The sequence below is a fragment of the Mesocricetus auratus genome, unplaced genomic scaffold, assembly GCF_017639785.1.
Source record: "Mesocricetus auratus isolate SY011 unplaced genomic scaffold, BCM_Maur_2.0 Super-Scaffold_100022, whole genome shotgun sequence".
NCBI lineage: Eukaryota > Metazoa > Chordata > Mammalia > Rodentia > Cricetidae > Mesocricetus > Mesocricetus auratus.
Window position 1 is genome coordinate 32,748,264 of NW_024429203.1, and position 240,771 is coordinate 32,989,034.

The window sequence follows — 240,771 nt, forward strand, 5'->3', positions numbered from 1 at the left end:
ATGATCTTAATTAAAGGGCTACAGATGAAATAACTGTTTCTCTTCGCTAACTCTTTTTCTAGAGAGAATTTTAAACATCAACTTTTGGATGCCTGAAAAGAGCAAACAAGACACATACGACTGTAATTTCTACTATCTTTAGTTTGGGAATGCACCTTTTGTTTTAAAACAGTAATGAAAAAAATTCTTGCTTTTGCGTTATGAAAAGGAGGGGGGAAACACTTTACTATCTGCAACAAATGGAATTGACCCTGGATTAAACAAACAGCTGAAGTTTAGAAGTAAAATAATTTTGCTGCTCTTTAAATATTTTGAGACTCTACAAGCACACTTACTTCCCTACAGTGCGCACAGCTTGGGCGAGATATTCTGCACATCTATCTTCCCACAATATAGATTATTTGTCCCTTCAAATGAAAATCTGCAAAAGATAAAATGCCCCTCTTCTGTTCTCACGTCAACGAAATGTTTTGAGAGCTGTTCTCTGATAACAAAATCCACGGCCAACTTATTTTTTTAAATCAAGAAGCAGATAGTTAAAAGAATACATTCTCTTATCAGAAGTTAGACAAGACAAACCAACTAAGACCTAATAAAATGAGTATATTGCCAAGAATTTTGTTCTCTTCAATAGTTGCACGAGGTTTTTGGTTTCTTTTCTTTTTTTTCCAGGAAAATGTGCAAATAGCATGGTTACCTGGATCTGCTGGTCACTTCTAGTTTTTGGACTCTTGGAGATGGTGAGTTTTGCTAATGATGCGCAGCCGTTTAAAAACCGGATAGCTTTTCTGGCAGTCACTCTTTGTGTGCCATCTTTTATAAAGGTGCTTCTTGTTGCTAAGAGATCAGTTGCTTAGAGACCAAATCATTAAAAAAAATATATATGTCAGGGGCCAACATAAATTATAACCAAATTGTGTCATTTCATCTCGGCCCCTGCATGTTTGGCTTTGTAATAGATCTCGGCGTACCTAGAGAAGCCAATTACTGATCACAAAGAAAAAAACTGACCACAAGGAGGGGGAAAGATCTGTGCGTACTCTGGGAACAGTGAGTGGTGCCACAGGCTCCTTGTGATGGGGGTTACACTATCCAAGGACTAGAAAACTTTTGCTTTTCGTGGGATCCTAGATAGGTTCTCTAAATGCATGGTTTAAAGCACACAGGTGCAAACATATACACACGCGCACACACACACACACGTGCATGTGCAAACGCATGCACACGCGCACACACACACACACACCTGTCAGAGCAAACTTGAGTGCAGTTTGGAGTATGAACATGTGTGGGAATTGTCAACTGCTTTAGTGCTTTCCAAAAGAAAATTTAACCTGAAATTTTACACTTGGGAAAATGTAAGTAGGATCTTAGCCTTTAGCCAGGTGTTTTAATGTTGTAGTTATTCAAGTCCAGGAATATACATACATACATACATACATACATACATACATACATACATACATACGGGAAACGAAGGCTAGCCTTAATGTAAAATCTCTACCTTTTGTTTTCTCCCTTGTTTTCAAATACAGATCAGCTGAAGGGCAGGTTAAATTGATAAGGTTTGGTTATGGGAGTTTCAGTCAGCATTTCTTCATAGCAACTTTGCCCAAAAGAGACACCCCCCCATTAACTCTTAGCTAATTGTAATACACACACAGCCCTGGGCAATATTTACATCTCAGGGATAATGCTAACAAATGAAAAATGTAGTCTTTTTAACATTCAAATGAATGTCATTACTTCAAGCTCCTAAACAGGTAGGATTGTAGATGTTTGAGGCAAAATAAGCCTTCACTGTTTAGCTTAGTGATGCAACTCTTGCACACATCTTTCCTACTTTCCTTCTTGAAGGTCGCTGACTCCTACACCTTAGGTGGGAGTAACATAAGTACATAAGACTCCGAAGTTTTGTAATTGAAATCAAGGAAACAGATAAATCTGTGTGTTCAAGGCCAGCACAGTCTACAGCGCAGTTTCATGCCAGTCACAGCTGCACAGTGAGACCCTGTCTCAAAAAAAGACAAAAAGGAAGACGAGGAAGAGGAGGAGGAGGTAAGAGATGAAAAGAATACCTTAGCTCTTGAGTTTGTTTTCTGTTTTTGTTTCCCTCTTAGCCTCCAACAGACTTCCCATTACAGACCATCATGGCCTGAATTTAATCAGTGTACTGTACTATAAGAAAGACGATGAGCTGAGGCTAAAGGATGGGGTGGGGGCCTGCACTGGGATGGAGAGGTCCTGTTCTTAGTGCAGCCCTAGCCATTGTAATGGTCCACTGTTAATCTACAAAGTAAATGAAAAGCACCCAGTGGGTTTCCATTTGTTTACACAGAGACATCCTGGTAAGAATATGACACCTAACACCCAGCAAAATAAATTAAAGAGGGGAAAATGCTAACTTCTACCAACCCACACTATAAATGGACACAGCATTTGAGTATCACAGAATGAACTCAGGTGTGCCTACCAAACAGATGTCCCTTGAGTGTCTGCTTCCCTCTCTAGATTTCCTGTCTCTGCTATTGCCACTTTTAAAGAGTCATGGAAGCAAACCGAGAGATCAGAGATGGGAGAGAAAGTGTCTAGAAAATGCTAATGAAGAAAATGAGAGAGCAAGATGGAGGAGAAAAATACTCCTGAGCTCGGTATGTTCCTTGAGGACAGAAGTCTTCTTTCCCTCTTTCTTTCCAATTGCAAACACTTTGCAGGGGATCTTGCATTAGAATGCAGGTACACATTGCTGTACAAGTCAACCGATAAAAAGAGAGAGAGGAGGCTCTGAGAAACTGCCAACACTTTTTTAGCACCAGGCCTTATGTGAATTAGTCCCCTATTGGAAGAATACTCTACAGAGATATTTGTGTTTTGGACCTAAGAGTATGCCCATCCTCTTGTCCATCCACTCTTTTTTGACTCTGGTTTGTCTTTCCCTATCTCGTGGTCATTCACTTCGAAATCTCAGCTTTATCTCTAGAGCATCGACCTGCCTTTGGCCATTTCCTGCCCATCTAGAGGTAACTGGGGCACCATCCTGGATTCAAAATCTTGGCAGATCATAGGCTGTCCTCTGACTGGGTTGGGAAGATATGATGAAGAACCTATCCAGTTGCTAGTACTTGAGATTACTAAAGGAAATAAGCCTGGCAAATGTTCCAAAGTTGAAGCTTCACAACCAATACTTCACACTAAGAAGTATGACCCATTGTCATTTCTTTTATTGTTGTATGGCAGGCTACTTGTCCCTGTGTACCTGGACCACAGAGTCCCCACACCCCAAGCACACAACTGCTAGACATCTGCTTATCCCAGCCTCAGGAATGGGACAGAGGCTCTATATCTCATAGGACCTTGGAACAGTGAGCACCTGTCTCCAGATCAAACAGATGGTACATGCAACAAGCACCATGGCATCCTCCGTATAGATTCCAGGCACTGAAAGAGCCAGCAAGCATTCCCTGATGCCACTCTCAACTGAGCACAAAGACCCTGGTGCTATAATTACCTACTCCACAATTGCCAGGAGTCCCCCACACCCAAACACCAAAGTCTTAGCATTTCTTGGCTGCAACCCAACAGACACCATTTCTAGGAAGGTTCAGACACCCCATCATTAGCTAGAAGGAAGGATCCTTTGTGTCCTGGGAATGTTCCAGTGTAGTGACTCTTCCTGTTTATCCAGGAAGTAGACCCCAGAAGAGCCAGAACAGTTTTAAGAGAAACATGATCATCTGGTTTAGGATGAACAATGTTTCAAAGATCTGGAACGCCCCCTTAAAGGCTATAGAGGAACTAATAGAAGCAGAGTCCCTGCCATTATAAGGTTGCTTGTTTCAAGTAATTTCACCCTCCCAGATGCCTTTGCTGACCAGAAATTATTCTTAGAAGCCAAAGACCGAGGGAAGAAAGGAAAAGAGGGCCTACCCTGGAGCAGTCCCATCCAGCCCCAGAGCAACCAGTAGAGTAGGGTTGAGGAACTGCAGGAAAGCGAAGCACAAAGGACTGCTCTTGAACTCTAGGCCAAGAATAGGAGGTCGGGAAAGGAAGGGTCTGCTCTTCCAGAAGATGGCAGCTCCTGCCAACCATTAGCAAGCTTCTGCCTGAGCTAATTGCCTTTGGGGGCTCTGAAAAATCTTTGTCAAAGTCCCCAAGAACCTCTAGTATGGTAATTCTTGAAAGAAAGAGCCTGGGGTCCATAAGTAGTGGACCTCAGGAAATGTGGTCAGAGCTACCTTCTCTGATCTCAGCCATCTGTCAAAGACACGCACATCCTCCCCTTTCTGGCACTGGTCACCCCTGTCTACTTAGCAAAGGCTTCTTATCCCCTTGATCACCGCACAGATTCTTCACAAGTGTGCCCAGTACTTCTGCAGCATCTAGCTCAAGGGCAAGCCAGGGGACATCCTATGGATTGTGGAGCCTCATAAACTCCTCAGGAAAGCTGACCTGAAACCAGTACTCGTCTCCCCTTTTCTTTTCCCTCTCCACTTCCACCATAGAAAATGTCTTCTGCTTCAATCAAATGCCCCAAACATTAGCCCACTAACCGTCTGGGAGGCATTTGATGGATCAACAGCCACCCTCGGTCAGGAAACCATTGGAGACAACTGCCAGAATGTAGAAGAATGCATGAAGAGTGTACCAACCTCCTTGAGCCCCAGAAGCATCATGCATGCCCAGCGTTTCTAGTTAGATATTAGACACTCAAGGTAGGAAAATCTCGTGCTGCAGTTTATGTAATAATTAAAATAACAACAGATCAAAGTTTAATAAGCACCCAGATTCAATTTCACCACTTTTCTTGGAGAAAGAACCATGGTGTTCTTCTCAGGGATCATTTGGCTCAGGATGACCCTCTTTACAACTGATAACTTACATCCAGTTACCAGCTGACAATTCTCAGGTGTTAATTGTCCTCATATGCAAGCCTTGCTTAGAGGGGAAAAACACAAAACATGAGGTGGGAAATCAGAAGGACTGTGATGTGGTAGTGAGGGGGCTTCGAAAAAAGAGAAGTCAGACATCCTCTTTAACTTAGGAGGGTTCTGTCCCCTCAAGACACTCGCATGCAATATCAATCCTGAGACTATTTGGCAGGAACCAGTTGACTCTGTTATCTTGTAATCCTCAAGAGGGAATTACTAATCATGACACAATTATAAACCAACAACGCTGTTTTAGCAAAGTCCAGCAACTAAAACAGGCAAAACTCCCACTTACCAACCCAAGCTGTTCTCATTCTTTTTCCTGACCTCTACAACCACCCCATTCTGTCTTCCTCCACTGTCCACCTGTGTGTCCCTCTCAGTCATGGCTCATCTGCAGATAAGCAGCACTCCCCAATCCTGCCAAAACACACACACACACACACACACACACACACACGCACGCACGCACGCACGCACGCACGCACGCACGCACGCACGCACGCACGCACACACACTCCTCTCTTCCATACACCAAGGTACAAGCCTAGGACAGACACACACACACGTCTTTAATGAAATGAGTAGAAACGAAAGCCAAGTAGCCACAAATCAAATTGCTCTATCTCTTTGGACACTTGGTTTTCTTGTGTTTTATTTGGGTTTTTGTTTTCTCTTGGAAAGACTGATTCTTTTGTGAATCAGTCTCTGGACAGCAGGGTACAAAAATACCTTCACATGGCACCTGGAGTGCTTCTCAAAACCACACATATCGGAACTAGGCATGTCCAAACACCCCAGTGTAAGAACACTGTCCTTAGAAGGAAGAACCCTTCTCAAGAAAAGTGAAGGATGTGGCCTGTGACAGAACCACGTCCAAGCCTGGGACTCCCCACTTTTCACTCTTCACAGCCCATTTGCAAACACACAGGTCAATGAAAGTCACGCAGAAGGAAGTAAAAGGCATGACACACACAGCAGAGACATGGTTTAACAATAGGCAAGACATTGACCGTTCACCCATGACACTATCCCAGCAGGTTCTGGATACATGGCCTTGGAGGCCCCTTGGAAGCCTCTTGGAGGGCACAGAAGGCTATGCTACCCCTGGCGTACAAAGCTAAATTCAGCAGAAAGAGCTATTTATTTATTTATTTATTTATTTATGTATTACATTTCAATCCCAGTTCCCCATCACTCTTCTCCTCCCGCTCTCAGAGAAGGTAAGAGAAAGTCAAATAAGACTGTCCCATCACCTCGTTGAGGCAGGACCTTCGAGGTCCTCTCCCTCTCACTCCCCCAGCAGTGCAAGGCTGAGCAAGTTATCTCTCTATAAAATAGGTGCATCAATGTCAGTTCCTAAGAGTTAGGTCTTGGTCCCACTGCCAGTGGCCTCATATATTGCACAAACCACACCATTATCACCTGTATTCAGGGAATCTTTACTTATCTCATCTGACACTCTAATCCCTAGGTGGCACCAGTGAGAGCAAAACCAGCTGGAGGGGTTTGCCACCAAATGTTCTACCCATATATTACCCACCCAGTGATAGCAGCTACACATAGAACTAAATAGAGTCCTTTGGGGTGAATAGGATCAAAATACATTATATGCATGTATGAAAATGTCATAATGAAACCTATTCTATAGAGTCTGTTGTTCCCTGACTCAACGATCCCACACGGAGTTTTATTGGTAGACAGGAAGGGAAAGGGGGGATGAGAGGTAACCAACCCATGCAGAGCTGAGAGAGAGAGATAAGACATATGAGAGAGGGGGGAGGGAGGGAGAGGGAGGGAGGGAGGAGATGGAGAGGAAGATGGGAGTAAAAGAGGGCAGGGGTCAGTCCCTTAAAGGGGTCCTTTGCACCTGCGTGGTTCTCACAGAACTCTGGGCTGGTCAGAGTGCTGCCTGAGTGTATTCTGCCAGGTAACAGGGCAGGCCAATGTAATGCCTGAACCTTTCAGAGTCAATATGCACTAATAAAAATAAATAAATAAAAGGCAAAGCCAAGTAAGTCCTTTGGGAATTAATTAGGAAACTGATCATACTTTCCCACTTTACTTTTTAATACCTTGCTCTTCCCAGACCCCTGAACCAATGCCCAACCAGAATAATAAAAGTTGTATATCCTTCAAGGAAAGAGAAAACAATCACTTTCTAACCAGGAGACAAGGTGGCTGAAGAAGGCCACCAGGTTGATGCCATCATTTCCAAGAGGCAGCACTGGTGCCAGGGAGCCCCGCTCAGAAGTGGCTAGGAAGCAGGAGGCTGAGCCCAGTTGAATTCAAGTTGTTTCCCAGCCAGGCCCTGTCAGATTCTGCAGGTGCCACTGTCGAGGGTGTTAGAGCCTGCCTCCCTGAATATCTCTGAGTCACTGCAGTTGAACTTGGTGCCTCTGCTCTGGGAAATGCAGCTGTTCCTGAGCATGCCTGCTCTCTGCACCCCACCTGTGCCATGTCCTAGGGTCTAACCTCTCCATTCAGCTCTACTCTGACCAGTCTCCACCGCTCTCAAATACCCCCTTCCCTCCCATCGTCCAATAAAACCCATAAACCAAAGACTCTTGGTTTTCTTTTGGCTTAGACTATAAAATGTCGCAGAAGACATCCATCTCTTCCATCAGTGATAGACCAGCACAGCTCCACACATACACTCCCCCCTTCTTTCAGGGTTAAGAGGACTGGAAGGTGACTTGTGTGTGTGTGTGTGTGTGTGTGTGTAATATAGAGCATGTGTAATGTGTAATGAAGCTGGGTTGCTTTAGCTTTGGCTTGATTCTTCCTTTTCTTTCTTTTGTTTTTTGAAGTCCAGTTTAACATCTCAAATACCTCACTATGTTTTTTACAAAATTCCCAAAGTTGTTTTCAAGCAACATTTTCCAACCATGTCAGCTCAGTGGGAGACAACCAAAGCCTGTGTACAGTTGAGTTGAGGGGTGGAATGTTGAAAAGCTCACTATCTCCATGGAACAATAAAATAATGGTACTGCTGGAGAGAAAAAAAAAACATAAGGAATCCAAAGCTGTCTATGTTCAACTGTAAGTTGCACTAAGTATCTTAAGGCCTGATGTCTCTCCCTTCACCCCTAAACCTCCCCCCTAAATTATGGCCCTCTCAAGAGTAAGGACCACGTCTTACTCATCCTCCTATCCGTGGCATGTGGATGGTAACAGTCAGTAGTTCTGCCTTGCCTGACGCTCCTCAATGCTGACAGCTGAGCTAGCTACATGCTCAATCCTGTTCCTTTCTCAATACACCTCATGCCTGAAACGGTAATTCTTATTCAAGCCCCAAAACCCCAACCAAAGCCCACTATCCAAAGTGGGATCCTACCCCCTGTCCATCTCTGTGGCATGAGTTGAAGCTTTGATCCCCAAAGTCAATCACTAGTGTTCTCGAGCTGCTTCTAAGTCACAGGTTTTCCACAGTCCCACCCGGGATCCCCTGCTGAGACCTGGAGTCTTGAACCTGGGGTTCATCTTATAGGTTGGTCATCTGGGTTCTGTCCATATTCCAGATGAGCTATTTAGTTAGCACTCAGGCTTCACCTTCCCCTTTCTACAAAGAACGCACTCTCTGGATTGACCTTTGCCATTCCCCTCATGTTCTAGTCCCTCTTTTCTAAAAGAAATGCCTTGATTTGAACCCCTGGCCAACATCTGACTCCCAGCTAGCTAGTTCCCTCCATCTCTGCCCTGGAGCTAGGATCTACTTTGCTTCCGGGATGACACAACCTCTCAGAGTGATGACAGCTTGTCTAATTAAGATGGAATGGCTGTGCCCTTTGCCCTCCCAGCTGGCCCTACACTTAGCATCAGGTCCATTTCAACAAGAGGCCCTACATAACACCTTTCAGGGTTCCTGCCCAACACATACACATACACTTAACTTCCTTTTTGCACTGCCAAGAGAAACAGTGTGTGTGTGTGTGTGTGTGTGTGTGTGTGTGTGTGTGTGTGTGTGTGTTGGGACAGGGGTTGTTCTGAAATGCAGTTATTGCTAAAAACTAAAGGTTTTGTTTAAGTACTTGCTCTATAAGAGTGGGAGATACAAGTCTTTGACAATGAGAAACGCTTAATTGTCTGGGATACATCCTACTTTCTATGGAATTTCATTCTTTTTTGATGAGGGAAATTTGCATTTCAAATACCCTGCTAGACACTACACAAGGTTCCAAAAACATTTTAAAAGAATTCATTTTAAAAAAAATCATAAGTTTAGGGACGAGTCCCTGAATTCAAGATTGGCCAACTGGGTGGCCATTGCCTGTGCCATATCTGGGGCAAATCTAGGCACCGAACAGACTTCCCAAGGCTGCACCTGCATGCCCCTCTATGACTCGTGTTCCAAGGATATGCTCTCCTGGGACACCATCTCAGAACCACTTGTCATCACTCTTTGTTCCTTCCCAAGGAAAGGTGCAAACAGTCATGCTGTCCAATGTTGAGAGAGTCCTTCTACATTGCTTTCAAAGGAAGGTCTTTGTCCCTAGGGCTCTGGGCTCCACCTTCCCTCCCTATCCTTCAGTCAGTCAGGCACCCTGGGTATCCTTTCTTCACCCCTTACAGGAGAAGTCCCTGGGTCTTTTGTCTCTTCTTGTAAACAGGAGACAGAACTGTTAAATTCTCTGTTAACATTTACAAAAGAAACATATAAAATTTCACCCTGGGGTGGGGAGATAGAAGATTGTGTTGACAGGACTGGGAGTAGGGGTGGGATCCTCTTCCATTTCCATGCCCTGCACAATTGCACAATGTTTCTGCCACCAACTCAGCGGAAGCTGTCAAGAATGGAGCTTGACCAGCCCTGCTTTTCCGCCTCCCCCATGCTCCTGCTCATCACTGAATTGTAGCCCACTCCTGACCTAGAGCAGAGCAGACATGACGCTGAAGCTGAGCTATACATACTGTGAAAGTTCCCAGACACCAGGAGCTCACATACCTCTAATCCCTCAGTTTCTATTTACATTAGGCTCCCGCTTAGTTTCCCAAGAACCACATAGAAACGAGGTGGTGTTTCTCTTCCTAAAGTGCCTGGCACATAGTAAGCACTCAGTAAATGGTAGCTATTAAATAAGGACAAATCCATTGTGTAGCCATGATAAGTCCAGAGTGGAGCCATGGGCAGTGACAGAGTAGACAGAAGACCTAAACAGTAATGAGCAGCTGAATTCTTAGTACTTACACTTAAAATAGATCCCTGCACTTAGTATTTCTGAACTTCAAGGAGTTTTCTGCTTTTTAAAATGGGAAAGGAATGCCTTTTAGCCAGAAGATAACGGTTACTGGAACCCCTTACTGTTTCTAAACTCCAGGAGAATTTAAAGGTCTCCCAGAAACTGGCTAATTCATTGGTGGTGACAAATGGCTAACTGTGTATCAAAGTGGACCTGGCCTCCGGGTTCTCCCAGCATCCCTTAGTCTCTACCAATTCCAGGGTCCTCCTGGCTGGCATACCCTACCCTCTACCCTGAATTCTCCAACTGGGCCTCTCTCTCTCTCTCTCTCTCTCTCTCTCTCTCTCTCTCTCTCTCTCTCTCTCTCTCTCTCTCTGTCTGTCTCTCTCTCTCCCTCCCTCTCTCCCTCTCTCTCCCTCTCCCTCTCTCTCCTCTTTTGCCCCACTTCCGGTTCTTCTGGACCCTATGTAACTCAGCCATTTTGGCTATGCCAGTCTGTTGGCTGGTCTCTCGTCCTAGGCTGCCCCCTCTTGGTTGGTGGCTCCTCTCTTGCTCTCTCCTCACATGGCCCAGCTCAGGGTCATGTTTACTCTGGACTCTTCCAGATGTCCCTGCCCCTGGCTATGGTTTCTCTTTTATCCTCCATCTTCTCCTCCATCATACCTAGGAGCAGTCTCTCAGTCTTCTATTCTTGAATATCAAGTTTCCAACTTAACTTGGCATCTTCTAGGTCATTCTGGTGACCTCAAACCAAACGAGCAAGCATGATTTCCAAGACAGTGGCTTGATACCAAGAAACAGAAACAGCAGAGGGCTCCTGCATCCTCCAAATCCAGAACAGACCTGTCTCTTGTGCAAAGAGGACTACCTTCCTTTTGCATCTTCACCCCGTCATGTTTCTTGCTGCACAGAGACTGGAATCATCACCTCTTGTTTCCTAAGGCTCCATGGGTTGTCACTGGCCTTTCATTACTTTCTTCAATACTAAGCCCCCTGGTGAAGTCAGCACTCTGACCTCCTCCTCTGCCTGGGACTGCCCATGCTCCACATGTCCAGAGGATGGGATCCTAGCACCTACATGCAGATGAAGGCTCATTTGACTTGAGGTGTCGTTGGGAACCAAGAGAACTCCCTCTAATCATCAGCATGGTTACCTTTGGTACAGGAGACTGCCTCTCCCACTCCCAAAGGTCCCAGCATGTTGACTGACTGAGTAATCCTAAATTTGGCAACAACAACAACAACAAAAACAAAAAAGGTAAATTTGAAGCAAATTATAAAAATAAAATAACACCCTTCCCCACCCACCACCCACTCCCCCCAAAGAAACCCTGGAAAATGCAGAATCAAAGGTAAAGGCACTGAGGGTTTTTTGAGTAGCAAATGGCTCCATTTAGAACTGTGCTTTTTTAGTAAGTGGTAGTAGGCAAAGGGGCTAGCTGGACAGGTAGAGTCTGGGGCCAGGGACTGGGTACAGGGGCCTAAACAGCTTCTCTTCAAGATGGGAAAGCAGCACGTGGATGAGAGATGGCTCCAGAGAACTCACATGGACTTGGAGAAGTGTAAGGGAAGGGAAAATAGACGTTAAACATCTAGGTTGTTCCAAGCCCACATCAGAGGTGAAATGTTCATGTAAATGGGAAAGAGGAAATAAGACCAGCACTTAACCCACGCTTTACTGCACAGTGATGAGCACGGCATCATTTGCAGAGCGTGAGAAAACAGAAATTTGCTTCTAGAGACTTCGTAGAAAAGTGTCAGGCCAGGATTCCTGCCTAGGTGTGTTACCCCACCCCCCTGAAGTCCTTCCAGTACCTCTAGAGAGGCCAAGAGGAGAAACAAACTGCAGGGGGAGGGGGAGGAACACACTAAACACACTGAGACCTGGGCAGGGGCCAGGGACAAGAAGACACAAATCTGGGTGGCAACTGCAGAGCTGTCATACGAGCTGTCCCCAGCCTCACACAAGTCAAATCTCCAACACAGAAGACAGAGATCGGGCAGTCTGATCAAAAGCAGGAGGGATATTCTCATCTAAGACCCCCATAATGAGGCAAAAAGGAAGCCACAAGAGTACAAGAAAAATCAGGAGGTGGTCATCTAACAGGAGTCCAAGGGGGAAGCATGAAAAAAAAACAGAAGAGAAGTCATCAACTCAGGTATCTTTACACTGACATGCTGGGGTGGGGGTGGGGGTGGGGGGCGCCGACGAGCCAGCAGCACCAGCAATCAGAAACGCATTGTTTTCTCATCAATCTGATTCACCCAAATGATGAGAAGACAAGCTATTGAAACAGCAAGTGTGGATTCTTTTTTCAAGATAGTTGGCAATCAAAGAACGAGGGGAGAGAGGCGACCCTGGGAAAGGAAGGTCAGGCATAGAAGAAACCTGCTTTGAGCCAGTCTATAAAAACAATTGCACAACTCTTCATCACCTAAATGTTTAAGACAAAGACCATACCCAACCATATTACTGACCCCGGACAGACCACACTTTCGGTCTAACAGGCTTAGGGTAACTCAACTTTAACCCCAACTCCTTGCCGGTCAAGCTTTTGCAAACATCACCGGCCCACAATTTATCTCCATTGTCATTCTAGAATCTGAGAAACTATGGTGTCTGGCCTGCCATGGGAGGCATATAGTGGCCGGACCCTCATGTGGCCAAAGGTCCGTAAACAGCTCTCAGTAGGAAAATTGGGTCTTCCTTTTATGAACTCAGTCTGTCACTTAAGCCTCAGCTCCCTTTTCTGAGTTTTAATTGCCTGGGAAGAACAGTGCTAAACCCAAGGGGTAGGATAGTCGTCTTTACTCAGGATCAACCCTATGAGAGAAATCTCTCTTGGCCAAATTTTCTATCTATGCAGGTGGGATGTCTTCTTTTTTAAGCTGCTAAAGGAACATGGGCTAATGGGTACTCACGTATGTTGATACCCTGCCTATTCATTTATATTGGGAGAAAGGGCGAGTTAATACCCTTCTACATGGTTTGAAGCAGCTTTTCCTCAAGAGACACCATTTTCTCTCACTGAGGCCTGATCCCCAAGACTCTAGCTATTGTGGTTTTCTGCCCTGAATGGGGAAACACCCAGAAGAGCTCAGGCTAGCCCTCTATGCATAGAAAAGATCAGCTTTGGAGGGAAGCACTGCATCAGACATCAAAAGGGGCTGAGGCAATTTAGCTGGTTGTGGGAACAAGCCTTGGGAGCTCCATGCCCAGGGCAAAATATCACCACTTGTACAATATCTACAAAAATGATTTTAAATTCTATATTAGCCTAAGCTAAAAACCCTACTTGAATGAACCAGGCCTACAAGAGGTTAAATCCCATGAAAACGCTTGTTTTTAAATGGAACTACACTCAGTTAAGAACCACTTGTGTAGGATATGTCTCAAATAGAGTTGCCATTTACGGGTGGGGGGAGCTTTAATCCCTTGATGCCAAAGAATGCCTGAGACATTGTATAATGCCACTAGAATAATCAAGTCACTTGTTCATTGCAAGGATCTCTAGCTGAATACTCAAAATTCTTCAGCAGCTGAGTGGGTTTGGAGTGAATTAACAAGGCTCTTTAAAAAAAAAAAAGTAATAATTTGGAGGTAGAACGCAAATATCACAGTAGGATTTTGTGAAGCTCTGATGTATTCTTTACTCTAAGAAGCACTGTGCATTATTCTTTGTTGATACTGCAGGGATGGTTCAGGAAGACAAGTAAAAGTTAGCCAAAAGTCTTCTACAGGAGTGCAGACTCACCATACCCCATCACACACCCTAAGTCTCCTCGGGTCGCCTTTACCTCCAGCCTTTGATAGCTATCCTGTGGGTTTCCCCTGGACCGCCTCACTTTGCTGTGAAGTGGAACACCTCTGTGCTCATGAACTGGTGAACCCTGGGAACATGGAGGCCTATCCTTTGTCATTGTCCCAGCTCCTCCAAGCATGCAATGGTCGGAATCCAGAGCCCAGGAGATCTCAGGAAGCGCTCCTGTTGAGATGTAGAAAGCTCGAGTCTGCTAAGAGACCTAAAGGAAAAGCCAAGTCTAAACTCAAGAAGACGAATGGTTCCTCCAGGAAGCCAGCCATTACTAAGGCATGGCCCCACCCATCTCTTCCGGGAGGATGAAGTGCAAGCCAAGAGAGTGCCCTTCTTATCCCTGCCTGTCTGGTTTGGAAGAGCTGGCTGAATCCCATTACTATGCTTAGATAGCAAAGGTTTTGGGGGTGGAGAGAAGAGTGAGAAAAGAGGTGTGGCCCAGTCGAGGCAGGTGAGAGAATGCTGCAAGGAGCAGAGTGTGACTGTTTTCCCAAGAACACAGTCGGGTCCAGGCTCCTGAGTTTCAAGAAACTGAGGTTTGCATTGCCTCTGATGGCACAGGACAGGGAGGCAAGGGCTTGGGGTGGGGCTTAAGCTGGTCCCAGGAGAGGCCTCTTGTTCAGACTGGGCTGGGCTAGAATGCAAGGGTTGAGGTTCTATTCTTAAAAAACAAACTTCTGGGCTGGTTTTATAGAAGAAGAAGCCTGGACAGAAAGAATTTGAGAAGTGTGGGGGAAAGGGCATTCTTCTGAGGCTGGAGGCAAATCGCAAAGAATATAGATCTCACACACACCAGTCTTCTCTTCCCTGTGGGTTCCCGTGACTAACCCACTCCAAGTCATTCTGGGACATGGCTGTGGCAAGAACTGAAGCCTTTATGCAAATTTCTCCACAAGGATGGCAACTTTAAAGAAAGCAACAACCAGCAGCACCCACCCTCATCAGATGGCAGCCACACTCCAGGCTTAGTCCAGGCCTCAGGGCCAGCCCATGGTAAACCAGTCACCATCATGGACAATGAGAACTTTTTTTCATAGGACTCAATTAAGAACAAAGGCTGTCCTTTAGGCTAAGGTTGTGCCTTCTTTACTTTTTTTCTAAGTATTTAAAATGTTCTTTGCTAAGTGTGAGATGGTCATAATACATAGACCAAAGTTCATAGCTTTCCTCCTCATCTCTGTTTAGAAAAACTTGAAAAAAGGTATTCCTAGCAGTCTCTCTGCCATTATCACAATTCATTTTTATATTCCTGCTTATAAAATTATTTGAGAGCCATAACTAAGAAGCTAGTGTTAAAATAATTTCCAAAACACATATTTTTGGAGAAACAACTTTCTTAAAATATCAAATTATTTTTGCATACAAAGGAAAATGTTTCTGGTCAGGTGGCTATCTTCATCCCAGTATACCAGTTGGATTGTGACCTATCTTCTATGATGTGTAATCCAATGATGATCTTACCAAGTAGAAGACATTCTGGAGACAGTGGTGAACAGATCTGTGTAGGAACTTGGGCTCATCTAGCCTGCAGTCCTGGACCTTCCCAGCAAAAATAACCATTAGAATTTATCTTATCCACATTATCTAAGGCCTTTTCAAAGGGGACCAATTCCCCCAAGTCCTCACAAGCAACTGACATCAGGGCCAAGAGAGAGAGAGAGAGAGAGAGGTCATGTCTCCAATACCCTTTCAGTGTCTCCATGACCCGTTGAGGATTACACATGTCAGCCCCTTCCAAAGCAGACAAGCCTTGTGCCAAAGTGGTGGCCTTCAAACAGGAGGTGGTGGGAGGACTGCCAGGGGCTACAGATCCCCTAGGGTAGAGTGAATTTTCTCTTTGGATGGCTGCCTCTGCTATCCAACGCCCTTCTGACTGTATACTCTAATAGCTGCTACCACCACCTCAGCCCTTCCCAAGAGAAGCTTCTTTCTAAGGGTCAGTTCCAAGGCCCAAGCTCTTAGAGTCTACCTCATTCTTCACAATTTCAACAAGGATTTCTTGCAAAACACTTTCATACCTGGGCTCTGCCCCTCTGATGTTACATCTCCCTTCCTGCATGATACTTCCCCCAAAAGTGGCATCTTGTCACTAGTCAACTCTATCTGATGTGTGACCCAATTCTCCAGTATTGACACTCATGTTCTTTGTAGTCTTTGAGGCTGAAAGAGCAAGGATTACAAGTACACCTGCAGGACCCTGTCCTCCTGACCTTGCATTGCGTCCAAAGGAACGTGATGGGCAGGGGGCCATGATGGCATAAGATGAAGGCAGGATTGGGGTCACTCTAAAGAATTGGAGAAGACTGGGGAAAGGTTCAGAGAAGACATTTGAGCTGTGTCTTGGGAGATGAGTTAGAGGTAGCAGAGAGGAACTTCCAGACTCAGTTCCCCACCCCTTGCTCCAGAACCAACCCAGGGAGCAAAGCAGGAAGGACCCGGCAGCTGAAGCACAGGCCTGTGTAATAGGAACTGGATAGAAACCAATGCTTCCCTCCTTGTTGATTCAAGATAAAGCCTCCCCACCGCCCAGTTGTCTGTCCACTGATACAAACTGACATTTCATGTCAGTGTCTCATTTAAGTGACCCTGTCATCATTTTCTTAGTTTGTAGAAGGATTGAGCTTTGCGAAGGTCATGCCATGAGAGAAAAATACAAAACACAGCTTATGAAATCTACACTTTAACTGTTAACGAACAAAGTTCAATGTTTTATCACACCAGCATTTGAAGCAGAATGCTACGGCCACTCTGGCAGTTAGAACGTATTTAGCCATAGATCATGAACCTAAGTTGCCGAGAGTTTTCTAAAATCAAATGACAGATTTTAGCTGTTGTGATCTAAAGAGTGTTCGTGTGGGAATCAGGAGGACCTGGCTCAGCTCCAAACTCTAAACCACCCCTGTGTCACCATCTGCTTTACTTTCTAGTCTGTAGAATGGAAGCAGTTGCCTAGGGTGGGGGTATGGAAGAGATGGTTTCTAAGGGACTCTTCCAGCTCGGCCATTTCCAGGACTAAATCTAAGAAATTCTTTGGTTGAGCAGAGGCCCAGAACATTCCCTTCATGCCTATCCATCATGGTTATCATTGTGTCTGAAACACTGGCTCTCCTTTCTCTCAGGAACTCTTAGTGTTGGTAACGCATTGATTCAAAAATTGCTCTACTGCTAATAATCATGGTCATGGTCCTGCTTCAGCTGGGGGCTTGAGGAGCTAGCTGGCAGGGCCAAAGAAAGCGAGAGAGGAGCAGCTGGGTCCCCAGACAAAGAATCACCTCAGGGTAAGGGGCTGGCTGCTTTGCACATTAGAAAACTAGGCCTGAACTGACAACTGTTGATGTAATAGCTTGCTGCTTAGCTGTGGAAAGGAAGTCAGCTGGGGAAGCCGAGAGCCCATCTGCCAGCTCTGCAGACGTTTGCTAAAGTCAGCAAAGGTACTTTTTTTTTTTTGTCTTCCTCAGAGACCCTCAGAGCAAGGTGAAGAGCTTGGGGCTCAGGCAGGACCCTTCCTTCTTTCCGAAACTCTGTCTACATCTGTCTGTTGTTGCTGGCTCTTCTGTCTGAAGGATACTGGGCTTCTTGCCACCACCAGACTTCCATCTGGTCCCTGGTTTACATGGCTTTCTACTGGGCAAGTAAACTCATTCCCACCTCTAGAAAGACAAAGGCAGTTCATTCACTGGAGCGGCTGCCCAGATGACGGCTGTCTTGGCCTTCCTGCTGTGTGGCCAGCCATGTGCTGACCCCAAAGGCAAAAGGCTCTGTCACCCCTTCTCATCACCCAGTTGGCCAGTTGCTACCAAGGATCATCCAAGAATGTTGACATTTGTCTTTCCTCCCCTACTCCTTCCTCCACAGCTCCTAGTGACTCTTAGGACAGAGCTGGTCCCAGCGTGGCCTTTCATCAGGTCAGCTGGAGGGAGGAAAAGATGACTGTGTGGTCTGGCCACAACTACTCAAGCAGTCTATCTGCAGCCCTGAGCCCTTTGCAAAGGCAAGCCCATTGGAAGCCCCTTTGTGTACTTCCTTCCTTCAACAGGGAACAACCTCTGTTGTTGTGAGAAGTCCTTTGCAGGAATTTAGCTGATATGGGGAAAAGGTACCACCTTTTTTAGCTTAGGAACAGGGTGTTTGGCAACAGATTTTTGGAAGTTTAGGACAGCATTCAATCAAATGGTTATTGAGCCCAGGGGTGAGAACTCCAAACTCCCATGGGACATTCATGAGAGGCTCTATGGAAGAGGTGAGATTTGAACTAGGCCTAGAGAGAAGATTAAGCAGAAGTGGGAAACTTTCATAGGACTGTATCTATGGGAAGGCAGAAACTGTTAAGACCAATTAGGCAACAAGACAGTAAGATACCAGCCCACAAGACAGAGCCAGTTACTCTCAAATGTGCTCACCAGTCTGTCTGGAAGACCCATGCCACTAGGTGGTACCAAGCACTGTTTTGAGTTAAAAGTCACATTTAGGCCATTTTCTTCATAGAAATCCATACAAAGATTTTTTGAGGTAAAGTGACTCCTAAGGAGTCCTAATAAGAGGCATCTTTGGAGTCTTTGAACATTTTCCCATACAAGTTACCAAGTGTGGCATGTTTCTGTCACAGACCACACTACTTGAGAAGGCTACTCCAAGCCTATCAACTTGCCATAAATTGGTTCTAAAACTCACTTCAGTTATTCACAACTGTTTGCCTAAGAGATTGCCTCCATGGAAGATGGTTGTGACAGAAAGAGGTTTGATTTGCTCATGAAGCACTGAGCAGAACTTGGTGTCCTGTCAGCTGACAGGACAGAGTTGCAGGAAGAAGACCCCACAGGGCCTACTCTTATCACGTCCTTCCTGCCTTTGAGCTCTGGCATTTCCTGGGCCCAAGCATGTAGAGACTGAAAAATGCTATCAACTTGTTCCTCTAGCCTTCCACTAGGAACCACTCACTCTGTTGTCCTTTGAGAGCAACAACCCTTTCCCAAAAGTGTGTATGTGGACCTCCCATCTACTTCTTCTTATATCAAATGTTTGGGGAATCTGTTTGTGCCATATTTTTTGTTGTTGTTTTAAAAAATGCAATAATAAGGTATTTTCCCCTTAGGAAAAGTGCCATTCTTAGAGACAGAAAACAATAGTAGGATGTGAGCTGAGTCGGACAGCAATGAGAAGCACCAAGAAGGAGAAAGAGGCAGCCAGCTTGTGGCTAGGGGACAAGAGAAGTCAGGTCTAAAGGGTCCTACCATGTTGAGAGTTGGGCTTGAGAGAGGCGTAAGAAAACTGGCCTTTTGAGGCAACTTCCTGGAGTCAAACGGAAGCTGGGAAGTAGGGGAAAGAGCAGATATGGAGGGAAGTCCCCCAAAGGCAATTCCTCACAATGTTATGGGTCATTTTGCTTTCCAGATTTCCTCCTCTCTCTGGTACCCTGAGATTATCTGCCCTCTTCTACAATAATTCTTATTGCTCAAGTGCAAGCACCGAGTAAAACTGAGATTCCTCAACTTTTCCTTCCCAAATTAAAACAAGTTCTTCTCTGGACTTGACCAGGGAAAGGCTTCACTTCATTTTGAATGCAAGAACCTCCAAAGGCCAAACTCCTTCCATCAAACTGGGTATGAAGAAAGGCATTCAAAAAATGCTCCTTTGCTGACTTGACTCTGACTGACCCTCCATGTCTGCCGTCCCTCCGTTGCTTTGCTGTCTCTGGTCTGAGTCTTCTGTTCTTCATTCTTTGAACGACTACACCTAATTTATCTGTCCCCTTCTTTTAATGTACAGTGGGCTGCTGTGTCTTCTTGAGACTAAAGTTACTACTAGCTAAATTTGGTCCACTGGGATGGCTAGAATCCTGGAAAAATATTATCTTGGGATTTAGAAATAAAACCCAGGGGCTAAAGATGGCTCAGTGGTTAAGAACACTTGCTGTTCTTGCAGAGAACCTAAATTTAGTGCCCAGTACCCTCATCAGACAGCTCACAACTTTAGCCCCAGGAATATCTTACACTCTTGGGACTCACATAGGCACCCACACAAATATGCATACGCAGATTCATGTACACATACACATAAATAAAAATAAATCTTTAAAAAATTTTCAGAGTGTAGGAAGCCACCAGTGATTAAATAAAAATTGTTCTGGAAAGTTACTCTTTTTAAACAGTTAAGGTTTCTGTAATGGTTTCCCTGCCAGAGAAAAAAAAATCTTTGTAAGATCTTTTATATATTCACAAAATAAGTAAAGCTGCAATTTCAAGATGAAGACAAAAAGAAAAAAGAAATGGTCTAAGCTTTTTATGCCCCCCCCCGCCTTTTAATCGCCTAGTTGCCCCTTTAAAACTGCGTTTTTGAGTTCTTGCCAAGGAGCTCATTGTCATCTCTTGCTCACCCAATGACACCGCTGAGCCTCCTTCTCCCACATATTTCTCAATGTATGCCCACACTGGTTCTCCCGGAAGACAAGGTCTAAACACTGACACCATTGCAAATTCAAGGGAACGGCTCTGATTGTGTTCACCCTTTACTCTTCTAGTTCTCATCCCCCAGGCTGATGTGAAGAGGGCATTAGTCACCGAGACCCTTACTAGGCTGAAAGTGTGCTACTGACTCCCCCATCCTCCAAATCACAGATTCATGGAATGGAGGGCAAGGGGTTGGCCCCAATGCCTTCAGAAGGGCACTTTTAAAAGTCGAGGTCTCAGCTGTCAAATTGTAGTCATTACCTGTTTTTCTGTGGGAAAGCACTGAGGAAAAGTGTTAAAGCAACTATTTCCACCCCCACTGTACTCTGTGTATAGTCTCCTTGGCCCTTTTTCCAGCCAGTCCCTAGCCCCAACACACACAGCCCACCCCCTTGGCATCATAGCTAGCAACAGCCCTGATCTGCACATATAGACAGTCTCCTAGAAAGTACAGAGAGGTGAAGTTGAAATTCAGCCTCCTTTAAGGCCTAGGTTTTCTGGTTTTTTCTTTTTTTTTCTCTTCTGAAGTCACATGACCCTTATGGTTGTCTTTGCCTATTTGGTGGCCCCATTTTTACCACCACAAAGTAAGTTCCTCGAGGGCAGGATCCATGTCTGATTCATCTCTGGGTCCCCCTGCAGGGCTAAGCCCAGGGGACCCCCTCTGAGGCCTGCAGGAGGAGACAGGGATGAGTGAGGCCCTAACTGTGGCACAAAATGCCAAGAAGCTGGGAGGAGTGTGCCATGAGAGTCCACTTTCTTCTAAGGCTGGCCATGCCCCTTCCCTATACACTCCTGAAAGACCTCTCTGGCACATGAGCTTCTGCCAACTGTCACCATGGGACAGAATCCCCTGGGGAGCCTTCAGCTGTTAACAGCTTAGAATGCCACTGCTCCCAGAAGTCTTTGCACTGAAAGACAGAGCTGGGATAGGGATGGAGCATTGCAAATAGTAAGAGTGGAAACTTCCGCTCCTGAAGGACATGCCTCCTGTTAGATGATTTAAACGAAACAAGACGAGCGGAGCATTGTTTTTGCTGTTGTCTTGTTATTTCTTAGTGGAAGGAATGAGATTTATTTAAGGCTGGTCCCAAGGAACATAGAGGTGAATTTTCCATTTCAAATCCCCATGTTCAGAGGTGCCCAGATGTGCAAAGAGCTGTGAAGCATGCAACAGAAGCACAGGAAGGAAATGGGCAACAATACCCTTGAGGCATGGACTCCTCTTCAAAATCAAATGTGGACTTCAGACCTTGGTCCCACAGGCCAGCATTTCTATTTTCAAATAAATATGATACGTCTGCAAATCAGTCCATAAGCCAAAAGGGAAGGTGCATTAAAGAATGTCAAGTAGAAAAGATAGAACAGCTAAAGAACATACACATAGCTGGGTGTTGGCGGTGCACACCTTTAATCCCAGCACTCGGGAGGCAGAGGCAGGTGGATCTCCATGAGTTCGAGGTCAACCTGGTCTACAAAGTTACACAGAGAAATATCAAATATCAAAACACTGCCTCAAACAAACAAACAAAATCAAAACACACAGAACACATACACATAAATTAAGAAAAATATTTTTAAAACAAAATAGAAGCAATACTTACATTGCCATACGCCCTACACACAAAAAAATATTTTTTTAAAATTAAAGTACAAGTAAGGGCCCAGAGAGATGGCTCAGTGGCTAAGGGTACTTACTACACTTGCAGATGGCCCAAATTTAGTTCCCAGCATGCATGTTGGTCATCACAGAGCTCCCTGTAACTCTCCCTCCAGGGCATCCAACACCCTTTTCTGGCCTCCGTGGGTAACTACACACATGTACATATTCCCTCATGAATGCATATACACAAGTTAAAAAATAATGCCTTTAAAAGATGCTTAAGATAAAAACTTCTACAGGGCTAGGGTTGTGTTTAAAACAGGTAATTTACCATATCTTTAGTGGCAGTTTCTGTCAGAATAGGAAAAAGAATAAAAAGAACTAATATTTTAATGTAATTAGCTAGTCTTGGGTATTTTATTATAGCAGACAAACTGAAACCACTCCTACTTCTTGAGGGAGGAAACTGAATAGTTAAAGGGCCACAGGGTAAGACATGTTTGCATTGACTTTCTAGGAATACCTGGGAAGCAGGGATAAAAAGAAAGAGAGACCACATCAGGAACAGAGTGACCTAGGACCCATTTTTCCAAAACATAATTAAGCTCTACAGGGTTAGGACCATAAGCATGTAGGTGTCTCAGGAAGAATCCTAAGATACTCAGGATTCGTCTCCCTGGGGCACACACCTATATAATCAACCCCAGACCCTTGATGATGAGCAAGAAGTTTGAATACGATGCAACTCCATGCCCTATCTTGACACATAGGTAAAAGAGATTTTGTAGATGTAGTCAAGACCCCTAATCAGCCAATCTGAGGTTAATTAAAGTAAGGATTTTCCTGGTGGCCTTGACCTAATCATGAAAGCACTTTAACAGGAAGTGGGTCCAAATGCCATGCCCCAGAAATGGCTGGTAGCCTGTCATAGCTGGAATTAAATTCTGCTATAGCTCAGAGGAAACTACAGTTGTGACCAAAACCCTGATTTCTTTCAGTGAGACCCTCAACAGAAGACATAACCTACCCGTGTCTACATTCCTGATCTGCTTCAGACAAAAGCCCTGAAGCACTGAGCCTTGAGGTCATTAATTGCATAGCAATCAAGTGGCAATATGTTTGAAGGAGTTATTGTGCAGGGCAGAAGTGGATGTAATCTCTAGAGCCCTAGAGACACTAGGTGGCAAGGAAACCTCCAAGCTTCAAGACTCTTGATCCAAATCACAAAGCAAATTGAGTGCCTAATGTGTGTCAGGTGACTGGGACCTGCACGGAATGCCAAGTCCTGTAAAGGATCCCCACCCTTCTCAAGTGAGCCACCCTCCCAAAGGATTAAACCCAAAGTCCTCCCCAGAGAATGGGAGTGGTCGTGATCAAGAAGTCCCACTGGTAGTAGCCCCAACTCCTGCCCAATATGCACTGGGGAAAGAGCCAGAGATGAAATTTATACCCCAGAGAGGCTGAACAAAGAATGGCAAATGCCCCCACTGCTATTCCGGGAAACCCAATTACAGAATTGTTTTCTAGAACTTTCCTTGCTCCCCGTTCACAGTTCTTCCAAAATATTGAAAAATTTACTCACAACTAGCCTTTTCTCTTCCTTCTTTCCTCCCTCCCTTCCTTCTCCTCTCTCCCTCCCTCCCCCTTCGCTTTTAGAAGACTCATGGGAGGTTTTATAGCTAGTGAATCATTTCAATGCTTGAATCTTTTTGAAGAACTATGTTGGTTTTTTTTTTAAAAGAAACATTAGAAATAATCAAAAGTTGCATAAGATGCACAAGGGAAATACCTTTAAAAATAAAATCTTCCACCTTTTCCTTTGCCATGAAAAAAATTTTTAATGTCAAACTTTATGAAATTTTGAAGTAGACTGACAATAGAATGCCAAACACATATTCTGTGGGAGAAGAATGGCATGATATTATTGTCACGTCCGTACATGGAAGCAAACTACAGGCCTACAGAGGCAAGAGTATAGCAGAACCATATATCAAAAAAAAAAAACCACAAAAGTGTTACTGCCTAGCTGAATTAAAATCAACCAAACCCAAGGTGGCCAGACTGCAGCCTGAACCCTTAAAGCAAGGGTGATCTTCCCAAGAGGTAAAGAATGAGAAACAATGACTGGAAGAGGGCAGGTATAAATTTAAGAAGGTTGGAAGAGTCTAGACATGTCGGTGACAATAAGCCAGTTGAGGAAGAAAGGGAAATGTTTAGAAAGAGCCACTAGTGGGGAGGCTCTAATTGCCAAGTCTCTCATGTAGCAAAGAAAGCTGCTAAGGGCCTTTGGGGTGAACAAAAGCAAAAGTTTCATGATTGTCAGTATTTAGGCTGTTTCCATGGTGGAGTAAGTGACAAGGATGCATGGGGCAATGGTGTCGGAAACAGAGGGGATACAGTGATGTCACTTAAAGGAATGTGACCACAGGATGCTTTAAAGGTTTTGGTAGGAACCCTATTGTTTGGAACAGGAACCACTAGCCTTAGGCAACCTTCTTTTCTCTTTGCATAATTATGGTGGGTTTATACAATGATATTCTTGCAAAATTCATGACTGAGAATTTCTGAAATTAAAATGAGTCACTTCTAGAACATAGAACATTTCAACAGAGACGAGCTTACTCCAGGTAATGTATGATACAATCTTAAAGATGCTCCTTGGGTACAAACTGGCAACAGAATGTGCAGCTGTAACCCAGAAATCCACAGGATATCACATATCTACTGATCCCAAGGTAAGCTGCCAGGCCCTGGGTGGTCTCTATTTCCTCCTCATGGGAATAACGTCTCAAAAGAAGAGCATCCTGAGATGTGGTTAGCTTCAAAGCTAGTCATATTTCCACTCATTTTTTAAAACATTATTTTGATCTCTTTTCTACAGACCCTGTGAACTTGAGCAATAACCTGATGCCTTGTACATAGAGACTACTGAAAAGCCAGTGAAGGCAGAAAGGGTAAGGGTGGACACCCACCGAGTCCCTTTGGGTAGCAGGACCTCCTGCTATAAACCAAAGGAATGTATGTGATTGTAAGGGTCAAGACTTGAGCAAGGTTCACTCTATTCTCCTTGTTAGAGGGCTGGCAGGAGATAGGAGGACAGGAACTGAAAACAGGAAGAAAGAAACTGACAGGAAGTAGCCTGGATGCTTTGGACTAAAACGAGCAGATTCAATCACAGCACTTGGGAGACAGAGACAAGCAGATCTCTATCCATTCAAGGCCAGCCTGATCTATGCAGCTAGTTCCAGGCCAGCTAGGGCTGCACAGTGAGAACCTGTCTCAGAATAAAATGCAATTCCCACCCCACCCCCTCTAAGGAGGAGGAAGAGATGCTGCCCCTCACTGTCTACTCAAGAAGGAGAGAGACCCTCGGAATGCGCATGCAAATGCTGCCAGTCTCTGTGAGCCACAGCCACGAGTGACAGTGAGCAAGGGAAGAGGACCCTCTACCCTGAAGCTGTCTCTAATCCTCACAAGTCAGCCTTACATTCCTGACTTACCCTCCTGGTCAGAGGAACATGCTCTGGACATGCCCCTGCCTTCAGGTGACAAGCTTGAGCCAACTTTGGAACAAGGATAAGTGAAGAGATGGGGTTAGAGGGTAAAAGAGGACAGGTGAAAAGTTGGGGAGACAGGAAGGGTCCAGACATGTTTTGCAGAAACCCTAAAACAGCTGGCTCAAAGGCAGGACAAACTACAGGAGGCAAGGCAAATGCTTGGGGAAAGCACACGGAGATGCTAGGCTTCGATTCCTTAAGATAGTGTCCTGGCTAGTTTTATATCAACCTGACACAAGCCAGAGTCATAGGAGAGGAAGGAGCCTCAATGAAGAGAACGCCTCTATGCGATCTAACTGCAAGGCCTTTTTCCTAATGAGCGATGACAGGAGAGGACCCAGCTCATTGTAGGTGGTGCTTTCCCTGGCCCAGTGGTCCTGAGTTCTATAAGAAAGCAATCTGAGCAAGCTAGGGGGAGCAAAACAGTAAGCAGCACCCCTGCATGGCCTCTGCATCAGCTCCAGCCTCCAGGTTCCTGTGCTGTGTGAGTTCCTGTGCTGGCATCCTTCCAGGATGAAAAGTGATGTGGAAATGTAAGCCGAGTAAGCACTTTCCTCCCCCAAGTTACTTTGGTCACGGTGTTTCATTACAACAGTAGTAACCCTATTAGGATAGAATTAGGACAGATATATTTCTGAATGTCTTAGTTTGGGGAGATGGAATAAGCACTTGCTTGATTTATGCTCCAAACACACACACACACACACACACACACACACACACACACACACACACACACACACACACAAAGAACTTGAGCCTAGCTTCACAGCAGTCATCTTCCTGTCTTGTGAATCTCCAGGCCTCAATGTTGGTTGCAGATTTTCCCTTCCCTTGACACCAATACAAGCAGTGTATAACTTAGGAAAATACAGTGTCTTTATTGGTATAAGTAGGGAACATAGTCAGATTCCAAAGTCTTAAAGGCTGCCGCCACAGAGGAGAAAGAGCAGAACCGGTACACGCAGGAGACCTAGACCCTGGTCTGCAATCTACTGGCCAATACCTTGAGAAAAATCAGGTGGCCACCACCGAGTCTCAGTCTCCTTGTATATCAGGGTGTCAACACTTACTGCACAGGCCTATTGAGTTGTGCCAAGGATGGAAGGATAATCAATGCACAGGGCTCCCTTGCTGGCACATGGAAACTCACCAACAGTCACAACATGAGGGAATGTGAACAGCCACAGCGTTAGGAGGGTTGAGACCCACTGCTCTAGAGGATCTAACACCCTCTGCTAACTGCAGACTCCTCAAACACACACATTCAATAAACAACCTTTTAAAGAACAGTCTCCTTAGCAAGTAGGCTCAAATTCCTCTACTCTTTTCAACTTTAAATTTTATTCTTATTTATATGTATGTGTGCGGATACGTGCAGATGACTGCAGGTACCCTTGGAAGCCAGGGACGCCAGATCCCCATGGTGCTGGAGTTACAAACAGTTGTGAGTCCCCAACACGGACGTTGGGACCCAAACTCAGGTTCTCTACTAGAGCAGTACATGCTCTTAACTGATGACCCGTATCTCTAACCCTCTTATGGTGCTGTGGTTCCCAGCCTACTGTGTGTGTTCAGTGCCTAGTGGGTAAGGAAACCGTATTTATGGGCACTGAAGTGTGTTGTAGAGTTCACAAAACTAAATGAACACTTTCTGCACTTGTTTTTACTTCTGTTTGTTCTTAGAAGGGAGAGGTAGTCAAAGACATTTTCAGGAAGTCGAAGCTCCAGAAGCAGGCCAGGAAGTACTCTCAGGATTCCGAGGCCCATAAGGTATCTTGGGAAATAGACCTGCAGAGGTGGATCCTAAGGTTTTGGTCCAAATTTCTGCTATTCCACACTTCATGTTTCAGCCACTTCGGCACATGACAGACAGATGCATACACATGGTATTTAGAGTGACTATCTTGTTTCAAATATGTGCCTAGAAAAGATAGAAAATTTGGAGCAACAGAGCCTAACAGCAGGCACCACTAGGTCTGGTATATAGGGTTCCCAAATACTAGCTTTCATGAGTGGACCTCCTCCATTAAGAGCCTCAGGGAAGCCTGACCAGAAAAGGTGACTCTGAGTGTGTTTTGGACCTCCGGTTCCCACCGAATAGAGGTGTATACTGTACCCTTTCTCTTACTACAACTCTCTGAACCAAGTGCAGAAAAAGCAACTTGCTGAGGGCTCTAAAAAGAGAATAAAAGCATTGGATTTGGGAGAAAAGTCACACTGACTTCGGACTACAGTCATGGATTTCTTACCATTTTTCTCCTGGCTTTGAACAAGGGTAAACAGCTCATCTTTCTGTCCAAGTGGCCTGCAGAGGAGACCCAGGTGGAGCTGAGGGCGTACTCCAGTAGTACAGCACTTACCCAACATGCTCAATTTCTGACACCACCCAAAAACCAGTGAGCAGAGGAAAAATCCTTGTCATTTTTAATTTTTTTCTCTCTGCACTAAACCCCGAGGTTGCATGCAGCCCCCAAACGGCCTTGTCATTACTAAGGCATCAGCTTAGGTGCTAAAACCCCCAAGAGAAAAATTGCCCCTCTGGACAAAGTCATAAAAAGGACCCGCAGTGTTTCTCATTTTTCTTTCAGAATGCTTTAAATTGCAAGTTCATGTGTTGTGTCTAGGTGTGTGCACGAGAGTGCAGATAGACACAAAGACCAGAGGCATTAGATCCCCTTAAAGCTAGTTACCGGCAACTGCCCAGTACTGAGAATCCAACTCAGGTCCTCTGCAGGAGCTGTACGAACTCTCAACCTCTGAGCCATGGCCTAATACCAAGTCCTCATTTTCTCCTCTTACCACTTTGTTCTGAGGGCAGGCCAAGTGGTGTGAAAACTCTGGGCTCCGCCTGTTAAGAAAAACCCATCTTTCTGGACAGAAAAGCAGGGAGGGGGCTCGGGTGTTAGAGGGGCTAAAGGATGTGAAGGAGGGGACTGAATGGATAGTTGAGTGGTTAAGAGCCCTTGAGTCTTCACCATAAGGACTGGAGTTAGGATCCCAGCAGCCAGGGTAGGCAGATCATAAATGCCTATCACTATAGCACCAGGGGTGATGCCTTCTTCTGGCCTCTGTAAGCATACACTCACACACGCATGCACGCGCGCACACATGGGGTGGGGGGAGGAAATCTGCATAGAAGAAGGAGAAGATTGCATGTAAAACTCAAGTCATCTACTTACCTCCAACTTGCACACGTAACACATTCAAATAACACACCGAAGGCCTTAAAAATGAGAGTGATATTAGAACCACTGATACTGAATGTGATAACACACACTTATAATCCCTGTACTCAGGAGTTTGAGGCAGAAGGATCACAAGCTACAGGCCATTCTGAACTAACAAAACCTTGTCTCAAAAACTGGACAGCAAAGAAAAAAGAACTTCCAATGTGAACATAATGAATCAGAATGTCTGCTAAATCAACATGAAGCAAATATCAGAATTTTAACAAGATCCAAGTCTAAGAGCACCTTATCCAAAATACCCAGGACACAATCTAAAAGTCTCTGGGATGACAATGACCAGGGAAACTTAACCAGTTCTAAAGAAGAAAGATAAAACAATATGAGAACTATTAAGCCTATTATAACCATTCCTTTTGAAGTAAAAGTAAATCTAAATGAACTAAAAGATAGTTCTTAGTAAAAACATACGACTTTAAGAGAACCAAATGAACATTTTGTAACTATGAAACACAATATCTCGAGATTTTTAAAACCCAAACGACTCAGTGGATAGAGTGGCACAGAACAGATTCCTGTGATCTCAGTATTGAGACTGAGACAGGTAGGTCAAGAGTTCAAGGCCAGGCTGAGTGAGCTACATAGAGCTCAGACTGGATACAGTGGGAGAGAAAATACTGGAAGGAAGTCAGAAGTATCTACCTTATAGGCAGAATGAGAATAGAGCCTCCGGCTACATGGGACGATGTCAAATGATGTTCAGGTCATCAGAGTCCATGAAGGAGATAAGCCCACAGAATGGGAAAAAATATTCACTAACCCCACATCTGACAGAGGGTTGATCTCCAAAATTTACAAAGAACTCAAGAAGCAAGTCTCCAAAACACCAAAGGATCCAATTAAAAAGTGGGCTGCAGAACTAAATAGAGAATTTTCAATAGAGGAGTCTAAAATGGCTGAGAGGCACTTGAGAAAGTGCTCAACATCCTTAGCCATCCGGAAAATGCAAATCAAAACATCTCTGAGATACCATCTCACTCCTGTCAGAATGGCTAAAATCAAAAACACCAACGACAATTTATGCTGGAGAGGATGTGGTGAAAGGGGAACACTCCTCCATTGCTGGTGGGAGTGCCAACTGGTTCAGCCACTTTGGAAATCAGTATGGAGATTCCTCAGAAAAATGGGAATAAACCTACCACAAGACCCAGCAACTCCACTCTTAGGCATATATCCAAAAGATGCCCATTCATACAACAAGGATGTCTCTTCCACTATGTTCATAGCAGCATTATTTGTAATAGCCAGAACTTGGAAGCAACCTAGATGCCCCTCAACCGAAGAGTGAATAGAGAAAATGTGGTACATTTACACAATGGAGTACTATTCAGCAGAAAAGAACAATGGAATCCTGAGATTTGCAGGCAAATGGATGACACCAGAAGAAATCATCCTGAGTGAGGTAATGCAGTCACAAAAAGAGAAACATGGCATGTACTCTCTCATATATGGATTTTAGACATAGATCTGGGGAGTGCCAGCCTACAATCCCATGGCCAGAGAGTCTAGGAAACAGAAACTTCATTCAGTGGCTGATGGAAGAAGAGGCAGGCTCCCACATTTAAGTACTGAGCTGAACTCAAGAAAGCCAGTGACAGAGAGGGAGGACTGATGACCAAAGGCATTAAGACTGGGCTGGTTTAACCCCAGAAACAGCTGACCTGACAAGGGTTAACTCTTGAATCCCACGCTGATGCCTGGGAATCCAACATGGGACTGATCAAGACTCCCTGAATGGGGATGCCAGTGAGGAGGCCTAGGTAATCTATTGAGCCTTGGGCAGTAGATCAGTATACATCCCGAGTATACACATGGACTTTGGACTCCCATCCAACAATGTGAGATGAACTCTCACCCTGAACTCTTGTGGGGAGGGTCTAGGCCCTGCCCTGGATGAAATGATAGACTATGGACACCCCCTGGGGAAATGAGGGGATAATGGGGTAGTTGGGGGGAGGGCACGGGAGGAAGGGAGGGAAAGGGAGAGGGACCTGGAACTGACTTGTGAACCAACCATGTTTCCAATCTAAATTTAAACTTAAAAATAAAAAAATTTAATAAAAATTAATTAATTTAAAATAGACTAATAATGGCTGAAACTTTCCACATTGAAAGGCATAGTTCAAGTAATTCAGCAAATAAAGAAAAGCAAAAGAAATAGAAACCTTAAACATCCTACCACTTCCTAGCACCACTGCCTACTTCTTCACCCAACTGGGCTCTGAAAATGTGTTTGCAACCCTGAGATAGGGAAAGAAACAAAGAGCCAGATCCCTAACAGAGAACGCTGCTTCTGACTCAACTGTCAGAGTCATCGAAAAAAAAACTCCCTGGCAAGAGAGCTAGCTGTTAAAAGACATACTGCTCTTCCCGAAGACCAGAGTCTGGTCCCCAGCACCGGTGTCCAGCAGCTCAGAACTGCCAGTAACTCCAGCTCTAGGAGATCCTAGGCCCCCTCCAAAGACAAAAGAAACCAAAATCTAATTTTCTGGAAAGTATTCTAAAGTATGGTAATCACATCTCAGAAAGTCTACATATACTGTATGTTCTCTCACATAGGCAGTATCCTATCTTTTAATTTGTGTGTGTACATGTATGTCTGTGTATATCTCTGTCTCTCTGTGTGTGTGTGTGTGTGTGTGTGTGTGTGTGAGAGAGAGAGAGAGAGAGAGAGAGAGAGAGAGAGAGAGAGAGAGAGTGACTAGATCCAAGGAAGTAGAAAGGGACCCGTGAGAGAAAAAGGAAGAGGATGCTGAGAGTAGACATACTTGAGGTGATATTGGGAGGAGGAATAGCGGAGGTGGAAGGAACAAGCAGGGTCAGGGGTGGGGAGATGCAGAGGGGCAGGTAGAGGACAAGGGTTAACCAAAACTAAGTGTATTAAAATGCCAGAAGGTGACCTGTTGCTACATATGCTGTCAAGAACGCTCTTGAAAAAAGCAAGGTTCCTCTGTCAGGGTCTCAGTTCCAATAGGAATGAATAGCTCAGGATTAAACCAAATAACCTTTAGTTCAAATGTTTTGGTCCCCATCAGCGCTCATGTGGAGTTCTGATGAGACAAATTCAGAGCCCAATGCTATGAACAAAGTTGGGACTTTTCTGCCAAGAATCTTTAAAACCTCCACAATGGTGCAAACGCCCGAAATGAAGACAGTTGCGGAACACAACCCAAGAAAAGGAGGCTCCGAGAAGCTAACAACACGGGTGTGCACTTTTAGAAGCTTATTGTAGAGCCCTGCATGCACTGTGGGAAGCCTAGAACCCAGGGCAGGGAGCTCTGTTGAGAACATTCCCCTCTCAGTAGCTGAATTTCCAATCTCCATGTTTTGAAGATGCTAAAAAATGAGATGCCTTGTGGAGTCACATTCTGAGTCTGATGCCAAGTCTGTGAGAGAAATTTAATTTGCCTCTATCTATAATAAGTGCCATTTATATCAGTCTTCTTGCAGTCTACAGAATGGTCCTTGTGCCTTGTCCTACTTCATCCTCCCAATGTGGTAGCAGTCATGTGTCTCCTTAGAGGAAGGGGACTGAGTCAGGATAGAGGGTTTTACTCTGGAAGGCCATCCAGGACAAAGCTAGAGAAACAGCCAGCTTTCCTGGCTTCCAATTTTGTCTTTTTTTAAGCCCCAAGATCAGGAGTCCTGAGCCCTTCAGCTAAGCTGTGAGTTGCAGCTGTGGGCCAGGGACCAATCGTCTCACATCTAAGGAGCCAGCTGAGATAGACTCCGGTCATCTCTGTCCCTTCCTCCAGAGTGCAAAGTGATCTGAAGCCAGCTACAAGAATTTTCCATCCTTTTCCCTTCTTATTTGTCCCATCCAGGGTACTTACAGAGGCTCCTAAACACAAAAACGTTGGATTCCCACACCCTACAGATGAGAATATCTTTCCTCTTCCCTCTTGACACTAGAGAATGTGCTGGGGATTTAGTCAGGTGGGTGGAGGTCTCAGGACCGCCTCTACAGGTTTGGCAGCCCAGGCAGGGTTTACTGTATGCCCCAGCATCTGTTTTCATTGAGCTTCCAATTTTGTGACTTAGTCACTTGGTCCCACTGAGCTCTGCAAGAGGCCACCCCCCACTCCATGAGCCATTCTCAACTCGTCTACTTACAATGACTTCTTTTCAAGAAAAATACAAAGGCTGTGCTAACTCTGAGTCATTGTGTCATCTGTCATCTATTTAGAACAAAAAGGAGCAAAGAAAACCAAACAGTGACAGGTTCATTTTATCTACACATCTTCCTGTTTTACCCATTGTGAGTCATTCAACCCAAGTCAGCTCTTAGAGCTGGGAGTGGTGATGGAGGCGAGAGGATCTGGAGCTCAGGGTCAGCCTCAGTCAGCCTCATAGTGACTTTCAGGCCAGCCTGGGCTACATGTGCTCCAGCCTGGGATGCATGAGATCTCAAAAACAATACTGTCCCAGAGTGACTGTGCTTTGCTGTTCAGGATTTGGAACCTTCTACCTTAGGTAGCTGGAGAGGGGGAAAAAAAGCAAAGTTTGATGCTAGACTGACAAGTTTTGATATCACCTTGGCCATTTGACTTTAGAATAATTAATTTCTCTCAGACTTATTTTCTCATTATTGTGTTTGCCTGTTTGCTTGTTTGTTTGTTTATTGGGACAGGGTTTCACCATGTAGTCCTGGATGTCTTGGCTGTTCTGTAGACCAGGCTGACCTTGAACTCCAGGAGATCTGCCTGCCTCTACCTCCCAAGTGCTGTGATTAAATCGTGCATCGTCACCGCCTTGCTTGCTTTTTCATTCTATAAGAGAGAATAGTAGTACTTCTCATGATGAAGACATTGTGTTAGATACTTCATAGATACTTCATATCTAACACCATGATTGCCACAATATCACTCTCCTCCAATTCATATAGGATGAGCAGGATAGTGGACAGGTAAGATGGGTAGTTTGGGACATAACTCTTAGATTATAGTTATGTCATTGGTAAATGGAGACAGAAACATGATTTTTGTAGGAGGACTGAGCATTGAGATAACACGCTAAAGAGTTCATCACAGCATCAGGTCGTGGTAGACCCTGAAATTATAATCACACATATCTTAGAGGTCTCCAGCAGGGGCCAGTATCTCAAGTAAATGGTCCTAGGAAGGTTGTAAAGTCCTTAGATCAGAACCAGTGCTGAAATCTGAAGGCTGGGAGACAAAGTAAGAGACACCACTGGATTCTAAACCTTCAATGGTCAAACAAAGACCAGTACCAGATGTGGAGCAAGATACCCAGGAACTTGCCCCTTGGAACTGCTTCAGACACCCAGTCACATGATGTGTCTTCCACAGCCTTGTGATCATGTAGTCACCCTGATGGGTTTGATGGCCTCCCTCATCAATGCAGGCTGCTAGTCAAGGTTCTGCAGAGGCAAGAAGTCATGAAGCTGGACCCTGGAGGAGGCCCATGCGCTTATCTCACAATGGAAGCCAGTATCTCTGGCTACCATCACAAGTTGAGTAATGCCCAAAGTTTCCTTAAACTTCCTACACAGGTAGCCTGGGGAAGAACTCTGGACCCAGGCATCCTGGGAGAACAACGAGGTTCATCTTTCCAATCCTACTTTGCAACAAGACTCTTAGGAGCCTCCCTGGAGTAGCAACCTACTCTCCTAGACCACATCCCATCTCACACTGTGCTCCTTCAGCTCTGGGCATTAAAGTCTTATGTGTCTCCTTCCTGGATGTTGGTTTTCTCTCTGTGTCCCTTCTCTGTTGGGCAATCAGTCACCAAAGCCTGTTGATCATACTCATACTTCTCTCTTGCAGTTCTCGCAGACCCATGAATGACTCAGGAACCTTTCAGAGCCATTTCCAGGTGCAAAGCCCCATCACCACAGCAACCCCCATCTTTCCCTGCCCCCTCTGATCCACTCCCCACACTGAGGCCCATGACTATGATTATACAGCACATTATTGTAGAGGGTCATGCCAAAATCTGCTCCCCATCACTTTTATTTTTATGATTACTTAAAAAAAACAGAGTTGGAGATTGGACTGAGCCAGGCTTTTGTTAGGATAGGCCCACCCTCCCTAAATTTTCCCATCAGTTTTACTAGAAATAATAATGTGCATAGTTTGAAATATCCTTCACCCTCTCCTTGAGGCTAGATGTGAGCCTGTGACTAAATTCCTGCCAGTGAGATATAAGGGGAAATGTCACATGTGACTTTTAAGAAGCCTGCTTTGAGAAACAGAACACATCTTTGCTCCCCCTTGTCTTTTCTGCTGTTTTAATGAGTGTTGAGATGTCCGAAGCCTCCCTTACATGATGGATGAGGAGCTGAGGTGTTAAGAAGATTGGAACATCAGGGCAGGAGACTGGGAACGTAGAAGCCATGGCTAGGGACTTGCTTCTTGTGGCTTCAATGACATGAAAAACAACTCTTGTTTAAACTCTTCATTTTCCTGCCACACATAACCAAGCCTAATTCAGAATAAAAGAAAAATTCAAGAAGGATTCAGACACGCAAAGACGTGGGGGTGCACACACACCTTTTTCTGAGGATGAGGGAAGCATCATCAAGATGAGAACACAACACGGTGGGCATGCGGGAGATGGGACATGTGGACATGTGAAAGGTGGTTGAACACCAGGCCAGGCTCCATCCAGTGGCAGACAATCAATGCAGAACTTCCTCTCAGACAGGACTGACCAAGGTCACCCAGCAATCCCAAATCATCCCCCAGTTCTAGGCGGCCTCTGGCAGGACTTGGAACAGAAGTGGGATTGGATGCTTTGCTCTTTGACTCAGGCAGAACACTGGAGTGTGCTGCCAGGGGCACATTCCCACCCTCACACCTCCAAGAGAAGACTTCAGGATCTGCCAGCAAGCTAAGGATCCAGGCTTGCCATCAACTCAGAGGACTGCTTCTAGGCCCCGCTTAGCCACACTTGGGAGGCTTAGTAGCCGGGGCCTATTTAACTCGGCCGTGAGTTCAGTATGTCAAGCACCGTTTAGTTGCTTTATGTTGCTTAATTCTCTACTCTGTACAGCCTGAGATAGTAATACCACCCTGTTGGACAGGTGAATAAGTCAAATCTCCAAGAAATGAAACTGTCTATGCAAATCTACCCAGCTGATGTTAAAGTTGAGGTACAAAGCCATGTTCTTCATACCACATCCCAGCAACTTCTCAGTCCCTGCCAAAGCACCAGACAGTCTTGTCACTATTCAAACTACCAATTAAGAAAGCATTTGAGCTCAAGAATTAAAATAGTTAATCGCAACTTTTTCCGTAAACTCCAGGCTCTGGGTGCTTACCTGAGTTGCTGTGCTGAGCAGAACAAAGGCCCCCTGCCAGGTTCCAGCTCTGTGTGCCCCCTACAGCCAAGACCAACATCCCATCCTGCAATTATAGCATCCCCACGCTGGCCTAGCATTAGCTAGTCATGGGCTGGGCTGTCAGAGTCCTCCCAGTCTAGGTTCTAGAGGTCACAAATTCCAACGGGCTGTTCCATGGAATTAGGGACACTCCGTTCTTCATGTCCTGTTGTGGGAGGCAGGGAGGCCCTTGTGCTCACAGATAAGCATTAGGGGAACCAGGAATGTTAAACACACAAGCTTATTCCTTCAAAGAAAGGGATGCATTACCTGTTATCCACCTGGATACTGGGAGAAGATATGGTTAATAGCCTGGTGACCTCTGTGCTATCTGTGTGGGGAGACCACACCTGATCCTCTCCCAGACCTTTATTTGAGCTTGTCAATCTATAGAGCCCACCTTTATGGAAGGTGTCACATGTATTTCACAAAGAGTTTCAAAGCAGTCACATCTTAAGCTTTATTTTTGACATGGGATTGAATTAATTATCACCAGAACATTTTTCACCAAATCATGCTTTGCTTAAATATACCTAAAATACATAACTCAGGGGCAGATGCCTGAAGTTTGAACTAACACTGACTACTTAGTCATCTTGAACCAAACTGTCTTCTTGCCTCCCACAGAGCACTACTCTGTGCCCATGTTGGTCACAGAGACCCCAGCATAGTGTGTGGCTATCACAGCTAGAATGCATTTGTTATTTAATATTTGAGCCGAAAGTCTCAGAAAACAGGTCATTGGAAATGAAATTTTTCTTGTTACCAACATTTGAAAAGTTGAGTTGTATTTTGTTAGGCTTCCAGGGGGCATCTTTCCAATAATGTGGTGTGTCCAGTGTTCTAACATGAACCACATATTCCCCCAAGGTCATTTTCCTGCTTCTTCTGGCATGTCCACAGGAAAGACCCTGAAGAGCCAAAGGGAGTGGATGGAACCCTCTAGCATGGATGGCCTCTGCATTCACTGTCCAACTATGAGGGACAGCCCTTTGCCAGGCTCTGCCTGAGTTGTCAGCTGTCCACATCATTCATGTCTGTCTCAGTCACCTTTCCTGTCCATTAAATTCCTCATGTTCCTTTCCAGCCTTACCTTAAGTGTCTCAGCCCAATATCCTCTCCCTGAATGAGGGCAAAGTCAAAATGTGTTCACTTTTTGTATTATAAATATATTAGACTTCATCTAAGTTCTCACAGATTTTAATTTGTTAATAGAATATTCAACCATTCTCTTGCAATCAATATTCCCATTCTCAGAAGCAACTCTAAAAGTACCCGAAGGTCAGATGGGAAACACTATTTTAATTTATAATGAAGAGATAAGCAGATTCTAGTGCATGCTCTGTCAGATGTGACAGCAAAATTCTTACAAATACTTTCAGTCCTTAGTGTGGCCAAAAGAGCTGACCACAGCTTTCCATTAACCATGGAGACATGCTGAATGGTTCTCATTCAGTTGTCATAGCTTAGTGGCTATCATCGTAAGTGACATCCAGTTAAACAGGTGGGTCTCCATGATTACCAAAGGTTTCTCCATCAGCTGCTGCAGTCTCTTGAAGGTTTACTTACATGCTTCACACACGGCAGGGCTGTGTGCTGACATCCAGCAAGGGTAAGCAGTTGGTGTTCATGAAGGGTCTTGGGGACCCCGAGTATCACTTTCCATGTTCACACTCTGCTTTGAGGCAGGCTGAGGATAGTGGAAGCCAGCTTGGCCTGTAGACTCAGTTCTATCCTGAACGGCCATGGGATCTCTAAAAAGCAGTTCTTGTAGGTCGTTTGTGCAGTCTGCACCTCAGATTTTCCATGTATAAAGTGGAAATCATAATAACGCCTGGCCTACTGTGGGGGAAATATGAGATAATGGGCATAAAAACCCTCTGAGTCCCTGAAGCTATCTGCAATAGCACCCATTATAATCTGTCCATACACACAACTTTGTCATAGTGTCTCACCTTTCACAGCCACGGAGAAGCAACCAAGCAAGCACTTGAGCAGAAAAAGCTAACTCAGTCTACTTCTCCCATTATTGGCCCCTGGTGCAAATCACTTCTGTGATTCTACAGGATGTGAGTGTTTCTCCCCAACATCTGGCAGGCCACTCCGCTGCATAAGGCACCAGCAGCGTGAATAATTCAACTCATTCCGATGTTACCACTTGGAGGTAGTAGTAGATCCCACAGGTCCTGTGGTGAGCTCACATGATGGTCTCCACTTCAAATCCTGTCCAGAATTTCTAGTGAGCTGCTAAAAAATGGAGTTCCTACACTCATCTCCTCAGGTCCAACTTGCCAGAGAGGCTCACAGAAGTTAGGGAAATGCCACACTCCTGACTTACCAGTGTGTCATAAAAGATGTTTTAAATGGTACACTGGGAGCCAAGTTAACGCCTTGCTGCTGTGATGAGTGCTTGTAATTCAAGCACTTGGAAGCTGGAGTAGAAGGATTGCCATGAGCTTCAAGCCAACCTCGGTTACAACATAGGTTACCTAGAGCAAGTTCTAGAAGGGTCTGATCCCATAGATGGTCTCCTGGATAGTTTTATGACAACTTAAGCTATAATCATCTGGAAGGAACCTCATTGAGAAAAATGCCCTCATTAGTGATTAATGGAGGAGGTCCTAGCCCACTGTGGGAGGGGCCATCTCTGGGCTTGTGATCCTGAGTTCTATAATAAAGCAGGCTGAGAAAGCCAGAGGAGCAAGCCAGTAAGCAGCACCCCTCCACAGTCTCTGCATCAGCTCCTGCCCCCAGGTTCCTGCCCTGTTTGCCCAACTTCCTTCAGTGATGCACTATAGTGTGGAAGTCTAAGCCAAATAAACCCTATCCTCCCCAGCTTGCTTTAGGCCATGCTGTTGCATCCTGAGCTGCTTTGTCATGTTTTTTTTTTTTTATGGAGACTCCATTGCATAAGCACAACTGAATGTATGGACACATGGTGGAAATGTGATTGGACAAAAGGGTGTGATCCCATGTGAATATTCTGAGCTGGGACATGGCAAAGTCATGTGGGGTATTGTGGTCTCCCATGAGACAAAGACAGAAGACTGCTTTAAGGCCAGCTCTAGGACACAAAAGCAGACAAGGACAGGTATTTTGAGTTTCTATGACACCCTGAAAGAGAGAAATTCTACTTTCTATAACTTGTTTTGGGGAGAAAATGGACCAAGACAAAGGGAAGAATGGGTGAAAGAGTCTGCCCCCCCTGGTGCAATAAGCATTTGTAAAACAGCAAGGGCTGTGAGTTATGAACCAGGAATTTGGGTATATGTGGGGCATCGTAACACAGCAGTTACTAACCCAAACTTCGCAGTCTCTACCCTCCCATCCCCCACAGCTAAGCTAGACTCATAGCCCCTACTCTGGGGGCAGAGGCAGGGTCTGTGCACTGCAAATTTCAGTTATCAAGCCCTTGATCTTAAGACTGGAATCAAATCAGTTATTCAAAGTGTTGAGGTAGTGGCAGTGGCTGTGGGGTAGGGAGGAGGCAGAGGAATTCACCCAAGCCTCTGTAGGCCATAACCCCAAACATACTAACTCTCTTTACTCAGTCTGGGCACATTCACCATCCGCTTGGGGAAAACCAGAACCCAGAGCTGCCTACCACATCTGACGTTTTCCAGTCCTTTCCTTTTCCTACCTGCTGAGAAGCACCTGGGTACTACCTAGTAGGGAGTAGTCATGTTTCCTATAGTGCTTCCAGAAGAACTCAAATGTAGATGCCCCACAGGAGGATATACCAACTCAGTCCCCCCAAACTAACTTTTAATAGCAGGACTTTAAGCATCTAAAAGAAGTTAGACATGGAAAGTTAGACATGCGACATGGGAAGTTTCCAACAGAGCTGTGAATTGGGGTGTGAATTTACTTCCCACTCCCCAACTTTGTGGTCTTGGGAAATTGATTTGGCTTCTTCCAAAATCCACTTCTATGGCTCTAAGATGAGAATGAACCTCTGGTGTTCCCCTAAAAGATAATGTGGAAAGTGCATGCACACTGTAAAGTTCCAAACAGATCTCTTCACCCATGACCACAGGCCTGTACCCTTCCTTCTCCCTCCTATCTGAGGGTGTCTGTCATCCAATACTATATCATTTCTAACTAAGCTCCAACAGGACACCTAGAAATCCCACTGAAGAGAGGCAAAAAGCAGCAATTTCCCCCACAATTTTCTTCCCACTTTACCCAGCTCCAAACTCACCACAAGGAAACCAAATGCTGTTGTACTAGATGAACTCTTCAAGAAAATTCTCCAGCTTTGAATGTTGGAGCATGTCTGCAATCCCAATACTGGAAAGGATCATAACTTCAAAGTCACCCTCAGCTACATAGAAAGCATAATCCTGGAACATGTAAGACTCTGTCAAACAACAATAAAGACAAATTTCTAAACTCCACACGCTACGTTTTACCATAAGGTAATGCCCAGAGCAATAGGAAGCAGTGAATGTGTACAGTTTTTCTACACTGTGGATAAAGTCAGGAAACAGGAAGATATTCCCAGCCTCCATCTTTTAACCTGTATAAAAATATGTCCCTCCTACCAAGAAAGAAAGAAAGAAAGAAAGAAAGAAAGAAAGAAAGAAAGAAAGAAAGAAAGAAAGAAAGAAAGAAAGGAGGAAGGAAGGAAGGAAGGAAGAAAGGAAGAAAGGAAGAAAAGAAAAAGTCACCTTGCTCCTTTAGCCAGGTGGTGGTGGCTCATGTCATTAATCCCAGAACTCAGGAGGCAGAGGAAGGCAGATCTCTGTGAGTTCGAGGTCTACAAAGCTACACAGAAAAACCATGTCTCGAAAAACAAACAAAAAGGTCCCTCCTGACAATATTCACCTCTTCCAGTCCTCAATGGCTGAGCAACATGATCGGCTGGGCCTTATTTTAAAATTAGACACACATAGATGGGTTATTCCCAACACCAGTCCTCCAGCCCCAAAGGAAAGGATATACCTACTTAGTTAAATGTAGGCATTTTGGTCATTTCCAAAGATTCATAAAGTCATAACTTCCTAAAAAGTGCCCTAGCTATTCTTAGTTACCATTAAGCTTATATGATAATAATTTATTCTTAAATAAGTTTTAATGCTAACAGAGACACAGGAACAAATAAAACAGTCAATTTAGAGGCCACTGGAACACTACAAGAAGAGGGTCTGACTAGTAAGCCTTATTTTGATGAATTAAGTCACATAGACTGTGTGACAAGGTCTTGTGCCAAACCAAGCTGGGTTAGACCCAGTTATTGGAATCCTTTTTTCTTGCTAACCAAACACAGTAGTAAAACTCAGTCCATGTGTACTTTGAAAGTTATGGTTTTTTAGTGTTTTGTTTGTCTAAATCCATGGTAGAGAATAACACAACAAGAAAATAATATAAGCTCAAACACATTTATGAGCCAAGAAAGCTGGTTACATATTAAATACCCATTTAAATCCAACTAATGAACACAAGAACTAAATGATTTTTTAAAAACCCCACAAGTTACTGACCAATAGAATGAGAGTTAAGTGAAAAATCCCTTTTGGCTGGCCACTCTACAAGTCTAAGGATTCTGGAGGACTCTAATTCTGAAATGGAAATGATGTTATGTTTTGAAAATGCACATTGGAAATGAAAGAATAACAATCTCTATGCCACAAAGGACACAGAACAAAGGGAAGGCAGCTCTACATGTGATTCCTTTTGCAGATGGGTTCAAGCAGACCCTAGGTGACCACAATCAGACTGGACAGGAAGCCCAACTAGTTGGGTCACTAAGTAGGTGGTGACTTTGTCTCCTCCCCATTGGCTGGAGCCAGACCTCACCATCTTTTGAAACTGGCTACTTTAAAAAAATGATTGAATACTGACCTTCAACAAAATAAAAACAAAAACATTTCTCTCACAAGTCAGACACAAACAGTAACACAATTCTGAGGTTTGTGTTTGATATGAGTTGAAGTAAAAAAATAGTTATAGCCAAGAGTAAATACACCAAAAAAAACTAATAAAATCTCTCTCTCTCTCTCTCTCTCTCTCTCTCTCTCTCTCTCTCTCTCTCTCTCTCTCTCTCTCACACACACACACACACACACACACACACACACACACACACACACACACACACACACACGGGGTTGGGGGGTAATCTGGATGCTGTAATCCCAACCTATAATCCCAACACTCAGGAAGCAGAGGTAGGTCGGTGAATTTAAAGCCAGTCTGAGCTACAAAGGGAACAAGGTGGGCACAGAGCAGAGAAGAGAGAGAGAGGAGACAGAGAGAGGATGGACAAGGGCATTTCTACCCATATAGGATTTCCCACTTAGTAAGTAAGAAAGGCTGCAAAGCCAGGCTTAGTTTTTGAGTTACTACTTGGGAAGGGCTTCATTGAAGCTTTCTACCATGGATGCATAGGTAACTCCTAGACCTCCCAAAGCCAGACTTTCAAGTGACCAGAAGCAAAATTCTTTAGAAAAACAAAGGAGCAGCATTCTGGTAAAACTAACAAACAACAACAAAATGCTTCAGGACAAGTCTGAAAGCAGCCAAGGTTGTCCTTGAATTTGGCTGGATCCTGTCTCCCAAGCTCTAGAGTTACAGGAGTGCACTACCACACTCAGCATTTTCTCCAACTCATGCTAAGTACCTATGGAACAATGTACATAGGACACAGTGGTATCCTTGAAACTCAAAAACTGCCATTTATGAAATAGAATACAGATGTATAATAGAAAATGCCTTTCTTTTAGCCTCTTGGCTAGAACTTTGAGTATGAATGGGTATGGTGGTAATGTCATTTGACAAAATGAGGCACTGGAGGAGCCTACGCAAGAAGTCTGAAAGTTTGTGTGTTGGTTTCTTAGTGTGTCATGACCACTTCAGCACGTCATTTCTTTAAACATACTATACTCACTGACTTAGAGACTTTAAGGCCTAGAAATATGAACCAGCGATGGCTACCCAAACAGAAAAGTCAAGGGTAACACCTAGTCTTTGGATCTAATTGTGGCACTGTTTCCCCCAGATTCCCAGTGTACCCAACTATTATACCACTAACCATCCAAAAGTGTTTATATTTTTTACTTGAGTAGTTAAAAAAAGTCTCAATTATCTAACATCTTGCTTTTAAAAGCTACTTCTTGCATTTACAACTCATCTGCCACTTGGTCTGGCCTGACTCAGAGGCCATGGAGTAATACAAAGAACCATGTGACAATCTAGAAGTCCCCTGACTACGCTCACAATGCATCAATCAAGTGCCAGGACTAAATAAGCTTCTGATAAGGTCCAAGGTACTGTTAGGGGCTCAGCTGGCAAGCTGCTAGGTAGAAAATAGGAAGCAGCTAGGTACGGTGGTACAGGTCTGTGATTCCAACGTTTGGGATGGAGAGGTAGGAGGATTGGGAGTTCAAGGGCATCCTACTGAGATAGATTTGTTTATACAGTTTTTGCTGATTCTGGGCCCTGGAGAGCCCCGGATGACACGCCCACTCATGTCTGAGGCAGGTTCTCACACTGGCATGCCTTCTCATCTCCAACTCTAGAGAACTCTACCACCTCATCTTTTAGTCCATCATAAAACAACCTGAGCACTGAGAGTACCAGTGGGATACAACTTGGGTCCATCCTAGGCTCAGCAAGAACCAGGCAAGAACAAATAGGATGTGGGAGGGAACACCAGCAGATGTCCTCTGGGAGCCAGGAGCTCCTGCCTCTTGCCAGCCTTTCTTTGGACCTTCAGGAACAGAAAGTAATTTTCCCTAGCAATGGTAATAGGAAGATAGACAAGGCCAAGTCCAATGGCATAGGAGAAATCTTACAAGGCAAGTAGATATAGAGACTCTCCTTCAAATCCCCCAAGACGGGGAAGATCTCTCCAGGAATCCCCATCTCATCCTGAGCAGAGTGCTAGGTGTGAAACTGACCACTCCATATTCAGTGTGAAAATCCACTGTCAAGAAAAGCCTCAAAAGAAAGAGTGGCAAGACTCCTTGACCTCATCCCACATTCACTCATTCAAAAGAGTTGAATCTCTACTGTATGACAAGTGTGCACCAGGCTCTGGGAGTATGATGGGTGAGATGCATCTTAGCAGGGTGGAAGACAGGTAAAATAGCTACTTTAAAAGGATGGGATGTCAGTGGGAATACATAGTTGGTTTAGCAGACCTCCCCAAACCCCCCACTCCCATACCCCACCTCCACCCCACCTCCCTGCCTCAAGGAGGTGAAAGCAGAACACAAGAGTCCCTAGAGAAGACAACAGGGGTGAGTTTTAAAGAAAGCTTACCAGTCAAGAAAAATGAGAATGGAAGACAGGCAGAAAGATGGGGCTGCAAGGGCATGGAGCAAGGATGGAGCAGCACCCCCAGAGGCTTAGAAACTGTGAGGCACAAGTAAGGAAAGCCAGGAAATTGGGACAGAGGCATGAGGCAGGGGTTGTGTTACAGAGAGCCCTGTGTGGGCCACACAGAAAGGCTTGGTTTTCACTTTAAAGAAAAGGAGGAAATGGGGAGTGGCTGAAATACTGTAAGCTACAGAGCAACACAATCAGATCTGTGCAGTAAACATACTGCATGGACCAAAGATCCAGATCTGGCTGGCTGCACAGACTAGCAGACCAGGAGGAAGGAGAACACCAGAAAAATGTGACGGTGATTTGCTTGAGGGATGATAATGATGACCCAGGTTAAGTAAGGAACATCAAACAGGGAGCACACATGCACATACATGATTGATCAAGTCATTATAGGCCTGAGGAGAGAGCTGACACTAGTGAGATCTCCAGAGATCTACAAGGATAACACCCAATGGCAAATGTCAGGGTCCTCCGGCCATCAAGCAGATACGACTGCCTCACATACTCATAAGAGAAGATGTGACTCAACCCTCATAGAGAGTATATAACTCTGGACCACCCTGCTACCTCTGCCAAATTCCAGAAACAGGCCTGCAGCTTAATTAGCAGCTAAAAATTAGCTCAACAGAAAGCCCCCAATTCCACCAGGAGTTAGGCGAGGTCATAGGAAAGATTGAGCTAGATAAAGTAAGAACCTACGGTCAGGTTACCTAGCAACACAGGAGGTTCTACCCCCAACCTTTTGCCCTGTGAATTAGGTTTCCAGGCAGCACACAGGGTTACCTCTCCCACTGACCTTTGCTCCACCATGTTCATTGCAGCACACCCCCATTCCTTCTCCTCCTCCCTTCCCCTATATAAATCCCTTTGGGATGAAATAAAGTTGTCGCCTTAATCAGACTCCTGTCTTGACATCCATTCTTTGTATCTCCTGTTCTCATCTTTCTCCTAGGTGTCCCCTCAGCCCCACGATGAATGTCCTGCGGTTCGGACTACATTAATAGCCCCTCCTTGATGATAGGTTTGATGACTACCCTATATGCCATCCTAGAATCTTCACCCAGTGACTGATGGAAGCAGAGGCAGATACCCACAGCTAAACACTGAACTGAAATCCTGGAACCCAGTGACAGAGATGGAGGAGTGATGAGAAAGGGGTCAAGACCATGATGGTGAAACCCACAAAGACAGCTGACTGGACAAGGAGGAGCTCTTGAATCCCAGACTGACGACCGAGAGGCCAACAGGGGACTGATCCAGACTCCATGAACGTAGTGTCAGTGAGGAGGCCACAGAAATCACGGGGGCCTTGGGTAGTAGATCAGTGTTTACCATGGTTTATGAATGAGCTTTGGGAGCCCATTCCAAATAGAGGGATGCCCTCTCAGCCTGGACACATGGGGAAGGGCCTAGGCCCTGCCCCGGATGAAATGACAGACTTTGGAGATCCTCCCAAGGAGGGCCTCACCCTCCCTGGGGAATGATGTGGGGATTGGTAGGGGGTCTGGGGGGGGCTGGGGGAGGGACAAGGGAGGAGGGGTGGGAAAGGGAGCTGGGATCAACATGTGAAGCATTCATGTTTCTAATTTAAATAAAAACATATATTGAGGAAAAAAAATAAATAGTACTTTCTACTGTCAACTAAGTGTGGTTCTCGCTCTCCCCCCACCCTTCGCTTTCTCTGAGACAAGAGGAAAGGCTTGAACATGCCACGTTTGAGGCCCCTGAAGCCTTCACAAGGCACCATACATTGATAGCTGGCCTTGGTGTAGAGCTCAGAGAAGGGACCTGGAGCCTAGACAGTGACATTCTGAAGCTTGAGACACTGAAGAAGTCAGTAGGGGACATCTATAAAGAATGAATGTCCACTTCCACCCTGGAAAGCACTAGCAGTAGGTGAATGAAAGCTGATAAACAAACGAAGCTGGGGAGGGAAAGAAGCCCAGGGAAATGGGAGGGGGGAAACAAGAGAAAGTATTGTCACAAAGGCCAACATGGAAAGAACTATAAAAGAGAAAGTTCCAGCACTCAGAGCTGAGGCAAGATTATAAGTTCAAGGCCAGCCCGGACTACATTGGAGAGATCCTGTCTCAAAAGGTGGGAGTAAGATCAGAAAATGAATAAGAATAAATTATAATGAGATCTATGCATGAAAATGCAATAACGAAACCATTGCTTTGCATGCCAACCTTAAAGCTACATTTAAAAGACATTGGTGAGGAAAAAGGAAGAAGTGTTAGGAGCATCTAAGGTTGCAGAGTCCAAGGAGCACCGTGCTTCTGACTAGAAAGTGTCTATTTAGTACAGAGTCCCTCTGTGACCCTGGTCAGGTGGTCTCAATGCCTCACTGGGAGAGGCACAAATGAAGGTGAAGACATTGGCAAAGCAACCGTCGGGATGAATGCGGACTGCTCATCCATCAGCATTTAGAAGGATAGATGGAGTTACACTGTTAAGGAGGCCCTTAAGATTCATCCTCAATTTTTCCACCAATAAAGTGTGAGGGCAAAAAGAAAGATGGAAATCCCAGGACCATCTTTACTAACAACCAGCATCAATTTCCTAAAATGAGCAAAAGACCCATTGATCCCTGGCAACCCTGGAGCTCCCAGCCTCCCCACACAGAGATGCGCTTGAAAAGCGTGTGAGAACAGATGTAGGGAGCTGGCTTAGGCAGGCTGACTGGAGGGAGGGAGAGAGGGGTATATGACACTCTTTCCTTGTGATTTGGATCTGGAAAGTTCCCTAAGGCTCATGTTTCACCCTCAGCCATTTGCACTAGGTGGGAGGTGCCTAGGGAAAAGATATCAGGTTATCAGGGCTATAGCCTTAAGTGGCACACTGGGTGGGGCTCGAGCTTCTTCCCCACCCTGCCACCACCAGATGAACAGTTTTGCTCTATCATGCCCCCCCCCCACGAAAACATACTGCCTGATACAAACCGAAAGGCCACAAGGACAAGAGATCTGAAGTTATAAGCCAAAATAAGTCTTTGTTCTGTTTTTTATCTCAGGCATTTCATCCGTGAAGGGACTCTGACTGGCACACTCCTTTGACAGCAGAAGCAGGGCAGACAGTGAGCAAGAACACAACAGTATCTTAGGGAGATCCTTCCTCTCTCTTTACTCTTGTGAGAGTAAAGAATGCAGAATGCTGTGAGTCAGCCTGGTCTACAGAGCTAGTTCTAGGACAGCCAGGGCTACACCGAGAAATCCTGCTTTGAAAAAGAATGTAGAATGTCTCCACAGACAAACTGATATCCATTGAGCCAGAAGGATTAAGAGTATAGAAGGAATCTTTGCAAGAGTCTTCATATGTGTATGACCATGTACTACTTATGGGGTTGGATTAGAAGGAGCATGACGAAGGATTGTGGAGGGAACACACATTTCATATGAAAAGGGGGAAAAGTACTGGGACTAGTGATGGCTTTGCTGTCATCTCCCGTTTGGATGCTAGCACAAATGGTCACAGCTTCCTTGTAAATTTTCGTTACATAGCCTCTCTCTATTCAGCACTTCCAACTTAAATTTTTGCCCTGTAGGCAGTTAGCACTGTGATTCTTTCTCTGTTTATCTGGTATCTTTTTATCCCCTCTGTCAACTATTATTTTGGTTTTGTTTTTAGAAAAAGGGTCATGCTATGCAATCCTGGCTAGCCAGAAAATACTCAGTATGTAGATCAGACTGACCTCCAACTTACAGCGATCCTCCTGCCTCTGCCTCCCAAGTGCTAGTATTGCAGAACTGTAGCTCCACATGGACAGCTATTTCTCCTTCTGTCTTAGAATTCATCACCTCACCCATCCCATCCATGTGGCGTTTGTGTTTATTAGCTAGATGGCTTCGCTATAATGTTCATTTGGGGACTCAGCTCTATTTTTCAGTTCTACCAACCTGCTTGTCTTTGTCACTCATAATAAAACTCACAGGATGTATTCATTATGTGAAGATTAAAAAACAACAACACGGCCCACATTCCCTATTCCCTCCTGGTCCCCCACCATGGGCGCTTCCCACTCTTACACAACAGGAGAGAACTGTGGGAAACTCCCAGTGCAGCGCCCCTTTAGCATTTCATCCACTTTAGCATTTCTAGTTGTACCCCCTGAAATATCCCTCTTACATTTTCAGCGCTTGTACAGTACTATCCATCAAAATCTAACTGGCAGGTCCTTCCTTAACACTCCCCTTAACCACCTCTTCACTCTCCATCCTGAAGCCTAGAAGATGATTTACTGTTTGGCCGGCACTTACCTTAACATTTTCCCCCTCTGGTGGGAATTATGGTAACTTGTCCTTCCTTTTGTTTTATTTAGTTTTTAGAGATTGGATCTCACGTAGCCCAAGCTAACTTCAAATTCACTAGGCAGCTAAGGATGACCTTGAATTCTTCATCCTTCCGCTTCCACCTCCCAAGTGCTTGGAACAGAGGTATGTGTCCCCGTGCCTGCCTTGTGGCTTGTCCTTTACAAGTTTTCATGTCCTCAAATGTGTTCCTTCCACCCTGCAAGAGATGAGCTTACTTCAGGATTCCAGGGATGCAGTAGTCTTCACACAGTTACCCAGTCTTTTCTGTTTTGAGTGTTCTTAAAATTCAACAACAAAAATTGATGAACTGTGACCCTTCTTCTGGGAGCAGTTTGCATTTTCTTTCTGGAAGGCTGAAGGATTTTCTTTTTATCTTTACGACTTCAAGAATTGCCAACCTGTGAATCATTTTTCCTGCCCAAAACATACCAAAGCCTTCCAATCAGTAGTGAACCTTCTCTTTAGACTGAGGAATTATTCATTGTTTCTTTTAATTCCTTCTACAGAGCTTGTTTGTAGATCTTACCTTTTAGGGTTCAGAAACAAAACAAAAATTCCGTGTTCTATAAGAAAATAAGCACTGATGTCATTATTCCCAAGCTTTTGAAGTTACTATTTTTAAATTCACTGCTGTTCTTTGCTGCCTAGCTTTCACACAAAGGGTATTTCTGGGCCTGAAGGAAGGAAGGGTGGTGATGCTTTAGATTCTCTTCATGCAGCCAGTGACCCAGGTAGAGACTCACAAGCATGTACTTGTGCTTTTCTTTTTTGTCTCTTGGCCTCAACAGGCTTCTACAATACCACCCTTATCTAGATGAGTCCCTTTGCCAAGTCACCTACCAGTGCCCACGGCTTTGGGGGCCAACCCTGGGTTCTAGAAGCCCTGACAAGGTAGGCTCAACCACCTGCCCTAGTATGCCAATTACAGAATGAAAGTAAAAAGCAGCAACAAAAGGAGATTTACTCAATGTGGTCACACTAGAAAGAGGATGGCTCCAGTGATCCCAAGTCCATTGGAGGGTACTAACATGAACTTAATTATAAACACAGGAAGCATGGGGGCAGCTGACTAAGGAGTATACAAAAGTTAAGAAGCCTCTTTCCTCACTCTATAGGCTACTAAAAGAGAAAAGTAAACACCAAACCAACTACAAAACCTTTGATCTGCAACCCATCCTACCTGCAAAATGTACTAGGGCAATGGTGGCACAAGCCTTATGGGAGTAACCAATCAACATCTAATTTGAGTTAAGGCCTGCTCCATGGGATGAAACCCATACCTGACACTGGGCTCCAAGAATCAGAGTCTAGATATCCCAGAAACCTAGGGTAAAAGCAAAAACTACTGGTATAAAAAAAATGTAACAATCAGATGGCCTACATAGCTACAGACAGATGGACTTTCTTTTCCACCAGCCCCAAATAATGACACTGAGAAATTAATAATTATGAAAGCTCAGCCTTAGCTCAGGCTGTTATATTCTCTTATAACTTAAATTAACCCATATTTTTATAAATCTACATTCTACCACATGGCTTCAACATCTCCATGGCCTCTAGACTCATCTCCACCTTCCCCTCTCTCTGCCTGGAAGCCCTGTCTGTACCTTCTGTCTAGCTATTGACCATTAAACTTTTTATCACACAAAATACATCAATATTCACACAGTGTATAAATATCCCACAACATCTTCCCCCTTTGTCTAAATAAAAAGGAAAGGTCTTAACTATAACATAGTAAAACTACAGTAAAAGCAGTTGTCAGGTAAGAATTATATTCATAATGTCCAGGCCATTTGTATTTGGCATATTTGTAGAAAATATTTTATTATCTATCTTGTCTTGATGAATTTAAAGTTTTATACCTAAACCATTTTTATCATAATTTGTATTACTATCCTAAAACTATCTTTTTAGACTCAAAACATTTTCTTAGATAAACAATTTAAGCTGTTATATCTCTCAACCGTATATACTTTGTACCTCTTTTCTAAGTTTCTTTTCTGAATTTGGTAACAAGAAAAATGTAAAACTACAACTATCTCTTCTTCAACTCCATTAGAAACCCAAGAAGGATATATTACCTGAGTAAACAGGAAATGCAGAGCAAACAACTTCCAAACAGAAACAGCTTAGACAGTCACCCAAGTTTTCTCTGCAACATTGAGGCATCCATCTTCAGCCTACAGGCCTAGAATATGTGACAGACTTTTTTGTAAAGCAGGAAATTTTTGAAGGGCTGTCCTACCTTGTCTTGGCAAAGTTTTACAGTTGCCTTCTTTTGTGTCCTGCTTGTTCAATTTGAACAGCATACTGTCATAAGTCGAGGTAAGGGTAGTTTCTTGCCCAATGGATAACTTTGTCACAATAAAAGTAAGCTCCATCTGGAGGTTCTTTGATACCCATCATACTTTTTTGAAGTACATTGATAATGTCAGGAGCAGACATATCTTACTGTCATAAAAAGCCTTGGTATTAAAACTTCTTAAGAGCTGGGCGTTGGTGGCGCACGCCTTTAATGCCAGCACTCAGGAGGCAGAGGCAGGCGGATCTCTGTGAGTTCGAGGCCAGACTGGACCGACAGCCTCCAAAACAATACAGAGAAACCCTGACTCGTAAAACCAAAAAAAAAAAAAAACTTCTTAAATGCCATATTCTTTAGGTCTTTGAAATGTTTGAAGACCATGTATCTATTTAAAATATGTCTCTGTTTGACCTTGAAAACATATCTAACATGATCACAAATTTGATTGTTAGATGATTAACTACTAACTTGTATTTATTAATTATCCTAAATAGTTTGTAATAATAACTTCAAGGACTAGAGATTTAAATTACATGTTAGATACACTGCATAGATACAATGCCTTAAACATAAGTAGAAACATACATATATATATAATATAACAAAATAACTTTAAATTTGTATTAATACAAAAGTTCATGCCAATGTAAAATATTTGAGATAGTGGTTGTTCAAAAGTAGACTCAACAGCCCACCCTATTATCCCATAATTTTTACAACACACTGGTTTATACCAGAACCTCTGAATACACATTATAGCTTTCAGTTAAGTACTTTTATGGGACTCCTGAATATATAAATGAGTGGGTTATTGATTCTTTTGTCTTCTGTTGGTCCAACTTTGATATGATGGTTTTCGTTTTATCTTATTATATTTTATTTAGTTAAAAAATAAAATAAAATATTTTAAAAGAAGTCCCTTTCCTGTTTATTGTGAATAGAACAGCAATGAACACATATGTGCAAGCCTTTCTGTAGTAAGATACAAAGTCTGCAGGTTATATGCCCAGAAGTGGCATAGCTAGACACCAACTGACACACCTCGCCACAGTGTATAAAGGTTTCCTTTTCCCACATCCATGTCACTTGGGGTCATTTGTTTGTCTGCTAAAGGCCATTCGGACTGGAGCAGATAGAATCATACAGTGGTTTTGATCTGCATTTCCCAGATGACGAGGGGGTTGAGTACTTTGAATATTTACTAAGCATTTGCTTTTCTTCTTTTGAGAACTTTCTGTTAAGTTCCATCGCCCATTTTTAAACTGGATTGTTTGGATTTCTGGTGTTTTTCAGTTGTTTGGTTAGTCTGGATACCAATTTCCTGTCAGATGTATAGCAGGCAAAGTTTTTGCTTTTGTTTTTTTTTTGTTTGTTTGTTTGTTTGTTTGTTTTCTTTCATCCTGTGGACTGTCTTTTCATTTGGCAATTTCCTTTTGCTGTACAGAGACTTTTTTTTTTTTGGTTTTATGAGACAGGGTTTCTCTGTATTGTTTTGGAGGCTGTTGGTCCAGTCTGGCCTGAAACTCACAGAGATCCGCCTGCCTCTGCCTCCTGAGTGCTGGGATTAAAGGCATGTGCCACCACCACCCGGCTTGTACAGAGACTTTTATTGGTTTCAAGAGTTCTCATTTGTCAGCCGTTGATCTTATTTCCTGTGGTACCAGAATCCTATTCAGAAAGCACTTACTTACTGTACCTATAACTTAACCTACACGCTATGTTTTCCTCTAGAAGCTGAGGTCCTTGATTCATTAGATGCCCATTGACTGATAGATGGATAAGAAAAATGGATCCTAGCTTCAAACCTTTTATTTCATGTGTTTAATCTGGAGTATATGTGGAATCCAGGAAACTATAAATGGAGGCAATGTGGTGGGGGGTTGTATCAAGGAATGGGGGATAATAGATTATAGGTAAAATGGAAGTGGAAAGAGAGAGTATGGGGGTCAAAGAGATTCAATCAGGAAGTGAGGTAGCAGGGTGAAGAGATGAGATGATTAACCAAAATGAAGTAAAAATAAAACTGTGAGGAAACCTATGTTTTTGCTACCTAAGTAAAAAAAAATATAACAAGAGCAGTGAACACATGTGCTCTGAAAGAACAGGGCAAGAAAACTGGAGGTTGAAGGTTTAAGCAGGAATGGGGGAAGGAAGATAGGGCAAAGTAGAGGGTAGGGATGAGCTAATCAAAGCTAAAAATGTATGAAACAAAAACAAAAATTTTCTGAAACCCCACTAGCTGTGAGCTAATTAAAAATGTAATTTAAGGAAATGAAGTTGAACAGGGGTATCCTGCAGGGGTACAGATTGCTCTCCCAGAAGATGTGATTATGAAATGAAAATCTCAGTGCCAGTCAGAGGAGACTTCTCGACTAGCTATTGGCCAGGGATGCTCCAGAAGTTCCAAAAACAACGCAGGCTTTTATCACTGCCCTGGGTTGCCCACCGCAACTAGATGGTAGGACCTTACTGATGAGGATGTCACAAACTTTGGTTGCAAGACATAGAGCAGTCAACCTCAAACTGACCTGGAAACTCTCTCCCTGCTGACTAGCTTTCATGATGTTGGTAGATATGCAGGCCATTGCGGGAGAAAAGACTTCAATGGTCTAACCCAGTACTGGACCCTGTATGCTACAATATCTACCCACTAGGCAAGATGTGCCCACAGGTGCCATAGTGACATGATTATAATGGGGGGTGGTGGTGGCAGCAGGTTACCAATTGCATTCTGTTTGAACTTGAAACCTATTCCACAGGAGGGAATTCAGGCCTGATATTGTAAACCTGGTCAAAAATCCATGGCTAGTGAGACCTTAGTCCTGGAGAGAAACCCACTACTGTTATTTTGCTAACTGGGGATGTTGTTAAACCTCCTTCTAAATGGTTGTTTATATTAGTAGGTTCATGCCATCCTCAACCTTGATCAGAGACATCTCTTTTCACAGTAGGTAGTGGTTAGCTCAGAGACTCTAAACTGTCCGAAGTCTTGAGAATAAGTGATTTTTGAGTGCTCAGCCATAGATTGGACTCGGGATAGATTGGTCTATCAGCCTTTCCACACCCGGAGGTTCAGGAAACACAGCAGGAGAGGTGGGAAGAATGTAAGAGAATAAGGAGGAGTGATATGAAACTCTGTCTTCATAGCTGTTGCATACATGAACTCAGAACAGTTGTGGGTGCCACCTCTACAAGACTTGCACAAGTTCAGTCTAGTTGAAAGTTCCAGCATGGGTAGGAGAGGGGCTACCATCAACCACTAGCTAAGGAGCTATTGGTAGCTGATAGCTACTGGGGGAAAAGAGTCACTTTTCTTTGTGATGTGGCCATTGGTAGGTTGCCCATGACCCAATGATTGGTCCCACACCTGTTCCGTTATAGAGAGCATTAACTGGACCCAGTAAATTATAAAAGCAAAAAATAAAACGGACATAAAATAGGGAGAGAGATGTATTGGGGGAACCCAGGGGAAATGAGAGAAAGAAAAAAGAAAGAGGGTAGGTATGATCAAGATACATTGAATACACATACATTTTCAAAGGATAAAGTTTAGAAACACTTTTTAAAATTGAGAAGTCCCAGTCTGGAAAGATGGCTCAGAGGATAAAGATACTTGCCAATGAACCTGATGACCTGAATTTTATCCCTGATACCTACACAGTAGAAAATAATTTGTTTTCTGACCTCTGCACTTGGTGCGCACACACACATACACACACATGCACCAATAAACAAACAAATGAAATATATATTTTAAACAAGTCAGTAGCAAGGTGTGGTCTACTTGTCATTGCCTAGATTCTGATTCAGCAAGGTGGTTGGGCAAAGTCCTTATGAGTTGATGGGACAAGGTGATTTTCAAGAGATAATTGCCTCTGCTCGTAGGTTCAGTCTCATCCTCCAGGATAACTGCCTTCAGCTAGTGGAGGGGGCTATTTGTCTCTTGCTGGAATTCAAATTGACTAGAAGTCTGGGACAATGATTATCTCTGTGCCTCCAGCCAAAGTAAAGGGGACAGTGCTAGCAAGAGGACTCAAAGAGTAAAGGTACTTGCTACCAACTCTTGACAAGCTGAGTTTGATTCCAGGAACCTACATACTGAGAGAACCAACTCCTACAATTGCTGTGCCTTGCACCTTCCAACAAATATAAATTAAAAAACTAAAAGAGGCAGACACAAAGTGACGGCAGAGCAGCTTTCGACCTTAAGGCACAAGTCAGGGGTGCATGCTTTTCAGCAGCTGCAGCTTTTAATTGTCGCTTTGTAATTTCAGAATCAGGGGCATCTGGGGACAAGTGTTCACTCTCACAGCTTCCAGACACTGTGAGGGCATCTAATTCATCTCAGGTCAGGGTACATGACTGGAGCTGAGCTTTCCCTGGGGGGAGGTTTCTGGGCTCTTCAGACACCATCCCCTCAAGACTTAGACTTGCTGGGAACCTCTAGGTACTTCTGCCAAGACTCTGGAGGGCTGCAGTCTTTCTGTCTTGCTTCTCCTGCTTCTGAAGTCACTGAGGACAGGCCTTACACTCTTTCAGGTCTCCAATGTGCCTTTCCTTCAGGAACCATATCATCATCGAGCTATAGTGACGGCAGTTTCTTCACTTGGTCTCAAAGTAAATCATATCCTTATATCATCAATCTCTCCATATCCCTCGTAAGATGCCAAACCGGGACCTGACTCCTTTTGTCTGACTCATACATGCAGCATTCAGGGCCTGACTGGCTTTGGTCTTGAAGTTTTGGGGCCAAGCACCACTCCGAGCCCTTTTCTACCTCACCAATCTGGAACCTTCCAGGACCCTGGTCCCTGACTACCTTGTTGCCTTGAACCCCAGCTTCGAACTTACATGGTTCTACCTTCAATGAGGAAGTGTGTGTGGATGTGTTAACATCTTAACTGCAGATGCTCAGGCTCCTTGGATTCTTCATCTGTGCAAATGTGTAAGGTGTGCCCTCGAGGCTGGTCACACTGCTCAGTGGTAACATATGCTTAGTGCGCGCAGGGCCCTGGGTCCCACCCCAGCACCATGTTTGAAAACATTTAAAGGCCTGCCTACTTCACAAGCCTATCAAGGGACTCAAATGACATTAAGAAAGACCTTTGAAAACAGAAGTGCCCTTATCCACGTGAGGCTTTGTTTGTTTGGGTTTTGTTGGTGTTTTAAATTTTATTTCATTTTATATGTGTGTGCCTGAGTGTATGTCTGTACCCTACTTGTGTGCATGAGCCCACAGAGGTCAGAAGAGGGTATCAGATCTCCTGGAACAAGAGTTCTAGGTGTTGGTGAGCCTGGGACTCTGGACTCTGAGTGCCTTTCCAGCCTGGCCAGGCTTTATTTTGTCCTTTTCAAAAACAATAGCTCAGGTTTTGGAAGTGGAGCTTTGCAGTATTAACTCATGCCCAGGGATTTAGCAGTTTCAAATTCATGAGTAATCCTCACAGAACCTAAGCCTAAAGCTTCTTATTCTAATAGCTTCTTATTCTAATTGCTTCTGAACACAACTTTTGTTATTCGCCTAAAAGCCGCATCTGCACATGAGAAAGGGAAGTCTCCTCTAACTCTGATCTGGTCAGAATTCAAAGTCCCAGATAGTGGCAGCTCTGTGTTCAACACAAATTGGGTGGTTGATACAATAGGCATGGGGATGCCCTGATTCCTCTGTAGGAACAATCACACTTCCTTGTTTTGGCCTTGAGGTTAAAACCTGCCTTGGTGGTAGGAAGCCACCTAACCCAAGGTCTCCCCCATCCAGGGACAGCCTGCATCTGCCTGTGACCAAGTGGGATAGGGTTAAGAACCCAGTCAGCCTGACACAAGGAGCTTTCTTTTTATACACCATAGCCCAGGCTGGCCTGAAACGCATTATGTAGCCCTGAGAAGTCTGATGATAGTTGCCCTGCCTCAGCCTCCTGAGTCCTGATTATGGGTGTGAGCTACCATGTCTAGCATAGCACAAGATATCTTGATGGGCAGTCCCACAGTTCCCAGTTCCCTGGTGGACTGGCCAGAGTTTGCAGGGATGGATTGAGCTAGATTTAAGAGCTAAATGCCAATTCCCCGCTCTTTCCTTCACAGGTGCTGATCTCTAAGAAACACCTTGCACCTCAAATTCCAATTCAGCATTGCTTTTAGAGAACACAACCTATGACAACTGACGATAATCGCTGTATCAGGATTTGGGGGAGAGGCTTGAAAAGTTTCTGCACCCAACAAGCAATTCAAATCAGACCAAGTCAAACTGAATTAGAAAAAGCCCACATTTAATGGCTACAACATTCCCAGATGATTTTCTGCCCCCTTTCCCCCAAAGAGGAGACAGGAAAGAGAGACAGAAAAGCCACAAGTCTGTTTTCGAGGCAGGGCAGTTTAAATACCCTGTGGGAGTGGTCTTGAACACCCCTGGAGGAGGGGTCATCATTTGTCTGGCTTTCTGAGATTGGGCAGGGTTTAGAGAGAAATGAGGGAGGGGGCTTGAGGTGGACCTTCTCCTGGAACATTCTAGACTTGTTGGGTATATGGATGCCAGGGGCTGGGGTGGAGCTTCCACCAGAACACCGACTCTATACCTTAGGTCTAACACAGGGTCCTCCGCCGTGTGATTTTACAGAATTTCAGTCCTTTCATCATATTGTTTACTTCACAGCTTTGTTTAGAATTACACTCCCCTGGAACCAGTTTCTGGCACAAGCCTCTAATCCCAGCAGTCAAGATGCTGAGGCAGGAAGACAAGAGTTCAAGAACAACTTTGGCTGCATAATGAGACACACATCCTAATTTGGAATAATATTTTTTAAAGCCAAGGGTAGAGATGCATGCCTGTAATCCTAGCATCCGGGAGAGGCAAGAGAATCAGGAGTTCAAGGTCATCCTCAGAAACACAGTGAGTTTGAGGCCAGCCTGGGCTTCATGAGACCCTGTCTCTAAAATCCATTAAAGAAGTAATGAGTGTTAAACTGAGGTTGAGTGAAAGCTATGCATAATGACAGCTTTCAAAGAGACTCCCCCAATCACATATGGAGATGGAGAGACAGGAAAGCATAGAAGTCATAACATAGTGCCAGTCCTTATCAAAGACCAAGACACCCAAGCACCAAGGCATATACTAAATAAAAGTATTGACTTCATAATCAGGAAAACCTGCTATGGGGTGAACTAGAGAACATTCTTGTTTGATTTTTCAGAGCCCTAATGTTAGCTAGGCAGAACTCATTTTAGGGGATGCAATTTAACCGCTGGAAAAAATGAATCTGCTTTTTTAATGGAAAAATTGTTCCTCATTGTGAAGGCGGCACATCATATTCTTGGCTTCTTTGGTCTCCAGTAGAAGGAATTCATGTATCTCCCTGTACCTCCACAGTATCTTGAATCTCCTATGTCAACAAAGAAAGCCAGACTGATAGATAACTTTTAAAAAAATTAATAAGTAGAAAGTACCTGCCCATCAAGATGAGCACCAGGCAGGTCACATTGTGTAAATACATCTGTTCTCAAGAAACCTCAAGAGGCTTAGGAATCAACAGATGAACGGCCCCACAGAACTGACCACAAAGTCAAAATAACTCAGGCAAAAACTTTCAAGTGTTTGAAGCACTTACAAGTTCAGTTTTAGGCCATCAGAGCAGCTCAGGGCAAAGGCACTTGCCACCAGGCCTGATGACCTGAGTTCCATTCCTGGGATCAAGTCTGACAAGTTGTCCTCTAACTTCTATACTCATGCTATAACACACACACACACACACACACACACACACACACACACACACACACACACACACGGAATAAATACAATAAAAATGATAAGAATTGTAAATGTGCAGTTCTCAGAAAGCATCAATATATTCCTACTTAGCACAAAAGTGATCTGAAAAGCAGTGATGGGGGCTCCCTACCCTTAGCACACTGTAACTCAACTAAAAGACTACAACACTGTTCCGCAACATAGAGCCCAATGTCCGCAAGTTCACACAGTCCACAGCAACAACACTAAGCAGAAACTGCCATAAGCCAATGGCTTTGCAAGCGTTTCTCAAGAAAACAGTTTTGAGTTCTTGTTTTTGTTTTTGTTTTTTTTTTTTGTTTTTTTTTGTTTTTTTTTTTTTGGTTTTTACGAGATAGGGTTTCTCTGTATTGTTTCGGGGGCTATCGGTCCAGCCCGGCCTCGAACTCACAGAGATCCGCCTGCCTCTGCCTCCCGAGTGCTGGGATTAAAGGCGTGTGCCACCACTGCTCGGCCAGTTTTGAGTTCTTTAAAGAAGTTTGATTAAGATCCCTACAGGCACTGTCCAAAGGTAGTTTCAGGGCCATTTCTGTCAGATTCCAAAGCCCGTTTTCATGGTTTCTGAAGCAGCAAGGCTTGCAGAGGCCAGGGAGAGGGGACTCTTGGGGCTAACACAGAGGATGAGGCTAGGTCGGTTAAGGAGTAAGGTGCTTGTATGGTCCTCTGGTGTCTAGACAGACAGGAGACAGGGAGAATGGGAAAGAGAACGGGGAAAGTCAGCTGGTTAGAGACAGCATGGCATGAGAGCTAATTGGGCACAGTCCCTGACAGGATATTAACATTTCCACCCTTCTTTTTGTCAAGTGCCTGCATGGAAAGAATTAAAATGGAGCTGAGAGAGTGTCTTACTTAGGTTTCTATTGCTGTGAAGAGACAGCATGGCCACTCTTATAAAGGAAAACATGTAATGGAGGCCTCATTTACCACCATGATTACCATGGTGGGGAACATGGCAGCCTGCAGGGAGACATGGTACCAAAGAAATAGCTGAGATCTTGCATCTTGCAGGCAATGGGAAATGGTCTGAGAACTTGGCAGTATCCCAAGCATAGGAAACCTCAAAGCCAACCCCAACAGTGACACACTTCTTTTAACAAGGCCATATCCACTCCAAAACAGCCACATTTCCTAATAGCCACTCCCTATGAGATTATGAGGCCCAATTCCATTCCAAAACCACAGAAGATTCCTCATAGGAACCGGTCAGTCTTTTATCCTTCTTCTGCCTCTCTTTTGGCTCCAATGCAATAGCCCAGGTGCCCCGTCCACTAGTCCTACTGGTGACCATGCCTCAGCCTTTTGAGTCCCATGTGCCAGGAGGGGCAGCTTCTTAGCTTGAGGATTCTAGAGGATCCTCATCTCCATTCTATCTAGAGCTGTAGTCCTGACTTAAAATAAAGCAATGCACTTCAGACTACCACCACATTTCCCAGCACTGGAACCCAGCCTTGCAAGGGAGGTGAGTGGCCAGAGCAAAGGCCATATGAACATCTTCCAAGTGACACTAGCACTATATATACCTGTTATCCTTAGAAATGTCATTCGCAAACCTTTCACTCACTCATTCATTCAGTTGCTCATCACACAGATAATAATTAAAAACCCATTCTATCTTACCTGATGGGAACGACAAGGTCCAACCAGTATGTCTTCCTGAACTCAGGAGCCTTACATTGCGTTGCTGATGGTATTGGTGGCAGGTGGTCTACAATAGCTCTAATAAGTGTTGGGTTAAAGAAATGCCCAGAAGTCACCATGATGTTCCCACTGTGTGCCTTGCTTGCTCCTGTATCTTTAATGCCCGTCCCAGAGACCGACACATAGAAAGGGCTCAGTAAATGGTTACTGAATTAGAGTCTAAAAGTGCTAAGCCCCAAAGCACTTTCTCTCTGTAGCCCCATCCTAGCATGGATTAGAAAAGAAAGGATGCACAATTCTTCCAACAGGTTACAGTATGTTCGAGTTGGGAGGAACTGGACAGAGTCATTGACATTGTTGTCATCCTCTCCCAGGTATCATATCCCTGCTTCCTGCTTCCTCAGTTCCATCTTGTGTAGCTGCACTTCTAAGAATACTCAAGTTGGTCAGAGTTCCTGTTGAAGCTCAGGGATCTAACCCTGGACTTGGGGTTGTGGTGAAGGTGGAGCTTCAGATGTCTTGTGCTTTTCCAGAGACCGTGCCACGGCTCACCCTGAAAGTTAAGCCTGATCCCACCTGCATATTCTCTTCTGTGGCAGGGAGGCTACCAGCAAGAACTGGGCTGCAAAGGCTGTGGAGGTCGTTACAAAGCTCCAGTGTTCCCTTGTCCTCCTGTCGTCGTACTGTCCCTCAGGAGTTCAAAGCCACCCTGACCTATGTAGTGAAATCCTATGTGGCTCAGAAGCAGGGTTCTTGTTTTGCAGTTGCAAAACCCTGGCTTTGATCTCCAGCTTTGGGGGTGGGGGTGGGGGTGGGAGGGCGGGGGGGGGGTGAGAAAACCACATCGCTCCCAGATGTCTGGCATTGGCTGCTGGTTTAGAACCAGGTCTCCAAAAATCATTTTTGCCTCATCACTGCTGCCTCCCAGGTTTGCGTCTCATGGGAGAGTTCTTAGCTTAGTCCTAAAAGCCATATGATTCCTGCTTCCTAAGAGGACTTGGACATTTCTGCTTCTGATGGGTGGCCTTTTACCCTTCTAATACCAACAATTTCCCATCTCTCACTGTCCCTGTTCTGGGAAAAAATCTCTAAGGGTCTTTCGTGGCCACGAGGATGGATGGGTAATGGGCAGCCTGGGCCAGAGCCCAAGCAGCAGACCTCCCAAGAACAGTGACACATGCATTTGGGCATGCTTATGGTTTTCTCCAAAGAGGACTGAAGGGAGAAGGGGGTGGAATCTAGAAACTTCTCAGGCTTTAAGAATTCCTGCCCTCCTCCTCAGTCTGACCCGGACTATGCCTGTCTGGTTCCTGGCAATGCCCACGGGCAGGACAGCAAGAAAAAGAGGGGAGGCCTGTTTGCTATTTGCTTGGCCGCCCCTCCTCCGCACTTGTCTCCACTGGCTACTCACCCCCTTGCTGCCCGCCTGTCCCTCTGGGCTACTGGGGCGCCACTACTGTCCCCAACCCGCTTTGCCAGACGAGTCTAAAGGCAGCTTGACTCAGGGCTCTGCCAACAGCCCACAGCTTGAGCGAGGCTATAAAATCTGCCACTGAGAGAAGAGGCCCAGTGTTGCCCTGCACTGCCTAGCCCCAGCGCACAGACATGACCCAAGCAGCAGAGCGGGGCCGAGGGGCTACAGGCTGGGGGGTGCGCGGCGCCCTAGTGGCAGTAGCACTCCTGTTGGCGCTGAATGCCGCTGGCACAGTGTTCCTGCTGTGCCAGTGGCGCGGGCTGAGCGCGGCCCTGCGGACGCTAGAGGCTCAACGCGGCCGGGAGCAGCGCGAAGACAGCGCCCTACGCGCCTTTCTGGCAGAACTGAGTCGTGCACCGGGCCAGGTCCCCGAACCACCCCAGGACCCCGCGAGCGCAGCGCGCAACAAGCGCAGCCACAGCGGAGAACCTGCGCCACACATCCGCGCCGAGAGCCAGGACATGATGATGATGATGACCTACTCCATGGTGCCGGTAGGCAGGGGCTCGTCTCGGTGGCGCCCCCGTTAGTCTGGGCCGCAGGAGGTGTTGGGAACTAGGATTCCGTTGGCCAGGGACATCATGGAGAGAAGCCTGGGTGTAGATGTGGCCAGGGAGGTCATCCTGGCAAGCTGCTTGACTCTTTTGAGATCAGTCCCTTCATCTTCTAGGACAGGGCAGGGCTCAAGTCTTCACTTCTGACATCTTTTGAGTCTGCAGGTAAATGTAGGGCGTAGGCAGCCTCTCACAACTTTTGATAGACATTTTCTGGGTGTGAACTGACCCACAGCAGCAGCTCCCTGTAGGAGAGTTATCAACGAAGTGACTTTTCTTCAACAAGGATTCCTTCCCCTGGCACAATCTAGTGGTTAGACTTTTAATCTGGCCTGGGTTCATCCCCATGAGATCGCGACCAAACTGTCCACCTAGAAGCTGACAGTCATTCCTGGCTCTCGAGCTGTTCCAAATGGGAGAGATTGGTGTAGTGTAACTTTTATTAGCATGCTAATATGCACTGATGAAACTGAGGTTCTTAATGCGGGGCCTGTGGATGGCTTCCCACATTAGCTCAGAAGAGCCGAAAGCCAGAACTGCTGGTGCGAACGCGTGCATCCAGGGAAGCTTCCAGCATTAATCCTTTTCTTCTTTTTAATCACTCTCCTTCCCTCAGTACCCCTTAACCTCCCTTCTCCTTCATTTTTCCTTCCTAAAACAGTTTCATGTAACCCAGGATGGCCTTCAACTGGCTGTGTAGCCGAGGATGACCTTGGACTCCACCACCTAGGTGCCAGGATTGCAGACATGAGTCACAAAGCTCCTAGGCCTCGTTGCATTTTCTAAGCTATCCTGTGGCATATTCACTTCCTGAGATTTAGGAGACACCACTCTAAAGGAAAGATAGAGGAAAAGAGATCTTTAATCCAGTTTTCAGGGGTTTTGCTTTTGTTGACTTGACCTCAGTGGATCTCTAGCAGGTGCATCAAGACCAAATTCTCACTCCTCTTTCCATCTCCCGGTCCCTTTTCGTTCACAACAGCAGCTTTCGTCTTACTTGACTTTATAATTAGAAACTTCAATTGTCACTCCAAGTCCAGTGAGCAATACTTTGGAGTCCTACACATTTGATGAGAAGTCTGCTTTGGACATTTGTTGTTGTCAGAGAGGCTTTCAAACATTACGTGTAAGTTTAAATGCTTTTAAAACTACAAATACTACACACTTAAAACACATAGTTTGAGAAAGGTCGAGTTTCCCATTTCTGACTTCACTGTTTTACTCATGTAAACATTTAAAAAATCTGTGCCTAAGCAGAAATTTCAAAAGCTAAAACCTCTATAAGATGGAGAGGACTCATTAGGAAATTCTAGAGCATTCTCTTGGCTCTTTACTCTGCATTTTAAGAGTTCTTTTTAAACGTTCCAAGAGAAATTCATCTGAACATCGACACTTTATATCTTTAATCCTGCTCTTAAGGTAGACGGCTTAGATCCAAATTGCAGCCTATTCAGTCACTGACATAAGAGAATGAGCTCATTTCCATGTCACTCAGAAAGCTAGATCTAAGTGCAGGTGACCTGGCAGTGCAGTCACCTGCTGATGGTACAGATTAGCACCACCGAGACTGCAGCTAGAGTTCAGTACCCACTGTCTCACACTGATATGTGAGACTTGAGTTGTGAGCCTTTGGAGTCACTGAAGGAGGTGCAGCAAGACCAGAAAGCAATGACCTCGCTGATGTGTGTCCTTCTTATGCAAGTGTCCAGGTGCAGTCCTCTAAGAACACTGCAACTCCACCGTGTGTCAGGTCAAACCCTGGGCAAATGGCTGACTGAGGTGCATGCTAATATATCAAAGCCTACATGGGTCACCAGGTTTTCCCTGTATCCCTCAGTCTCTACCTGTTGGAGGGCCCTCCTGGTTGGCATGCCATATCCCCTACCCTGAACTCTCCGGCCTGGGGTGGGCTGCCCTTTCCCCAGCTCTCCCTTCCCTATATAATCCAGCCATTTTGGTTACCTGGCCCTTTCGGTCTAGCCTTTACTGTCTTGGTCAGTCTCTTGGCCCAGGCCACCAGCCTTGGTCAGCGGCTCCTCTCCCCTCTTCCTGTGGGCCAGTTCCTCACATGGCACAGCTCAGTGTGGTCATGTCACTCTGGACTCCCCCAGATGTCCCTGCCTCTGGCTATGCTCTCCCTTCTATCTAAAATAAACCTTCTTCTCCATCATGCCTAGGAGCAGTCATGGCCTTCCTCTTTTATTTCTTTTTTTCCCTCATCACACACGTAAGTATCCAGGTGTCATACTCTTAGAGCACTGCAACTCTCCCATGCCCATAAGTATCTTGGGAAGGCTGTACAATGCAGGTTTCAATTCAGATGGTCTAAGGTCTGAGATTCTGCATGGCTAACAAGTGCCCACCGATGCCAGTGCTGCAAGTCTGAGGGCCACATTTTGAGTAAGACATTCCTAGAACACCAGAGTCATCAGAGAAACCTGAAAACTTAGCAAATCCGGAATCCACCCTAGATATTATTCCAAGTGGGTCAGTCTGAGGTGTGGCCTGGGATAGTGACCTCAGATAGGAGCAGAGAAGATATTGACATGAGTTCCTAACCATGGTAAGCTAGCTGGGTCAAGCACTTCTAGTCCTTGTCCGGCCTTGCTTTAAGCAAAGGAGCAATTTCACTGCCTCTTTTTTTTCATTATTATAACAATACACTTCTCATCTTCACAAATTATTTTCTTTACCATTCACTTTTCTTATAACAGAAAATTAACCACAAAGGAAACCAATTTATTAAAGAGAAGCCATCACTGGGCACCTCAAGTAGAAGCATTAAGAGAATGATCTAGAGAAAATCTTGGAAGTAGGCACATCTACACACTCACCCTTGGGCCTCTTCTATAGCATCGGATCTCGAATGAGTGTGAGATCCATGGACCAACCCAGGATTTCACTCTGAGACTCTGTTTTGGAGAACTAAGAACAAAGAGGCTAGTTCTATATAGATTAATGTCAGCATTTCAAAAAACCTTCCAGAATGGTCTCTTTACCCAAGATGAGCTTTCCTTGTGGCTTGTCTCTGCACTTTTGGCTAAAACAAAAAGTAATTCAGTCAGCATGGGAGTTCTGACTGGCACATTTGGGTTGCTAGTTCTAAATGACTTCGTTGGAAAAAAAACTGCAATTATTACAAGTATAGTTCATTTGGCACAGGCAAGCATATTAAAAAGTTTAAAAGCAAGGGAGTGTTTTGGAGAAGTGTTGAGTGGGACAGTGGGCAAAGCCTGGGAGCATCAAACCTGGCTGGAAAGCGGAAGAAGGATCTGGAAGCCATGGGACAAAGGGAAGCTCTGACCTACCTCCTCCCTTCCTATAGGGCACATAGCTTGTATTGTTTCTCCTCCCCACAACCTTTCCCAGCAGAATCCATCTGACCCCTCCCCCACTCTCTCTCTCTCTCCATGTCCCTCTCCCCCTGCCCTTCCCTGCCTCCTCTTTCTTCATATCTTACCTTTACTGACACTCTGGTAACTTTGCTCTGTTATCTTTTCTGACCCCAAATCTAGAGCATCCAGGGGGAAGTCAGGTAGGAAACTTTTGATGCACTAAGGCTGGTGAATATGTCTCCATAGCAATGGTTAGCCTTGGGTACCAAGCACACTCCTACACCTCAGAAAGCATTCAAAAAGTCTGGGCACCTCTCTCACAAGAAAGTCACTTTTCCTATTTTGAAGTAAACCCAAATAATTTTTCAAGGAAGACAAATAGGATTAAACAACATCCATATGCTACAAAGAGCATTTGATAGAATTTAAGGCCTACACCAGATTGTTATTTTAGACAGGATTTTACCATGTTGTAGGCTAGCACTGAGATCTCCCTCTATCTGCCTCAGCCTCCTAAGCACGGGGATTACCATACCTAGGTCTATGCTTAACTGTCTATAATTTTTAAGTTTTATTTTATTTTATTCATTTTACCTTCATGTGTACTGTGTGTATGCCAGGGAGGTCAGAAGAGGGCTTCAGAGCCTCTGGAAAGATAGTCACAGAAGCTTGTGAAATCCAACCAAGGTCCCAACACAGGCTCTTAAACACCGAGTCATCTCTCCAATACTTTTGAAATCTGCAATTATAATATAAATCAATAGATTACTTTTTTCTTTTTCTTTTTTTGTTATTTTTTTTTGTTTGTTTTTCAAGACAGAGTTTCTCTGTATAACAGCCCTGGTTGTCCTAGAAAGCAATTTGTAGGCCAGGCTGTCCTAAAGCTTGCAGGTAGAGATCCACCTATCTCTGCCTTCCAAGTACTGGGATTAGAGGTATGCACCACCACCAGACCAATAGATTCTTTCTTAACAAGGTAAAATATAATGATAATCTCTTACTTCAAAACCAGCTCTCCACTCACTAGCAATTATCCTAAGAGAGCTGTCTACTATCAGTAGAGGTAGCTCGGTTTGTCCTAGGGACTAACCAGAGAAACTAGACAAACAAAAGTAGTCAAATACGTGTTGGCAAGTGGGAGTTTGACTCCCATCAAATTATATTAGTATACCAGGAAAACCCAAGAAGATTTTCTGACAACCTACTATAAACAACAATAGAATTCAAGGGAAATTCCTTATACCTAAACATCCATTCCACCTTCTCCTCTGGGCACAGCCGGCACCTCTCAACCTCACCTTCAGGTCCTCTCCTGTTTTTCTTTTGGAATCCCCTGAATCCTGTGAGCGCTGCCTGCTAGAATGTTGACTGATCCTGCCTGGCTTGATTTTCTGCAGGTAACCACGGCTGCAGAGAGCTCATGTACAAAGGACGTGTCCTTTCCTGGAAGGCAGCAGCCTTGACTACCCATTTAACATATCAAAGATGGTTCTGGCTGCCAGATTCTCCCAGCATCCCTTAGTCCCTACCTGTTACAGGGTCCTCCTTGATGATATACCCCACCCCTACCATGAACTCCAGGGGCTGGAGTTACCCCAGTTGCTCTTCCCTATATAATCCATTTTGGCTACACCAGTCATTATTTAGCCTTTTCCCTTTTGGTCTCTTTGTCTCCTGGTCTCCTGGCTCTCCCATCTCCCCTCCCCTTTTCTCATCACATGACCAGCTCAGTCCGGCCATGCTCACTCTGAACTCCTCTAGATTCCTCTGGCTGTGGTCTCCCTCATATCTACAATATCTTCTCCTCCACCACACCTGCCTAGAAGCGGCCTTGCCCTCCTTTTATTTCTTTTTTTTTTTTCATTCATCTTGCACGAGACCTAACACTCCCCATCCTCTAGCTCTTACATTCTTTCTGTCCCCTCTTCTTCCGTGTTCTGAGTCTTGACGAGGTTGGCATATGTTCCATTTAGGACTGAACATTCAAACGTCACTTATTCTCAAGACTTTGGACAATTAGGAGTTTCTTCATTCCTGCCATCCACTGCAGAAAGAAAGGTCTTTAGAGGTGGCTCAGCAGATAAAGGCACTGACTGTACTTCCCAGAGGACCAAGATTCTATTTATAGCACCCACAGGGTAGCTCACAACCATCTGTAACTCCAGTTCCAGGGGATCCAATGGCCTTTTCTGGATTCTGTAGACAGGCACTATGTGTACATGGTGCACAGATATATATACAGAAAAAAGTACCCATGCACGTAAAAATACTTTTTTATTTTAAAAACAAACTTCTCTGACCAGGATTGAAAACAGAACTAAACTAGGGAGATAAACACAAGGCATTTTGACAACATGTCCACTTAACAAAACAACAGTAGTGGGTTAATGACCTCCCTTGTCATGGGCTTTTGGCCAAGTTTACAGTATTAGGCATGAATTCCTGTTTTTGGAGCAGGCCCCAAATTCAATCAGGAAGCAGTTGTTTATCCCTATGTCAGTCATGCCACTATAGCACCAGTGAGCACATCTTGTCTGGCAGGTTGATGTTGTAGCATGCAGGGTCTAGTGCTGGGTAAGACAATTAATTGGTGCCTTTTTCTCTTCAGTGTCCAGTACCTTCCACCACTGTGAAATCTAGCCAGCAGATTGGAAAGTTGCCAGATTAATCCAAAATTGATTTCTCTAATGTCCTGCAACCAAAGCATATGATATCTTCATCAATAAGGACTTACCAACTAGTTATAGAGGAAAACTAAGAGTAATAGCAATAATCTGTGTTGTTTTGGGTGTCTCTGGGGCCTCCTTGACTAACAAATAGAAAGATCCCATAACCAGAGCTGAGATTTTCATTTAATAACCCATGTCTTGGGGAAAGCATAGTCTACTGATGAATGACACTCCTATGTAGACTCTTTTTGATTAGTTATGAAGTGCTGTGGTCACATAAGGCTTTTTTATACATCCTTAAATTTGGTAATCCACCCACTCAGCCGTTCCTCTCCTCTTTCCCTTTTTCTCCTATCTGCAAAAACTGTTTGCCTCCAGTTTTCCCTGACAAATGTCTCTTAAACATGTGAGGAGAAGGCGTTCATTTTTCTTAAAGATTTATTTGTTCTGCTTATGTATATGAGTGTTTTACCCACATGAGTGTCTATGCACCATGTGTATGCCTGGTACCCAAAAGGTCAAGAGGGCATTGGACCCCCTAGAACTGGAGTTGCGGATGAGTGTAAGTTGATGTGTGGGTGCTGGGAATCAAACCTGGGTCCTCTGCAAGAATAACAAGTGGTCTTAACCACTGAGCCACCTTTCCAACCCTAGATATTTTAATTTAAAAATGCAAATTGTGATTATCTAAAATATAGTTTTGTTATTTGCCATAACTAGATGATAAGAGTTTGACACTACACCGAACCAGGGAAGCTGAAAGGAAATAGCCAGGCTCTTGCTTTACTGATAGAGTGCAAAATGCCCATGTGGAAATCAATTTGGCAAATGCAGAAAAATGGATAACACATTTCCCCCTTTATCCTCCAGTCTCATTCATGGGAGTAATGCAATCTCAGGAGAACTCCCTTCATTACCCATTTAATCTCATCACCCCTCTAAATACCCACCCAGAAATACAAGTAACATGAATTTGAAGATTAATTTTCCAATATGTGATTCTGGGAAGCTCATTCACACTGTATCACATGCCCTGTATGAAGCATGCAACATATGTTCGCACTGATGATGCCTGCACAGAAACCAGAGCCTAGTCTTAATTTTTTTCTAGAAGTAAAAACATCTGACTTTTCATATGAAATATCTCAACTTTTTAATGTTGACATTAGAGAGAGAAAAAAAGAAGAAAAAAAACTTGGTTGGCACAATCTTGACTAAACAGCATCCACATTGCTTGAGGCCATCTTAGGACATCCAGCTGGGGGTGTGTAACAGTTGTTCCTTGGGAGGTTTTAAACACACTTGTTTTATTTAGCTTGGTCACAATCTTGTTATTTGTAAGCCTGAATTTTGAACACTTGGGAGTAACCACTAATATGGTTGTTATTGTTACAGTTGAGGTAGAAGCAATTTTTGGCATTTTGTTTGGTTTCAGTTGTGTTTTTACTTGATCTATTTTTATTTTTAAGTGTGTGTGGTGTGTGGTGTGTGTATATGTGGGTGTGTGTGTGTTTTATGTGCACATGAGTGTAGGTTCCCACAGAAGTCATCAGAAGGTGTCAGATCCCCTGGAGCCTAACACTCCCTGTGTGTAGCTTTATTGGTCCCTAGCATACTGTCATCCCTGGAGAAGTGTCGGGGTGAGCCCAAGCTGCTAAGTTAGCCTTGTTCCCAGAATGCAAGACAGAACCAACCGCTGTGAGGGTGGCTACACTCTGGAGGGGAGCCTATAGGCTAAGCCAAGCTACTGACTTCCCAAATCAAGAGCCGTCAAGGTTGAGACAGAGCCTAACTCCCACAAACCCCACATTTATGCCCTCTTCCAATTCTGTTCTGTCCAGTTGGAGGGGGTAGCAGATAGATACCTCAGTAGTTCCTGTCACATGGAATGGACCCTGATAGGAGATAAGCCTGTTACAGGAGGGTACAAAAAGAGAGAGTGGCCAACTAGAAAGCCATATGCAGACCTGGGAAGTGGATTTCTGTATCCTTCCTTGTGGCATCATGAGCTCATTTGTGCTTGGTATGCCAGGGAGGTATTCCCAGAACACACCTGGCACTATGTGGGAAGTCTGGATGTCAGAAGCCATCCTAGGTGTAATGGTAGAGTAAGAACTTGAATTTACATCTCTGCTAGGATCTTGTCTGGTGGTCTTTGTACTTTGAACACCCCCAGAAATCTGTCTGTGTCTCAGGTAATGCTGGTATATTGAGGAAGACAGGAGAGAGCGGACCCCTTTATTCTAGTTTAGATCCTTCTTCATGAACACCTAACTTTGCATACACTCTAAGAAAACACTTCTTGATGGTATACTTGTTTCTTCTATATCCTTTAACTCATTAGGAAAATGGTATTGACTAAATGAATGGCAGGAAGCCACGTGGACCAGTTCCCACGAACCTATTAAAATGAAGTTAATAAAACCTACCTCTGGGTTGGCCTAGTCTCTTTCCAGCCAAAGTGGCAGAGGCAGTAGGAGTAAGCTTGCTGGGCCCTGCAACCAGAGCAGGATGGTGCCTTCCAGATCATCTGCTCTTGCTTTTACCCTGCCTTTCCTTAACCATCTCTGTGACCATGCTGAGAATGAATGGAACTCAAAGCCACATAAACCCTTAAAAATGCTCATAGATGAGCCCCCCTGGAACCACACAGTGCACTAGGTCACAGACTGGGGATACTTGACAAAGAACTCTTCCCAGGGCAGATTATCAGTCCACAGATCCTCCCAGTGGCATTGTTCCAGGATCTCTCTGTGATAGGTTTAGGCTCCCTGCTATGATGTCAGCCCTCACAGACCTGCCCTTAATTTGAGCTACAAAGCATTCATCTTTCACTGTGAGGTCTCCATCCAAATTACATCCCTAAATGGTCCCTATATAGGGGTGAGCACAATGGACATGGAAGTCAAATGGATTCTTGGCTGGGTAGCTGGGTGACCTTGGACATCTTTGACTTCTCCAAGACCCATTTTCCTCATCTTTAATGCCTGTCTTATGGGGTTTCTAGGAATGTTAGAGATAATATAACAACAGTACTCACAATCACAGTCAGGTCTTCAGTTAGTACTCATTGTTGCTATTTTTAAATCCTGGGCCGGGAATGAAATTCAGGGTTAGTCGTGCCCAGCATGTGAAAAACCCTGTGTTCAATTCGACTCCCAGGACCGCAAACAGGTGAAAAGGAGGCACTGTCTCAGTCTGCTGAGCCTCCTGTAACAAGATACCAGAGACGGGGTTGCTTGTAAGCAACAGAAGTTTACCTCTCAGAGCCCCAAGTAGCGGAGAGGCCTGGGTTACACACAAAAGCACACACAACATCTGGTAGACCATATTCCAGTTCATAAGTGACACCCTCTAGAGACAGAAGAAGAGAGAAAGCTTTCCGAGGCCTCATTGTCTAGCACTGCTGGATGTGCTAGTGCACACCTTCAATTCCATCACTCAGGAGGCAGACCTCTGTGAGTTCGAGTTCAGCCGGGTCTACACAGAGAACTCAAAGACAGCCAGGGCCACATAGAGAGCTTCTTTCACAAACAAAACAACATTTTATTTTTATAGGACAGTGACCTCACTCTTGAATGCTTTGCTTTTGTGTCCACATGGCCTCCATGTCCATCGTGTCCACGGCACTACTCCTGTTACTTCCCAGTGCCATGGCCTTGCTTCAAGATAACAACTGGGGGGCAGAAGACTGAAAACCAGACATTGTGTTATGTAATTGTGAGCCCGCTTGCTCTAAGCTCTGGCTCTGGGTTTATTGTTTGCTCCCAGATTTCTTCAGCATTCCAAGCGTCTGTAGTCTGCTGCATTTGCATCAGTTGCTACTTAGGGAAACCATGTGACCCCCAGAAGCTGAGATTGCCATCAAAAAAATAACCTAACTCTTCAAGTCAGTGGTAACAAATAGGAGGCAGGGGACGTAACTAAATGGTAGATAGTTTGCCAGCAGGCACAGAGCCCTGGGGCCATACTCAGCACCACCCAAAAAGAGCACATAAACAAATAGCAAAGCATAATTAACTTTCATGTGGCAGCAAGACAGACTTCATCAGGGTGCAGGACTTCCTGGCTCCCCAGTCTTCCATATGGCACAGCGACAGGCAGGGCACCTCTGAAAGTCCTGTTTCCTTCTGGAGATTCCTATTAGTGGCATTCAAAAACAAAACAAAACAAAAAGTTCATGCTTTCCTGAAGAGAGGACAGAGCAAACATACTTCTAAAAAAGAGAACACCTTCTTTCTTGGGTGTCTTATGTACCCCAGGATTTGGTTGGTTACTAAGGTGAGAGTTGCCAGAACAAATCATTGAAAAAACACACTTATGTGGTTAAAATTTTCTTTAAAGTCTAAGACATATTTTCCTTCTACATTTCTCATTCCCCATCCCCCACCACCACCATCAAAAGAATCCTTGACTAAATCTAGTTGGCATTCAGGTTTAATTTACGTGCATTTTATCGGCAGACTAAAGGTCATACCGTGTGACACAAGCTGAAGCTTTTAGGTTGCAATTCTTCCACTAAAAGAGCATTTTTTTTCAAGCTCATTAGTTGCTTTTATGTAGATCTTCGAGTTTTAAGAGCTCTATGTCTTAAATAGACATAATTTGCTTCTAGTTTAACTAAAGTTCAGGACACAATTTTCTTTATTGAAAGGTAGAGTTAAAACAAAAAGAACATTCAAAATGCAATTTGTGAAGTTTGTCCCGAATGCAATGCAGAAATCTCTTCATTTTCCACTCAGACAATTTTGTGTCTTTGCCGAACTGCTGAGAGCTTTGGGAACGCTTCCTCACCTCTAGCTAAGAACTGCAGAGGAGTAGGAATGAGTCATGGATAACTGTGCCCAAGGAACAATGCTGAGCAGGGACTGCAAAACACTTGGATAGTTTGTTTTCAGGTGATGGGTGCAGGCTAGAACCTCACTCATTAGAAGGAAAAAGAAAATACCCTCTCCATTTTGGGGACATCAGAGGTCTTTAAAAGGAGAGTTGCTGGCAGAATAATCACCAGTGTGTGTGGAACCATGGATTTAATCCCCATTACTGAAGGAAATCATTGCTGCTACGGAAGGACAGTTTGATGAGCCTGGGCAAGCAAGGGGGGCAAAGTGTTCCATGTGCAAACTGTGACTTGAGTGTCTGTCTAGGGATTGGAATGACAATGGTGCATAAGAGGAAGAACCCAGCCAGACCTCCCTAAACTGGAGACCTTGGGCTGAGAAATGGAATCAAGGTTGGCTGGATAGGTGAGAGAAAGCTTTGAATGTCCACTTTTTAGAAGTCGAGAATGAAGCCATTAAGCAATTGGGAACCAATGTAGCCCCTTTGGGGGAGGAAGTCAGAAGGAAGATGGCTTCCCAGGAAGAGAGATGCTGCAGCCTGAGATGTAGGGATGAGCTCAAAGCAAGAAGACTAGTGAGTTACTACATTAACTTAGGCAAGAAAAGACTCGTGTGTGGTCAGAACAATGGAATCAGAGTGGAGAGGAAAGCCTGCGTTCGAGGAGTAGTAAGAGAAAAGAGTGTATCGAACTTTGTGACTATTTATGCAGAAGGAAAAGGGGTCAGTCTCCAGATCTGGTCAGGGGTGGCAGGGATCAAAGACAAATGAAAAGGTGCGGAATTGTGGTTAGTTCAGAGGTGGGGTACTGGCTCTGCTTGCAGATTGAATGTGGCAAAAAGAGAAACACACAAGAAAACCCTCAGGGACAGGAGAACTCTGTCCTCTCCACAAGAAAGATCTTTACAAGTCTAAAAATTATCTCCGTGGAAGTGGACTTGGCTGGCATGCACATGTCCCAGGTTCAATCGCTAGGGCACACCACACAAAAGCCTAAACATTAAAAGGCAGGCTTCCGTGTGACCCAGACCTTCATCTCCACCAAGAACTCCAGCAGTGGGATTGCTTTAGCCCTGACCACCCCAATCGTGTCCACCCTATGAGTTAATGAAAGGATTCGATTATATGTATAATCCATGCAAGGACCATAGGTGTTCTCTGGAACTCACTGTATGTCCACTCAATTTTTTTCTCTTTAAAAGGAAAATTAGTTTTAGTTCCATTTATCTCTTCAATGCTCTCCCTTTAAGTAGCTATGTTTCTGTTTTATATTCTTTTTCTCAATAGCTCCTTTTTCTCCATTTTACAAAACTGCTTTGAATAAGAATTCTAGATGAAATTTGTGTGGGGTATGTGTGTGTGCACACGGGCACAGACACAAGGGGCACATAGCTTGGTGGCAGAGTGCTTGTGAAGCACGTGGCTTCAATCCCCGATACAGCAGCAACGACAAAACCAAAACCAAACAGAACACAGGAGAAGGGTTTCTGTCTGAGTCCTCCAGTCATGTGACCCCCCCACCCTCACTTGCACATTCCGATGAGAAGTATAATGTTACCTTCAGCTTGCTCCTCCGTATGCGATGTGTCCTGTCTCTCTACCTCGCATTAAGAGTCCATCTCATGTTTGAAGGAATTTTACTATGACTCACCTTGGTGTTCTCTTTTTTCATGGTTTTTGCCTTTCATATTTATTAATCATGCTGGATGTTCTATTTATAGTTTACAGTTATTTTTGGATTTTTTTGTCATTTCTACATGAATTCTGTTTTTCTTCCTTCCATGCTGGTGAAAGCCCCTAATTATTGATCTTCTTGATCTCTCCCACTCAGTGACCCTCTGGGGTTTTTTAGGTGTGGGGAGAGATTGTGCTGTCGTAAAACGTGGGCTTGAACCAGTTCCTGCATGCACCAGGCAAACGTTCTACTACTGAGGTATTGAACATATGGAATGCAATTAAAATAACTACTTTATATTCTTTCTATATTAGTCCCCTTTTTGTGGCACTTCTGCTTAGAGAAACAGAGGCGGCTTCTAACAGCTTCCAAAGTCTCTGCTTCCGAGTACTCAAGCAGGCATCGTAGCACAGGAAGGTTATGAATTCAAAGCCAGCCTGTGTACTAGACCCAGACCCTGCCATTCATAAGGGAAATAAAGTACTCAGTTTTGGTAAAAGACCATCCTCTAGGATGTGGCTTCCTGGGGAGCCTAGCTGAGGAACTTAGTAAAGATGATGAGGGACTAACAGCTATCTAGAGAGATGCCCCTAGTTCAGGAGGAGGAGGATTTGTGGGGGCTCTCAAGGATCCCAAGCAGAACGAATGACAAGAGCCACTGACCCAGGCTTGCAGAAGATGAGTAGGATAGGCTCTCTTGAGCTGACAAATGCCTAATGCCTAGGCCCCATTGGTTTTCTTACAGGACAGGACGGAGCGCCAGCTGGGACCTAAACCCCAGAGTTGCACTGTTGAACCTCAGGCCACCTCCATCAAATCAAACTAGAGTTTCAAGAGCTTATTATGAATACAAAACACAGTTCACAGGCTAACAGACTTTATACCAAGAAATTTGCACAAAGTTTCAATTTTACAGCAGCTCTACCACAGTTTTAAAAAAATATCCTGACTTTTTTCGTGTCCACCAGTCAGTCTGTCTGTCTGTCTGTCTGTCTGTCTGTCTGTCTGTCTGTCTGTCTCTGTCTCTGTCTTGTGCGTGTGCGTGCGTTCGTGTGTGTGTGTGTGTGTGTGTGTGTGTGTGTGCCTGTGTCTGTGTGTCTAAGTATTTCCCTCCCTAAGCTGTCCATGAACTCACCTTTCGATTCGCACACCTCCACGTCCTGCTTGCTGGGATTACAGGTGTGTACCACCACACACAGACACATATGCTCTCTGAAAGCAAGAAGCTCTTTAAGCTGGCTTATCTACACCTGCTTTCAGCTGCTTTGTTTAATTTTATCGACTCTTGCTGCCAAGGTCAGAGTACTTTGTATTTATGTTTAAGGTTAGGTTTGGGGAGGAAGACTTTAAGTTTCAGCTAGGTGGCTGCAGGTGGTTGGCCTTGAGTATCTTTGCTTTTCTTGCTTGACAGTCTGCCAAAGCCACTTTTCCAGAAAGTATATTTGCATCCAACACATCATTTTTTAATATAACAGGTCTCATATTGATGACCTGTTATAGTACAGTTGTTTGCCTCATTTTACTACAAAACCATGTTACAACGAGCATTCCAATCCAGAAATCTTTGTACACGTTCCTTCGAGGAGCATGTGATGACTAACTTAATCTATAATCAGCACAGCACTGGATAATAGTAAGTGCTGCAAGATAAAATAAAAGCCAGGTGGATCCCTTCACCTAGGAGTTAGAAAAAGGCTGACAGAGCCTTTAACAGGGCCAACTAAAAGTTGTGATAAGTCAGCATGATTGGCACAGAGCAATGAGGAGTGAGACAGTGATGGGTAAGGGGACAGGGATGTGCTGTAGACAGAGCCTGCCTAACATCCCCAGGGTAGTGGCTTCAAAGACCTCTTCCGTTTCGACACCCTCAAGTCCCAGATCAAAAGCCAAGGAGCCCTCCATTGCAGTGCGACTCTTTAATATGAGAGCCTTGATTTTATGACTTTTGATTCTTAATTTTTAAATCTTCATTCAAATTCTTAATCATTGGGATGGGGTGGGACTTTATGACCACACATTTTCAAGAAGAATGTTTCACTTCAATACAGTCTTATGGTGCCTAAGTTTATTAAGAGACTATTTCTGAGAAGGTTGGAATAATTTCCTATAAACCATGTAAATTAACACTCAGCACATAAATGAAGCTAACAGGTCAGGAAATGAAAACTCCCTCCCGTAGTCTCTAGCTGTGCCTGTCCCAGGCCAGTAATGAGTATCAGGAAGAAAAGCTCATTTTCCCTATTGATGTTCTGCTGTTTCAAACCACTACTGCTGCTTTGATCCCCCAGGCAACAAATGAATCATTGTGAAGTCTTTTCTGGTCCTCTCAATGGGCAATTATATATTTTTTTAAAGACAATAAATTTTGTCATGGTGTAGCTGATTACATTCACTTAGGAAAATAACTAAAATGCAGTGAATCTGTTTCTTTCTTTCTTTCTTTTTTTGGGGGGGGTCTGGTCATGTTAAGGTAATTATCAAAGCCATAATAGAGTACAGTGGGCCTGGAGTTGAGCTGCATCCCCACCCGCCAGCAGGCTATGTACGTGCCCTTGAGTAGACAGTGGCACAATTAGAAACAAGCATGGCCCAATATGCTTCTGTTCAGAGAGTTGTTGAGTGGAGGAAGTACCTCATACATTTACAAGGTATTGGTTAGTTTCCAGGTCTTAACCTAGGGTGGAACATCACACGCGCGCGCACACATACACACACACACACACACACACACACACACACACGAATCCACAGGGGATTCATCCTAGGATCCTTCTTAGATATCAAATTCCTAGGGTGCTCAAATCCCTTCTATAAAATTGTGTAGTGTTTTAAAGTAACTATGCACATCTTGTCTACTTTAAATCACCTCTAGATTGCTCTTAGCATCCAGCACAGTATAAGTTCTGTGCAGAATGTAGTGAGATATTCAGAGAATGACAAAGGAAGTTGGCACATACACAGTACAAATGTGGTTCTTTTCAGCCTGTAGTTGGTTGAATCTATGGGTGCAGAATTTCAGTTGAGAAGACCCACTACTTGTATTTCTTGCATAGTTCAGTTTTTCTACATTTGTGTAGACGTGAGACATGCATTCGGTAGCTCGAAAATCTCTTTCTACTGCAGTCAATAACTATTGCTGGCACAAAACACTCAGGATGAGTTTCCTGCTGGCTCCTAAAATGAACAGATCCGTCCAACACAGGAAACCTAGTCACCTTTTCTTCAAGTCAGAAAGCTATCCTTTTTGTTTTATTTTGTTTTCTTTTTGGAGGCAGGGTTTCTTTGTGTAGCCTTGACTGTCCTAGAACTCACTCTGTAAACCAGGCTGGCCTCAGACTCATAGAGATCTGCCTACCTCTGACTCCTGAGTGGTGGTATTAAGACATGTGCCACCACCTGGCTAACATGATCGTTTTCTTTCTTTTTTTAGTTATTTTTTAATTTTTAATTATTCATCTCTACATTTGTCTGTATGCATATGTACACCTGAGTGCAGAGTCAAAAGAAGATTTTGGATGCGCTGGAGCTGAACTGCAGGTGGTTGTAAGCTCTGGACATGGGTGTGGGGAACAGAACCCCAGTCCTTGCAAGAGCAGCAAATACTCCTAACTACCGAGCCTTCTCTCCAAACCCAAACATTATCTTTCACTAAAAAAGGAATTTACATTAAAGGGCAATCATCAAAAATAAATAAAGAAAATGACATTCTCTAGATGAGTACTCATATCAAATAGACACCGGTCTTTTAAAGGTTTCTTTGCAGCTTGATGATTTACTAAGGACTGACTGTAGAGTTTCAAGTGTGCTAGGAAAGTACTCTACCGCTCAGCTATATCCCCAGCTCTGTAACTTTAGATATGAGGTCTCCATACATTGACCAAACTGGCCTTGAACTCACTCTGTAGCCCAAACAAAGTCATGAATTTGTCATCCTCTTGCCTCAGACTCTGGAATAGCTAGGATTGATGACCTGTACCACCATGCCTGCTCTCCAGGTATTTTGGTTTGGTTGTTTGTTTTTGACATCATAATATAATTACATAATTTCTCCCTTCCATTTCCTCATTCCAAGTCTCCCATATACCCCTCCTTGCTCTCTTTCAAATCCATGCCTCTCTTTCCATCAATTGTCATTACTCACCTATATGTATATACATATATATATATATTCTTTTTTAATAATTTATTTATTTGTACTTTTTGTACTTTGGTGTTTGGCCTGTATGTCTGTGTGTGGGTGTCAGATCCCCTGAAACGGGAGTTATAGACAGTTGTGAACTGCCACATTAAGTGTTGAGAATTGAACCCAGGCCCTCTGGAAGAGCAGACAGTGCTTCTAACCCCCTGAGCCATCTCTCCAGCCCCTGCATATATATTCTCAAACACATAAACACACACTGCTCAGTCTGTATAATGTTACTTGGATATATGTTTTCAGGGCTGACCATTTGGCCTTGGACAACCAGCGGTTGGTGGGCTCTTGCCTGGGGAAGACCATTTCTCAGGCTCTCAGCATTCTTCAGTTAATTGTTCTCCTCAGACATGTGCATATTGGCCTGAAGTTACTTGGGGGGATTTTTCTAGTTGCTTTCTGCTTGTCTGAACAGAAGACATCTTCCAAGCGCACTGCCTGCTGTTTGCTATTAATCACCTTCTCTCTCCTCAGATCCGAGTGATGGTGGACCTGTGCAATAGTACCAAGGGTATCTGCCTTACAGGTAGGTCTGCGGCACTCGCCAGAGAACTGTGTGCATGTAGCAATACTGGGGCTAGCCAAAGAGCCAGGGGCAGACAGCACACCTGGGGGTACTTTGTTTTTTTTTTTTTTAAAAAAGCATCTTCTTTATTCTAACAGATGTTTTTAATGGCAATAAAACCAATTGTAATATGATTATGACAGTATTACTTTCTGGTATTGTCACAGAAATGTGGCCATGGAAAATAACTAGAGCTTGAGTAATTAGAAATGTGTGTGACCCTAAACCAGGGCCAAGGATGTTTTCTTCATGCCCACTAGTTTTAAAGGGGAAAACAAAGAGGGGGGAAGAATGTCCGACAAGAGAGAGTTCTCGTCCGTGAGAAGCACCATGCGGCACCAGATGCGACCGCTCCCCTCTACCAGGTGTGCAGCAGGGACAGCTCTGGGCGAATTTGCTGGGCGGTCATGGAGTACTGCCGCTCTGCTTTTACTCATTATCTTTGTGTCTGTGCATGATGTGGAGGAAGGGCACGTGTGTGCCGTGCTGTGTGTGGTGGTGGTCAGGGGACAACTGGACACAGAGTTGGTTCTGTCATTCCACCTCGTCCACCTTTATGTGGGTTCTTAGGATCGAACTCAGGGTGTTAGGCTTACACAGCAGTCACACTGTCTGCTGAGCCACTTTTATGAAGCATTTCTTGTGCCACATTCCATGTGCTAGGTGGGTTTGGAGGCTGGCTGTACACCTTATTCCCACTTCTCAATGGCTCAGGATACATGGAAAAGGACTGGCCAGGGGGTGTACCAAATCTTGAGCTAAGGAATGACTGATAGGAGGATGTATGTGTGTTTTGTTTTGGGGTTTTTTTTGGGGGGGGAGGGTTGAGTTTGGTTTTCTTTTTTCATTTTTTTATTTAAATTAAAAACAAGCTTGCTTCGCATGTCAATCCCAGCTCCCTCTCCCTCTCCCTCTCCCTCTCCCTCCCCCTCACCAGGCCTCCATTCCCCCATCCAATCCTCATTCCAATCCCCAGGGAGGGTGAAGCCCTCCATGGAGGATCTCCAGAGTCTGTCATTTCATCCAGGGCAGAGGCTAGGCCCTCCCTCAAGAGTCCAGGCTGAGAGAGCATCCCTCATTGTGGGATAGGCACCCAAAGTCCATTTGTACGCCAGGAACAAATACTACCCAAGACCCCATAGATTGTCTAGGCCTCCTCACTGACACCCACATTCAGGGGGTCTGGATCAGTCCCATCAGTCTGGGGTCCAAGCGCTCCCCCTTGTTCAGGTCAACTATTTCTGTGGGTTAAACCAGCCCATTCTTTACCCCTTTGCTCATCAGTCCTCCCTCTCTGTCACTGAGTTCAGTTCAGTGTTTAGCTGTGGGTGTCTGCCTCTGCTTCCATCAGTCACTGGATGAAGGTTCTGTTTCCCAGACTCTCTGGCAGTGGGATGAGTTTGCTTGTTTTTAAGATAGGATCTTGCTATGTAGACCAGTCTAGTCTCAAACGTGTGACAATCTTCAGTGTCCTGGGTACTGGCGTTACTGACAGGAACATGCAAGGTAGTGATGTGGTTTTCTATGTGAGCACGACAGAAGCCTGTCTCTGACCTTAATGGCGGGTCATGTGACAGTGAGGGCAAAGGAGAACTGGGTTCAGAGCAGTCACCCTCACTGCCCCTAATCCAAGTGACAATCTGACCTGTCCTATAGAGCCTGACTCCAGATGTTCTATTCCCTGCCTCTCCAGAGAAGGGTGGCGTCCTGAGGAGAAAGGAAATTATGATTCCATTAAAATAGTACAAATGGAGGGAACAAACACGTCTGTGGACCCTAAATGATTCTGTGGGCATAAGCTGACGTTTATTGCTAGGACTCTGAGGTTGCTGTCCCTACTTTAGCACCTCACGGGGTACAGAGGTCCTGCACAGTCAATACCTGGATGTCAGGAACCCGGCCAATTTCTACAGTGTCTGCCTCAGTTTCTCTCCTCACTTGGGAGTTAGTTTGTCAAAAAGATGAACTTGTGGCTTCTATGAGTGAGGAAATAAAGGTGGGGCCTCGATTCCAAGGCTTACTCTTGCTCCCTTGTTTTGGCCTCAGAGAGACAAGCTATCATCCCGTGGCTTCTTGGGAAATGCTAATTGAATTGTGTAAGTGGCATCCAGCCCTCACAGAAAATGGAATGTCTTCAGAAAGCCCAGTCCTTTGTCCAGAAACTCTAGTGGTGTAAGTGCCTTTCTTCCATCTGTGGAAGCCCCTCTTCAGAGCGCCCACACGTGAGGGTAATGAGTGCTACAGAAATGCTCAGACGGATGGAGTGACAGGCACAAAAGCCTGGCTGAGAGGCACAGAAAAAGCCTCTTTCCAATTCTTACAGAGACCCGAGAGCCGGGCTCACAGCGAATGTGCAGGATTGAGCTATCGAGACCACTTAGAGGAGAGTGACAGGGAGCCGGCACAGTGGGAATGGCTTGAGTAGGTAATTCTTCCTCACCTCTGAATACGCTTTCAAAAGCCAACACTTTCCTCTTTCGTGTCGGTTTGAAATTGGATCTCCTTTTACACAGAAACTCTTCAATTAAAAACTTAAGTATGAAAAAGTGTGAGTTGCTAAAGCAAGTGGGTGCTTTGGGACAGACCATGCCGTCTCTATTGGGGGTGGGGACAGAAGGGTGGACAGAGGGACCCAGGACTGAACTGGGCAACTTTGGTAGTGCTTAGAGAGCCTCGGCTCACAGACTAGCGTGGATTGTGGGCAGGAGAGAGATCTAGACAGAGCCGGCCTTGGGCCCCAGAGAAGGGCCTGATTGTACAGTGGAAGTTGGCGAGCAGCTACACTGGTGAAGGTGTACCCTCCACAGAGCCCTTGCTGGGGAAGAGAGGTCAGGGCTGCATAGCCCTGGGTTTCCTCAGGTCTGTGGAGCCATGCCTCCCCTTAGCTCCCCCTAAAACAGCAGACCTGGACCTTCCCATCTGAGGTGTTTCTGGTGTGATGGAAGCCTTATTTCTTTAAAAATCAGGCTTCAGGGAAAGGGTGGGGACTTCGCCTGCAGTCATGCTATGCTTTCAGGTACCTCCAGTCAGGTGAGCAGGGGGATCTCTGGAAGGGAGTCACAGACACTCAAAGACAGTTGTCTTCCCCTTGATTTGAAACAGCCCTTGTGGATGGAGCCAGGTCATCCAGAAGCCTGCGGTATTAGCCTGGCCAATGTCCTCTCTTGAAGCTATACTTCCTAGTTATTACTTCCCCATAACTGTAAAGGCTGCATTTCTTGCCTCTATTAAGATTCTTCCGTGTCTGCTAGTAGAAACCCACAACGAGAAATAACACCAACATGGCATTTGCCAAATCATTTTATAGCCAGAGGTATCTATTTGCCAGTACAGGTTAGACCATGCTTTGACTAACAGACAGTAAAACCTTAATGACCTAACAACACACCAGAAGTTTTCACAAAGTGATGCTTGGATGCCCCTCCTGGTACTGCCTCCTCTGATAACCGGAAGCACCATGCTGTTGCTACCTTGACTCTCTGCTATCTCAGCACAGGCACCTGAGACTCAAGAAGAGAGTGCCGACATGGGATGGCTCTGAGTTCTTAGAGACCAAGCTAGATGCACTGTACTTCCCAACAGAAGCGCCACTCTCCAGGGACCCCACATTCACAGGGACCCCACATTCACAGGGACCCCACATTCACAGGGACCCTTTTAAGGAGTGCTGACAGTGACTAACTCTTTTTCTAGAAAACTATCACCTCATATTAGGGGATTTGTGACCATCTGCATGCCTTTCACCAGGGGTGCTTGGTGAAAACACAGGTTCTGGGGCTCACTCTTAACCCAGAATGAATTAGACTCTCCAAGGGGCACCCAGATATTTGATTTTAAGAAGCATGGTGGGCGAGTCTCTGGATTCAGACAGGTCTGTAGTCAGGGTGTCAGTGGGGCTTGGGGAAAGGTATTAGAAAAGCCCCCATTAGAAAACTATGAAGAGCTAACAATCCTAAACACACAACACCAGGGCTCCGCACTAAAGTTCACCCCTGACACGGTTACCGGGTTCTCCTGGAAGCCGCTGGTGCCCATTTGACTCCCATCATCCCTTGTCTCTGCTTGGCTGCATCCCATAGAGAAGATGATTGCTTCTGTCCCATGCTCAGTGCCCTTTCCAGCCTCTGTGTGTGTGTGTGTGTGTGTGTGTGTGTGTGTGTGTGTGTGTGTGTGTGTGTGTGCGCCATCTGCTGGTAACGTGACAATACTGAGAGGCGCAACCCCTTTTTAACCAATCACTGTTTTGTTTGTTTGTTTGTTTGTTTGTCTTAAGCAGAGTCTCTGTATCCCTAGCCGTCTTGGAACTCACTTTGTAGACCAGGATGGCCTCGATCTCACAGAGATACACCTGCCTCTGCCTCCCGAGTGCTGAGATTAAAGGTGTGAACTATAAAAATAAATCATTTTTCTACAATATATTCTAATCATGGTTTCCCCCTCTCTCATCTTGTCCCAGATCCTCCCTACTTCCCTATCCATCGGACTCCAACTCCATGTCTTCTTCCTCTTTCTCTGTTTAAAAAACAAACAGGAAAAGAAAACAGAATTTTTAAAAAAGGGAATAAAAAGCACAAGAAACACACACACACACCAAAACACACTTTAAAAAAAGCCCTCAAAACTAGAAACCATAATACAAAAGTAAGAAGCCAATGCTCAAACAAAGCTATGTGAGACATAAGCAACAACAACTACAAATCTCCAAAACAAATGCCCCTGGTTTCATTTTGACAGCCTTCTACTCTTGGTTATGGGGCCTGCCGTTCATTGTGTGTGGTTTGTGTACCCAATGAGACTCCGCTGGAGAAAACTATTTTTTTTCCAATCTGTTGTCAGTTGGAGATAGCTTCTTGTTTAGGGATAGGAGCCTGTGTCCACTTCACACCCTCCGCTCTGGTACCCGTGCGAGCCCTGTGCGAGCTGTCGCAGTCTCCGTGAGTCCCTATGTGCTCTAGTCCTGCTGTGTCTGGGACCCACAGCCCCCCCCCCCGGCTCTTCTTTATGCCTCCTCTTCCGCATATTTCCCTGAGACATGAGTGTTCCAAGGTCTCTCATTCTCTGTGTACTGTCTGACTGTGGGTCTCTGTATCTGTTCCCATCTGCTGCAGGAGGAGGTTTCTCTGCTGGTGGCCAAGCAAGACACTGCTCTATGGGTATAGCCAAAAGTTGTTAGGAGTCGTTTTGTTGCTCTGCTCCATTAGCAGAACATTATTTGGTTTTCTCCTAGTTGAGCAAGTGTCTCTATAGTAGGATGTAGGGTCCTTTGGGTATATATGAAACAGTGGTATAGCTGGATCTTGAGATAGATATATTCCAGTCTGCCTGAGGAGTCTCCACACTGATTTCCACAGTGGCTGTACAAGTTTGCACTCCCACCAGCAATGAATATGTGTTTTCCTTTCCCTGAATCCTCCACAGCATGAACTGTCATTTGTTTTATTGATCTTGGCCATTCTGACAGGTGTAAGATGAAATCTCAAAGAAGTTCTGATTGGTATTTGCCTGGTGACTAAGGATACTGAACATTTCTTTAAGTGTTTCTCAGCCTTTTGTGTTCCATCTTCTAGGTTCTCACTGTAGCCTGCTCCTTTGGCCAAACTTTGCCAATATAGAAGCTTTTTCGGTTTCATACGGTCTCATTTACTAATTGTTGATCTTAGTGCCTGTGCTATTGGCGGGTGTCCTGTTCAGAAAGTCTTTTCCTGTGCCGGTGAGTTTAAAACTGTTCCCCACGTTCTCTTTTATCAGATTCAGCATATTTAGCTTTATGTTGAGGGTCCTTGACCCGTTTGGAGATGTGTTTTGTCAAGGTGATAAATATGAGTCTACTTGCTTTCTTCTACATGCAGTCATCCAGTCTTACCAGAACCATTTGTTGTCTTTTTTTCCTGCGTGAATTTCTGGCTTCCGTGTCACACATCAGGTGTCCATATGTGTGTGGATTTATGTCTGACCTCCAGCTCAATTCCTCCGATTGATGTGTCTGTTTTTATGCTAATACCATGCTGTTTTTATTACTATACAACTTGAAATCTGGGATGCTGATCTCTCCAGCAGTTCTTTTACAATTCAGGATTGCTTTAGCTATCCAGTTTGAGGGTGTGTTTGGTGTGTGTGTGTGTGTGTGTGTGTGTGTGTGTGTGTTTCCATATGAAGCTGAAAATTGTCCTGTCAATTTCTGTGAAGAATTGTGTTAGAATTTTGAAGGGGATTGAGTAGAGTCTGTAGATTGCCTTTGGTAGGATGTCCATTTTCACTATATTAATCCTATATTAACAGGTCCATGAACATGGGAGATATTTCCATCTTCTGTTATCTGCAAGTCTTTCACTTGCTTGGCTAGAGTTATTCCCTCAAAAAAATTGAAACTATCGTGAAAAGTATTGTTTCCCTGAAAATCACTGCCTTTGCTACTCCCAGACACGTATTCTTCCAAGAATTCCATGTCCCTAGACTCTATTCATCAATGTTCTGGGATCCATTTATCTAAAATCCTCCCACCTCCTTCTAATTGGACATGGAGTCCTCCTTATTCCACGAAATAGTTTTTGAATTTCTAGCTTTTTCTACGACTCAACAGTCACATTTATCCACAACTTTGCCCAACTTTCACCTTAAAGGTCTCTCCGTATTTTGTTACCCACTCCGTGCCCCTCTCTGATTCTCTGTGCTCTCTGTCTCTAACTCAGGTAACTTAGCTGTATTCATCCTCCAGCTGCACACTGATATCCTAGCAACACCCTCTGCTTAAGAACCCACCTCCCATAGTCTCTCATCTTCTTTTGACTTTCAAGCGCTTCGTGCCCAACCCACCCACTGCCTTGTTCAACCACATCTCTACCCATGCAAGCGTGGCCAGTTCTTTTATTCTTTCTTCCATCCTGAACCTTAATAACTACCACTTCTGGACCTTGGCTTCTGTCTGTCCCCTGCATGAAGTCTCTGGCCCATGTATGCTGACTTCTCGGTCCCATTGTTCCTTCAGGACCATAGCCCAAAGAAGACCTTCTTGGGAGCTCTCCCCAGACTTCCGTGTGCCCAGAAACTTTCCCAGTAACCTGGGGGCTATTTCTTTACTGAGCCCTCATATTGCCCTGTGGTTTCAGAGGATCTACTGTTCTCATATAGACTATGGACACAGCAGATACCGGAATTGGTATTTCTTGGTGGAGTTTGGTGTGCATGATATATGTTTAGAAATGCTTGCCTCATGGATGGCCAAAAGCTCAGACTGGGAATCATTATGCATGATCGAGAGAAATGCAAGGAACTGAGTCCTCTCATGTTCCATCCTCCCTGGCTCACCCAAGTGCTCAGTCAAGCTGACAATAAGACATGCCTATTTCTGGAAGCAAGATCATTTGCTCAGTGTGTAAATGATTCATCCAAACCACTTAGATCCTTGGATCATTTCACACTAAAGAAGGCATTTGTCACCTGACCCAAGCTCTCAGATTTTCTCAGGCAATTACATGCAACAAAATACAGGTCCATAAAGCTAGCATGTGCTTGGGTTACTCCTCAGTGGCCTGGAGGAGACAAGTTGACTGGGGGAGCTCTTGGAAGTGTCTTAGTGACAGCCAGTGTTCTGCTCTGAAGTGACAGAGCCTCCACGTGCTGATGCCTGCCCTGTGCCAGGGCTGCACAGGGTCATCGTGTTTCCATTGGTGCCAAAATAATTAGTCAAACCTCCTCTAAGATAATTGATGTATGAATCTATAATGAAACCAGCTCAGAAATTATACTGGGTCTATTGAAATGGAAACAAAATGACTTAGCAAATGAGTCTTTGCTGAGTTGTTTGTAAGGCCCTTTGGGAGAAAGGTAATAAGCTGTAAATAAATGATGTGGGATAGTTTTCTTAGCAGGCACTTAAGACATTTTAAGGAGGGCAGGAGTTTGTAGTTCTGGTTTCTTTCTATCTCATGTGACTTATCATCTAAATTCCCTCTTCTGTTGTAGGACCACCTGGCCCACCAGGTAAGTACCTATTTTGTATTTTCGTTGTTCAAGGGGCAGCTATGGTTGGCTGGAACCCCAGGACCCAAGGACCAGAGGTGGTAGAGGGGAGAAGTGCCCGTGGCCACATCCTTTTCTGTGGCCCTAACTTGAGACCTCCCTCACCAAACCCTCCACCTGTCCTTGTTCTAGAAGGAGGGCAGGCCAGTGGGGGAGGGCAGGAAAATGTGGGAGACACCCCTGATGCTGGCTGACTCACTGGCTAAAGGAAATCACATGACCTGCAGTGACGACGTCTTTAAATGTTCCTGTTCTATGCTTTGGCACAGGACCCCCAGGAGTTGACGGGTTACCAGGACACAATGGATCAGATGGACAGCCTGGCCTCCAGGGACCAAAGGGTGAAAAAGGAGCGAATGGGAAGAGAGGGAAAATGGGTAATTGGGCATTTCTGCCAATTAATTCCTTTGTGTCTTATCTCCCTGACTGTGTTCAGATGAGCAGCCCTGGGAAGCACTGTTTGCAGAGCAGGCAGGGCATTTGTGCTCTGTGTGGGGCACTGATGTAACTCCCACCTAGAAGATGCTGTGTGGAGATGCCAAGAATCTTCTTTTTGGACCAAATGTTTACGTCAGAGCAGAGAGGACAGCTCTCTAGGAACTGACTTCTCTTCCTGCAGCTGGAGATGTCTGGGAGCAGCCAGCCCTGTGCTCACCCCCCCCCACTTACACCACCCCCACCCTACCCCCTGCTCACACCCACATTAATTCAAGCCTCAGCCTCCGCTTTGCTTCCTGTTGCCACTGCCTTTCCAGCTGCTTGCTGTGTTTGGTTGACTTCAAGGGACTGATGTTGGCCTGTGCAGAGAGGGTTTCCCTGACTAGAAGAGCAGTTCCCACTGCTTGAGTAGAGAGAGAGCGCTCAGGTTTCCCAAGGTTGGCACATGACTCAGGGTCCTCTCTTAAGGAAGCTTGCTAAGGGGTTTCATTGTCTGAGGCAGTTCCTCTGGGCTGTTGTAGAGGCCCAGAGACGCCAAGGTGTCTGTTGTGCTCAGGGAGAAGCAGGGGCTGGTGTGGGGCCTCACAGGAGCCCTGGACAGCGTGAGATAGCCTCTGAAGACCTGTCAGCCCCATTGTGGGAACTGTGGAGATGGACAAGAATGAATCCTCTGAAGAAAATGGGCGTGTGGCATGGTGGGGACTCACAGACACCAGACGGCCACTAGTAAAATGGCAGAGAGGGGTGGATCTCAGCCAGAGACTGTACCAGGTTCTCTATGTGCAGCCTCTTAGCTCCAAACCATGGACAGATCCCGGACTAGGAGAAGTAGCAGCAGCGTCTTTCAAATCAGTTTGCCCTCCCAGGGCCTCTGACAGTCCCCCGTCTCCTAGCATTTCTGCTATCCCTATCAGCTATCTCAGAGAAAACCAGAGGAGAGGGAGAGAACTGTTGAGCACCTCTGCTTGTGTGTTCAGGGGCAGCCATGCAGATGACAATGGGCTCACATCATCCAAGTCAACTTGGACCTCACCAGGCCAGCAATTACAGCTGGAATTATAGCTAGCAGGATAATAATTATAACAGCCAGTGCTTATTGGCATAGAATAACGATGACTACAAGAATATGCAACCATTTAGTGTATCCTGGGAAGACATCAAACTTATGATCAAGGCTAGAACATTAATATTCCAGGGGCAGGCTTGGGGTGGGGAGCACCATGTTGGAACTGGATATGGGGCAGATAGAAAGGAAGCCCTTTCTGAAAGATTTGGGCCAGAGCCCTGGACTTGAGGACATGTAATTAAGTATGTCCTCAAGAAACCACAAGGACAGAACATTTCATTCACTTGTGAAAACATGCTTGTGTGGCAGGTGCTGGTCTAGGCACTGGCTCAGAAGTGATGAACCTGATTAGCCTTTGGAGAGACAAAGGAAGCTCCTCCTCCCTCTGAACATTCACTGGAACAATACTGACCAGAACACCCAACAGAAGAAAAGGCATTAATATCACTCACATGCAGGGAGTCACAGCTCAGCCCCATTCAGAAACCTGTACACCCCCCTTTTTCCTACAGGGAAGGATTGTTAGTGACGACTATGGAGAATGAGTGGATCTGAGACAGTAATTTGCTCACATTAATAATGATCCTATCTGGAGTTTGAATGAGCTCCAGGGACAGTCATGATCTTGTAAGGACATCAGATATGGGCCTTAATCTTTTCTGAGACAGATAACCCACAAGGCCCCCAGTCAGGTGGGTAGGGCACCTATGTTGTTTCTGATGCTGTCTAGTCTTCAAGCAGATAATAGGAACTCCAGAAACCCTCACTTTAAGTGTGAGTGACTGGAGGACCTTGATTCTAAGCCTAGCTTGAAATCTTTTAATTCCCTTATATCAAATTGTTTATCATACAAAACTATGTCACACTGGAGGAGATTGTCCTGTGAGCCACAGCACCTTCATGAAGCTGGCATTGTACCTGGGAGAGATGGGGAGAAATATAGCCAAGCTTAGATTGTTCTGGATAGAGGCAGACTGAGGTGACCTGAAGAAGCAGGCCCTGTGGAAAGAGATGGCTGCTCAGTTCTCAGCCAACTCAGGTTTGAGGGCAAGGGAGGCATTGTCCAAGTCACCCAGAAGGAGATCCTAAGGCCTTCCTTCTTCAACCATTCCTGAGCTAGAGGAGGGCTTAGGAGAGGAGAACTGCAGGGTCCATCTGTATCTGGGGAGCAGTGAGAAGCCCCTGAGTGGGAAGGAACTGAGTCGGGGAAAGAGGAGGGTGAAGAGAAACTGATGGAATAGAATGACGTCTGAGGGTGGCTTTAACGGTACTGATAGGCTGTGGAGAGAGAGCGTGAGAGTTAAGGGAGGTACAAAGACTATCCTGTCTAGCCCCACCTTGATGGACTGCTGGTTCTGAGGCAGGCAACCTGCTCTAACTCAGCCTTAGGGAAGGCATCATGGGCACACCATTGGATGCATGGGATGTGCTAAGCTGAGGTGTCTTGAGGTATTCAGGGGACCTGGAGATGCAGATGTCCAGGCAGAGGGAACCCCAGGACCCGAAGAATACCTAGAGAGTTGTCCCAAGAGCTTGTGGGCAAGTGTAAGGATGATCTCTTAGGGAGGGAGCAGCACAGGGTGGGAGTCAGGAGTGGAACCCCGAGAGGCAGCAACATCTAGTGACCCCCTAGAAAGGGGTCAGCAACGGATCAAGAAAGAACACTGGGAGGATGTTAGGCAGGGGAGGAGCTTTGCAGAGACAGGATGCTGTGTAGAAGATGGCTTCTGTGGGAGAACGAATCAAGAGAGACGTCAATAGCATCTTGGAATTAAGAAAAGGGCAAGTTTCAGTGAGGGAATTGTGGAGAAAGAATAGAAGCCCTGAGTTTGCAGGTTTTGAGCCCACCCAAACTAGATGGGAATGAACCTAGGAACTATCAGCCTTCAAAGCAGGACTGGGGTGAGCAGGAGCCAGTACATGCTCTTGTGGTCATCTGGTCCTGGCCACTATGACAGAACACCTAACACAAACAGTGTGAAGGAGAAAATGGTCCTTCCTCTTGCAGTGTAGTCTTCCACGCATGGCAGCTGGCTGTATGCTTCTGGACCTGTGTAATGCCGAGTCCCATGGCAGAAGGGCCAGGTAATCGAAATCCCCTTACTTTGTGGCAGCCAGGAAGTAGAGGGCAACACAGGAAGCAGTGAGGGACGAAACGCCCTTCAAAGATATGACCTTAGTGGCCATTTTCTCCAGCCAAGCCCTACCCACCAGCACCCCAGTAATGCCATTCCATGTTGAATACATCAGTGTGTTAAACCACTGGTGACAGCAGAGCCCTCATGGTCCAATCATCTCTGTGTGTGGGGCGGGTGGAGCAAGCCTCCCACACACAAGCCTCTCAGGGACACTTCGTATTTGAACCATATCAGCTGCAGAGAAGACTGACACAATGAGGCTGAACTTAAGACTTTAACCTGTGTTTCCAGGAGAATCAACATCCCCTCCCCGCAAGCTTCCAACTTCAGAAACATGGAGAACAGAACTGGACTTGGAGCCCAGAGGCTCCATGGGGGCCCTGGCTCGTCACTGACCAGGTGTGAGCCCTTGAGCAGGTTACAGGGTCACTTTGTCCCAGCTTCCCTACTTATAAAATGGGGATACTGATTGTCTTAACCTCACAGTGGTTTAGGGAAAATGAGTCAGTATATATGAAGTATTAGGGCTGGGCACATAGCAAATTCTGTATTAGCATTAGCCAGTGTCGTTTCTTTTTCTCATTTTCTTTAAGACAAGGTCTCTAGCTCAGGCCGGTCTCAACCTCCCTATGTAGTTGAGGATGACCTAGGAAATGGAATTATAGAGATGTACCACCAAGCATGTTTGAAATATTGCTGGAGGTTGAACCCAAGGCTTTGTACAACCCAGGCAAACACTACCAACTGAGCTACATTCCCAACAGGCTACTATCAGGTTTTTCTTCCAAAAGTGGAAGAGAAACTTAATTTTAGCTTAAAAAAGAAATCCTTCCTTCACTCTGCCATATCCATCGTCAAAACTATGTAGTTTATAATTTATTTTATTTATAGTATATATGTTATAACATTTAACAGAATATTTATATGGAAACCATATATGCTATTAATATACTTTTAATTAACATATATAATTGCAATTACAGTATGGGGGTATACTGTGATATCTCCATACATCAAAACAAGATGTAATAGTCAGATCAGGACAATTGTTATATTAATTATCACATACACACACCACACACCTTCCTGAAAGCAGAATTGGGACACACACACACATACACACACACACACACACACACACACACACACACACACACACACACACACACACACCACCTTCCTGAAAGCAGAGTTGAGGTTTCACAGTCAGTCTTGGCCATACAATGAGTTCAAGGAGAGCCTGAATTACATGTGACTATGTCTCAAAAAGACTACATAATTTCTTTGTATTAGGAATATGCCAAGTCATCTGTGTGGGCTATTTTTAAGAACTCCTCCAATTCATCAACTATTGTTACTCCATTTTGCTCCTATAGTGTAGTTGCTCCTCTGCCCATTTACCTCTCTACAAATCAAACTCCCTTTCCAGTGCCTCCAAACCTGTCCAGGTTTTGGCAAACACTACTCTAATTCCTACTCCTTTGGGATCAACCTCACCTCCATACACAAGTGAGAGCATGTTGTATTGTCTTTCTGCACTTAATTTATTTTCTTTTATGTGAAGTCCTGACCCAAAGGAAGCTGAGTGGGAATTTCTCTCATGAGGTTGGAAACCGTGTCTTGGCTTTAGAATTAGGAATAAGCCACTTGATACTGTCGGTTATGTACCAGCATCTTCTAGGTAGTCTGACATCCCAGGGGCTCAAAACCAAGTGTTTGCTTTCTTTCCATCTGTCTCGTAGCTTTCTCACCTAAGAGTGAATGTTATAAAGTCTTCTCTAAATATCAAATCTTCGAAAATAGCCGGTGATGGTGGCACATGCCTTCAATATCCCAGCACTAGGTAGGCAGAGGCAGGCGGATCTCTGAGTTCGAGACCAGCCTGGTCTACAAGAGCTAGTTGCAGGACAGCCTCCAAAGTCACAGAGAAACCCTGTCTCAACGCCCCCCTGCAAAAAAAGAAAACCAAAACTAATGCTCTCCTTCTGATGCATGGCTTGAGATTGGGTTTTGCATGACACCCTCTGACCCCTCTCCCCTGCCTTAGTGACAGGTGACAGGTGGCACTACCCAAAATAAATTGTCCTCCCTCACTCCCTGATGTGAAGACAGTGACACTGACCCCAGCCTGGAGCTTTCACAGGCTTTGTGGAACTATCTGTTTTGAATGGCCAACCCCCCCACAAGCAAACAGGAGAGCCGTTTCTCCCTCAAGAGCTAGGTGGGAGAACATGATCTTTCTTCTCTAGCAGATTGTAACTCAAAGCCAGTGAGAAGTCATGGGACAAGCGATGCCATGTTACAGTGTCACTGTGCAGGGCTGGCAGCTCTGACCTAACCTGCATCGGGGTAGAAGATGCACACAGTGAATGGTGGTTGGGTGGAACCAATGGGTGACTAAGGTGAATTGCCAGCAGAGGATGTGTTGTCACGTGTTAAAAACAAAAGTAGGTGTGATGGTGTATTCCTGTAATCTTAGCTGGAGGGTGGCAGGGGAAATCAGATGATTCCTCTGGAGCTGGCCAGCTAACCCAGATAAAGCATCAAGCTCCAGGTTCAGTAAAGAGACCCTACCTCTATGTATGACGGGGCCAATGATGTGGCTAAGTTCCTGTACAAGTCTGACGACCAGAGTTCAATCTTTTGTTTTCTTTTTGATTTTTGAGACAGGGTTTCTCTGCATAGTCCCAGTTGGCCTGGAACTCACTATGTAGACCAGGCTGACTTCAAACTCACAGAGAGTGACCAGCTTCTGTCTTCTAAGTGCTAGGATTAAAGAAAGACATGTGCCATCATACCCAGGGTTATTATTGTTATTATTATAACCAATATGATAAAGAGTGATAGAAGAAGATATCTGATATCAACATCTGGCCTTCAAATGTACACACAGACACACACACACAGCAAAGACAGACTGCATGTAGACAAACATTCCCCATTGTCTTTTACCAAAAGCTGAAAAAAATGCACACCCCAGCTATGAGGCAGAATACACCCTCAACAAAGGCTCTGATAGCTCTAAACACTGCCTGTGTCAGGGCTGTATCACAAAATGAACCTTTTCCTATTACCCATAAGGCCTTCTTGAGAAGGGTAATAAAAGGTGTATGAGGAAGAGATAACACACTCTTGAGTTAGAATAAAGGGCTGCAAGGCCGCGCTGTAAGCCGCACACACCATTTCCCTGAGTGCTGCTGTATGTGGGCTGTCCAGCATCTTTAGAAGGTGTCAGGAGCACTTGGCACATTGTGCAGGCGGGACTCTATAGCAACCACCCTCCTCTGACTCCTTCAGATAACATTCCAAACTGCTTATTTAAAATCCTGACAAAGGGACGCCTTCTCACACAGTGGGCCCAGATAAGAGCTTTTGCCACTTTTCAGCAAGAAGTCCTAGTGTCCCAGAGCAATAATGGCCCAGAGCTATGACCTCTCAGTACAGCTGTGAAGACTGACTCCTGAACATGCCTCCTTTCTCAACAACAGTGTCACTGCATTGCTTCTGATTGTAGGTGCAGACTCCACGGCAGAGCACCTGCATGCTGGCGAGGGACACCTGTCCCTCTTTACTTCCTCCTCCACTGTGTCCTCTCAGTGGTACTGGAGTTCACACTTGTCATTTAAATAGTTGTTGCTGTTTTCTGAGACAGGGTCACAGGTATCCCGGGCTTGCCTTAGATTCTCTATAGCCAATGATGATCTTAAAACTCCAATCTCTCTGTGCCACCAGGCCCAGCTCTAGATTTTTGTTATGACTAGCTGGAATCTAGCCAGTGGTATTTTCTTCATTACATTTTGATTTCATGTTTCTGTAACTCTGGAGACTGAATCCAGGGCCCCGTGCTAGGCAAGTACTCTCCCACTGACCTAAATCCCAGCCCCCATGGTGTAATCTGAGGTGAAAACCTCCTTCATTGAAAGGCCGGACATGAGCCAACTATGGCCAGGCATGGTGGTGCACATGTTTAATTCTGGCACTTGGAAGGTGGAGGCAGGAAGATCTCCATGAGCTCAAGGCCAACCTGGTCTACAGAGCAAGCTTCAGGACAGCCAAGGCTACATAGACCCTGTTTCAGACAAACAGAGTCAACTGAGTAGCAGGTAGCACAGATAAGATTGATGGCTGGATAGGAACTGGTATAAATGAATTCCACAGTGCCTTCCAGCCTGGGAGTTTTTGTATTAGAACAGTGCTTCTCAACTCTCCTAACACTGAGATCCTTTAATTACAGGTCTTCATACTGTGGTGAAACCCCCAACAATACAGTTATTTTCATTGCTACCTCATAACTTTAATTTTTCTGCTGTTATGAATCATAATGGAAACATCAGTGTTTTCTGACAGTCTTAGGCAATCCCTGTGAAAGGTCATTCAACCCCCCCTAAGGGGTCATGACCCACAGGTTAAGGAATGGTGCTTTAGGACAACTATGATGGTTAGCATAAGGTAGGCTGTTCCAGACATGGTTTTCAAACTAGAGGGAGGGCTGGAGGTATGACTCAGTTAGTAGAGCACTCATCTAGCAGGTACAGAGCCCTGGGGTTAGTCTGAAGCTTCATATAAAGCCAGGTGTGATAGTGCATGCCAGGAATACCAAGAGGAGGCAAGAGGATTGCTGTGAGTTCTAGGCCAGCCTGGGCTATTTAGTGAAATCTTAAAACAAACTGTAGGAAACACTTTGCCACCCCGGAGATCGACTAATCAGGAATCAACCAAATGAATGGGACATAGGGAGAGGGGTGGGTTACTTTGATGGGGCCTACAGATGAGACAAGAAGCGGGCAGGTGCTGGGCGGTGGGGCTCTCAGCACTCGGGAGGCAGAGGCAGGCGGATCTCTGTGAGTTCGAGGCCGGGCTGGACCGACAGCCTCCAAAAAATACAGAGAAACCCTGTCTCCTAAAAAAAAAAAAAAAAAAAAAAAAAAAAAAAAGAAGTGGGCAGGTAACTATAGAAGACAGGAGATTCCACATCATCTCTGGTTTGGGCCTTGAGAGGATTGATGTGCTTGTATTAACAGATGAGCCTGGCTCTTCCCTGATGACTGCAATCTCACTTTGAGTAACATCACAATTAAGCAGCATCTTCAGGGGATGCTCATCAAAATGAACAATCATTTCTGGAGATAAGGAGTCAGGGTCTTTGTGCACCCTCTTTCCTCCCGCAGAACCCGAGGACATTTGTGTACTTGAGACTTAAAGTCACTATTTTTAATGGATTTCTTAAAATTTTCTACATAAACAATCAGGCCAGCTTCAAATCAAGATAATTTTAATGTCCACTCCCCAGTTGATGAGCCTTCTATTTCTTTTTCTCTGGAATATCATGTTTTCTGCATCCAGTACAATATTAAACAAAAATGATGAGTGTGACTAGCTTTGTCTTGTTCCTGATATTAAGGGACATATATGTGAGTGTGACTAACTTTGTCTTGTTCCTGATTTAAGGGACATATATGTAGCCTTTCTCTGGAAAAGAGTATGTCAACTGTCAAATTCTCAGACTCTTGCAGAATGAGGAAATTCCTTTATTCCTAGTTTGGTGAGGATTTCATTGAGACTGTATGCTAAATGCTATCAAATGCCCTTTGGCACCCATTGAGATATGCTCTTCCTTATTTGTCAATGTACTGAATTACATTTACTGAATAACTCAAATTCTGAAGTCTATAGTGTCAGGCAGAACACGTTTAGGGGAACTTGGAATATGGTCATTTATTTTTGTCTACAAATTATCATTTAGAAAATTTCTCTGCAAGCTGAATTCTAGTTTTTTGACTGGGAGATGGGGCTGGGCCTTGACAAAGTCTTACCCTAGCAGTGGGACTAGGCTAGTCCCAGTAAAGGTGGCTGTGGAGTCACAGAGAAAACAGTAACAAAACAAACAAACAAAATTAAAAAACAAGCCTGGAGAAGCCAGGCTGATTGGCAGTAGATATTAACCGTTATGCATTGACCTTACTCTCCATGTTTTCTGATAGTTTCTTGTCCTTGCAACAAAATAGCCGACAGAAGCGTTAAGGAACTAAAGGTCTATTCTGGCTGACAGTGGCAGGTTACAGTCCATCATGGCAGGGAAGTACAGCAAGAAGTGGCGGCAGCTGGTCATCCGCCCTCTGGTGTTGGCTTAGCATCACTTACAGTCACCATTTCAACTTTGCTGAGACCGAAGTGACTGCCCAGCCCACCACTCATTCTGTTGTAAGAAATAAAGAGCGTCGATGACAGCGGCTATGCCGATGGTCCTCTTAATGACACGTTCACCTTAATGGGGATGGTGTCTTACTCGAACTGTCATTGCCTCCTCTCTCGCTTCATTCTTCAACACAGCAGCTTAGCCAGATTTCCTAAAAGTTGTCCCCCAGAGCCACCAGGAAACCATCCCATAATGAGTATAGAGCTGCATCGCTGGAAGGGTGGTGAAGGGTTTCTTGCTGTTTTACAAAACTGCTCTACAAAAGCACAATCACTACAAAGAGTGAAGCAGAATTGTGTGCACAAGTTAATATGTCATCCTGCCCCTCCCCGCGTGCAGGGTTATCCGGAGCCACAGGAAATCCAGGGGAAAGGGGAGAGAAGGGAGATGCTGGTGAAATGGGCTCTCCTGGAAATGACGGCCCGCCAGGGCAGAAAGGTGAAAAGGGAGACAAGGGAGATGTATCCAACGACGTGCTTCTCACAGGTAAGCTGCCTGCTGTGGGGTCTTCTGACACCAGGGCATGGCGACCTGCCTCGTCCAACCCAGGGGCTGCTCTGCTGGCTTTGATCTTCTCTGCGGCATGTTCTGGAATGCTTTCTTTCCCGGTTTGTTTGAGACAAGGTCTTCTGTATCCCAGGCTAGCCTGGAACCCCGCTGTGCAGCAGAGACTGACCTTGCCCTGTCCTCCTGTTGGGACTATAGCCAGGTATCACCATGCTTAGCACGGCATTCTGTAATTTCAGAGCTGTGCATGCTTGCCCATGTGGGCAAGTGTAAGTCTGGTATCTAGCATGAGAAATGTAACTCATTACCCTAGCTGGCAGGGTGTGGTGGCTCCAGCCTGAAATCCCAAGTGTGGAAGGCTGAGGCAGCAGGATTGCTTCAAGTCTGACTACATGGTAAGACAAGGTCACAACGTGAATGGAGGCAGAGTCTAACTAGGCCCATGACTGTGCCACTACACTCAGAAGTGTGTCTCCTAGCTGGTGTCCTGTAGGAGGATTTCAAATGATAGGGGACGGATCTCACAGCCTTTCTGTTTGGCTCTGGGATTGGATAGTAACCAAGTTCCTTAGAAAACGAAGGTGTAGCTCAGTAACAAAGTGCTTGCCTAGTTTGCAAGAGGCCCTGAGTTAAATTCCTTAGGTGAGGAAGCAGAGGAAGAAGAGGGAGAGGCGGAGAAGGGAGAGGAGAGGAAGAAAAAAGGAGTTCCTTCAGGGCTTTAAGAGATCAGAATTGGGTCTCCTGGCACCGCAGTAACTGAGGCCGGGCTCTGCTAAGAGACCCTGGAGCTGGGATCCTGCTCATGTCACTTGTGACCTTAACCACTACTCCCTAGCAGAACTCTCCTGAGAGGATCCCATTCCCACCCCACTGAGGGCCTTGGAAGAACGAAGGAAGATTGATAAGACTCTAGGTACAGATCCTGCATAGAATGGATCATCAGGACCTACTATGGTAGTTCCATCTCTAGGAAGGGATGTGCACAGTGGGACTCCAGAGCTGATCACTTCTCTTTCCCTAGTGGGAATCTGTCTCTGTGACAAACTTTTTACCAGTTTCTCCCCTTCCTTCTCTCTAGGTGCCAAAGGTGACCAAGGCCCACCCGGTCCCCCTGGGCCCCCTGGGCCCCCAGGGCCTCCAGGCCCTCCCGGAACCAGAAGATCCAAAGGCCCACGGCAGCCAAACATGTTCAGCAACCAGTGTCCAGGTCACCAAGCCCTGCCCCCAAGGAACCCACTCCTTGTGTTAATGATACCTCTTCCAGACTTTGTGACAGAATTTTGAAAGAGGGAGAATTTGTCCGAAATGGGATTCCTCCCTGCAACATGCTCACTGGAGGTCTGAATTTGTACCCCAGGCATATGGACTATGCCAGGCCAGCACTGAACCTGTCACCCCTCCCTCACTCCTCTCTCTGCACTTATCTCTACACCAGTTTTTCTTCTTGGCCATACAAACCTCTCCCTGTCTCTGGAGCAGTGTTTTATTTGGTTTCTTTTTTAGTTACTGTTATAACTGAAGAACACAGTGTCACTAGGTTGCCCGAGGGCAGCATCTTGAGGGTGAGGCTGTTAACTGGATCAACAAGTTCCTGAGAGAGTGAAAAACTGGAAGACAGTGGAGCAGTCCAATTGGTTAATTCCCTGCAGAGAGTAATCATAGCATTTCCATCACTGTCAGTAGGGTGTGAGGGGGGGGGGCTGAACCCAGGGTCCCACATCTGCCACCTCTAAGCTATGTCTGAGGTCCTCCACCATTTAGTGAGTGGCAGGCAATTCTTCTGATTCCCCTGACTCTCCTGGGGGGCTGGCATCCTTGTGTCTGGCTTACAGATGGAAAACAGACACCCAAGGAACTACCTGGCCCAGTTCAGTTCAAAAGTTCCTTAGAAAAGAAGGATCACAATAATCATTTCTACAGTGGATTTAGAACTTGAGTGGTTAGCCAGAGTGCCTTGCCTGTCTTAAGCCAAGAGGGACAATGTTAGGAAGTGGAGACTATGGACGTAAATCTTTACTATAACCCCATTGTGACAACAGCTTCTGCTTTGACTGTTGCCATTTTAGGAGAGACGTGTGCCGTACCGAATGATGATACCTTGGTGGGGAAAGGGGATGAGAAGGCAAATGAACGCCATTCTCTGCGAACAGGTACAAACCCTGGGCACCCTAGGCTGGGTGTGCCTACTTGCTAGTGTACTTCACCAGCCTCCACAGGCTCTAGATTCAATCCTCAGCACCACACACAAGAATCCTTTGGCAATTCAAAACTGGATGCATTGATTGTCATAACTGTCAGGTAGGTAACTTTCTTTTCTTCTAACAGAATCCATGGTCACTTCCATTGGAAACCCAGCCCGAGTACTAAAAGTTAAGGAGACTTTCGGGACCTGGATAAGAGAGTCTGCTAACAAGAGTGATGAGCGCATCTGGGTGACAGAACATTTTTCAGGTACTTCCCCCCAGGGATGGTCTGTCTGGTGTTGTAACGCCTACCTCCGGGTTTATCCATACCCATGCGTCTGAGGTCCCCACTAGTGTTGGTATAAGACTCTTTATTTTAGAAAGCACAGCTCAGTCCTAGGGACACGACCACTGCAGTGTAAACTATCCAGTTTTAACACAATAGACAGAAGGAAATCAACATCTATAGGTTTTATCAACCAAACAGTAACATGGAAGTGATAGGAGAGACAAATTATGCCACACGAGTACTAACCACCTGACTCTGAGATCTGGTGTGTTCGGGGTGATATGGCCTTCGATATAAAAGACAAATTCTGTGTGCACTGTCTATTGTTCTTGGAGTTTGATGCCATCCTATGAGAATACTTTTGGCCACATTTCTCACATGTTTGTTGGACAGAGCCCAAGAGGGAAGGCAGAGAGTCATCTCACAGCCTCCCTGCGTCTGAACTTAGGTCCAGTCATACAGTTCCCAAAGGATGTGATTGAAGTGGCCAGTGGTAGTAACATGGCCTCATTCCAGAAGGGTCTGACAGGACACACACTGGTTGACAAAAAGCTAAGAGCTGCTTCTTGGCTTTATCACCACAAACTGATCAGTGCAATAATAGCCTTCATCTCCCAAGCTGAGGGTTTGGGCCTCAAAGGAAAAGAGAAATGCTCTACAGGAGTGGCAGTGGTCTTGGCGGGTAACAAGGGGTGGGAAGCCGCAAGCAGTAGCTGTACCAAATGTGTGTGTTCCCGACATAGGATTGTGCTGCTTGACTTCACACACACATAGGGTGGGACAGGAGGGACCCGACGCAAGCTCTCTCAGTGGCCTGGCTTTTCATGGGCTGGGCTGTGGTTGCTGCTGGGTAACGGTAACAGCTTCCCCCTCTTCCTTCCCTCGTGCAGGAATCATGGTGAAGGAGTTCAAAGACCTGCCAGCACTTCTCAACAGCAGCTTCACCCTCATCCACCTCCCTCATTACTTCCATGGCTGTGGGCATGCAGTTTACAACAACTCTCTCTACTACCACAAGGGGGGCTCCAACACCATCGTGAGGTGAGCCACCGGGACCGCCGCGCCTTGCAGTGTCTCCTTAAGGGTCTCATACTGCACCCACTGTGTGTGTGTTCTGCAGCTCTTCAGTTGTGTCAGGTCTTTATGTACCTAGGTAGGTCAATCGGGGGTTTGTCCCCTAAAGGAATGGCAGAATACAGTGAAGGAGCCCCATGTCCTGGCCCCAGCCTGGGGTGTGCATTTGCTGCTGATGTCCACCCATGAGGAGATGAGAAGTGGGGAGAAGGAGACAAGGAGTGTGGCATCTCACATCCTTTGAGATAGGAAGTACGCAGAGTCGGAGTCCTTCTAGCACGAGGGTCCATCCCCTGACATCAGGGGCTCGCTTATTTCTCCTTTCTCTTGAGACAAGTTGTCAAAATTCTTTCCCTGGGAGAGGCATAACAACATCTATCCCTCCTCTGGAGTTCCGATGGCAGATTAGAAGTGTGATTCCACCCTAGTTCAGTCTGGAGAGCCAATGAGTTATTAGGTTATTTATAGAGCAATGGGTGAGTTGGTTAAACAGGCACCAGGCACCAGCCAAATGGGTGACTAAGATGACTGGAGAAGAGATGATGGTCACCCATTTGAGACAAACTCTCTGCTACTGGCAAAAGAGGAAAGAATTTACCTCCCGATCAGATTTCTTACCGGACCCATGGGTGCCTGGTGTCTGTTTAACCCTAGCTCTCTGCTGCCGTCTACCAGGACTACTGGGCCACAGTTGTTGGAGTGGGGGAGTTCCAGGGTGAAGAGGCCCCAGAATGAGAAATGAGCTCTTTAAAAACGGGGCCTGGGGTTTTTATTTTTGAGGCATGGGTCAAAACTAGGGCCTCACAGTACTAGAAACAGTCTTTACCAGTGAGCTAGAGCCCCTCTCTACTTTCTACTTTTTATTTTTATTGTGAGAATTCTTTTTCCTTGGGGAAATGTAAACGATAACCTACCTCCTTACGGAACAGCAGCACACAGAAGTGGGGTGTCACTAAAGTCCAACTTGGGGAACCAGTGAATTTATTGGGCATACCTTAAAAGCTCAAGTGACTCCCCAAAAGTCAGACCACCAGGAAGTCTCTCCCCAGCTTCCCCTCCCCAAGACAGTGAGTGAATTTCCTCAGATCATAAGGCTACATGCAACCAGGGCAGAATTACAGACAAATGGCCACAGACTCGGGTGAGGATTCAGCAACGCTTCTGATCCCCATGACCTAGAAAGTGTAGCATGAATTCTAATTGTTCTTAATAATAAAAACTCAGAGACAGATATTGGGGTTAAAGCTGAAGACCAGAGAAGGAAAGCAGCCACTAGAGAGTTCTCACCTCTATGCTCAGACTACAGGGGCGATCGTGTCCTTAGACTGCATCTCCAGACTGCACTGTCTCCATCAAACCTCAGACTGCACTGAGCTCCTGTCTCCTCCTGCCTTACATTCCTCTCTAATGCTGGGATTAAAGGTGTGGGATCCCAAGAGCTGAGATCACCTTTGCGTGAGCTGTTTCTCGTTTAGACAGATAGACAGATTCAATCTTGTGTAGCCCAGGGTGGCCTTGAACACAGAGATCCATCTGCCTCTGTCTCCCGGGAACTGGGATTAAAGGTATGCCCACCACTGCCTGGCTTCTATGGCTAGCTAGTGTGGCAAACTTTGCACTCTGATCTTCAGACAGCTTTTCTTGTTAGATCATTATTAAAATATCACCACAAGGAAGGAATGTGTCCAAAGTCGACAGGCCCAGTCGCAGGGTTCGAGGTCATGCAGACAACAGCTGTTAAACTCAGAGCACAGCACTCTGTAGTAGTCTTGCCAAGTTGCCTAGGCTGCTCTTAAATTCTCTGTGTGGGCCAGGAAGGCCTTGAATTTACTGTTATAGACCCTAGAGAAGCTTACATTATCGCTGCAAGTATAAGGCCAAATAAGAGTTCTTTATGTAGGCTTGTGACCAAGAACTGACTCCTGCCACAAAGAACTCTCCTCCCTAAGCAAGGCAGGATAGGATTTATGAAGAAAACCCACACTTTTGTCATACCAGAGGTGGGCAGAAGGCCAAAATTTTCAAAGGTTTCAGTTCAGTTGATAAAACGATTTATGTTGTAAAACAAAGGGCCTCCAAGGTATCCAAGAATGTTCTGCATAGCCTGATGTACCCAGCTGGGGCTAGGGAGCAAAGAGGTGAAATCCAAGATAGAGTTAGCTGAAGCTAGGAAAAAAAAAATGGTCACTGGAGTTTTTCATTTAACGATCATCCCTAGTACTTGAGATTATAGTCCTGTACCACTACCAGACTTGGGCGAGCTGACTGGGTAGGGAACCTGTCCTAAGCCTAGATCTGTATCAAGCCACAAGCTTGATCAAGGAGATATAAGACTGAATCAAAGCCGGCTGTTTCTGTAGGGCAGTCACCTCGCCCATGCCTATGGGGCTAGAGAGCAGCACCGGATTCCAGCATTCGGGAGCCGGTTCTGCAGAGCCCTTCCCATGTGTTGGCTCTTTTCAGGACGCTTTCCAGCCTCATTCAGGTTTTCTAGTCTGTTTCTGTTTGCCGTGCTTCCTAAATGCCCATCACAGTCACATACGCCTTGCCTTCTGCGGTCTGTTGCTCAATGGCGCCCTCTGGTGTTTTCTTTTAGCCTAATATCCTATATAGACTTGCTCTCGGATTTAGGTGTACTCCAATCATAATTCACTTTTTTGATACTATTTCGGTTTGGAGTTTGAGAAATCAGGCCCCAGAAGCTGGGGGATATGGAATTCCATGCCGTTGTGGTATTTATCAGCCCCTAGCAGACAAGAAAAATGTCTTCACAGCCTTCGCTACATCTTTTCTCAGTGACTTTTCTCTTTTCAAACTAAAAAAAAAAAAAAGGCATGGAATATCCAGAAAACTTGGGAGTATTAAAGCCCCAATTTAGGGCCTAGAGATGTGTCTCAATTGAGAGAGTATCTGAAGCTCTGACTTTGATATTCAGCACTACAGAAGCTAGGCTTGTTGGTGCTGCCTCTAATCCTAGCACTTGGGTGGAAGCAGGAGGATTAGGTGTTCAAGGCCATCCTCAGCTACATTGCTAATCTGAGGATGGTCCTCCCTTTGCTTCTGATAGCCCAGGCTAGTCACTTCACATCCTTACTGCCCAGAACACCATTGAAGGGCAAGTAGAAGAGAAATTGCCTGGAGCTTCTTGGCAACAGAAAACATTGGCCCTGCTACCTCAGTTTTATAGGAGCCTAACAAAAGACTTGTATTCACAGATATGGTTACCCAACTCTAACGCATTTTTTAAAAACACATTTCAGATTTGAATTTGGCAAAGAGACACCCCAAACCCTGAAGCTTGAAAATGCTTTGTATTTTGATCGAAAATACCTCTTTGCAAATTCCAAGACTTACTTCAACATAGCTGTGGATGAGAAGGGCGTCTGGATTATCTACGCTTCAAGTGTGGATGGCTCAAGCATCCTGGTAGCACAGCTGGACGAGAGGACATTCTCTGTGTTGCAACACATCAATACCACATACCCCAAATCCAAGGCTGGCAACGCCTTCATTGCTCAAGGGATCCTCTACGTCACCGACACCAAAGATACGAGGGTCACGTTTGCCTTTGATCTGTTGGGAGGAAAACAGATTGATGCAAACTTTGACCTCAGGACATCCCCGTCTGTTCTTGCCATGTTATCATACAACATGAGGGATCAGCACTTATATTCGTGGGAAGATGGCCACCTGATGCTTTATCCTGTGTGGTTTGCAGCAGCAGCAGCAGCAGCAGCGAGTCAGCGATAGGCTGTCTCCTGCTTCTTCGTTACACTCCATGTGTTTCCTCGGGCGGTTCCAGCCCAACAGAAAGCTTGTCTGTAAAGGATGTCCGGGTTCTTGGGGCATGAGCCCGCGCCTCAGGCACTTGCGCTGTCAGTAAGTCCCTTCAAACAGGGTTACTTAGATAGCTACAGATTGGAAACAGAAATGGCTGAGATCTCATGATTCCTCCCCAAACTCAGCAAGTTGGCGCTCTTCATTGGGCCTTAGTTTTCCCATTGGTAATATGAAACATCTGAGTATGTTGATAGCAATGTCCTCTATCTGCATGAAATTGTGTGATTCTTGGCTGGTTATATATTAGATTGCTTTCCTTTTTTTTTTCTTTACATATAAGCAAGTTCTCTGCAGCTTGAGGGATGAACACATCTGTAATGACTTACATTTGGTATCTAGAGTAGGCACACTGACTCTTAAGGCTTCTAAGGTACCATGTTTTCCATCATTTGTTATTTTTCTCTGAATATGCACCTGCCGCCACAGAATGGTGACTGTTTTCAGCCCTACAGTACAAATCCAAGAAAAAAAAAAACATGGGTAGCTGCAGGTCTCTAAGTGAAACCACATCAAGCCCTTCTAGGTGTCTGTCAATTTCTGATCATGTCTGTTACTGGGGAGCATAAACACGGATTCCCCAGCTCACAGCCACTTCTGCTGAGGCTATGGGGTTGCTATCAGAGCATTAAACACTCAGTGGGCAATCATCTGGTTAGAGCCATGGAAGCATGATGGTTTTCTCCAAAGCAAAGCACCATGTGCAGTTAGAAGGAGGGAAGGCAACTGGCTCAAAGGCCGAAGCCAGCAAGTCCCCTGTTGCTGTAAGCGGCATAAAGCAGCCTGTCTCCCGTTGCTGTAAGGGGCATCACGTTCCTGTGCCTAAGACTCATCCTGCAGACCACAACAGCAGTGAATCACAGCAGTTCTGAAAGTCCCGAAACATTACTACCCTTTACAGAAAGAAAGAGAAAAGATGCTGACCTTATTATTCTAGGGCACAGAGTGAGCCAGATTCCTGAAAGGGCTGATGCCCCAGGTCCTGTTCAAACTGAGAAGTGGTATTTTATGTGGCTTGAGTTTTGACAGAGGGAAAGCTAAGAACAGCACCAAGTGAAGTACATGAACCTCCATCCAGCCAGGGCCCAAATGGTTCTCAAGGTTTGATCTGTTCCTCTTGAATATTAGAAAATGACCTAGTTTAATTGACTCCTACGCACCCTTAAACGGACATGTTTTCTGCCAAACCCTTGGGCAGAAGGCATGGGGCATGGAGGTCAAGAGGGGGTCGGGAATTTCATAGCACTCTGAAGACAGGAAGAGAAACTACCCAGGGAAAACTGGACAGCAATTTGTTCCAGTGTGTGTGTTCTGAAATAGTTTCTCTGGGTCCAAACCCATTCTCAGTGGCCCCATGACCTGGTTTCATTTTTTAACAGAAGCACTTTAAGACTCGGAGTGTGCACATTTAACTATTTAAATTTTCCCGACCTCTGGAAACACCCAGGCAACCGTGATTGGGTCCCTTGTTGAGTTCTCAAGGTGATGGTCCCAAAGCTTCTTCATGTCTCCATTTGGTTGGTTCTGCCAGTCGTCACAGCTTTTAAAGATATTCTCTCAGATTCCGTTGTTGCAAGTGTGTCTAATGAATGCTATTGTTCCTTTAAAGTATTCAAATATGTGGTATTGTTTCTGAGTACAGTAGATGTGGATATAAACATGATTCCCTTTCTCCCCCCCCCTTTGGTTTTACTAGACAGGGTTTCTCTGTATTGTTTTGAAGGCTGTCCAGTTCAGCCCAGCCTCGAACTCACAGAGATCTGCCTGCCTCTGCCTCCCGAGTGCTGGGGTTAAAGTCGAGCGTCACCACCGCCCGGCTTCCCTTTCTATTAGTAGTATTGCTGAGGATAGATACAATACTAACTGTACATATATCACAAGTGAAATAGTTATTGAATTAGTTCACATAGTTTTGGTATCTGAACTATCAACTATCTTAGTCTGTTTTTGTTTGTTTGTTTGTTTGTTTTTAACAGGGTCTGTGTTTGCCCAGGCTGATCTCAAACTCTTGGGGTCAAGTGATCTTCCTATGTCAGCTTACTGAGTGCTGGGCCCCAGACAAGTGGCTCTTTGTCTCTCTTAATTGTGGTGAGGAATCATACACTCACCAATAGAGAAGTTCACACTACAATTATTGTTTGATTCTTTTTGTCACTGTTTCTTCTTTTGTTATGGTATGGTAGGACTAGAACAAGTAAGATGCTTAATGGCAGTTTGTCTTTACAGAAGAAGAAGAATTAAGATTCTACTTTTTTCTTGTAAACAGTACTTTTTCTATATCACACAGCACATACATGCACACATGTGCACACATACGCACAGGTATTTCAGGCTCACTGTGATAATAGGAGGCACAGCCTTGTGCTTTTAAATCAAGATATTATTTTAATCAACCCCACCATCACTTATAGTCAGAACTTAGCATTTAGAACTACTAAAGCATCTCTATATGAAATCAAATAATTCTTGAATTCTTCTGAAATCTAAAGTAGAGACCATCCTACTAGAAATCATACTTTCGAAGTGAGACTAGACGCTATATACCAAAGCACTTTAACTGATACAGAGTCCAACTAATGTTGCAGAGGTGACTCTGGTCTGGATGTACCATGAGGCAGAGGTGATGGGACAGGGGAAGCATTTCAGGCTGAATGTTTCAGATCAGTTCCGGTCTCGGGTTCCTTCACGGGTCTTCTTACTCTCAAAATCAACAGGTGAAATGTCAAATGAGAAGGCACAATTCTTGGAAAGTCAGCTCAGCCATTGTGTCCCAGCCATACAAAGTACACATGAACTTTGCCTATGTGGTGCAGAGCGACCTGAAGGGGAAGGGAGGGACAGAGTTTTTCAGTTTTCATCAGTGCCGTGTGGCCTTGTTTCTCACATAGTTCCCAACTGCAACCACAGATTTCAAATGACAAATAACAATTGTAATTAGTAAAATAAATTATCATGATCATAATCACATGTGGAAACAAGCATATTGCTATTTTTACATATATGTGTGTGTATATATGTATATACACAACTAGAGAGATATATGAAAAACAACTCAGATCAACACTGAGGTAGAATTATGTTGGTAGTTTCTCTGTAGAAACTTTGTTTGCTAGTTCTTCCTGAACACTGGGCAATCATTAACATGGACTGTTGCTGCTATAGGAAAACATAGGAAATGGATAACTAGGAACCAAACCTCTTTTAGTATGTTCTCTGTTGCTGTGATACTCATCTTGACCAAGAGTGACTTGGAGGAGTAAGGGTTTATTTCAGCTTACACTACAGCCCATTATATTGGGAAGCTAAGAGGGACATGGAGGGATGCTGTTCAATCCTTGCCGACTTGCCAACTCAGCCAACTTTCTCCCATGACACAGGACCACATGCCCAAGTGTGCACAGACCACAGTGGGCTGACCTAAGTCATCGCTCCAAACAATTCCTCACAGATGTGACTGTAGGCTAATATGATGGAGGCAATTCTTCATTTGGGGTTCCCTCTTCCTAGATGTGACAAGCTGACAACTAAGAATAGACATCATAGAATTGGGTACACACAGATGTAAACACAGTAGAGATTTGCAGGGCAAGGGAACTGAAAAGCTATCTGGGGTCAAGAATAAAAATAACTATTTAAAAAAACTAGATTTGTATGAATTTGGACAAGTCTCAGTTCCTTAGAAAAAGAATAATAGTCTAAAAAAGAATAATAGTCTACTGTGCTGGCTAGTTTTATGTCAACTTAACACAAGCTTGAGTTATTTAAGAGGAGAGAACTTCAATTAAGAAAATGCTTTCATAGATTTTCTGGCTGTAGGTAAGCATGTAAGGCATTTTTTCTAGTGAATGGTAAGAAAGCAATCTGAGAAAGGCCATGGGAAAAAGCCAGTAAGCAGCATCCTCCATGGCCTCTGCATTAGCTCCTGCCTCCAGGATCCTGCCCTGTTTGGGTTCCTCCAATGATGAGCAATGATGTGGAAGTGTAAACTAAATAAACCCTCTCCTCCCCAACTTGCTTTTTGGTCATGGTGTTTCATTGCAACAATAGAAACCCTGACTAGGAGGCCGGGTGTTGGTGGCGCACGCCTTTAATCCCAGCACTTGGGAGGCAGAGGCAGGCAGATCTCTGTGAGTTCAAGGCCAGACTGGTCTACAGAGCTAGGGCCAGGACAGCCTCCAAAGCCACAGAGAAACCCTGTCTGGAAAAACAAAAAACAAAAAACAAAAAAAAGAAAGAAAAAAAAAAGAAACCCTGACTAGGACTCTTACGTACCCTTCTGTGTGGAATGCACTGAGAACTACAATTCCTGAGAAATTAGAATTGTTCTGTTCCTAAAACAGGGGCACAATGTCACTAACTTCCATGTACTGTCTGGTTTGATAAGGCAGATACCAATGTCAATCCACCAAAAAATAGTCCCTTAGTTATGCAGTGAGTTCACACGGAGACTGCCTCAGCTAGATGAAAAGCAGTTCGAGAACCCGATGCCTGTGGAGCTTCCTGGTAGCTCTCTGCCCCTGATCCGCTCAGTGTGCACTGCTTTTGACCTTCATAACGGAACTGGCACAAAACGGAAGTCCAAAATAATAATATTCTTGTACCTGTAAGTGGGCCATCCAGACTTTGCATGCAATTCAAATACCTTGTAACTGCTGGAGGTGGTTTTTAAATAAGGATGAGGGGCTGGAGAGATGGCTCAGTGGTTAAGAGCGCTGGCTGCTCTCCCAGAGGACCTGGGGTTCAATTCCCAGCACCCACATGGCAGCTCAGAACTGTCTGAAACTCCAGTTCCAGGTTATCGGACTCCCTCACTCAGATGTACATGCAGGCAAAATACCAATGCACACTAAACAATAATAAATTAATTAAAAATAATAAAATATAGATGGAATCAATCTCTGGGCTTCACTTCTTTTCCCTCCTAATAAACGGTTAACGGTCAACCTTGACAAGTGAAGTTGTTTCAATTCAGTTTCTTTTTTAACTTTCTAAATTGTGTGTGTGTGTGTGTGTGTGTGTGTGTGTGTGTGTGTGTGTGTGTGTGTGCGTGCTCGCGCACGCAGGAGCCTGCCGAGCCCAGGTCTCAGGTCCCCAGGAGCTGGAGTTCCAGACAGCCTTGAACCTTAGGTCCTCTGCAAGAGCAGAGCAGGCTCTTCACTAATGAATGGTCTCTTCTGTCCTCACTCAAATTTCAGCTTGTGAATGGTTCAGCTGCCTACAAGTCTGAACCCTGGGTGACAAACTTAGGATGCTAAGCTTATCTACCAAGGAACCGTGTCCCAGTCACAGGATAGGGCCATTGCATCATGCCCAGCTAGGGGACACTCCTTTTTAAATTGTATGTAGAGAGTTCCCTTCCTCCCCAGGCAGAGAGAACTCCTCACCAAAAACATTTCCCGATGACTTGGCTGTAGCCCAGCAGTACCTATTACTCTAAACACATCACCCCCATGGGATACCCTTCTTCATCCTTTCAAAGTAACCCCCACTAGGTAGTCATCACCTATAAGCCAAGGTTCCAGGATAGCCTGCTCTACATGGTGAGCTCCAGGACAGCCAGGACTACATACAGAAACCCTGCTTCAAAACAATAAAAAATTTAGTTATTTAAATAATAGCATTGATTTAAAAGTAAAATTTAACTGTGAAGCCTGTGTTTATATCTGTTAAAGCCTGAAAACCTTGTTTTTTTTTATTTATACCTTTTGAACTTTACTTTTTTCCGCCTTTAATTTAAATTAGAATCAAGCTTGTTTTACATGTCAATCCCAGTTCCTCCTCCCTCTCCTCCTCCCCTGGCCTGCACTGACCCCCCCCTATCCCATCCCCTTTCTGCTCCCCAGGGAGGGTGAGACCTTCCATGGGAGATCTTCAAAGTCTGTCATATCATTTGGAGCAGGGCCTAGACCCTCCCTCATGTGTCTAGGCTGAGAGAATATCCTTCTGTGTGGAATGGACTCCCAAAGTCCATTTGTGTACTAAGGATAAATACTGATCCACTACCAGAGGCCCCATCGATTAACCAGACCTCCAAACTGACACCCAGCTATCAGTCTGGGGTCCATGAGCAACCCCTTGTTCAGGTCAGCTGTTTCTGTGGGTTTCTCCAGCCTGGTCTTCACCCCTTTGTTCATCACTCCTCTCTCTCTGCAAATGGATTCCAGAGTTCAGTTCAGTGTTTAGCTGTGGGTGTCTGCTTCTGCTTCCATCAGCTACTGGATGAAGGCTCTAGGATGGCATTTAAGGTAGCAATCTCATTATCAGAGAATGGGATTTAAGGTAGTCTCTCCACCATTGCTTAGATTGTTAAGTGGGGTCAACCTTGTAGATGGCTGGACATTTCCCTAGTGTCAGATTTCTCTTCAAACCTATAATGGTTTCCTCTATTATGGTATCTCTTTTCTTGCTCTCCTCTATTCTTCCCCTGACTCGTTCTTCCTGCTCTCTCCTATCTTCCTCTCCCCTCCTCTTTTCCCCTTCTCTTTCTTCTAACTCCCTCTTCCTTTCCCCCTACCCATGCTCCCAATTAGTTCAGGAGATCTTGTCCCTTTCCCCTTCTCCAGGGGACCACATATGTCTCTCTTAGGGTCCTCCTTGTTTCCTAGCTTCTCTGGAGGTGTGGATTGTAGGCTGGTAATCCTTTTCTCTTTGTGTAAAATCCATATATGAGTGAATACATACATGTTTGTCTTTTTGTGACTGGGTTACCTTACTCAGGATGGTTTCTTCTAGTGACATCCATTTGCCTGTGGATTTCAAGATTCCATTGTTTTTTTTTTTCTGCTGAGTAGTACTCCATTGTGTAAATGTACCACATTTTCTTTATCCATTCTTCAGTTGAGGGGCATCTAGGTTGCTTCCAGGTTCTGGCTATTACAAATAATGCTGCTATGAACATGGTTGAACAGATGTCCTTGTTGTATGAATTTGTATCTTTTGGATATATGCCTAAGAGTGGAATTGCTACATCTTGTGGTAGACTGATTCCCATTTTCCTGAGGAATCTCCATACTGATTTCCAAAGTGGGTGTACGAGTTTGCACTCTCACCAGCAGTATAGGAGTGTTCTCCTTTCTCCACATCCTCTCCAGCATAAATTGTCGTTGGTGTTTTTGATTTTAGCCATTCTGACAGGAACAAGATGTTATATTAGAGTTGTTTTGATTTGCATTTCCCTGATGGCTAAGGATGCTGAGCACTTTTTAAAATTTCTTTCAGTCATTTTAGATTCAGCTATTGAAAATTCTCTACTTAGTTCAGTACCCCACTTTTTAATTGGAGTATTTGGTGTTTTGGTGAGTAGCTTCTTGAGTTCTTTGTATATTTTGGAAATCAGCCCTTTGTCAGATGTGGGGTTGAATATCTTTTCCCATCATCTCGTTGAGGCAGGACCAAGACACTTTCCCACCCTTCCACACCCCTGTGTCTAGGCTGAGCAAGGTATCTCTCCATATAGAACGGGCTCCACTAAATCAGTTTGTGCATTAGAGTTAGATCTTGGACCCACTGCCAGTGGCATCATATATTGTCCCAGCTGCACCATTGTCACCTATATTAAAGGAGTCTAGTTCTGTCTTATGTCAGACCAGAGTCTGTGATCTCTCACTATCTCCGGTCAGCTGATTCTGTGGGTTTCCCTATCATGGTCTTGATTTTTGTCCTCCCTCACTTTGATTGTACTCCAGGAAGTTGGCCCAATGGTTAATTGTGAATTTCTGCATCTGCTTCCACCTGTTTTGGAAGAGGGTTCTAGCTTCTCTGGGGTTGTGGATTGTAGGCTGGGATCTTTTGCTTTATGTCTGGTATCCACTTATGAGTGAGTACATACTATATTTGTCTTTCTGGGTCTGGGTTACCTCACTTAGGAAGGTTTTTTTTCCCTAGTTCTATCCATTTGCCTGCAAATTTTAGGATGTCATTGTTTCTTACCACTCCATTGTTTAAATATACCACATTTTCTTTATCCATTCTTCAGTTGAGGAGCATCTAGGTTGTTTACAAAATCTGGCTATTATGAATAATGTTGTTATGAACATAGTTGAACTAATGTCCTTGCGATGTGAATGTTCCTCCTTTGGGGAACCCAAGTCTTTAATATATACTCTGTGTGTGTGTGTGTGTGTGTGTGTGTGTGTGTGTGTGTGTGTGTGTGTGTGTGTGTGTCCCTCCCTTCCCCATCCCTCCCTCCCTCCTTCCCTCTCTCTTGTTTCTACATTTAAAAAATACATTTTAATTAAAATACAATAACATCACTCTCCATGCATCTGGACATCTGGTTTTTCCAGCATCGTTTATCGAAGATGCTGATTTTCTCTCATGCATGGTTTTTGCCTCTCTGTCAAATATCAGATGGTTGTACTCAAGCTTAGGTCTTCTTTTCACTCCATTGGTCTACATGTCTGCTTTGTGCCAGTACTATAGCTCTATCAATGGATTTTGTGGTCTGGAATGGCAACTCCTCCAGTATTTTCATTTTGTTCAAGATTGCTTTGCTGTGTAGGGTCTTTTATGGTTCCATACAAATTAGGGTTTTTTTTCTATTTCTATGAAGAATGTTGTAGACATTTTGATTGATATTGCATTGAATCTGTAAATTGCTTTAGGTAGGATGGTCATTTTTACAATATGATTTCTACTTTAAATGTCTATTTTCTCAATTTTTTTCTTTAAAAAAGTTTTCATTGTAGAGGTCTTTTGCCTCCTTAGTTAGGCTTACTTCAAGATATTTTACTGTCTTTGATACTCTTGCAAATGGGAATGTGTCTGTGATCTCTTTCTCGATATGCTTCTTGTTGGTGTATAGAAAGGCTATAAGTTTTATAAGTTGATCTTGTACCCTGCCATTTTGCTGAAACTGTTTTATTTCTAGTTTTTTTGGTGGAACCTTTTGGGATCATTTATATATAATACTATATATCATCTTCAAAAAGTGTGTTTATTGATTTATCTATGTTGAAGCAACCCTGCACTTTAGGGAAAGCCAACTTGACTATGGTGATCATATGTGCCTGTATTCTGTTTGCTGTTTTCCCCCTCCTATGTCTTTACCTGGTTTGGGTATTAGAATAAAACTGACAACCAATTTGGGAGTGATCCTTCCACTTACATTTTTTGAATAATTTAAGAAGTACTAGTTGTAGTTCTTTGAAAGTCTGGTAGAATTCTGCTGTGAATTCATTTGGGACTGAGTTTCTTTAGACAGCAGGCCTTTCATTACTATATCGGTCTCCTCTTGTCTTTGGGGTCTGTTTAGGTTATTAATCTTAGTTTAACTTTGGTAGTTTGGATGAACCAAGAAACTCATCTTTTTGTTTCAGGTTTTCCAATTTAATGAAGTATAGTAGGTTTTTTTTAGGTTTTTCCTTATAACAGTCTGTGTTTCTTTAGAATTTGCTGTAATGTTTCCCTGCTCATTTCTGACTTTGTTAACTTGTATTCTTTTTTGTTGTTGTTACTTGGACCAAAGGTCTCTTGATCTTGTTTTTCTTCTCAAAGAAACAACTTTTTATTTAAATGTTATTAATTTGATCTTTGTTATAACTTGTTGCCATCTATTGGGTTTGGGGTTGGTTCTTGTTTTTTTTCCAAATTCTTGAGTTGTAACATTAAATCATTTATTAGTATTTTCTAATTTTTTAATGTACTTAGAGCAAGCCATAAACTTCCTCTTAGAAATGTGTCCCAGTTTTGTTGTATTGTGTTTTTATTTTCATTTGGCTCCAGGACATTTTTCTTTCTTGATTTCTTGGACCTTATTAGTTTTGTTTGCCGTTGATTTTCAATTATATTACATAATGGTTGGCTAGGATACATGAAATTTAAATTTTACTGTATTTATTAAGGTTTGTGTCCCGGCATGGGGTCTCTTTTAGAGAGGTTTCTATGTTGTGCTAAATATGTATTTGTTAAGTGTCTGGGTGGAACATTATGTAGATGTGTTATGTCTATTTGATGTAAGATGTCACTTAATTCTGAGGTTTCTCCTTTTTTTCTTTTTCTTTTTTTTGGTCCAGATGACCTAGCTATTGGAAAATGTGGTGTGTTGAAAGGATATACTATTACCAGGTTTATGTTAGTTAATTTGTGCCTTTAACTCCATTAGTATGCTATGAAATTAGGTATACCTGAGTCTGGTGCACACATGCTTAGTGTTGTAATAGCTTTCGATTAACTGATCCCTTGGTTAGAATGAAATGCCCTTGAAGTCTATTTTGTCAGATACTAGGATGGCAATTCTGGCTTGAAATAAAAATAACTTTTCCTTTTTTTCCCTTTAAGGTGGCACATGCCTATCTTTAAAGCTAAAGTGAATTTCTTATGGACAACAGACAGATGGAGTTTGTTTTTCTGGTTTTTCTTAATCTATCCAGCTTTTTTGGAGGGGGAGTATTGCATCTTACTATGTAGCTCCAACTGGCCTGAAACTTGCTATGCAGACCAGGCTTGTCTTGAACACATAAATACACATTTGCCTCTGTGCTGAGTGCTGGGATTAAGGAAGTATGCCACCATGCCCAGCTAGCCTATGTCTTTTGATTAAAGAGTTGAGGCATTTAATATTTGGAGTTATTATTGAAAGTTATTTTGGTACCATTTTGCTGGTTTGTGTTCTTGTGATTTGTATTTCATATTTGTAAAATTGCTTTGGTTGAGTTTATTCCTCTTTTCAATTCAAAATATTGTTTCTATTACTCTGTTTAACATTTTTATTGTTGGGTAAGAACCTTTTAGACTGTATCATTGAAAGTCTTTCTCGTTCAACTATGGCTTATAGTTGTGCTGGATATAGTAGTCTAGGTAGGCAGTTGTGGTCTTTTAGAACTTGTGAGTTCAGTGTTTCAAACTCTTCCAGATTTCACAGTTTCCACTGAGAAATTATGTGTTTTTCTCTGGTGGATTTTCCTTTATAGGTAATTTTTATTTTCTCTTACAACTTTCAATATATTTTCTTTATTCTGTATATTTGTTTTAATTATGATGTACTATACAATGTTTCGTTTTCTGGTCTTACCTAGTTGGGATTCTGTGTTTCTTATATCTGTATGGGTATGTCTTTCTTTAGTTTGGGGATGTTTTCTTCTGTGACTTTGTTAAAGACCTAGTCAATGTAATTGACCTGGGCTTCTCATGGTCTTTTGGGGGTGTCCCATATTTCTTGCATATTCCTTTCCTGTGTTTAATTTTTTTCATGTTTTTTGCTTATTTGACATAGGTCCTGTGGTGGTTTGAATGAGAATGGCCCCCAGAGGTTCATATTTGAATACCTGGACCCCAGCTGATAGAACTGCTTGGAAAGGGTTAGGCAGTGTGGCCTTGTTGGGGGTGCGCCAAAAGCCTCCCGCCATCCTCCATGTGCTCTTTGCTTCTATCCTTGGACTGGAATGTGTGCTGTCTCTGTTCCAGTGGCATGTCTGCGTGCCTCCTACTACGATGGTAATGGGTTTCTAACCCTCTGGGACTGAAGTCCCAATTAAATACTTCTTTTTTAAAAGTTTCCCTTGGTCACTGTGTTTTTTTCCAGCAATAGGGAAGTGACAGAAACATTTATCTTTGAATCTTAATAGTCTATCTTCTACCAGATTCATTCTATTATAAGGCCTTCACCTGAGTTTTCTCATTGGGATATTGAATTTTTCAACTTCATCTTTACTTCAGCTTGTGTTCACATCGGTATTTCTACCTACTAAGTCCAGCTTTCAAATACTGAATTATATTTGTCATCTCATTCAGTCACATATTTGTAGTTTCTTGAACATCACTCAGGTGCTTGTTGTTCTTTTGGAAGTTCAGTAAAGTGTTTATTTCTGTCTTCTTTCAAGTTCTTGAATTCTTTGATAGAGTTTATGATTGTTCCTGACATTCATCTAGGCAGTACAGAACACTTCTTCAGGACTAGTGGGTTTGATGGAAAACACAATGTCTTGGCCATTCGTATTGCTTTTATTTTTGTGATTTGACCTGAGCATGTCTGATGTGATATTCTGGGCTTCCTTAGATTGGGCCAATAAAAGAGGTATGTGATCTGAGCTGGGCCAGGTAAAGCTGGTGGATGAGCTGTTTAATTGGACCTGGCTAACTAACACGGCTCTCAAAGAATGGTGTGGAACTAGGCCTGAGAGTATAGAGATAACAATGTGCTGAGGAAATGACATAAGAGGAAAGGAGAGCTCACAAGTCAAGGATGTCTCTTTAACAAAGCAGGTTTGCAGGGCACAAGTCCAGAACTAGTCCTAGGGGTTTGGAGATGGTCACAGGCAGGGAGGGGCATGGTAAAGGGAAGAAGTGACTTACCCAACAAAAGCAGCTCCCAGGCCATGAGTCTGGAGCTAGACTTGTGGGTTTGTGGATGGTGACGGGTGAGGGGAAAACAACGCAAAGAGAAGAAGCGACTTAGCAGCAAAGGTGGCTCGCAGACCTTCCATGTATTCTGAAGACTTATAATGATCTTGGCTGTCACTGTAACATACCTGGGGAAAAGAACTTCAATTGAAGAATTACCTCCATCAGACTGCTATGTGGGCATGTCTGCAGGACATTTCTTGACTGCTAATATCAAGTCCTTGGGCAGGGCTATCCCCAGGCAGATAGCTGGACACAACCTGAAGCAGCATTCTTCTGTGACTTCTGATTCAAGCTCCTGCCTGGAATTCCTGCCCTGACTTCACTCAATGACAGACTGTAACCTGTAAGCTAAAGTAAACCCCTTTCCTTTTGTTCACGGTGTTTACCATAATGACAGGAAAAAAGAGAAAAAAAAAAAACTAGAACAAAGCTCCAATGAGTTATCCTGGTATTTGTTGTAAGGTTCCCTTTCGTCAACCAACCTAACTTAAAGAAAGAGAAAACAGAATGCATAAACATTAAACTGTTTTTAAGTCTATTTTGATAATTTTTTTTTTTTTTTTTTGGTTTTACGAGACAGGGTTTCTCTCTATTGTTTTGGAAGCTGTTGGTCCAGCCCGGCCTCGAACTCAGAGATCCGCCTGCCTCTCTAGTGCTGGGATTAAAGGTGTGCGCCACCACCGCCCGGCTTATTTTGATAAATTTTAAGTGTGACAAATGGCAGGTTATCATAAAGTACAAGTTCAGATCAAACCTTTGGCACTCAATTTTTGAAAGGCAAATCTATTACCTTTCAGATTCTTACTGAACACTTTTATTATCTTGTTACACTATGCACAAAGACAATGCAGTACTCACGGGCTGCAGTATTCTAAAGAGTGGCACATGGTCTAGGTGAATGTTTACCCCATATTTTTGTCAGGTCTGTTTCTGTATGGTCAACATTCTCTTCCTTCCAACTACAGAAGCACAATTCCCTGCACAGCTCCTTCACTGGCATTACCACCAGTTACACTTCCTTCTATGAACCGAATCTCTCCAGAAAGGTCCAATGAAGTAAACACATACTCAACTCTCAATCTCCATCTCACTAGAATCGCTTGATGCATACATGATGTTCCACAGATAATGTGTGAATGAATAAACAGCATAAGGGCTTAAAATTTCTCTAATAGTTAATCATTTTATTAAAATTAACTCTTAAAAACAGTGTCAAAGAATGCCAGACCACTCTACTTAAATAGGCCAAACTAAAAGAAAACTCTAACAGATAACATTTCTTTTACACATGTATTTCACAGCATGAGTACCACATTGCCATCAGAGAAAGGTGCTTTATACCATTATGTATTACTATTCACCACATGGGCATTACACATTCTCATTACATGATGAGACAATTTGCTGGTAAACACTTAAAACATACACAGACACTGGTTTCAATATTACAACATACTTTTGGTCATAATGAAGGAAATACATCAAAATATGACATTGGCTAATATTTTACAAGCAAATAATATTTAACGCTGCATAGTTTATACAATAGGCTGTGGCAATAAATAAAATCACCAATCTCATCAACTGGCCACAAAAAGCCTAACATTCATTTAGTTGATATGAAATGGTCTACTGGTGTAGTTTCAACATAGCCTTAAATGTGCCTTATTAACCTTAGATACATGAAAAGAAAAGGTACTAAACTGGACTAAGAAGGTATGTTTTGCTTTACTACAAATACGCATGTCTAACATATTACATTCCTGACATAAAGGCAAATATTTTAATAGAAAAACTAGCAGTCCAAAAAATGTCAATGTGCAAATCGTGAGGAAAACATTGCATTTAAATTTGCACTCATTTGCAAGTTACAGTACTAGTTTGGTATAAAGACTAACAGGAAAAATATTCAGCAGGGAAGAATGAGAATGACTGGGCAATGCTCCACAATTAAGAAGTGTTTCTGGTGTCTAGAGCATCTAACACCTCATGACTATCCTTCATTCGACAAAGGAGACAGCGGCATGCTTCATCCATGATGAGAACAGGAAGAAAAACCTGAATCAGCAATGTTTTCTTCCTCAATTTGGTATAAAGGCCCTGTTCATTATTTTAACTTACTGTTAGCTAACCTCAAATGTTTCTGAATCAGGTTTGATACATGATGTAAAGAATAGCTTCCCTTCATACAATACAAGGTTGATTGATTTTTTTTAATATGTCAGTGTTATGACAAGGTACATGCACTCTACCAACCTGCAGAGGCAACACTCAGGTACAGTAAAGCCCAGCTTGTATCAAATTCCACAGAGATTCTCTGTGTTGCTTTTCAAGGTGTTAACAGTGTCTTGGAAAGCGGAATTGCCTAATTCTTGAATTACATCTTTTAGCTGATAGGTATATAAAGTAAACCCCCAATCTTTCAAACTACAGAATGTCAAGAATCCTATTAGGGATGTTAAAAGCACTGGGAAGAACTCTGGTTTTCAGTGTGCCATCTGCACCACAGGAGAACAGTCGATTGTCCTGGCTGATGTCAATCTGCATTACTCCAGCTCCAATGTTACGGAATATGGACTGCTTAGCATGTTCATTCTTAAATGAATGAATCAGGCCATGACCTGTCAATCTCCATACCTAGTTTAAAAAGAAAATAAATATGGTCAGTTATTAAAATGAGAGACCCAAAGTAAAAGTATGGCCCTCTCTTCTATTCCTTGACCTAACTACATACACCAACGTCCAACATTCTGCTGACTGTTTTCTTAAACAGTCTACCTAACAGGTAGTGATATTATCACTCACATAAGTCATAGCCTATCCTTAGACTCACTGCTTCTTCCTCCAAATTTCTTTCTTCGCTTTCTATTATAGTTTTATATTTCACACACACACATGCATATATACATATATACCACTAATTCAGCCAATATTTAATCCAACAAAATATGTTTCCATGTGAAGCTAGGCCTAATGTAACATAAAAGGAATCTGGACCAGGTGGTGGTGGCACTCGCCTTTAATCCCAGCACTCGGGAGGCAGAGGCAGGCGGATCTCTTTGAGTTAGAGACCAGCCTGGTCTACAAGAGCTAGTTCCAGGGCGGCCTCCAAAGCCACAGAGAAACCCTGTCTCGGAAAAACAAACAAATAAACAAACAAACAACCCCAAAAAACAAAAAAGAAATCTGGTACTACGTCACCCACCTGGAAACATTCCTCCAGCTATGAGGACAGAGGTAGGGAAAAGTCAGAAAATTCTGAGGTAACAAACTAATTTTGTCAAATGTATCCACGTGTTAATTAGACCCACATACTTGGGGCTGGTGGCGTACCTTGTTAGTGAGTACTTGTCTGGCATCATGAGGTTCTGGACTCAAATCTTCATCATTACAAAACAAAACCTCAAACCATTTTACTCAAAATAAAGACCCCTTTTGTTAATATTTTGTGATGCTGGGAATGGAACCCAGGATCTTGCACATGTAAACAAGTACTGTACCACTCAGTTGCCCCCCAGCCCTCTCCAGATTCATAGTAATGATAACTTGAGAGTCCAGTGAATTTGATTATTAACTGGATTTCCAAAGCAGGATGGTTTAGAAAGACCCATACAGAAGTGAGGGCTGGCTATGGTTGCATGTCAAGGACATCCAGTACCCCACAAGGCCTCCATTTCAGAGTACAAGAGCTGTGTTTTCTCTTTCCTAACAGTCTTGAAAACAGAAATGTGCTTACTTACTTTTATATTGCCTTCAGCAGAGCCTGTAGTAAAGTATTCCTCACAGGGGTCCAAAGCCAAAGCCTTAATAGCTGAGTCGTGTGCCTGGAAGGTGTGCATGAGCTGTCTCTGTCTTATGTCAAAAATGCAGATGTATCCTTTTCTGCCTCCAGAGATTAGGAGCTGTTGTTTGGGGGCATACTGAAGTACTGTGGAACCATGGTCATGACATGTGAAACCTGAAAAGAGAAAAACACCAAGAGACTTTCCCAAAACAACTTCTAGTGTTTGGTTCTGATATTTAAAATACAGCACTTTTTCATTCCAAGTGTTATGATTTGTTTAGAAAGTGTCTCCCAACAGGTTCATATGTTGAAGATTTGTCCCCAGCTACCTGGTACAGGAATCCAATCACTAAGAGATGACAGCCATGAGGGCACTGGCTTCAGCTCTTGATTATACATGGAAAGATTCATAATTTGATGGCATTACTGGGAAACTGTGGAGGGTGGGCCTGGCTATGGGAATAGATCACTGGAGGCATGCTCCTTTGGACCATGTTTTCCTACAGCCTTTCCTTCTGCTCTGCTTCCTGTCTACCTTGAGGTGTGGTGAGGTCTACCTCATCACATGTTCTCTGATGTGACGTTTTACCTCCTCACAGCCTGGGAAACATGGAGCCAGCAGACTATGAAGAGAAACCTCTGGAACCCTTAACCACAACACACTCTTCTTCCTTTAGTTGTTTCTGTCAGATATTCTGCACAGTCACAAAAGAACAAACAGAAAAACTAAAGAGCATCCATCTTTTAAGCCATGGAATTTCTGAACTCCTGTAATTAAAGTGCTGAGTGATGCTAGAAAACAATTTCTACCCATTATATCAACATGAAACATGAACAGAAAAATCACGCTTAAATCTAAGTCCTAAATTCTACGCCTCATGCACTATGGAGAAGCACCCTATATGGGAATGGCACACTAACCCTCCTTAATATGTATTGCACACAGGTTAAATCCAAGTGTTTCTAATAGCATGTAGAAGCAGAAGTGGAGTCCAAGTTTCTCAGAGCTCTCACTCTCTTCATCACTACCCAGCAGCATTTACCCCACCCGATGCTGTCCTCATCCAAGATCCCTACGGCTAAGAATACTCAACCTCATGCACCTGAATACTTCCAGTCACAAGCTAAGGAGCTGTCTGTCCTGCTACCGCTTGGATGAGTGTCTCCAAATAATCTGGCTCATGGCACCACTGAGGAGGTGGTAGCAGGGCTTTTAGGAGATTAGGGCCTCGTGGAAGGAAGACAGGCCTCAGGGAGCTTCAAGGGGCTCCTGGTTCCTCTTCCCTCTGCTCCTTGGCAGTCATGGGGAGAGCAGCTTCCTCCACCTCACGTTCCCTCCATGAAGTGCTTCTCTGCCATAGACTCAAAGAACAAACAACCAGGGATTGAACCTGTTAGCCAAAATAAACCTCTTCTCTCTGTATACAATCCTTCACATCAACCTGTAAGCAAACTCTGGGTTCATGAAGTAAAATCAAACCTGGAGAGCATTCCTTTATAATACGTCAAAAATCACACCTTAACTCACCGTGAATGAGGCTGTTTCCAGGTGATATTAATGTGTCCCAGAGGCATACATTTCTTTTAAAGAAATAACAAAGTACATCAGAAACATTCTAAAATCATCGATAAGGACAAATTCTGTCAAGAAAAATATTTGTACTTATTTGAGATTTTCAACTAGTATGGGGGTGATTTATTTCTTCTAAGAGTTAATCCTTTCCAAAACTACTATCGGACTGTTTCTTAAGGTTCCTGTCATTGCATCCCCAGCCCCCTCTCTCTATTACCCTCTGCAGAAACTGGAAAATGACTTCCTCAGAAGAAGGTTACTTCTTTATCCTGGGGAAGTAATCACTTCCAGCAAACAGGCACTAACTAGTCATAGTATGCAGCTAATGAAAACAGTGTGAGGGGGAAATGCAAAGAATGACGACTATAGCATGCCAAACACTTAGTATTACTAAAACACTTCATAATGATAGCTTTTTTAAAACACTAAACTACTTCAGCATAAAATGTAACTGTTACTACAGACTACATTAGGAGAAATTTTTGTTTTGTTTCTTTCTGGTAAGGAAAGTCATCGCAAGGATTACAAAACATTAAAAATAAAAATCCTTGGATTAAAAAAAACCTACTAAAAGAAATCCTTACTTTCTAGGAAAGATAGCTTTGTGCCTACAATTTTCTTAGTTTCTGTCAACCTACCTATTGTCATTGGACTGTCCAGATGTTGCAACTAGACTTGAAGAGGTGATAAACGCAAAGTCACTTGTGGCCTTACTGTGACACTGCCAACTCTACAGAGAACAAAATATAACCAAAGTTATCTATAAGTTCAGTAGCAACTGAAATAATACAAATACTGTCCTACCAATAACATACAAGACTTACGAGTGAGAATATCTGTTTTTAAATTTTATTTTTCATTTTTGTTTATTTTGATAAAAGATCTTGATACATAACTCAAGTTGCTTCAAACTCATGATTCTCAATTCCCCAAGTGCTGTACTACCACACCCAACAACAATGTTTTAAATTAGGTCGTGATGGGGAAGAATGGTACAGGTCCACACTGTGGGGTGTCTGCAGCATCAGCAACTGGAAGGGCTGAAGCAGGAAGACCTTTTGAGCCTAAGATTTGAAGGTCAACCTGGGCTGCAGTAAGACTCTACCTCAAACTAAATATATGAGCTTACTAAAGACATGTGATTAGATTAAGAGCTCCAACAATTTTAGTGCTGACAACCTTGAATAACTTGATAAATATAAATAGTACAAGTCATAATCAACAATAACCTGAGGTGAACTCTAAGTTGTCCATCTACCTTAGGCTGTGGTGTAAAATTCAGTCGAGTTAACTTTGTAGTCTAAATACAAATATCTACCTTTGCCACCTTTGTACTCTCTGTGTCCACCCAAGCTTTGCCAATCACACACACTTTTAAAGTAGTCCTACACAAAGCCTACAAACTTAAAACTGCCCTCAAAGGCTCTTAAGAAGGTCCAGGGATGTGGGAAACCATTTATGAAACCAAGGACTCCTTTCTTGCTAGATCAGGTGATGAGAACAGAAATTTCAAAGTGAGGGCCCAAATAAGAGGATGCCAGGGTATTTAAAAATAAAAAATTCTGCATGAGCTGGTCAGACTGAAGGCAAAACACACACTCAAAATTACTTGCATTTCTTAGAAAAAATTATGGCAGTCTACAGTACACTAATACAAAAGGGATATTCTTGTCTCTTACATATAATGAAGGAGTCAGGAAGGGGGAAATGCAGTCAAAATACACTGTATGAAAATATTTTTTAATAAAGAGCTTTAAAAAATCTATATACTCTAGAAAGGTCAATTTAAAAGCATTTGGTCTGGACCCAGAAGGCTCCAAACTTTGAGTCTCCATTTACTTATCTAATGCCGAAAGTCCCACCCAGGGCTGGAGAGAGCTCAGAGGTGAAGAGCAGTGCTGCTCTTCTCAGCATCCATGTGTGGCTCACAATCCTCTCCAATTTCAGTTCCAAGGAATCTAACGCCCTCTTATGACCTCTGGAGGTGCACACACACACTTGCAGGCAAAACACATATAAGAAGAAAATGAATATATCTAATAAAGACGCTTAAGTCCCACACAGGACAGTATCGTCTTCCCCTCCTAGGCCACACCAAACTGTTGTCAAGTATTTAACACACTGTGTGTTAGTAAGCTTTTAGTGCTAGAGTACGGTCTTGTAAGAAGGAAAAATTCTGAAGGAAATTAGTGCGCAGAACCTGTTTGAATTTTAATTATGTACTTAATAAAATTCTACAACTAAAAAGAATTGTTTCCCATAAGAACAAAAGTACCATTAAAAAGGTATTCTACTTGAACCATACACAGGGAAAATCATAGTTGCCCTTTAAGTTAAAAAGCAAAGATTATTTGTTGTTGTTTGGCAATTTTTGTCTAAATTGAAGCAAGATGCTGCACAGAACTTTCATTTTCCAAGAGAACCACTGCTGAGATCCACTGTTAAAAGCAGATACTTCATCAACACTATATTCTCTGCATGCACTCTGGGAATGTGAGGGGCACTTACCATGTAAGGTTTAGGATTTGATGCAGTTTGGTTAACTTGCCAGATACTCAGAAAACCCTCTCCATCTGCAACACCACACTGTAAGAATGACATGAACATCAAACACAGATTCTCAGAACCCCTGCCAAAGTAAGATCACCTACAGACACGAGACTTGCTCAGACTCCACAAACCTATGGCTGTATCCACTGAGTTTCCCATAAAGTCCAAGTACCCCACCTTCCCTGTCACCTTCTATGTGTACTCCACATCCTCCCCACTGTCTTCCTCTAAGCCTCTGCAACACAGGGAAAAACTGGGTATCACTAAGACTCCAGAAAACTGGGTGATGCCAAGGGCACTTGGGGCAGAAGTAGTTTTCTTTCACTCAATGCTGAAATGACTGACTGGACATCTGGCAGATTTGTGTTTCTATTATAAGAAAAAAGTCTATATAAACAGAATCCAATAAACTGACTGAATATTTTACCCTCAGTATTCACAGATATTTTTGGATGCATTCAGCACTAACCACCAGGAACAAACCTTGTTGCCTTGTGAGTTAAAATACAACCTAGTAACTCTTGCATTGCCAGCTTGCCGGAAACAGACAAGTTGCTGAGGTCGTGTCCATTCAAACATACGTACGCTGCCATCCTGGGCACCAGTGAGATCTAAACACAGAAGGTAGGGAGCAAGAAACTGAAGAGTTTCAATAGTTCCTGAAACCTTTAGATGACAGACAAATAAGATACTTACAATATTGATGGACAGGGTGTGAAGTCATTCTCTTCACATTATGGAGGTTCCTTTTCATGAGCTTTAAAAGGAGGAAAAGAGGATTTACTCTGTACAGCCAGAAGGGACAAGGAAGGACAGACATCAGAGCAATTCCCATGCCATCCATCCTTGTAAGAAACTAACTGAGAGAAACCCTGTTGGACCATTTAACACACATTTGTGGAAACAGAGACAACCTACTAGTACATCCCTGCTCTGTGAAGACATTACAAACTGCTTCATCTAGTGATAAAGGAACAAGGGATTCTCTTCCAACTGCTCCCTTCCTCAGAACAATCAGGTTGCTTTTTTTTTTTTTTTAAGGTAAGCTCTGGCTTTGTGGCCCAGACTAGCCTCAAATTTGCAATCTTCCTGCCCCAGCCTCTTGCATATAAGGATTACAAGCATGAACCTCTGCACCCAGCTGGTACCCAGTCTCTTCAGTAGGACATGAAAGAACAGGGAGGGCTTCTTCAACCAGTGACCAAGAATTAATCTTTGGTAATCTGAGGCAATTTTTGAACATAAATATGTATGATTTTGCTTTACCATTGTGTGTGTCAGTTTGTTCATCTATAAAATGATAACGGGGAATAATAGCATCCATTCTGACCTGTGGTTGATGTGTGAAAAAAAATCATGCACTGGGAAAACTCAAAGTAAATCAAAGTTATTCTCATCTTTAGGATGATTTCTATGTCAAGTAATGTCAAAATACTTCTTGAGGAATCCATACCCAGAAACCACATGTGCCTAGAAATAAGCCATACCACAGTAGCTCCAGTGCTGGTCTGCCCGCTGCCTAGCCACGGCAGAGATGGAGGCGGATGCACTTGGCTTGTAGAATGGGAGGCTGCACCAGGCTGATACAGGGTTGTGGTGGAACCACGATAATCAATATCATCCGAACTGTGAAAAACAGTGGCATGTTACTCTAAAAGTATCATTCTCTCAACACAAATCCAACTACAGAGATTTTATACAACCATAAAAGATTCTTTTTTAATGATTCCCCCCTCCAGGATAGAGATTTAGTAAGGGTTTACTTTTTTTTTTTTTTTCATTTCCAAGACAGGGTTTCTGTATGACAGTTCTGGCTGCCCTAGAACTTGGTTTTTAGACTAGGTAGGCCTCGGACTCACAGAGTGTACCACCACTACCTGGCACTTCTTTTTTTTTTAAACAATTTTTTCTTCAGCAGTTAAAACTATTATTTTAAAAAATAGAATAAGTATCTATTGATTAAAAACTGAAGCACAGAGCTGGGCACACCTTTAGTTCCAGCACTCAGGAGGCAGAGGCAGATAGATCTCTGTGAGTTTGAGGCCAGCCTGGTCTACAGACTGAGCTCCAGGACAGCCAGGACTATCCAGAGAAACCCTGTCTCAAAATAAACAAATAAATCAAAACAAATAAATAAACTTAGGCACACATCTTAATCTAGTCAATTTTAACACTAGGTTTTCCTCCTTCAACAAAATTGAAATTCAGTTTTATCTGTATGAGCAGCTTCACTGCTACAAAATTAAAACAAGTTTGTTTTGAGTATTTTAACCCTCTGTGAGGATTTATACGCAACTGATGGTTGGTGGGCTAGGGAAAGACATGGTCTTCAGCGGCACAGCATGGTAAAGTGCCAGCGCTCCTGCAAGCAACCCTAATGAAACACATGGAGTCACAAACACATACATAAGGCACAAAAAGAGACGGGAGCTAGCTAAGACAATAAAAGGTATGAGTTGGGAGTAGGGAGGGACAAAGAGGCTAACGGTAATATGATCACAATATATTATGTATATGTATGAGAACACCATAGTGAAACCCATATGTATAATTAATATGTGGCAATAAAAACTTCTAAAACATATTTAGTCCAGATTTTATTTTGATTAAACATATTAATCATTAAGTGATCTCTTCCATACAGGTAGCCCACATATCAAATTATTTCATTTTACATTTACTTATTTGCTTGGTTTTTATTTTTGTGTATGTTTGGTGTATTTGTTTTTAGTTGCATGGACCTATGCAAGTCAAAGGTTGAAGTCAGATGCCTTCCTCAATGGCTCGCTACCATATTCTTTTGAGGCAGGGTCTCCCACTCAACTGGAGCTTCCTGCTTCTACTAGGCTGGAATGCCAGCAAGCCCTGGAACCTACCTCTCACTATTTTGTCAGTGTTGGTGTTAAGGATACTTGCTACTCAGGTTTTAGATGTGTCCTGGGCATCCAGATTCAGGTCCTCATGATTATGCAGCAAACACTTTACCGACAGAGCTCTCTCCAGTTCCTGTATTTGTTTGTTTTTAGACAAGGTCTTGCTACATAACTAGTCTGGCCTTGAACTTCAGACCTTGTATTCTGTTCTCCTGAGTAATTTATAAATTTTAATATAAGCAAAGACCTTTTACCGTCAACTGAGCCCATTATGTTTGTTTCTTATACAACTGAAGAGAGGTACATCTATCTCATAACAATAATTTAGCAAACACTGGCTGAAGACAATGGTATTTATAATCAGCCACAAGACATACCTTTTAGATTCTCTATCATATTCTTCTCCAATCCATATATATGACTGACAGGCCAGCAGAGAAGTAACATCGAGTTCTTGGACATCATGTGTTGAAGCCAAAACAATTTCATTAGAATTTGCCTATAAAGCAAAGGCAGACAATGATTCAGACAATTTTGCCAAAAATCAGTACACTGTTTATAATGACTACAGTGTTTACCTTATTAATAGAAAATCAGTATATTGTTCATAATGACTACAGTGTTTACCTTATTAATAGAAAACGCCATGATCATGTCAGATTCCTTATGAATGACCTTTGCCTTCCCTCCTGGATAGCCCAGATCAGCTTCAACCTACAAAACATTGCTAAGGGTTAGTTATGCTGCGTGACTGCACAGAAACAAACATCCCACAGGATTACACTTAGGAAAGAAGAAAATGGGCGGCAGTAGGGAGAGTAAGTAGGGGAGGAGTAATGTGTTAGGAATTAGTTTGGAAGTCTGCTCTCATGCCCTGAAACTCTGTAATCAAACACCTCAATTATAAAGAATCCCAATGTGAATGTACAAGTAATGATTATAAAAGATGACCAGAATTTTTCATAATTTATATTTTATTCTAACTCTTCCAAAAATGTACAAATATTCTGTGATAGGGGCAGGGAGGCATAGGTGAAGGACAAAGTCACAGAAAGTCAAAGGAGACTTATGAAGAGTTGGAAAATGGAACAGAGAGAACCTAGGAAGATGAGGGGAAAAGAATGTAGACTTGTCAGGAGAAGGGGAGACATCTGGAGAATCTGAGACAAATGGGAAGCACGAGAAGGAGAGTCAAGAAGAAAGACCAGTCGTATTCGAAAACATTCTCAAAAATGTGACAGAAATGGAGATGAGAACAAGAAGAATCTCTAGCTGAGCAGAGCAGAGCTAGACACAGGGTGTCACCTATCCTCCACTCAAGGAAGTCTGAGCAAGTTCTCTTCCTCAGCTGGGCGGTCACGGTTAGCATGAGAGATGAGGGTTAGCTCTGAGAACTTTGAAAAGTGAGCTACAAAGAAGCGCATGGGAGACTACCTTGATATGGCAATCTTCTGCCACCGAGTTGTGTTTGACATGCTCCACATGTTCTTCTACAGACTACATAACACCACACCGTCACAAACACAAAACACATGCATAAAATAAATCATAGAGAATGAAAAATTTCAAGCTAGAATGGATATCATACAAATGGATGACAAAACTGACTTCAAAAATTAAACTGCATAAAACAAAACATCAGATAAACAAAGCAAAACAGCACAACTAAAGTTACTCTATCATATACACATGAAAACATAAAAGCTATTTCAAAACAAAAATTTATTATTTGTATACCATTTATGTAAATTAACGTTTTTCACACTATAATCTCAAAAATTAAAACCTATTTCTTTTAATTTTGTATTATGTACATGCATACATTGATATATGTGCATGAGGTCACATGGAAGCCAGAATTCAATACTGAAAGCCTTCCTCAGCCCCTCTCCACCTTGTTTTTTGACACAGGGCCTCTCACTAAATCTGGAGCTCATCAATTACCGGCCAGCAAACTTCCCAGATCCACCTGTTTCTGCCTCCGCAGTCTGAGAGCACAGATGTGCTGTTGCACTTGGACTTTTATTTGGGTGTAGGGAATCTGACCCATGTCCTTATACTTGCACAGCAAGCAATTTACTGCCTGAGCCATCTTCCCAGTTATGCCATTAGTTCCTGCCCTCACCCTGTTTATTTTTACATTTTTAAGGTTCTGAGGACTGTGTTTCATTCTTATTAACAAATCTGAGTAATCATATAATCTGAAGATTATTCTCCCTGTACATACATGTTTGAGAGGATGAGGCATGGAAAACAAAGACCACTTGCTGGCACCCTGGTTGACAAGTCCTAGGCGAGATACAACTGGAACTATCCCTCTACTGCAGGAACTCCAGAAGATATCATCAGAGCCTAAAACTGCTCCCCAGTGTTCCAGATATGACAATTTCAGCCTAACAGCCCATTCAAATCCTCTGACCCTCCAGTGAGGACCATAGGGTGGGGGTGGGGCTACAGCAATAAAGCCCAGGTGACAATGAAGCACCCAGGAAAACACAGGGCTCTATTCTGAGAATGGCTACCTCAGGGTAAGTCACAGAACTGGCTTGCTAAGCCAACTAACTGGTTTGATACACTTAGTAATCTGACAAAAGTTTGATTTGTGGAATATGTTTTTCTTATTTGATGAGTAAAGCTATCTTCTTTATGTGTCAAAAATTTCAAATGTTTTCATTTTTAAAATTTTCATTTATGTGTATATATGTGTGTGTTTTTCACTCACATCACATGCGTGTGGATGACCATAGAGGCCAGAAACGGTGCCAAATCCCCGGAGCTGGAGGCAGAGGCAGTTGTGAGCTGCCAGATATAGGCGCTAGGAACAAAACTCAGGTCCCCTGAAAGAGTAGCAAGTGCTCTTAACTGCTGAGAGTCTCCTCTCTCTCTCTCTCTCTCTCTCTCTCTCTCTCTCTCTCTCTCTCTCTCTCTCCCCCTCTCCCTCCCTCCCTCCCTCCCCATCTCATCTCAAAGGTTTTTTGCTTTTGGTTTTTTAAAGGATTTTACTAATCAATTTATCAAATTTTTTGATCACCAAAAATCCTACCACAAACTTACAAAGATAAAGCATACCTGTTGGAGATTTTATTTCTGGGTCTAGTGATCAGCTTTTAAAGGACTTAAATATTTTCCAAATTTTTTTCTTAAAGAAAATGCATTTTCGCCAGGCGGTGGTGGCACACGCCTTTAATCCCAGCCCTCGGGAGGCAGAGGCAGGCGGATCTCTGTGAGTTCGAGGCCAGGCTGGACCAACAGCCTCCAAAACAATACAGAGAAACCCTATCTCGTAAAAAATCAAAAAAAAAAAAAAAGAAAATGCATTTTCAACAGATCTGTACTTTTTGATATTGTAGCCACTAACCACATGGCTACTCAAAATTAAACACAATTGGATAGTCACTCATATGGGCCATATTTCAATGCTCAGTCATAGGTGACTGGTGGCCATTCTGCAGGGTTCACAGATTCAGAGACTACACAACACTCGACAAGAGAGTCACTTCATCCAATGCACATAAGTCATAAAGGAGACTGATGACAATCCTCCTTGCAGCTCCATGGTATGTACTCTCTTCCCTAAAACTTAAAATGTATTCATCCAGCAAGTTAGGCAACAAGCGCTTGCTATGTCTCTGCCCCACTGTAGTGTTCATAGGGACCCTCTACTGGACCTCACAGCTTGGCCTGCTGACCCCAGGACCACAGGGCCTGCAGGACATGATGGAAGAGAGACTAAGGGCAGAGACACGGAGAGGTATACATTGTAAGGATGCAAGAAACCTGGGCATAAGTGCTTCCCACAGTACTCAAGGTTCTATAAATCCAATGGGATGTGTGTACTACAAACCTTACCAAGAAAACACAGTTTTTATAAACTGTTACATTTAATGATTTAAAGAACTAAACATTGAGAAAATACAGTCCTTCAAAGATTTGGCTTTTGTGAATAACAAACTTGTAACTGAGCAAGCATCTTTCATATTAAAGTCATTTCTTAGGTTCCCACAGTGGAATATGGCGTGAGCATCAATCACCATTAAGAATGCTACAGTCAGAGGCAAACAGTGTACCTCTGTGAGTTCCCTAACAAATACTGCATCAGCAATTTCAAAACCATTAGAATCTTTGTTATCAAAAAAGCTCATTAGGACCTGAGGACTCCCTACAGTTCCTTCTTTCTGTCCTTAAACCTAGAGGTAAAACACTGGGCTATTCTTGAGGACTGGCTACAGCTACTATTCATGTACACAGACAATGACTGAACAAGAACGAGTGTGATAGATGCAGTTGTCCTAGGCATGGAAAAAGCCTCAGCAGTTCTACACTTGATCTTGGGAAGCTGACCCATTTAGACTGTCCCTCTCCATTTTCACCTTTTTAAATGAAATGCAATTCATTTCTCTCTTCTCACAGACTGTGCTTGCCAACCCTTTAATTGTGTTCTGAAAGCTCTGCAGTCTGCCCATACCCTCACTGACACACCGAATAAAATGTCTTCTAAGAAAGAGATCCTTTGCTAGGACCTAAATTTGTCATTCTTCTTGGCTCATGCATGCATTACTAACATTGATTTAGGAATCACCATTCAAGACTAACTGTGCCTTATTTTTTTAAAAGTATTCATCCTTCATCTTGCTTTTGGTATTTCTGTAGTTTATTCTCTCACAATTTTCTTAAAAACTGTTTCTTCAAAACTTGCTCACTGGTATTGGAGATGGCTCGGCAGTTAAGAGTGCATACTGCTGTTGCAGGGACCCACATTCACTTCCCAGGACCCACGTCAGGAGGCTGTAAACCACCCTAACTCCAGTTCCAGGGGATCAGAAGCCCTCGTCAAATTAAAAATAAAATGGAAGAAAGAAAAAACCCTTTTCAGTTATAAATTAAAAATAAATAACATCCTAAAGTGTGCCATGTTATGTTTTAAATTACATATTTAAAGGATCACATCACAGAGTACAGGCATTTATATGGTAGGATCCAGAAACCATTTACTGCAATGTTATTTTATGTGAAGTCTAACAGCATTTGTTTAAAAGAATTACCAACTGCCACTTGAATCCATGATTTCTCATGGAATTTGCCCTGTTTTGTGGCTATAAAACAGAACTATCAAGTTTTATAGAAGCTCACTGTAGCTTGAAAAGCTTTGGCTACTCCTCAAAGTATTTAAACAATAACAGAGAACAATCCATCCAAAAATAGATTTTCAAAATAAGTCAAGTAATAAAAATCAGATACATTAAAGAGACTAAAGAAAACAGTACAACAGAAAAAAATTAATCTCTGAATACCTCACTTTGCTTTCTCTTCTTAGTGAAAATGTATCTAATAAATGTCTCCTGAAGAACTTCCTGTTTGACAAGGAAATGCCAGAGTCGCTTGACTGGAAGTGCAGATGCATCCCGTGATCTATCAAATGAACAAATGGTTGACAACTAATCCGTTCACAGAAAACACAGCTTTTGCAGATATTTGCTTTAAATCCTCCAAATGTGTTCTAAGAACACAGCCATAAGCTCAAAAGATCTTATGATTTATTTCCCTCTTAATTTTAGTTTTCCTGAAAATAATTGCTTGACTTAGTAATCAATTTTCCAATGACACTGAGTGAGCTGGGGGAGATAAATATCAAATGACTCATTGTTTTCTTTTTAAATTACACTCTAGACTTTGCAGATAGCAAAAGCACATTGATGAATATAAAGTAACAGCATTTCCAATTGCTTGAAGATATCAGCTTGTGAGCACTACTCCTAAACAAGGCTGGTTCCTTCAAAACAAAGCATGCAGCCAGGTATGTTTAATATGATTTAAAATTAAATAGTATGTATATGCATCAAGATAACACATACCAACCTAGAAAATACCATTTCTATGCTTTTATGCATCAGTCAAATGCACATTTTTGAAAGTATGCTGCCATCAAAACAGCTAGGTGGGCAGGTGGGCATCAAAACAACAATATAGCCTTCATTTCCCTGAGTTATACACAAAGTCAGTGATGCTGACTGCAATGTAGACGACTATCAAATCTCCCCCACGAGTAAGAAACACAGAAGACGGATAATAAATAACTTTTTTCCTAACTACAAAAGTAATGTATCACCAGGAGAGATGGCACATGCCTTAAATCCCAGCACTTGGAAGACAGAGGCAAGCAGAACTCTATGAGTTTGAGGCCATCCAGGTCTACAAAGTGAATTCTAGGACAGCCAGGGCTGTTACACAGAGAAATCTTGTCCCCAAAACCAAAACAAACAAATAAGACAAAAACAAAAGTAATGTTTCTATATAACACTGATGAAGACTGGCTGCAGGTTCCCAGTAAAATCTTTTTTGAAGGCTGTTGGCATACTCTGTCAAACTATTTCCTAGAAAAGTTAAACCAAACTATATTATCATCAGAGTTCTAAGAAGTTTCTTACTTGAATGGAGTATTTTCAGGCTCCAACATTGCCTTATTTCGAAGAATAGCTGGGCCAACTCCCACTGAGAGGTCAGTTGGGTAAGTGTTGACATAGTTAGGGGGTGGTCCTTCAAAGTGATCCATTTTCTCCTGCAGAATCTGTTCCCAGTTCTCTAAGTTTTTAATAACAGCAATTCCTAATGGTGATGTCACAGGGAGCTCTAGAAGGTTAAGAAAATCAGGTCACTACACAGCTGCAAAAGCTATACTCTTAGAGACAAGACTTCTGAAAACAGACCTGAACAGTCTTAGTTTTAATCTTAATACTGTCAACAAAATGAAAGGCAGTAAAATGAGCAGAGAAAAATGTCCAGCTTTCTAGTTTGGATTCTGATTTTTCCAGTCTTCTAGACGGACTGCAGTTCTTATATCAAATTCAAACCACAGACTGGAGTCTTCAATAAAAGACTTTACAAAATAGCTAATGCAATATTTTAAAAATATTAAACATCCTTCTATATAGATTTTGAACATTAACTTAATAACAATTTATTATATTTGACAGCACTGACTTTTGTTGCAGTCTGAATAGTAATGGCCCCATTTATTTGAATACTTGGTCCATAGGAAGTGGCACTATTGGGAAGTGTGACCTTATTGGAATGGCTTGGTGTGGCTTGGTTGGAGGAAGTGTGTCAGTAAGGGGTGGGCTTTGAGGTCTCAGAAGCTCAAGCTGCCTGTGGATCTAGACGTAGAACTCTCAGCTCCTTCTCCAGCACCATGTCTGCCTGCATGCTGCCATGCTTCCAGCCATGATAACAATGGACTAAACCTCTGAAACTATAATGCAGGAATTAAATGTTTTCCTTTATAAGAGTTTCTGTGGTCATGATGGCTCTTCACAGAAATAGAAACACTAACTAGGACAACTTTCAAATTCCAAACTCACCAGAGAATTCCAGTCCAGCAATAGGAAAGAAAGTCTTGATGTTGTGAAGTGCCAGCTTAACCATTGTCAAATGCAGAAGAGCCCAGCTGTTTGGGAAGACAACAAAGCAAAACAAAACAAAACAAAATAAACAAGCAAGAAAACTACTTACATCTAGGAACAGAATCACAGGAAAAGAGTAGTGATGCCCCTAGCAACTGTTTGGCCCAATTTAAACCCAAAGAAGCAGCCTCAGACGTTTATTACACAAAAATGGCTTAGTTGTAGTCACTGAAAAATAAAACTTGAGGCAGGATGTAATGGCATGCACCTTTGATCCCAACACTTGGAAGGCAGAGACAGGTAGATCTCTGTGAGTTCAAGTCCACCCTGATCTACTTAGTGAGAGGGAGGGAGAGAGGAAAGGAAGGTAGGAAAGGAAGGGAAGGGAGGGGAGGAAGGGAGCAGAGGGAAGAAGGAAACTTTAACAATGCATCACATATAGAATATAAGACAATTACCTTGTAGAAAAATATTTCTCATAACAGTCACACAGAATTTAGCAGCATATCATTTTACTGATGTATTAAGTATTTTTTAAATTTTATTTAATAACATTTTCATTTATTTTACATACTGACCAGTTTCCCCTCCCTCCTCTTGTCACAACTCCCATCAACCTCCCCCCCCCTTTCCATTCACTTCTCCTCTGTCTCCATTCAGAAAGGGGCAGGCCTCCCAATGTGTTAAGTTCTAAAAGCATGTTACTTTTTTCTCAATAAAATGCTTTATAATTTTCATGAAAGCTATTATAGAAACTTACCTAAAAGATAAAGAATTCCTAAAATATACCACCTTTAATATAAATGCATGGTAATATTATTTATTCAACAACAAATTTAAAAGCCAGCATGGTAGTAAATGTTTTTAATATCCGTACTTGGGAAGTAAAGGCAGATGGCGTTTGAGATCAGCCTGGTCTATATATATATATACCACAGCCAGGAATACATAGATAAACTCTGTCTCAATTTTTTATTTTTTATTTTTGGGTTTTATTTGGTTAATTGTTTTGTAGAATAGGCTGGCTTAGAATTCACAGAGATCTCTGCCTACCTCTGCTGGGATTAAAGATGTAAGTTACCTCATCCAGCTACATAGCTATAAATAATGTCAAGTTTTTCTACAACAGAAGGCCAAAGGAGGATGAGGGCTTACTTACCTATAGGAATTAGGATCTTGGTGCTCCTGTATTTGTGTGTCTGAAAAAAAGGCATCATCTTCTTCATCGTCACTGTGAACACTTTCATCAGAATCATATATGACACCACTATCAGATAAAGGAAGAAATGGCTGCAATATAAGGCAAAGCCATTGGTGAATATGCAATTTCATAACATTAAATCTAGGCTTTATTTAAAACTTTTAAACATTTCTAAAGTATTTCAACACACAGTTTTACTCTGATCTAAAACTGAATACATTAAGTTTTGTCAATCTAAGCAAAACTTTCTTTTGCAGGTTCTAGATTTACAAAAGCCAAGACTACCAGGGGGAAAGTATCTGAGATTCAATAGAAGAACTGTGTAGAAGATGAGTCTGAGCCTCATTCAGCTCTACGCAGACAAGAGAATTAAAACCCAAGTAGGCGTGGAGAGTTACAATTCTGCCTGTTTTGTTCTTCTCTTGTGTCTCTTGGTCAGAGATCAAGTGTGTTTTTTCTGGTGCTCTGGGCTTCCTTATTCTCTCTGATGGTCCCTGACTCCCTGTGGCAGACAAGCAGTCACATGGCTGCCCTCCATGCCAGCTTTTCTCAAACAGCATGGCTTTCTCTCTTGCTTTTGAATCTATTTTTAAATTCTTCTATTAGTGAGACGAAGAAGCCCAAGAGGGCACCCTAATTTCCTTAGTAACATGTGGTAGCTCAGATAGGATACTCTAAAATTTCTAATAGAATGTGGTACCCATGAAGGGATTACAGAGCAGATTCTCTGAGGAGACAACAGGTGACCAAACTCCAGGGCTTTAGAAGTCATCAAATTAAGACCTTATATTGTGATCCCAGGCACTGCAGTGGCTACCGCAGGCCTGCAAGTGCATCTTGGATTCATCACTCTCTAGTTCAGCCATGGAGAACAACAACAACAACAAAACCACTGAGAAAGAGCCCAAAAACTAGATTCTCCTGTGAGCTAATTTTTAAAAATGAAACATAAAACTATATGTAATAATCCAATTATATATATTTTAAATAATAATACTATTCTTCTTAACACAAGTCAGTCTCAAATTTGCACTTTTCTTGTCTCCCACTTTTTGAGTGCTGGGAATACAGATATACCATTTTTCCGGCATATTTTTTTCCTTAATATGTTTCTGCACTTTCTAAATGTTTGTAACTTTGTATTAGTCATGAGAAAATATCCCAAAATGAAAATAAGTTGGCATATTACCATTTACAAATCTTAATGTTGTCAATGTTTATAAATGGCAAGGAGAAATGTTTAATTAGAAAGGTAGAGCCTCAGACTCTGCATTTCTCACAAGTTCCTAAGTGATCTTGACACCGCCATTCTGGGACATACTTTGAAGACTACTAAATAATCAAAAATTCTAAGATAGCAGTGCTTCAAAAACTATTTCTAAGAACAGCATAGCATACAAAGAAAACAGAGTAAGTTCAATGGCTCAGGAACTCTAAACACCTGGGCATAGTAGTGCACACCTTTAATCCCAGCACTCAGAAGGCAGAGGCAGGTGGACCTAAGTTCAAAGCCAGCCTGGTCTACATAGTGAGTTCCAGGATAGTCAGAGCTACATAGTGAAACCCTGTCTTAAAAAAACAAAGAAGCAAACAAGAACACTAAGATGTCTTACTGGCATGTACAGCAAGGTGACCAGAGTGTTAGCTCACACAAGAGAGGAAGTACAACAAGAACAAGCAATAAACTCTCCTGCACAGTGCAGGAAAGCAAATGTCACATTTTCATGTACCAATACTGTATGAGACAGGGCCAACAGCATAGGAATCACCATGAGTATGCTGATCTTTAGACACATTTTCTCTGCATTGGAGAAACAAAGATGTCATGGTACCTCACCACAGCCTGATTAATCCTCCTCTAAATCCATGCTCATCAAGATAACCGCTGATAATCAACAGAAGACTACAGAATAAACAAAAATCCCTATCAATTTAAAAAGATGAGTTTGTAATATGTCAATAAACTGACTTCTAGTTTATATCTAAGTCCCATATGATTTTAATTTTCCTCATCTATTATCATTTGATAATCACTAAGTTTTCTAGGACTATTTGGTTTCTGGACTTGAGAAATTAAATTTCAGAACTGAGGTGACTGAGCCAAAGGCCATTCCATCATTTGGATGTGACACATACACAAGAGTCAATAAACCAGATAAGTTTAAAGTCTGCAGCTTCATACCCCTTACCTTTGCAACAAAGTAATCCCACATACTAAGTTCAGGAGGAATAAACCAGATAAGTTTAAAGTCTGCAGCTTCACACCCCTTACCTTTGCAACAAAGTAATCCCACATACTAAGTTCAGGAGGAATAAATTTTTCTTTGTAAGATGGTCTTTCTGCTGGCACTGGTGGTGGGGTAGCATCTTTCACAGGCCTTCCAGGGACCAGCATTCTCATGTTAAATCTCCTTCGGTGTTTATCTATGTCTTCAGAAGGAACAGGAGGTGCTGAATGAGATTTAAAGATCAGCATTAGTTTATAGACTTAACCTTTCTTTTGCTCCTCCTCTTGCCACACTATATTCTAGACTAATTCTTTATGTCAGAGCCTCTAAACTTCCCTCGCTACTATATCAATATCCCATGGCAGAGTCATGGCAAAGAAGCAGGTGGACATCATCCCATGAAGCTACTTGCTATATATAGACTATGGGTTAAGTAATTCCTACAAGAGGAGCGGGGGAGATGACTTAGCAGTTAAGAGCACTTACTACTCTCACAGAGGCCCCAAATTTGGTTCCCAGAACCAATTTCAGGTAGCTTACAACTACATGTAAGTCCAGCTCCTGGGCTCTAAGGGCACCTGCACACACACACACACACACACACACACACACACACACACACACACACACACACACTTACTTTTAAAGAAATGGCATGCTCTGTAAGTATTTACAAGACTGACTGAGTGATAGACTCAAAATCTGGGTGGAGTCACTTTTAGTCCTAGCACTTGGGAGGCAAAGGCAGGCAAATCTCTAAGTTAGAGGCCAGCCTGCCAGCCTGGTCTACAGAGTGAATTCCAGGACAGCCAGAGCTATATAGTGAAAACTTGTCTCAAAACAAACAAACAAACAAACAAACAAAAAAACAATGAAAAATCAAAATGGATTAAAAAACATGAAGAGTATAAGGGTATACAGAATATCTTTTAAAAACAGCAGAAGCACAATGGTAAAGGAGAAAAAACAACCAGAATAAGTGGCTAAAGGAGTCTATATAAATGAGGGCAAAGCACTTGTGTAGACAAGAGCTATAATAGGAGTAATAACAAGGCCGACTTGCAGTTTCAGACCAGGGACCGTCTATGGACCTGAGGTTAGGCACTTACCTCATGTGCACTTCTCACTAAAGCTTCTCACGCTAGCCCCATGTGAGGAAGAAGATAGTGTGAGAAAGGTATGGACTAGTATAGAGAATGGTAAAAACCAGAGGAAGGATTATTTATAAAGAAATAGCAAAGTAAATTAGAACCTAGTTGGATATGGAAGAGCCACAAGCAGAACAACTCCAACACATCTCAAAGCACATCTAAAATTTTACCAACTTTCATAGGCCTGTATTATTTTTTTAAATCTTTTAACTTTAAGGTAGAATTTATGATATAAAACCGAGCTGGGCAGTGGTGTCATACACTTTTAATCCCAGCACTCAGGAGACAGAGGCAGGGGAATCTGTGAGTTCAAAGCCAGCCTGGTTTACAAAGTGAATTCCAGGACAACCAGAGCTATTACACAGAGAAACCCTGTCTTGAAAAACTAAAAGTGTATATCTCAGTGGTGTTTAGTCATTTAAAATGTTGTACAATCGGCCGAACGGTGGTGGCGCACGCCTTTAATCCCAGCACTCGGGAGGCAGAGGCAAGCGGATCTCTGTGAGTTCGAGGCCGGGCTGGACCGATAGCCTCTGAAACAATACAGAGAAACCCTGTCTTGTAAAAACCAAAAAAAAAAAAAAAATGTTGTACAATCACCACTTCAACCTAGTTCAGAAGTACTGTCATCACAAGTGAAAACCACCAACCCTTCCTTCTCTGAACTTGCCTATTCTAGATATGTTATACAGGTAGAGTTAGTAACATGTATTTTGTATGCCTGGTTTCTTTTTACCTAAGTTTCAAGGTTCATGCACATTACAGTATATATTAGTACTTGATTCCATTTTAGGTTGAGAAACACTCTATTACACTATTCATCTACTTATTTTTTTTTTACTTATAAACATGGGTTTCTTTTTAAAGATTTTTTGTTCTTTAAATTTTTATTTATTTCACATGCATCGATTTTACCTGCATGTATGTCTGTATGAGGGTATCAGATCCCCTAGTACTGCAGTTACAGACAGCTGTGAGCTGCCATGTGGGTGCTGGAATTTGAACTGGAAAAGCAGCTGTGCTCTTAACTGCTGAGCCACCTCTCCAGACCCACCAATTGGTTTCATTACGACACTTTCAGACACGTATACAACGCATTGTGATTAAGTCACCCTCTATTACCGGTCCTGAGCCCTCCCACTCCACTGACCCTCTTCCTCTTCTGCTTTCATGCGTTTGTTTTTATTTTTTTTTTTTTTTTTTTTTGAGCAGGGTCTCACTATGTAGCCCTGGTTGGTGTGGAGCTTGATATATAGACCAAATTGACCTCAGAACCTTAGATCTACCTGCCTCTGACTCCCAATTGCTAGGATTAAAGGCATGTACCACCACACCAGGCTTCATTTCTTTTTGTTTATATGTGCGTACAATTCAATGAGTTTAATTAGGGCTGCTCCATAAGCACGGGTTATTTATCCACTTATACTTGATGATAACCCACAATTATCTTACAAAAGCATCCTTCCCAGGACCTCTACTTTTATTCTACTGCAGCTGATTCTCCACAAAGTAGCTCTTTAGGAAACCTAAGACTGTCATTACTTAAAATCCTCCACCATTCTCTTTCTTTCCATAGAGCAACAACTGACATCTATACTATGATTTACAAAACCCTAAATGGCCTGGTCCCCAGTTAGTCCTCCAACTTCACCTTGAATACCACTCTCCCTATTGAGGATAACTCTGATGGCCTCCTAGAAAAGAAATTCAGTCTTCCCTTTGCTCATCATTCCTTCCATCTGCCTAGAGTGCTCTGATCCTGGATATTTATATGGTGGAATCACAGACCTCCCAAGGGATTTGCTGCAAATGCAACCTGATCAGAAACATGACCCCTCACCATCCTAACTAACTCAGCCCTATCCTCATTCCTCACCATGTTCTTCCTATTGCCCTGCTTCTCTTGCTCCTCTCACACCCCAAAGACTAGAACACTTCCTAACAGATAACACATTGAGGGAATGAGTGGATACAAGATGACTGCACTCTCAGAAGATTTACACACAGACGACTTAATGAACAGCATTAACACAAACAGGGAGGGAAGCTCAGCGGGAGAGCACTTGCTTAATAGGCACAAAGTGCAGGGCTTGATCCTCAGCACTGATGGAAAATATCTCACAATTACCACAAACAAAAAAAATGTGATTTGGGAGGAAACCTTTTAAATTTAAAATGTGCTACCATTAGGTGGGACTAAAGGAAGGCAGAAGCAACAGGAGCTGGTGAGATCACATCCCTTACCATGTCTGAACTCAAACACAGGCATTGAGGACAGAGGTACAGATGTGTCATTTAAACTCTTCATGTCTGTAATATGACCATTTTCTGCAGATGAATTAAGGTGCTTTCTATGTTTTAAGAAAAAGAAAAACAACCTTCCCCTCCCTTATCCCACAAGCTTAAAAAGTGAGATAAAAGATATATCCTATATTCTTGCCCATAATGAAGAAAACACACACACACACACACACACACACACACACACACACACACACACACACACACACACACACACATCCCTACCTACCTACCTGGAATTTTTAGCACCATATTTATATGACCATAAGTTTAGTCTGAGGCCAACTGCAATGACACCTCTGGGGACTTCCTTAACATCTTTAATGACCTCATTCCTTCTACACTGTCCCTACCTTACTGTTACCTCTTTTTTATTCTTTTCAAACATGTCCTGGTTTTTCAACCTCAAAAATATTACTTCTATAAAAAGAAAGGTAAAAAATTCTAGCTTTATTCTAATTTTACCTATTTATTATCCTAAAAAGAATTACTACATTCTTAAGGTAAATAACTAAAGCATTTAAAATCTTACTTTAACTTTGGAAATTATTTATATACACTATTTGTATTAGATTTATCTTACCTGCAATACTTTCTGATTGTCTCCGAGGCTTCACAACAAGTTTCACTCCTCCTCCAAAAACAGCAGCCCACATTCGATTATTTAATGGGTGGGCTGCAAGCCGGAACAATTCATTGGAGGAATTTGTGGCAAGTGCATGTATTAGTAAACTTAAGTAAACAGCAACAACAGCTTCACACAACAGAACATTCAGTTTTGGCTGGTCTTCATCTTGGGCAGAACTCAAGAGATTAATAAGTGAGCTCACACCTGTAACAGCATAGAATATCATAAAAACATCAGTATAAATAAACTACAAAAAGAAAAAAGACACACATATTTGCAGTTTAACTAAACGAAGTATCAATTCCCTATAAAACAGCATTTTATAATATAAGTATCAAAATCATGGGGGAATGGATTGTAATTTGTAGGATGAAGTAAGAGCCATTTACAGCCATAAAACAGTCAGTTATAGACTACAGGGGAGAAGGGAAAATGCTACTCTTCCTTACAGTAGCATTCCAACTTTATAGCCATTGTAGTTTGAATGAAAATGCACCCCCCCCCTCTTGTTGGCTCATAAGGAATGGCACCATTAGGAGGAAGTATGTCATTGGGAGAGGACTCTGAGGTTTCAGAAGCCCATGCCAGGCCCAGTATCACTCTCTCTCCTTGCTGGCTACCATTCTAGATGTAGACCTCTCAGCTACCTCTCCAGCACCATGTCAGCCATTATGCCACCATGCTTCCTGCCATCACAATAATGAACTCACTTTCTGAGTGTTCCCAAAATACTATGGTACTTAAAAATGGCTAATCCATAGCAGAAAACATCAACAAGCAGCAAAATTTACCAACTCAATAAAACCAAAACAAAACAAAAAAAAACAACTCTACAGAAAGCAACATTAGGAAATTGGTCAATAGCTTTGATAGGGATTGCCTTTAAAAAAAAATTTAGGGGCCTGGAGACATAACTCAGTGGATAAGGTGCAAACTGCACATAGGAAAGGACCTGAGTTTGTATCTCCAAAATTTACATAAAGCTAGGAGTGGAAAACCTCTAAAAGTTTTAGGTTAGCTAGCCTGGAACATGGCATTGAATAATAAAGATCCTCTCTCTAAAGAAGATAGATGATCAAGACCAACTTCCAAGGCTGTCTTCTAAATGCTTACATAAATATACAGGCAAAGTATTTTTAATTCCAGGGTCAGTGAGATGCCTCAGTGGGAAAAGGCGTTTGCTGCCAAGTCTGACAACCTGATTTTTTTAAAAAATTCTATTTTACTTTTATTATTTACTTTCCTCAAATCAATAATTAGTACCATTTAAAATAATTTCATCACGTGTCATTACTATTATTTATTTATTGCACTTTTTATTATATATTTAAATTAGAAACAAGCTTGCTTCCCATGTCAGTCCCAGCTCCTTCTCCCTCCCCTCGAAGCCCACTCCCCCCCGCCCCCCAGCCCCCCCACTCAATCCCCACTCCATTCCCCAGGGAGGGTAAGGCCCTCCATGGGGGATCTCTAGAGTCTGCCATTTCATTCCGGGGAGGGCCCAGGCCCTCCCCAAAGCTGACAACCTGATTTTGATCCCAAAGACACACAAAGTGGAAGGAGAGAACAAACTGCCCATAGTTGGCCCCAGCGAGACAGACAGACAGACAGACACACACACACACACGTTTTAATTACAAAAGGATATAGAAGGAAAAAACTACTCCCACAACACACCACCACTAAAATTCTCACCAGGCCACTGAGCTGGAGCCGAGTTTGGTGTCGCATGCTCTTCAATGCTTTCTGTCCTGAGTCGGCGTCGATCACTTAAAAGAAGCCCTTGATAAGCCATTCCTGTGAGCTGATTTCCTTCTGTCTGACCGCTGGAACAAACAGGTACAGTTATTGCACTGGGAGAGGCTGTGAACATAGTATTTTACATAAATCTATTTTAGATGGTTATAAAAAAAATCTAAAGGTTTTAACACTGAATTCACTTTTGCAATGAGACCTTATTTTAGAATGTTCTTGGAATTCATTACAAATATTTATTGATGGTCTTTTAAAACAAAATATCTGTTTTTACTACCCTGGGCAGATGATTTTAGTGCTTTTCAGGAGCTTCTTAATAGTTTAAGATACTTTCTCCTTGTGCTCACTTTTTAAAGTTGGAGGTCACTGTTAGCTGGGGACACAGCAGATGAAACAGTTCAGGGCCCGAGTTATTCTAATTCTCAGCTCTGCAAACTGCTTAAGAGTAACCATACATTCAGAAGATGAGAAAAGCCAGGGAATTGTATTTGAGGACTATCTAAACTGAAGACCAATGCCCCCTCAAAACTGATTCCCCTCTCTAAAGAGTATCGTAGAAATTGAAGAGATAGAAAAAGCAAACAGTAGAGCTGACTGCAAAGTCATAGCTGAGCTAAAAACACATTTGAAAGCAACGTCTCTGAAACCTCATTTGGGGGCCATCTTAGCCAGTGACTGGTAGGAAACAATTTATCGATGGTCATTTGGTGACTGTGTCAACTAAATCAAAATTTTCTTCATCAATTTCAAATCTTTGGAGTCATTTAAGTATGGGCTGATTAGGATAAAACTAGAGTGCAAACCATTTTTGAGAGAGCAACTCCATATTTTAAAATCAAATGTTCCCTTAAAGGGCAGCAACCTTTGTAAGGAAAAGTATAGCCATATATTCATGCAGATATAATTCTATTAATTTTTTCATTTATTAACATACTTTATTTCAATCTAGGTCATCCTTCCAAGTGATCCCATTTCTCACAACTTATGCTATCCTAGTCATTAAAATGCAAAATATAAACAGATGTAGGCAATTTAATTTTTAGAAAAACTCAAATTATTTTTAATTGGTATCAGTTGCCTAGCATAGTAGTGCAGACTTGTATTTACAGCTACTCAGGAAAATGACACAGGAAGACCATAAGTTCAAGGCTTGCCTGAGCTACAGAGTGAGCTCCAGCTTGGGAAGTTTGCTGAGGCCCTGTCTCAAAAGCAGAGGTCTGGGGATGTATAGCTCAGGGGTGGAACATGTCTGCACACCAGGTACAATGGCCTATAGGTGATCCCCAGTACTGCATAAACAAACAACTTGTAACATCAATTGGCTTTTATATCACACATAAAAGTGTAAATTAAATTAATAAATTTTAAGCATCTTTTTTAAAGAGCATATCTGTCTTTTTTCAAGTTTTTTTTAAAATTTAAACTGAAAATCAGTTAACCAAGTAAAAACTGACCCAGTTTCAGAGAGACCTCCGGGAGGACTAGGGCTCTCTAGTATGCACTGTGTCCAATAGTCTTCTTTCAAGGAAATAAAAGACACTAGGAACACTCACATTAATGCTTGCTATAATCTGCATCTTTCTTTTGTTACTAAATGACACCTAAACTAACAAACTAATTATTATTTTCTTTCTGGGTCTATTTTATCCATTAAAGTACACATGGCATTTATACTGTGAATTATTTTCAGCCCTAAAAAATAGAATCCTATAGAAGTCTGGAGCAGTTGAATGTTTTGCTATATTAAAACTACTTTGGGTGGTTTATTTATTTATTTAATTTTTTTTTTTTACCTGTAGCTATGACTGTCACATAATGCCTGGTAAATTGATGCAGAAAGTGATGCTGCTAGTGAATGAAGTGTGTGCACCTAAAACCAAAACAGTCACAATTATAATTTGTACTAACATTTCTATACAATAGCAATATCTTAAGTTAGAAAATACTGAGGAAACTAGCAATAGCATAAATAAAACTGGATCCTACAGAAGATAACCCTACTTTTAAACTAACTCATTATCTTTATAGGCATGCCCAATAACAAAGCTGACTCATTTGGACATATCTTTATCACATACAAATTTGTTGTGAGCCTGACATTTGCAGGCTCTGAGCAGACCAGTGCTAATGTGACTGGGTCTTGTCCTAAGTTATAACAATTTTAACTTACATAGTAAAATAAAAGGAAAATTGAAGCCAACCATGGGCAGGACTTTCACAGTTTCCCTTTAAGCTCTGCCTTATGAAACTATACAAGGTTCAATCTTATCAGTAACAATGGTCGTCCAGTAAGTAAATTAAGTCAAGCACTATGTGAAATGGCTCATTTTCAAGAAAGCAAGTAGTTTAATTAGTATCCATAGGAAAGAGAAAGTCATGAAAATTTTTAGAAAGTTTAAAAATTCTACATATGATATTTTTTAAAAACACATTTTAAATTCCATTTGAACCAACACTTTCAGACTTATAAATTTCCTAAAATTCGAAGGGACTCCAGAGGTAGTTCCACACCTTTATCCAAGACAGGGAGTGATGGCCCATGCTTTAATCCCAACACTCGGCAAAGAAACCCTGTCTCAAAAGACTAAAAAAAGAGAAACAGAAAGCCTCGTCTAAATCCTAAGGAAGGGAACATTTCCAACTTGATTTTTAATCTGTTTTATTTCTTAACCTAGCAAATGATTTAAGCAATCTCTACAAGAATAATGATATGAATTAACTCATGCTATAGATTAGCAATCTCTAATAAGTTGATATGATTAGACAATCTGGGTCCCTCAGAAGAGTATCTCAATAGAGATCAAACATGCATGTCAAAAGAGGGGGAAGGATTAAAATTGCAAGAACCGAGTGTGTGAGGCGCCAGAACTAGAAGTAGAGCAGCCTACACACAGCTGTGCAGTGGGAGTGGCCGAAGCTCCGCGGACCCCACCAAGCTCTATTAGACTTCATTAGTTAAGCATTCAGAACAGGGTATAGGGTTAATTTAGGGCAGTAACTCTAGATTCTGATGGTCTCTAACCTGTTGCACAGCTTTCGATAAACATAATCATCAGGAAACAAGTGACAAGAATATTTTCTCTGGAGCCATTTAATTCAAACAGTTATCTCAGGTAACTCTCTCTCAACCTACATTTTCATTTTCTTGACATATAAACAAAAAGCTGTAAATATTTCTCATTAGTAATCCATTTGACAGAAGAGAAAACCTAAATGAATATTGAGTAGCAAGAATATTGTCTAGAAAATTATTTTTATTACAAAAAGAAGTTACTTGTTTTAAAGGAAGACCACAGTCTTTCCAGAAATAAGAATGTATACTTTTAAGGCTGGGTGTGATGGCACACACCTTTACTTGCGAGGTGAAGGCAGGTGGATCTCTGAGAGTTCAAGGCTAGGCCGGTCTACACAGCAAGTTCTGAGATAGCATGGCAACATAGTGAGAACATGTCTCCAAAAAAAAAAAGAGAGAGAGAGAAAAGAAAAGAAAAAAGAATGCATCCTTTGCAATCATTGCAGTCTTGAACTCATGAGAAGTAAAAAGGCAGTACATACATATAACATCTCAATCATTCTCTAAAGTAAGAGCACATATAAGACATTTACCTTCCCAGTATGTACAACAAATAACCACAAAATTCACATTACCTTCATGTCTTCGACATTGGGGTGAGGTGGAGTTTTCATCTGCACAATAGTATAAAGTATGTCATGGATGTGATTATTTAAGTACAACACTGGGTTTGCTATGACTGTCTTTGTTGATGCAATACTTGCTGAAAGCAGAGGCAAGGTGGTAGGCAGCGGCAGTGGAGACTGGAGCTGCTTTACTGTAGTTTCCTGGAGGTGACAATAAATTAATTTTTTCCAAAATTGTTAAAATGAAGGAGAAAAGCAAACCCCTAATGGATACCTGAGAAAATGCAGGTGGTAAGCACTTATCTAAAGCAGTATGTTCCTGCATTTATTTACTTATTCTACAAGCACTTATAGAACTCCCATCTGTCCCAGATACAGAAGACATGAAGACAGCAGTCATACTCTAAAGTTCTTTAAAGTGTACTTCTGTGCTGGTCAGTTTTGTCAACTTGATACAAACTGTAGGTGTCTGGGAAGAGGGGCCCACAAGAGATCACCTCCATCATACTGGCTGTAGGCAAGTCTGAGGGGCATTTTCTTGGTTACCGACTGTTGTGGAAGGTCCTACTCACAATAGGCAGTACCACCCCTGGGCAGGTGGTCCTAGGTGTTACAAGAAAGCAGGGCTCTGCAAACCACGAATAGCAAACCAGAAAGCAGCACTCTTCCAGGGTTTCTACTTCAGTTCCTGCCTTGAGTTCCTGCCCTGGTTTCTCTTGATAACCGAAACCTGTAAACCTAATTAAACCCTTTCTTCCCCAAGTTGGTGTGATCAGTGTTTATCACAGCAACAGAGAAGCAAACTAGACCAATTTCTAGTTACTGAAGCCTTCACCTAAGAGAAAAGGCTACACTGGAAATAAATATGGGCTTCCTAGGACTACAGGAGCTGAAAACTTAGGTTTACAGCTTTAACTGGAATAGCTACTGAAATCACTTACTAGCTGACACTAACAAGTGATGCCCATACCTGCTGTGACTCTTGCAGCAAAAATTTGAGTTCCATTCTTACTGAGGCCAGACCACCACCCTGGGCCCCGTGAAGGCTACAGTAACTGAGAAACACTCTCAGGAGATCCTGGTTTTTCTGCAACCACAGCTTCCGTCTTTCTGCATGTTCCCTTTTAGCTTGCAGTCTTCGCCGTTCTATTTGGTGGCGCTCATAAGAACCAATGTCTGGCTTGTCCACCATTTCCTCCTGATCCAGAAGCTCACTCTCTACTTTAGAGTATATTTTGCTGGAATATTCTTTAATAACTGATTCATGATTGCATATCTCATGCAAGGCAGCAATTTCCTTTTCAAGCCAGTTGTAGAGCTGAAATCTGAGCTTTCCTCCATCTACTTCATAACCTGTAGCCAAAGTTCTTAATTCAGTCATAAGGATCTTCAAACAAGCTCGGAACTTCAGCTGTTCGGCAATCACATCAACCTCAGTATCATCCCCAACACCATCTTCTTCCTGAGGGGTCAATAATGCCCTAGAGTCTGAGGCCTCCTGGTCCTGACCATCCTTCTTGGTGTCTGTACTCTTCATCACTAAGCCACCTGTGTCATCCTCTTCTAAGGCACTATCATGGTCTTCACCCCAGTCGAGCTTAAGAGGCTCCTCATCAACTGTGACAACTGGCTGACTCCAGTCGATCTGGGAGGAAGCCATTGCTGACCAGGCAGCGCCAGAACTGCCACTGCCATCGCTCAGTGCTCCTGATTCTGATGGGCCATTCTCTATCCTTTCAGAAGTGAAGTTAAGCTGGTCCTTTTTAGCAGTTAAGGAAGACATTTTAGTCACTTTAGGAATTTTAGAAAGTACTTCAAGGGCTAAAACAGGGCATCCAACCTTAAAATGAGCATTAGCAGTGGTAAAAAATAATTTTCTTTCTATGAGGTTAATTTTATCAGCAATATTTTTCTCGGTTTTGAGACCTAAAGTTGCCAAAGTTCCTTCAGGGGAAGCAAGATTTCTTCGAATAAGTAAAGGATGTGTTCGAAGGTAATTGTAAAAACTGAACACCACAGGGTTACAAGATTTGATGATGACTGCAGAAAGCAAACAGATAAAAACCATAAATTACTGTGTTAATTTGAACATCTACTGAAAAATATAAATCAGTATTTCCCAAAAATAAAGAACAATAAATATTACTATAAATATTAACCCAGCATTCATTCATATGCTCATCAATCTATGTAATAAAAACAAATGTTAGAGTGATGTCGAAATCACATGATGTCCAGGAAGGTACAAGAGGCACACACAGAAACCTTTACCTAGGAAAGTGGAGCAGGGAGAGAGACACGTGCTTACTTACTTGTTTAAATGGAAGGGAAACACAAACAACTGGTTTCCTTTTTTAAAAAGTGGGGGAAATGGGGAAAGAAGCCTGAGTTCTCTGAAAACAACTTGAAAAAAATACACACATGTATATATATATACACACACACAGATATTTTGAGACAGGCTCACTATGTAGTTGGCTTGGAATCTGCTTTTTGATCAGGTTACTTGTGAACTCACAGAGATTCACCTACCTCTGCTATTCCAGTACTAGAATTAAGTCACCCACCATCACACCTAGTGATGTTATATTTATTTTTCAAAACTATATCGACATTTTTATAATTTTAAAAGGTAATTAAAATTTTAAGATGTAGTTCACACATGCACACACACACACACAAACAAAATACAATATAAAACTAAACAAATGAATTGTATCTCAAGTTGGTAGAATAGTCATATAATAAATTGCAAAGTGACTTTAAAATAAGAATTTGCTGTACATCTTTAGTAAGCTATACCATAAAGATAATAATAAAGTTTAGGTTTTCTCAGTCACCATTCTGTTGTGGAATACATATTTGTATTCTTATGAAAACTATTCTAAGCATATAAAAAGGAAAAAGCTATGTTAATACCATAAAAATCCAAGCCTTTCACACTATAAGACACATGTATGAAACCTAAGAAGATCCTCATTTATATATAAATTAGAAGGAAAACACAGTCTCTTGTATTCTTAGGGGAGGAAGAAGTCCTACCTGTATTCATTCTAACAGCCTAGAAGCAATGAGGATTAGACTGCAGACTCTAAGCATTATTCCCCACTCACAGATGCAGAATTCTTTGGAAGAATGGTCATTTTCAGGTCTTAGCCAGAAAATACACAAGATGAGCCTGAATCATTCTGCCATACCAGAAAGCAAGGAAATTATAAATAATAATAATAATAATCAAAAACTTGTCAAGATCTCCAGTGATTAAAGATGGAACGATTTGAGCATCTACAAAAACAAACTACTAATGACTGAGCACAAACATTTAAAATTTCTAATCTTAAAATACCTTTAAGAAAATAAAAAGACTAATTGATCACCTTTGTATAATGCTAAAGAATGGGGAGATGGGAGACATGAGAAACCCTGGAAGCTCCACAGGCCAGCTAAGCTGCTCTTTCAGAGGATAGAGGTTTAATTCCCAACATCCACATGGCAGCTCACAACTGTCTGCAATCCCAGTTCCAGAGGATCCAACGCCTTCTTCTCACATCTTAGGATATCAGTCAAGCATGCAATGCACATATATTCATGCAGGCAAAAGCAAGCCAAACAAAAAACAAACAAAAACACCTCTGTCCTCTCCTCCCTGTCTCCTCTCTTTTGAAAAAAATCTTGTAACTTGAAGGTGACTTTTGAAAAATATCTAATTTGAAATAAGAGCAAAGAAAATACAACTGTGAGAACTAAAATATGTGTGATCATCTTAATACTACTAAAATTTTGGTTAAATTCAGACTTTACTACAAATATTAAGTTAAAATTTTTAATCACATAACTTCTCAAATCTGGGGCATGGTGGTGTACATTGGCAAGCCCAACAACAACACTAGGAGGCTATGGTAGAAGGGTGGAGAGCCTAAGAAATATAGTGAGTTCCAGGCTACCTAAAATACAAGATTACGAGGTAACAAGACTATACCAAACACACTCACACGCGCACGCACACACACACACAGAGGTTAGGAGGTAACAAGACTATACCTACACACACTCACACTCACACACAAATACACACACACATAGAGGTTAGGAGGTAACAAGACTATACCTACACACACTCACACACGCGCGCACGTGCACGCACACACACACACATACACACACACACACTCTCAGAGTCAGGAAAAAAGAAAAATAAATATGGTAACTGTCTTTAAAAATATAATAATATACTACTGAGAATGTCATACATACATGCAATGTATTTGGATCATATTCACTTCCCACTCTAGTCCACCTTCTAGTCTCTCTAAGTTTTATGTCTTCTTTTTATTTTTCTTTTTAAATAATTCTTGAAGTCTAATCTGTGCTGCCCAAATACACATGGGCATGGGACAATGCACGGGAGCACAGCCGACCTGCCAGGCAGGTGTCACATGCTCAAAGAAAAGAACTCTCCTTCCCCCAGAAGCCATTAACTGCTAACAGATCTTCAGGTAGGAGCGGAGTAAATGAACCTCTCCCTTCTAAAGTTTATCTTACTCTTTAAAAGATACTGGGAAAACCACAAAAATCTACCTTGTTGCTCATCATCTTCCTTTGGTGTCTGTTCCAGTAATGTATCCAAGGCTCGGGTGTAATCTTTCATTACCCAGTAAGCAAGACTACGCAGAAAAGGGTCAGCATGTAGTCTTTTGCAATCGAATCCTGAGCCATCTTTTTGACAACCCAAAATTTTCTGATTCAAGATGGATATATAAGTGGATGAAGTCTCAAATTCAGATTCAAATAAACGGGCAATAACCATGGCTAGCTGAATATCTTCCATTTTTTCAAGACACACCTGCAAATTTAAATATTAAGAAACATTTACCTTAGTGACAACTAATCTAGATATACATTATCCCACTGATACCTTGGAATTCTCTACTTAGGTTTTCATGGTATGGAAGGGACCCTGAAGCTGAGACTTTGAGACATGGCTAGGTAGAAGATGCAGCTTAGTAGAAGAATTTCAAAGTGGCAGACAGGTGAGCAGTCACAACACAGTAACCTCTACACTAGAATGGTCACACATGAAAACACACACAAAACAAAGCATGTCACTGTTATCTCAGTCTTAGAGTTAATTTAAATAGCACCAATTTTTAAATTAAACACTACTTAAAATGTTTCAATTTATACATAAGTTCCTTTTAATTTCCAAACCTATTTTTATATAAATTTGTACTATTTTAGAAGAACCTTCTGTTTACTAAGAAAAACTGACCCTTGTCCTATTAGGGCACCTGAGCCAACTATAACAGCTCAGCCTGAGACTCTTCACCAACATCTCTTCTCTGATTGAGGCATTTGTAACTATAAAAATGTTACAAATATGCTGAAGTATAAAAAATACTTCTAAAAATTTATAACAGGCTCATTTTGTTAGAGGTTTTCTATTCCTTCTATCATTTTGGGGGGATTTTTTAAAAAGTTGCTGCTGTTTTAAAATTTTATTATTTTTAAAAAGTTGTATATTAAAAAAAATCATGTAACAAAACTAACCAGACTTAAGGACTATGTAAATATTCTATTCTGTTCTGCTGTAGGCCAGGGTGGCTTCAAACTTGTATTATCTTCCTGTTTTTGCTCCCAAATAGAAGGATTATTTTCAACTCTATTTTTACTTCCATTTGAGTTTAGGTGATTCATGAAGGTAATAACTAATCTAAAAGGAAAAGTTATCAGGAAGCAGAAATATTAATGGCTTTTATATCACCTACCATGATTATGTAACAGAAAATTCAATGTTTCACTTCCTCATATGCACTGCCAATAAGGCAAGTACATTACAGAATACTACAAACTGCCACGTTAGCCCCAAGTACTTAAATGCCAGCTTTTTAAAAAGCACAAGATAAAGAGGTCATAAACTGTGCACATATTTAATGACTCAGAATCACAAGATGGATGGCAAAAAGACATTCGTAAAACCATTCTTGACATTTTCTGTAGGTTTTACACTTTATCTTAATATGTGACACGCCACACCTGAAGTTGTAATTTCCCTTAAACTGACCAGTGCCACTGTCTGAGTTCAGCAGGCTCTGTAGTTATTCTGCTCTTACAAGCGTCTAACAAAACTACACTCTGCATTAAGGCCTCAGAGCACAACTGCTTGTTCACTTATTTATACCTCAATGGCGTCTTTCAATGAACCAGCTAACAGGAAAAACGCAGCAGATTGTTCAAAGCGTTGCTTGCCAAGTAAAGAAAAAGCATTTTTCAAAGCAGCTTTCCGCCATCTATCTTCATTAAAGTTGTGGCTAAAAAATGTTGTCATTTTTTCATCATGTTGTGACCTGGAAATGAGAACACAAACACTGGTGACTATTACCACCCCTAAAATATTTTAATTATTTATAGAATATGTGAAGACAGACAATAAAAGAAAAACAACTCTAACATTCAACTTAAAGAGGACCAGCAGAGCGGCTGGAAAGGAAGCTCAGTGATCAAAAGTGGACCAAGGTTTGGTTCCCAACTATCCGTAATTCTAATTTCAGGGGATGCAATATCCTCGTTGATCTCTGTGGACACAGCATGCACAAAGTACACATACATACACATAGGCAATACACACAGGAAAAACACCAACAGTTCCAGCTATAGATGTTGCTCACTAGCATTTCTTCTACTAAGGAATGCTGATGTGCCTCCCAGGAAGCAAGACTATCTTTTTTTTTTAAACCAATATGCTTTTATCAACATTTTTGTAAGAGCCTATCTTTTAGCCAGGAGGTGGTGGCACACCCCTTTAATCTCAGCACTCGGGAGGTAGAGGTAGGTGGATCTCTGAGTTCAGGCCTGGTCTACAAAGAGAGTTCCAGGACAGCCAAGGATACACAGAGAAACCCTGTCTCAAAAAAAAAAACAAAATGAAATACCTCTTTAAACTAAAAGCTATTTTGCCCATTCACTGTAAATAAAAGAACCAAGGCCTAAGGAAGTCAGCTGATTTGACAGAGCTCCATCAGTGAATTAATTCAGAGTTCAGATCCAAAACACCATCTCATTCATGAAACCATGCGAAGTGCTGGGACACATTACCTGAACAGACCCCATACTACTGCTTTCTTCTTCATGGAAAGGTAGAACAAAGCAGCATCTAAGGCATCATTGTTCCTTTGAAAAGAAGCTTTGGCAACCTAGGGTAAGCAAAATAACATGTAACTACTCAACAAAAGAACTACAATTAATTACTCCAATAATTAATGCTTCATTGTTACTTCCTTAGCTCACACACTATGGAAATAAGAGTATGTGGACCCAGTAGCTTATGATGCATCCTCCTAGAATAGCATTTGTATGCCAGTAATCCTAATAAAATCAGTACAGCAGCTAGTATTTATTGACTGTTTATCATATACCTGGCACCTTTCATTAATCTTAATGAATACTACCCACTGTGAAGTATTACTTGTGTCCTCATTTTATAGAAGAAGTAACTGAACCAAGAGCTTTAAGTAAATAGCTTAAATTCACACACTAAGGGGAGGAAGGGAAAACCTAGTAGCAAGAAACACAGTAACGACAACAGAAAATCCAATAGATGTGATCATCTTTTGAAAATATTACATTTCTTAATGTGCAGCTCTGTTTATAAAGGAGCAAGCATACTATCAAGTCCGACAAGCTGAGTTTAATTGTTGTTGTTTGGGGTTCTACTACGTATTCCAGAATAGCCCTGAACTCACTACGTAGCCCAGGCTGGCCTCAAATTAGGACGACTCACCTGCCTTAGCCTCCTAAGTATTAGCATTATAAGCATTCATCCCTATGCCTAGCTTATGTTTCTGAAATAGGATCTTACCTCAACTAGCCTGGATGTGCTCTTTAATCCGAGTTGCTGTCTAATTTCTGACCCTGACCTGAACTTCTAAAGTACTGGTATTGCAGGAGCATGCCCTACAGTTTTGTTTGTTTTCAAGTTAAGATGCACGTCAAACAGTAACGACTAAAAAATTCTTCTATTCCATTAGCTGGGCATAGTGACTGGCACATGCCTTTAATCCCAGCACTCAGGAGGCAGAATAAGGCAGATTTCTGAGTTCAAATCCAGACTAGTCTATATAGTTCTAGAACAGCCAGAGATACAAACACAGTGGGACACTGTCTCAAAACTGACAGTGTATTGCATAAAAATTTTATAAAGGTAAAGTTGGAAACTCCATGTACACATGTGTACCCACACACATACACATGCGAACACACACAATAAATAAATGTAATTTTAAAAAATTGTTCTAAAAAAATCTCAAAATATACAAACTAATTTTCTGTATCAGGTTTTCTGGAATTTTAAAAATAGCATTAATATTTGCTAGTAGAGACAGGAAGACAGATTGGGCTACATAACTCTCTCTCTCTCTCTCTCTCTCACACACACACACACACACACACACACACATATAAACAATGTGGGGTGGAGAAGCAATAGAGAGGGAATAGAAATGCATGAGTGCTTTGAAGGGGGAGAGAAAAAATAGGGATGGGGCTTTAATTTAGATGGGAGACAAATACAGAAGAGAGGGGGGAACAAAATATCTGTAACAACAATTAAACAGGTAGGGACCATGGATTTAAGGGGGGCCCAATAATATAGTCTTTCAAAATCCAATGAAAGAAAGTTACCTTTTCAATGCATCTTCGAAGTGTGTTAACATTTCTCACCCACCAGCCTATTCCCATGGCTCTTAATTCAGACCACTGAGGGTCTCCTCTTTGAATTGCTGGAATCATATTGATTAGTTCTTCCTCTGCTTCAGAATGAAAAGCCCACGCAAAATGGCAGGTAGACACACCTAAATTGGAAACATGAAACAATAACCTTGAGAACTCTATCAATAACAACAAAACAGTATTTTGCCTAGTTACTTATTTCTTGGTTCTTCTAAAAAACATTTTCAAGCAGAAAGGCAGAACAAAAAGAACTCTGCCACCATTCAGAACCTTATACTATAAGCTTTTGAACTCAAGATCAGTTACAGGACACATAACATCCAAATCTTCAACTTTTCATCCACTATATGTGCATTTTTAATATAAAAATAAAGATATTAGGAGATGAAGAGATACAATATCAAATGCATATAATCCCAGCCCTCAGAAGGCAGAGGTAGAAAAAATCAGAAGTTCAAGGTTATCTTCAGTTTGAACCCATCCTAGGCCATGAGAACTTGAAACAAACAAAAGATTAACACTAAAATTAAATCAATGGAAAATACAGATATTTGAGTACCAAGTTACTCACATGTACCTATACCAAACTTACCAAGAGAAAACATTCGTCAAGTTGGAAGTTTTGGCCTAAAGCCTTATTATTTACACTATCATTTACCTTAATGGCATCTTTGGCACTAGATTTTAAAAACTGTTTTATCCTTTGCTTTGACCAGAGTTAAAGGTCACTTAAAACAAACTCTAAACATACTTCCATTTCCATTTAATGTAAAGAATACACATTTAGCCATGAAGTTCATATCTTTTAATTAGCAGGGAAGGAAGGACTAAAAGACCCACCAGAGGTTAGGCAGAAAGAAGAGGATAGGAGAGGGGGAGAACAGGAGGAGAGAAGGGGAGGGGAGGAGAGTAAACCGTATCAGATGGTGGTAGTAGGCTGAGTTTTGACACCTAGCACTACTGGTAATGTAAATGAATATTCTTTCTGAAGCACAGTTTGCTAAAACTAAGAAGAATCAAGGAGGTAAGAGTTAAGTTACTCTGGTTCAGTAACTCGGTTGATAGGAAACTAACAAGAATATATACCTGTTCAAAAAATATTAATAAAATAACATGAAGAAAATAATCAGAATAATATATAGGTAAAACATAAAGTAACAAACAATATTAACAGAAGTATTTATATGTAACACTGTAAGATAGTTCACTGCAATGGTCATTCTTTTTTTTTTTTTTTGGTTTTTCGAGACAGGGTTTCTCTGTATTGTTTTGGAGGCTGTCCTGGAACTCACTCGGTAGACCAGGCTTGGTCTCGAACTCACAGAGATCCGCCTGCCTCTGCCCCCTCCCCCCCCCCAGTGCTGGGATTAAAGGCGTGCACCATCACTGCCCGGCCTAGCTCTTGTTTTCTAAGACTATTTTAGAAGGAAAAGGAGTAAGGACAACAGTTCAGCAAGCTTGGGATTCTAATGACTACCTTCCAAACCCTGTGTGGGGTTTAGGGTTCCAAAAGACATATAGTCTAAAGAAATGAGAACCAGACGGGGATCTAAATGTTTACAAATAAAGAATCCTATTTAGGGAAGTTACTCTAAAATTCTATAACAGGATGATACAAATCTGTCTCAAATCAATATGTTGGACCTAAGCAAATGTATTGGGACACTAGAAGAGATCTTCCTGAAATATCAACTCTCCTTGATAGCAACCAAGGTATGCTTAAATAAAAAAAAATTAATAAAGCGGGACCTTGTAAACATGCCTGTAACCTCATCACCTGGAAGCTCAAGCAGGATAATCATCAAGAGTTCAAGGCCAGCCTGTACCACACAGAGATCCCATGAAAAAGTAGGTGGTGGGGGTGGGGAGAAAGGGAAGGAGGGAACAGAGACACAACAACACAAAAAATATAATTTACATGGTTTTTAAAGAGAAGGCATCAGACATATTGAGAGCTGTTCTGTAGACAATGAGTTGTTACAACCTCAAGCCTACATCTCCTACTACAACTTTAGCACTGCTATATGAACAAAGGTCGCAGACAGGGCAGAGTCCAAGGACACAGGAAGAGGCAAGTGGGTACAAGCAATATGAAGATCTCAGGCGACCTGACACACGATCCACTTGCTGTTCAGACATAAACACAACCACACCCACCACCACCACATTAAACCTAAGTGGTGCAAAGATTCCAACAGTAAGTACAGTACCTTGGTGAAGGAGCTGGGCTCGGTATAGAGGAGGCAGTGATGTTAGCAGGCATGTGTGCAAGCGCATTGCTAACAAGTATCTCAAACCACACTCATCTAAGGTGTCTCTTCCTGTGATTTTAAAGAGAAAATACATTAAGGAAGAAGAGATCCAACAGTATTGAACAGTCACAAACAGATTCAAAGGGTATGAAGTAAACATTAAACTTTGTAATATTCTATACAAAATGTATATTTTAATGTACTCCTTTGTAAACAATTTAGTGTCTTACAAAATATGTATCTTTATAAAACATGAATATTAAAACTCCCAAATGAAAAATGATTTGGTAAAACAGTTAACTTATTAGTACAAATAACAGTAGTACATTGAAATCTAGTGAAATGTGTATTAACTAAGAAGTGTGACATACAGAATGAGAATGGCCACTAAAGGCTCACATATCTGAATGCTCAGTTCCCTGCTGGTGGAACCTTTGGGAAGGATTAGGGGTGTGTCCTTATTGGAGGTGTGTTTCTTAATTCTGCTTGCAGATCAGTAAGCTCACAGCTACTGCTCAGCACCATGCCTTCCTGCTTGTTTCTCTGCCATTTTGCTCTCCATGATGGTCATGGGCTCACTCTGAAGCTGGAAGCCCCAATAAACTTTTCTCTCTTTAAATTGCCTGGTGTCTCTTCATAGCAATAGAACGGTAACTAAGACACTAAATAAGTTTGGAACTCTCAGCAGCTGTTTTCTGATGAATTAAGATATTAAGATTTTTTTTTTTGGTTTTATGAGACAGGGTTTCTCTGTATTGTTTTGAGGGTGTCGGTCCAGCCCGGCCTCGAACTCATAGAGATCTGCCTGCCTCTGCCTCCCGAGTGCTGGGATTAAAGGCGTGTGCCACCACCGCCCAGCCTGATGAATTAAGATTTTTATTGAGAGGAATTGTATAACTAAAGGGAAATCATTTGTTACAATAATTCAAAAAATAAACATTTTCTAGGATGTTTAGTTTTATTTGGACTAGTGTTAAGCTAAAAAGGGCAACTTGAATCTTTTCCTTGATTCCACAAATTTGATACTACTTAGTGAAAACTTAGACAAAGACATGAAAGCATAGCAAGTTAATGAATCTTAACAGCAATGCAAAAACACTGATAGAACCCAAGCCAGCAACTGACAGAGTCCCCAGGGGCAAAGTCCTTTCCAGAAAAAAAAAAAACAAATTATTTCATTGCCAGGGCTTTAGCTCCAGGTCTTTTTTCTATGTACTCATCCATTTCCTCACTGAGCACACTCACATCTACTACATGGGACCACTTAGGCACTGCGGGATTGGCAGTGAGCAAAGTAATTAGTATGTAATATATGGAAATTAATGCTGTGAAGGACATAGAATAGGACAGAGATGGGTGAATCAAGGAAGACCTTGACACAGGGATGAAATCTGAGCAGAAATTTGAGGTTAGGGACTGAGCCATGCACAGGAGAGTGCATGTTCAGGCCCTGAGAAAGGAGCATGCTCCAGTGTCCACAGGAAGTGGAAATGAGCACAGTGGTACATGAGAATTCTGTGAGAGAATGTGCCAGTGACACAGACATGATATGACAGAAGAGATAAACTGCAATTTCCCACCTAGAAATGCAAATACCCATTCCTGTCTTGTCTAGTTCATGAATGTCCACTAAGATCAGAATCATTTACATACTGTTAGCTAATGATTTATATCAGAAAGTTTAAACTGTTTTTCATGCATTATGACAAGTACATCCTTTTTTAAAGATTTATCTTTTAAAAACATCTGTGTGCAGTGTGTTTCTGTGCACACGCGCATGCCTGTGTCTGTGTGTGTGCACCTGTGTCTGTGTGTATGGTGTGTGTGTGTGTGCGCGCACGTGTGCACATGCCTGTGTGTATGTACAAGAGTGAAAATGTACAAGGAGGCCTGAGAAGTCAGACTCCTAGGTCACAGACAGTTGTAAGTTGTTCAGTGTGGGTGCTGGGAATCTGGGTCCTCTACAAGAGTGGCAAGCACTCCTAATGGGTGTGCCATCTCTCCAGCCCCCAACCCTACTTTCTTAATTCCCCAGCTAACAGTATCAATTGTGTAAGGCTTACAGCTCTTCTGCGATGGTTTTGCTCCACTGCCCACAACCTTGTGATGAGCTTTTGCTCCTTATCAATATAACTAGAGAGTGGGTCACAAGCAAACCTTCTAACGCATCTGGTTATTTAAATCTACAGAAGGAAAATTGTGGGGATATACTGTGAGATTTTAAACCTGTCAAAAATATTTCTAACTGGCTATGGGAACATTTTTTACCCCACCTCCAATTTAAAAGTCTTAAGAAATCTTTTAATGTAGACTTGAAGGCAACAATTTCCCACATATGAACCCTATTACTACCATTTAATGCCTACATGCTTGTAAATGAATCCCTTAAATTTTCTAAGGAATATTACCTTCATGTATAAAACTACACACACACACACACACACACACACACACACACACACACACACACACACACACACGCACACACACTGTAATAGCCACCTATCCATTATGTGGCTAGGATTATGATAACTAAATGGGGTAAAGTACCTAGCACATAGTAATTCTTAACTGAATGAATGAATGAATGAACGAACAAACAAATGATCAATAATTTTGTTTCCACTGCTAATATCATTGCTTATAACCAACCCCATTGCCTTCAACTAGCTGCACAGGAGAGAATAAGATCTAGCTTCAAATGGCAAGATACATATTATATTAAATGGCTGGATTTTTTACACAAATTTATATAGCTATTAAAAAGTTATTTATGGGGCTGGAGAAATGGTTCAGCCGTTAAGAGCTCTTAATGTTCCTCCAGAGGACCTGGGTTCAGTTTCTAGCACACACAACCAACTGTCAACTCCAGTTTCAGGGGATTTAATTCAGGTACTAGAAATGCATATATACATGCAAGAAAACCATTCATCAAATAAACCTTTTTCAAAAATTATCTATGCCTCAGATGGAAAAAATAAGCAAGTAGATCCATGGGGCCCTATAAGTTTCATGACACAACCCCCTCCAAAAAGATCATATTTATTACTCAAAAAAACAATACCATTAAGAATCAATCTTTTTAAAATACTGAGACAAATGTTTGAGGATAAGTACTCAGTGAGAATGCATATAGACATCACAAATGTGTATGTCACACATGCAAGTGACAGCCTGCCTCAACTATCTTTTCTTTTACAATCAAGTATTGTTTATAGTAATTATCCATAGGTCTTTTCTCCCTACAAGAGTTGAAAGAAACAAATAATTTAATGTACTAGTCATTGCACAGATAACACATTTTTACCAATAACAAACTTAACATTTATGATGAGACTATTTACCTGAGTACTTATCCCTGTTTTCATCAAGCTCAGTACTGGTGGTTGCCACGGTATCAGCCAATGCTACAAGGAACATCTGCTCCAAGCGGGTAAGGCCTGGTAGACTTGAGTGCATTAGGTGACTTGAAAGTACTCTAGCATGTTCCTGGCCAAAATAAGCTGGTCCATATTGTGACAGGTTTATTACTTTTGATTTGTTCTCTCTCTTTTCTGGCTCTAAATCGATATCATCTGTTGTTATCTCCTGGACTTGGAACAGCTCTGAATACTGATCCCCTGGCTGGCTTTCAATACAGGCCTCATAGCTCTGGGGCTTCTTTGTACTCTCTTCTGAAATTCTGTAGGATGTGTCCTGATCTGCAGCAAGCAATGCGTGTAGTGGTAGTGGAGGAATAGAATCTATCTCAGTATAGTCTCGAGTACCATCCTTTCCAATGGTAACCGTCTCCTTTGCTGTACTGCCGCTCACACTAATAGTCCGAGACAGATGCCTCTTAGTTCCTTCTCCAGCATCAGGATCCCTAACTATTGCAACTTCACCAGCAATACACTTTACTAAATGGGAGAGAATGGCTTTCGCTCTTCTAACTTTCCCTAAGTCCATCAATTCTAACAGCTGAGTTGGATGATACTGTGGGAGAGTTGGAGAGAGTGCATGTGCAGCCTCAAATAAGCCACCATCTTGAATTACAGTTGGTGAACAAAAAACATCATCAGTGATAGCTGCTCCTTCAACAATACTTTTTCTTGCCAACATAGTGGATTTGAAGGCAGAATGATCTTGAATTGTCTCGTCAACAGGACTGTCAGCTTCAATGTCTCCAAATTTGACAGAATGCTTCCATTGGGCATATACATGCATTTCACAATCCATTCCCACCACCAATATTCCATCTCTTACCCAAGAGAGAGAAACAGGCAGTGAAGGTGTGCCATCCACAGAGGATACCAAGTCTATAGATCGGAGAAGAACCCATCTTGACCTAACTCCTTGCTTGATACTACCACCTAATGGCAATGTAATGACAGCTACTCCATCCTTACTGTTAGTTTGATCAGTTACAATTCCTGAAAGTCTCCCATACATGAAGATATTAGCACCAACCCCCACTGTGAGAATATGAGAGCCATCTTCTTTTGACACCCAGTCCAAATGTACTAAATGCTTGATATTTGGAATAAGGTATCTATCCTTACTTAAAAATGCATCTGATTTACTATACACAAACAGATTACTGTCAACACTGACCCTTGAATCAAGTACACTCCCAACCTTAACCAAATCATCAAGATGGATAGTCTGTTCTAAAACCCATTCTGACCCTCCTGTAGATTCGCATTCAAATATACAGACATGCATAGAAAACTCTTTAGAAATAAAACCATTGTGGTGAACAGGCTGCTTGTAAGCCACTGCCAGACGGCCTGTATATGAGCAGCTAACAGCAACAGGTCTTCCCACAATGCTCACAGTACTGCTATTATCTTCTCCTTCATCATTCATCAAGGGCCATCTCTTCCAGTGATAGGTTTCCTTCTCATCACTTGCACTGCACAGTGAGTTAGTTTCCATACAACATTTCCAGAAGCGTACTTTATTGTCCGAACAAGTTGTAACCACTAAGTAAGGTGCAAGGCACACTGGATAAATTGAAGAGGAACTCAGATGACCTTTATAAGAAGGAAAGAAGAATAGTCAATAATCAGAGATCCATAAATGTGAGGTCAATAGATCTCATCTCTCTACTCAGTTTAATTCACCTGTCTTAAGGTTGAACCAGAATCCTCATATGTCATTCCTGTCTACAATCAATAATACTTCCCAGCTATTTCCAATTATAAGATAATGTCTAGATTTGGGGTCGTAAGACCTGAATTCAAGTTCCAATCCATCAATACCTATGGAAGAATGGGGATACCATTTAAACACTTGAGTCTGTTCCATCTAAATAACAGGAAGCAGTTATTACTTGACTTGGGATGTTACTGTCTATGAAACATTTGAAAACATTTCATAAAGCTTCTGTAAATATAATTTATTTGTGAGTTTTAATAAACAAATGAGTATATTCCAAACTTTGCAAATACCTTTAAATATTTACTAGCTAGGTATGTGTATGTGTGTATGTCCAAGTTTGTATATATGCACATGAGTGCAGGTGACCTTGGAGGACAGAAGAAGGTGACAGATCTCCAAGAGCTATAGTTGCTATAAGCTGCCAGATGTGGGCACTTAACTATAGTTCTCTACAAGAGCAGCAAGTGCTCTTAACCACTCAGCCATCTAACCCCAAATATTCAAAAAGATTTTTTATAAAACTTCTGTATTTAGGAAATATACCTGCAATCCTAGTTCTTATAAGGCAGAAGCAGAAGGATTACAAGTTCAAGATTTTCCTACATACATTAATGAGTTTCAGACCAGCTTTGGCTAGAAAGACTCTGTCAAAATAAAGCAAAGGGGGAAAAAGATTTGTCTACACCTGCATTCAACACAAAAGCCCATAACAAAATTTTTCTCAAGATAAAATTTCAACCTGGAAGGCAGGTATGTCTTAGGGTTGGATAAGAATACCCAATATTCAGTATAATCCACCAGAATTCAAAATAAGATTGAACCTCTATTTGGGTCATTATCCTAGGAACTCCCCAATTAGAATTCCACAGGTGGAAAGTCATTTCAAATGCAGCCTCCAGTCTAATCCTTCAAATTACCTCATCTATCTTACTAAAGTCAGTATTACTACAGGTCAATCATATTCAGCTCTGAAAATAAGATTGGATGGATGGATGGATGATAGACAGACAGATAGACCAATAATAGGTAGGTAGATGATATACCTTTAATTTAAATAATTATTTACAGTGTCTGAGTTCAGGTGCACACATGTCATGGTGCACACATGTCATGGTGTACACATGGAGTCACTGCCACTTTCCAGGAACTGAGAGTGCGCTCAGGTCATTAAGCCATTAAGCAGAGTATGCCTCTAGTGGCACAACCATTTCAGTGTCCTGGAATACATATTTTAATGTGAGGTAGCTTATCTCCCTTTTGGAAAAATATGAGGGCAAACTTCAGAGAAGAAATACATTTGTATATGAATCTCTGAGGCTACTGGAACTGACTCCTGCACAGTATGCTCTGACCTCCACATGTATTATGTTGTGGCATCCCACCCCTAAAATAAATGTACAAATGTACAATAGTTTAAGATTTCATTCTGTGCCAATCATGCGCAGAATTTTATTATGTATGTGTGAACACGGTTTGATAGATACTTTTGAAGAAAAAGATATTTCCAACTCTCGGAGGCTAAGACAGGAAGAGGTCACAAGGTCAGCATGAGCTAAATAATAAGAAAAACCAAAGAAGAGGGGGGAAATGCAACTTCTTAGAAGTATTTCCACTTCTTTTTTTTTTTTTTTTTTTTTTTTTGGTGTTTCGAGACAGCGTTTCTCTGTGGCTTTGGAGGCTGTCCTGGAACTCTCGAACTCACAGAGATCTGCATGCCTCTGCCTCCAAGAGCTGGGATTAATGGCTTGCGCCACCAACGCCTGGCTACTTCTACTTCTTAGGAGATAATTTTCAGCCTCCTTCTTGTTGCCTTGAGAAAATATACATTTAAACTGTTTGGTTCCTTCTCACCATGACTCACTCCTCCACATGGACATAGGAGAGAGCCAGCAAACTAAATTTATCATTAAAAAATTATTATTGATAAAAACATGCTTCTAATGGATAGATCACTACAAGCAATAACTGTGTCAATGTCACTGTAGCACATACATTCCAGGACAACACTCTGAGCTGCCACCGCACAGTCTCAAGAATACTACCTGCTGAAGGTGTTGCTCTTATCACTTCGACAGCTTCTGGCAGATCCAGAGGCTGACTGTATACCAGTCTGGAACTCAGAATGAGTTTACTAGCAGTTTGGAGATTGGCAATTGATGAAGAGTGTGGCATAGAGCTCACACTAGGGGAGGTTTCTGGAGAAGAGTCTACCTTCTTCTGTCCAGGCACTGAGAGCAGGCTGTCAGATGAGATCCCTTCTGTAGCTTTGGCTGCACAAAAACATTTGAAACATATTATCATCGCTATACACAAGAGGATATTCTTATTCTCTAAGAAATATAGCTCCTTATAAGTATTTCCATTTCTTGGGAGACAATTAACAGACTCTTCATGAGTTACCTTGAGGATATATACTTTTAAACTATTTGGTTCTTTCTCACCATGACCAACTAACTCCTTCATATGGACATGTCAGGGGAGAACCACAACATATGAGATCTAAAACCTTAAGTTACATAATACAGCATTCCTAAGCCTTAAACACACTAAAAGCCTAAAGAATACATTAACACACAAACTCATGTCTAATCCCAGAGACACTGATTATATCAACTTGGGACAGATCTCAGTAATCTGTACTTTTAATAAGCAACCTAATGGGTTAGTGAGATGGCGTAGTAGATAAAGGCACTTATTTCATGTTTATAAAACTACTTAGTGACATAATTATCAGACATGGTAAAATCTTTTTGACAGCTGAGATAAGTCAGTTACATGATTCTAAGATTATACATATCATGTATTGAGATGTCACACTGTAATCCACAAAACAGCTATCAAATGTAAATTAAAAAACAAAAAATATGTAAAATATTCACAAACAGTAGAGTTAGCATGATATAGCTGTCCATGCAATTCTTTACTTAACAATTCTCTCTCAGAAAGCAAAGTTAAAAAATTAAAATTTAAAGGAAAAAAAACACCTTTTAATATAGTCTACAGAGTGAGCTCATGGCTAGTCTAGGCTATATAACTGGCCTGGGACTATAGCTCATTAATAAATTCCTTGCCTAGCTAAAAGATACTAAGTGCCAAATGTAGCACTAGACCCCCAAAATATTCAATTTTTTATGCTTCATAATTAATCTAAATGTGTATAGTAAAGCATGTGTGGAACAATTTATCATACAAACTATTGTATTTCTTAATGTTAACCAGGTATTCAATCATATTTTGCCAAACAGAAACTGTTTCTCATAATGCTACACTGATGCACAGCATATCAGACAGCCATGTGAGTCTACAAAAATTTACTACATTGATTCTTCCAGCAGAGCTGACGTGAAGACATGGCATCCACAAACAGGCAGCAAGTACTCGATAAATGTCAACTAAAAATAACTCATTCAACCTTTCTTATTTTTATTTCCAGTGTGTCTAATGTGCCCACAAACTGCACTATGTTTAGGGTCAGTCTGTTCCAGAAGTTCAGCATGGTTGCATGTTTCTTCCAAATGTAATATTCAGGATACTGAGGATCCGGGACTGGGCTTTATAACGGCCTGGGCTGTATTATGAGACCGCCATTTCAAAATAGTAATAATAATAATAGTTAAGTAAATAATGCCTGGAAGAGATTCCTACTCTCATTCATCAATTCAACTTATAGATCATTGCTTCATTTTAAAGAACCAACCAACCTAAAGTATTTACTATAAAATGTCTTTATTTTACATATCTCTGTATAAAAATAGTGACATATTTACTTACCTAAGCATGCTTGTACAGATTTAAGATGAAGGTGCCACATATGGAGAACAGAGTTATTATTGCTGTCCTTCTCAATGACTACTAAAAAGAATTTTTCTGAAAACGGTGGTGGGCGATATCCTATTGTTCAAAGGGGAAAAGAGTAATTAATCTTTCTGTAGCATTAGAAAAACATCTGAGTTGTAAAGAAAGAAAAGCCGATGACTTGAGTATATTTTGTCCTTTCTAAACCTCTCGTTGGCTTAATTTCCCACTGTATTAAGGTATTAAGAAGAGAGAAACATAATCTAGTTGTAGGAGTCAGAGGTGGGGCCTTTAGAAGGCAAAAGGATTGGATAAGAACATCAGAGTGGAGCCATAATGGTTACATACTATGGCTTTCTAAGAGGGGAAAAGAAGAGACTTGTTCCCTATCTCTTCCTATGTGATATTCTGAGCCGCCCCTAGGACTCTGCTATCATCAGATTCAGCCTTTCAACCTTGGACCAGAAATCAAAGCTAAAATCTCTCTTCTTTATCATCCACACACACTCTATGGTACTAGACTACTGAAATACATCAGAAAATAGACTCTTAGAGGAAGAATTCATTTGAAGGATGATTTTTAATATAATTTTTATAACAAAAGTTACAGAGCTATCAAAACCAATTGGGCTCCATCAAATGTACACAAAGAGGTCAGTGACATGGTTCAATGGGTAAAGTAGCTAGTCACACAAGCCTGTCTTCCTGAGTTCAATTCCCAGAACCCATGAAAAGGTAGAAGGAGAGAACTGCCTCCAAAAAAACCCTTTTACATGAATACCTACAAACTCACATCCTACTCTCATATATACACAATAATAACTAAAATTTAAATTTAATGAACATATAAAGGCCAACACAAAAGGAATCCAAAGATGGGCCATCCATCAGACATTGAAAATTAAACATGAGGGTGAGTCTGATGGGTGAGGGTTCGCTGCAAGCCTGAAGATCTGAGATTAACCATCAGAGCCCAAGTATCCTGTGAGCTCCACATGTATACCATGGCACACAGGCCCATGTACACACATACACACAATAAACAATAAATTCAATAAATAAAAGAAGGAAACATTTTATCCTGTTATACTGCTTTTCTTACACAAAATTAACATTTTTAAAATTTTCCAAGTAATTGAGAAGGAAGTAGAGATAAAGGCACAGAGAAAAGTGTAGGAATTTCATGGTGGGTACATTTTTCCTGTTAACAGACGAATTCTTTATAAGTTAAATTGAGATCTGCATTGAACAATTCAAACTTCCTTTTAAAATTAAAGTTTTGGGCAGGGAGAGGTGGCTCAGTTGGTAAGTGCTTGTCATCTAAACATGAGTACCTGAATTTAGTTCCCAGTGTGTGTGTGTGTGTGTGTGTGTGTGTGTGTGTGTGCGCGCGTGCATATGTGCACATGCACACACATGTATGTGCACAAAAATATATGAACCTACTTTGTACATGGATTCAAACAAATTAAAACACCGGTATTTTGGGCAATTAACACATAAACTACTCTGAAATTTTTTATTTCATTAGCTTGATAATATAAGCAAAAACATCACCTTTAGAAATGCAGGCAGAGGGCTGTAGAGATGCTTCAGTGGTTAAGAGCTCTGCCTGCTGTGCTGGATAGTTTTATGGCACCTTGACACAAACTGGAGTCATCAGAGGAGGGAGGCTCAACTGAAAAAAGCTCACCATAAAATCCAGCTGTTGGGCATTTACTTAATCAGTGACTGATAGGGGAGGGCCCAGCCCACAGTGGGTGGTTCCATGCCTGGGCTGGTGGTCCTGGGTCCTATAAGAAAGCAAGCTAAGCAAGCCATGAGGGGAAGCCAGTAAGAGGCACCCCTCTGTAGCCTCTGCATCAGGTCCTACCTCCAAGTTCCTGACCTGATGGAGTTCCTGTCCTGATTTCCTTTGGTAATGTACTGTAGTGTGGAAGTGCAAGCAGAATAAACCCTTTTGGTCATGGTGTTTCATCTAACAAAAACCCCAGCTAAGTAAGACAGCTGCTTCCTTTTCCAGAAGAGCCAGGTTCAGTTATCAGCACTCACATGGCAGCTTACAACTACCCTTAACTCCAGACCCTGGGGGATCCAACACTCTTGTCTCACTTCCAGAGGCACTAGACACATACTTGGTACACAGACATACATACAGACAAAATAACCCACATACATAAAAGAAAGCATTTTTATTTTTATAAAAAGTTAAAAAGTACAAAAATAAGGAAGAGCAATGGATGAGAAAAATATGCACATTTAGTTTTTAAGGAAACAGTTATAAAACAGGGGGGAAAAACAAAGAGAAACTTTACACACAAAAGACAAAAACTTTAAAGAATCATTCACCAAAAAAATTTTTTTAAATAATTTGACAGAGGCTTAAGAAATACATCAAAGGGGAGTAAGTATTTGGAAACCCTTTGTAAACTAAAGTGGTACTCAATACAGAAAATGATTTCTTAAAGCAGGGCATGTCTTTTCATTTTAATACGGCATAATTGCTATAAATACAAAATCATAATTTCTAAAAGAAATACTTGATGCCAAATTAAGTTGAAACTAAACATTACACTGCTTGTTTTCTAAAGATCTTATAGAAAACCTATTTTCTTTAAAAAAAAAATTGGGGGGGTGACGAGAACAAAGATGGGTCCTCTGGAAGAGCAGCAAGTGCTCTTAACCAACGTGCCACACAGTGGCTCTGACAGGTGACAGCTGTGTGCGCCCAAAGCTAGAGTGGCCACCTGAAAATCCCCATGCATGACGAAAAGCTGGCAGAGTTTTTAATGATTAAAATAAGCAACTCACTTTTCCCCCCCGATGAGATTTCACTGTTTATTTTAGGCAATTTTAGAATGGTAGTGAGTCAGTCCATTTCATCAGTTAAAAAACAAGACCCACCTCCCCTCAAAAAAACATACCTTGTGATGGCTGAAAAAATATTTCTGTTTCCTTTTCCTTTTTCTCCATGTCTTCTTTATGCGGTCTATATCCAATAATGAAATCTTCTTGAAACACGTGCAGTAACTGTGTATTTGAGCCACACTAAAATGAGATAAGTGAAAGAGATTTTCATCTTTGAAATTCTTTATCTCCCATTCCCCACCTCCCAACACTAACAAACTAAAAACAAACCTCAGTATAATGTCTATTCTTAATCTAACTAGAAAAAAAAGCAGGAAAAAATTGCTAAGACTTTCTTGGATTAATAAAATAAAGTACTTTCAGAGAAAGCACAGCTAATCACAAAACAGAGTATCAGGTTTATGTCTCAAGCACAGAAAAACACTAGGGCTCAGAACTTCAGTCAGGTTCAGTTTCCAGAACCCAGGTCACAGGACTCACAACTGTGACTTCAGCTCTAGGGGATAAAAAACATTGGTCCCCTTGGACACTGACACTCACATGTACATATCCAGAATCAGATATACACACCAACACATAATTAAAAGATAGGAAGAATAAACCTTCTTAAAATACTGAAGAACTACAGATGTAGTTAAATGACCTGAACCACTTGTGGCCCTGACAGGTGAAGAGGGCTATGCTCACTAGACTGACGACAACCAGCACAGTTTCCAAGTCTACCTGAGAGCTCCACCAATGAACACTAAACCCTGGGAAAGGTTCTCAGCACCCCTGTAGACCGTTCAGTAGGAACTGTGAGAACTTGTTTAAAGTGGATGACAATCTTTGTGGAATACATTTACATGAACGTGCAGAGGGTCAACAGAGGCCTATGAAATACACCATTGGTAATATGCTGCATGGTCATGTTACCAGACCACACAGAATACAAACAATCACAGTCAACTAGAACCACCTGGTGAACTAAAACCTCAAGGAAAAGGCTAGATTCAAGCAAGGGAATACAGTGGAGGAGTGTTGAGACCACTGGATGGCAACCTTGCAGAAAGTAGCTTTGATTAACTGGCAATGAAAGAACAGTGTAATCTTAAAAATCATGAAAATCAATCTTTTTACACAGAATGAAATAATAGGACTATAATATTAAGTCAAGTCATAAAAATTGCATCCAAGATCAGAGCATTTTTATGTCTCTCCAGGTGTAAAATCTCTTTATAACATAAGATCAGCTTCCCAAAGGAAAAAGAACAAAGGAAGAATGTAAGGCCTTCATGAGTACAGAATCAAAGAGCACAGCCATGGCAATGCAAGCCTGTAATCCCAGCACTCAAGAGGCTGAGGCAGCAGTGAGGTCCAAGCCAGCCACATAGCCAGCTGCCTCAAAAACAAAGAACAAACAGGGAAGGTGAGAGGGGGTAAGAACAAGAGGGCTGAATCAGGGAGGAGGGAATAGAGAGAAATATTGATAGATAAGAGAAAAAGAGGGAGGGGGAAAGTGGATGGAGGGAAAGACAGACACAAGTGAAAGATCAGAGAACACACACTGGGGAAAACCTACAATGAGTTTTACAACTCTGAGGTTTGAAATCCATTCACTTGTCAGTGGTTGGACATTACTACCCTGTGTTAATGAAAATCAGAAGCAGCTGGGAAACAAATCTGGTGTAAATGTAAAGTCAAGAGAATACTAGGTCAGAGTGGACCATACCAATGTCCCATGGTGAAGAGAGAAAGGGACCCAAGTTAGGGAAGGCACTCTTCTAGATCTCTGGAGCAGAAAAAGGAAATAATGGGTTGAATTAAAAGCACAATAATGCAGCCTGAGAACAGAAAAATTGCAATTTCCTTGGAGGCCTCATTAGTAACTTGAGTCTGGCAGCCCCATTTCTGCTACCAAAAACTGATGTGGTAATTTCTTCACATAAGCAGAAATAACCTTCATTTCACTTAAGAATGCAAGCACTGTGGAAAAATTACAAGTAACTCTATACTTGTCTTATTTTTCACTTTGTTTTGTTTTAAAAATGTGGTTACTTCCTCAAAGTACTCCTTTTTGTTTAAATGGCTGTGCTCTCTCTCAGTCCAGGAACATGACCCTAAAGGAATAAACATTGCAAGGAAAAAAGACTAAATTTGCCCAGGGAGGGGGGTGCGGCCCTCTCCTCTTCTCCCAGATAGGAGCTGGGAGGAAGCCTGACTACACAAAGGGTCAGGAATAGGAAGTAAATGTACATGCTGAGGTGGCTCATCTGCATGTTAACGGATCTCATAAAAATAAATGCTGTGTGTTCCCTACTGAGCTGAATGGAAGCTAACATGGAAAAAAGCCAGAGCTGAGCCTCTGCACAGCTGCACTATGTCTGCTGTGGACACTGGATTATACTTTTCCTGACTGAATCAAACTTCCTTCAAATAAGAGGTAAAGACACAGGTAAGAGTCAATGAGAGGACTCTTTCTCTCTCACACACACACTTTGGAAGTCACTACACATCAGATGTTTTACCAAATAAGAATTATTCTAAAACATATATGTTTATTATATATAATATATGTTTATATATTATATATATGAAATATATATATATATAAACCCTGTGGAATGAAGAGAATCAAAGAGCACATAGCATCACCAATTTGAAAACATGCTTTTACTTGGTCAGTTATTGCATCAAGTTCAATAATGCAGCCTGGTCGAGCAGTAGACTGTTGGCTCACAATGTTAAACACTTCTCCAATAAGTTTCTGTAAACAAAAAATGTCAACGATCAACAAAATTCCAGTCAATAAGAGATAGCATTACAGACACTAAAACCCCACCCCCAAAATCATTGATTGACAATGACAATATATTCAAACAAATATATCAACTTTATATTCTTGTTACTGTTTCTAAAGTTAAGCTAGAAAAACTTATATTTACACAAGTACTGTAACATCAAAGCATCCAGCTATTTCAATAGCTTCATCAAGACAAATGTGTGAGTGGGTGGCATATGATGTTTAGTGCCCTTTGAAAGCACAACTCTCCAAATGTACTATCGGGATCACGGCTGACAAGTGGATGCTGCCTTTTGAGATGGCAATGCCTGACTTAAAACATGAAACTAACTTCTATATTCCTTAAAACTTCCCAAACTTCATACTGGGAGGAGGCTCCCAAAACCCACACCAAGAAGCCATTTCTTTCTTTCTTTTTTTTTTTTTTTTTTTTTTTTTTTGGTTTTACAAGACAGGGTTTCTCTGTATTGTTTTGGAGGCTGTCGGTCCAGCCCAGCCTCGAACTCACAGAGATCCGCCTGCCTCTGCCTCCCGAGGGCTGGGATTAAAGGCGTGTGCCACCACCGCCCGGCAAGAAGCCATTTCTTTTAAATAAAAACCTTTCAGTAATTTAACTAAATGCCTCAGCACCCACCTCCAATGTTTTTCCCTGCCTTAACAAAGTTTAGATCCTTCCTTGCTTAGCCTAAGGTCAGCTCTAAGAGGAAAGAGCATCTGAACTGGACTTGTGGGATCTTTCCCATTTGTATCAGTAGAATTCTAGACCACGTGGTGGTGGTTTGAAAGAAAATGGCCCCAAAGGGAGTGGCAGTATTAGGAGGTGTGACCTTGTTGGAGGAAATATGTCACTGTGGGGGTTGGCTTTGAGGTTTTTTCCTCAAGTTTCACTCAGTATGACAGTCATTTGATGAGTTACTATTGCCTCTAAGTCAAGATGTAGGACTCTGAGCTCCAGCACCACGTCTGCCTGCACGCTGCCATGCTCCCCACCATGATGATAATGGACTGAACTCTGAAACTTAAGCGAGCACCTCAATTAAATGTTTGCATTTATGAGCTGCCATGCTCATGGTGTCTCTTCATATCAATAAAAACCTAACTAAGGCACATGTATTGGGAGATATTCTGGGATTAAATCAAGAGAATAAAATAAGTGGTTAAATAGGGCTGAATTTATTAATGAGTACATTCACCCAGAGTCAGGATTTGTGTGTGTGTGTGTGAGAGAGAGAGAGAGAGAGAGAGAGAGAGAGAGAGAGAGAGAGAGAGAGAGAGAGAGAGAGAGAGAGAGAGAGAGAGAGAGCTCAAACACATACAGATTATTCACTGAAATCTGGACTCAGCTGTGGCCTACAATCTATGAGGCTAAAATGCCAGGATTTCCTTAGCACAAAAAAATAAAAAAAAAATAAAAAAAGACTGGTACTCAAAGTGCATTGTCAGACCAACTGCAACAAGACAGTACTTTTTAGAGTATACTGTGCATCTACACTTCAACAGGATCTCTAGATTCATATGTATACAAAAGTTTAAGAAGTGTTACTACTATAAGTTGGGTGCCCTGATTAGATTTTTTGTCAACTTGACACCAGCGAGAATTATTTGGAAAGAGGAACCTTAACTGAAATAATGACTCCATCAGATTGACCTTCAGGCAAATCTGTACAGTATTTTCTTGGTTAGGCAGGTGGGCCTGGGTTATATAACAAAGGCAGGCTGAGCAAGCCATCAGGGCTAAGCCAGTAAGCAGCATTATTCCATGGCTCTATTTCACTTACTGCCTCCAGGTTCCTGTCTTAAGCTCCTGTCCTCAGTGATGAAATATGAACTAAGACCTGTAAAATGAAATAAATGCTTGCCTTCCCAAGTTGCTTTTGGTCACAGTAATAGGAACTTTAACTAAGATACAGGGCATAGTGGAGTGAACCGCTAATTCCATCACTCAGGATGCTGAGGTAAGAGGAGTTCAAGGACAACCTGGGCTGCATAGTGAGTTCCAGTCAAGGGCTGAGGTATATCACAAAGGTAGAATGCTAACCCATCAAGCACAGAACTCTGGGTTTCATTCTCTCTCTCTCTCTCTCTCTCTCTCTCTCTCTCTCTCTCTCTCTCTCTCTCTCTCTCTCTCTCTCTCTCTCTCTCTCTCTCACACACACACACACACACACACACACACACACACACACACGTGTTGCCTTGATTGATGATTTTCAGTCTTGGCTGCACACTGACCCCTTCTCAGTCACTGATGCTTAGGTCCCACTCAGAGACTGATTTGCTGGCCTAGGGGACAATCTGATTATGAGTCATTCTATACGCTCCTCTGCTATTTCCAACATGTAACCAAGACTCTCACAAGAACACATTCCTGCTGAAGGTTTGTCTTCCCTGCTTACATTCTCTACCAACACTATGCCTAAGGAGTTTACCAGTAAAGAATACCACTCAACTTCGCCTACAACCAAGAAATTCATTTCATAGTAAAAATAACTTCACTTAACCAACAAATTTCTTTGACAGTGCAGGATAGCACCAAAATTAGGTTGAAGTACATGAAGCACAGAACTTCAATAGTAAACACACACATACACTCAAAAACACACACTCACAAACACATACACAAAAGATCAAGATAAGTGATATTTTAGTTAAAGTGGTATTTTTAAATAAAAATTCATGCAAAATTAATATTAGAAATACAAAAAAATACAATAAAATGTAAAAATTTAAACACAGGATCTAAAAATGCCATAATTATCCTGAGAACAAAAATTAAAATTTATAGATGTATTCTTTTTTTCCGGAAAATTAAATACATCATATAAAGTTTAAGTTTACAGCCGGGTGATGGTAGCACAGTCAGGAGGCAGAGGTAGGCAAACTTTTGTGAGTTCGAGTCCAGCCTGGTCTACAGAGTGAGTTCCAGGACAGCCACAACTGTTACATAGAGAAACCCTGTCTCGAAAAACCGAACAATAAAAAGTTTAAGTTTACATACACCTGAGGCTGGAGAGATGGCTCATCTCAGCAGCAGATGGACAACATAAAGCAAACTCAGTAATACTTCTGGAGGTTCTTTATCTCAGGGATGTGTGTAACCTTACAAACCTCTGCACATATGTTATGGCTTTCAGTCTTGTTGTGATGGGGTTTCTGTGTGAACGTGTGTGTCCCTGCATCTATGTGTTTCCTGTGCTTTTTCTTTGTCTCTTTTTCTGTCCTATTCTGATTTGTTTGTTCTTATTTTATCTAATTTTACTTTATTATTATTCGTTAAGAGCCTGTTTGTACCCTAATAAGAGAAAGAAATGTGGATGGTGGGGTGGAAAAGGTCTGGGAGGGGTGGGAAAGGAGAAAACAAAATCAGAATATATTTTACTTTAAATCTATTTTCAGTAAACAAAATTAAAACAGCCCAAAAAGTGCTTTTTATAAACCAATTATATTCACATAATAAAACTTTTCTTAAATATTTGCATAAGCAAGGTGTGGAGACACATGCTTTTAACTCCAGCACCTCAAGTGGAGTAGAAACAAAAGGAGCAGCAGCCCATGGTCAGTCCTGGCTATATGAGATTTGTCTCAATTTTTTTTTTTTGTCAATGTAAAATTGTAAAATCTAAAAGTACTTCAGTTACTTTTCACATCCCCATTTTAACAGAGCATTAGTCTGCTGTAATAATCAGAATAACTCACTCTGTAGACCAGGCTGGCCTCGAACTCAGAGACCTTCCTACCTCTGCCTCCTGAGTGCTGGGATTAAAGGCATGCACCACAAACAATGGTTTTAGACAAAGTAAAAAGATAATTTCTTATTAGCTTAGAAAAAGATTTGAAAATTCTTACTGAGGCTTCTGGGTCTGATAGTTCATCTAATAATTTTCTTGCATCTACCACAGCTTGATAGAGCCTCAAACTTTTGCCATCGGATGCAACAAAGCAAGCACTTGCAGAATTGCAGTATGTGCCTGAGAAAAGAAAATTAAGTCTTTGCTTTACAGTGTGCAGTTTATTTTTATTATTAACTAAAGCATAAGAAACAAACAATTACACCTTTCTTTCTAGGTATAACTATCATCCAGAATCATAATTAAATAGATACAATTTATGGATACAATTTCTTAACAAAAATTCAGTAGAAATAAATATAAAAAGAAAACTCTAAATTCTACAGATAAGTCTGTACGAACACTCTGGCAATCTGGAAGAGGGAATCATAGGATCGAAGACAGATCAGGCACCAGAGTGACCTCGAGTGATCTAAAGGTATAACATCAATTGGCAAGCTAAGCAATAGTGGAAGGACCACCTCGAATGCCCATTCCTGATAATGAACTTGATGTCTATAACTATCCGGGAGCCTTCATCCTGGGACTGATGGAAGCAGAGGCAAACACACAACTAAGCACTGAACTGAACCCAAGGAACCCAGTGACAGAGAGAGAGGAGTGATGAGCAAATTGGCAAGGAATGGGCTGGCAAAACCAGCAGAGACGGCTGATCTGAACAGGGGGAGTGCTCTTGGACCCCAGACCGACAGTGGGGAGGCCAGAATGGGACTGATCTGGACCCCCCAAATGTGAGTGTCAGTGAGAAGGCCTGGGCAACCTATGGGGCTCTGAGCTGTGGATCAGTGTCTATAAAAAAAAAAAAAAAAAAGATGCTTTATATAAATATGACAGACCGATCAACTCTATGCTCTTCTACCTAAATTTACTGAATATTTACAAAAGTAAAAAATTTTTGTAGTAAGGAGTCAGACCCCAAAAATATTTGGTGTTTTTCAATTCTGCTGTATAATTTTGTATATTCTTAATAAAATATCGTTGCTATTGATAATACATAAATGATTTAAAATAACATTGGCATATTCAGATTATATAATTGATTATAATATTGTATACATGTCCAAAATGCAAGAAAATCATTGCTGTGAGTGATGGTTCCCAACAGCTTATGTATGTATTTTAATAAAATAGTTAATGTAAATCAAAAAAAAAAATATCTTGGGGCTGGAGAAATGTTTCAGCAGTTAGGAGCACTGGCTATTCTGGAGGACTGGGTTTGATTCCTACTACCAACAATGGTGGCTCACAACTGTCTGCAACTCCAGTCCTGGGGATCTGACACCCTCTTTTGGCCTCTCATGGCAGGCAGTCACATGCTGCACAGACACACATGTAAGCAAATACTCATACTCATAAAATAAAAATAATTTTAAAAACTTAGCTATGACAAATATAAAGCATTTTGTGAACCAAGCATGGTGGTAATATCAGCACATGCCAGGCAGCAGAATCTCAATGTCTAAGGCCAACATGGTCTATATAACATGTCATAAGCTATAATATCTCAAACAAAAAATAAAGAAAAACATTTTTCATAACAATAATTTAAATTTTATTCATTTTACCATTAAACACTTACCAAGACAATAACTAGGAATAAGAGTTGGAAGCCATGCCACATTAGAGAAGGCTGAGGTATGTAAAGAGTTAATTCGAGCCAATTCTGATACTCCCCCAGTGTATGACAAAGGTCCTATGGGGTCTACACGCCACAGAATAAGTTCACTGTAGATTGCATTTGGGTCATGAAATGTACGAGTTGCTGCATTTCTAAGAGGCTGTTTCGATGAGTCTTTTGTGTGTTTTACAGGGTCTATTAATCTATTTACTTTACTGTCTGAGTCCCACTGACAGTCTGATTCAGGAGTCAACAGAGCATTATGATGGGAGGACGTCAGCAACAGTGGTAAAACCGAATGGCACGCCAAGTCATTGAGGTGGAATCGGTGACCACAGTATCTGAATTTGTGGGATACAGTCAGAACAGTGGTAAAGGCTGACTTGTCAGCAAAAGTGACTGCCCACTGATTCAAAGACCCATCTATGTGTTTAGAGACCATCATTACTGTGGGTGCTAAAATGTTCATGTCTGTACTGTGTGATCTGGAGTGTGGCTGTGACCCATGAGAATTATCTACAGACATCAGCTCTTGGTGTGATGAGGTATAGTATGAATCTTTTGTAGCATTTACACAGGCATACATCATGATATTTTTACTAAGAGAATTTGCATCCCCAGAGGGAAATGCAACAGGAATCCGAGAGGAAAAAGAAACCTGAAAAACACAAGGGTGATTCATTATAAGGAGTTTGCCTTCTCTCAAAAATACTTTTCCAAACACACTTCTATTTTCAAAATGTCAAATCCCAGCTTCCTAGCAAAAAAAAAAATGTTTAACCTCTGTATAGTTCAATTCCTTTCTTCTGCTTATGTATTAGATCACTATTCATAGCCCAATACAAGATAAACTGTTTCAAATACATTGCTTATCAAAATAATCACATCATATATTTAAATTATAATAAAGCTAAGAAAGATAGCACATAAAAGCAGCTTCATCTGGCTTATAAAACTGGAGATGAGCACATGCCTATAATACCAGCACTTGGGAGGTAGAGGAAGGAGGATCAGGAATCAAAGGTCATCCTCAACTATGCAACTAGTTGAAGACCTGTCTCTTATAAACAAACAGACAAAAACTTGAAACCTCACATTTTCAAAGTAGTTTCCTTAGTGGTACTAAAAATATTACAATTCTCTGAAAGCATGAATAGTCAAATACTCAGTGTTTCAAAAAAAGAAAAAAATTAATTTCTTTTTATTAACTAAATGTGTACAATGAATAGTACTAATCCCCTTTGAAAATAAGAATATGTATTTTCTCAGTTGTTTATCAAAACTAAATTTTTTAGTTATTCTGAAAAATCTGAGAAATCCATGCATCTTGTTATTTTAAAAACACAGCAATGTTCTCATCAACTGAATATACCTGGACTTGTCTAAATATCCCAGGGTTATATTCATCCAAGTACTTGACATGCCACACTAGAAAGGTCCCATCTATAGGGTGTATGGTGAACAGCATGTCAGGGTTCTTATTCCATTCTGTCAGCAGCATTTCAATCTTCCGATCAAGCAGCACTGTAGGCAGTGGCATGGCGATGCTAGGTCCTGGGTGGGTTCTAGGACTTCCCTCTCTCTCTCCATCTTCATGTTCTGATGATCCAGTACCTGCCTCAGATTCTCTATCCAGAGATAATTCTAAATCAGAAAATACATTTGTCAGAATATATACTATAAAATACCATAAAAATCCCTTTAGAAACTATAAGCTACTTTTTTAATTTGTGGTCAGAAAAAGTATTTTCTTGTCTGAATTGAAATTACTAGGATTATTTTTAGAAACATGAAAATTTCATCACATTTTCATTATTAAAATTAGCAAAACATATTTTTCATAAAACAATGTGGCTTCTAAAATATTGTATTAGTCAAGGAAATATAAAAAACTATAAATACAGAGAGAGTTTGCCTGGAATGAAGGTACAAGTTTATAACCCAATCTACACAGGAGGCTGAGGCAGGAGGAATTCAAGTTCTCTGGGCCAGTCTGGCAATTTAGGGATGCTGTGTCTCAAAATAAAATTAAAATGGCTGAGGGAATAGTTCATAGAGAACTTGTCTAACCTGCATGAGGCCTGGGTTTAAGTCTACTAGAGTTAGTTAACATGTCCAAGAACAAGCACATTGCCTGACTGAGAGATAACCAGTACTAAAAAGGAGAAAGAAAGGAGAATTCAAACTTATAGAGGTACCACAAAAAGCTGTTATTTTTAGTGGGGAAAAAAACTTAAACAAGGAATACAAACCATGGTCTAATTTCATATGTAAACCCCTCTCTCTTTCCTCCTGTGAGCGCTCTTCATCTTCTTTGTCTGCATCATCACTTTCATGTTCTAATTGTTTTTCAGAAAGTTTTCGTAACTGGTGCATAAATATTTCAGTAGATGATGTAAAATGAAACTCCTTGTTGTTTAACCAATGAACTACAAATCCCCCATTGACATCGTCAATATTGAATGCAGTGCCAACCAAGACATTTGGAATATCTGTGGAAACAATAAAGATTAAACTTTCAATATGATGCTCCAATTTCTTAAAAAAACACAGCAAGCGCTTACCATGATTAAGCACATACTTACCCAGAGAAGACATTAAACAAGTCAGCATGATTCTACCAGGACTTGTAACAACTTGAACTGAATTCACTTGTGACTGTAAGTATTAAGAACTAATGGCATACTCTTACATTAAGTTAAATTACAGTACTAATTTCAAAACCAAATACAGTGACACATCATCTTTAGCTGAATTCTAGTTTTGAGAAAAGAGGGTGGACACATAAGAGATAACTAAAGGTTCAAATGGATGTTAAACACTGTAGAATGACATAAGAGTGTCTTAGGCATGACAGTGATGCAGTAATTACGCCATGATTCTCCTTACTCTTAAGGAGATACTTGAAGTACCTAAGGACATGTGCAGCATTTGAAAAGATTAAGAAAAAAAAACCTCACTCACAAATAAGAATACATGATCATACATGCAAACACAAACACACACACATACACAAAAACCAGAAAAATCAATTACAAATGTTAATGGTTAAATGTAAGTGACAGCTATGAAAGTGTTCACTGCACTATTCCTTTAATCTTGCTGAATGTCTGAAACGTTCCTAAAAGTTGAGGGGGAAAAAACACAAGGATGCAGAAAAGAACCTGGGCAATGGCTCAATTATAGTGCTTACCAGGCAAGCAAGGGGACCAGAGTTCAGGTCCCCAGAATCCAAGTAAATGCTAGGTGGATATGATAGCACACCTAAAGTCCCAGGAATCAGAAGACAGGATCCCAGAACAAGCTGCCTAGCCAGACCAGCCATATTGGTGAGCTCTGGGTTTAAGGGAGAAATCCTGCCTCAAGGAATACAGTGGAGAGTGATGACAGAAGACTACCTCCCGGGCTCAAATCTGGACTCCTGCACAGACTCACCCACTTTCCCAAAGATATGCAAACATGCATGTATACACCTATGTACACCACACACAACAGAAAGAAAAAAAGGCACACATATAGGTTGAAGGGATAAATGAATACATAAGATATTAACATGTGATGAACCTATGTAAACAGTATGACAACTGTCAGAAAATCCTAGATCTACAGAGTTGGCTCAGTGATTAAGAGTACCTGTTGCTCCTATGGAGGACCTGTATTGACTTCCAGCACCCTCATGATGGTTTATAACTATCTGTAACTCCAGTCCCTGGGGATCAAATGCCCTCTTCTATCTCCATGGACAACAAGCATGCCTGTGGTACACACATTTACATATAAGCAGAACACTCCTATACACAAAATAATTGAAAATATATTAACTAATTTAAATTTTAAAATGTCTTTGGCTATATCATAGATTCAAATGATTTCTGGGAAAAAAGAGGGGGAAAAACAGTACAAAATTATTTGCATTTAACAATCAATTTGGTCAATCTATAAATTGTATTTACAATAGTACCTATATATAATGCATGAAGCCAAATGACTTAATAAAATTATATTTAAAATATTATGTAGGTGGGCCAGGCACATAGCATATACCTAAATTCCTGGCGGAGGTTGGAGAGGTGGATTTCTGTGGGTTTTAGGCCAGCTTGGTCTACATAGTAAGTTCCAAACCAGTCAGGGCTATATAGTGGGATACAGTTCAAAAACAAAACAAAACAAAAAATAATATGGTACAGTAAGGCCCAATAGCAACAAGAACGTATAATCTCTATGGTTATCAACAATACAGCAATGTACAATCCCACCCCATCCAATGTCAAGTGCATGCACAGTTAAGAGCCAAGCTTTCTAAAGTAGATAGAATTTATTGCAGAGTATCATTAATTGCATTTTCTTAAATATTATATTCTCCTATCCAAGTACTAACCAGGCCTGACCCTGCTTAGCTTCCGAGATCAGACAAGATCGGCAGCGCAAGATGCCCCTCAACTGAAGAATGGATGGAGAAAATGTGATATATTTACACAATGGAGTGCTACTCAGAGGAAAAATAAACAACAATGGAATCTTGAGATTCACAGGCAAATGGATGGAATTAGAAGAAACCATCCTGGGTGAGGTAACCCAGTCACAAAAAGACAAGCATGGTATGTACTCACTCATATATGGAATTTAGACATAGAGCAAAGGATTACCAGCCTAAACAATCCACACCGCCAGAGAAGTTAGGAAACAAGGAGGACCTTAAGAGAGACAAGCATGGTTCCCCAGAAGAATGGGAAAGGGACAAAATCTCCTGATCTGAACACTGGAATCCAGTTGCAGAGAGGGAGGAGTGATGAGCAAAGGGGTCAAGACCAGGCTGGAGAAACCCACAGAAACAGCTGACTTGAACAAGGGGGAGCTCATGGACCCCAGACTGACAGCTCGGAAACCAGCATAGGACTGTTTCAGACCCCCTTAATGAGGATATCAGTTTGGAGGTCTGGTTAATCTATGGAGCCTCTGGTAGTGGATCAGTATTTATCCCTAGTACACAAATGGACTTTGGGAGCCACTCCACACAGAGGGATACTCTCTCAGCCTAGACACATGAGGGAGGGTCTAGGCCCTGCTCCAAATGATATGCCAGACTTTGAAGATCCCCTCATGTAAGGCTTCACCCTCCCTAGGGAGCAGAAAGGGGATGAGATGGGGGGGGGTAGGGGAGGAGGAGGGGAGGGAGAAGGATCTGGGATTGACATGTAAAATAAGCTTGTTTCTAATTTAAATTTTAAAAAAGGAAAAAAATTATATTCTCATAGTCAACAACTCAAAAAAAAAAGCTTCTTTGGAAAGGTTAAAAAAAAAATTTATAAAAAACTAGCTGGAGAGGTAGCTCAGAGGTTACACTGACTGCTCTTCCAGAGGTCATGAGTTCAATTCCCAGCAACCACATGGTGGCTCATAACCATATAAAATGAGATCTGGCTTGTGTGTGCATAATAAATAATTTTTTAAAAAACATAAAACTTGAAAACCACCTATTTGCCTAGAACTCAGAAGACTGATGATTACAGATTCAAATCCAGCCTGGGGTACAAAGAAAGATCTTTCCTCAAAAACTCAGGGAGGGGGCAAAAGATCAAAAAGGTAATATAAGTAAAATAACAATCACTCAGCCATTGTAGCATTGTCAGACAAAATAATAAGAACCAGAAATGTAGGCATAAAGGATAATTTTACACATCTTAGTAACTGACTATGCTGAACCTTGCTTCAAACTCAGCTTCCCCCTTTTGGTGAACTCTTTCAACCCTCCCTTCCTGTTCCCTTCGTGTCAGGCACCAATACCTAGAAATACTTTTCTACCTGAACCCCGCTGCACACAACACACAGTAGCCACATCTAACCTGGACTCAGGTAGGTGATTTTCACTGTCCTTCCTTGTCCTCCAACACAATCTTATCCTTACCATCTTCAGCCTGGTAACAACCTGCTTGCAGGCCTTCCTCCTCCCACTCAACTCCATTCACTAGAGACTCCAACCCTTGGTTCAGACCCAACGTCCCCCTAGTCCTTTCATTCCTCTCTCCAGACTACTTTGCCTTACTGTGACCTACTCCCAGGAGCTCCCCTTCCCACCACACTTCCAGCTCTCTGGGAACCTGGCATCTTGGCATGCATCTCTTAGCTCTTTTCTGAAGTCCCTTTTCACCTAGCCCACCTCTGCATCTCTGCTACCCAGCAAACTGCAGAGCACTCTCTACCAGGCGACACACACACCACACTTTTCTAGATCCAGACAGGGCAACAAAAAGCAAATAATGGAAGACCCACTCAACAAAGACAAGACCAGGTATCAACACCTAGAATCTCCTCAGTCATCCCAACCCTAGATGACTAGGTACCATCACAAAAACACAAACATAAATGGCCAAGACAATATGCCTCCAACAGAACCCAGTAACCCTGAATTGCAGTAGCCCTGAGAAATGCAATATAGCTGAGAACAAGACAAACACATAAAAATAGCAATCATGATTTTAAGTTTAAGAACCTTACACGGTATATGAATAAATCCCTTAATAAAGTCTATGACAACACAAACAGTGGAATAAAATAATGAAAATAGTTCACGAAGTAGAAACAGAATCACTACAGGAAGCCCAACTGAGAAATGAAACTTTAGGAAGTCCAACAAAAACCTCAGAAGTGCGCCTCACTGGCAGAGCACAGGCCATGTGGAGAGTCTCAGGCACTGAAGACAAGGCAGAAGAAATGGGTGCCACAGTAAAAGATAAGTTAAATCTAAGATGATCCAGCCACAAACATCCAGGAAATCTGGGACACTATGAAAAGACCAAATCTATGAATAGGAATAGAAGGAGAAAAAAATAGCTCAAAGAAAATATTTTCAACAAAATCATGAAAGAAAATTTCCCTAAAGTAGGAGGTGCAAGAAGCATTCAGAACACCAAATAGATGAAACAGAAAAGAAATTCCAAGCAATACGTACTAGTCAGAACAATGAATGTACAAAACAAAGAAAGAACTATAAAAGCTATAAGGAAAAAAAAAGACTAAGTAACATACAAAGGCAGACCCATTAAAATTACACACAAATTCTCAATGGAGACTCTAAAAGCCAGAAGGAACTTGATAGATGTTCTAGAAACTCTAAGAGACCTCAATGCCAACCCAGACTACTATAATTAACAAAATTATCAATCACAATAGACAGAAACATTCCCAAAAAATCTAATTTAAGTAGCATCTATCTACAAATTTAATTCTACAGAAGGTCTAGAAGGAAAACTTCAACCAGAAGACATTACCTCACCCAAGAAAACACAATAAATAAATAATCTCAGGCCAGTAAATCAAAAGGGGTACACCTTAGCAATAAAATAAATATCATATATGTTACAGTTGTGTAGCTTGGTCCTCTTGTGAGACTCCTAACAGTGGAACAGAGGCTGTCTCTGACTCCTTTATTGGCTTTTGTAACCCTACTTCTCATACTGGTTCACCCTGCCCAGCCTTAGTACATGGGGAGATGCTTAGTCTTACTGCAACTTGATATGTTTTATTGATACTCATAGGAGACCTGCCCTTTTCTGGATGGAGATGGAAAAGGAGGGAATTGGAGTGTGAAGGGAAGTGAATGGAGGAGAGGGATTGGGGGGGGATGGGGAAGCTGCAGCCAGGATGTAAAATAAATAGATGAATTTTTTAAAAAAATGAAACCCTTTCCCTCTAAAGCAATAAACCTCCAGCTGATAAAGTAGGAATATAGGAATATATATATATGTATATATATATAGTTCTATCAGCAACACAGTAAGAAATTTACAGCCTTTCTATATATTTTTAGATCAAAAGAAAACATAATGCCCTTAAACAGAAGCTCTCAAATATGCTTTTGTCAACATGAAACCTGCTTCTATTAATTCTTAGTCCTGATAGGAGTACACACTAAAAGAAAATACCAAAGCTAAAGAAAAATATTTTTATATCTAAACATGGGCCAAGAGAGTCCACACAGGCAGAAAATAAGCTTCACTGAGGCATAAGCTATTTAGGTAAGGTTATAAAGAAGACCTACAAGAACAGTAGAACTATTAAGAGAGTATGCTAATTACCCAAGCTATCACTATTTGTGTTCCCAGACTCAAGTAAAGCTCTAATTTATTTGGAACCCTTGTAGACAAAGATGTTCAAAAAAAACTTATGAAATTACACTGTAAAAAACACAAATGCCCAGCTGAAGAAAGACTACCTTTTATTATATTCCCACTTTAAAAAGTATTTTAAAGGGCAACATAAAATAAAAACAGGTTACAAAGGAAACACCATTTTTTTCAATGTATTTACCTTATTTCAATATATTCATAAAAATCAACATCTTCTTATGCTTTACCTGTGGCAGGATTGATGCTTGCTGCGATGTGAAAATGACACAGTGCATTGGCATGGTGAGAAATGTGTCTCTGGACTTCATGGGTTGCAGTTTTGTCAGGCATCAGGTCAGTATGAGTTACAAGAACAGAAGACCTCCTCTGCCCTTTCCTTAAGTTCTTCAGATGGTGTATTGTCTACAACAGAAAAGTAATGCCCTAAACCCAGCTCTGAGAGGTCTAACAAATGCCAACCAAAGAAGTCTTTTCATTCCTCAGAATTTTAAGACTGGCCCCTGTGGAACTAATGATTTTAAGATATACTTTCTTAATTATAGTAGAACAATTTTGGATATATGTGCCACAATTCTTAAAAATGTTTGTAGTTTAAGGCAAAAAGTAATTGCTCAAAAGTACTTACTCCCGTATCTATAAACTATGAACAAAGGCTCCTGGTTAACCCAAGACAGAGTTTTTTGTAGCATGCTTTAGGATATCCCTTAGGTTAACAAAGACTGAGTGTTTCTGTGGCATGGGTGACGTGTGTGTATATGTGGGGGTGCTTTAGGGTATCCCACACTGAAACGAGAGTTACTACTCAGAACAAAAATAAATTCCCTGAATCCCTTTACCATGAAGAACAATGCCTCCCAAAATGGACTTAGAATTAGATATTCACCTAAACTAAAAGTGTGTTATCCCCAACAAAGAGGAAAACAGGACACAAAACAGAATAAGAAGAGCACAATGCCCTTATTGGGCTATGCCCACTACCTTCTGGAGACAGAGCCCAAAGCATTACAGTTCTAGGACAGTGGTCCAGCACTGAGATATTTATCTCCCAAGCCCTTGTTTAGCATGTGGGATTTAAATTAAGATGCGGCTCTAAGGGCAAAAATCTTCACAGCATGCCTGCTCACATGTATGACTTTGGACATGGGGCCACAGTCATTTTTGGCCTAACTTCTTCATATCACAACCCCACTTCTTAGTCTATAACTTACTCTACCCCCAAATGCCACACTTTATAAAACTTTCTATTCTTTTCCTTTGTTCTCATAGTAAGCAACAGTATGCTGCCAATTTCTGTCTACTAGAGTAATGTAGTTGATCCTCCTTTCCAATTTACCAACCATTATCCTTTTTCTTTCAAAAAACAGTATCATTTCAGTGTATGTTCTCTGCTGTCTCCCTGCTATGGAGTTGCTGATTTCTTAGACCTTCTGGCCCAAACTGCCTGTCCAATTTTTTCAATACATATTTGACATTCAACAAAGACATAATACTATTTATTTTTCTCCTAGGAGTAAAAAATGCAGTTTAAAACTATCTATACAAACCTAGCAGTGAGGAGTTTCATAGATGATATCAGAAAGTACAGTGTGCCAGGCAAATTCAGCCACTGAATTATCTCCTGAGCCCTGACCTACAGAATTTAAGATGTACCTACACAATAAAAACCCTCCATGGCACACCTAAAATTAAGCCTTTTCTTTTAAAAAATATTTAGACATTACTGATAACATTGCTAAAAGATGGTAAAAGTTTGTCAAATCACTACCATGCCATGTTTTGATAATAAGGAATTTATAAGGCATCACAGTGAACACAAAGACAGTTATCAGATGCTTATGTATAACTTGAGGATGAAACATATTATATAAATATATAAAAATAGTAAGTATCTAGTTAATATTCAGTACTTTGTTCCATTAAATTTCTATATAAAAACAAAAAGGTGACTTGAAATAGTATGACTTGCTTTTAATCCATGTAAGTTTTGGCCATTTTAAAAAATATATGACTAGCACCCAATCATAAACTGTAAGCATAATCACTAGAATCTGCTTGCTTCACATAACACTCAAGAGCACCATGTTCTGAATATTTCTACTTGACAAAACATCCATCAAAGCCACTTGGCCATGCAGCCATTAAACTATTTAACTGCATAACAACACACAAGTATAACTAATAGTGAAATTGATGATTGTAGCATTAATTAAAGTTATGAAACATTTCATACAATATTATCTTAATCATATAACAAAATTTATACATATACACATGACTCTAAAAGTTGGATTATAAATTCCATTATCCGCCCCCCCTTTTAGCATAGTTTTAGAATAAGCCTATCTTGGGCTGGAGAGATGGCTGGAGAGTTAAGAGCACTGGCTGTTCTTCCAGAAGATCCAGGTTCAATTCCCAGCATCCACATGGTAGCTCAAAATTATCTGACTCCAGTTTTCACAGATCTGAGGCCTCTTCTTCTGAATCTCCACAAGGGTACCAGACATTCATGTACTGAACTTACATACATGCAAGCTGAACACTCATACACATAAAATAAGTAAATAAGTATTTATAATAAGGGTGTCTTTTTTATACAATAGAAACAGTCATAGGCATGTTTACTATATAAAATATCTAGTAACTTTGAATACTATGTATGCCTCATTTTATTCCTTAATCGTTTTATATACATTAGCTAATAAAACATTATAAGCAATTTATTAAAAAGAGTCTGCTTTTTATCTTATTTTTCTTTGATGTCTATTCTGAGACAGAGTCTTGTGTAGTGCAGGCTAGCTTCCAACTTGCTGTATATGTAAGACTAACTTTAAACTCTTTGACTTGATCTTGCTTCCACCTCCCAAGTGCTAGGATTACAAGTATGCACACCACTGTACAAATGGATGTATGGTGTGTGTGTGTGTGTGTGTGTGTGTGTGTGTGTCGTTTGTTTTATGTATAGGAGTGTTTTGTTCATATATATATTTGTGCACCATGCAAGTGTCTTATGCAAAGAGGTCAGAAGAGATTCCCTGGAACTGGAGTTATAGATAGTTATGAGCCACTATGTGGGTGCTAGAAATCTAACCTGTGTCTTCTGCAAGACCACATATTCTTAACGGCTGAACCATCTATCCAAACTGCTTGCACTGTATTTTAAAAGTAGAAAAATTATTTCACTTTCAAAATATTCAGTCATGGCCACTATATAGCAATGATGAGAGTTCACCTGTACCTAACAGTTGCTTGTTTTTGAGACAGAGTTTTATGGAGCCCAGGATGACCCTGAACTCGCTATGTAGCTAAGGATGACCTTGAATTTCTCCTGAATGCTACAATTACAGACGTGTACCACATTCTCAGTCTCTTAACAAATTTTTTGTTAGTTGCTTTTTGTTCTTGCTATACTGTTGTTTTTGTTTGCATTCTGGACTGAGCCTTGTAGCGCAGGCTAGCCTTAAATTCTCAATCCTGCCTCTCAGGTGGTAGTATCAAAGGCATACAACACCAAACCCATCTCTACCACACAGAGCTGCTCTGCCTAACATCTTAATGAATAATTTTCTTTATTCTTAAGAAACAAAATGATATAAAAATGAAACATTTAGAACTAATTTCAAGGACTTTTATGTATTTTATTAGTTAAAGCTAAGAACTCCTACAGATTTTGACATTTGACCTACAAAATGAAAACATCAAATTTATGTTACTTATCTAGACTATATGCCTAAAATCATCACTATCTGTATTTAGCTTCATAACAGCACACATAAAGTAATTTCACAAGCATAAAGTAAAAATTTGCTATTAAATTCACCACATGTTTACGTACACCAATCCAGCAAAACAAATCTTCAAACCCATTACCACGTTACATAATGTAATACCTCAAGAGCATGCTGGATTCTGTCTTTGTGTTTTCCAGCATGAGAAAGGTTGCTGGCGATGCTGGAGGTAGTGGTCTCACAAATCTGCTCACCCAAAAGACAGTCTTCCGGTAACAACGTTTCTGCCCAGAGTCGACACACACCATCATGGCATGAAGTCAGTAAGACATTACAGACAGAACCCCTAACAGCAAAGAGAAGCACAAAATGCTATGAGTACCGACGCCATTCAGGGACTAAAAACTATTAATATTGGCTCTTCGTGTATTAAGATGGCATTAATATAAGACACTATATGGAAAAAGTAATTCATCCAAGGGCTTGAAACCTTTCATCGAGATACCCTAAGAACTGGGAAATGGGCTTGACAATAGCTGTAGAAATTTTTGCTTGACTATGCATGTGCTGAAAACCAGGCACCAAGGAGCATGAACATCTTCTAAACAAACAAAAGGAAATCTAATGCTCTAAGACAGAGGGTGATCATAATAAAATCATTAAATATTATTATTTACTTGACAGCACTAGTCTATCATTTCTGACATCCTGACAATCCAAAGAGTTGTAAATAGGCAAACAAATAAGCATTTTCATAATGTAAGTACAGAAGAATAGCATTACAAACTGTAAATCAACATCATCATTAAGTTAAAGGAGGTTAAAAACCTTGTAACATCAAGCAGCTTGAATACATTAACTGCTTATTAAAGAGGAACAGAGACCCTCTTCCTCCCCCCCATCCATTCCTCTCTCTCTGCTCTCTGCATGCACTCTCTGTGTCTATCTGCCTCTCTCTCCCTCCCTCCCTCCCTCCCTCCCTCCCTCCCTCCCTCTCTCTCTCCTCTCTCTCTCTCTCTCTCTCTCTCTCTCTCTCTCTCTCTCTCTCTCTCTCTCTCTCTCTCTCTCTCTCTCTCTCTCTTTCTTGTGTGTGATTTGTATGTCTGTCTGAAAGTGTGTTTCTGTTTGTCAATCATGGAGGCTTGGTAGTCAATGGGCTGGACCAGGATCTTGTGCACAGCAAGCAAATGCTCTACCAACTAAGCTATAGCCTGCAAAAATTATGTTTTCTTTATAAAAATTGCTTTTGGAGCTGGAAAGAAGACTCAGTGGTTATAGAGTACTTGCTTCTGGTTAAAGAGGATCAGAGTTCGCTGGGTGGTGGCGGCGCACGCCTTTAATCCCAGCACTCAGGAGGCACAGGCAGGCAGATCTCTGTGAGTTCGAGGCCAGGCTGGACCGACAGCCTCCACAACAATACAGAGAAACCCTGTCTTGTAAAACCAAAAAAAAAAAAAAAAAAACCTCTTACACAAAATCTAACTTAACTTACATGTTTATAAAAATAATGAAAATGGAATCTTCATTGTACTGGTATGTAGTGATTAACAGAATTGATTGAAATGAAGCTGCTTGAATTCAGTTTCTATGGCTGTCATTAGCCCTGTGAGCTTGTGAACAGATTTCTTCAGTTCTCTCTCAGTTTTTCTCTTTGTTGAATGAGGACAGGGTCAGCAAGCAATGAGACAGATGGGCTTGTGTACATAAAGTATTTAGTACAGGCCTTAGCACATATTAATTGTCCAGACAACTTGAACTTGTATTGTGAGTAGTAACAGTAGTAGTAGAATATTCTAAAACAGGTAGTTTTGCTAGTAAATGGGAACGTACACATTGAAGAAAAGTAACAAATTGTTAATAATGTACATAGTGGTGAGAATAATTTACAGTGAATAAACCAGCTAGGTTGTTCCTTTGGATGCTAGGGTTACCCATAGGACCTTCTCAAAGCATTTTACAAAAGAGTTTTGTTGACATAAATAATCTATTTTCCATAATGTTAATATTGCATGCATGTATATTTGTGTGTGTGTGTGTGTGTGTGTGTGTGTGTATTTAATGCCCTGCTGACTAGAGCTGGGACATATGTGGCTGAAGTATTATTGTTTTTAATTAGTCATTTCTTTATAACTATGAGGGATCAGTTCTGAGACTTCCTTTATATAAAATGGAGCATTATGTACATGTAACCTAGGAACATCTTCTTATGTAGTTCAAATTATCTCTAAGTTATTTATTACAAAATAAGGTTTTATGAAACACGTATCCAACCTGGGCATATACTTGCTTGTTTTACGCCATGAGAAACCTGTCACTGCTCGAGGATGTGCCAAGTAAACAAAGGAAAACTGAGTAGATGCCTGTCTCCTTTTTACTTCATGGTGATCCTGAGGTATGATTGAAGACTTCCAACCAGTCATAGGGTACCAAACTTTCAGAAGACAGTCATCCTGCAAAAGATACAGGTCCATACAATATGCAATCATTATATTACAAAACCAAACCTAAAACGGCATTTTATTACTTTAAAAAATAAATGAGCAATTTACTCATTATCTACCTTTGGTGAGTACTGGCATTTTTCAAACAGAGACTTAACACTATGTAAAGACCTGCAGATGGCTGGAGAGCAGAGACTAGTCCCTTGGATTTAAGAAAGGATAAAAAAGATGACAAGTTATCTATCAGTCACTATCATTCTCTCCCGTTTAAAGTATCTGCAAGGGTGAAACTCATCTTAAATACATATCATTTCCTGCTCTAAATTAAGAACCATCCCGTCTTTTCTACAGGGCCAAATAGATGACAGAAAACAAGCAGGCTTCATAGGTCACATAAGTCTGTGGCACAGATTTATTCTTTGCAAACACAAAGAATAATTCTGCACATATTATTTTTAAAAACACAAAGCATAATCTTTTTTCTTTCCTTTCTACAACCCTTTAAAATGTAATAAAAGGGGGGGGGCACTGGAAAGATGGCTCAGTGGCTAAGAACACTGCCTAGGATGTGTCAAGTAACTTGTGAGTAGAAATGGCTCATTAATAAATAAGATTTTACTTAAGCTCAGATAAAAATTCCAAATACCTTAAGCCCAAGAAAAATTTAATTCTACATTTATAAGAAATGGATCTTATCGGCAAAAATATCGAATAATATTGAAAATCCGGGAAAGTAATTGGACCGGAGCCCACGACAGCTGAACTGAAGTCCCGTCAGCATGCACTGCAGAGGAGTGGGATGTGCTCCCTGGGAGATCCACGCAGTACCCATCAATTCATCAATCACAGAAACCCAGCTTTGTCAACACAACAGACGGGGTGCAGGGACAGAAACTGCCCAGCATTCCAAAGTCAGCTTCTGTTCTTTTTCTCATGAGAATCTTAATTAATATTGTATCTTCTCAAAAACCTGAGGAATAATCTTCTCAAATCCTGACACATTTGCTAAGTAACCCTCAAAGGATCCTTACCAATAAAATATTCTTATAATTCTATGAGAGTTATTAAACAGCTCTCTGGAGAACTAAGTACAAGCTCAGGGAAATATGGTTAAACAAATAAAAATTCTCAGCACTCTGCAAAGGCTGTGTATAATAAAAATTCAAAGACAAAGACTTGTTTTTGAACATATAACTAAGGTGGAAGACCTTGAGGAGCTTCAAATCTAGGCACCTACTGAAGGCAAGTATGCTGTTAGTCTTGTGACTCATTCCTACACAAAGTACAAAAGCATCTTTCAAATTCATTAATGATAGAATTCAAAAAGATGTTCCCATAATGAATCTGATCACCATACACAGGTTTTTAGCAAACTTTACAGTGATAAGTGGGTAGGCCTAGAAACATGTCCCTGCCAACTAAAGTAGAGGGGAAGATGAGGCTGGAAGATCACAAGTTCAAAGCCAGTTCTGGCAACTAAGACCTTGTCTCAAGACAACAAAACTTTTTAAATTTTTATTACATTTTATTATTTATTTGTGTGTATATATGTTCAAGTGTGTCTATGAATGGGCACACACACATGCCGTGGCATGCAAGTGGAGGTCAAAGGACAACTTTGGTTCTCTCCTTCAACCACACAGGTCCCCGGAATCAAATTCAGGTTGTCAGTATTAGTGGCAAACACCCTTACCTGATGAGCCACCTCTATGTGCCCCAAAAAATATTTTTATATGGGGAAGGGGCTGAGGATATAGCTCAGTGGTAGATTTATGTTGCAGTTACAAAGTCCTAGGTTCAATGCCCAACACCATAAGTGCAATATCGCCAATGGCTCTGTCAAAAGACCATACACCCAAACCTGGTATGGTGGCACAAACCTGTAAACCCAGGTCTGGGGAGGCAGAAGGCTGAGGAATCAAGGTCATCCTCAGTTACACAGGAATTTCAGGCCTGTCTGAGCTGTGACAGACCTTGTCTCAAAAAATAAAAGCATCTCACCAGGCATGGTCATGCACATCTTTAATCTCAGTACCCAAGACATAGAGGCAAAGAGACATTTAGAGGTTAGAGGCCAGCTGGCCTACCTAATTAATTAACTTTAAAAAAAATATTCTATGGGACTCAGACGTTTAAACAGGCTCAATCAACAGAATGACACCCCAGCTCAAATGTACCATTCTTGATTAAATTGTTATACAATTTTAATATTTTAGAAGTAATCATTATTAGTTTGACTATCTCCATACACAGACTTATTAAGAAGCCAACTTTCTGCTAGGTATGGTGCCACACATCTCTAATTTCAGCCATTGGGAGGTCGAGGCAAGTGGATCTCTGTGAGTTCTAGTCTTAGGACTCACATGATAGGAGAGAATCAATTCAAAAAGTTCTCCTCTGGTCTACATGTGACCTTGGTGAAACACATGTGAGCTCCCCAACCCCCAATATTCACACAAAAATAATAAAATTTAAGAAAAAATAATGAATTATACTATTTTTCAAATTATGTTTTCTGTGATTTTGAAAATGTTTTCTCTTTATTAACTCATCCTTTTGCATTGGTTTTTTAAAATTCTCTATGAATCTCTATATCCTATACAGAAAATATTACCTTTATATTATATATATATATGTGCACATATATGTGTACAGAGAGAGAGAGAGACAGAGAGAGAAAGAGAGAGAGAGAGAGAGAGAGAGAGAGAGAGAGAGAGAGACAGAGACAGAGACAGAGACAGAGACAGAGACAGAGACAGAGAGAGTGTTAGTTTTTGAGACAGGGTTTCTCTGTGTAGCTTTGGAGCATCTCCTGGCACGCGTTCTGTAAACCAGGTTGGCCTCAAACTCACAGAAATCCTCCTGCCTCTGCCTCCCAAGTGCTGGGATTAAAGGCGTGCACCCACCACCGCCTGGCTCCTTTTTATTACTTTTAAGTAACTGAACAAATTTATCAAAACTTTCAGTGTTTTGTTTCTTAAATCTAATTCCAGCTCTTTCTCTTCCCCCTTCCTGTTCCAGCTTCCATTGCTCCTGCTTTCTTTGACTTCCTGTTGTCACTTAGGCAAACTGTTTGGGTATTTTGACTATTTGGGAGTGGGGAGAGAGAAAGAGAGGAAGCAGGAAGCCCATCTGGCAAAGGGCAGTAGGCAGCCTGAGGGTCTGGGGAGGCCTCAGCCAAAAGCCAGAAAAAAGCTAGCCCTGCAGCCAGACAGCTGTAAAGAATCAACTCTGCCTTCTAGAGTGAGCCCAGAAGCTGATGATCCTCCATAGTTACGCCTCCAGGTGAGAATCAAGACTATGACATCTTTATTAGAGCCTTTCACAACCCTGATCACAGCAACACCCAACCCATGCCAAAATTCCTAATCCAAAGAACAGAGATAATAATGTGTGGTGATAGCTTCTACATTTGTAGTTATTTGTTACACAGTAAAAGAAAGCAAATACAGACTCCTAATGCTAAAAATGTTGGCTAAAATTAAGGCAAACAAATGAAACAAAGAATATATTGAAGGTGGGATACATCTTATAAAGTGGTACTTAGAGAAACCTCGTTGAAAATAACAACAATCCCCATGCTCAATGTAGTAAAAATGGCAATCCTGCCAAGAGCAATCTACAGACTTAATGCAATCCCCATCAAAATCCCAGCACAATTCTTCACAGACCTTGAAAGAACAATTCTCAACTTTATATGGAAAAACAAAAAAACCCAGGATAGCCAAGACAACACTGCTCAACAAAGCAATGTCTGGAGGCATCACCATCCCTGACTTCAAGCTCTATTATAGAGCTATAGTCCTGGACACAGCTTGGCATTGGCACAAAAATAGACAGGTAGAGTAATGGAATTGAATTGAAAACCCTGAGAATAATCCACAAACCTGTGAACAGCTGATTTTCAACAAAGAAGCTAAAATTATACAATGGAAAAAAGAAAGCATCTTCAACAAATGGTGCTGGCATAACTGGATGCTGGCATGTAGAAGACTGCATATAGATCTATGTCTATCGCCATGCACAAAACTTAAGTCTAAATGGATCAAAGACCTCAATATAAATCTAGCCACACTGAACCTCTTAGAAGAGAAAATGGGAGGTACCCTTGAAGGAATTGGTACAGGAGACTGCTTCCTGAACATAACACCAGTAGCACAAACACTGAGATCGACAATTAATAAATGGGATCTCCTGAAAATGAGAAGCTTCTGTAAGGCAAAGGACACAGTCAGCAAGACAAAAAGGCACCCCACAGATTGGGAAAAGATATTCACTAAACCCACATCTGACAGAAGACTGATCTCCAAAATTTACAAAGAACTCAAGAAGCAAGTCTCCAAAACACCAAAGGATCCAATTAAAAAGTGGGGGAATGAACTAAATAGAGAATTCTCAATTGAGTATAAAATGGCTGAGAGACACTTGAGAAAGTGCTTAACATCACTAGCCATTAGGGAAATGCAAATCAAAACAACTCTGAGCTATCATCTAACTCCTGTCAGAATAGTGAAATTCAAAAACACCAATGACAGTTTATGCTGGAGAGAATGTGGAGAAAGGGGAACACTCCTCCACTGCTGGTGGGAGCGCCAACTAGTACAGCCACCATGGAAATCAGTATGGAGATTCCTCGGGAAAAATGGGAATCAGTCTACCACAAGATCCAGCAATTCTACTCTTAGGCATATACCCAAAAGATGCCCACTCACACAACAAGGATGTCTGTTCCACCACGTTCATAGCAGCATTATTTGTAATAGCCAGAACCTGGACACAACCTAGATGCCCCACAACTGAAGAGTGGATAGAGAAAATGTGGTACATTTACACAATGGAGTACTACTCAGCAAAGAAAAACAATGGATTCTTGAAATTTGCAGGCAAATGGATGGCACTAGAGGAAACCATCCTGAGTGAGGTAACCCAGACACAAAAAGACAAACATGGTATGTACTCACTAATATATGGATTTTATATATGGATCAGCCTACAATCCCAATGCCAGTGAGTCTGGAAAACAAAGAGGTTCCCAAGAGAGATGCATGATACCCCAGAGAAGTGGAATGAGGCAAGATCTCCTGAGCACATTGGGAACATCGGGGGGGGGGAGAGGGAACCAAGAAAAAGAGAGGGGGATAAGAGGAGGGGGGAAGAAGGCATGGGGGAGCAGGAAGGTTGAGTTGAGGTAAGAATAGAGAAGAACAGGATGAGAGATACCATAATAGATCGAGTCATTATAGGCTTGAGGAGAGAGCTGACACTCATGAGATCTCCATAGATCTACAAGGATAACACCAACTGGCAAACTAAACAATAGTGGAGAGACTACACTAATAGCCCCTCTTTTATGATAGGGTTGATGACTACCCTATATGCCATCCTAGAGCCTTCATTCAGGGACTGATGGAAACAGAGACAGATAACCACAGCTAAACACTAAACTGAACTCCTGAAACCCAGTGACAGAGATGGAGGAGTGATGAGCAAAGGGATCAAGACCATGATGATGAAACCCACAAAGACATCTGACCGGATAAGGGGGAGCTCTTGAATCCCAGACTGATGGCTGAGAGGCCAACAGGGGACTGATCCAGACTCCATGAATGTAGTGCCAGGGAGGAGGCCACAGAAATCACTGGGGCCTTGGGTAGTAGATCAGTGTTCACCATGGTTTATGAATGAGCTTTGGGAGCCCATTCCAAATAGAGTGATATTCTCTCAGCCTGGACACATGGGGAAGGGCCTAGGTCCTGCCCAGGATGAAATGACAGACTTTAGAGATCCCCAAGGAGGGTCTCATCCTCCCTGGGGAATGATGTGGGGATTGGGTGGGGGGCTGGGGAGCTGGTGGAAGGACAAGGGAGGAGGAGAGGGAGAGGGAGCTGGGATTGACATGTGAAGCATTCATGTTTCTAATTTAAATAAAAACATATATTGAGAAAAAAAAGAAAAAGAAAATAACGACAATCACAAGTAAAAAGGAAAAGCCATATAGATGTCTGGGAATATAAGGTTGAGAGTGCAAGAATAGAAATGCTATGTGCACATTTACATATGCCTAACCTGTTTATGAACAATGAGTCCTAACTGGCTAGAGTCAAGTCTACAGGGATGAAATAACAGGAAATATGATTGTAGGAATGATCACTGGACCCAAACAGTACAGTATGTATGTGGGCCATTATAAAACCTCTGACTTTCCAGAATTAAAAGGAAACCTTATAAATGACCTGATATCATTGTGTATTTTTTCTTTTTCTTTTTTGTAGCTCAGGCTGATCTGACACTCACAGCAAACCCCTACTTTAGGCTTCTCAGTGTTGGGATTAAAGGTATGCACTACACCTGATCTTTTGGCTTGAGTTTTTAAAAGGAACATTTGAAAATACAGAAACACAAAATCTATAAAAATTATAGTATTAGAGCTGGGCGGTGGTGGCACACGCCTTTAATCCCAGCACTCAGGAGGCAGAGGCAGGTGGATCTCTGTAAGTTCGAGGCCAGCCTGGTCTACAGAACAAGCTCCAGGACAGCCTCCAAAACAATACAGAGAAACCCTGTCTCGAAAAAAAAAATTATAGTATTAAACTTTTAAATATGCTAAGTGATATATAATGGTGGTTTTCATCTGACCATGACATGGAGGCAATCAAGAAGAGCACAAGATTTATCTTGGTGGGTTCACTATAGCTTAAAAAAAACCAGTGAGTAGATTATGAATATACCCTAAAGGAGATCCACAAGGGTTACAGCATGGGTGCAGATCAAGGGGTCAAGGGAGAGTGGCAGGAGACAGACACAAACTTGTCATCAGCATTTAAAAGATGGCTAAGAGAACGAGCATAGTTAGAGGAAAGGTCCACAAAGAGAGCCTGGGTACTTGAGAGACAGAAGCAAAAGGATTAGAAAGCCATCCTCAGCTACAAAGACATCAACCTAAGATCTCTGATCCTGTCCAAACAAAATGCCCCCAAAGTTGCAGAAAGAAAATAATACAAAAAAACCTAAAGGACAGAATTACAGACAGGAAGAGCACAGATATTTTTGCAACCAGGAAAATACTAAACAAAGCACTATAGTGTCAGATCCGGATGCTCACACTTACCCAGATCCACTGGATAAACACCAAGAGTAAGTCTTAAAACTCTGACTGTGGGTGCCAACAGTTGCTGGTACAAGTCCATCAACTGAAATAAATGTATCACTCCCTAGGAGAATATGGACAGTAAGGGAAGAGGTGCAAACCTGAGATTTCTCTACCTTACTCAGTTTTCATGAGAGTCCAAAGTACTTTCCTTAAAAATTAAGGCTTCAAAAAGAAAGAAGTAACTAATTGTGCTGATTCATGCTTATAGGTTAAGGAAGAGTTAACCACAACACTCAGTAACAGGAAATCTCTGATGACAATTAGAGAGGTAGCTGGGCTAAACTGAAAATGAAGAAAAAAACCATGTAGACAGTAAGTAAAACCTCCCTTTTTTCAGCTCAATGAGGAAGGCAAGAAAACACAGTCGAGACTAAGCAGTGTCTCTGTTACTCCTGCTTGTTGAAATACACTCCAAGTCATTCTCCTTACACCTACAATAAAATAAGGAAAGTGTGTGTTTAGAATAAGCATCCTCGCTGGGCGGTGGTGGCACACACCTTTAGTCCCAGCACTCGGGAGACAGTGGCAGATGGATCTCTGTGAGTTCGAGACCAACCTGGTCTACAAGAGCTACTTCCAGGACAGCCTCCGAAGCCACAGAGAAACCATGTCTGGAAAAACCAAAAAAAAAAAAAAAAAAAAGTAAGTGTACAGTGAATCAAGAGCCCCTGTATTTCCAAATTCTGACAGAACCTACATGATAATGGCTATTTGTACAAATCTCTCTGAACAAAGTCCAAAAGTCAAACTTGGAAATTTAAAAGTCTGATGACAACAGTTTGGGCAAGGAACAAAAGGAAAAGTGGTGAGAACATTAATTAGGAGCAGCAGCTTTAGAGAAATAATTAGCACTGTATGAAGACTAAAGATTCAAGTAACCTAGGACCCAGCCAGTTCTACTCCTGCCTAACATGCATATGCAAGACCCTCACTGCAGCATTACTAAACTACACATCAGAAAGAGCACGGCAAGTTAGAGGAAAAGAATGGAGGAATCATTGAGTGTAGTGTTCAACAACATCCAGATGGACTATGGACTTACTTGTGAAATTACATTTTTTAAGTTTTAGAATAAAATAATGGACTAATCAACCAACAGTCTGTAAGCCACCCTAATAAACCCCCTTTACATTATTTTTCAATCAGTTCTGTTCCTCTAGAGAAGCCTATCTAAATACATATAGCAACATACTTGGGAGGGAGGAAGGGAGGGAGGGAGGGAGGGAGGGAGGGAGGGAGGGAGGGAGGGAGGGAGGGAGGGAGGGAGGGAGGGAAGGAAGGAGGGAAGGAGGGAAGGAGGGGGAAGAATTGGGCAGGGACATGTCACTGTGAATGCAGTGAATGCAGCAGCACAGTCTGCTTTTTGTTTGTTTGTTTTCTTGTTTTTTGTAGACAGGGTCTTACCTGCAGCTCTGTCTGGTCTCCATCTGTCTCTGCCTCCCAAATACTAGGACCAAGGCAGTCGCCACCACCTTACACAGTCCTGATCCTCCTGGGATTACAGAAGTGTGCCATCTTGACCAGCTCAATTCCATTTTTTAAATAGAATTACATTCTATTTTTAAATAGAAACTAATTTTAGGGTGGACCATGCTCTAGTGGATGGCAATATGTCTAAGAGTTCATTAGCAGCGCAATTGTACTCACAAGGTTTGTGGTGTTGTTTTTTCAAAACAGGGTCTCACTATGCAACCCTGGCTGCCCTAGAACTCACTATGAAGACAAGGGTGGCCTCAGTTCACAGACATCTACCTACTTAGGCCTCACAAATGCTTGGATTAAAGGTGAGTGCCAGTATGTATGACTTTGGGCTCATTGGATTTAAAAAAATAAGGACACCAAGTTGAGTCAGTATGGAATGGTATGTGACTCTGGAAAGAGTTGAATATCATCAAAATACCATAAATGAAATTCTCAAAAATGAATTTTTAAAAAATGTAAATACATGGTTAGCAAGACTCCCAGTGGGTAGGGCCTGATGACTTGGGTTTGATCCCCAGAACCCACACATACATGGAGAGAATTGGTTCTTGTAAGGTTACTTCCATACATCATCCACTCTTCATTCATTCTTTCACACACACACACACACACACACACACAAATAACAATAAATGTAAAAAAACACTTTAATATAATTGCACTAAGATAAAATGGAAATAATAATAGTCATTATTTCCCAAATGCATACTACCTGTAGAGATCATATCAGATCTTTTATAAACTTTTTTTTTTCACTTTACAGAGCTGAGAATTGAGCTCAGGACTTCACCAATGGTAACCACTGCTCCCCATCACTGAGCTATATCCTCAGACTCACAAACATTTTTACTATGCCTCAAGCAAGCTGTGCAGGAGAATTATCTCAATTTATAGAAGACAGAACTGGAAATAAACAGAAGGGTGTTTTCAGTTGTTTTGTCTGAATCTTATTTTTTGACTCGTTCCCTTACCTTTCCAGCAGTAGCAAAATATTCACCATCAGGAGACCATTCCATCAGATGTATAGATACTGAGGTTCTGAGAACAAACAAAGTCAGCATGTTCAGAACACAATACGTTCTATGTATAAATGGTCAAATGTCAGTGTCACAATCATCCTAAAAGGAGGGTTTCTGTCCCCATAACAATACAAAGTATTTCACCTTCCTAAAAACATAAATAAAACTAATCCAAAGTACACTTTCAAAAATGAACACTATAAGTAATAAATGACATTGCTACATCCATGTCAATCTAACAGCTTATCACCTTCCCTGGATAAGTAGTAGACCTCTCTATATAACCCATGTCAACACTACTAGGACACTCATCATTCTACTCCAGAAGGTGGCTAGAAGACTCCAGATCTTCCCATCACCACCATATTTCAACTCATTAATGAGTATCAATTCTATCCATTCATATATTAAACTATAAATAAAATGTTTTACTTAGGGGGAACAATTAACTAAAGTACAGATTAAAGAGTATTACTATAATGAGTTTTGATTTAAAAAAAGAGTCTACATTTTAGATTTCTAAAATACAATATCATCAAAAACTAAAGACCTCTGTAAGAAGGAACATAACTTAGGAAGCATTTTTAGTGAATGAGAATTACAACAGACTTAGACACTAACTTGCACTGCCAGATGCACTTCCAATCATTTAAAACAGGATGAATTCTATTGTCAACTTCTTCCTCCTCTTCCAGAATATCACTTCCTGGAGGAGCCCACAACTGAATAGAATCAGTTGCTGTCAACAATCTGTTATCTGAAAATTTAAAAATGTTCTGATGAGTAATAAAGGAATACCCACAGAAAGAAATGCACACACAGTTCTGTTAGGTTTGTAAACTTAAGTGAAAATATACAATACCAATCTACGAAAAACACTTGGGGTCAGTTCAAAAGAAATCTCCTAAGAGGAAAAGGGGAAAAATTAACCTAAACAAGAATTATTAGGGAAGACTTGAAAAAAGCAAACGCTGTAAAGGGCTTCACCTAGCAAATAAGCATTACAACAGCCAAAGTAGAATAGCACAGTTCAGACACCCTCTACAGGTAATTTCAAGATATGAGACACAACTAAATATAAATGTTTCTACATGGACTATGAAACAAACCTCATTAATTGTGAATATAGGAGGAGATAAGTTATTCATCATTACAGGTTTCTAATCTTTGCAAATTAAAGCCAGTAATTTCCTGAAATATATGATAACAAAATAAGGTAGAGGATGCTTCCATCCCTGTCTTATTTTATGATTTTGAACATAAAATAAGAGTAAGGCATAGAACATGTTAACTAAAAAAAGTTACTGGTTCTTGAAATACAACTGTAAAAGGCAAAATCTAAAAAGAAGAGAGAACATTACACTTGGTGTGAAGCAATGTATACCAAGAAGAAAAAGCTATATTCACTCATCAGCAAAAATATAACATTTAACTTTTCATCATAAAAGATTATCACATTTTAATTATACATTCAAGTCAAATGCTTCATTTTAATAATTCATCAGTATAGCTGTTAAATACCTTGAGGATCCCATGCTAAGTTGTATGTCACAGAACTCAAAAAAAACTGCCCAGTTTTAAGCCACTGACACTTGAGTTGCTGAAACATGTAGAGAGAAAGAAAAAAATGTTTTTAAAATATCCCCAAACTGCATCATTTTATCATTTTCTTCAACTTAAAAGAAACTTATAAAGATGCAACTATTTCATGACTACTTTAAAAATAACTTCCAATAGTCCCACTTACAGATTGTGCCGCCACACTGAGCTGTTTGCCATGCCCAACTAAACACGTTCTCTCAAGCTTCCTTCTGTCTACTAACACATTTTCAGAACATGGGACATCCTTCCCTTCACTTCTGCATCTGAAAATCCCTATGCTTGAGGATGATTTACCCAAGCCATCACCTCTGTGAACTCTGATATCCTTACCAGCATCCAGAACATGTTTCCACTCTGTCATCACAACACTGACTCCATACAATTACTGTTTATGTGTCTGACTTTCCTATTAGACAGCAGCACGTTAAGGGAAGGAAGGGTGTCATAATAATATTTGGGGATTTGTCACTCTTGTTTTGACATTTTATGTTTGCCTAGTTTTTGTTCTTTTTTTAACAGGGTCTGGTCTCAAGTGGTCCTGGCTGACCTGGAACTTACTATGTAGCAAAGGAAGACCTGGAACTCCTGACTCTCCTGCTCCCACTTCCCAAGCATTGAGAAGAAGGGCAACTACTACCACAGTCAGTGTGCATGATTGTTGTTGGGAATGGGGTTCAGAAGGGTCTGATGAAGAGTCTTTAGGGGTTTTTTTTCTTTTTTATTTGTCTTTTTGCTTTGTCTTTGGGTTTCTTTGAGGTGGGATCTAGCCATATAACCTAGCCCTGTCTGTGGTGATCTTCCTGCTTCTGCCTCCAGGCTATAGTTACTGCTCTAGTCTTTACCTTCAGCACATGCAATGTCTATTGTAAAAGTGCTAAAATTGTTTTTATTAGGGCTGGAGATGACTTAGCAGTTACAAGAACTTGCTGTTCTCTCAGAGGACTAAGTCCTGTTCCTAACACTGTCTTCAGGAGCCTCACAACCACCTGGAACTTCAGCTACAAAGGTTCTCACACTTTATTCTGGCCTCCATGGGTCCCAGCACACACATGGCACACACACACACACACACCACACACTAAAAATAAATCTTCTTTGAAAATTTTATTAATGCATAGAAATGGACTCACTATCAAAAATAAAACTAGATAAAACTCCCAAGAAGACAACAAATTTCAAATATGATGTAATTCACAAACATGATCTATTGTATTTGAGTAATTTCTATCTAATTCCTTCATTCTACAAGGTGATTAAAAGTTTAAAAGTTGCCGGGTGTCGGTGGCACACACCTTTAATCCCAGCACTCAGAAGGCAGAGGCAGGCAGATCTCTGTGAGTTCGAGGCCAGCCTGGTCTACAGAGCAAGTTCTAGGACAGCCTCCAAAGCAATACAGAGAAGCCCTGTCTTGAAAAACCAAAAACCAAAAAAAAAAAAAAAGTTTAGACGTTAAAAGCTTTTTCCATGGAATATAGTACTCTAAGTAAATAAAAGTACATATTTCTTTGTTGTATTTAAGTGGAAAAAGCCAGTACAAAACAGCACAACATAGTCATGTCATGCATGTGACACAGATGTCAGAGGAGGGGTCAGACCCCCTGCATTGAAGTTACAGTTATCAGCCACCATGTGGGTGCTGGGCACTGAACACAGGTCCTCTTCAAGGCAGTTAGTACTCTTAACCCATTAGCCATCAGAGTCTCTCTAAGCCTCTGAATCTGGGTTTTCTTTAATGTGTTCTAATGGAATCTTTATTTGGGGAATGAGAGGAATTAAATCCAGGGCCTCGTGCATACAAGTAAGAGATCAGCCACTGATCTAGGTAACTCTTAGCCACTGTGTAATTTAATATCTATTTTATAGTTAAAAATGATATTTTAATTTAGAAATATAAAAAGTCATGTATATAGATTTCAATCAAAACTGGTTTTTTATATGTATATATTTTTGGTTGGGAAATAGATGAGATATCCTGGGTAAACTGGGGGTGGGGTTGGGGGAGGGATATAGGGGAAGGGCTGGACTGATGTGAACATGAGGGATCAGGATGGTCAAGTTGGGGGCAGGAAGGAGGGGGAGAGATATCTTGATAGAGGGGACTATTATGGGGTAGGGAGAAATGGTACCAGGGAAACTCCAGGATCTCACAATGATGACCCTAGCTAAGATTCCTAGCAATAGTGGAACTGGTCTTCCCATGATCAGATTTGTGAATACCCTGATGGTCATCATAGAGCCTTCATCCATCATCTGATGGATGCAAATGCAGAGACCCACAGCCAAGCTCCAGAAGTCTAGTTGAAGAGAAGGTAAAGGGATGAGTAAGGGGGGGGGGTCAAAATCACGACAGGAAAACCTAGAGACAGCTGACCTGAGCCTGTGAGAGCTTACGGACTCTGGAAGGACACTAGGGAGTCAGTATGGGACTGACCTAGGTAGGCCCTTGCATCTGGGTGACAGCTGTATAGCTTAGTCTTTTGTGGGGCTCCTAGCAGGGGGACCAGGACATGTCCCTGACACATGAGCTGGCTCCTTGGAACCTATTCCCTATGGCAGGATGCCTTGTTCAGCCTTGATGCAGGGGAGAAGAGCTCGGTCCTGCGTCAACTTGATATACCAAGCTTTGCTGATTCCCATGAGAGGCCCTACCCCATCTGAATGGAGATGGAGGAGGAGTGGAGGGGGGCAGGTAGAAGGGAGGTAGGAGGAGAGAACAGGAGGGGGGGGGGAACTGTGGTTGGTATGTAAAATAAGTTCAAATTAAAAGCTGTTTTGCTTTGTTTAAGCATTTAGAAGCAGGCACAATGGCTCACATGTGTAGTTCCAGCTACAGGCTGAGTCTGAGACTAGAGGAGAAGGATGGCTGGAACATGGGCATCTGAAGCCAGCCTAGGCAACTTAGCAAGGCCTCATCTCAGAATATAAGTAATAAATAAAACAAAACCCTAAATTTCTTATAGGGTCAGTGATGTAGCTCAGTTGGTAGAGTGCTTGCCCAGACCTCACAAAGCCCTAGGTGATTCCCCAATACAGCACAAGCTAAGAGTACTGGTTCATGCCTACTATACAAGCATTTGGGTGTAGAAGGAGGAGGATCATAAGTTCAAGATCATCGTCTGATAAACAGTGAATTCAAGGTCAACCTGGAACACATGAAATCCTGTCTCAAAAAAGACATACTTTTGACATTGATATTTAATGTCACAACTTTGATTGCTTTAAGTAATGGTAGATTTCTAAAGCATATAGGAATTTAACTTGAAATTTTTAAATCTTGTGTGTTATGCGAGTATAATGTATGTGTGTGTATACAAAGCACAATGCCAACATCAGAGGACAACCCTGAGTTTCTCTCTTCTACCTGGTTCAGACAGGGTTTCTTTGGTATTTGCCACCAAGTATACCAGTCAAATTGTTCCCAGTTCTCCTGTCTCCAACTCACATCTCACAACTGCTCCCAGTTTTGTGTGAGTTCAGAATGTTCAGAATGTTCAAACTCGGGTCCTCCCACCTGCACAACATCTGAGCCTTCTTCTCCAGCCCACATGTAAAATTTTAAGTGGTTGAAGATTCTAACCATATAGTATTTTCTTAATATCAAACGTATAAAAAACAGCATTTAGTATGTATGTGAATGATTCTCAATGTGACATGCTAGACCACTTGCTAGTTATTGAGCTTACCTAAGTGCCTAACTCCACTAAAAAAAAGTGTGGGGGAGGAGTCCTGAATACACTGGATACTATTCTAAGTAACTGGGATACAACAATTAAAAGAATCAAGCTGCTTACTTGTAAAGGGAGTTTATGTTCTAAACTGTAAATAATAAACAAGTGCTATGGAAAAAAGTTTAAAATAGATAAGCAGGCCAAGCTACAGTGGCTCACACCTATAATCTCATCCCTGAGAAGGCTGAAGAGAAGGAATAATAAAAGGAGAAGGTATAATTAAACAGATTTAGAGCATGTAGAAGCCAGCCCTGGAGCTGCACAAAGAAGCATCCACAGAACAGCCAGTGCTTGGGTCCTAGAGGGCAGGTGACTGAAAAGCAGCAGAAACACAAGTATGGCTGGGATAGGGGATGAATTCTGAAGGAGAATAGTGTGGTGCTGGGAAGAAAAGAGGAGGCTATAATCTATGTGCAGGGTTACAATCTGCAAGAAAACACCCTTCATAATCTTAGAAAGACAAACAGCACACCCTCTCTATTGAGAAGAAAGAAGAAAGAGACATCAGCATAGGAAACTAGTACCCGAGACTAGTCACCCAAGCAAAAGGAAGAACAGTTCAGACTAGGGTAGATCTCAATACAACAAATGGCAGCAATATTCTAGAAACTCAGGTTTCTAGAAGGCCTTTACTAAACTTCAGTTATTCCTACCCACTGTTTGTACTGCTTCCTAAGGAGCTCTCTGCTGCTACAGTTAGTAGATTCTAAGGAAAAAAAGGGGGGGGGGGGAATAGATTCAAAAGCCAACCACAGTCAATTAAAACTAAAAAAGCAAAAAAAGTCAACAAGATTCTTAAAATAGTCTACTATCAATTAATACTTACACTATTTCTCTTATGAGAATTTATACCCAGGGGTTCAAAAATACAAACGGCGTTCCCATATGAAGCTGCAACCTAAAAGAGAATGAAAGTGATGTTAGTATTTAGGAAAGGGTGAAATACAGACAACCATCTTTGCACAGTAATGTATAAACTAATTTCATACAATCCAATTCCAATAAAGCTCCATGGTTTACATCTACAAATAAGCCTGGCAACAGAGTAGATTTAACAATCTGTTATCAAAAAAAAATTCAGTAGCTTTAGAATTAAAAAACCAACCTTTTTTTTTTTTTTTTTTTTTGAGATAGGGTCTCAGGTAGTCCCAGGCTAGCCTCAAACTACTATGCAGCTAAAGTTGGCCAGAAACTCCTGATTTTCCTGCCTCTAATCCTGCTGGATTACAAGTATGCACCACAAATTCTATCTTAGAAATGAGATTTTTCTATAAGAATTTGTTTTGGACCAGAGAGATAACTGAGTAAAAGTACTTGCCATGAAGCCTGAAAACCTGAGTCCAATCTCCAGACACACACAGCAGAAGAGAACTGACTCCTGCAAGCTGTCCTCTGATCTACACACACACACACACACACACACACACACACACACGAATGAGCACACTAAGTTAAAAAATGTTAAGTTTAATGTTTTTAATATAAAGAACTTCAGTGACAAAAATAATTTCAGCAGTACGTCTCGTTATGAGCAATGTTTATAATCCAGTGAAAATACAAAAATCTTGAGGTTTTTAAAATCCGTTAAATGATAATAGGTTTTAAGTCTATGTCACAAAATATAGCTTTAATTATATAATCAAAAAGAAAACACCAACTAAGAAATCACCTCGAAAAGGGAAAAAAAAACCATGAAGAGAAATCACTGAACTACCCACAGCACCTGGATGGAGAAGCTGCGCCAGTGTCTGCACTCAAGGTGCCTGCACCAGAGCTGTCCTGCTTTAGGTAAGAAGGGCTGTAAGTCCCTCAGTTCCTAGAGGACACCAGTGCCCATCTTCCTTTTTATTTTCTTCTTTTTCTTTTTCTTTCAGGGTTTTGCTGTGTAGCCCTGGCTGTCCTAGAACTCACTTTGTAGACCAGGCTGGTCTCGAACACAAGAGATCCTCCTGCCTCTGCTTCCTGAGTGCTGGGATTAAAGGTTTGTGCAGAGCCCATTTTCTAACAAGTCTTGGAAGTAGTTCCCAATTCATTATCCTCTTGACAAGGACAGAATCAAAGCCATCCCTTCTCAAACCACAGACCCTGGTCAGTCACAAGACTAAGTTAGAAACACTCTCTGAAGGTCTGCCAAAAAGCCTGTGATTTTAAGGGCATGCCCATGGCAAATAAATAAACAGATAGGTGATCATAGATGGATGGATGGATGGACGGACGGACGGACGGACGGACGGATGACAGGTAGGTAAGCAGGCTGATAGACAGACTGACTGACTGACTGACAGACTGACTAATTGACTGACTGGGCTTCCCCCCCACCCCACCCCCGCCTTTTAAAGCTGCTATCTGCCTTTCAAGTTTTTAATCCACAGTACTTCAAATGCCTTGTTAACACAAAGTCACAAATGTGTCAGTTACCATCACAGGGTTGAAGAACAAGGCAATAAAGATGTGACAATTTTACCATCTTCAGCTAGGTAAGGAGCACAGAAACAGCCTGTATGCTTCCCACGGCTATGAACACAATCATCTACATATTTTAATTTTAATGATCTTTTTGTTTGTGAGATAAAGTCTTATGGTGTTGCCCAAGCTGGCCTTAAATTACTAGGTTAAGCAATCCTTTATCTCAACCAGCTTTATTGTATATATTTTTAAATCCTTATTCCCACAAAATTTATTAATTTTCATTATGAACATTTAACTAATTTATTAAAATTGATCTCTGGCAATTATCATTCAACCCTAGGCAAGCTTAAAGTTACCTTGATTGGTCTAGAGAGAAAAGTGACCAAAAAAAAAATGATAAAAGGAAGATGGCCCTTGGTGTTCTCGAAAAATAAATGAAAGCGACTTACAGGGAAAATACTGCAAAGAAGGTCAGAAAAGCAAGAAGCAAATAGCAAATACCAGAGACCACCAGGAAATACAGTATTTCAAGAGTATTACTACAAGTAATGGTACATTTACATAACTATTAAACCTGATACAAGCAACTAACTGAGGCAAGAGAAATTGGATAACAAAGTAATCATTATTTATATTTGGCATAAATTTGCATGATTACTATCTATTACCATGGAGACCCTGATTTAACATATCCTCAATAGAATGTTATCCAATAGAGAACAATTTCTAGAAAACTAGGAATGTTTTAAATTACTGTAATTACCTATCATAGTTTCAAAACTTCCTTTTTATAATCTTGTAGTGACATATACTGTCATATAATATTGTTCTTACTGAATTCATAGAATATATATACATATCAAAATACTGTATTCATATTAGTATTCACTGAAAAATGAGAGAGGAAAAAAGAAAATCTGAGAAAGAAGTCCACAAGATACAGTTAAACTATTTCAAACAAAAGTCTGTTCCAAACTTTGAATAAATCCTTAAATATCCATTCAACAAACTTTCACTAAATTAACAATCTCAAAGCATCTATGCAACACATATTACATTAGACAACTCACTTAACTCTTGATAAACATTTATTGCTACTGCAGATGTAAGGCACAGGCTTGCTGCTGCACTCTTGGCAGATGCTGAAACAGACAGGCCCACTGTGTCCGGGAGTGGAGACTAGTCTGCACACCACAGTAGAATTCGTCTCAAAAACAAACAATAGTGCTGCTATTGGAATTTGGGAGAAATTGATCCTTCCTCTCTTACTGGCTTAAGGTACAAAGTTTCAGTCACAAAACACCAATATACCTAAGACTGTGAGACCTACAGTCTTTCAACATAGTGTAAATGCTGGCAGTACAATGATCACATGATCAGTTTTATAACACTTCACAATTCATACACAAATATTCTGAAAGAATTAAGTACATTTAAATGACATTTAATAAAGTAATTAAATCTCTTACTCTTCCATGTTGGTTAGAGCACTCCACACAACTGACTTGGATGTTGCCATGTTTAGCACCAGGGATGATCTGCACACATTCAAAGTCGCTCGCCAGTATAACAATATCACAGCCTGATCCATATGCCTAAAAAGGTAGAGGTTTGTAACATGTAAGAGATATAATTTGAATTATTATTACATATTGCTTTATCTTAGATTCTTTACTAATATAAAGGTATTCCTTGACATCTCTTACAAGAGTTAATATATAAATAAAAGAACTAAAAAATCACATAAAATACATAAATCAAAGGCATTCCATGCATTATCACTCCAAAACTGCTTTTAGCAGGCAAAAGTTCTTCCAGTTTTTGTACACTACTGCCTCAAGCCTCTGAAGCTGAAAAATCACTGTTTTTCTCTAGAGCTCACCTCTGAAAGACCTAAATAATAAAACCCCCACTTGAGAACAGTAAGTCACTGAAAACAGCAATGTATTCTCAGGATTCAAACAAGGCTTCAGAAAAATCAAGACAGCCACCAGACATGCACTTTGCAGCACAAGCTACACTTAAAGATCTGGTACAGCAATATGAAGATCCAAGCCAGGATGCCACACACTAACACATGACTAGGTAAATTACCCACCAAAAAAGGGGAGCTAATTGGCATGACAGAGAGATCTATATGACAGAGGCAAAAGACAAAGGATAGACTCAATAAAGACATCATATCCTCCTTAATCCCAGCCGGAAAAAAAAACCCAGAATATTTGTTGTTATTGTTTTTATTTATTGGTAGTAGTAGTAGTCGTTATCGTCGTCGTCATCAAATTTGTTAATTTGCCCAAGATCAAAATGGAAAGAATTGAACTCAGGTTCTTATGATTCTTGCACTCTTTCCCTTAATTACATGTCAAATAAATACAAACTATTACAGACAGGAATGTGCTCAAAGGGGAACTTCAAACATGGCTCCTGTTCATAACAGATCCAACAGGGACTTGGGAGAGACTAAAGAACAGGCACAAAAGGTATGCTCTTTCTGCATGAGAAGGGACAGAAGAGGAGAAAAGAGAGAGAAATGTTCTGGACAAATATTAGTACAGGTGCTTCTATAATGTGTGCCAATGCTGACAAATACTATGCAGTGCTCTCACTGCTTAGTCACTGAGAGGCATTTAATGCCTCATTGTTCCTAAGAAATATTGCCACACTCCTTAGCTGGAGGGAAGCTTAGTTTTCTAATTCTGCAATGGTTCTCAAACCTGGCTGCATTGAAATTACTTAAGAAATGTTTAAAAAATACACCCCAAGCTTATTAAATCGGAAGTCTCATGTATGAAAGAAATGGGCTGCTGCTTCACTTCAAATTCAAGGCCTGCATGAACACAGTGAGATCCTATATCAGAATCCTGGGGTGAGGAGGCTGATGAGATAGCTCAGTACATGCAAGAGCTTGCTTGCCTCATGAGCATGAAGAATTGATCCCCAGACTCAAATTTAATACAGCAAAAACACTGTGTCTACTTAGTGCTGCCTGTCTTCTGGCGTGTGAGCAGCCTCTCAGGGGCACAGCCTTGAGAGAACTGTCATCTATTATCATGGTACTGCATCATGCTCTAGGATTTTCTAGCCTCTAGAACTATGAATCAAAATGAAACTATTTCCAAATCTGATGGGGGATGTCCTGTACATTTGTTAATAAGCACTGTTGAGCCAATAGGAATCTAGATAGGTGGGACTAGGAGTCCAGGAGGATTCTGGGAAGGAGAAACACAGGAGAGTCAACATGTAACGCCATGGGGTAGGAACTATTCTCCGGTAACAGACATACTTAGATTAACAATTATGGGGTAATTACTTAAAGCAGAGCTAGCCAGTAAGAGACAAGCAAGGCCAACAGCTTCATAACTAATATAGCCTCCTGTGTGTTTATTTGGGACTGATGCGGTTCTAGAACCAGGCTGGCGGAACGGCTCCTCTCCAAAGAAAAAGCTTCCTTTTACACAAATCCAAAAAATAACAACAACCAACTAGAACTGGTAGAAGGAACTTGTAATCTCAACCTTAGTAGAGACAGGCAACCTAACAATTTCTGGTTCCAAAATCTAAGTACCAGGAAAATCGATCAAAGAATGTGAGTTGAGAAAGGTAATAGCCTTGTTGCTGATAATTTCCAGCTAGCAACACAATGGATATAGAAAACCTACCAGAAGGCAATCCCCCAAAGTCTTCCTTAGTAGCCTACCACTTACTGACCTGTGAACAGCACCTTCACCACCTTCACAGGCTGCTGCTATGAAGAAACTGAGGCCCAGAGAACATCAGTCACTGACCCAAGTGTACAGAATGACGGTTATCTGCTTCATAAAAAGTTCCTGCTCCAGGGATGGTGAGATGGCTTGGCTAAGAGCACTGGCTTCTCTTAACCGGGACCTGGGCTCAGTTCCCACATCCACTTGGCAGCTTAGAACCATCTGTAACTCCAGTTTCAGGGTATGTGATGCCCTCTTTTGACCTCCACACACATGGTGTACAGATACACATGCAGGTGAAACACCCATCCACATTAAAAAAAAAAGTTCTTGCTCTAAGCTGGGCATTGCGGCACACCTGCGAAATCCCTACAGTCAGGAAGCTCAGGAGTTCAAAGTCATCCACCGCCACATACAAAGTTCAAGGCTTGAGCTACATTTTGAAACCTTACCTCAAAAGCCAGAAAAAATTCCTGCACTTTCCACTGTATTATCATATGTCTTACTACATGGCACTGAAGTGTGCTATTAGTCCTAGAAGGGCCACATTCATCTGTATAATCCTAATACATCTACCACACCACCTGACAAGGAAAAGCACACACGCATGTATGCACACGCACATATACACACACAGGTGTATGTATACACACACACACCACACGCACACACACACACACACACACACACCATAGTATGTACTCACTTATAAGCAGGTATTAGCTGTGAAGTAAAGGATAATCATGCTACAACCCAGACCCAGAGAGGCGGAGTAACAAGGAAGGCTCAGCAGGGGACACCTGAATCTCACTGGGAAGAGGAAAGAAAGTAGGTATGGCAGGTGGACTGGGGGCAAGTGAGGATAGAGACAGGAGGATTCAGTTGGGGTAAGATGGAGGGAGAGAGCACTGGGAGAGACAACAGGAATTGTGGGCATCTTGGGGGCAACAAAGAAACCTAAAGCAATGGAAACTCCCATGAATCTATGAAGGTGACCCTAGCTAAGACTTCTAGTAAGGTGGGCATACAGAGCCTGAACTGGACATCTCCTATGAATAGGAAAGACTTCCAGTAGAGGGATTGGGACATCAACCCAGCCACATAACCTTCAACCTATAATTTGTCCTGCCAACAGGATGTGCTGTGGTCAAGGGTAGCACAGAAACTGTGGGAGTGGCCAACCAATGACTGGTCCAGCTTGAGACCTACACCATAAAAGGGAGTCTACCCCTGACACGGCCTGGAAGACCAGGAACCAAAGACCTTAGATAGCCCAGAGATCTAGAATAGAACCAAACACAACCAGAAAAAAAAGTCAATAAAGTGATTCCTAATGATAGTCTGCTATACTCAGACAGGAGCCTAGCATAATTGTCATTAGAGAGGCTTTATCCAGCAACTGACAGGAACAAATGTAAAGACCCTCAGCCAAACATTAGGCAGAACTTGGGAAATCCTGTGGAAGAGGGGGGAGGAAGGATTGTAGGAACCAGAGGGATCTAAGAGACACCATAAGAAAACACACAGAATCGACTAACCAGGGCTCATAGGGGCTCACAGAAACTGAACCGACTCTCAGCAAGCCTGCGTGATACTGACCTAGGCCCTTAGCATACATGTTACAGTTGTATAGCTTAGTTTTCTTGCTGGACTCCTAACAGTGGGAGCTCTTCTGCGTGTTTTTGGGAACTTTTCCCTCCCACTGGGTTGTCTTGTCCGGCCTTACTTAATATGAGGGCAGGAGCCAGGAGGTAGTGGCACACACCTTTAATACCCCAGCACTCGGGAGGCAGAGGCAGGCAGATTTCTGTGAGTTTGAGACCAGCTTAGTTGCTATCTCGGGGGGGGCTGCCCTTTTCTGCAGAGGGAAGAATGGGAGGGAGGAGAAACGGCAGTTGGGATGTAATATATGAGAGAAGAATAAATTTTAAAATAAAAAAAAAGTTAAGATGGCTTCTACAAAATCTATAGTTACTAAAAAGATTTTAAATTTCAGAGATTTAAAAGTGATTTTGCTCTGTTCTTCATTTTCATAACCCAGTTTTGTGAGAGGAAGAATTTTTGGTACAGGAGAAAAATGAGTGTTCACTAAGCAAATGTTAGAATAGCTCCAGGGAATATGGCCGTGAGCCCCTTTGTGCTGGGTAAATGAAGCAGCTCTGGAGTCCTAGGTATGCACTGATTCCCCACATGCAGAGGAGAGACTTATTTCACAGCCTTGCGAACTGGCTAAAGCTACAAAACAAAACTACTCTCTCATTTTACTTTAATAGTGTTTTCAATACTTGATAAAAGCATTAAATATCACCTACTAAATAAAGGCAAAAAGTTCTGTGATGTAGCAACATGATAAATTACCATGATAATGTTTCCTTCCTTAGCAACGTTAAGGTCATCCAGAACAATGATGAAATACATCTGATTATCCCAGCTGCTCTCACTTCAGTTTTAGATAACTGCACTGACAATGTTATTTTCATAAAAACCTAATATTGTAATTCACATTGTTCCAACCTCTCACACTTCTTATATATTTCCAATAGTTAAATGCAAATGTCAATAAACACCAAGTATGGCAGTTCATGCTTATCATCCCTGGACTTGAAAAGCTAAGACAGGAGGATTACTGTAAGTTCCAGACCAGCCAGAGTCAAAGAGTAAGACCCTGTCTCAAAACACTAATAACAAACTTAAATATAAAAACAAAAATGTTTAAAATTTTACATGAATCTGACTTTCCCTAAGAAAATAGAAAATATAAATAGAACTGTGTTACTTACTGGTGGGGACACAGTCTAGGAAACACCTCATTAGGTGATTTCATCAGGGTGTACTGCATTCTGTAAACAAGCAAAGAACTAAAGAAGAGGATCATCTACAATGTATGTTACCTCCAGAAAACAGTTTTGGGAAGCTAATATTGACCTACAAATCTGTCTAACAACCAAAAAGACAAAGCATAAACTAACAAAATTTTCCCAATGGCCAAGGGCAGTGCCACATTCATATAGTCCCAACTAATTAGGACTAAGAAACAAAATGACTTAAAACCCACCAGCCTGGCAACAATCTCAAAAAAAAAAAAAAGTAATTAAGAAAGGAGGAGGAAAATAACTATAAGGATGCCTGAAAAAATCATAAGAAATACTATTAACTATCTACATAAAATATCTACAATGAACATAATTCTATATATATACATACATACATACATACATACATACATACATACATACATACATAATTTAAATGAGCTTTCCTCATCTGGGCTGAAAATGTTCCTTCCTAGAGCTAATGACTATCCAACAAAAACCTAAATATACCAGATACAAAAAGCCTTCTTCTGAGTTGCTGGTCAGGGCTGTCCAAGAGATGCCCAAAACATACTGACTATTGTTATTGCCCGTGGTTCTCCCCCAGAGTGGCAGGTAAGTTCCTATTACTAAAGACACCCAAGTTTCAGAAACAGACATTTTCAGTTTCCTGAGCTGGAACTAACCTGAATGTCTCCTCCTGAGGAAAGAAACCAACAGTCCTACCTAGCAATGAACACCTGTAACCCAAAACAGTAGTAAGCATGGCACCTAACAATAGTGGCATGTATGTCTTGGCTGTAATCAACAGCTCAATAATTGGACTTAAGACCTGCTCAACAAGAGGAAAACCATGCCTGGTACTGGAAACTGAGCTAACTAAGACCAGCAAAGTCAAGGATCTTGAAGAATCTTAATGATTACTTTCCTAAACCAGCATGCTCCCTAACTACACTACATTTGTCTTTATACCCAGAGGTAAGTGTAGTCCCCACCCCTCATCAAGGAAACTTCTTTTGCAACAGATGAAGACAATTACAGAAACAACACCCTATCACAATGCAGAGTTGTGAATCCCAGTCCTGAATGATATATCTACAAAAGAACTCCACAATCTAAGGCTCTGGAAACACTACAGAAGAGAGGGGAAAAAACTTAAGAAACAGAGAATCAGCGAGTTTGCTATGAGACTGTGTCTCTCCTAGCTTAAACATACACTGAAAAAGGACAACACACCAATAGACATGCCAAAGTGGTTGGATGAAAGCCCATGAGGTCTCAACCCTCTGCAAAGAATTACAGGCAACTAAGAAATGCTGAGTGGGAGAAATAGTATTATCCTCTTGGCATTTCTTAGTTGCTTGTAATGCTTACCAAATGGCTACCCCTAAAGTCATATACATACAAGTAACATTATACAGACTAAGCAGGTTATATTTAGGAATCTATATGTATATGCATATACATCTATGCATGCAATAACAATTAGTGAAAAAAAAAGACCATGAATTTGAACAAGGAAGGGCATATGGGAGGGTTTGGAGGGAGGAAAGGGAAATGACAGCTACAATCCAGACATACAGAGACTACAAAAACCAGAGGTCAAAGAGGGATGCTCAGATCTCTCTGGGAAGGGAAAATAGAAGAGATTTCATGGGTGGACTGGGGACAGATAGAGAAAGGAACATGTGGGATAAAGTTGGGGGAGGTACAGAGGGGGAGAGTACCAAAAGAGACAATTGGAAGTGGGGGGGGTATTTCGGGTGGGGCAAGGGAAACTCTCAGGCCAGCTAAGACTCTTAGCAATAGTGGATATGTAGCCTGAAATGGCCATCTCCTGTGATCAGGCAAGACTTCCAGTGGAGGGATTGGGACATCAACCCAGTCACACAACCTTTGACATACAGTCTGTCCTGCCTATGGGATGTGCTGAGATAAAGGTGATACAGCGATTGTAAGAGTGGCCAACCAATGACTGGTCCAGCCTGAGACCCAGGCCACAAGAGGGAGCCCACACTGGAGCACCAGGACACAATCCTTAACACAGTTGTCCATGATTCCTATACTGTAAAGTAATGGCACAGTCCCTAATACAGTCCTCTGTGACCCTGAGACTAGCTAAGGAGACCAGGGCTTTTGGTGCATGCCTGTAATCCCAGAATTCAGGAGAGAGAAATGGGAGGACTACCTCAGGTTCAAGGCCAACCTGGTTATCGAATGAGTTCCAGGCCAGTCCGGGCAACATGGAGAGAAAAAAACAAAAACAAAGATGGCATGGACCACACACCTGTAATGCCAGCAGTAGAGACACTAAGGCAGGAGGATAACTACGGAGTACCACAAGGACCTGAACAACAACAGAGCAAGTCAAGTCAAGGCCAGCCTCAGCTACATAGTGGGTCTGTCTCAAAGGTAGATATTCCTGAGGGAGTTGACGATCAGGATTTCTAGAACAGTCACCAGCATACTCACCTCTGGTCAGGGGTTCAACTTAGAGCTACCCCTTGTGAGTGGTTCTCAAATCTTGAAGAATTAATTTTAAAAAGAAATAGTGCTTTCCTGTTCCATCTTCCACAAAATGGTCTCATGGTCCAGCAAGACCCAGAAGAGGTTTTTAGCACCTGGGAGGTCGCAGACAGCCGCAAAGTGGCTGTCATCATGCCACAAAATGAATATATTGAATTACACCATAAACGCTATGGGTACCATTTGGATTACCATGAGAAAAAGGAAGGAAGGAAGGAAGGAAGGAAGGAAGGAAGGAAGGAAGGAAGGAAGGAAGGAAGGATGGATGGAAGGAAGGAAGGCAGGCAGGCAGGCCCATGAACATTCAAAGAAGGCAAAGAAAACAAAAATGATTGCCATAAAGGCTAAGCTCTACCATAAACAGCACCATGCTGTGAAAATACAAATGAAAAAGACTATTAAGATACATGAAAGAAGAAATACCAAAACAAAAGAATGATGAGAAGACACCACAAGGAGCAGTACCTGCCTATCTGCTGGACAGAGAGGGACAGTCTAGAGCAAAAGTACTTTCCATACTGATTAAGCAGAAAAGAAAAGAGAAAGTGGAAAAATGGGAAGTCTTCTACCCAAAGTCCGTGCCCAAGGAGAAACAGAAGTACTGAAAGTTATTCGAACAGGAAAAAAGAAGGCATGGAAGAGGATGGTTACTCAAGTCTGCTTTGTTGGTGATGGTTTTACAAGAAAACCACCTAAATATGAAAGGTTCATTAGGCCCATGGGTCTGCACTTCAAAAAAAACCCATGTCACACATCCTAAGCTGGAAAGCTACCTTTTGCCTGCCAATACTTGGGAGTGAAAAAGAACCCATCCTTCCTATTATATATAATGCTGGGTGTGATCAACCAAACACACAGCTATTGAAGTCAATGTGAGCGAGTTGGGCCTGGTGACACAAGGAGGCAAGGTTATCTGGGGAGAGTATGCCCAAGTTACCAGCAATCCTGAAATGATGGATGCATAAATGCAGTCTTGCTGGTTTAATAGTGACTTCTACTGAGGACTACACAGCCTTAGGAAAACACCATCACTGTGATCTTCCTGAATACTACATTGGTAGTATTAAATACGAGGAGTATTAAGTTGTAAAGAAAAAGAAAAACGGCTCAGTTAAAAAAAAAAAACAAGAAAATAGCATAGCAAAAGTAGGAAAACACACGTGGACCCTAGAGAATGTGGGCTTCCCACGTTATCCCTCCTGGAGTCATACACAGCACACTTCTTCCTCCACAGCATATGTGAGGCAGTTTTGCCCAAAAAAAAAAGTTCACTTATGAATAAAAGACTAGGACTGTTATGGAAGGGTAGTTATACCAGCATTTTGTCCATGCACAAAAAAATCATAATAGTCATTATTGTCATAATAACCCCAGTGTCCCAAAAGGGAAATAGAAGTTCATTGACAATTATATTTTTCTAACCATCTAGACAGAGTGGTAGGTAAGATTTAGGAGGCAGGTGGATCTCTGTGAGTTCAAGACCAGCTTGGTCTACAGAGCAAGCTCCAGGACAGCCGCCAAAGCAATACAGAGAAACCCTGTCTAAAAAAAAAAAAGGAATATTCCAGTACACAGATTCCCAGAAGCTAGTCAAGCCTAAGGCTACCTATACCTTTTCCTGTGTATTGTGACACTGGAATCCATGTATATTTTTTGAACCTTGAATACCTGTTGCCATCTGTGATTTTCATGTTGATATGCCAGCTTGTGAAGAGTGTCTAAATATTAACCTATTTTATTACACAATACCAAAATAGTACACTTTATAGCCCAGGCTTAGAGCACACACCTGTAATTCCATCACTGGGGAAGCAGAGGTGGGAAGATCATTGCAAGTTCTCCAGTTTCAGGCCAGCCAAAGATGCTATCTATATACCTCTATAACATCACTGATCTCAAAAGAAAATTGTTTATACTGAGAAGCTATGAAGCTCACTGCACAAGTCCAGTTTTCCAAATTTCTAATCTAATTTGATTTTTATCACTACCAGCAAATAATGTCAGATATTTGAAGGAGCATTTTTGCTTTGTCCATTTTTTAAAAAATGACTGCCAAATATCTAATTCTGCATAGTTTTGGTTTATCAGATGGTATTTCAAATAAAAATGGGTGTTCTATGAAATGAAAGGTTTTAGCTGAGCTCCTAATTAAAACATTGATCCATTCATTTAGACTTCTGTCCTTAAGTACACATTTTATACACAAGTGCATACATTTCTATTAGACATTTATAAAAGATGAGTTCTCAAAAAGCTTACCTTGGTGATGCCCTTGATTAACCTTGATGGTAAACCCACTTTTCAGCCAGTGTTACTTTTTAGTCTCAGACAGATAGCCTTGAACTCACTGTGCAGCCGAGGTTGCCCTTAAACTTATGAACCTTCTGCCTCAGCCTCCCAAGTAGCTGAGATGACAGCTCTGTACAACCAGAATTTCGTTCTTGAACTACAGCTACTAAATAAGCTACATAAGTCTGTGAACTAAATAGAAACCAAACTCTTCAAGTATTGGCTTCCTTGGGTTTGTTTTCATCTGTGGGGGTGGCAGTGCGCATGCCTGTTGCCACCCACTTGCCAAACAACAGATTTCCTGAGATTCTCCTCGAGTCATAGGAGAAAGACATCAATATGATTTAGTATAATTAATTATTATTATGTCTGGGAAGAATCGATTCTTAGAGGATGTAAAGAAAATGCATCTATTTGTAGGAGGAACAGGAAAGGGAGGAGGAACTGGAGGAAGAGGAGCAGGAAGAAGAGGGTCTCACAGAGGAGGAGCTGCTGCTCCTCCTTCCACCCCACCCCCATCTAACTTAAAGAACATCGCTTGTTCTTTAAGTCATCCCATCAATTCACCACATCCAATGAGTGCCAGATTCTATTCAGAAAACCCATTTATATTACTGACCTCTCTGTCAGGAAAATTAACTGTCAGATGTATAAGATTAGAGACATTAAAAGGGACCTAAGCACCCATATTAGAAGGGGATCAGGAGTATCTACATGTATACATGCATCAACTTAACACCTAGGATTACAATGTGCTATCTCTAAAAGGAAGAAAAAATAACCACACAGCCTGTATAAGTGTATCTGTTCTTTAGTAACAAGTTGTACCTGTTCCTTAGTTACAGGCTTGTAAGTTGACAGTATGAATTAAAGAGTTCCAGATCAAGACTCTAATGCAAATTGGATTCCACAAACTCTAAAATTAAGAGCCTAAAATATTAAAATATCTAACCTATAAACTTGCTTTAAAAAATAACTAGCCATGGGGGTATAGAGATGTCTCAGCCATTAAAAGTACTGACTTCTCTTCTAGAAGACCAAGATTCAATTCCTTGCACCTACATGTCAGTTCACAACACATCAAATCCAAGGGAGCCAACATCCTTGTCTAACCTTCTCGGGTACTAAGCATGCACATGGTGCATACTCATACATGCAGGCAAATACTCATACACATAAAATAATCTTTGAGATAAAAATGGATAATAATGCTTTGCTTTCTCTCATCTGAAGAAATTTAATTGCCCAAGTACGACTTGTTTTTCCACTGGGTCCTGTGTCATTAACCACATTCTATACTCCTTTTGATGATTAAATACCAAGACTCTGATTTGTTGTACACCAGTGGTTCTCAACTTTCCTAATGCACAACCCTTGAATACAGTTTCTCATTTTATGGTGAGCCCCCAGCCATAAAATTATTTGTGTTGCTACTTAGTAACTGTAATTTTGCTACTGTTATGAATATCTGATATACAGGACATCTGGCATGTGACCCCTGAGAAAGGGTTGTTCCATCCTCCAAGGGGTTGCAACCCACAGGTTGAGAACCATTGTCCTAAATTTTCCCAAGAATGGTTTGTGGCACATAGCATGTGGGAGGCTGAAATAGTAAAATTGTCAGTTGAAAAGCAGCCTGGGCAACAGAGCAAAAAGATAAAAAGAGGGGATAGAGGGTGGTGAAATGGTTCAGCAAGTAAAGGCACCTACCACCACGTCTGATGACCTAAGTCCAATCCCTGGAACCCACATGGAGAAGGGGATAACCAACTTCTACAAATTTTCCTCTGATGGCCACATGCATGCCATGATACATACATGTGGACACATCTACAAACTTAATAAATTAATGCAGTATTTTTAAAGAAAGGGCAGGGAGTTCCTTGTCAGTTCTGAGTCTACTATTTCATAAATTCTCAAGAGATAAGGCAAAAGTAAACTAAGATCTAGAACTTCACTACCATGTTATAGTGCTGGTTCATTTTCACTCTGGCCCCAGGAATTTCTAGAGAAATTCACTAAATGTATAGAGAGCACCTAATTTAAGAATTTCTGTTTACAGATGAAAAATGGAAAAATGTTTAGGTGATTTTACCAAGATCATAGACGTACTGGGACACTGAACTCTCATTGTGGAATTAGGCATTCAGAACCACACCACAGTTTCAGAAAGCTGTTAACCTTCCCACCTAAGCAGAAAAGCTAATTAACAATCTACACAGGGCCCTGGGTGGTGGTTAAATTCCAGCACCCAGGAGGCAGAAGCAGAGGGATCTCTGTGACTCAGAGGGCAGCCTGCTCTACTGGAAGGCTACACAGTGACCTCCATCTCAAAGGGGGGAAAAATCCACAATCTACACAGGGGCTTAGAATTCACACACTCACAAACCAACTGACACTAAATGTAAGCTTTACAGTTTTTGAAATACTGCCTATCAACTCAAACAAAAACAAATGGGCTAGTTTCTCTTGGGAAAAAAAAATTCCTTCTAAACCTTTAACTTCTGTCTTCTAGGTAATCAAGATACATGAGGTGTCTGCCACACCTATTAATAACCAGCCAGTACAGGAGCAGTTTTCTGTCCAACTCTCCAATATGCTGGGCAAAAGTAACCCCTCATTATAATAATAATAACAACAACAATAATAATAATTGCCTAATAATGCCACGCAGCTGGTCAGCTGTGGTTAATGTACTTAATTCCCCTATTAAATTTCTAAGTTCTACAGTTCCCTGGTTATCTCCCTTGAGTCAGGGCTATACCCTTTGGGTTTTTTTCATCTCAAGAGTCCAACACATCTATGCATTCAACAAACATGCTAAATGTATAAGCAGGTTGATAATTACAATATTGCCGTAATTCTAAAACTAAAATATTACTCTACAGTAGAGTTAAAACATATCTAACTGCTAGGAAAGAGAACATATAACACTACTTCTAACTTCTTGTTTTTTAATTTATCTTTATGTGTATGGTGTTTTGGCTACACAGATATATGTCTGTGCACCATCTGCATGCCTGGTGCTGGTAGAGGATAGACAAGGTCCCCTGGGACTGTAGTTACAGACAGTTGTAACCTGCCATATAAAATTGAACCTGGGTCTTTGGAAGGACTGTCCAAGGGCTTAGCTGCTGAGCCATCTCTCCGGCCCCTATCTTCTAATTCTTTTTTTTTTTTTTTTTTTTTTTGGTTTTTCGAGACAGGGTTTCTCTGTATTGTTTTGGAGCCTGTCCTGGAACTCGATCTGTAGACCAAGCTGGCCTCGAACTCACAGAGATCCACCTGTCTCTGCCTCCCGAGTGCTGGGATTAAAGGCGTGCGCCACCAACACGCAGCTATCTTCTAATTCTTAAAAGAACAATTTTCATTCAGACCAACCTTTTAGTGGTATATTAGTTTATTTTTTTAATTGCAGGCCAAACATGGTGGTACATGTCTATACTACAATTCCACTACTCCAGAGGCAGAGGAAAAAGGTCACAAATTCAAATTCAGTCTAACCTAGACAGCAAGGCCCTATCTCAAGAAAACAACAACAAAAAGTTGTGACTAACATTTGTAGATTGTATTTTTCAACATTCTAAGGATATTTGCTACTTAATGAAACTCTGTGGCTGACAAGACAAAAATTCCTACATGAAGAGAACTTGCTTGATATTCAGCCTTTGCATTACTCCAGCCTTGGCTTTTGTTGTTTTTGCCTTTGGAAAGCCCTAAAACTAATCTTCCCAACCTATACACGCTCTTGTCTTCCTATTTGTACTCATGTTCATCATGTTTAATACACCAATAATATAAACTCCTTAACAATGGAAATGACTAATTTTGCAAAATTCTATCAAGGTGTTAAATTTATGTGAAGCTGAAATAACATCAATTGCCCTATACATCTAAAAAATACACATAGGAGGCCGGGCAATGGTGGCCCACTCCTTTAATCCCAGCACTCGGGAGGAAGAGGCAGGCAGAGCCTGGTCTACAGAGTGAGTGCCAGGATAGGCTCCAAAGTTATGCAGAGAAGCCCTGTCTTGAAAAACCAAAATAGAAAGAAAGAAAGAAAGAAAGAAAGAAAGAAAGAAAGAAAGAAAGAGAGAGAGAGAGGGAGGGAGGGAGCGAGGGAGGGAGGGAGGGAGGGAGGGAGGGAGGGAGGGAGGGAGGGAATATACATAGAACTCTCTAAGGACAGATGACAAAATTTTAAAATTATATTAATAAGCATCATGTATCACCACTATTTTAATAATTTAATATTTAGAGGTCTATTTTTCAAGAAAGTAATAGACATGGGATATATAGCTTTAAAAGCATCAGATAATTTACTTACTTCAACATTAATATAATAAAGTGAAGACACAGTAGAGTACCCCTGTGCTACCCAGGATCTAACTTATTTCAGAATAACTATGTCTAAAACTACACTAAAAGAACAGATAAAAAAGGTGATGCTTTAAAATAGTATACAAAAAAAGTCATTTAAAATGATATTTACAAACTCACAATGAATGATGAAAGAAAAAAGAAAGCTGCTGTCAACTGACAACACAAATGAAAACCACCACAGCTCACAGTCACCAAGGAAATGGCACCCATCACTGGGACACCCACTACAAACTGGGCCACCATGTCCATAGAGCCAAGCTGGGACATCATGACATCACCAAGCAGCCACTTAGAGCATAGCCAACCAAGCCCCTCCACTATGTGCAGTGAAATACACAGTACTCTATTTTCCCATTATTACATACAATGTCTTAAGGGTTGAAAATCTTCTTAGAACAAGTCTATTCTTCTAATTCTTTCAGTTTATAGGTTTTAAGTAAATTATCTACTCTATTTTGTACAGGTTCTCAAGGTATCAGGCAACAAATCAACTAAGAACCATTGGCTAGCTGCAAAGCAGTCATTCTTTCTATACCATCCATGTCTAGTAAACACACACACACACACACACACACACACACACACACAGCTCAAGCTTGCAAATGCACAGATGGATCAGGGCAGGCTCTCTGTTAAGGAAACTTCTGAGAAAAGCCCATCAAATGAATAGTCACAAGACTCATTCCAGCCATGCCTAGCACCCCTCTAGTCACCTGATCCAGAACTGAAGGCTTTTTTTCTCAGACTATTATAAACTCAACTGACATGCTCTATATAAAGAAACTTCATTTTCTGTAGTTTTATTTTTACTACATATACAGTTATTAGAGGTATCTGTTAGTTGATTCTGGAGTGCTTAAAAACACTTTATTATTGCATCTTTAAGCAAATATGTTTTCGTAATGCCAAAATCATTTCTAGTTCACAGCAAGATAACTGGAGCGTGGCATGCATAATTAAGATACTAAAATGAAAGGTGTGCAAAGTAGATCTGTAACTGCACTTGCCAGAGGGTCAAAAATAACATTGTCACAGACAGTTATCCTAAACCAAATAAATTTTCAGTTTTAGTTAGAAGCTAATAAGCAAGGCTGTCCTGATGACTATAAATATGTAGTCTACAAGGCTGGAGGGACAGCTTGGTGGTCAAGAGCAGAGGACTTGGGTTGTTACCATCAGCCATGCCAGGTAGCTCACAACTCCCTGTAACTTCAGCTCCAGGGGAATCTGACCCCTCTAGCCTCCAAGGGCACCCGCACTCGCCTGTACAGATCCACACACAAACATACAAAAAGACACATAATTTAAAACAAAATAAATGTTTTTAATGTAGGCTATAGTAAGATTACTGCAACAGAGGGGACAATGTGAGAAGCAGACAGAGTCAAAGTGAAAGATAGCAAGACATCTGACTGATTCCTTAACCTGGCTACAAGGAACAACTATATATTCTCAATCGAAAAGTGATATGATGAAACAATAACTAGAAAAGTATTCTAGCAGCCACGAGAAACAGAACTGAAGCACTGAGGTAAGTAGAAGGAATCCCATTTGGAAGCTTTCATATGAACACAAGGTTGGTTCTCCAACAAGGTGGTGACTACAGACATTCAAAGGGGTAAATCTGAAAGACATTGCACAGTCAGCTGGATGTGGTGATAGGATAAATTAAAGTGGAAACTATGGACACATAATGGCCTGTGGCATACCCACACCTGCAAAGCACAGACAGTTCTCACAGTGGCCTTTCCAGGCAGAAGCTAGTTGAAGTCTGCAAACCAGCTCTGCGGGGAGATAATAGGGCACTATTTGTGCTTTGTTTTGCTTGTTTTAAGATACAGACCCCTACCTCTACTACCTAAGGACTAGATTACAGGTGTGTGTGTCATCACACCCAGCTAATGCTTCATTTTAAACAGACACAGTAAACTACCATCACCCCATAGAGGGGAAATACCCATAATCAAAAGTACAGATTTACTTCTTGAAGGAAACCATTCTTCTGATTCTAAGGACTTCCTCCTTCTCTATACACTAAAAGACACAAAATTATTTTTTTCCTCTATTCTCCGAACAGTCTCCACATACTTAAAGACCAGCATTCATTCTATGCTAGTATTTTTTTAACAATTTTCATTGTAGGGAAGAGGCATACAGAGGTCATAGGGCAACCTGCAATGAGTTTGTTCTCTCCTTGCACCATGTGAGCCACAGGGGATTGAATTCAGGTCTTTAGTTTGGTAGCAGGCACCTTTACCTAGCGAGCCATCTCATGGAGCCCCATATTGATGTTTTAAGTCACATGTACACCAAACACACTACCAGTTACAGTGACAAAACAGTAGGTCAAGCGACCGTGTTTTTTAAAGGATTCTTTCAAAAATAGAACAAAGACGAACTGACTACATATAAAAATTAATGAGGACCAGAAGCAACCTTATCGGGTTATTTTTAATGAATCGGAACATTAAAAGCAAATAAAGTGTTCCAGAATGCACTGCTACATAATGATTCTGCAGTTTTGCTGGAATTTGTTCTGCAGTTTTAAAAACATGCTGCTGTAAAATAGACATCAGATCAAATGGTTTCCGTTATCCAAAAAGTATATTATTAAGCAATATCCAATTTTATTAAGCATAATGACTTAGCAACATGTACTTAACAGAGGTCTCACTAATACAAGTCCTTCTAAGAAGGACCATGTATAAATTTAATTTTAAAAAACTCATTAATCCATGTGAGTCTTATAAAACAATCTCTAGGAGAGCTTGATTTTAACAAAATCAAAAAAGAGCTGATGAATCCCATCTGGTTGAGAAACACGTCTATGTCGTGAAGGTAGGGACTAGTTTCCAAAACGTTATGTTTACATACATCTTTATCACACGCCCAAGAAAAAAGTCATCAAATGTATACATGACTTCAGGTTGAAAAAAAAAAACTAGCTTACAAAGATTAAGGTATTACCTAAAAGGATTACCAAAACGCAACCTTGCGCTAGATAAGATAGGCCACTCGTGGAAAGGTGATTTCCATTCTAACTCTTTCAGGAATAGAGCGGATTTTTCTATTCCCCTGTGCTAAGATTCTGCCTTGGGAGATCCAGAGGGCGCGTTTAAAGCCGCAGGCTGGTAGGGAAGCCAGGGCGCAGCGTCGCCTCCACACCCCACCACGTCCCACACCAAGACCGTTCGCTGCCAGCCAGGAGCAGGTGGAAACCGCCCCGGGCTACGGCCGCTGCAACTACCTCCCGGCACCGCAGACCCAGGGGCTGCCCCGAACCTTCCAGCTCTGCCACCGGCACGCTCACAGGGCGGACGAGGGCGGCGATTCCTCATCCTTCCCCGCGAAGCCCAGAACCGAGGGGGCGTGGGTGGGCCCGCCGCGGCTCGCAGCCCTACGGGAGGCCCCGGCCCTGCTCACCGTGAAGGGGACGTCCCCGACGCTGCCCACGGAATAGCAGTTGTCTCCAGGGTTGACAGCCCCGGTGAGGACCTGATGCAGATGCATCTCCGGATCCCGGCTGGACCGAGCTGTGGACCAGAGGAGGACTAGCCCCGCGCCCCGCCGCAGCCGCTTCCTGTGCGTCCTCGGGACTCAGCGCCCGACTCGCCTATCGCCTGCCCGACGCCGCCCGGCCATGGGAGGCTCCGGCCGCCGCCGCCGCCGCCGCCGCCGCCGCCGCCCGACCGCCGCTCGGCTGCGGAAATGCCCGGATGCTCCCACGGCCTGCCGCACCGGCGCACAGTGCGGGCGCAGGGCCGCGGCGCGTGCGAGGCGGGGGCGCCGCCTGGGAGCGCGCAAGCGGGGCGCGTGCGGCCCGTCACGCCGCGCGCAAAGGGAGAGGCCGGCGCACGCCCGGCGCGGGGACGCGACGCGGAGAAGGACGCTCACTCGCAGCCGCGCTCTCGGCGCCGCGCGTGCGCGCACCACTGTCCCCAGGGCAACTGCGCGCGCCGCGTCGCGCGGACCCTCTGTGCTGGTTGCGCGCGCAGACGTGCGGGAGTTCCCTCTGAGGCCATGGCCCCTGCCTCCGGGGGGCGGGGCCAGGGGGCAAGCGTGTTTTGTGGTGTGTTTAAGCCTCTTTCGAGGACAGTGCGTAATGGTCAGCGCGTCTGACCTCAGGGGAAGGACACTGTCATCACTGGGAAATCCCACGGTCTTAGGGTCCTTCTGTCTGTTTTAAAGTACCCGGCATCTTACAACCTTTGGGGCAAGCTGCACTCCCCCGACGGCAAAATGTTTGCTCATACTCTTTCTCACGCGTCCCCCTAGAGACCTGTGATTCCTCTGTACAGATATTTTCCTCCTGCGAGTGATGTCATGAAGTCACGGAATCGCCTGCTTTTCCAGACTGTGTCTGCTTAAATTGAAATCAGATCCCTGCTCCAGGTCGATTCGTTGCGAATTTTTTTTAGTTCAGGCTAGAGAGAAGAAACAAGGAACAAGGGTTAATGAGGAAAAATTTTAAACCCAGACATGCACCAGAAATGTTACGACAGATACAAAGATCGATGAGGCCACAAAAGAGGAAGAACAATGTGTTGACTAAGGAGCTGGGAGGGAGTCCTTTGAGGACATAATTTTGACATGCTACAGGGCAACTAGAAATGCTGCATTACAATAGAGAAAATTAGTGGGACCTAGAAAGTGAAATGGCTAGGGGGAGTTAAAGGCATTAAACTTATCTAAATCTTGAGGCAGGTATACCAGTTAGGGAAAGAAAGTGAAGGTTACAAGAAATAAAGGCACCCAGAAGGGAATCTTTGCCCAGATCTCGTTCTGTATGTTGTGAAAGCTATCAGCTACTTCTGAGCTGAAATTTATTATCAGAGCTGCTTTGGGAAGGTGACTGTGCAGCACAACCAAACGTTAAGCCAAGGGTGGGGGAGAATGGGGGCAGATTTGGAATGGTTGGTTACTGTTCCGTGAAAAGCAGCAGGAGTAATCAAATAATTCCCAATGACTTAAAGTACATCCCTTTTCATTTAGTGGCATAAACACCCAGACATTAAAGTCACCCCCACCTCCAACCATCCGTTCCTTTTTGAGGTTCATGATCCATGTCCCAGCAGTCCAGAGAAATTTCTTCTGCTTAAAATCTGGAGCAGGGGAGCAGGGGAGATGGCTCAGCCCCAGAACCCTCATGATAACTCACAACTGTCTCTAACTCCAGTTTGGGAGTCACACAGGCATACATGCAGGCAAAAACACTAATACACATTAAACAAAAATGAATAAATTGTTTTAAAAACTGTGGTAGCTCCACATTGCTCAGCTTGTCTGACAATCCCATTCAATCTGGCTTTGTCTAATCTTTCTCAGGCTGTTCTATTACCCAATAATCCCCAGCCCCTCGGAATTAATGCTCTCTCCAGAGCATTGTAGGTTTTGTGGGAGGTTGTTGTTGTTGATGATGATGATGATGATGATGATGATGATGTTTCCATGCTTCCCTGACTTTGCTCATGCTCTTTGTACTCCCTTGAATGCCTTCCTCCCCTTGTTGCCCTGACAAACGTCACCTTGACTACCTTCCAAACACCTTGAGGCTTCCTCCTCTGTGACACACATAGCACATACACAACAATAATGTGTTTATTTGTGCTATATGCTTGTTTACTAGATTCCACAGATATTTCAGGTCAAGTCAGCATTTAATATCCCATAGAACTAGAATTGTAATACTTACAGCTGAAGATAAATAACAGCACACTCCCAGGCGTGGTAGCTCATACCTAAAATTCCCAGCACTTCAGAGCCTGAGGCAGTAGTACTGCTTAAAGTTCAAGGCTAGCCTGAGCTACATAGTAAATTCCAGGGCAGTGCAGAATACATACTCAGCTCCTGTCTAAAAAAGAAATAAATCCCATGGTAAATTTGTCATTTCTGCCTTTTTAATTCTATGTTTTGACACTATGTGTAATTTGCTTAAGTCTGGGAAATCATTGATTCTGCATATTTAGTGAAAGACCATGAATAAAAATGGAAGCTACATGGCTTAAGAAAGAAGCATATTAAAAACATAACAGATAGTAAAACAAAAAAATAATCATAATCAATGAAGTTTCAAGTTATACATGAATAACCATGAAAATATACATTAATGCTGTACCTTGATCACAGCAACTTCCTCTGTTGCACATACAGGCGTAGCATGTATCTCTAAAAACTGCATAAAGCCATTAAATACAATAAATTCCTGTGTAAGAAAGTTTAATTCCTGTAGATAAAGATTTCCTTCCAAGCGGTGGTGACACACATCTTTAATTCCAGCACTGGGGGAAGTGGGGACAGAAGCATCAGATCTCTGAGTTCCAAGCCAGCCTGATCTGCAGAGCAAATTTCAGGACAGATAGGGCTACACAGAAAAACCCTGTTTCAAAAAACAAAACAAATTTTAGTAAATACTTGAAAGAATAGCAAAGAAACAGTTTGAAGCAATTCTAACACTGTATTTGAAGCAATTCTAACACTATATTTGACTTTTTATCAAATGTCAAATTATAGAAGAAAATGGAGGATGTGTTATAGAAGTCGGTGTTTTAGGAAGAACAGCTACTTAGCAACAATATCTCAGAAGGCGTTTTAGCTAGGTGTGTCAGCTCACTCTGGCAATCGCAGCACTCAGGAAGCTGGGGCAAACAGATGACTGTGGGACCCTATCTCCAAACAGCAAACACAACGGAAGAAACCTCGTTTCAAAGCCTGAAAACCATGCTTCAGGGATAACACAGCCAGCAGAGCTTGACTTGAAAGTGTGTGGGTTTGAGTTCAATGCCCAGAGTGCACGTTACAAAAGGGGGGGCAGCTGTGGTGGTACATGCTTGTAATTCCAGCAAGGGGGTGCTGGGCAGATCCCTGGAATTCCCTGTCCAGTCAGTGAGAGACCTTGTCAGAAAAAAAAAAAAGATATCAGGCTCCTAAAGAGCCAAAGTGGACACACACTCACTGTTAATAGTACATTCTGGATGAATCTTCACTTCATTAGGAAACTGAGACAAAACCACTATCAAATAAATCATCCTAAAACTGAAGTGTTACTCTTCACTTAAGTATTTCACAACTGATTCCTGTTTCGTAGCATTCCATGACATTTTGATCCATTCACACAACTGTGAAGCAGAGCTCTTCCTCGTTCTCACTGTATCAACAAAAAAAATCTAAAGCCAACCTCCACCTTTCCCTGGGAGTCCTTAAATGACCTCTCAATAACTATGTCTCAGATTGCAGATGACAAGTTAAGTCTCCTGAAATTGTAGCCAAGCCTCTTACTGTCCAATCTTCCCACCCCTAAACTCACTCTCAACTAATAGTCTCCTTGATAGTCCACTATTTCATTTCTTCTTTCTCCATCTACTCTTTTGCATGGACCTAAAAATAAACAATTTTCTTTCTTTTTTACAGTTGTTTCTTTGTGTGTGTGTGTGTGTGTGTGTGCTCACAAGTGCACGTGTGCGTGCATGTGTCATGGACCAGGTGTGGAGAGGACAATTTTGAGGAGCTGGCCCTCTCCTTCCACTATATGGGTCCCGGGGACCAAACTCAGGTCATCTGGCTTGGCAGCAAGAACCTTCATCTGCTAAGCTATCTCTCCTCAGCCATCACCACCATCAGCACCATTATTATTACTACTACTATTATTATTATTACTGTTATTATTATAAGTTTTTGATTGTTTGTTTTGACATAAGGTCTCAAATAGCCTAGGCCAGTCTCATCCTCAGTGTAGCCAAGAATTATAGTAAACTTCTGATCCTCCTGCCTCTGAACCCCAAGTGCTGGAATTGCAGGCGTGCATCAACACATCAGTTGAATTTGTTTTGTTCAAGTCACTATGTTTCTGCTCGTCTGTTAAAGTTGATTCCCTTCCCTGTTGCTGTTGCTGTTTGACTTCCTAAAACCTGACACAATTCCTGTTACACAACAGAAATTCAAAACATGTTTGCTGTTGGGCATGGTGTCACACACCTTTAATCACAGAACTGGGGAGACAGAAGCTGGTGAATCTCTGTGAGTTTGAAACCAGTCTGGTCTACAAAGCAAGTTCCAAGTCAGCCAGAGCTAAACAGTGAGACTCTGTCTCAAAAGAAAAAAGAAAGTTTACTAATGAAGTACTTAATAATTGTATCAGGGATATATTATGTAAATCATGTTAGTGAACATGTCACAGGTAGTTAAGAATTTATATACCTTCCAAAATAATCAGGAACAAAATATTTTATCCTTTGGGGAGGGGCAGATAGTGGCTGCAGAATTAAAAGGCCAGAAGCATTGATAAAGATGAGGACTGAACAAAAGTTGGAATTAGTCACTGAATTAGTCTTGGTGTGCTGAATGCACAGCAAGCCACACAGGCCTCTAGAGATACAAACTGATTTTGCAGGGGTGGAGTGTAAATAGAATATAATTTGAGGGCCTTCTAGACAGGGTTTCTTGTGGCTTTGGAGGCTGTCCTGGAACTGGCTCTTGTAGGCCAGGCTGGTCTTGAACTCACAGAGATCCACCTGCCTCTGCCTCCCAAGTGCTGGGATATTAAAGGTGTGTGTCACCACTGCATGGCCAGAATATAATTTTAAAGAAAGAAGAACAAATTCACTTGATCATAGACATAGAGAGCAAAAAGACCTTACTATGCTCTTCTAGTTGCTGAGAAGAAAAAAAAAAGGAGTCACTCATGCAATGAACAAGCGTTGTGGTATTATTGAGATATTAAGGTCATCAAGTAACCACATTCTTCGGGATGGATCGACACGGTCAGAGGCTGGACTTCCTGGTGCCATATCTATAATATAAGAAGTGGTGTTCTGTCCTGCAGTGGGGGTGTATGCCTTTAATCCCAACACAAGGGAGACAAAAGCAGGTGGATCTCTGTGAATTCAAAGCCACCCTGGTCTACAGAGCGAGTTCCAGGACAGGCTCCACAGCTACAGAGAAACCCTGTCTCGAGAAAAAAAAAGAATTGTATCAGAAGCAAAAAGTATGGAAAGGTCTGGATCTAGGGTTTGGTTTCTGGTAGAGGTAGAATGTGTATACACCTGCATGTGGGTGTAACTGTGTGTATTAGTGGTTAACACTAAATAAATAAAACCTCTCGCTGTCAACTGACTCCTTCAATCTCTGCTTGGAATACTGCAAGCTTGTTTGTACAATCATGCTCCTATACCATTCATGCTTTCACCTTTGAAGCAAGGTCCTTCAAATGGGATACATGAAAGGATTTTTATTGACCTTTGAGAGGGGTTCTTTTTCCCTCTTTTATTAAAAATATTTTTCTCATACAATATATCCTGATTGCAGTTTCCTCTCCTTGTACTCTTCCAAGCTTCATTCCACTTCCTCTCTCATCCAAATTTACTCCCTTTCTGTCTATCATTAGAAAAAGTTCTAACAGATAACAACAAAATATAATAAGATAAAACAAAAGCCATCACATCAAAGTCAGACAAGGCAAACCAACAGAAGGAAACAAGCCTCAAGAGAGAGCACTAGAATCACAGACCCACTCATTTGCACACTCAGAAGTTCCATAAAAATACTAAACTGGGGCTGGAGAGATGGCTCAGAGGTTAAGAGCACTTCATGTTCTTCCAGAGGTCCTGAGTTCAATTCCCAGCAACCACATGGTGGCTTACAACCATCTACAATGAGATCCGATGCCTTCTCCTAGCGTATAAGCATGTACACATATAGAAAACGGTATGCATAATAAATAAATATTTAAAAAGAAATACTACTTAAAGCTGTAATACATGTACAGAGGCCATGGTACTGACCCATGTAGGCCCTGTGCTTGCTGCTTCGGTCTCTATGAGTTCCTAAGAGCTTTGCTTGGTTGATTTAGAGGATCTTGTCCTTACTGAGCTTTTAAAAAGCAATTTGTTTAAAAAAAAGCTGTCTATGTAAGGATAAACAGATTAAATAAAATGTGCTACAAACATACAAGAGAGTATCATTCAGCAAAAATAAGGTATAGAATTATTCTGTTCACATGTACTATAACATGGGTGAACCTCAAAAATGTGCTTGTCTTCAACAGAAGCAAAGCCAGGAGTAGTGACTCATATCTGCAGTCTCAGAGGCAGGCAGATCTCTGAGTTAGAAGACAGCCTGGTCTACAGAGTAAGTTCCATGAGAGCCAGGGTTATACAGAGAAACCTTCATTTGAAAAGCAAAGCAGAACAAACAAAAACTCAATTTTTAAACAAAGAACCTTTCCATGAAGGAGTTTGATTAGGGACCTAGGGGACTGGTCATATGGCAGAGTGCTCCTATAGTGAGATTGATGACTACTTTAAATGTCATCATAGAGCCTTCATCCAGAAGTTGATGGAAGCAGAAGAAGCCTAAAAGTCTTTCTCTTCTTTTTCTTTTCCCCAACCACAGCTCCACCTAATTCAATTTCTTCTTCAAATTCAATTTCCTTTTTGAAAAAATAATCACCTCCAAGCAGGGCAGTGGTGGCACACAGGCCTTTAATTCTAGCACTCGGGAGGTAGAGGCAGTCAGATATCTGAGTAAGTTTGAGGCCAGCCTGTTCTACAAAGCAAGTTCCAGGACAGCCAGGGCTAAACAGACAAACCCTATCTGGAAAAACTAAAAAGCAAAACAAACCAATAAATAAGTAAATAAAATAATCACCCTTAATGTAAAATCTTCCCTCCTTGTGACTTCAAATACGTCAGTGTCACTTTGTGCTCCCACAAATCTTTGCGCCTCTGTAGCAGAGTCCATACTATTTCTTTAAAGCGCAGCTCCTGTGCATGTGCATGTAGAAAATGAAATCATACCAAATGTTGTATTCAATTTACCCATTAACAAGTGACCATTAACTAGTGTAAGTGAGAATTTGGCTTAGGTGATTCTCCACCTAATATTTCATTGCTACTATGAAAATAAGGGTAAGGTAGGGTTAATTAAAACTAAGTAGCTATGGAAATACCACAGGAAACCTGCCACTTTGTAAGCTAATTAAACATTAATTTTTTAATGAATTATTTGTATCCCTATTAGTTTTCAAACATTTGATGTTGCTTTCATTTTTGCAGTTTTTCAAAACATCCTGATCAACAGCAAATCAATCAAATAGAAACCGACACCCTAAGTTCACTGTGACACCCTGACTGAGGGTACATCTGCTCACCATTTTAGTTTATTTCCAACTATGCCTGACACTTTATGGCTTAGATCTTTGCCTACAGATATGCTAGCACATCAGCCCCAGAGCTAGACCTTCAGATATGGGTCAAACACTCAGAGCTCCTTCATGCCATCCATGCACCAAACACTTTAGGATATAAACGCACTTGAAAACCAGAAAACAAATGTCTTCTTAGGACTTCAAGCCTGAGATACACAATGAGTTTGAGGCCAACCTGGGCTTCAGAGTAAGACTCTATTTAAAACACAGAGAGCAAGAGAGACAAAAAAGAACTATAACCATGTATTAGAACTGTGTTTTTAGAAGGTAAGTCTAGGTCTAGAGATATGGCTTGGTAAGTGAAGCGTTAGTCGTAGAAACTTGAATACCTGAGTTCAGATGCCAGCCAGCACTGATACGAAAGGCCAGGCATGGTAGCGCATGCCTATAAACCTCACACTGGGGATGCAGAAACAGAAGAATCCCTGTCATTTGCTTGGCTAGCCAGCCCAGCCAAAGGGCAGTGAGAGACCCTGTCTCAAAAAATGAAGGTGAAATGGCTCAGTAGGTAGGGGCTCTTGGGCACAAGAGTTTGACCTGAATTTGATTCCTAGGTTCCACAAGACAACAGGAGGGGACAGTTCACCTCTGATGTCCACACACTGTGAATGGAAATTCCTGGAAAGAAGTTGTGTCTGCAAATGCTGACTGACTGATGAACTTCATTGCTGTGGAGAGGGTGGGTTTCTCTAGTTACAATTTGTCTAGAGCCATCTTCAGCCCTGTAAATAGCTATTCCTTGCCCATCCCTGTGACTAACAGATGAAAACCTTTTAGAACATATTAATGAACCTTAGTTCCCACCAAACAAAGAGCTAAGACTGCTACTAGGTAGCATTGAGGCCTATAGCGAGATTATAGCCCATCTTTCCAATGTTATACCAATGCATTTTAAAATGTCTTGATCTTTGACTTTCTTTGTTCTGCTACTACAAAAAGTTCGTGAAACTGCTTCTGCACTGGAACATGTCATTTGTAGTAACCTGAACCGGTGTTCCTGGATGTCTAAGTATTTTTTGTTGTTGTGAAGAGACGCTATGACTACAGCAATTCTTACAAATGAAAACATTTAATTAGGGTGGCTCACTCAGTATCAGAAGTTCAGTCCATTATCATCATGACGGAGAACATGGTGGTGTGCAGACAGACATGCTGCTGGAGAACTAACTGAAAGTCCTATATCTTGCAGGCAACAGGAAGGAAGTTCACTGACTGTCATACTAAGGAAAGATTGAGCAAAATAGACCTCAAAACCTGTCACCATGATGACATACTTTCTCCAACAAGTCCACACTTCCTAATAGTGCCACTCCCTTTGGGGTCCATTTTCTTTTAAACTACCACACTGGGTCATGGTCACTCACATTTGGCTCCAGAACAAACTGTCTCTTATCCCCCCTTTAAGGTGAGCTCTGTTTTTGTATACATATGCACACACATGCACACTCATGCACATGTCACACACATATGAAAACATACACACAAAGACATGCACACAAATTCACATACATGCACACACACAACATGCAGACAAACATGTACACATGCACACACATGCACAGAGATGCACGAATACAAAGAAACACTCACACACATACATGCGCACATACCATAAAAGTCTGTGGTTTGGATGTTAGCCCTTAGTAAAATAGTGATTCCATACATCCTGATGTGAAATTTCATGACTTTGCTACTGAGAATTCAGTCTGACCACACACATTAAAATTGTTTGATACAGAAACTACAGGAAAGAGACTCTTGATGGGGGGATGTCCTTCTGTATGCTGTGAATATTTGTTTCTCTTATTGATTGATGAATAAAGCTGTTCTGGCCAATGGATAGGCAGGATGTAGCCAAGCAGGAAATCCAAACAGGGATAGAGAAAGGTAGGAGGAGGAGTTAGAGAGACGCCATGTATGCTGCCAAGGAAGCAAGAGGTCCAGATATCACCAGTAAGCCAAGACCATGTGGAGATAAGCAGATTAATAGAAATGAGTCAATAATTAATAGAGAGCTAGCGAATAAGAAACCTGAGCTACAGGGCAAACAGTTTATAATTAATATAAGCTTCTGTGTGTTTATTTGGGACTAAACAACTTCAGGACTGGGCAGGACAGAAACTTTCGTCCCTAGACCATGATGATGGTGGTATGTATTCTTTCTACTAAGATATGGATACT

General features: G+C 41.9%; 2 protein-coding genes and 1 pseudogene across 3 annotated transcripts; 2 read left to right on the forward strand and 1 right to left on the reverse strand.

Annotated features, from left to right (window-relative positions):
* The first annotated feature begins 61,916 nt into the window (after positions 1-61,916).
* On the forward strand, positions 61,917-109,540 carry Gldn (gliomedin). The gene is made up of 10 exons (XM_005069550.3): positions 61,917-62,457; positions 79,702-79,753; positions 87,755-87,772; positions 88,081-88,188; positions 97,989-98,135; positions 99,235-99,363; positions 100,223-100,306; positions 100,482-100,607; positions 101,519-101,669; positions 104,963-109,540. Exons 1-10 carry the CDS (start codon positions 62,095-62,097, stop codon positions 105,450-105,452), a joined length of 1,668 nt encoding a protein of 555 aa, XP_005069607.1. The 5' UTR covers positions 61,917-62,094; the 3' UTR covers positions 105,453-109,540.
* A 9,504-nt stretch (positions 109,541-119,044) lies between these two features.
* On the reverse strand, positions 119,045-231,038 carry Dmxl2 (Dmx like 2). Of its 2 annotated transcripts, XM_040729786.1 has the most exons (44): positions 230,814-231,038; positions 213,142-213,267; positions 210,090-210,161; positions 205,455-205,533; positions 204,555-204,690; positions 203,886-203,952; positions 194,113-194,291; positions 192,004-192,187; positions 188,344-188,518; positions 182,243-182,482; positions 181,363-181,634; positions 179,952-180,648; positions 178,371-178,492; positions 174,399-174,488; positions 171,799-171,922; positions 168,851-168,970; positions 167,122-167,349; positions 163,282-164,952; positions 159,896-160,006; positions 157,638-157,807; positions 156,054-156,151; positions 155,140-155,305; positions 153,540-153,804; positions 149,932-151,001; positions 148,971-149,162; positions 147,116-147,192; positions 145,263-145,393; positions 143,523-143,771; positions 139,532-139,710; positions 137,218-137,348; positions 136,017-136,102; positions 135,087-135,288; positions 133,953-134,070; positions 130,096-130,158; positions 129,289-129,375; positions 129,039-129,160; positions 127,276-127,414; positions 126,485-126,545; positions 126,272-126,399; positions 125,747-125,824; positions 123,877-123,968; positions 123,194-123,246; positions 121,622-121,839; positions 119,045-120,518 (listed from the first exon to the last, which is right to left on the reverse strand). In XM_040729786.1, the coding sequence occupies exons 1-44, from the start codon at positions 230,898-230,900 to the stop codon at positions 120,309-120,311; spliced, it is 9,165 nt and encodes a 3,054-aa protein (XP_040585720.1). In that variant the 5' UTR covers positions 230,901-231,038; the 3' UTR covers positions 119,045-120,308. The 2 variants fall into 2 exon arrangements, with proteins under 2 accessions (XP_040585720.1, XP_040585721.1); XM_040729787.1 differs by lacking the exon at positions 130,096-130,158 and having other exon boundaries at positions 230,814-231,037.
* LOC101837053 lies at positions 220,851-221,781 on the forward strand (annotated as a pseudogene).
* Positions 231,039-240,771: the final 9,733 nt, after the last annotated feature.

Excerpts from the sequence above, each read along its gene's own strand:
- Dmxl2 (XM_040729786.1), bottom strand. The coding sequence starts at position 230,900 with ATGCATCTGCATCAGGTCCTCACCGGGGCTGTCAACCCTGGAGACAAC. Across the intron at positions 203,953-204,554 it reads AAGTGCATCTGGCAGTGCAA|AACCTCAGTATCTATACATC; the intron begins GTTAGTGTCTAA and ends GTTTGTTCTCAG. Across the intron at positions 151,002-153,539 it reads GGAAGATGATGAGCAACAAG|TCATCATCAAATCTTGTAAC; the intron begins GTAGATTTTTGT and ends TGCTTTCTGCAG.
- Gldn (XM_005069550.3), top strand. The coding sequence starts at position 62,095 with ATGACCCAAGCAGCAGAGCGGGGCCGAGGGGCTACAGGCTGGGGGGTG. Across the intron at positions 62,458-79,701 it reads TGACCTACTCCATGGTGCCG|ATCCGAGTGATGGTGGACCT; the intron begins GTAGGCAGGGGC and ends CTCTCTCCTCAG. Across the intron at positions 98,136-99,234 it reads CAACGACGTGCTTCTCACAG|GTGCCAAAGGTGACCAAGGC; the intron begins GTAAGCTGCCTG and ends CCTTCTCTCTAG.